At 43.4% G+C, this 288358-nt stretch overlaps 1 protein-coding gene across 4 annotated transcripts; it reads right to left on the bottom strand.

Moving 5' to 3' along the window:
• Positions 1-45826: 45826 nt before the first annotated feature.
• On the bottom strand, positions 45827-211671 carry rad50 (RAD50 homolog, double strand break repair protein). 4 transcript variants are annotated; one of them, XM_041194213.1, is made up of 26 exons: positions 211567-211671; positions 201127-201311; positions 195366-195449; positions 183137-183288; positions 180560-180745; positions 179379-179583; positions 164901-165029; positions 161766-161931; positions 157388-157581; positions 155549-155755; positions 146683-146865; positions 144144-144301; positions 122704-122879; positions 119073-119310; positions 110496-110685; positions 106037-106163; positions 99992-100185; positions 97988-98098; positions 96809-96901; positions 96607-96720; positions 90058-90185; positions 82665-82889; positions 58095-58180; positions 53885-54027; positions 51393-51526; positions 45827-46985 (listed from the first exon to the last, which is right to left on the bottom strand). In XM_041194213.1, the coding sequence occupies exons 2-26, from the start codon at positions 201253-201255 to the stop codon at positions 46799-46801; spliced, it is 3939 nt and encodes a 1312-aa protein (XP_041050147.1). In that variant the 5' UTR covers positions 201256-201311; positions 211567-211671; the 3' UTR covers positions 45827-46798. The 4 variants fall into 4 exon arrangements, with proteins under 4 accessions (XP_041050147.1, XP_041050146.1, XP_041050148.1 ...); XM_041194212.1 differs by lacking the exon at positions 211567-211671 and adding an exon at positions 211281-211332; XM_041194214.1 differs by lacking the exon at positions 211567-211671 and adding an exon at positions 211255-211331.
• Between the last annotated feature and the right edge of the window lie 76687 nt (positions 211672-288358).

The following is a 288358-nucleotide window of genomic DNA, read 5'->3' as shown; positions in this document are numbered from 1 at the left end:
TAAGTTCTTCTTAGGCTGAGCATTTTACTTATGATACTTATTAATCTTTCTCCATAATTACTTTAAACCAAATTACATTGTTGTAGTAATTATAGTTTAGATAAACGTAGAAGTGTGGCTTTAAGAATAATCCTATGTTTTAAGATAACATGATCTGTGTAAACCAATGGGTGAGCAGCACAGGCAAACTCTAGGGGAGAGTGTTTCTTTAGTTATAGAGCTTGATGCATGCATGTAGTTACTGCTGCTGTCTGGTAAATAAAGTTAAATGTGCCCACCAAGAAAGGTTGCCTGGAAAATCAACCGTATAACAAACTGGTGACGAGGATGTGATCAGATCCAGTGCTGTCCCTCGCCCAGTTATTGTGAGTATCTAAGATAATTAAAAAGAAAGGAAGATATACTAATCTGAGATGCCACAGTTTGGCAGAATCAGTCCCTTTGAGCCAGCCACAAGACTGGTGTCAATACATAGAATATTTTGTATTCTTCTTTCAAACCAACAAAATGATTGGAGGTAAAAGAGGAGACCAATTCTCCTGAGTATTTGTGGGAGCAAGAACTACAGTTTAATTCAAAGCTTGCCGGCCCCCAGTGCCCCAGATTCGAAGGCCTTCAGTGAATTAGTAGACCTCATTAAGGGACGTTTTTAGCCCAAGCCTTCAGTCACAATGCAGAGGTTCAGGTTCAATTCACAGAATAAAGCCCTGGGAGGAGACCATTGCTACTTACATGGCGAAATTAAAACAGCTGATGGAATATTATGATTCCAGTGAAACCCAGAATGGCATGCTCAGGGATCGTTTGATATGTGGTGTGCAGGAGGATGCTATTCAGCAAAGATTGCTGGCTGAAGTGGATCTTGATTTTAAGAAAGTATTAAAAATAGCGCATGTGATTGGAAGCGCTATAAGAGATTCACAAGCAATCCAAGGTATGCAAAATGGTGCCATTTTCCTAGTTGGGCGGGAACAGTCAGCTGAAAATAGCGCAAAAAGCCAGGACTCCGCTGCAAAACGGGAAACAGCCCCCGCTAACCAAAAATTGATTGGAAACAGCTTAGCAGCAAAGTCGAAAACTAATTTTTATCGACGTGGGAATAGTCATACTCCTAACGATTGGCAATTTAAAAAGGTTGAGTGTTATTTTTGTCACAGGAGTGAACTCATATTGAAACATTGCAAAGTGAGATTTAAACAGGCTTTCAGGCCACAATCGAAGTCCAATAAAGTATATAGTGTAGAAGAGCCCAAGACAACCAATCCTGACATTTATTCCTTATTCAGTATAAAAGCTGGGGAGACAGAGCCAATTATTGTCACAGTGCAAGTAAATGATATACCCTTAAAAATGGAAGTAGACACGAGCGCTTCTAACACTGTAATAGGAGAACACACTTTCAGATATTTAAATAAAGGTGATCAACAATTAAATTTGGAACAAACACCTACCAAGTTGAAAACATACACAGGTGAAGAAATCCAGGTAAAAGGTATCACCAGAGTAACTGTTCACTGAAGACACCAATCGGCTCAGCTACCTATGATGGTGGTAGAAGGTGAAGGACCAAGCTTTCTAGATCACGATTGGTTGAAAGAGATTAAATTAAACTGGTCCGAATTCTTCCAGTTGCGAGCAGAGGGGTTGCCAGAGCTGCTAATAAAAAATGACACCATTTCAAGGATGAACTGGGAAAAATCCAAGGCCTACAGGCCAAGATTTACGTGGGCCCAGAAGCAACCCCAGGCTACTTGAAAGCAAGACCGGTGCCATATGCTTGAGAGAGAAGGTTGATGCTGAGCTGAACCAGCTAGAGAGGTTGGGTGTCATAAAAACAGTTCAGTTCTCAGAGTGGCCAGTACCCATAATCTCTGTCCTTAAACCAGACCAGACCGTCCAGGTCTGTGAGGACTATAAACAAACAGTCAACAAAGCAACCAAACTAGACAGGTACCCTATCCCCAAGATTGAAGACCTCTATGCCAAACTAGCAGGAGGGACAATGTGTACAAAGCTTGACACACATATCAGCAACTGGAGGCCTCCCTAGAATTTGTGACCATGAATACCCGCAAAGGGTACAAGTAATACACACGCCTGTCCTTTGGTGTTTCCTCGGCCTGTGCCATTTTTTTAAGAGGACAATGGAGAGCTTGCTACAAGGACTACCTCAAGTTGTGGTCTACCTGGAAAATGTACTGATAACTGGATTCACAGAAAAGGAGCACTTGGGCTAATCAAGACGAAGTCCTGAAACGATTTTTAGAAGCAGGAGTGCACCTAAAGAAGGGAAAATGCACTTTTCAGGCAAATGAAGTCATTTATTTAAGCCACCGGGTAGATGCCCAAGGGTTACACCCAGCTAAAGAGAAGGTTAAAGCAGTCAGAGAGGCACCTGCACCTAAGAACATCTCTGAACTTAAAGCATTTTTAGGGATAGTAAATTAATATGGCCGATTTCTACCAAATTTATCAATGGTTCTAGCCTCTCTACATTGGCTGCTAATGAAAAACAAGTATTGGGTTTGTGGGTCACCCCAAGAAGAGGCCTTCATGAAAGTAAAACACCTCTTGCACTCTTCAAATTTGTTAGTGCATTATGACCTGACAAAGGAATTGGTGCTAACCTGCGATACGTCTCCCTATGGCAAGGGAGTGGTACTATCTCACATGGACGACAGTACAGAGAGGCCGATAGGCTATGTATCCAGGACACTTACCACCGCTGAAAAAGGATATTCTCAGAATGAAAAGGAAGGTCTGTCCATTATTTTTGGTGTAAAAAAATTCCACCAATACCTGCATGGGTGACATTTCACGATAGTATCAGACCACAAACCACTTTTGGGGGTCTGTTTAGCGAGGAAAAGGCTATCCCTCCCATAGCCTCTGCAAGAATACAAAGATGGGCCCTAACTTTAGCAGCATATGAAAACACCTTTGTACATAGACCAGGGATCCATATAGCAAATGGCGATGCCCAAAGACGCTTTCCTTTGCAAGAGAACAATGACCAGGCCCCAATTGTATTAGTGATGAATTTCCTGGATTCCTCACCAATCTGTGCCAGGCAGGTAAGAAACTGGACGAATCATAATCCAGTCCTGTCTCGAGTGAGAGACCAAGTATTACGTTGTTGGTCCCAGGAACCAGTCTCTGATCAATTGAAGCCATTTTTCAACCAAAGACACGAGATGAGCAGTCAAGATGGTATTCTATTATGGGGTGCATGAGTAGTACTTCCTTCACAAGGAACATAACCACTTTTAGTAGAGCTACACAGTGCTCATCCAGGGATGTCACAAATGAAGATGATAGCGCCAAGTTATCTTAGGTAGCCGGGGATGGACAGCGATATCGAAAAGGTGATAAAATACTGTGTGCGATATCAAATGGTTGCAGCCCCATTACACCCATGGGAGCGGCCTGGTAGGCCTTGGGTGAGATTTCACATAGATTACATTGGTCCTTTCCTTGGAACCATGTTTCTACTGATTATAGATGCTCATTCCAAGTGGTTAGACCTTTATGAGGTAAAGTCACCAATGGTCCTTTCCTTGGAACCATGTTTCTACTGATTATAGATGCTCATTCCAAGTGGTTAGACCTTTATGAGGTAAAGTCACCAACATCAGACACTACTATAGCAAACTATGGCAAAGCTTCCCCATCCATGGATTTCCAGAGGTAATCATCCCAGATAATGGTCCTCCATTTCCGAGCGCTGCGTTTCAGCCATTTGTCAGCATCAATGGTATCAACCACTTGAAGACTGCTCCGTACCATCCATCATCTAATGGACTGGCAAAAAGAGCAGTACAAACTTTTAAGGTGGGCATGTTAAAGGGAATTGTTGGAAACTAATCTTGCTCGTTTCCTATTTCACTACAGAACAACCTCCACACTACAATAGGTGCAACACCTGCAGGAATTACTGATGAGGCGCTGTCTTTGAATAAGACTAGGCCTGATACTTCCCAATTTGGAGGGGAAGGTGGAGAAAAGTCAGGTGAACCAAAAAGTGACTCATGACTCGCATAGTCGTGAGAGACAATTTACTGTTGGAGAAGCGGTATATGTAAGGAATTTTGGTGGAGGACCAAAGTGGTTACCTGGTAAAGTCAGCTCTGTGGCCAGATCATTGGAGGTTGCGATCACCCATAAGCATGTGGATTATTTAAGAAAAAGGGAGATACCCCAACAAAGTGATGTTCCACCTATAAGCATTGCTGAATCTGTGGTTTCTGTTGAAGTTGCTCAACCAAGGACAAGCATGCCCAATGTCTCTGTTGGAGTGGAAGACACTGAACCCCATGTTCCTAATGAGGTACCTGATGTTAATATGATTCCAGAGAATGTGTTTCCTGCAAAAGGATCGGAAGTCATGGAGCTACGATGTTCCACACGGATCAGGAAACTGCCTGAAAGATTGAACTTGTAATTTCATGACCTGTGTAAATATTGTAATATCATGAGATAAATATCCTTGTAAATATGAAATGTACAGAAAAGTTAATGGTGGAGGAATGTGGCAATTAAAGTTTTGATAAACATAGGATTGTAGCTTTAAGAATAATCCTGTGTTGTAAGATCACATGATCTGTGTAAACCAATGGGTGAGCAGAGCAGGCAACCTCTAGGGAAGAGTGCTTCTTTAGTTATGGAGTTCGGGGCATGCATGTAGTTGTTACTGCTGTCTTGTAAATAAAGTTAAATCTGTCCACCAAGAAAAGTTGCCTGGAAAAACAACTCTTTAACAGTTGTGGTCACTGTTAACTAAAGAGTCAGCCAATATGGGTCACAGGCTTTTTTGTGTGTTCTTGAAAAGTGACCATCAATGCACCTCAATGATTGATTCACATCAGGCATGATTCAAGTAGGATTTAATCAGATAGTATCCAAATAATTTTTCTCACACTTTAAGGTCGTATTGCCATGTAACATTTTCATCTAGTGGCCCATGAACTTATAATGACCTCTGGTTGAGGGCCAAGCACTCACTTCAGTGAGATACAATTTATAATTCTATAACATTTCAATTATTTCATTATTTTACTAACATGGACAATCTAACATTATTCTATAGGGAATTTTGGATAGATACAGTGTTGCAGATTTAGGACAAAAGCAAAATTACCTGGAAAAACTCCAGGTCTGGCAGCATCTGCAGAGAGGAACACAGTTAACATTTCGAGTCCGTATGACTCTTCAACAGAACTAAGGAAAAATAGAAAAGAGGTGAAATATAAGCTGGTTTAAGGGGTGGGGGGGGGGGGGGCGTGTGGGACAAGAGGAGCTGGATAAAGGGCCAGTGATAGGTGGAGATAACCAAAAGATATCACAGACAAAAGGACAAAGAGGTGTTCAAGGTGCTGATATTATCTAAAGGAATGTGCTAATTAAGGGTAGAAAGCAGGATGAGCAAGGTACAGATAGCCCTAGTGGGGGTGGAGTGGGGTCAAGGAAAAGAAAAAGGCTAAAAGGTAGAGATAAAATAATGGATGGAAATACATTTAAAAATAATGGAAATAGGTGGGAAAAGAAAAATCTATATAAATTATTTGAAAAAACAAAAAGGAGGGGGAAAATCAGAAAGGGGATGGGGATGGAGGAGAGAGTTCATGATCTAAAATTGTTGAACTCAATATTCAGTCCGGAAGGCTGTAAAGTGCCTAGTCATAAGATGAGGTGCTGTTCCTCCAGTTTGCGTTGAGCTTCACTGGAACAATGCAGCAGGCCAAGGACAGACATGTGGGCATGAGAGCAGGGTGGAGTGTTGAAATGGCAAGCAACAGGGAGGTCTGGGTAATGCTTGCGGACGGACCGAAGGTGTTCTGCAAAGTGGTCACCCAGTCTGCGTTTGGTCTCTCCAATGTAGAGGAAACCGCATTGGGAGCACCAAATGCAGTAGACCAAGTTGAGGGAAGTGCAAGTGAAGTGCTGCTTCACTTGAAAGAAGTGTTTGGGCCCTTGGATGGTGAGGAGAGAGGAAGTGAAGGGGCAGGTGTTGTATCTTCTGCAGTTGCATGGGAAGGAATAGAACAGATGAGACGGAGGCGAAAGAACTGAGAGAATAGGATGGAGTCCTTACAGGAAGCGGGGTGTAAGGAGGCCATGGGAGGGGGTTGAGGTGTAGGGGGTGATGGAGGAGTGGACCAGGGTGTCCCGGAGGGAACGGTCCCTGCGGAATGCCACGGGGTGGGGGGGGTGGTCGCGTGGTGAAGGGAAGATGTGTTTGGTGGTGGCATCATGCTAGAGTTGGCAGAAATGGTGGAGGATGATCCTTTGAATGCGGAGGCTGGTGGGGTGATAAGTGAGGACAAGGGGGACCCTATCATGTTTCTGGGAGGGAGAAGAAGATATGAGGGCAGATGCGCAGGAGATGGGCCAGACACGGTTGAGGGCCCTATCAATCACCGTGGGTGGAAAACCTCAGTTAAGGAAGAAGGAGGACATGTCAGAGGAACTGTTTTTGAAAGGGGCATCATCAGAACAGATGCGACAGAGGCGAAAGAACTGAAAGAATGGGATGGAGTCATAACAGGAAGCGGGGTGTGAGGAGCTGTAATCGAGGTAGCTGTGGGAGTCGGTAGGCTTGTAATGGATATTGGTGGACAGTCTATCACCAGAAATTGGGACAAAGAGGTCAAGGAAGGGAAGGGAAGTGTCAGAGATGGACCATGTGAAAATGATGGAGGGGTGGAAATTGGAAGCAAAATTAATAAATTTTTCCAGGTCCAGATGAGAGCATGAAGCAGCACCGAAGTAATCACTGATGTACTGGAGAAAGAGTTGTGGGAGGGGGCCGGAGTAGGACTGGAACAAGGAATGTTCCACATACCCCATAAAGAGAAAGGCATAGCTGGGGCCCATGCTGTACCCATAGCCACACCTTTTATTTGGAGGAAGTGAGAGGAGTTTAAGGAGAAATTGTTCAGTGTGAGAACAAGTTCAGCCAGACAGAGGAGAGTAGTGGTGGATGGGGATTGTTCGGGCCTCTGTTCGAGGAAGAAGCGGAGAGTGATCAGACCATCCCGGTGGCAGATTAAGGATCTTGCCTTAAATATTCCCTCAGATACAGTTGGGTTAGTCAGCATTTTAAGTTTGGGTTTCTTCCGTAGATCTCAATATTTAACTACATAGTAGGGAAACCCAATGAAAAACCAGTGGTATGCGTGTTTGTTCTGGATATTGGCATCTTTTCACATACTTCAACCTTATCAAAGCTGGGCCAAAGAAAGCACTTAATCAGACGAGGCCAGATATCAATCACTAAACTTTTCTGTTTTATAACAAGTGAACATGCAGAGTAACAGATATGATTAGGCTAACTTACTTAAATCATAGAGGGAGGCCACTCAGCCCGTCAATCCTGTGCCGGCTCTCTCTGCAGCAATCCAGTTAGTCCCACTCCCCTGCTCTATCCCTGTAGCCCTGCAAGTATATTTCCCTCAAGTGCCCATCCAATTTCTTTTTGAAATCATTGATCTTCTCTCTTTCCACCACCCTCATAGGCAGGGCTTGCAAGTATCAAAGTAACTTGGCACGTTATTTTTCAGTTAAGCATTACTCAAACAGCATGTTGCAATTTATGTTGAGTCCATGCCTATTTTGCTGATCAGTGCCTATGGCAAAGTTTCCTGCCAAGTTCAGTAAAACTTTCCATCCTATAATAATAATAATGCACAAATTAATAAGCATGCCATGTTAACCACATCACAGGGCTTTCTTGTTTGAATTTAAAAAGTTAACAACAAAAACTTGTATTTTAAGGTGGCAAAACATCCCACAGTTCTTCACTGGAGCACTATCAGATAGAATTTGAGACTGAGCCTCCTAAGGAGATATTACCAAAAGCTTGGTCAAAAGGATAGGTTTTAAGATGTGCCTTAAAGGAGGAGAGAGAGATAGAGAGATTTAGGGATGGTATTCCAGAGCTTAGGGCCCAGGCAAACTGCCACAGGTGCAGCAAAGGAAATTGGGGATGTGGAAAATACCAGGATTGCATGAGCGCAGAAATCTCAGAGGATTGAAGGGCTGGAGGAAGTTACAGAGATATTGAGGGGGGGGGGGGGGGGTGGGGGGGAGGTGGTGGGTGGCGACCATGGATGGGTTTGCAAACAAGGATGATAATATTTTACAATTGAAGCATTGCTGGACCAGGAGGAAGTATAAGTAGCAAGTATGGGGTGAAGTCAAGTCCTAGCTGCCCCCTTGAATTTTCTTTATAAGTCTGATCAAAGCTTCCCCCTTTCTTTCTAAAATGAATGACCATGTATCTCCCTTTGTTTTTATCTTAATGTGCTCAAGGCAAGAAAGGGGGCGGCTTTCATACAACCTCTCCTGAGCTCTGATATCAATGACTTCTCAACATAAGGAAAGTTAGGTATTTATCCATCACAGTGACAAGCTAATATGTTGCTTTGTATTTACAGCCTTAGTGGAAAATTAGTACCTTAACCATCTTTTATCTCAGTGCCTTTTTTCTTATAGGTACGAACATCCCCAGCTTTAAAACACAAGGGACCCTTTCTCTCATATCCTGTCTGCAGAGAAATGGCCAAACAAAAATTCCCAAATGTAACATTGTGGTTGGTTAGGTAACAAAGATCTTTCTGATTGACAATATCTCTAGAATACCAAATATCAAAAGTAATTTTTTTCAATATTCAAAAGCCTTCATTTTTACTGCAGACTTTAGTCTCACTTATAGATTGTTGTGCTGGTGCCATGCAATGAATCTTAATCATACTCTTTGTATTATCTGTTAAACCTATGATATTGTTCAGTTATTTCTTTGTAGAAAGAAACAGAATGGGGTAGAAATACACCTTGGGCAGAAGTTCAAACTGAGCAGCGTCACATTGGCTGTCCATTATATGGCCCACCTGATAGTCAACACCACTGATTTAAATGGAATGTACTAGCTCAGTGGTTATATTACTGGACTAGTAATCCAGTGGGCTGGACTAGTGATTTGGGGCCATAAGTTCAAATCTTACCATGGCAGCTGATGAAGTTTAAATTCAATTAATTAAATAAATCTGGAATTAAAAAGTTAATATTAGACCATGAAACTACTGGATTATCATAAAAGTCCAACTGGTTCACTAAGTATCATTTAGAGAAGGAAATCTGCTGTCCTTACCCAGACTGGCCTACATGTGACTCCAAACCCATAGTAATGTGTTTAACTGTTAACTGCCCTCTGACATGGCCTACCAAGTCACTCAGTGGTTAGGGAAAAGCAATAAATGTTGGCTTCACAGTGACAGCTTTAAATAAATAATTTTTAAAAAGTGGTTGATGACCATCTAGCTTGCACTTTTACCCAAGGTGAATCTCTTCCCCAGTAAGCTTCAGGTAATATTAGACAGACATACAGATTCCACTTTTCACATATCTAATTGCTCTCAGTTACATTTTTCACTTTTCATCACCTTGAGTCATTGACTCTCACGTGGGAATGGTTCAACAGGCAGGTTCTTGTTAAAGTGTTTATTGACCATGAGACAGTGAGTGTGGATGGACTATCTGACAGTGGGAGACATCTGGATCATGGTGAATCATGACCATATATGTGCAGCATTGTTATTGCCATCAAAAGCAAGCAGCCATGTTTGCGTTTTTCTCTTGCTGGCCCAGAGATGCTAAGGTCAATTGAAGCCCCTGCCCTGTCACGCTGGCTGGCATCAATTAACACAGGACAGAGTATGGATTGAGAACATTTCCTTACAATCAAAAGATATGAGGATTCAAGCATCACTGACATGGGTTTTGGCAGCCTTAGGAAGCTTGTTGGCAAAGAGGGTCTGAATTTCAATGGTTAAGTCCTGCGGTTGTGGGGCATGGGGTGCATTGGGATGTTGGGCAGTGACCGGAGGAGGGGAATTGATTGGGAGGGCGGGGGGTGGGGTGCAGATTGAGGGGTATCAATGACCTTCAGTACTGCAAGCAATCCTGTATCTCCTAGCTCTGCATTTGGGTCAGTTTGTCGAAAAGCATTATGTTAGTGGCAACCTGTAGCAGTCTCTTTAAGGTCTGCAGTTAAGTCACAGGTGAATCACATTTACCTGAATACAGCTTTGGGGCAAACCAGATCAACTGTAGAGCCCTGGTCAATAGATCAGCACAGAAACATGATCAAACATTGAGTTTTCCTGTTCTGCCTGAGGCAGTTACCAATCCGAGTGTATCTAGCCATCAGCAGATAAACTTAATTTCTGATGTGAAGAGTTAGACAAGCTTAGTTTACTTCATGAGTAGTATTTAGGCAATTAAGAATGTTGGAGTCTTCGTAAAATCAATGTTTGACCAATTCAGAGCATTTATCGATAAAGCCGTTGGAATGTTGAAATTCAACAATAATAACTTGTATTAATATAGTGCCTTTAAGAAAAAATAATATTGCAAGACTCCTGACAACAGCATTATCAATAAAAAACATTTTTGACACAAACCCACAGAAGGAGATATGAAGACAGATATGCAAAAGAAGTAGGTTTCAAAGAGCATCTTAAAGGAGGAGAAAGAGAGAGAGGTAGAGAGGTTCAGGGAGGAAATTCAAGAGCTTAGGACTGAGGCAACTAAAAACATGACCATCGACGGTGCAGTGATTAAATTCAGGGAAACACAAGAAGCCATTGGTGCCGTGCAGAGATCTGAAAGGCTTAGTGGGGCTGTTGGAGTTTAGAGAGATAGGGAGGGGCAAAGCCATGAAGGGATTTGAAAACAAAGATGAGAATTTAAAAATTGAGGCGTTGTCAAACTGGGAGCCAATGTAAGTCAGCAAGAACAGGAAGTGGCAGCTTAATGTGAGTTAGGATAAGGGCACATAGTTTTGCATGAACACAAGCTTTTATGAGGTGGAAGATGGCAAGCCAGCATAATCATGTCTAGAGGTAAAAATGGCACAGGCGAGATCCTCTGCATCTAAGGTAGGGTTAGAGTCAGGCAATGTGACAGAGGTGGAAGTAGGTGTTCTTGGTATTGGAGTGGATATGTGGTTGGAAGCTCATCTTGGGGTCAAATGCAACACCAATGCTATGAACAGTCTGGCCAGGGATGAAAACAGTGGCTGTGGCAGGGACCAAGGGCAATGGGTGGAATAGTCCCAGAATTGCACTAAGTGCAGTAGTGGGTATGAAAAATGACATTTTCCCTGCCAGCCACAAAGGTGGGTTTTCATGCCATATTGTCCGCCACCTGGCGTGTCCCACCTCATTAATAATGCATTCACAGGAAACATGAGGATTGCTAGTGGGCAGGCTCGGATTTGCCCGCCACGCCATGACCTCAGCCCTTCCTTGCTCCAGGCGCCATATTTAAAGCGCACTAAAGCACATGCTTACTTTACGTCTACAGACCAGGACTGCTCCAGGTGACAGATAGCCCCGAAAGCAAAAATGGTGGCAACGCCCAAATTTAATGACCCCTTTCTCAGGCCTCATCGGTAAACACTGGACTTACATACTCTTTGCTCCTCCACATGTTCCTCGCCTGAGCAAAGAGATCAATGATAGGCCACCTGCTTGACTGATAGTGGCCCTCACTCAGGTGTCAGTGGCCTGGCCTGGAACAGGCTATTGGTGGTGGAAGCAAGGGGGTTGGATGGGTGGTGTGTGCAGGGATGATGTGATCTGGATAGGGTCCTTTGACAAGCATTACCCCCCTAATTTACCTATATAAGGGAAACAGTTGCTTGGTAGTACAGAACTTGAATATTGCTGAAAGGAGAGACATGTTGCTGAAGCTGTTGCACTCATTAGGACAAACACAAGAATACCAAATTTCAAACAATCAGAACAATTTTTAAGACAGGAGAAAAGTGGGTGCCGATTGGTTGGCTGAGATGTTGCCATGGAGAAAGCAATGCAGAACTATAGGCTTCCCGTGCTTCTGGTTCAGCCTTGTTCAAGCCTTGCACCTTTTTTTGATTACCTGGAAGCATATAATTCCCCGTTGCCTTCCCCATGGCAACACCTTAGACAATCAGAGTTGGCTTACTAACCAATCAGCACCGCTTTTCTCCTGTAGTATAAATTGTTGTGATTGTTTGAAATTTGACATTCTCGCATTTGTCTTGATGAATGTAAGATTGAAAGCTTCAGCAACGTCTCTCTTCTCAGCAATATTTAAGGGACCTAACACTCCCTTTAAGTGGCTACTTTAGTACGTCTACAAAATGTGGACGTCAAATTTAGTGTGGGACTGATTCCTGAAGATTGACGTTAGTATGCATATACAGCATGTAATTAGGAAAGCAAATAGAATGTTATTGTTTATTGTGAGGAGAATTGAATGCAAGAGTAGGGCAGTTATGCTTCAGTTATACAGGGCATTTGTGAGATCACATCTGGAGTACTGTGTGCAGTATTGGTCTCCTTATTTAAGGAAGGATGTGAATGCATTGGAAGCAGTTGCAAGAAGGTTTTCTAGACTAATACATGGAATGGGCAGGTTGTCTTATGAGGAAAGGTTGGACAGACTAGGCTTGTTTCTGCTGGAGTTTAGAAGAGTAAGGGGTGTCTTGATTTTAACATGTAAGATCATGAGGGGACTTGACAGGGTGAATGTGGAAAGGATGTTTCCTCTTGTGGGAGAATCTAGAACTAGGGGCCACTGTTTGAAAATAACAAGTTGCCCATTTAACTCAGCACTGAGGAGAAATGTTTTCTCTCAGAGGGTCGTGAATCTTTGGAACTCTCTTTGGAACAAAAGGTGGTGGAGGCAGAACCTTTGAATATTTTAAAATCAGAGGTGGATAGATTCTTGATAAGCAAGGGGTTGAAAGGTTATTGAGGGAAGGCAGGAATGTGGAGTTGAGGTTACAATCAGATCAGCCACAATTAGATGGTGGAAGAGGTTCGAAAGCCGAGTGGCCTACTCCTGCTCCTAATTTGTATGTTTATATGAGTCCAGATTGCCCCACTGCTAAATTAGTGCAATTTGTGCCTGTTCCACACCCGGGAAACAGGCACAACACATACCAATTTCTAACCCGCGAGTTTCAAACTAATTAAAAGTGAAATTGGGACTGAGTAGAAAGGTCTTTTCAGAGAGAGTGATGAACTCTTGAAATGGACTTTCAGACAGATCAGAGGGGGCAAGAATCCCGGAATTGTCTAACAAACAATTGGATGCTGTGAAAGGAAGGGTAGATGCCCTTCCTCATTCATTATTACTTTGTGATAACAGTGTCTTCAACTTCCTTGGGACAAAACTCCAAACACGGCTAATCATGTAGAACAGGCCAAACTATAACAGCAATGATGCATGTCAGCATCTATAGCAATAATTCAATGTTCACCTCGTTTTCCCTCCACAGATCCTTCTAGATTTTGCATTAGAAACTCCACCTTCTGCCCCCCAACTCAGGGGTGGAAGAAGCCATAACCCCACCCTCTTAAAAACCAATCTCTCAGGATTGTGATGCAGGTTATGCACAAAATTCAAATGGGTTCTTTTTTTTTATACTATTTTGAGCAATCATTTTGGGGCAGATTTTATTTGTTGCTATTCATGCAAACTCCACTTAGGAGCTGGGTTAATTTCCTGAAAAAAGGCTCATTTGATTAATCTCAGAGTGGACAAACCTGACTCTGCAAAAAGTGAGAGGAGAGAACAATGAAAGGCAAAAACAATTCATTTATCTCAGCTCAAAATTAATTTGGCCTTCTCTTATGATTATTAACACTTTTCAGAACAGTAAAAAGAGTATTGGAATGAGGGTGAATTGGCATCCCAAGAATCCACATAATTTATGTTCAAATAAGATCAATTTTCATAATCTTTTTATGATATTTCTTTTTGGGAGGAGCAAAAGATCAACGTGAATAATTATCAATGGAATTTTCAATCCATTAAAATTGATCTTCCTTTTAGTTAATGCAAAATCAGATTCTTATCTGTTTTGTTAATCCTGCCCCACTCCCTCCCTGCCTATATCCTCATCCAAATTAGATAATAGCATCTCTGCAACTGTTATCCTGCATGACTGGGCACCCTGCCTGCGCTCCTAATCTTGGTCATTATTCAGCTATGCCTACCAGAAGGGATCAGGATCAGGCTAGAATCAAGATTGATGCACTCCACAACCAATTAACCGATGTGTCAGCATTTGCTTTTTAGACTCGCAATGAAGGGACGATCACTTTGAGTGAGGTACCAGAGGCTGCTTTTTGTCTATTTGTGGAATTATATCCTTAGCAATTAACCTTGGGCTCTTCTGCAGAGCCAGGAGTTGATGCCATTCAACAACAATCGACAAAAGTAGAACAATCCCCTTGTAAGAACCTCATGCAGTTGTACATTCTGACACAAGCCTGAGGAGAGACCACCTGCTGTCACTCCATTGGCTGGGTAGTCCAGAGCTTGGGGTCAGTCTCAAGATAAGGGGTGACCATTTAGGACTGAAATGAGGAAAAATTTATTCACTCGAAGGGTTGTGAATCTTGGGGATTCTCTACCCCACAGGGTTGTGGATGCTATAGTCATTGTGTCCAAGGTTAAGATTGGTAGAGTTTTAGACTCTCAATGAACCAAGGTAAATGGGGAATGGGCAGGAAAGTGGAGTTGAGGTAGAAGATTAACCATGATGGAGCGGGCTTGAGGAGATATATGGCTTACTCTTGCTCGTATTTCTTTTAAAACCAGCATTTGGAATAAACTTGCGGTAGGCAAAATTAAATTAATTCAACTATTTGATGACATATGTTAGGTTTTATTTCTTTGGACAGATGGACTAGTGAATGATCTCCCTCACCTACATCACCCTGGGCCTTCTAAATAACTATAAACATGACACAAATACAAGGTCATGTGGTAATTTATTTGAAAGAGTACAGTTTAAAAAAATTATTGGAACAACGATGACTCTGGCAGCAGCAGCATTTTCTTGTCATCTCCAAGTTGCCTTGAAAAGATAATGGTGAGCTTTTTCTTGAAAGGCTGTTGTGTGGCTTGATGCAACCGAGTAGCCTGCTTCAGGGAGATTTAAGGATGAACCACAAGGTCAGGCTCTGAAGGCACTCATACCTGAACCTTCTCATCTTTTTATGTTTAATCTTCAAACAATTTTTAAACCAATTTATTTGCTGTAGGACAATCCACAAATCCATTCTCCAGTGGGAATTTTATTTTCCTTGGTCTTGCTTAAACATGGTTTATTAGATACTCCTATCCCCTAGTCCTGCAATCGCAGTCTACATTGAATCCATATTGTATCTTGTATCCACATTATCCAAGTTTTGTCACACTTCTTGCTAGGAAACAGGCATTTGTTGCAAACTCACTCTTAGATCAACGTACCAGTCGTCTGGTAAGGTAGTGGGAAGTAGATGAATGGAGAAGGTGAATGGGAGACAATAAACCTTGCACCACATCTTATAGTCAGTCCTTGTATTTCCTTAAGCTGCTGTGCTGAAGTCTACCCACAGGTGTCAATTTCTCTAGTGCCATGAGGATTAGAAAACCATATGAAAAAGTACTTCTACTTCAAGTTCACCATAGACACTAATTTATTTTTCTTGGGAAGTGGAGAGGTGGAACGTTAAGCTAACTAAGGAGAGGGATGCTGGTGCTGAAGAACGGAAGCCCTTTCTGCTGTTCTGCTCTCTGTTTAAATGTCGAAACATTCTCATGTCAGATTAATGCAATGTAAATCAAAGACACACTTGTCAACAATGGACTGTATTTTCAGTCCCAAATCCCAAGCTTGCTGTCAGGATGAAATGTGTGTCTGGAACCTGGAAATTCTAGTCACATGACCCTGAGGGAGATTGCGCAGGAGGCCTCCAACTAAGAGGCTGCCTCCAGGAATAGGATCCAATTTTGTACGGAGGGCAGGCTCCACAGCCCAGAGAGCTAATCAAAGCACCCGAAGGTTTGGTTTGGCGGCAGCCTCACTGGGAGAAGTGGAGCGTAGTCTGATGCTGCAGATAATTTAAAAGCAAAACGTGGTCATGGCTCTTAGGCCACAGTTGGAGAGGAACTCCTCCACAGGGTGGCCATGTGGCCACAGCTGTGACCATCAGGCAATCATGACTGCCACGGTGAGGGAGGTAGGGTGGGGGACATTAAATGAGGCATTTCTGACCCCCATCCACCAGTCTACGTCCAGAGGCCACCTTCATCCATTGGCCAGACTTGGCCTCAATTGGGGGGCCCACCAGCCATCTGGAAGATTCTAGGTGGCATCTGATGATTACCCTCAGTAGGCACTTCAATAGACTGAAGCAGTCTGTGTCCATATGCAGCAAGACCTGGGCAACATTCAGGCTTGGGCTGATAAGTGGCAGATAACATTCCCCATCTCCAGCAAGAGAGAAACTAACTATCTCCCCTTGACATTTAATGGTATTATCATTGCTGAATGCCCCACTATCGACATCCTGGGGGTTACCATTCAATAGAAACTGAACTGGACTAGCCATATAAATACTGTGGCTACAAGAGAATGTCAGATGCTGGGAATTCTACAGAGAGTAACTCATCTCCTGACTTTCCAAACATCTACAAGGCACAAATCAGAAGTGTGATAGAATACGCTCCACTTGCCTGAATGAGTGCAGCTCAAACAACACTCAAGAGGCTGACACCATCCAGCAGCTCACTTGATTGGCACCCTTTTCACCACCTTCAACATCCACTTGCTCCACCATTGATGTACATTGGCAGCAGTGTGTACCATCTACAAGATGCACTGCAGCAACACACCAGGGCTCCTTTGACAACACCTTCCAAACTCATGACCACTACCACCTAGAAGGACAAGGGCAGCAGATGCATGGGTACACCACCACCTGCAACTTCCCCTTCAACCCACACATCATCCTGACTTGGAACTATCTCGGCCATTCCTTCACTGTTGCTGGATCAAAATCCCGTAACTCCCTCCCTAATAGCACTGTGGGTGCTAACAACACCACAGAGACTGCAGCAGTTCAAGAAGGCAGCTCACCAGCACCTTCTCAAGAGCAATTAGGGATGGGCAATTAATGCTGGCCCATGTCCTGTGAAAGCGATGCCCATGTCCCGTGAAAGAATAAACAAAAAGACTACCACTTCCAGTGGGTGGGCAGGCATCATCCCGCCCCTGAAGCAGCCTCCAAGAAAATATACCAGGGGCAGGAAGACACTGGCAGACCAGCCCACCAGCTGGTATCGCGAAGTATGCCCATCTCTGGTCCCACCTCCTCAGACTAAGCAAAATTCAGCCCAATGTGCCTCAGTTATATGGCCCAGGGATGGGTTCTGCCTCTGTGGATGCTTATGGGTGTATCACAAAGTCCCAAGACGACGTCTATAATTTAAACCCATTTGTCAGCAGCGCTGCAGTTGGTACACCTCTGCTACAATTGGTGTTTTCATTTCCTTCATAGACTCTGGGACACTTCAAATTCTGAGTCAACTTTTGAGAGATTAAAAATGATCTCAAAGTTGTGAAATGACTAAATATTGGAATAAACTGAACAAAACCAAATTCTAGGTTAAAATGCATCGTATTAACTCTGGGGAAGAGCTAAATTCCCCCAATAACTTGGCTGATTTTTTTTGTTAACCAAGTCAAACAGACTAGGAAGGTCTTAAGTTTGGTCCCCAGGCAGGGTTAACAATAACAATAACTTGCATTTGTATAGCATCCTTAATGTAATAATGTCAAGGCGCTTTGCAGAATTATGAAGCAAAATTTGACACAGAGCCAAAGAGATACCAGAAAATTGATCAAAGATTTAGGTTTTATGGAGTATCTTATAGGAGAAAAGGGGTGAAAAGCTTTATGGAGGGAGTTCCAGCACTTAGGGGCTAGGCAGCAAAAGGAACGACGCCAATGGTGCAGGGATTAAAACCAGGGGTACTCAAGAGGCTAGCGTCAGAGGAGTGCACATATCTCAGAGGGTTGTAAGGAGTGTAATGTGGGAAGATGTGAACTTGTCCACTTTGGCAGGAAGAATAGAAAAGCGTTATACAACTTAAATTGAGAGAGAGATTACATAACTTGGTGGGGTACAGGGGGATCTGGGTGTCCTGGTACATGAATCACAAAATGTGAGTATGCAGATACAGCAAGTGATTAGGAAGGCAAATAGAATGTTGGCATTTATTACAAGGGGAATTGAATATAAATGTAGGGAAGTTTTACTGCAGCTGTCCAAGGCCTCGATGAGACCACATCTGGAATACTGTGTATTGTGTTAGAAGCAGTATAGAGAAGGTTCGATTGACTCATTCCTGGGATGAGGGACTTATCCTATGGAGATAGGTTGAACGGGCTAGACCTATACCCATTGGTGTTTAGAAGAAGAGGTGATCTTATTGAAAGATAGAAGATCCTGAATGGATTTAATAGAGTAGATACTGGAGCGATGTTTCCACTTTGTAGGAGAGACTAACTAGGGACACAGTTTAAGAATGAAAAGTTTACCTTTTAAGACGGAGATGAGGAGAATTTTTTTTCCTCTCAAAGGGTCGTTAGTTGTTGGAATTCTCTTCCCCATGGAACAGTGGAAGCTGGGTCATTGAATTTATTCAAGGCAGAGTTAGACAAATTTTTGATAGACAAGGGAGTTAGGGGTTTTGAAAGGCACACAGGAAGGTGGAGTTGAGACCACAACCAGATCAGTCATCTTATTGAATGGTGGAGCAGGTTCATAGGGCTTAATTGTCTACTCCTGCTGCTAATTCCTGTGTTCTTATGTTGTGGGGCTGGAGCAGATAGCAGAGATAGGAAAGACAAGACCATGTAGGGATTTGAAAATAGGGGCGAGAAAGGATTTGAAAACAAGGGTGAGAATTTTTAAATTGCAGCGTTGTTTAATCAGGAGCCAATGGGTGATGAGTGAACGGGATTTGGTGTGAGTTAGGACACAGGTAGCACAGTTTTGGATGACCTCAACTTTAGGGTGGGTAGAACATAGGAGGGTGGCAAGGAGTGCATTGGAATAAGGCAAGTCTAGAGATAACAAAGGATGAGGATTTCAGCAACAGATAAGCTAAGGTTGAGGAGAGGTTGGGTGATATTATAGAGGTGAAAATAGGCAGTCTTAGCATTGGCATGGATATTAAGCCAAACATTCATCTTGGGGTCAAATATGGCATCAAGTTTGATCTCAGTTGCAACAGTGGTAGATGTGCTACCACTCAGTGTCTCAGGATTAGGGTAAAACCAAGGTCTTCACTTCTGCTTGTTATCTAGTAACCCCAATTGGAAAGGGTGTGCACAGCAAAATCATGCAAGGATAGGAGCAATCTTGTTTAGAAAGCTTCCCCACCCACACTGATGCTTAACTGTGTTCAGAAAGAAGATTGCTGATTTTACTGAATCCTATCCAACTGTTGTCATGAAAGATCAGCACAATTAATAATGTGGTACATTTAGGGGAGATAGTAGCATAGTAATCCAGGGGCTCAGGCTAATGCTCTGGGGACATAGGTTCAAACCGCACCACAGCAAGTGGTGGAATTTAAATTCAATTAGTTATCAAAATCTAGAACTGAAAGCTAGTTGCATAATAGTGACCACAAAATAACAGCTGATTGTTGCAAAAACCATCTGGTTCATTAATGTCCTTCAGGGAAGGAAATCTGCTGACCTTATCTGGGGGAGAAGGCAGGTGACGTCTGAGGTAGAACAATGTGGGTGACTCGTAACAAACCCTCAAAGGGAAGGGAAGGGTGGGCTACAAATGCTGCTTTGCCAGTGACACCCATATACATGAAAGAATGAAAAAAAAATCCAAATTGATCTAGAAATATCCAATTGTACAAAATCAGTTGCTTTGTTGGAGTCACACGCCTCATCTGCTTGGTCTTTCCTCCAGTTATTCTGAAGTAGATTTGAAACTAATGGCAGGATTTTGGCCCCAGAGTGGGAGTGGGGATTGAGGTGAACAGGCACGGAGTTCCCCAACGCCGGCTGGCATGTCAGTTCCCTGTCACAATCCTAATTCCCGGCCATTTATGCGGAGGGGTAACAGACGTCCGCCCAGAAGTGTCGGGCGCCAGACAGGGAGCAGAGCAGCCGAACACCGGACTGTCTGATATGAGACTGAGGGCTGCAACTCCCCTCACTGCTGGAGAGCTCCCTTATTGGCCCTCGAGCTTCAAGGGCCCATCCGCCATTCTTAATTGGACGGTAAGCGGTCCCTCTGGCCACTGATTGGCCAATCCAGCAAATATCGATGGCGGGTTCCTTTTCCTGACATGGTGCAGGTGAGGCCCCCAACACAAAATGGAAAATCGTGGAACCAAGAAACAAATCTCAACTGCAAATTTAAGACTGCTGGTTAAATCAATGCACTTCAAGGCGAATACAACACGTTTACAATAATGTCCTCAATTGACACAAACTCAATCATTTCTGAAACTCATGCCTCGTAAAGCCCTCAATTAAATTTGCATAATAATTCTGTAATATGCATGGCAGGACGATAATTATACACAAAATGTACTCCTATAGGCTATTCTTTATTTGAAGTCCCTTAATTCGAACTGTTTTTTTTTAAACGCCTCTGTGCTCTTTTACTTAAATTGCTTGATTCAAACTACAGCAAAACTTGGCTTTCATTTTGAGCATTGAAAACCTTTGATTTAATAGGATTAGACCACAACAAGAAAGAAAGAAAAGCAAAAACCAGCTGCTGATGCTGGAAATTTGAAAATAAAACAGAATATGGTGGAAACGCTGAGATTTGCAGAGCGATTTGCACCAAATAAGTTCACTGCTCTATTCCCCTCACCGAAGCTGTATGATCACTTGGGCATCTTCAGCCTTTTCTGGTTTTGTTCTGGGAACAAACAAACCCTGTTGGCAAGCGTGCCCTCTAGTGTTAGTTAAGGGGAATTACTTTGCATAAAACCTTCCAGGCAAAAATATGCTTCTGTCGTAGTTAGCAATTATAACAGAAGAATTGAACTCAGATACACCCGAGGAGAGAACTACTGAATGAGAGCCCTCTTCATCAAGTCTCAAGCACAACGGTTCACAGCCTACCAACCATTCATTCACAAAATTGTTCCAAACTGACCAACCGAGAAACCCAGCAAAACCCTGGAATTCAGTCAGTTAGGCTCAACAGAACTTTTGACAGCTTAAGGTCATTAAGTTCTTTCATGTTGTACCAAGGTTCAAGACTGTCTGTGACAAAAGCAATTGACCTCAGGGAGGATTGATTACCTCAGGAAATAAAGGTCAACTTGTTACTATGAAACACTCACTCCCTCCTATTCTGCTCTTTCCGGGCAATGGCAAATTAACTGGTGCATGAACAGATTCAACATTTTGGTGGAACCTGTTGCTGCTGCCTTGGTGACCAAACACCACATGGCCAGATAAAAAACATTGGTTAGGCCTCAGTTGGAGTATTGCATTCATTTCTAAATGACACTCATTAGGTTGGATGTCGAGGCCTTAGAGGAAACACAGAAGATATTTACTATAATGGTAGCAGGCACTTCAGTTAAGAGTGGAGACTGGAGAAGCTGGGGTTGTTCCCCTTAGAGCATTTGCTTTTTATGTATTTGTTCACAGGATGTGGGCATTGCTGGCTTGGCCAACATTTATTGCCCATCCCTAATTGCTCTTGAGAAGAAGTGAGCTGTCTTCTTGTACCACCGCAGTCCATGTGGTATAGGTACACTCACAGTACTGTTAGGAAGGGAGTTCCAGGATTTTGACCCAGAGATAGTGAAGGAGCTGTGACAAATTTCCAAGTCAGGATGGCATCTGAACTTGCGGGTGGTGGTGTTCCCATGCATCTGTTGCCCTTGTCCTTCTAGGTGGTAAAGGTCACAGGTTTGGAAGGTGCTATCGGAGGAGCATTGGTGTGTTGTGTAGTATAAGGGGTTAATTCTAACTGTGTAATATGCTAATAAGATGCTGTGTATATCAATGCAGGAATGATGCAATGTCTCATGATCTTGCTTCCTCTTATTGATCCCATAGCAAGACGAAACCACAGTAACAGATGTTCCAATGAAGTTGATATTTTCCTTACCTCAGTAGGCTCTGTAAATACTCTATATTAGCACAATGAGATTTAAAATATTATATGGTGATAGTGAGTGAAAGAACAAACATGGAAAGGTCTCTGACATTACCAGAAAACTTCGAGTAGGTCACCAGGTCTTAACCAGGCAGAAGCATGGCTGAATTGGGCATTTAAGATTTGCAAGTTATCACACCATACTGGGCCTCATGACAAGTAGGTCAGTACACTATTGTGCACAATGGACAGCTGTGCAGACGATATCCCAGTCAGGCAAGGGATGAACAAATAAAAAGCTGCACCTGATGAAGTAATAAAAGCACTCGATGTCTACTTCAATCTGTGAAGGAATACCATTGACAAGTGGGCTAAATTTAACAAGCATACCCAATGACAAGGGCGAATACTGATACATTTATAAACAATCTGTTTAGACTTGCAAAGAACTGTGACTATAGCGGCGTAAAAGATGAACTAATCAGGGACAGAATTGTTGTCAGAGCCTTGGATAAAGCATTGTCTGACCATTTGCAGTTGACAGATGATTTAACCTGAACAAAGGTTAACAACTGAGCAGACAAGTTGAGTTCAGGAAGCAAAATCAATCAGTGATTTGGGGTAACAGGGAGAACCATATACCAAAAACGACTGACTCAGTGGAGTATGTTAAACTTCAAAGCAGAGAGATGGCCGCACAAAAGCAGGGGAGGCAGGAGGAGCATCCATCAGCCTCCCCAGCTAACTGTAACCAGTGTGGGGGGAAAAAAAACACAGGCATGAAAATTGTTCCACCAAAGAGGCCAAGTGCTGTTTTTGCAGAGAGAAGGATCACTTTCAGCTTGTGTGTCACAGCAACAAGTTTTTACAGAACAAGTAAAAGCACCTTCGAAAGGTGGCAAGACCCATCAATTAGTAGATATCGTTGATAATGAGGTGGCTTTCCTTGGAGAGTCCTAGAATTCAAGAGGATGTACAGGAGCGCCGATATCCCGGTAGAGGGAAACAACGCATGCTTTAAATTAGGCACAGGTGCAGCACTTCTGGTTCTTTATGCTGCTGAACCATGATTGGAGAAAAGTTCTCTTCAGCCATCATGCAAAAACTGTACGGGCCAGGAGGTATAGAACTCAAGGTCATGGGACAACTGAATGCAACCCTTCAATATAAAGAGAAAAATCACTGAAATCTTATATGTGATCCTGAAGCTGAGTTGTTCATTCTTATGCAGGAAAGCTTGTACTGGCTTACATCTGATGTGCAGAGTAGAGGAACTAGAAGGCTGAGAAGCTCAGCCTAAAAATTCCAGACGTGAATTTCCACAGCTGTTCACAGGGCTAGGAAAGCTGAAGACAGCCTACCACATCACTCTACATCCTGAAATGAAGCCAGTGTGCCTGTTTACACCGAGAGATGTTCCTCAATCCATTCTTGCCAAAAGGTAAAGAAGGAAATTCACTCTATGCTGAAGCAAGGCTTATTTCACCTGTGGGAGAACCAACCAGTTGATGCTCAGAGATGATTCCAGTGCCAAATCCAATGGACCTATCAGAATTTGCACAGATCTTACACAACTGAACAAAACAATTGATCATGAAGTTCATCCTACATCATCTGGACAAGAACTTAGCAAAATTGGGAAATAGTTTAATCTTCACAAAGCTACATGAAAATAGTGGTTTTTGGCAACTATCTCATGATGAAGAGTCTAAGTGGCTCACAATCTTTATTACACCGTTTTGGGAGGTTTTGTTTCAAGTTTTCCCTTCAACATCATGCTAGTGCCAGAAATCTTTCAGAGGACAATGTCAAGTATCCTATAAGGACGGGATGGAGTTGTGTGTCACATGGATGATGTTCTGAGCCATGGATCGACTCAGGCAGAACATGCCACTAGAGCGTGGGCTGTGCTACGACACCTATAGGAAGCAGGACTTAAACTCAACAACAAATTTGAGTTCTCGCAGCCGACTGTCAAATTCCTTGGGCATATTGTGAATACATCTGGTGTCAGAGTTGATCCACAGAAGACAAGAACAATCAAGGAGTTTCCAGCTCCTTGGAACATGACGGAGCTACAGAGATTCATGGGTATGCTAAACTAACTCAGAAAGCTCTTGCCCAAACTATCTGTCATCAACGTGCCATTATGTCAGCTGCAATACATGGTGCTGGGATGAAGCATAGAGATTTTTTGATAAGATCAAAAAGATGCTGATATTAGCTGATACCTTAGCTAACTATGACCCAGAGCTACCCACTATCATTGCTGCAGATGTATCTTTTACAGGATTGGGGGCTGTTCTCTTTCAGATATTGACAGATAGAAAGTGTAGACCAATTTACTATGCATCCTGTTCACTGACAGAGACTGAACAGAGACATGCAGTGATAGAGAAAGGCACATCAGCTGCCAGATGGGCTTGTGAAATGTTTGCAGATTATGCTCTTGGTCTCCACTTCAAGACAGAGACAGATCTCAATCCCTTAGTGACACTCTTAAATTCTAAGGTTAGCAAAAATGCCTCCACAAATACAATGATTCAGACCCAGGATAAAGTGGTTTGATGCAGAGGCAGAGTATGTTCCGGGAAAACTACAGTCTACAGCAGATGCTTTGTCCCATAACCCAGTGACAAGGCCTGAACAAGGAGATGTAGCCCTTGTTGAAGAGGTAGAAACCTTTGTATTGACAACACCTACAATTCAACCAGCATCAACACAATGGCCCAATGAAATCAAAGCGGCACAGAAATCTGATGAAGAAATCTGGGGTCAGAAAGTGCTGCATCAAAATATGAACAGCAGGCATCCCATTCTCAGGCAATACTATGAATAGAGAGGCCACCTCGTTGTAGTTGATGAATTACTCACATATACAAGAGATCGGTCATTTCGAAAGCTCTGAGGTTACACTAGCAGCGATTGTACCAAGGACATTTGGTTATCACAAAATTTCCAACCAGAGCAAATTATTTGGTTTGGTGGCCAAGTCTCTCAAAATCTTTGAAGGAGATGATATCAAACTATATTACTCGTGCTATTCATCATCAGGAGACAAGAGAGTTGTTGATGTAATTTTCCTTTCCATCAAGACCATAGGAGCATCTTGAGGTGGACCTCTTCCAACACAAAGATAATATGTTCTTAATCATAGTAGACTACTCCTCAAGTTGGACAGAAGTCAAACAACTGCCAGTCACACTTCTGAAGCAGCGATTACAATCTTGAAGGACATTTTTTGCAATCCATGGAATCCCAGATCTTGTAAGCTTAGACAATGGACTGCAGTTTATCAAAGAATTCACGATATTGCATGAATTTGTCCATACTACCAGTTCACCAAGATACCTTCAAGCCAATGATGAAGCTGAAAGAAAGAGTGTGTACAGTGAAAGAATTGCTGAAGAACAACAAAGGCATCCAAAACAAAAACAGAAACATAAATACCTGGAAAAACTCAGCGGGCCGGGCAGCATCAGCAGAGGAGAGCACAGTTGACGTTTCGAGTCCTCATGACCCTTCAGCAGAACTAAGTAAAAATAGGAAAGCGGTGAAATATAAGCTGGTTTAAGGGGGGGCGGGGGGTGGGGGGGGTTGGGGGGTGGTGTGGTTTGTTGGGACAAGCAGCCAGTGATAGGTGAAGATAACCAAAAGCTGTCACAGACAAAAGAACAAAGAGGTGTTGAAGGTGGTGATATTATCTAAAGGAATGTGCTAATTAAGAGTAGAAGACAGGACAAATAAGGTACAGATAGCTCTAGTGAGGGTGGGGGAATACTAAAAGGTAGAAATAAACAATGGTGGAAATACATTTAAAAATAATGGAATTAGGTGGGAAAATAAAAAATCTATATAAATTATTTGAAAAAACAAAAAGGAATGGGAAGAAATTGGAAGGGGGTGGGGATGGAGGAAAGAGCTCAAGATCTAAAATTGTTGAGCTCAATATTCAACCCGGAAGGCTGTAAAGAGCCTAGTCGGAAGATGAGGTGCTGGTCCTCCAGTTTGCGTTGAGCTTCACTGGAACATTGCAGCAAGCCGAAGGACAGACGTGAGGGCATGAGAGCAGGATGGAGTGTTGAAATGGCAAGCGACAGGGAGGTCTGGGTCATGCTTGCGGACAGACCGAAGGTGTTCTGCGAAGCGGTCACCCAGTCTGCGTTTGGTCTCTCCAATGTAGAGGAAACCACATTGGGAGCAACGAATGCAGTAGACTAAGTTGAGGGAAGTGCAAGTGAAATGCTGTTTCACTTGAAAGAAGTGTTTGGGCCCTTGGACGGTGAGGAGAGAGGAAATGAAGGGGTAGGTGTTGCATCTTCTGCGTTTGCATGGGGAGGTGCCGTGGGATGGGGTTGAGGAGTAGGGGGTGATGGAGGATCCAACTTGCACTTCTGAGCTATTGTTCAACTCAACAAAATGGTTTAGTACCATGTGAACTCCTAATGGGAGGAAGACTGAGAACTCAACTCCCTACTCTCCCATACATACTCATGCTTTGAGTACAAGCTGATGGACAAGGTGGGGGAGAAAGAGGATGAGTATCATTCCAGTCAGATGTGGAACTATGACAAAGGTCACAAAGCATGCAATCTACAAGAACTGCAATCAGGAGAGCCAGTTGGATCCGATACCAAGCTCATTATGGTTAAGTGGTTGAACAGACACTGTGTCCGTTGTCTGACCTCATCCAAACAGATAATGGTATGGTAAGACTGAACAGTCCTGCACTAATTTCCACACAGAAGCAATTTACTACCCCATGGAAGCAGTCATCTACCTATTGGAATAGGCCAGAGATGCTGACTTCACCCACTCAGACTGGTGAATCTGAGTCATCTACCAATTCCCCTCCTACCCAGCAGAGCCTCAGAGACCACCTGCAGCACTCAAACCCCCAATCCCCTCCAAAAGAGGAGAGGACATGTAATGGTAGACTCGTGAAACTGCTGCAGTTTTCCTTATGACAAAGAAAGTAGGAAAGAAGGGGACCTAAGAGGAGAAAACAAGATTAATCCTGCAACATGCCAGAGTTAATCTTTGCAATACAGAAACCGAAATATAAACAAAAAATGCTGGAAATAATCAGCAGGTCAGGCAGCATCTGTGGAGAGAAACAGAGTTAACACTTCAGGTAAGGATGACCTTTCATTCTCATGTCAGCTTTGCTTCTTTTGCCAAACATCTTGAATTGGTGTTCTCTTATTCTCTACCTTTCTGCCAATGGGAACAGTTCCTCCCTAACTACTTCATCCATTCCTGTATTGATTTTGAACACCTGTCTCATCTCCTCTTATTCTTCTCTTCTCTAAAGAGAACAGCCCCAGCTTCTCTAATCTATGCACACGAAGTTTCTCATCTCTGAAACCATTCTCTTAAATCTTTTCTGCACCTTCTCCAATACCTTCATGTGCCTCCTAAAGTGTGCTGCCGTGAATTTTTTTTTATTCTTTCATGAGATGTGGGGAGGTCACTGGCTAAGTCAGTCTTTTATTGTCCATCCCTAATTGCCCAAATCCATCTGGTGTAGGTACATCCACAGTGCTGTTAGGAAGAGAGTTCTAGGATTTTGACCCAGCAACATTGAAACGACGGTGATATATTTCCTAGTCAGGATGGTGTGTGGCTTGCAGGGGAACTTGTGGGTGGTGGTGTTCCCTAGCATCCATTGGCCTTGTCCTTCTCGATGGTAGCGGTCTCAGGTTTGGAAGATGCTGTCAAAGGAGCCTTGGTGAGTTGCTGCAGTGTATCTTGTAGATGGTACACACTGCTACCACTGTGTGTCGGTGGTGGAGGGAGTGGATGTCAAAGGTGGTGGATTGGACATTGGACAGGATACTCCAGTTGAGGTTGAACCAGCCTTTATACAGGTTTAACATAACTTTCTTACTGTTGTACTATAGGCCCCTATTGATAAAGCCCAGGACCTTGTAGGTTTTATTAACCATTTTTTAAACCTGCCACCCTCAATGATTTGTGCACATATATACCAAACATATCACTTCACACTTCTCCACACTAAATTTTATTTGCCACTTGTCTGGCCATTCTGCCAGTTGGTCTATGTACTCTTGGGGCTGAATTTTGCCGTTGGCGAGCAGGGGGCGGGACCTGCTCACCGACGTGTAAAATGACGCGGGATGACATTGAGGGGGGATCCCCCGACACCATCCCACCCCATTTAAATCTTCAGGAAGGCGAGGGCACAGCAAAATCAGCTGTGGGCCTGCCGACCTGTCAATGGCCAATTGAGGCCATTGACAGGATCCTTAAAACAATTAAAGGACCTGCCCGTCCAACCTTAAGGTTGACGGGTCGGCCAAGAGCCCCGGTGGCAAATAGGGAAAACATGAAACCTCATCCAGCAGCGGGATGAGGCTTCATGTAGGGATTTAATAAGTTTACTAAAGTTTTAGTGTAAATTATGAACATGTCACATGAGGGGGGCATATTAAGGTTTTTCTTTCTATTTTTAACGTTTTTAGAACTGTCAGCGATCTCCCTGAGGCAGCACTTACCCTCAGGGAGATGTGGTCTCTTTCGTGCGCATGCATAGTGCTTCCCGCTGGACGTCACACTGGGCGGGCCTTAATTGGCCCGCCCACTTAAAATGGCGGTGGGGTCCGCTTCTCCGGTGGGGATCAGCTCCCCGCCCACCAGACAGGTAGAAAATTCTGCCCTTGAAGTTTAACATTATCCTCCTCATAGTTCACAATACTTCCAAGTTTTATCCCATCCACAAATTTTGAAATTGAGCTCTGTACATCAAGGTCGAGGTCATGAATATATATCAGGAAGAGCAGGAGTCCTAATGCCAGCCCCTGAGGAACTCCACTACAAACTTTCCTCCTGTCTGAAAAAACAACCATTCACCACGACTCTCTGCTTCCTGTCACTCAGCCAATTTTGCATCCATGCTGCCACTGTCCCTTTTATTCCCATGAGCTCTAACTTTGCTGACAATCTAGTCATGAGACACTTTATCAAATGCCTTTTGGAAGTCCATGTACACCACATCAACTGCATTAGCCTCATCAATCCTCTTCGCTAACTCATAAAAATACTTGAACAGGTTAGTTAAATACAATTTCCCCTTACAAATCAGTGCTGGCTTTCCTTAATTAATCCACATGTAGCCAAGTGACAGTTAATTTTGGCTCAAATTATTGTTTTTATAAGCTTTCCCACCACCAATGTTAAACTAACTGGCCTGGAGTTGCTGGGTTTACCCTTACACCCTTTTATTTTTGAACAAGGGTGAAATAATTTGCAATTCTCCAGTCCTTTGGCATCACCCCTGAGTCGAAGGAGAATTGGAAGATTATAACCAGTGTCTGCAATTTCTACTCTTACTTCCTTCAGTATCTTCCCTCAGAATCTTAGTTAGATGATGCTCAGAATGCTGTGTACAGTTCTGTTCTCTATTATACAAAGAGGGTGTAAAGGTACTGGAGAAGGTGCAGAAAGGATTTACTCGAATGATACAAGAATTGAGAGGTTAGAAATATGAGGAAAGAATGAAAAGGTGGCTCTGTTGGTAGCATTCTTGCCTCTGAGCCTTCCAGTTCCACTTCAGGGCTTGGGCACAAGAATCTAGCCTCACAATCTGGTGCAGTACTAAGGGAGTACTGCACTATTGGAATTGCCATAGAAATGGCAATTCTTTGGAGAATAGGAGCAGGAGTAGGCCATTCGGCCCTTTGAGCCTGCTCTTGCCATTCATTTTGATCATGGCTGATCATCCAACTCAATTGCCTGCTCCCGCTTTCTCCCCACACCCTTTGATCCCTTTCACCCCAAGAGCTATATCTAACTCCTTCTTGAAAACATACATGTTTTGGTCTCAACTACTTTCTGTAGTGACGAATTCCACAGGCTCACCACTCTCTGGGTGAAGAAATTTCTTCTCATCTCAGTCCTAAATGGTCCACCCCGTATCCTCAGACTGTGACCCCTGGTTCTCGACTCCCCCACCATCGGGAACATCCTTCCTGCATCTACCCTGTCTAGTTCTGTTAGAATTTTACAGACTTCTATGAGATTCACCCCTCATTCTTCTGAACTCCAGCGAATATAATCCTAACCAACTCAATCTCTCCTCATATGTCAGTCCCGCCATCCCAGGAATCAGTCGGGTAAACCTTTGCTGCACTCCCTCTATAGCAAGAACATCCTTCCTCAGATAAGGAGACCAAAACTGCACACAATATTCCAGGTGTGGTCTCATCAATGTCCTGTATAATTGCAGCAAGACATCCTGGCTTCTGTACTCAAATGCTCTCACTATGAAGGCCAACAAACCATTTGCCTTCTTTACCGCCTGCTGCACCTGCATGCTTACCTTCAGCGAATGGTGTATGAGGACAACCAGGTCTCGAGTGAGATGTTAAACTGAGACACCATCTGCCTGCGTGGGATTCCATGGCAATTTTTTGAAGAAGGGCAGGGAAGTTATTCCTGGTGTCCTGGCCAATGTTAATCCCCCAATCAACATCACAAGGACAGATTAACTGCTCATTATCACATTGCTGTTTGTGGGAGTTTGTTGTCCGCTAATTGGCTGCCCTGTTTCCTGCAATACGTCAGTAGCTACACTTCATTACTAATACATAATTATCTGTAAAGTACTTTGAGATATCCAGTGGATATGCAAAGCACTATATAAATTCTAGTCTTTCCTTTTTCTCTTTTGTCTTACAAAGAGAAGGCGGGGGTGAACTGATAGAGGTCTTTATAATTATAAAGGGGTTTCACTGGGTGGTGTGGAAGATGATGCCGTTTACAGGAGAGACCAGAATTAGGAACCATGAGTGTAAGAATGTAATTAATAAATCCAATAAAGAATTCAAGAGGAACTTCTTTACTCAGAGAGTGGTTAGAATGTGGAACTTGCTACTGCATGGGATAGGTATGGTAAATAGATGCTTTTCAAGGACAGTTAGATAAGTACATGAAGAAAAGGTTAGGAGAATACACAATAGATGATAAAGGGTAGGGGAGGTTTATGTGAAACATAACATTTCAAAACTCTATTACAGCTACTTAGCTCCATTGTAAGTAGACCGAGTATTCATCTCTCTTCATCCCTAGCATATTGCTAATTGAGGCCTAGGGTTACAGATTAGAAATAGCTGTCTCCAGTTGCTTCTCAGTCTGAAGACAACCATCTCTTGAGGTTTCAGCAGTCCGATTACAATTATTCAGTCTGGTTGCTTGTTGATTAGAAGTCAACCATACCTAGTGCTAAGAACTACTGGCATGGCAGAAATGAGCTTGCAAGGTGTTACCATCTCTAAGGCTAGCATAACTTGTGTTCTCTTCCATCAGCCCCTCAATGCCTGGATAGCAGTGGCATCATGAGGTTGAGAAGAGATGCAATCTCTGACAGGTCCATTTCATAACTTGGTTGCAAAAAGAGGGTCTATGAGCTTCATATTGAAATGGAGTACTCCTGTCACTTAGGTTACATCGAACAATCCAGCAGTAGATTGGAGGTAGGAGGTGGAAAATCATACATTGGCACTAATGAGAGGCATGTCAATAAGAAATTGTAGACATAGCTTGGCATTTAATCATAAAAGGTATATCAATGAAGCTTAGGTGTCTGCATTGTATTGGTTTCTATGGAAAGTAGGCCACCTGGGCGGAATTTTCCCAGATTTGCACTAAGTGCGGCCCACTGACAAAAATGGCAGGTTTTCACGCCGCGTCGTACCATGCCCGCCTCATTATTTATTCACGCCCATAAAACATGCCATTTCTATGGCAGGCAGATTCTCAGTCACCTGCTGACCATCACCCTGCTGTTGCATCATGCCAACCACCAGCAAAGCGCTCATCGTCACCAGCTCACCACCGCTGCCCGGGAGACATGGCCAGCAAAGGAAAAAAGTCTGCTTCAATGACGGGTCCCTCGAGCAAGCGGTGGATGCTGTGGAGGCCTGCCAGGATGTGCTCTGGCCAGAGGATGGGCAGCAAAGTCACCAACCCGGCTTGGGAGGCGGTGGCAGCGATGGTCAGCGCAAATGCCCTGCAGAGGAGGACAGCCACCCAGTGCTGCAAAAAGATAAATGATCTCCTCTGTTCCGCCAGGGTAAGTCACTCTTTTCATCTCTCCCAACTCCCACACACACAAACCCATCACACACCCACAGGGCCCTCACTCACTGCCAGTGCAAGGGACATCCCCATTCACTCTCTCACACTCACCGTCATTGTCCTCATCCCGTCCATGGGACCACTCACCACCCACACAGGCCAGGAATACTTATCATCTGGCCCGGCAGGAGTCCTGATGCACTCTCCCCATCTCTATCCGTGCAGAACAAACTGACTCACAACAGGAGGGAAAGGTCGCAGGCAGGTGGAGGGATATCAGAGATCAAAGTTCTGACAGAATTTGAAAACAGAGCCATCTAGCTGGCCGGCAATGACCAGGACCAGTCCTGTGCTGACAGTGAGGTCGCCGCTGCTCTACCAAGTGAGAATCCAGCAGCGCAACATTAATCAGATAACCATGCTGTGAGTGATGTGTCCTCTTTCACAGGCCGCTGCCATGCACTAATTATCTCCCCTTGCTTTTACAGGCACATCTGCCAAACAGCCGACAGGGTCCATGACCCAGGGCCTCCAATTAAGCCCCGAAGACACCTCCGAAGAGGAATCTGAAGGCACCCTCCCTGAAGTCCCAGCACAGTGCTCACCCACACCCTCCAACAGTGCAGAGACACACACCTCAGTGGGATTGAACTTTAGAGTAGCCTCGGGATCACAATCTGGTGAGGGTGTTGCACTGTCTGATCCACAGCAGGGGGCTGCAGGGACTTCCCAGGTCCCCGGCACTCGGAGGACTGCTGGAGGCCAGAACATTGCTGAGTCCGAGTCAGATGACAAGCCTCTGGACTCGGTTACGTCACAGTTGCTGGAGCTGCAAAGGCAAGCTCGGGAACATCAGGAAGGGATGTCCGCTGCATCTCTCAGATTGAAAGGCACAATGGAAGAGTCTGTATGCCTTCAGGCTGAGGTGATAGTGCCGGCATTGCAACACACTGAGGTCAACAGTGGCAGGATGGCCGCCGCCATGGAGGCCTTGGTCCAGGATGTCACTCCTGCACGGCTGCGCAGGCTCGACTCCATTGCTGATGCCATAGTTGTCCTCCAACAGTGTGTATGCCAGAGGGGTGCTGGGCAGCTCGATCTCACTCCAGCTACCCCTTCCGTTCACAGAGGCAGCCAGAGGCCCTCGGGTACCCATAGGGAGGAGGATCAGCAGGTGCACACTCCAGGGCCATCCACCCAGGTGACTCTGGGCATGACTGGCCCAACCAAATCCCCTCTTCCTGTGACCTCCGCAGCTCCAACTTCACAGGCTGAGGAGGGTTCCACTGCCACACAGCTGGACCCCGAAAGCAGGCCAGGGTCTTCCAAGTCTCGGCCCTCCAAAAGACGCCCGCCGAAGTCATCATAGACAGGGTGTCACAGTCAGCAGGCTGCCTCCACCTCTGCTGTGGATGCCTGGGGAGCACCAAGACGTAGCTGCATGGTTAGGAAAGTTAAGTAAAAGTAGTTCCACAGCCTGGGCATGGGTCAGTTGTACATACTGTTCAATACTGTTCACTATTGTCAATAAATTCTTAAGTATGTCTCCCTGCCTATGGCTCCTTGTTCTGATGGACAGTGTTCTTGTCGCTCAGATGTGAAAACGTTCTGCACAAGTTAAAAGGCAGGTGTCTCAATCCAGGGCCTCTTCCCTGTGTGGCCTTCAGACCACAGTGATGGTCCAGCCTCTCAATCCCTGGAAACATTACTGATGCCTGCACCTCGGTGGTGCTGGTCGTTGCTACCAGAATGGGCACCATTGAGAGTTCTCTCATTCTCTTTGTGTGCTCTCAGCACCTTTAAGCAACTGTGCACCAGCTGTGCACCAAGGAGCTAACCCTGTGTGGACCCTGGAAGGCTGCAGGGATCAGCGAGTGACTAAGGATGTAGGCGTTGTGCACACTCCCTGGAAACTGTGCCCACACCTGCAGGATGTGTTTCTGGTGGTCGCACACCAGCTGCACGTTCAGTGGGTGGAAGCCCTTGCGGTTGATAAAGCCCACTGTGTAGCGACAGAGACCTGAGCACCACATGAGTGCAGTCAATTGCACCTGCACTTGTGGGAATCCCGAGATCAGGGCAAATCCAATGGCCCTGGCATCCTGGCTGTCCCACTCCTGGGTGAAATGCACAAAGTTGTGTGCCATGGAGAAGATGGCACCTGTGACCTCATGGATGCTTATGTGGGTGGTGGATTGTGAAATCCCACAGAGATCACCTGAGGAGCCCTGAAAGGAGCCACTGGCATAGAAAGTGAGCATTGCAGTCACTTTCACAGCCACTGGCAGTGGATGCCCTCCATGTCCCCTTGGCGCCAAGTCCTGCAGGAACTGGCAGATGTGAGCCACCAGGTCCCTAGACATGTGCAGTCGTCAGCAACACTGGTTCTCAGTCAGCTGCAGGAATGGCAGGCAGCATCTATAGACCTAGGTGCTGATCAGCTACGGCTCGCTGTCACTCCTGCTGCCCCTTCTTCATGAGCTTCTGCTCCTGCCTTTGCGCAGCCAGGAGCCTCAGTCACTCTCTCCTCTGTCTTCTACGGTCTCTGTAGGCCATCAGGCATACAGCTAGGTCACCAGGATCCATGATCTTGTCGTGGTCCTCCTGCAACATGAGAGAGAGAGAGACATGGCTATCATGCTGTAGTTAGCACGTTTCATGTGACTACCCCTTAATGCTTCCTGGAGAGTGCTGGTCACCCCTCGGATGGCCAGAGATGAGTGCGCTGCATGGCTGTCCCATCAACCAGCGACATGGGGGACACTGGTCTGAACCAGGATGCTGAGATTGCAAGGGGCTGTGAGCACCTAAAGCAGTGACTGCTACATGGCCAGTATTGGCGAGGAGATTGTACAATGTGTGCAGTTCAACTGCTCTGCGGTCCACAGACACAAAGTCTGTACCCAGGGGTGGGGGTGGGGGTGGGGGGGTAAGGTATGGAGCGCTTGGTGGCCCTTTGGTGCCTCTGCATTACTTGCATGGGTGGGCAGGCTAGGAGCCCGACCCCAATCATATCACTGTGGCTGCACCTGATCTTAGTTGCAGAGACATGGTCAATTTATACAGGTGACCCAATTTGTGGCTACTTCCCTCGCTTACCTTGCCCTCCACCTCGATTGTCTGTGCGCGAGATGCAGCGCCAGGGCAGCACTTGACCATCCCCACCAACCCCCCCCCACCCCGCTCAACCCACTGACAATAGTGGCCTCCAAGGCTGGCCAGCACTTCTACCTGGACACCCCCTCTCTGCCGCCTGCTCAGCAGTTGCCTCCAAGGCCAGGCATCAGTTGCCCCCATCCCCCAGCACCCCGGGGCCTGTTAACAACAGGCGAGCTGCTGCTCACTCACCTCAGTTTCCCCAAAGTGCGTGCCACATGCATGCTGTTGTGAAACACGTTGGCGTGCTTTCCCGCTGACGCGGTAAGACAATACAGTGGAGTTCCAATAGCCTGGTAGGATGGCCTTTTAATTATATACTGATGTGTTACAATTAGCTCCCCATTGACCATTGGCGGGAAACGCAGCCCACCAGTCGGCAGGCTGAACGGACGATGGCGACTTGTCTTCACGCTATCGTGAAGCAGGCCACACCATATTTTTCATGCATGCCACCTATCATGCCCGCTGCCAGAGGGCTCAGAAAATTCCACCCATAGTCATTTTAGTTTGATGCTCACAGATATATGCTAGTGGATGAATTCATAGTTGTGTTCACCAAAGTGAAAGTGTTCATGTGACTGCTCAAGCAGCAATCAATAGATCAGTAAGAGAATTTATAAAGAGTAGGTAATGCCTGACAAATCTGAATGAATTTTTCAAAGAGGTGGCTAAAGTAATAGAGAGGGAATGATTGGTGCTGTATACATGGACTTCCAGAAGACATCTGATAAAATCCCTCATCAGATAGTTAGCTGGAGTTTAATCTTATGGAATTAAAGGCAAATCATAAGCCTGGTTAGGAAATTGGCTGAGAAGCAGGAGACAGGGAGTAGGGATAATGGGCATATATGTTAACTGGCAGGATATTACTACTATTCGTTATCCGAAATCCTCGGGGTCAATCACATTTCGAATAATTTTGGTTTTCAGATACCGCATATAGGACTAAGCCTACTTACAATAGCTAAGCCTCAGCTAGCTATAGTCCAAAGTAAATAAAATAGCTAGAAATGTAAGATGTATTAGTGAATGATAAAAACTGTAATAAGTTCCCACCTTTGGTGCCATCTACGATCCTACTTGTAGGAGAGGGTTCAGAGTGACAATGTATTCCGCTGGGAGGCATTCTTAAATAGTTCTTCCAGCTTCATCTGCCTGATCAACATTGGTTTTTGTTTCACAACAAAAAAATAAAAATAGTTGACATTTCGAGTCCTCATGACCCTTCGACAGAACTTGAGTGAGTCCAGGAAAAGGGTGAAATATTTCACCCCTTTCCTGGACTCACTCAAGTTCTGTCGAAGGGTCATGAGGACTCGAAACATCAACTCTTTTCTTCTCCGCCGATGCTGCCAGACCTGCTGAGTTTTTCCAGGTAATTCTGTTTTTGTTTTGGATTTCCAGCATCCACAGTTTTTTTGTTTTTAAAAAAATAAAAATACCTGGAAAAATTCATCAGGTCTGACAGCACCTGCAGAGAGGAACACAGTTAACGTTTCAAGTCCGTATGACTCTTCAACAGAACGAAGGAAAAATAGAAGAGGTGAAAAAAAGCTGGTTTAAGGGGGGAGGGAGACATTGTTTCATAAGTTTGTCTTTAATTTTATAGATTGACATTATTTCTTGTTCACTTATAAATGCACGTTGTTTGAGTGCATCTATCAACCTGTCACACATCTTAATAATATCGTCTAGGGGCACTTTCTCTACCTGATTCACGATGTCATCCTTGTCATCACTGTTTTTATCAAGTTGGTCTTGGTGTAACATTATTCCTACAATCTCCCCCTCAGTCAAAGAATGCACAATGGGAGCATTGTTATCAATGTTAAACACTTGCTTGAAATCCTCGGCCTCCAATGTATTCACACATTCCATTGATATATTTTTTGCATACTCAAGGTTTACCAGATTTTTCTTCCTTCACACAAAAACCTTCAAAGTCTTCATCAATGTTATCGTCTTCAGTGAACATTGTTGTGGGCCAAAGGTTGCACCAGCTGTTGGTCAAGATGTCATTATCAACAAGGCACCAGGCATTAGCAGATGCACAGATGGCATCCTTAACTGTGAACTCCTTTTGGAAGCCTTCCACCTTCAGGCCTCTGTTCACAGCACCAAGCATACTATTAAAGAAGGAGCCTTTATAGTTACATTTCATGGACCGGCTTGGGGGGGCGGGGTGGGGTGGGGGGGGTTGTGGTGGTGCGAGTAAACAGTGAAAACATTGTCCTTCAGCATTTCAGCAAGGGGATATGCAGAACAACTGTCCAGGAGCAACGTGATTTTACAGTTTTCTTCAAGTCCAGCTACCCGACAATGTGCACGTGCTCCTGGCACAAAGTGGTTGTGAATCCAATCACAAAACATGACCCTGGCTACCCAGGCTGTCTTAATGGGATAACAGTTAACAGGTAATGCCCGAATACCCTTGAAGCACCTGGGACATTTGCTCTTCCCAGTTACAGCCAATTTACATTTGTGTGTGCTAGCCGCACTGGCACAACTAAGTACAGTCAACCTATCCTTAGCATCCATAATACCTGTTGGTACACTCTCCGCAGCTGTTGCTAGCATTTTCTTAGGGCCAGAACAGACTCATTTCATCAGCATTGTAAACATTTTCAGGGGAAAGGTTTCCACCTGAAATTACCATAGCAAACTCTTCAATAATTTTTTCAGCAGCATCATGGTCTACAGATTGGAGTCATACCTAGCACAAAGGAAGATGGTTGTGGTTGTTGGAGGTCAGTCATCTCAGCTCCAGGACATCACTGTAAGAGTTCCTCAAGGTAGTGTCCTAGGCCCAAACATCTTCAGCTGCTTCACCAATGACCTTTCTTCCATCATAAGGTCAGAAGTAGGGATGTTCATGGATGATTGCACAATGTTCAGCATCATTTACAACTCTCAGAATCACAGAAATGTTATGGCGTAGGAGGCCATTCAGCCCATTGTGTGTGCACCTGATCTCCGAGCATTTTAAGTTAGTACCAATCTCCTGCCTTTCCCCTGTAATCCTGCACATTGTTTCTATTTAGATAGTCATCCAATGCCCTGTTGAATGCCTCAATTGAACCTGCCTCCTCCACACTTCCAGGCAGTGCATTCCAAACCCTAACTACTCTTTGTGTGAATAAGTTTTTTCTCACCTCCCATTTGCTTCTTTTGCAAAACACTTTAAAATTGTGCCCTCTGGTTCTCTATCCATTTATGAGCGGGAACAGTTTCTCCCTATCTACTCTGTCCAGGCCCCTCATTATTTTGAAAACTTCAATTAAGTCTCCTCTCAGCCTTCTCCTTGCCAAGGAAAATATTCCCATCTTCCCCAATCTTTCCTCATAACTGAAATCTCTCATCCATGGAACCATTCTCGTAAACCTCTTCTGCACTCTCTCCAATGGGTTCACATCCTTCCTATAGTGTGGTGCCCAGGACTGTGCACAATACTCCAGCTGAGGTCTAACCAGTGTCTTAGATAAGTTAACCTCCCTGCTCTTGTACTCTGTGACCCTATTAACGAAGCCTAGAACACTATGCTTTAGAAACAGCTCTCTCTACCTGTCCTGCCACTTTTAATGACTTACGTACATATACACCCAGGTCTGTGTGCATATATGAACTCCTCAGATACTGAAGCAGTCCATGTCAAAATGCAGTAAGACCTGGACACTATCCAGGTTTGGGCCAACAAGTGTCAGGCAATGTCCATCTCCAACAAGACAGAATCTAACCATTGTTCCTTGATATTCAATGGTATTACCATTGCTGAATCTTCCACTATCAACATCCTGGGCATTACCATTGACCAAAAACAGAACTGGACTAGCCATATAAATACTGTGGCTCCAAGAGCCGGTCAGAAGCTAGGCATCCTGTGGAGAGTAACTCACCTCCTGACTCTGCAAAGCCTGTCCACAACTTACAAGGCTCAAGTTAGGAGTGTGATGAATACGCTCCATTTGCCTGGATGAGTGAAGCTCCAACAACACTTAAGAAGCTTGACACCATCCAGGCCAAAGCAGCCTGCTTGATTGGTACCCCATCCACAAACATTCACTCCCTCCACCAATGACGCACAGCAGCAGCAGTGTGTATCATCTACAAGATGCACTGCAGGAACACACCAAGGCTCCTTCAACAGCACCTTCCAAACCCACAACCGCTACCATCTAGAAGGACAAGGGCAGTAGACACATGGGAATACCACCACCTTGAAGTTCCTTCCAAGCCACTAACCATCCTGACTTGGAAATATATTGCTTCCTTCACTGTTGCTGGGTCAAAATCCTGGAACTCCCTCCCTAACAGCATGTGGGAGTACCTACACCACATGAACTGCAGCGATTCAAGAGGACAGCTCACCACCACCTTCTCATGGGCAATAAATGCTGGCTTAGCCAGCGAAGCCTATATCTCTTGAATGAATTTTTAAAATGCTTTTTCACCACAAACTTTCAAAAACTTGATACCATGACGTTTCATAAATTTCTGCAACTAGCCTGTCTGTTCACATGCACCTTCAAGCCTCGGTTCTTTGTGGTAGATCATGGCTTGCTGCATGATCAATGGACCAGTCAGCAGAAACATTTCGCTTCTGCGCTGGCGAATCCACTCCATCACAACACGATCATGTTCATCATTTTTTGACCTCTGCAAAGTTTTCCTATTATTTCCTTACTTTTGTGAATCACTTTCAATATAAAATTTCAACAATTTGCCTTTCTGCTCCTTTAAATCAGATAAGGTGGTGATACCCAACCCATATTCCTCACTCAAATACCATGGTCAACTTTCTGCAACAACACTCTTAGCAATTGGTAACGAATGATGCTTCCTTTTTCATTTCTCATTGTTAGCCATAAAGGATCTGATGATCTTTTTGACATGTTCACAACAAAAATCATAGGGTAAACAGTGTAGATAAACAACTAGACTTCCTATGCTAAAGGTCAGGTTCGTGTTGGCTCAGGTCATGTTGGCTTGGGTTAGGAAACTCCAGCGCTAATGATCGATGAGGTTCAAAAGAAGTGGTTTTTGCATGTGTTTGGTTTTCAATTTTACAGATAAAAGATACTCAGCCTGTATTGGGACCTCAACAATTCACTGTATTTATTAACAACTTAGATGATGAGATAGAAACCATATAGCCAAGTTATGGTGACACAATAGATGTGGTTTTGCTAGCAGTATAGACGGATGCATAACATTACACTGAGATATCGATAAATAATGTGAATTAGCAAAACTATGCCAAATATAAGGCCATTCATCTTGGACCTAAAAAGGATAATACAGTGCCACAAACAGCCTTCTTTTAATAAACATCAGACTTATTAGTTTATTATAAAAAGGCAAAGCTCATCAACATAGTGTGGAATATGAAATTGTATTAATTACTCTTTCAAGATACCATAGGTCTCACACACACAATGAAATATAGAAATAGAGGAATTCATCCAAAGGTTAAAAGTCAATGGTTCAAAGTCAAAGGATAGACAGTGGAGTTCTTGAAATGGTGTCTGGGTTATATGGTTGGCCTCTCAGCACTGATCTGTGAAACAATCACTGACTCTGACACTGCTTTCCAGACGGACTCATGGAATACTCGAGGGTACTCTATTCCAGCATATAAAGCATATCAGGAGGTGCTTATATTCACTACTGGCTGTAGGCCAGCTCTGGGCTGCAATTTCTTCTCAAGCAGTTGGCCTTCTAATCTCAAAGCAAAACCAAGACCCACTTTTAAATCTGTCCTCCAGGTATTTTTTTTTCAGAGCCATAAAACTCTGAGTGCGCAGTTCACTAGGGTCAAGAAGAGGTTGACAGTGTTTTTCCCCACTTCTTAATTACCCTTTCTTGTAAAAGCAATAGCAATCAGAGTCCTGCATTAACCCTTTAAGGGAAGGTGTCTTTTAGGACATTCTGGAAGAATTTGTGTTTTAAGTCCTTGAAAATGAACCATTTTTTCCGATTAAAGTGTTCATGACAAGTTTATTACCCGAGAGAGGCTCTGAGATTTCAACAGGAGGGAGTGGAGAGTGATCAGGAGCAGGAAATAAAAGAAATGTACAGAAGCGCCTCCTCTACATCGACACAATCAAACCTTTTCATAATCTTAAAGACCTCTATCATATATTTGATTTAAATGTGACAAAAATTGTCTTGGTAAGTTTGTATGTTTAAATCAATTGCATCATAAATCTCAAAATAAGACATACAAGCCAGGCTGAAAACAGAAAAAGCTAAATTGATCTTGATTGGGCATTCGTTAAAAAATATTTACATTATTTTCCAAGAATTTGATTGATAGGAGATATAATTGGCATCTTATGTAATCTCCAGTAATTCACCCATCAGGGCTAACTGTTAGGCTTAACTAACTTTAACTTACAGCAGAGAAAAAGACAGAAGTTTCAGTTGGTAACAGGTACGGTCCACTTGAAGTAATTATTTGACTATTAAAATAAGGAGAAAAGGAGGATAATACTGAAAAAAAGCTCAATTTTAGTAATGCAGTTAATGTTTTGTGGTCTGCTAAGGAGAAATGATTTAGGGTTTCTGAAGTATTGCAATAAGCACAAGATGATATGTTTACAAGTAATGACAGCTGATGAAATAATTACATACTTCTGATTTTTAAACTTAAGGACTCATGGAATGGAGTTCCAAGTCACAGTAGAGGGCAGTCAGCACTAATCTGTAGAAAGCCAGTTATGCCTGATCAATTAAAGGGAAGAAATAATTACTGATTAAGGAAAGCAATTGGTGTGGCTTATACAAATATTCAGGTGTTGATGAAATGCTGCATATGCTGCTTGAGATTGAAATACACAGTGTTAAAAAAGGGTGTGGCAGCACACAGCCAATGGAGAATGCAAGGTAAAATTTTGTGGGGGTGGAATTTAAGGTGATTTTGGGAGGGAGAAATTTTTAAAATTATATTCATTCATGAGATGTGGGCATAGTTGGCTAGGTCAGCATTTATTGCCCATCCCTAGTTGCCCTTGAGAAGGTGCTGGTGAGCTGCCTTCATGAACTATTGCAGTCCCTGTGGTGTAGGTACAGCCATACTACTGTTAGTGTTTCCAGGGTTTTGACCCAGCAAGTGAAGGAATGGTGATATATTTCCAAGTCAGGATGGTGAGAGGCTTGGAGGGGAACTTCCAGGTGGTGGTGTTCCCACGTAGCTGTTGCCCTTGTCCTTCTAGATGGTAGCAGTCATGGGTTTGGAAGGTGCTGTCTGAGGAGTCTTGGTGATAGTGATTGACAGTTAACTGCCAAGCATTAATTGAAATTTAAACCAGGCAGCTTGGCCCTGATTGGCTAAGACATTGCCCTGAGGGATGAGTCAGCAAATGGCTATCACTTATTTTGTTTAGCTGAAACAGACAAAGTGTAATAACATGTTCTGTCTGCAAAGAACACGACCCTGTCTAATAATATGTAGCTTCCAGTACATGCAAATGCAACACATTGTGAGCACAACTGACTATCTTAAATTGGTTGTCAGCGTAATTCTTAGCACATTGATTACGTGGCAAATTTTGTCTAATCGTGGAATCACATCTAACGCGAAATCTTGTCCTTCGGTTATTTCCATTGGTCGATGGGAAATACATTTATTTTTAAAAAAATGATCAGTCTATCGCTGTAAAGTGCTTTCAGAGATCAGATGATTGTGAAAAGCTCTATATAAATTCAAATTTTCATCTTTGAAATGTTAATCAGGCTCAGCACTACTCAAAGGGCTAAGAGTTGACAGAATGCTTCCTGTATTCCTCAGTAATATCACTTGTACAGAGTAAATCATTCTTCCAATTTTTTCCCTCCTGACTTCTTGCAGGCTAGACTCCAGTCTTTCCACTGAACCCATGCTTGTAATGCAGAGCAACAAAATTATAAGATACTGAGCCAGCTACACCTCCCACTGTGCAAGGAAGCAACATTAAAATGGCATCAGCAATAATTTACACAGAAATGGTTGGCCTTTAAATAATTTTAATAAAGCTTCTCCAACAAAACTGAAATATCACTCCATTGTCCTCAAACAAACATTCCTCCACCTACGAGTGGCCCAAGTACAGTTTGAACTTAAATCTTGAAACACAGTATTTGAATCAGAGGATGGGGCTATAATTCCAGCCACATCCTCGTTTGAACACAACAGAAGCTAAACCCAAGATTCATCGACTCAACTACTAGATTACAGGGAAACGAGAATGAAATTCAGAATGCCTTAAAGAATCCGAAGTGGAGCGCAGGGGCAATCAGTTTGGTCAGGTACAAGGTGACACTGCAGATATTCGAAGAGTCCAGCTTATCCTCATCAACTCAAATTTATAATCTACTCATAAGCAACTCTGGGGCTGAAAATGAAATGGGTAATGTCAAACATTGTGATATCAGAACAGATGGTTGGTCCACTTTAAATATTTCATGACTTTGCATCAATGCTTACTTTTTCCAACTTGTGTCTGAATCTTGCTTGAAGAGGATCATCAGTTTTAGAATGACCTAGTCCCAAATATAGTAGTTTACGATGAACAAAATGGATTCTCGTTTCTTGATCATTTACATTCGAAATGTATAAGTTCTGCTTAAAAATCAATTTATTTTATACATTTATATTACTAGTCCATTTAAGCCTTTTTTCTTTTTGCAAAAAAAAACTTCGGCAAAATGGTACATTCTATTTTTCCTACGATATTAAACAAACCTCCACATGTTGCCTCCAGGGTGATAAAAAGGAGTAACGAGACCTGAGAACCATGGATGACCAGAGATATTCAGGTTACAACGAGAAGGAAAAGAGAGGCTTTTAGCAGGCACAAGGGGAGCAAATCAGCAGAGGCATTAGTGGAGTACAGACAGTGCAGGGTGGAGCTTAAGAAAGCAATCAGGAGAGCAAAGAGGGGATATGAGAAAGCTGGTAAAAGTCGGGAAAATCTCAAGATATTCTATAAGTACATCAATGGGAAGAGGATAACCAGGGAAGAAGTAGGGCCCATTAGGGACCAAGGGGGCAATCTATGGGTGGAGCCAGAGGACATCGCTAGAGTGTTGAATGAATACTTCACATCCATCTTCACCCAAGAGAATGAGGATGAAGGTATCGAACTCGGGGACAGAGACTGAGAGGTTCTTGAGCAAATTGATACAGAGAGTGACAAGGTATTGGAGGTGTTGGCAGGCTTAAAAGTGGACAAATCCCCAGGTCTGGATGATTTGTGTCCCAGACTGCTGAGGGAGGCAAGGAAGGAGATCGCAGGGGCTCTGTCCCAAATTTTTAATTCCTCTCTGGCCACGGGGGAGGTGCCAGAGGACTGGAGAACAGCTAATGTGATTCCGTTATTTAAGAAGGGTTGTAGAGATAAGCCAGGGAGCTGCAGACCAGTGAGTCTCATGTCAGTGGTAGGGAACCTATTGGGGAAAGTTCTGAAGGAGAGAATCTATCTTCACTTGGAGAGGCAAGGTTTGATCAGGGATAGTCAGCATGGCTTTGTCAGAGGGAGGTCATGCCTAACAAATTTGATTATATTTTTTGAGGCGACCAGGTGTGTAGATGAGGGTAGTGCAATTGATGTAGTTTATATGGATTTCAGCAAAGTCTTTGACAAGGTCCCACATGGGAGACTTAGAAGGCAAATGTACATGGGATACAGGGTAATTTGATAAGGTGGCTTCAAAATTGGCTTAGTTGTAGGAGACAGGGGGTGATGATAAAAGGCTGCTTTAGTGACTGGAAGCCAGTGTCCAGTAGCGTACCACTGGGGTCTGTGCTGGGTCCCCTATTATTTGTCATTTATATTAACGACATAGATGACTATGTGGGGGGTAGGATTAGTAAGTTTGTGGATGACACAAAGATTGGCCAGGTGGTTAACAGTAAGGTTGAACATCTTGGGCTACAGGAAGATATAGACGGGATGGTCAAATGGAATTTAACCCTGAAAAGTGAGAGGTGATACACTTTAGAAGGAGCAATTTAGCAAGGAAGTATTCAATGAACGGCATGGCACTAGGAAGTTCTGAGGAACAAAGTGTCCATAGATCTCTGAAGGCGGAGGGGCATGTTAGTGGGGTGGTGAAAAAGGCATATGGGACGCTTGCCTTTATCAATCGAGGCATAGATTACAAAAGTAGGGAGGTCATGTTGGAATTGTATAGAACCTTGGTGAGGCCACAGCTGGAGTACTGTGTGCAGTTCTGGTCACCACATTGTAGAAAGGATGTGATTGCAATGGAGAGGGTGCAGAGGAGATTTACCAGGATGTTGAAACATTTAATTTATGAAGAGAGGTTGGATAGACTTGGATTGTTTTCGCTGGAGGAGAGAAGACTGAGGGGCGACCTGATTGAGGTGTACAAGATTATGAGGTCATGGACAGGGTGGATAGGGAGCAGCTGTTTCCCTTAGCTGAAGGGTCAGTCATGAGGGGACACAAGTTCAAGGTGAGGGGCAGGAGGTTTAGGGGGGGTGTGAGGAAAAACTTTTTTACCCAGAGGGTGGTGACGGTCTGGAATACACTGCCTGGGAGGGTGGTGGAGGTGGGTTGCCTCACATCCTTTAAAAAGTACCTGGATGAGCAATTGACATGTCATAACATTCAAGGCTATGGGCCAAGTGCTAGTAAATGGGATTAGGTAGGTAAGTCAGGTGTTTCTCACTTGTTGGTGCAGACTTGATGAACCAAATTCACCCATTTGTTTCAAACTAGCCTGAACTAAAAGTTTGGTCATTTAAGATTCATGCCAAGATTGGCATGGATCCAGAAATGATTTTCAAACTGTAAATACGTTAGTAACAAAGGTAAAGACTGCGTTGAAAGCTTGCTGTCCGAATCTTTGAGCATCTAGGAATGGGTGGATTTAACCTTTTGAGCACAGCTTTAAGATTTTACCAAGAATTTGTTGCTAAACCTGCTTTGTGACTCCTAGTTTGTGGTTTACAAGCAGTACTTGAGTACTAATTGAACTTAATAATTGAGGTTGTACTTCACCCTCATTTTATCCAGGAGATAAAGCCTAGCACTGTCTGGAATGCTAGCAGGATGCTTGTGTACTTTGTAGTGATTGCAGAACGGGGCTCTTTCCTGATGTAATTTCATCTTGAGTCTTCAGCTGCTAGAGTTTGGTCGACCCAGGACAACCTCTGAATACACTATTGCTTTTATCTCAGAATACACTATGCTGTTTACTCCAATCATCCTTCATTTAAAAAAAAAATCTTAACATTTAAGGCATTGTAAACCACTTATGATTCGAACAACTGGATATGTGTTTGCCCCTGTTTGCCTGTCCAGGCAGCACACCCATGCAGATTGACCTCCATATTGTAAAGGTAGGAACCTGATGGTGGGATGAAAAAAGTTTATTTCTGCACCAGTTTAACTACTGTAGATTATGTGTCAACAGCACGTTGAATTTCCGTCACAAAGTACAAAACTAATCTTTTGATCATGCAGAATGCTGTGTGGAGTGATCAATTTAAAAAACAGTTTCAGTTATAGTAGGTCACCTTAAAATGTTACTGAGATAAGAATAGATGCAGACATTCACTGAGCATGGGAGTTCAGGGAGTTGACGTTACACTTCACGATCTCCGAACACTGATCAATGTTCTTTTTGATTCGGTAGAAGCTTTCGATGTATTGTGAACGACTCAGCAGCTCCACAAAGTCCTCGTCGTGAGTGATCACCAGAAGCTGGAAGTTGCTTTGGTTTGAGCGACTCTTTATTATCCTGCAGGACAGTAACACAGCTTTAACAACAAATATTGTTTTACTTGTGAAAATTAAAATAAAAATGGAGGAGCTTGTCAGTTAACAGATCTGCTATCCTCCACTCGTGCTTCCTATAAGGACAGGTTGTGGCATAATGCAAAGCTTGGCTCAGTGGGAGCAGTCTCAACTCTAGGTTGTGTGTTCAAGCTCCACTGCACACTTCAGTGTATAATCTAGGTTGGCATTACAATGCAGCTGCCACCTTTCAGATAAATGTTGAACTGCTGCTTCTGTTACTATTTTCAGATGGATGCAAAAGATTCTAAACCACCATTTCAAAAGTGGAGTATTTCCAGGTATACTAGCTAACATTATTCCCTCACCAACACTGCAGAAACAGACTGACTATTTATTCATTTGCTATCAGTGACAGGTTTTCTGCAAAACAACACTAATTCATTAAGCTGGGAAGTATTTTGGGAGATCCTGAGACTGTAAAGGTGCTATTATAAATGGAAGTTCTCTCTCTGTTTCCCTCACCAGTGAAGATTACCTTTTGAGTGTATAACAGAGCTTGCATGGTTTTCAAAAAGAGGATAAACAGAAGCAAAATGCACTGAAATATATAACTCATGGACATCTAACTGGCTTCTCCCAATTCCAATGAAGCTCTTGAGTGGCTGAAATTTGCCACTCAAAATAAATTTTAAAGGCAGATCAAGAACAGGTAATAAATTTAGTTATTGCTTTGGAGATATAGAAGTGTTTGGTCTGGCCCTGTGGCAGCTGATGTAGATTTTCTTATCTCTCGTGTTGCATTCCGCTGTCATGCAGCTGGGAAAAGAATTAGCAGTTGCGTGTGGGGGTAAATTATTCATTCATCAGTTGATGATGCAGGGATAGTATTAAATGGGATGCCCGGAAGTGATGGATGTTGGGAGTACTACTGCTGCTGCCTTACAGAGTCACAAACCTAATGCACAGTTAACAAATTTGCAGAGGGTAGGAAACTAGGTCAGGCAGTAGAATTCAGCAAATCAGAAATTACAAAATGACTTTGACAAAATTTGAAAGTCAGCAGAAGAATAGCAGACGAAAATTAAGGAGGACAAGTGTAGAGAACAGCACATAGGAAGGAAAAATGGGCATCATTGTCCACAGGTTGTGTTGAAACAGTAAAACAGGAATCTGGATGAAGTGTAGGCGTTGCAGTAGACTTGATGCTCACCACTGCCAACAAGTGCAAAGCAGCATTTAAAGCCAATGGAATGTTATATTTTACTATTTTGTATACTACAAGACAGGGGCAGTCATCACCAAATTGTATGGCCCTCTGATCAGACTACATATCTTGAGTTTAGTGTCCAGGTTTGGTCATGGAAGACACAAAGAAAACATTTAAGCATTGGAGGTAGTTTAGAGAGGAGCCACAAGTCTAGTCTCTAGTGTTGAGATGCCTCATTGAAAGACTGGAGGACTTGAGCTTTTCAATCTTTGAGGGAGGCTTCTGAGAGGCATTTTAAAGTATACTAAAGGGAAAATTTATTATGTGTCAAGGCAATCAGCTTAAAGGCAGGTCCTCTGCTCATTTCTCTACATCTTGCTGTCCTGCGCTTTCCTCTTTAGTTGCTCTTAACAGCCTCCCATTTTCAACTTCAATGATCAATATGACTATATATGACTATAAGAATATATGGGGTGGTATCCTGTTGCTTTCCTCATGTATGTTTAAAGGAAAAACAAGTCCTCTTCCTGAAGGATTCCCCGCCAGTAAGGGATAAAGACTCAAACTAGTAAAAAGCAAATTTAGGACTCATATCATAGAGATAGAACAGACTTGTGGCTGGAGTGGTGGAAATGGAAGCCTTGGAATTAGTGAGAGCCGACTGGATCTTCCAACGGAAGACTTTAGGTCTTTTGGGGAAGAATGGACTGAATGGTCTTCCTTGTTCATAATTACCTTGTGATAAATCCTCCTACATGGTGCTATAGTTCCACAGCTAAACTAATCAGTGAATGAATTGAAGAATTCACCAACAGTGTAATTTGTTCTATTAGCTGTCACCAAGCCAGAGAAGAGTAAATTGCCTTTTCTCTCCCCTGATGAGGGTGCTTGCTTTCTACCAAATTTCATAAAATGAAGCCTGATCATTTAGGATTAGTTTTAGCAGTGCAGTTTGTTCAGAAGATTCATCTTATGGGCTGCGGATCAGAAAATAGCGGGATTATAAGGTGGCCTGAAAATTTGTACCCAAAACTTTGCACATGAGGGCTGTTACGGATCTTTAGTAGGAGTACTAAAACGTGCATTCCACTTGCAAAATCATAATTATTGGTTTAATTGTTGAATATCTTGAATTCAGATTTAATTCTCATTTTGGTTAGGAAATAAAAATCCAAGATATCCACCATAGGATGAAACAAACTGTAGAGTACAGAAAACTAACAAAACATCTCTCAACTGGGGAAAATACGACCATGACCAAGGATGTAGTTTGCTGTCAATGTACAAACATGTATCCTGCAGGGACTTCATTTTTGAACGATAATTATTCTTTGCACACTACAGGAGTGCAGTTTAGTGAGATCAGTTCTGGTATAAACAGTACTGATATAAACATATCATCTTACCATTGCTAAAAGGTGAGACCGTACACAACCTTTCTACTCCCTCATCGTACAAAGCCCAGACCAACTTTGTCCTGATCTGAAGATAAATTGAACCTAACAATTTAACATCACACTCTTAGCGTATAGGATGGATTCTCCCGGGATGGGAGGATTCACACCATTTTAAGAATGAAGATTAACTTATAAGCTAGTTTCTCCATGTGCATCCTTCGCATACGTTAGAATCATTCAAAGTGACACTTTGTAAGGGAATTTTCTGGAATTAAATCTGCCTAGTAACTGTATGAGTGCACACGTCACTGACTAGGAGCCTAGAATAACATACCACAGAAAGGTGAGGGAGAATAATCTGCTCCTGGACTTAAAAACAGAAAATGCTGGAATTTCTGTTTTTATTTCAGATTTCCAGCTTCTGGGCTTCCCTGGAAGATGGTAGCAGTGCAGGATGCACTTAATTATCCACCTGGCTACAATTTGCTCGGGGTCTTTGTGCCATACGAAACAAAATAGCTATTGAGGCTGTCATAAGAACATAAGCAATAGAAGCAGGAGGTTTTATGGCCCCCTTGGGCCTGCTCCATCAAATAAGATGAAAAGATAACGGCCCAGTTATTCCGTTTTGGCAGAATGAGGGTGCGCCTTTAGCTGATTTTCTGGCTTTGAGGTCTTTGTGACTCTCGCACCACTAAAACAGCCAGACTGCATCCTGACAAAAAGCAGCAAGAGCACTTCTCCCAGAGCTTGATAAGGTAGTGGACACTGTAGTGTTGCTCGAACACAAACATTCTACGTTTTCCTGTACCATGGCCAGGCATTATTCCACAGTGAGCTTTACCGGCCGTGTCTCAATCAGCTGTGGGGGTCGATGGGGAATTCAGAGGGGTTACTCTGATTGAGAGTTTGGCTAAAAAAGTGCTTCAGAATTAGCAAGTTGTTCGCAGTCAAATTGAAAGTGCCAAAGCTGGTGCACCACATATGGAATGAAGGAAGTAAAAGTTTAAAAAAAAAATTTGCTCATGGGATGCAAGCGTCACGGGCAAGGTCAGCATTTTTTGCCCATCCCAGGGTTTCTTACGAAGGTGATGGTGAGCTGCCTTCTTGAACTATTGCACTCATTGTGCTGTAGGTGTACCCACTGTGCTGTTAGGGAGGGAGTTCCTAGGTTAGGGAGGTCAGTGATAGAGACCTTGAGGACTAAAGAAAGTGTAACGAGGCAGTTAACATAGATCGGAAGTGCAACAATAAAAAGACGAGAAAAGCTAACAGATAATAGGAATGGAAATATCAAGAGATTTTATAAGTATTTAAAAAGTATAATTAAGGAGATGTCAGGTTAAGTCAGGAATGAAAGTGACATGCCAATTGACAACTTGAACCAACAACCCACATGCATGAAATTTGGAAAAAAAATATGTAAACATTAGGACAATTGCGGAGGTGACACTCTTGCCTCTGAGCCAGAAGGTTGTTGGTTGAAATCCCATTTCTTGGCCTTGGATCATGGATTGACAACGAGATATACTGGGACAAAAATAAAAATACCTGGAAAAGTTCAGCAGGTCTGGCAGCATCTGCGGAGAGGAACACAGTTAACGTTTCGAGTCCATATGACTCTTCATCAGAATTGTTCTGTTGAAGCTTTTCCAGGTATTTTTATTTTTGTTTTGGTTTTCCAGCATCCGCAGTTTTTTGCTTTTATCGAGATATACTGGGAATTTGTTCAGAATCTAACAGAGTGCTCACATTCCTAAAAATCAAATATTTCCTAGGAGGGCTCAGGATTTGGGATACTTACTCTACCAAGGCGTGGGCCAGGGATTCGATGTTCTCCCGGTCCAAGTTTGTGGTTGGTTCATCCAGTGCCAGGATTCCACAGTTTAGGCAGAAGGTCTCCGCCAGTGCCAGCCGGATAATGAGTGAAGCAAGGACCTGAAATGCAATACAACAATAAATCAATGAGTTGGCCAGTACAGCGATAATGGACCGAATAGCTTCCTTCCATGTTGTGAATATCTGATACAATGCAAAACTATTGGCAATTTACATCAAACCTGGAATACTGGGCAAATTTACCTAATTAAGACTTTAAGTTAACATCCTCAGTTTTGTGTTTGAAGTAACTTTTCTTTTGAGAGATTTATTTGACTGTAGATTGAACAGTTCCCTTCTGGATCTTTTCCCTGCCCAGATGAAATTACATTGTTTCATAATTTGCCATGGTGAGATTTGAACTCTTGATACTCTTTCGAGTACAAACCTGTTTCCATCTGTTTCAGATGAAGTTACATGTTTCACAGTTTGCCATTGTGAGATTTGAACTCTTGATCTTGGGGTTACAAACCCAGTACCATAACCACTTGGCTATTTAGGCCAAGCCAAAATGTAGCAGATGTCCTTCGAGCCTGAATCGAACCAGCGACCTAAGGATGCCCACAGAACCACTACAGCCCTCCGCTCTACCAGCTGAGCTATTGAAGGTGCTAAATATTTGTTCAATGTCTCTTCCATTTCATTGTTTTGCCATTGTGAGATTTGAACTCTTGATAGTTTTTCATAGTTTGCCATTGTGAGATTTGAACTCTTGATCTTGGGGTTACAAGCCCAGTACCATAACCACTTGGCTATCATACCAGAACTCTGTAGAGTGTATACAATGAGGTAATCACCAATCGTCAACATGGCTGTCGGCTGTGGCTCATTAAGTAGTAATCCTGAAACCAGGGTGACCAACTCCGAGGAAATAAAATAAGGGACACTTTGCTGGGGGAGGGTAGGGGAGGGGGGCAGGGTGTGTCCTTAAGAGCAGGGGAGTGGGGCCTCCGAGGACGGGGGATAGGGGGACCCAGGCCTTCGTTCCCCGGCTGAGTCTCGGGCCTTCGATCCCCAGCTGAGCCTTGGGGCCGCGCAGTTACTACCCTACCCACCTGGCTTGGGGCTGCCAGTTCAGACGCAGAATTCCCCTTACTTTAACTCCTCTTGCCAGCTGCAATTCCAGCACTCCTTCCCCATACTCCAGGCAGGCATAGGTTGAGGTCATGGCAGCGCATGTGCAGTAAGCAGCAAAGATACGGGAAACACAAGAATACCTGAAAGAGGGGACAAATAGTGTTCTGGGGGGGAGGGCGGGACTCTACAAGACACGAAACAATTAGCTAAATTACAAAACAATATTGTAAAATACCGGACATTTGGTCACCCTGCCTGAAGCCCCCTTCTTCACAACTGCGTGGTGCACCTACACAAAACGAATTGTAGCTGTTCAAGGCGGCAGTTCACCAGCACCTTCTTGAGGTCAATTAGGTAAGAGCCTCCAATGCTGGGGTGGCTCACATCCCTTGAAAGATTAAAAGTCGCACTCTTATCTCTGAATCAGATTGTGGGTTCAAATCCCACCTCGGAGACTTGAACACGTTTTTCTAGGCTCGTGTGGAGCATAAACACCAGAGCTAACGTTTCGAGTCCGGAGGCTTCTTCTTCTTCATATGGACTCGAAACGTTAACTCTGTTTCTCTCTCCACAGATGCTGCCAGGCCTGCTGAGATTTTTCAGTGTGTTTTGTTTTTATTTCAGGTTTCCAGCATCCACAGTATTCCACATTCATCACAACAGTAGGGGATCCTGTCAATTTTAATAAAATGGCTGGATCCTTGCTAATTTAAGATAGTGTTTGAGAAATGCCAATATGAGTCTAAAAGAAGCTAATCATTGGCCTGTTAACATTGGGTAGGAGTGGTATCTAAAAAAGCCTCTTGACAGCACTTAGATGACAGGGTAAGTAAACGATGCTTAAAGTTCATAGTTATCCTGCTTTGCTCGAGAAAAGACACCTTTGCCTCTGATTAAAGAAAACAGATTAGTTAAAGGGAAGAGTTCAGAGCATTTCAAAATGTTAATCAAGCCAGAATAGAAGCTGGCTAATAAGAGAGAGAGATCATTTGAAGGAAACAAATATCATTTGAAAGACAAAAGCAAAAGTGTAAATGAAGGAAAGAAACTGGTGCTCAAAAGAATTGTACAATTACAAACATCCAAAACAAAACAGGAAAACTTGAATAATGAAAACGTCATAACTTTCTCATTGAATTTCTTAAGGTGGAGGAACTAGCAGGCGCCGAGGGAAAACTGGGTGAGCCAATGTATCACCTACACAATTAGACAGGTGATTTTTATTTAATGCCTCAGATCAGAAAAGTAAGATTATTACCTTTTGCTTCATAGTGTGACTTATACATACTGACATACCTGAAACACAACGAAGTACTGAACCAGATGAGGTCTATGACATACCTTCTGTCCAGCGCTGTACCTTCCCCTCATGTCCAGTGCTGTGTCCCCCTTCACCATTACAACACGGTAATTATAATTCCTCCTTTTGTCACTGGCTGACACATTTTCATCAGCATCAGAACGGATCTCAATGTACTCGATATCTGAGGAAAGAAACCACGAGGTTCATCTTAATTATCCGAAGGAAAGCCACAGAGCATACTGTGCCATTGTTGCTTTACATTCAGAGCTGTGTGTGGTGCCATGGATGAGGACAGTGACGTGAAAGTGGAGTGGGGCGGGGAACAGAAAAAGGAAACGTGACTTAAAAAAAGTGTTATGCAAAGGTGCCTATTCAATTGCAGAATGCTTGGTCCTGGTATCAGGGACTTGTCAAACTAGTGTACAGTAGAACGTGCACCTTAAATGAAAAACCCGCATTTATATGGCGGATTCTTACATATAACTGCAATGGCTCAAGGCAGCGGCTTACCACTGCCTTCTGAAGCACAATTAAGGATGGGCAATAAATGCCAGTGCCTTTTCCTGATCTGTTGAGATTAGGTTGTGAGATGAGAAATTGTAGCTGGTACAGGATGTATCATTGAAACAGACGTGCGGTCAGCAAATATAAAAGGCTAAGGCCAGGATTTTGCGGCCCTGGCATGGCGGGTCCTGCCACGGGCGATGCGGGTGCCCAGCCACAGGTCCGTTGACATTCAGACCAGATGGATAACCCCAGCGGCAGGCAGGACTGGAAAATCCCACCCTAAGGGCAGAATTGTCCCAGAATTGCACTAATTGTGGTAGCGGGCATGAAAAATGACATTTTACCCACTGGATATAATGATGTGTTTTCACATCATGTCGCCCACTTCCCACCACATTAGTAATGCAGCCGCAGGAAACATGCCTAGAGGGCGCTCTGAATCACCCGCCACTTTGTTACCACATCATTTCCTCACTCTGGGTGCCATATCTAAACTGCAGCTGTGCACGCAGCCCAGGACCGTCCAGTAAAGACATGGCCCTGAAAGCCAAGAGGAGTGGCACCACACCCACAAACATTCACTCCCTTCACTACTGATGCACAGCAGCTGCAATGTGTACCATCTACAAGATGCACTGCAGGAATTCACCAAGGCTCCTTCGACAGCACCTTCCAAACCCATGACCACTGCCATCTAGAAGGGCAAGGGCAGCAGATAGATGGGAACACCACCACCTAAAAGTTCCCCTCCAAGTCACTCACCATCCTGAATTGGAACTATGTCACCATTCCTTCATCGTCGCTGGATCAAAATAGTGGAACTCCCTTCCTAACAGCACTGTGGGTGTACCTGCACCACATGGATTGCTGCGGTTCAAGAAGGCAGCTCACCACCACCTTCTCAAGGGCAACGAGGGATGGGCAATAAATGCTGGCCCAGCCAGTGAAGCTCACATCCCATGAATGAATAAAAAAAAATTGTGACCCATCACTGGAATGCTTTTTGGAGGCCTGCCAGGAAATCCTCCACCCCCCACTCTGGCCACAGGAGGTCCAGCAATCTCACCACTCCAGCTTGGAAGGCAGTGGCAGTGGTGGCCAGCGCCAACACTGCACAGAAAAGTTTGGCCATCCAGTGCAGAAAGAGGCTGAATGATCCCATCCGTGCTGCCAGGGTATGGCAACAATCTCATCACTCTAAACTCTCACACTCAAGGCCATCACACTCACTGCCAGCTCAAGGGGCATCACAACTCATTCTCTCACACACATCCTCACATCTCCATCTGGCCTTATCTACTCTGCAGACTGCTTCCTCACCCTCATCATCTTGAGGCCACTTTCGCAAATCAACATGTGGCTCCACACACACCCTGGGATACCCCTCTTCCCCAGTACAGCCCTCGCCCTGCAGGTTCTTCACTTGCCTAAGGCCCCTTTTCCCCCTTCTCCAAGCACTAGCCCTGCAGCCGTTGAACAGTTTTAATCTTCTTATTTCCAACCGCTACCAATAAATCATTGACTTTTTTGCTTTCCATCAGTAGTTTTGCATAACGGAATGACTTGCATTAAGGCCAGAGTGCCCAAAATCCAATATTACACTCTTCACCTTATTTATTAACATGCTAAGAGTTTCAGGCAGGGCAGGGTCTTCAACCCGTCCAGTTATTTGGAGGGGATATAGTTGATGGTGGAAAGATTAAGTAAAGACAGTGTAGTGATATGATGTTATGGAAGTTATTGAAGTTGTCAATGGTTTGAACAAATTGATTCCAAAGTAAGCTTTTCTTTGAGTTTATGAATAAAGTCATTTACAAATCAAGGCAGCAAAATGCAGGAGGAACATTTTGACAAAAAAGGATGGCTAAATATGTGGAACAGATTGGTAGCATGGATGGTGGAACAAAAAATCTTAATGGGTTTCAATAAGAACTAGACGGTTTCTTGTCAACAATTGGGATTCAGGTGCATCAGGTAGTACAGATGGCCCAAAGGTCTTATCTTGACTGACAGCAATGTTGGCTTTTGGAAACACCAGCAACATTGCAAGTCATTCCAATATGCAAGTCATTCCAATATGCAAAACATCCATTGGAAAACTAAAAAGTCAAAATGATTTATTGATAGAGGTTTCAGTTTGCACCACCAAGTTTGTTAGTTCATAAGAAAAGATCAAGAATGTTGTTGTTGGGAGTCTTTTCTTCCAGAATTTCTTCAGTTATTAGTTTAAATAAAAAATAGCCTAAAAAGTTCAGACTTCTGGAATGTGCTGTTGCCATTATATTTAGATCCATTATATTTAGTGTATTAAGTACAAAATAGAGAAGACAATTCATTCGTGGATTAGCAGGGACACTACTTGGATCAACATCTTTTTAAATTTAAAGCTGGGAAGCAGTATGGTACACTGGAATTTTATTATCCAATCAGATATATATTTATTTTGAAATATGCTTTCATGGATTTTTTTTTTAGATAACTTCCAAGCTCTCCAGCATTGAATTTGGCTACCCCAGCTGGGGAATCCCGCTGGGGAGCTCCCAGGTAAGGGCTGGCGTGGCAATTGCCCAAAAGTGCACATTTCCTCTGGAAAATTTCCTGGCACTGGGAACCAGTGTTCTTAATCAATAGTTATTAAGAGAAAGTTAGAAAAATTAAAACCTCTTCTAACTTCTGAGCAACTATTGTAGAGAACTAGACCGACCCCCTAGTCGGGACTCCACCACACCCCACCCCCGACCTCCGACACCCCTCGCACCCGTGACCACCCATCCTCGCGGCCTCTGATGCCCCATGACCTCCAACCCACCCACTCACTCACCCCTAACTGAGCCCCGGACCTCCGACACCCCTCGCACCCGTGACCACCCATCCTCGCGGCCTCTGATGCCCCATGACCTCCAACCCACCCACTCACCCCTAACTGAGCCCCGGACCTCCGACAACCCCCCCACAGAGCCCCGGACTTCCAACTGTAGTGACGCCCTGGACACCCCAACCCCACAAATTCTATGCACTTACCTTCTCCTTGGCCTGTCAATTTCCCTGGCCTTTTAAACCTACCTGCTTAACGGCCGTAAAAAAGGAGGCATTGCCTCCTTGAACACGCTGGAGCTACACTTCGCTGGGGCCTGCTAGGAGTATTTCGATGCAGGCCCCAAGCAGCGCCAGCAAATTGAAGAGGCAACGTAATTTTCAAGACCAGGTAAGTAGCTATTTATTTCTTCTAATTCCTGTGGGCTAGTACTTGCCGACGCTGGTCGGAGGTTACGGCCCAATATATTTTGCAGCTGACCAAAACTTCTATAGAAACCATAAATATTCCTTCCGGCTTAAAGTGATCTGACTTGAAGTGAAATGCGTTGAACTCTCCCTATCATCCCAAAAGGGCCCAACCTCTTCAGTTTCTCCTCACAACTGTAGTCACTGATGTTAAAAAGTTATTGTTTAAAGGGGAATGTTAACATTACATTAATCATATTGTTAAGATACACAGATGAAGGGCATTGTTTAATTAAGTTCATTGAGCACATACTTCGGGTGTGTGAAAGGAGAGCTACGAGGCTGAACAAAGTCAATAAACTCCCTCAGAAAAGTCGGTTTTGACTTCACCAGCTGGCGTGGGTTCTATTAACAACTGACACCCAAAATCATGTTTTGTTTTCCTCTGCAGACCCTCATGGGCTTCAATGTTGGAAACAGAAACCACGAGCACTGCCCTCATTGTATCTTATGTTGTACCTTGACCTCTGTATGTGCTCCGCCACAGGTCACGAATAATTTTGTTGATTTCCTCCATCTTCATACTGTGGAATCTCATGATGGCTCTGAACAAAAACAAATGACAGGAGGAAAAAAAAATTAAGCCTCAACTGTTTGTGTCTATTCAGCATGTCCTTCTGTCACAATCGCCACAAGGTGAAATGAGTACTTTCGAACATTCTGCACCTCGGAATTCTGCAGTCATTTTCCGTTTAAGCGATACTCAGCTTTTTTATCCTTCCTGCCAAAGTGACCAACTTCACATTCTCCCACATTATACTACATCTGCCAGATTTTTGCACGCTCACTCAACTTATCTACATCCGTCTGGAAACGCCTTATATTTTCTTCATAGAATGTTATGAGCTTACCTAACTTTGTGTCATCTGCAAATTTAGCTACATGTCTTCACTTCCCTCATCCAAGTCATTGGTGTAAATTGTAAAATGTTGAGGACCCCGCATAAGACTGCAGTGGACCTGATATATAGCAAATCAGATATTATACTGAAAAACTCACGCCAAAACTAGCACTTTCCAACTCCAGCTGAGTTTCAACATCATTTCAGAGATAGATACTATTCTATTGCAGTGCATCAGCTCGTTAAAAGTTATCTGAGCAACTTAACAGCGTCTGCATAAAATAGCCGATTAGCACTTCCCCAGAAACTGCAAACAGTATCAAACTGGCCCCGAAACCTCTAATAGGTCACCCTGAAGTGTCCTCTTTCCTAATGAATGTTCAATCAATTGGTGTAACCTTTCTTTACAATTTCAATGAGTGAATGTGTGACTACAGTTTCAAAATATGAAGGCAGGTAAAGGTCTGACAGATGTAAGTTACTCTGTACTCCCTCTAAATTAATCCAAGTTTGAAGCTTTTGCATACAAAGAATGGACATATGTATATAATTATAGATATTTATTTGAATTTCATGATCTCTGATAACACGAAACAATTTACTTCCACTGAATTCGTTTTTGAAATGCAGCAGTTTGTTATATACACAAACATGGTTAGAGTCATAACTGAATGGTGACATACGCTCCATGCATCAGACATTCAAATTATTGAATAACTGGACTTTAAATGTTTTGGATTGGGGGAGAGCGGATTTTAGTAAAATAAGGCAGGATCTGGCCAAGGTAGACAGGGAACAGCTACTTGAGGGGAAATCTACAGAAGAGCAGTGGGGGGTGTTCAAAAAGGAAATGGGGAGGGTACAGGCTCAACATGTTCCCTCTAGGGTGATAGGAAGGAGTAACAAGCCCAGGGAACCATGGATGACCAGAGATATTCAGGATACAATGAGAAGGAAAAGAGGGGCTTTTAGCAGGTACAAGGGGAGCAAATCTGAGGAGGCATTAGTGGAGTACAGACAGTGCAGGGTGGAGCTTAAGAAAGCAATCAGGAGAGCAAAGAGGGGATATGGGAAAGCTCTGGCTGGTAAAAGTAGGGAAAATCCCAAGATATTCTACAAGTATATCAATGGGAAGAGGATAACCAGGGAAAGAGTGGGGCCTGTTAGGGACCAAGGGGGCAATCTATGTAAGATAAGAGCCCATGGTGTTAGAGGCAAGGTACTAGCATGGATAGAAGATTGGCTGTCTGGCAGGAGGCAGAGAGTGGGGATAAGGGGGTCCTTATCAGGATGGCGGCCGGTGACCAGTGGAGTTCCGCAGGGGTCAGTGTTGGGACTACAACTTTTCACTTTATACATTAATGATCTAGATGAAGGAACTGAGGGCATCCTGGCTAAGTTTGCAGATGCTACAAAGATAGGTGGGGGGACAGGTAGTATTGAGGCGGGGAGGCTGCAGAAGGATTTGAACAGGTTAGGAGAAGTGGCAGATGGAATACAACGTGGGGAAGTGTGAGGTCATGCACTTTGATAGGAAGAGTAGAGCATAGACTATTTTCTAAATGGGGAGAGAATTCAGAAATCTGGAGTGCAAAGGGACTTGGGAGTCCTAGTCCAGGATTCTCTTAAGGTTAACTTGCAGGTTGAGTCGGTAGTTAGGAAGGCAAATGCAATGTTGGTATTTATTTCGAGAGGACTAGAATATAAAAGCAGGAATGTGCTGCTGAGGCTTTATAAGGCTCTGGTCAGACCACATTTAGAATAGAGAGAGCAATTTTGTGCCCCATATCTCAGGAAGGATGTGCTGGCCCTGGAGAGGGTCCAGAGGAGGTTCACGAGAACAATCCCAGGGATGAAAGGCTTAACATATGAGGAACGTTTGAGGACTCTGGGTCTATACTCGATGGAGTTTAGAAGGATGAGGGGGGATTTGATTGAAACTTACAGAATACTGAAAGGCCTGGATAGCGTGGACGTGGGGAAGATGTTTTCATTAGTAGGAGAGACTAGGACCTGAGGGCACAGCCTCAGAGGAAAGGTAAGACCTTTTAGAACAGAGATGAGGAGAAACTTCTTTAGCCAGAGTGGTGAATCTATAGAATTCATTGCCACAGAAGGCTGTGGAGGCCAGATCATTGAGTGTATTTAAGACCGAGATAGATAGGTTCTTGATTGGTAAGGGGATCAAAGATTACAGGGAGAAGGCGGGAGAATGGGGTTGAGAAACTTATCAACCATGATTGAATGGCGGAGGAGACTCGATGGGCTGAATGGCCTAATTTCTGCTCCTATGTCTTATGGTCTATGGGTGGAGCCAGAGGACATCGGTAGAGTGTTGAATAAATCTGTCTTCACCCAAGAGAACAAGGATGAAGGTATGGAACTCGGGGACAGAGACTGTGAGGTTATTGAGCAAATTGATATAGGGAGTGACAAGGTATTGGAGGTGTTGGCAGGCTTAAAAGTGGACAAATCTCCAGGTCCAGATGTTTTGAGTCCCAGACTGCTGAGGGAGGCAAGGGAGGAGATCGCAGGGGCTCTGACCCAAATTTTTTAATTCCTCTCTGCCACAGAGGAGGTGCCAGAGGACTGGATAACAGCTAATCTGGTTCCACTATTTAAGAAGGGTGGTAGAGATAAGCCAGGGATCTATAAACCAGTGAGTCTCATGTCAGTGGTAGGAAAACTATTGGAGAAAATTCTGAAGGAGAGAATCTCTCTCTACTTGGAAAGGCAAGGTTTGATCAGGTATAGTCTGCATGGTTTGTCAGAGAGAGGTCATGACTAACAAATTTGATTGAATTTTTTGAGGAGGTGACCCGGTGTGTAGATGAGGGTAGTGCAGTTGATGTAGTTTATATGGATTTCAGCAAAGCCTTTGACAAGGTCCCAGATGGGAGGCTTATAAAGAAGGCAAATGCACATGGGATACCGGGTAATTTGATAAAGTGGATTCAAAATTGGCTTAGTTGTAGGAGACAGAGGGTGATGATAAAAGGCTGCTTTAGTGACAGGAAGCCTGTGTCCAGTGGCGTACCACAGGAATCAGTGCTGGGTCCTCTATTATTCATCATTTATATAACCGACATAGATGACCACGTGGGTGGTGGGATTAGTAAGTTTGCGGATGACTTAAAGATTGGCCGGGTGGTTAACAGTGAGGTTGAGTGTCTTTGGCTACAGGAAGATATAGATGCGATGGTCAAATGGGCAGATAAGTGGCAGATGGAATTTAACCCTGAAAAGTGAGAGGTGATACACTCTGGAAGGAGTAATTTGACAAGGAAGTATTTAATGAATGGCATGACACTAGGAAGTTCTGAGGAACAAAGGGACTTTGGCGTGTGTGTCTAAAGATCTCTGAAGGCGGAGGGGCATGTTAGTGGGGTGGTGAAAAAGGCATATGGGACACTTGTCTTTATCAATCGAGGCATAGATTACAAAAGTATAGAGATTATGTTGGAGTTGTATAGAACCTTGGTGAGGCCACAGTTGGAGTACTGTGTGCAGTTCTGGTCGCCACATTATAGGAAGGATGTGATTGCACTGGAGAGGGTGTAGAGGAGATTCACCAGCATGTTGCTGGGGATGAAACGTTTAAGTTATGAAGAGAGGTTGGATAGACTTGGGTTGTTTTCGTTGGAGCAGAGAAAACTGAGGGGCGACCTGATCGAGGTGTACAACATTATGAGGGGCATGGGCAGAGTGGATAGGGAGCCGTTGTTCCCCTTAATTGAAGGGTCAGTCACGAGGGGACATAAGTTCAAGGTGAGGGGCAGGAGGTTTAGGGGGGATGTGAGGGAAAACTTTTTTACCCAGAGGGTGGTGACAGTCTGGAATGCGCTGCCTGGGAGGGTGGTTGAGGCGGGTTGCCTCACATCCTTTAAAAAGTACCTGGATGAGCACTTGGCACATCATAACATTCAAGGCTATGGGCCAAATGCTGGCAAATGGGATTAGGTAGGTAGGTCAGGTGTTTCTCACATGTCAGTGCAGACTCGATAGACCAAAGAGCCTCTTCTGCACTGTGATTCTGTGATGCTGTAAACTGTGCTTAGCAGGGCTCACTGACCAAATGACTCATTCAAGCATTTTAATAGCAAAAGATAAATTTGATTTGTCTGGTGTAGATCATATCTTCAAAAGAAAAACTCCTAAAAGAGTGTTAGAAATTTCTGTTTCCATGAAGATTACCATTAATACCAACCTGCAATGCACATCGTAATGCAAGTATAGGGGAGAGGGTGGCGTAGTGGTATTGTCACTGGACTAGCTGGACTAGTAATCCAGGGACCCAGGGTAATGCTCTGGGGATCTAGGTTCAAATCCCACCACAGCAGATGATGAAATTTGAATTCAATAAAAATCTGGAATTTAAACATGAAGCCATTGCCAATTGTCATAAAACCATCCTTACTTGGTCTGGCCTACACATGACTCCAGACCCACAGTGATGTAGTTGACTCTTAAATGTCCTCTGACATGGCCTAGCAAGCCACTCAGGTGTCAAGGGGCAATTAGGGATGGGCAATAAGTGTGGCCTAGCCAGCAACACATGAATGGCTAATAAAAAAAAATTCATGCCCTGATGGTTTCTCTAATCTCTGGTGCATGCCAGTTCGCCTGCAGACTGACAGAAACAGCCACACTTCAAATTAGAGTGGAAGTTCTGAGATAGCTTGGAATGTTGGGTGTCATTTACAACTTAAGGAGGTGTGTGCAAATATCATTTAGATTTAACCATTTCATTCATGCAGAACGTAACGCACACATGATATGGTACTTCAGACACGGATGGGAATGCAATGGTGCTGATTGCATTGGGAAATTAAAGGGAGCATTTGATAAGAAACTGGTTAAAAAACATGATTGAGGATTATGAGGGCCAGCATGGAATATAATTCTCAAGACACCATAGCTAGCACGGGTATTTTTCTATCATGTAAATTCCGACTTACTTCGTATTCCTAGCTGCAGAGTTCACCAGCGGTTTTGGAGACCTATACACTTTTGGTTTAGCAATAACAAAAAGATCAGGGCTTGCCATTTCATAGGTTACTTTTATTCAAAAAAAAATGAACGTGGTGCAAAGACCAACTTTTAACAGAGGCAACTCGCATAATCAAAAAAGGCGTAATACTTCCTGCATTTACTGTTCAGCTCTCTACAAGTTGTGAGATGACTCAATTTCAAAGACAGATCATAATAACCTGACATGGTTGACACAATATTTATCTGATTTAAAAAACACAAAGATGCAATCAATTTCTTTTCTTAACCAAAGTTGAGTAGTTTTTGAAAGCTGACAGAAATGAGTCACATAACTTTTCCAAACTTAACTATGCACAAAGAATCTTTGACATAGCAATTTTTAAAAAACTACTTACCATAATTCCTTGAAGGTACGCTGTGTACCTATATTTTTCTTTACTTAGAAGGGGAGTTCCTCGTAAAAACTACCAATTAATTATATAAAAATAAAGCAGGACATAGTTGGACTTGCTAAGAAAAAATTAAACTTCAGCAAGTGGCTATGGAAGTGTAACCATTAGATTAGTGCTGATACCAGGTCTGCTTTTATAATGTAATTAGGCTCATACCAGAGTTTACCCAAGGTGATTAAAACGTTGCGGGACTGGCACAATTGTAAAATTCTGCTTTTACTTTTAGCCTGTACTAGAAGGATCTCCTTTCATACTGCTGACAGGAAGTGTCCGAGGAAGGCTGGAAGTGCAGTGGAGAGTTTTGTAGATGGAGCAAGTACTTTGGCCCAAGAGATGAGGAGGGGTCCTGGGCAGATTGCACAGTTTATTGAAGGGGGTCTTGGAGAATCCAATGAGTGTATTTTTGTACACAACTGGGCCAGTACCCCGAGAACGGCTGCTGAAGAGTGATATTCCACAAAAAGGCCAGCAGATTTCGCCAAGAACGGCCATGGACGCAGTAGCAGTGATCCCTGCACTCCTATTAGCTGCGGTGACTTGGAAAACCTACAGCAGGCACCTCAAAGCACTGGAGAAGTATCACCAGCAGTGCCTTCGCAGGATCCTCCCCATATCCGATGGCAATAAAGGTGGTCCAACAGCATTTTCCTCTCCTAAGACAACATGACTGGCATCGAGGCGTGAATCACCCAAAACCAGCTTTGCTGGCCACGATGTGTTGTTCGCATGCCTGACACCAGACTCCCGAAGCGACTGCTTTACTGGGAACTCAGTCTTGGCAGGAGACTCCCAGGAGGGCAGCGGAAACACTTCAGGGGTGTCCTCAAAGCATCCTTGAAGAAATCAAACATTCCCGCCGACTCGTAGGAGTCCTTGGCTTGTGACTGGCCAAAATTGAGAAAGTTAATTCGGGAAGGCACCAAACACATCAAGAGACTTCGCAGGAACGTGCAGAGGTGAAATTGAGGCGATGAAGGGAGCGCACAAACCTCCAAACAATCCATCCACCTTACCCTCCAAGCTCAGCCTGCCCTACATGTGGCACAGTCTGCAGGTTGTGCATTGAACATATCAGTCATCCCAAAACACATCAAACCGGAGTGGAAGCAAATCATTCTCAATCCTGAGGGACTGCCTAAGAAGAAGAGCAGGATCTTTATGAGTGGTCCGGTATATTCCAGGCCACGGAGCACAGCTGGAGATCAAATTAGTGTAGGGATAAATTTATATCCAAAGCTAAAGAGGCCAAAATTAAAAATAACGAATCTGAAATTCAAAAGGTGGTTATGGTAATAAATTTTAAATTAAAACTAATGTTTAAATTCACATAGTTAGAAACAAAATTCAAAGCAGCAAACACAGTGCAAAACCAGAGAACTGTGCTATCAGTATCTAAAACCAGGGGTAAATGAAAAAAGAAAATATTGCTTGATAGTTCAGATGGCTCGTTACTTGCAAGAGTACCAAGAGTTACTGACTATAAATATTGGTAGTACAGAACTTGAATATTGCTGACAAGAGAGGCATTTTGCTGAAGCTTTTCGCCTTGCACTCGTCAGGACAAATGCAAGAATGCCAAATTTCAAACAACCACAACAGTTTACACTGCGGAAGATTGGTTGGCAAGTCGACTCTGATTGGCCAAGGTGTTGCCTGGTGGCCAGAGCTGACCTGCCAACAAATCAGCACCCTTTTCTTCTGTGGTATAAATTGGTATGATTGCTTGAAATTTGGCATTCTTGCATTTGTCCTGATGAGTGCATGACAAAAAGCTTCAGCAACATGTCTCTCTTTTCAGCAATAAAATAGAAAATGTCGGAAACACTCAGCAGGTCTGGCAGCAGCTGTGGAGAGAAAAGCTCTTTTCTTCTGTCCATAGACCATGCCACATCTGCTGAGTATTTCCAAGATTTTCTGCTTTTATTTCTGATTTTCAGCATCTGCAGTATTTTGCTCCTGAAACCTGGACACCGGAACTTTTGATGCTCTATGCAATGGTGGTGTGATGGTGTGACTACGACAGGAGTAGCAACTAATTTAACAATCGGATATTCTATGCTGGAGCCAACTGGAGGCTTAGCAGAATGGCGATGCAGTGTCAAATAAGAATATACAACAAATATATCAATTTTAACGTAGATAAATATAAGGTGCCAGCTGTGTCCTTTCCAAATAAGGATTCAGAAGTTGGATAGGTTTTTTTTTCCATTTCAAAAGAAAATGCTTGTGTTGGTCGTCAGGGAAACAACATTACGTTTAATAAAACTAGCTTATTTAATTCAGTAAATGTCAGATCACTTACTTTACAGATTTTTGGGTCGCCGAATTGGTCTTAACTATTCAATTTGGAACCAAGGATTACTTCCCTGAGTGTCATTTGTGTGCAATGTCAGACACTCATTTGGGAATCTGAACTGGCCTTGATTGACAAAGTGTTAGTCTATTATCAGTCTTGTATCTATTGTGCATCTCTCATGCTTCAGGTGTCACAATATAGGGTATAAAAGATGTATAAATAGGAGAGGCATTGCATGCTAGCTTCTTATAAACTGGAGCCGCATATTTACAAGAATGGGGAGATGGTGACCTAGTGGTAATATCACTGGACTAGTAATCGAGAGGCCCGATTTAAATTCATTTAAATGAATTAATAAATCTGGAATTGACAGTTCAGATGGCTCGTTACTTGCAAGAGTACCAAGAGTTACTGACTATAAATATTGGTAGTACAGAACTTGAATATTGCTGACAAGAGAGGCATTTTGCTGAAGCTTTTCTTCTTGCACTTGTCAGGACAAATGCAAGAATGCCAAATTTCAAGCAACCACAACAGGTTACACTGCGGAAGCTTGGTTGGCAAGTCGACTCTGATTGGCCAAGGCGTTGCCTGGTGGCCAGAGCTGACCTGCCAACAAATCAGCACCCTTTTCTCCTGTGGTATTAATTGGTATGATTGCTTGAAATTTGGCTTTCTTGCATTTGTCCTGATGAGTGCATGACAAAAAGCTTCAGCAACATGTCTCTCTTTTCAGCAATAAAATAGAAAATGTCGGAAACACTCAGCAGGTCTGGCAGCAACTGTGGAGAGAAAAGCTCTTTTCTTCTGTCCATAGACCATGCCAGATCTGCTGAGTATTTCCAAGATTTTTTGCTTTTATTTCTGATTTCCAGCATCTGCAGTATTTTGCTCCTGAAACCTGGACACCGGAACTTTTGATGCTCTATGCAATGGTGGTGTGATGGTGTGACTATGACAGGGGTAGCAACTAATTTAACAATAATTATCTCAGTAATGCTGATCATCGATTGTCACAAACAATCATCTGGTTCACTAATGTTCTTTAGGGAAGGAAATCCACCGTCCTTACCTGGTCTGGGCCTACAAGTGACTCCAGACCCACAGCAATATGATTGACTCTTAACTGCCCTCTGAAATGGCCTAGCACGCTACTCAGTTGTACCAAACTGCTAGATACCAGATGGACTGCAGTGCTTCAAGAAGGTGGCTCACCACCACCTTTCTCAAGGGCAATTAGGGATGGGCAACAAGTGCCGACTTTTCCAGCGATGCCCACAACCCCCATGAAAGAGTAAAGAAAAAGAACCTGTCAACCTGCAAAGTTTATTGCCAATAGAAATTAATTTGCAATCCTCTCAAGAATATGCCTATTTACGATTTTTATTTGTCATTACAAAAGAACAAGCCAAGATAAATAGGACCATACATTTGCACCAGAATAATACACTGAATTTCATGGCATAACAACTTCTTGGTGTCGGCCATATGGCTCAGTTAATAGCACATCCACTTCTGAGTCAGAAGATTGCAGGTTCAAGTTCCACTCCAGGATGGAATACAAAAATTAAAGTTGACACTCCAGTGCTGCACTGTCTTCTGGATGAGACACTAAACCAACGTGGATGTCAAAGATCCCATGGCATTATTTTGAAGAGCAGGGGAGTTATCCCTGATGCCCTGGCCAGTATGTATTCCTCAATCAACACCACAAAACTAGATTATCAGATCATCATCACATTGCTATTTGTGAGGGCTTGCTGTGTGCAAATTGGTTACTAAACTTTCTACATTACAACCTACGTTACAACAGTGACTACACTTCAAAAGTACTCCCTTTGTTACACAGCACTTTGGAACATTCATGACCAATGAATGTCCCAAATAAACGCAATTTTTTTAAATATAAAAGAGCGTGTCATTTTATAAAATAACCAGGTAAATCACATACTATGCCACAGAAATTAAAACCCAATCTGAGGATTAGTGAACTCTTGCTTGATTCTGAAGCATGCCCACGATAAAGCTCTTGATGAGAATCTGGCTTTCAAACACTTGAGGAAATATCAAGCCACATCTCTTGATACATTCTCAGATCAAGGTATCAAGGGACAAGGTATCATTAGAATATTTACATTCAAAATGCCAGTTTTTCAGGACTTTTATTCCAAGAGGCTGCTCTAAACATTGGACAAAGGCTGATAAGGTTGTCGGAGCTGTATGTTATAAAACACAGTTGCTTTCCAAAGTGGTGTTTCCCTAATTTCCTGAGTTTCATAATTCATCCCAGTTGTGAGAAGATTTTTTTAAACATGTTGAATTTCTGATTTTCTGTGTGTCTGATCAAACTAGGGAGCGTACTAGCAGATCATGCTTAATTCTAGTAACAGCTTTGCATTCATACTGGGTTCATACACACAGCAGGGGAATAGAGTATAAAAGGTAGAGATGCCTGATCATTAAGTTTAGCTACAGTCTGTTTAAGAAAATATTCATTCATACTGAAGTCAGAAGTAGGAAACCAGACACCAATCTTTTTACTTAATACTGGATTTATGTACAGAATGCAACAATGCATATGTCTTCCCCCTCCCAGCCGACACCCAGTTCCCAGCAGTCTTTTATACTGTTTTAAAACAAATAAATAATCTAATTGGCAGGCCCTTAAAAGAGCAACTAAAGGGCAAAACTTCAAAGAAAACAACAGACCAAATTAAAATGTTGTTTCAGGGGCTGATGGTGCACACTGGTTGCAGAAGGCTTCAAGCATACCGCTGGATACCACGTGCTCCCTCTCCAGGAACACCTTAACGCGAACGTAGCTGCGGTACTCAAGGGACTTAATCATTCAATGCCCTTCACTTATGTATCCTTAACCTTGATAACACAACGAACATACCATTAACACTAAACGTGCATACAACAAGGTAAATGGTGCAAATATCCTTGAGCACCAAGAGCCTTATCCTGACCTCTATTCTTGTGGTCAGGATGGCACCTATGTTTCATAATCAGTGCAAGAGTTTAGCAGATCATGGGACATTACTGGGACTCCCTCCTTGAATTATGAGTAATTCTGCATGTTCAAACCCACTTAATCTTATAGCCAGCAGAGATTTTCATCCGATCAGCAGATATTAATTAAAACTCCAGGTCCCGGTGCCCCCTTACACCCTCTCACTCAATGGGCCAAATAGCCTCCTTCTACGTTGTACTATTCTATGATTCTAAATCACTCAGCTATGTTCCTCAGGTTATGTATTTCTTTGGAGCAATATCACTGTTCCTTCACTGTCACTGGGTCAAAATCCTGGAACTTCCTCCCTGACTTCACTGTGGGTGTTCCTACACGACATGGAGACTGCAGCAGTTCAAGGTGGCAGCTCATCGGCACCTTTCTTGGGGGCAATCAAGGATGGGGAACAAATGCTGGCCTTGCCAGCACATTCTCAGCCCAAGAACGAATAAAAGAAAAGTATCCCCAACAAGCTCTATAAGAGGATCTTGTATCCTCTGAAAACCTGCTTTGCATTGAAGTAAATGCAGTGATGCACGAAAGATTAGACAGGGAACCCTTGCTAATGTTCTCTAGTTTACTGGTACACACTGCTGGAATGATGATCTCATCCTTTGTAAACTATGATTCACGTATGAATCACTACACAAACGTACTGCATCTTAAAAAAGCAAACAGTATTCAGTACAAACAGCATATCTACTTAAATGCCAAAAAAAACCCCCAACAAAATACACTTTTCTTGGGTGAACTCTCAAAATCAAACTGATCCTTGAAACACTAAAATTAGGTTGCGATTAACTAGCCACCACCATGGAATCTTCAGATATGTCAATTAATCAAGACGGACTCTTGCATTCATATAATCTCATCCTAGATACAGCTACGACTTCCTTCGGAGATACTGCAGATGAGCATTAAAATGCTGATTTGCTAAATAAGGTTTTTGAAACAATGTGTGTCCACACAAATATAGCTGCCAATGAAACGGCCTCACAGGAGGTTTATATTTGAATTGAATGACTCGTCTTGTTGACCAGTTCTAATCACTTAAAATGAGTTATTACTTGGCTTCCCATTCAAGGGCGATGGCAGCAATACCAAGGAAACTGTTTTTCTTTGGTGGGGGGAAATCCAGAACAAGGAGGCATGACCTTAAAATTAGGGCTCAGACAGAACCTGGATGATGGAAGCATTTTGCACACATTGGTACTGGAAATTCACAGCTAAAAAGCTTGTTGAGGCTGGGGTTCAATTGGAAATTTTAAAAAAAGAGATCAAAAGTTTTTTTTTTGTTAGGTAAGGATAATTAGGAATAGGGTTAATGGACTGGAGCTCCCGGTCAGCCATGATCTAACTAGAACAGGCTTGAGGGGCTGAATGTGAGGGAACTGAGGTGATTCTGTATAGTGTCACTTTCTCCCCCTACGAGTCTTTTAGACTAGATGCCAGCTTATCTGAAAAACCCTATTGTCCTAAGTCACATATTGATTGTTACATCGTGTTAAGATAAGAATTGAAGTGCTTAAAATGCAAAGCAGCTAAAACAACATTGTTTAAAAAGGAACCGTCCTCTAGATCAGGCTTGATTATAACGCAAGAGATACTCAAGCCGCAGGATTCATTTCTGAGAGACAAACACCACCTAGTACAGTCAGGTGAAATTAATATTCAATAATTGATGAGGTCTGGACTGTTAACAGTGAAGAAACAGGTTGGACTGATGTGCTGTGGTCTTAAAATTGATGATGCCATAATGAGACCTGCTCGTGAGGCAAATTAAAATATTTGAAGTGAGCTTTTGAATACAAGGCAAGAGGTGCCAATACCAGAGATCACTTAACTCTTTCAGGTACCATAACTGGCATTAAAGGCTCCTGAGTCAGTTGTGATACACGAGACGCAGAGTAAAGTTCCAACCCAAAAACCTACCTCAGCCGCAATTTGAGAAGAACACTCACTGTGCTCCAGTGCGATATTCCCATTTCAATCATCTTAAGGACTCCATGGCACAGATAAGTTTAGTGATATTAATATGTATTTAAAGGGAATGTTTAATGTCTTAAACACAGCATACAATTTAAAAAGAATTGAAGCACGCATTGCATGCTTGGTATATACTTTTAAGAACAAAGCACACATGAACTGTTTAAAACACCTAGAGACTCAGGTCACAAAAGTAAAAGGAAGCTTCTTGTATTTGAATCTAGGACTTCCCCTGCCATGAATAAATGGATGCAACAGATCATTTCTGGTCATTCAGCATTTCATAATTGTTTAAGTGTTGATTTTAAAATAAGATTAATCATCAGAGACCATCATCAGCTCTTTCAAAAAAATTATATAACAGCTATCACTTCCTGCCTTGATAGATCTCACCGTTCGATCAAACCTTGATTCAAAACTGCTGTTTCAATGATCAACTAAATTTTCAACAATCAAGCAAGTCCATTTTAAACGCGGCTCCTCTGTTAGAAAACTTGGAAAAATTTTCTTCAAATGATCTTTACTGAGCTTTAAAAATACAAATTCACTATCTTCAGCATCTCTCTCGTTCCCAATGGTAGACAGGGGAGGCATATTGTTACTTCTATTCCAGAGACCCAGCGTAATGCTCTGGGGACCCAGGTTCAAAGCCTGTCACAGCAGATGGTGAAATTTGAATTCGATAAAAATCTGGAATTAAACCATTGCCAATTGATCTGGCTCACTAATGTCCTATAGGGAAGGAAATCTGCTGTCCCTATCCGGTCTGGCCTACATATGACTCCAGATCCACAGCAATGTGGTTGACTCTTAAATGCCCTCTGAACAAGAAAAATTAGGGATGGGCAATAAATGCTGGCCCAGCCAGTGATGCCCACATCCCACGAATGAATAAAAAAGTCACTATATTCAATATAACGTAATATAATATAATATAAATTGTACAATAGAATGCACTTACATAATTTCCCTATGGTTTAGCCACCAGCCACCTGTGACTAATTGCAAATTTGCATGTGGCTAACTGTATTTCTGACTAGTAAATTATAAAGTATTTGACACAATCATTTGGGCATGTGATTGCAATACTCACTGACTTGGTGTATGCTGGTGTAATATGTGATGCTCCAATGGTTGAACTTAAAGAGTACTATATACAGTTGTGGTAGCCATATTATAAAAAGCTTAAAGAAGTCTGTAGAAAAGATTCACAAGAACGATATGAGAACAGCAAGGCCACACCTAAAAAGCGAAGATGGACAGGTTGGGTGTCTTAAAACAAGAAGCCCGAGAGATAACATAATAAAAGAGTTCTTTAAAAATATGAAAGGTTTTCTTAGAGCAGATGCAGAGCAAACATCTTCACTTGAGGGAAAGAGCAAAGCTAGTAGCCACTAATACAGGTTAGACACCAAGAAAGCAAATAGGGAATTTACCCAGAGAATAGTGAGAACATGGAACTCACTACCCGAAGAAGCGGTTGAAATGAAGAGTATTGATACATTTAAGGGGAGCTAGATAATCACGAGGGGGATGAGAATGAATGGTTATGAGAGAGAGTTAGATCATGTGGAGCATAAATGCTGACATGGACTGTTTGCATCAAATAGTTTGTTTCTGTGCCCTATATACATTTTTTAACTTATTCATGGGCTGTGGGCATTGCTGGCAAGGCAGGCATTTAATGCCCATCCCCAACTGCCCTTGAGAAGGTGGTGGTGAGCCATCTTCTTGAACTGCTGCAGTCCATGTGGCGTGGGTAACCCCAAAGTGCTGTTGTTGGGGTTTGGGGGTATAAGGGAGCTGTAGGATTTTTACCCAGCGACAGTGAAGGAATAGCAACATGGTTCCAAGTTAAGCTGATGTGCGACTTGGAGGGGATTTTGCAGTTGGTGGTGTTCCTATTCATTTGAACTCTGAGGTACAGAGGGTGTTTTTTAAAACATTTTCATTCGTTCATAGGATGTGGGCATTGCTGGCTAGGTCAGGATTTATTGTCTATCTCTAACTGCCCTTGAGAAGGTGGTGGGGTGAGCGGCCTTCTTGAACCGCTGCAGTCCACATGGTGTAGTAACACCCACAGTGCTGTCAGGGAGGGAGGCCCTGGCACATGTATCACAAAAAGTTAGTATGCTAGTATTAGGAAGGCAAATGGAATGTTGTTGTTCATTGCAAGGGAAATGGAATATAAAAATGAGGATGTTTTGTTACAGTTATACAGGGCATTGGCGAGAGTGCGTCTGGAGTGCAGCGTACAGTTTTAAATGCGTTAGAAGTTCAGAGAAGATTCACTCAACTGATACCTGGGATGATGGGGAATGAGGAAAGGGTGGGCAGGCTGGGCCTGTATCCATTGGAGTTCAGAAGAATGAGAGGTGATCTTATTAAAACATAGAAGATCTTGAGGGGACTTGACAGGGTGGATGCTGAAAGGATGTTTCCCCGTGTGGAGAGACTAGAACTAGGGGACACAGTATAAAAATAAGGGCTCTTCCATTTAAGACAGAGATGAGGAGAAAATGTTTCCCTCAGAGGGTCCCGCGTCTTTAGAACTCTCTTCCTCGGACAGCGGTGGAGCAGGGTCATTGAATATTTTTAAGGCAGAGGTAGACTGACTCTCTTGTTAGCCAAGAATCTAAGATTACTGGGGTAGGTGGATTGTGGATTTGAGGCCACAATCAGATCAGTCGTGATCTTATTGAATAGCGCGGCAGGTTCAAAGGGCTGAATGGCCTACTCCTAATTCGGATGCTTGTTGCTTTATTCTTCTAGGTGGTAGAGGTGGCGAGTTTGGAAAGTGCTGTTGAAGCAGCTTTGGCAAGTTGTTGCTGTGCCTCTTACAGAAGGTACACACTGCTGCCACTGTGCATTGGTGGCGGAGAGAGTGAATGTTTAAGTGGATGGGATGCCAATCAAGGGGGTTGCTTTGTCCTGGATGGCACTGAGCTTCTTGAATGTTGTTGCAGCTGCCTTCATCCAGGCAAGTGGAAAGTATTCTGACATGTCTTCCTTTTTCCCTGAGGATTCCCCCCCCATTGTGGTTGACAGGGCCCTCAACATTGTCCGACCCATTTCCCACACCTCTGCCCTCACTCCTTCCCCTTCTCCCAGAACCGTGATAGGGTCCCCCTTGTCCTCACTTTTCACCCCATCAGCCTCAGCATTCAAAGGATCATCCTTCACTATTTCCGCCAACTCCAGCATGGTGCCACCACCAAACACATCTTCCCCTCACCACACCCCATACGCTCCCATTCCATCCGTGACACCCTGGCCTTCAGGACTTAACAATGAGTCCAACAACTTCAGGCCATGAACTCCCACCTCCACCTTTACCCCTTTTTAAATCTAATTGGTCTTAAATTTTAATTATTTATTTAATTAAATAACTTTTAAACCAACAACCCCCCGCCACTGGGCCATCTGTCACTTGTTTCTACGCTGTGCTTTCACAGAGCACCGACCCTTGTTCTGCTATTAACATATTCTGCTCTAACTTTTGTGTCATTATCAGCACTTCTTTAGTCTTTACCACTACCATTAATTCTCCCTTTGTCTTGTGTCCATGACATCTTTGTCAATCTCTCTTTAGCTCCCAACTATCCCTGAGCTTCTATCTTGCTCCAACTGCTCCACCCCTCTCAAACAGTATAAAATCCATCTCATTTTCGCTTCTCTTTAGCTCTGAAGAGTCATACAGATTTGAAACATTAACTCTTGTCTTCCTCTCCCCGGAGGCTGTCTGAGCTGCTGAGCTTTTCCAGCTATCTTTGTTTTTGTTTCAGATTTCCAGCAGCCACAGTATTTTGCTTTTATGATTTGAACAGTTTGGTGGAAAAACAAGAGTGTCTGCCACTTTACTGGAACGATTACTCTCTGTGTCGCTGTCTGAATACTTAAGTTAATGGCAGTTCAATATTTATGCCAGAGTTTCCAAGAAGGGGCAAACAGCAAAACTGTTTTTATGAACACTTCACTGACTTGCAAGTACTTTCCACTGGTAAACCCAGCGTCATAGTTATATAAGTTAGCCTGATTCTAAACAGCACTAGAGAAAAATCTGTGCAGACTCGAGGTACCAAGTTTATTTCTTTGCATGCAAGATGAACTTGAAAACAAAGTTCAGAAAATACAAGAATGAAATGAAAAATCCGCTCACGTCTAAGAATCAGATGACTCAACACCAGTGGCTCCATTTGCGATATCAGAGCATTAAATTACCTCGGGAGTCTCAATTCAGTCAATAGTTTTCATCAGATAAGGAATGGTCATTGAGCTGAAACTCTTTCTCCCTCTCCACACATACTGCCCGGCCTGCTGAATATTTCCAGCATTTTATATTATTAATTCAGATTTCCAGCATCTGCTGTAATTTGCTGTTGTGTTAGGGCTTAAAAGCAGCACTTTAACAGGTTACATGAACTACGCCCCCATTAGAAAGGCAGCCAGAAAGATTTGCATTTCTGTGGCGCTTTTATATTTATAAAGTGCTTTTCATGGCCTCTGACATCCCAAAATGCTTTACAGCCAATGAATTTCTTTTGAAGAATAGCCACTGATGTAGTGTAGGAAACACAGCAACCAATTTGCACACAGCAAAGGCCCGGTTAATAAATTTATAGGGAGCTGTGGAGACATGTGCAAGTAATAGCCAAGTGGTTATGGTACTGGGTTTGTAACCCCAAGATCAAGAGTTCAAATCTCACAATAGCAAACTATGAAACAATGTAACTTCATCTGAAACAGATAGAAACAGGTTTGTACTCAAAAGAGTTACATCTTCAAGCTTGGCCTAAATAGACAAGTGGTTATGGTACTGGGTTTGTAACCCCAAGATCAAGAGTTCAAATCTCACAATGGCAAACTATGAAACAATGTAACTTCATCTGAAACAGATGGAAACAGGTTTGTACTCGAAAGAGTTACATCTTTGACAGGGTGCAGAGCATGGCGGGGGGGGGGGGGGGCAGAAGTGGGGCATCCAGAAGGTGAAGTCCATGTAGGAACTGATGGCAAAAGGAGTTGGGATTCTCTAGCCAGTAGCATAAGACCTCAAATGCAACGATCAGCAGGTTACTCCAAGTGACATGAGCTTGTGAGCATCGGAATAGTAGCATAAAACATGTGACTACAGAAATGGTGCAGGAGGGTGGGCTTCAGATCCTGGGGGGCGGGGGGGGGGGGATTGGGGTTGCTTCTGGGGCAGGAGGGGCCTGTTCAAGATGGGCAAGTTGCACCTCAGCATAACTGGAGAACATCTGCTCAGGGAGCTTAACAAGTGGTGTAGGGACTGGTCTGAGCTAATGTCTCAGGAGGGTGGGCACCAGGAATGAAACAAGGTGCACAGAGACCAGGTGGGACAAAGAGCACTAGAATAAAGGGTAGTGGTTTGAAAACAGGAGGGAGATCACCACAGTGGGCAAACATGAACCAGTCTAAGATGGGTTTGAGGTACATGTGTGTAAATGCACATTTACACAACATGGTAAATAAGGTTGGCGAGTCGCCACATGTGGCTATAATATGGAGGATGGAATCGTCCCAGGTTTGCACTAAGTACAGCAGCAGGCAGGGAAAAGGGCATTTTACCCACCCGGCCATGATGGCGAGTTTTCACACTGTCCCAAACTTGCCGCATTATTCTCATTCCCAAGAAACATGCCGTTTTCACGGCGGGCGGGCTCTCATTTGTCCACCCATTCCATCACATTGGCACGTCGTCACGCCAGGTGCCACACTTAAAGTGCAGCCCAGGACTGCAGCAAAGAAGCCATGGCCCCGAAAGGCAAGAAGGAGGCTTGGATGCTGTGGAGGTCCCCTGTGATGCCCTCCACCGCAGGAGGGGCAGCTACATTGGCAATCCAGCTTGGCAGAAGGCAGTGGTGATCAATGCCAATGCTGCACAGAAGAGGCTGGTCATCCAATGCAGATAGAGGATGAATGATCTCATCTGTGCAGCCAGGGTATGGCAACCATCTCCTCACTCTAAACTCTCGCACTCAAGCCCATCAAATGTTCTCTGGCATCTCACTCCCTGCCAGCTCAATGGACATCACCACCCATTCTCACACACATTCACTCACATGTCCATCTGGCCTCATCTCCTCTGGAGGCTGCCTCCTCAGCCCTCACCATCTTGAGGCCACTTGCACAGATCAACATGTGCCCCCACACACACCCTGGAATACCCTCCATCCCCAGTACAGCCCTCATCCTGCAGCCTCTTCCCTTGCCTGAGGCCACTTCTCCACCTTCGCCAAGCAAGACCTTGCCCTGCAGCCATTGAAAAGCCACCTACATATGGCTGATCTCATAGGTAGAACCCTGCCCGTGAGTCCCCCTAAAAGTGATGTGGTGTGTGTGTGTATGAAGCCTTGGCACTGATGACTGAGAGTGCTGACCAAAGCAAGGTAGGCAAACAAACCTTGAAGTCCCGAGCGGAGTGCAGCCTGCCAAGTGCACACCTTATATGTGCTGTTGTGAAACACGTTGGCGTGTTTTCCCACCGACGTGGGCGGACGATCCAGCATTGGGGGTGGGGGGAATGAGCCCGGCGGGCTGGCCTTATAATGATATGCTGATGTATCACAATGAGATTCCTGACATCCGATGGTGGGGAATGTGGCCCATCATCGGCAGGTGGAGTGGATGATCGCAAACTGATTTCACAACATCGCGAAACTGATTTTTGGCCTTCTCACCATATTGTCTGCTCAAGCCACCGAGCATGCTCAATGCTGGCGGCAACAGAAAACCCCAGCCAGAGGCAATAACCGACTGGGTTTAGAGAAAGGGAGGGTTGGGAACTTGATACTTGTGGCTACAAGATCATCAGGAAAGGTTAAAAAACAGTCATTTGGTAGTACACAACATGAGTATTGCTGAAAAAAGAGACATGCTGTTGAAGCTTTCATCTTGCACTCATCAGGACAGATTCACAAGATTACCAATTGTAAAGGACAACAATTTATACTGCATGAGAAGGGAGTGCTGACTGGCTGGCAAGTGGACTCTGATTGGTAGAAACATTGCCACGGAGAATGCACCAGGGAACAGTTAACTGCAAAGTTTTTGTTTAAATTTAAAACATGTAAGTTGACTGATTGTTCAAGGTAGTGCCATGGGGAATGAACCAGGGAATGGCTGACCCCAAAGCTTAAGGTTAAAGAAATTCAGTGGCGGGGTGCTGGTGGCAGTATTGATAAAGACACTATTATAGCACTGGAGAAGGATGATGTAGCTGAGGGGGTCAAAGATAGAATCTATTTGGCCAGAATTAGGGGAAATTAGTGGAGTGGTTATACTACTGGCTGTACACTACAGACCACCAAATAATGCGAAGGAGACAGAGGAGCAAATTTGCAGGCAAAATACAGTAAGATGCAAGAACTATAGTGTAGTGCTAATGGATGACTTCAATTATCCAAATATAGGCTGTATTGGTAACAGTGCAGAGAACAAACAGGAGGAATTCCTGAATTATGTACAAGAGAACTTTCTTGATAGTTATGTTTCCAGTCTAAATAGGACTGGAGCAGTGCTGGATCTAGCACTTGGGAATAACGGAGACCATATCTCAGTGGGGAAGCATTTGGGGAACAGTGATCATAATATCAAGCTTACAATAGCTATGGAAAAGGACAAGGTGCAATCAAGCATAAAATTGCTTAAATGCAAGCAAGGTAATTTCAGTGAGTTGAGAAGGGTTCTGGCCCAGGCAGACTGGAATCAAAAATTGGCAGGCAAGACGGTAATTGAACAATGGAAGGCCTTCAAAGAAGTGATCGCTTGGGCGGAGAGGGTATACTTTTCCATGAGGGGCCAAAAGAATGGGAATCCAAAGCTACAGTTCCCTGGATGGCTAACACTTTAGGGATCACAATGAAATAGAAAAAAGAGAGACTTATGATACTATATTACGAACCTTACACTTGGAGAACCAAGTTGAATATAGAGTGCATGGAGGTGATCCAAAAAAGGGGAATAAGGGGATAAAGAGGGGGTACGATAATAGATTAGCAGCTAACAAAAAGGGAATTCAAAAATCTTTTAGAAACATATAAATATTAAAATGGTAGTTAAAGAAAGAGTGGGATTGATTAGGGGCCAAGAGAGATATTCTTGAGGCAGAGAGCATGGCTAAGGTACTAAATGGATACTTTGCACTCTATCTTCACTAGAGATGAGCAGCTGCCAACAGTAAAGGAAGAGGTAGCAGCAATGTTAGACGGGATAAAAATAAAGAGGATGCACCTAAAGTTTGGCAGTGCCCAAAGTAGAGAGATCACCTAGTCTGGTGCGGCGCATCCTTGTTTACTAAGTGAAGTCAGGATGGAGATTGCAGTGGCTCTGGTCACAATCTTCCAATCCTAGTGTGTAGAGGCGGTGCCAGATGTCTGGAGGTTTGCAAATGCTACACTCATGTTCAAAAAACGGGGAGAGGCATAAACCTGCAATTATAGGTCAGTCAGCTTAACGCCGGTGGTGGAAAAGCATTTAAATAATCTGGGGCAGAATTAAGTGGCACTCGGAAAAGCGTGTGTTAAATAAAAGAAAGGCAGCACAGATTTGATGAAAGCAATCACGTTTGACTAATTTGATTGTTTGCTGAAGTAACAGGGACGGGTGATGAGGATCGGTGGATGGGGAGGGAAAGAGCAACAGAATGGGACTAATTGGTCAGCTTTACCTAAGAGCCAGCACAACACATACGGCGTCCTTCTGTGTTGTATAATTGGATGATTCCAAGTAGTTACTTACACAGGTTAGATGAGGAGCAGCAACTGACATCTAGTCATCTCTTGTAACTTTCCTATGAAATATGCTGAATTTACAAACAATAATCATTCTAACAAAGACCCAGTAACAAACGTATTTCATAAAAATCTTTCATTCCTAAATGTATTCTGTTAAAAAAAATGTTCACTTCTTCCTCTTAGATCTTGAATTCACCACAATTGATTTTTTTTCCTTCCACAACTCCTCCACGTATACAGAACCAAAATGCAATGACGTAAGTGGCATCAGTGACGAAGCATTTCCACTCTGCGCACAAATCCATCACCATTTCCAATACCATTAAGCAAAAGCTCAATGCTCATTGGCTGCGTGAACCTCCACTGTGCCTTCAGCCAAGGTGAGAACGCCCAGGTTTTCTGCCTCAAAGTTACGTTCACGCTGTTGCCCACAATATTTCTGATTTATGATATAACTTAAAAAAAAAAAATGCCTTTTCTGAAGTCTTTGAGCCTCTCCATAATGATGCAAGGTAATCATGCTGGAATACTGAATGGAGCTTACATTAAAAAAAATAGGAATACCAACAATTTTCATGTCCGATCCAAGTTAAATTAGATTTTAAAATTATTGGGCAAATGTGACTTGGACCACACTAATATATAGGGCAGAATTTTGCCCTTGGTGGGCTGGTGGGCCCCACCGGCTTGGCGGCAGGCGGACAGCCGACTCCCGCCACCGAAACGGGTCCCACCGCCATTTTGAGTGGGCGGGCCAATTAAGGCCCACCCAGCGGCCTGCCCACCGGGAAGCGCTATGCGTGAGGGGGGAGGGAATCCCCAACTGTCAAAATGCGCTCTTCCGTGCATGCACGTGAAAGAGCGCACTGCTCCCTGAGGCAAAGTGCTGTCTCTGGGAGATTACTTACAGTGTACAAAAGTTTAAAAAATAGAGAAATAAAAATATTATTACCATGTCCCCCTCATATGAAAATGTCACACGAGATGGGACAGGTTAATAAATATCACATTACATTTATTAAAGTTCTTAAAAAGGAACATGAAACCTCATCCCGCCAGTGGATGAAATTTCATGTATTATCAGAAGCCCCGCTGGGGCTCCTGGCCTGCCCGCCAGCCTTAAGGTTGGACGGGCAGGTCTTTAAGTACTTTAATTAGCCTGTCAATGGCCTTAATTGGCCATTGACAGGTCGGCGGGTGGACAGCTGATTTCGCTGTCTGCCCATCTTCCTAAAGATTTAAATGGCCCAGGATGACGTCGGGGATTCCTCCCAACGTCACCCCACGTCATTTTCCCCTCGGCGATCGGGCCCCGCCCCCAAATCGCCGACAGGAAATTTCTGGCCATAGTTTATCCTGTTGATCTGAATGATAAGATTTATTTCTATAGCATCGGTCAATGACAGCCTGTCAACTAAAGGCAATATTTAAGGATGGCTTGCAAAATAAAGCTTTCTCTTGTTAAAAATTTGACGTTAAAACTCTCACCCTTGATTTCAAATCCTTCCTCATCTGCTACCTCCTTCAGCCCTTCAAGAACTCTGGACTCCTCCAATTTTGACTCCTGGAGCACCCCCCGATTGTAATAATTCCAGCACTGATAGCTGATGACCGTGTCTTCAGTTGCCGAGCCCCTAAAGATCTGGAATTCCCTCCCTAAACCTCCTTGTCTTCCGCGCTTCCTTTAAGCTGCTTCTTAAACCCAACGTACCCTATCCTTAAAAACAGAAAATGCTGGAAATGTTCAGCAAGTCTGGCAGCATTGATGGAGAGAGAAACAGAGTTAACCTTTCGTCAGAATTCTTCTGAAGGCAAAATCGATACTGGAGAACTTTGGAAGCTGAACACAGCACGATTGGCATAAAGTTGCATACCTTGTGGGAGTAACTAAAGTGCATTACAAACACTGTTGTAATAAGGACTAGCGTGATTTACTATTTACCCCCAATTAGTATGCACCACAAAAGATGCAGTTTCAGGCTACTGCACAGAAATAGCTCCGCCTGATAATGATTTGGGACTTTTCACTACACCGAAAGGTGCTATATAAATGCAAGTTGCTGTTGAAATTGGTATTGAAACCATGGTGCAATCACACTCTTTCTGAAGTTTATAAGAATTTCAGGGACTTCTCTAAGGCTTCTTTCATATGTTATGCTACTGGAGGGGAGATAGTGGTGCAGTGGTAATGTAACTGGACTAGTAATCCAGAGGCCCAGGCTAATGCTCTGGGGACATGTGTTTAAATCAAATTAAATTGAATTAATAAATCTGGAATATAAAACTAGTCTCAATGATGGTGACCATGAAACTCTCATTGATTGTCGTAAAAACCCATCTGGTTCACCCATGCCCTTTAGGGAAGGAAATCTGCTATCCTTATCTGGTCTGGCCTACATGTGACTCCAGGCCCACAGCAACGTGGCTGACTCTTAAATTTCCCTTTGAAATGGCCCTAGCAAGCCACTCAGTACAACAGCAATTAGGGATGGGCAACAAATGCGGTCTTGCCAGCGACACTCACATCCCATAAAAGAATAATGAGAAAAAAAGCAATGAAAGCATCTTCTAACATGATAACAGTTCGTAAACTACGGCTTGAGGCTATAATATAGGGTAAAAAGGTTCCACTTTTTTCACATGATGGAACAAGAACATTTATGACATCTGGAATGCAGCTTTCCACTTACTGGTCTAGTGCCTTGTAATAAATATCGAGATCCTTGTTAGCCAGTTCAGTGGTTCTCATTACGATCATCATTTCTCTGAACTTTTCTTCAGCGTCTTTATACTGAGGGTCTCTCAGCTCCTTTCTGAAATGAAGTATTTCCTCCTCAAAACCTTTCTGCCGCCCTTGCGCCAGATTGCGGTTTTTCTTGAAATTATCTAGCCGTTCTTCCAGCTGTTTCCGCTCACTGCCGGTCAAAAACAAAACACGTGTAGTACGCATCGAATACATGGATAACAATTTCATAAATCAGAGAGTGGGCAGCAATGCATCAAGTATCGAATGGCTTCATACATCAGATTTCTGAAACAAATGCATCTCAGTTGTAACCAAAAGAAAAGGAAAACGTGGCCTTTTATTGGTTAATAAGCCTGCGGTGATATAGGGAAGAACATCCTTTCTCTGCTATTCTGAATTCAGTTTCATGAGGGGGTTTGCTCCAGTGCAATATAAGTGTGTGTACACAGGCGAGCAGAAAATAGGATTAGTCTTGTCAGGTCGGCCTTTGCTTAGAGGTAGCGCTCAGATCTCTGAATCAAAAGTAGTTGATTGAAACACCAGTCTAAGATTTCAGCGCGCAATCTAGGCGACACTTCAGTGCAGTGCTGAAGGAGTGGTGCGCTGTTAAAGGTGCCCAATTTTCAATGAGATGTTAACCTCAGGGCCTTTGTGTGCTCTCAGGCACAAGTGCAAAATCCAACGGCTCCATTTACAGTACAGCAGGGGAGTTCTCTTTATCTCCTGGTCAATAATTGTTTCTCGAAAAAAGCTCACCAACTAAACAGATTAACTGGTTCCTCATCTCACGGATGTTTGTGTAAGCTTGCTGTGCACAAATTAGCTGCCACATCTGCCTACCCAACAGCAATAACTATGCTTCAAAACTCAATTGGCTGCACCTTGCTCTGGGTTGTCCCAAGGATGTTAAAGTTGCTATATAAATGCACGCTCCTTCTTGCTTAATGACTTTTGAGGGTCACTGGAAAATTTCACATCTTGCTTTAATTTTTTTTGGAAGCTTTGCTAGCAGTGGACAGATCCTCACAGAGTCCAGGATTATGGAATTTGTGCATGAGTGGAGGGGATAAGTCTGAAGGCAGAGTATTCTGTTCCCATTACGTATCTCTGATCTTATTATGCAACTAGAAACAAAGAAACATAGGAGCAGGAGCAGGCCATTTGGCCCCTCGTACCTGCTCTGCCATTTAATATGATCGCGACTGATCTTCTATCTGAACACCATACACTGTGTCTCTCCTCATACCCCTTGACACTTTAGAGGCTAGAAATCTATTTCCTTCTTAGGTATATTCAGTGACTTGGCCTCCCCAGCCTTCTGCAATAGAGAATTCCACAGGGTCACCACCCTCATCTCAGTCCTATGTGGCCTACCCGGTCTCCTGAAACTGTGACCCCTTGTTCTAGAACCCCCAGCCAGGGGAAATATCATCCCTGCATCCAGTCTGTCCAGCCCTGTCAGAATTGTATATGTTCCAATGAGATCCCCTCTCATCCATCTAAATTCCAAGGAATACAGCCCTAGTCGACTCAATCTTTCCTGATATGGCAATTCTGCCATCCCAGGAATCAGTCTGGTGAATCTTCGCTGCAGTCCCTTTATGGCAAGTATCTTTTTTCTTAAAAAGGCTAAAGCTGCACACAATACTCTGGGTATGGTCTCACCAAGCTGTGGTAAGACATCCTTGCTCCTGCATGCTTGTTTTCACAACATTGTTTTCATCAACATTTCCCAGTCTATCCATTTAAATAATACCATTTAAATAATACTCTGCCATTCTGTTTTTCTTACCGAAGTGGATATCTTCACTGTTATCCATGTTACACTGCATCTGCCATGTATTTGTCCTTTCACTCAACTCGTCTAAATCGCCTTGAAGCCTCTTAACATCCTCCTTTAAATTATTCATTCATGGGATGTGGGTATCACTGGCTAGACCAGCATTCATTGCCCATCCCTAATTGCCCTTGTTCAGAGGGCATTTAAGAGTCAACCACATTGCTGAGAGTCTGGAGTCACATGTAGGCCAGACCAAGTAAGGACAGCAGATTTCCTTCCCTAAAGGATATCAGTGAAGCAGATGGTTTTTTACGACCATCGTAATTTCATGGTCATCATCAGACTTTTAACTGCGGATTTTTATTGAATTTTATTGGGATTCGAACTCGGGTCCCCAAAGCATTACCCTGGGTCACTGGGATACTAGTCCAGTGACAATACCACTATACCACCGTCTCCTCACCATTCACATTCCCACCAAGCTTCCTGTCATTAGCAAACTTGGAAATATTACATTTGGTTGCTTCATCCAAATCATTGATATACATTGTGAATAGCTGGGACCCAAGCACTGATCCCTGCAGTATCACACAAGTTACTTTCCTCTTTGTTTCCTGTCTGTTAACCAATTGTCAATTCAGGCCAATATATTACCTCCAATCCCATGTGCTTTAACTTTGCACACCAACCTCTTATGTGGGACTTCATCAAAAGCTTTCTAAAAATCCAAATACATCACATCAACTGGTTGTCCCTTGTCTATTCTGCAAGTTAAATCATCAAAAAAACTCCAGTGGGTTTGTCAAACATGATTAACCTTTCATAAATCCATGTTGACTTTGTCTATTAGATCCTTATTGATTTTCTAAGCGTCCTGTTATCACATCCTTTAAAGTAGACTCTAGCATTTTCCCTACGACTGATATTAGGCTAACGGGTCTATATTTCCCTGTTTTCTCTCTTCCTCCTTTTTTAAATAGCAGGGCCACATTTACCAGCCTCCAATCTGTCGGGGCTGTTCCAGAATCTATAGAATTTTGGAAGACGACAACCAACACATCCACTTCAAATAAAATTTGTTTTATATTCTAGTCAGTGAGACAGTCTCCTGCACTCCTTTACAATAGATGTACTTCAAGTCACAGACTACTGCATTTTTGCACAATACTTATTCATATAGGTTCTAGGGAAATGAAATTGTAATTTCAATCCCAGTTATTTTAAGGAATTGCCCATCACTGCCTATTATTTCCATGGCCACCTCCTTTAGTACCCTAGGATGTGGATTTATTGGCTTTCAGTCCCATTAATTTTTTCAGCACTACTTTTTTACTAATACTAGTATTCCTTCAATTCCTCCTTCTCACTGGGTTCCCTAGTATTTCTGGGAAGTTATTTGTGTCTTCCTCTGTGAAGACAGACCAAAGTAGTTGATTAATTGCTCTACCATTCCTTGTTCTCTATTATAAATTCTCCCATTTCAGACTGTAAGGGACCTACATTTGTCTTCACTAATCTTTTTCTTTTTACATTCTTATAGAAGCTTTTACAGTCCACTTTTGTGATCCTTGCAATTTTACTCTCATACTCTATTTTCCCCTCTTAATCAATCTCTTGGTCTTCCTTTGCTGAATTCTAAACTGCTTCCAATCCTCAGGCTTGCTACTTTTTCTAGCAACTTTATATGACTTCTCTTTGGATCTAATACTATCCTTAATTTCTTTTGTTAGCCATGGTTGGGCCACTTTTCCTGTTGTGTGTTTGTGCCCGAAAGGAATTATAACTGTTGCAATGCATACATTCGTTCCTTAAACATTAGCCATTGCCTATTCACCGTCATGCCTTTTCATGAAGTTCCCTAATTTATCATAGCCACTCGCACTTCATACCGTCGTAGTTTCCTTTGTTTAGATATAGGACCCTAGTTTTGGATTGGACTACTTCACTTTCCATCCTAATGAAGGTTGTATCTTGTTATGGTCACTGTTCCCTAAAGACTATGAATTAACTTCTTCTCATTGCACATTCCCAAATCTAGGATAGCTTGTTCCCTGGTTGGTTCCTCGACATACTGATCTAAATAAATCATCTTTGTACACACTCTAGGAATTCATACGCCACAATATTATTGCTAATTTGGTTTGCCCAGTCTACGTGTAGATTGAAGTCACCCATGATTACTGTAGCATCCTTCCTACAAGCATCTCTAATTTTCTGTTGAATGCCATCCCCTACCTTACCACTACTGTTTGGAGGCCTATAGACAACTCCCACTAATGTTTTCCACCTCTTGTTGCTTCTTAACTCCACCCAGACTGATTCTACATCTAAAGTTTCTGAGCCAATATCCTCTCTCACTATCTCACTGATTTCATCCTTAATTAACAACACCATGCCACCTCCTTTTCCTTTTTGTCTGCCCTTTCTAAATAGCGAGTACTAAATCCAGTTGTTGAACATGACAGTTTATACTGCAGCAACACATTACTGACAATCTACCTGTGCCACATTCATACAAATAACTTCAAAGTGACCTTCCTCCTTCAGTTTTTTCCTGTCAAAGGAAATTCCTATTCAGTGCACATTAAGTGGCAGAAAATTAATTGGCCATAAGAATTGAGTCTATTGACCATTCAAGACTGAGAAAGGTTTGTAAAGGACTAAGATCCACAGTGTAAAAATACCAATGTAGTAAAGAGGGGAGCAAGCAAGACAAACCAAGAAACACTGGCAAGACAACACCAAACTTGTTGGACTCGAAACGTCAACTCTTTTCTTCTCTGCTGATGCTGCCAGACCTGCTGAGTTTTTCCAGGTAATTCTGTTTTTGTTTTGTATTTTATAATGCAAGTTATGCTAGAAAGGTGAGATTGAGGGAGGAAAGGTGAGATTGAGGGAGGAAAGGTGAGATTGAGGGAGGAAAGGTGAGATTGAGGGAGGTAAGATATGTTCAGGAAAATTGTTAGAGGGGAACGTGATGGATTAAGTTTTGATTTTGTTAACTAAATATCAACAGTGAAATACCCCTGCAGAAATAATTAAAATACCCAGCTGTCTCCACAGTCTGTTCTACAGTACAAACTTGCACTAATGCACCTTCTTAACTAGCACAGCATCGTAAAATAACAGTGGTATACCTACGTTACAATGAACTTAGATAGATTCTATACTGACACTTAGACCTGGATTTTGCAATGATGCAGAGCCTCTCAATCGTTGCAAAAATGGTACAGGAGGCTGAAATCTGGAAGCCCAGCCCCAAACACGGCATCCACCATTTTCACGGGCCAGAATGGGACCGGGATTTGTGCATGCACGTTTGTGGAGTTGCCGCCTTTATAAAACAGCAGCCGCCTCTGATCATGTTTGATTTTTGTTAGCCAGGGGTGGGAAACACGACGTATGCAGATTAGACCTGGTAGGAGTAGACCTAAACCTTGTGGAGCCCTTTGGAGAGTTGGGGTGCCCCTTTGGATATGGTCCTGGGGCACCTTTGCTGGAGGTCAGGGCCTTTTAGATTGTTAAAGGTGCACATGAGTGTGCGCATAAACTCATTGGAACTGTTAAGATAATTGTCAAAAGCAACAATCAACTGTCAAAAGCAACTGTCAAGCTGTCAAGGCATTTCAAACTCTTGTCTTTTAAATCTTTGAAAAAAGCCATATGGAGTATTAAAAAAAAATCATTGCTTGCTATTTCACTCTGTCTATTGACATACCCCTGAGGGTTATCATGACTGGATTATTGCTGCATGACTGATTTCACAACCTTCCATTATTAAAGTGGGATGCCTGGCATTTCAGAGTTTGATTGGAGCTATAAGGATTAAGCACTTGAAAGAAATGTTAATTTTATAAGGGATTATGTAGTTAAAGGAATGTAAATAACCGTTTGGTAATGCAGAACTTGAGGATAAAATGCCGGTGCACTGAGGCAGGCCTTCTGCCCAGTCCGCCTCGGCACCAGACAGTTTCCCCACTGCTTCTGGAGTTTCCCCCTTTTCACCTGCCCACCCCCTCCCCCCAGCAAACCAAAAATCCAAAATTTGGAGCCACTTTTATGGGTGTCAGGCACAAAGAGCTGGGAATTAACCTGTCTCTGCACACCCAGCACAAAATTGAAAATTCAGGCCTTAATTTTGGAGTAATTCCCCACTAATCCTGAGCATTCCAGGGAATAAACCGCACTCTATTTAATGACTCAGTTGTGATCACTACCAAAAGAATATACAAAACTAAATCCTTTTCTATTTGTTCTTCATCGCTCTTTAACTGTAATATGCATTAAGCAATTCCATCCTGCTCATTTGCAAAAAAAAAAACCTCAAAAGGCATATCCCCCCACTACCCCCCCAAAAAAAAAACCTGGGGCAGAATTTTCAGGTCGACGTGCGGGTGCATACCCGACCTGCTCGAGGGTAAAATAGCATGGGATGATGTTGGGTGAACGTCTCAACGTCAGCCCACACTCATGCAATATTTCAGTTGGTCAGCGGGCACGCACAAAAGTCGGAAGCGTGCTCGCCGGCAATTAAGAGGGCAATTAAGCCCACTAAAGTTGCAATTGCCCCCGATTTCTCGTGGTCTGTCCAACCTCACGGTTGGCGGGTGGGCGAATCAGCCAGGTGGCCTTTGGATTTTTCATGAAACCTCATCCAAGGGCGGGGCGAGCTTTCCGTCACTGAATAGGAAAAAAATAAATAAAAATCTACGGACAGAATTTTTCATAACGTATATGTTCAGGTGACTGTTGGTGATGCTCGGACATCTTTGTTCTGATTTTAACATCTTTATTTAATACTCTCGAAGTCTTTAGCTCCCTGAGGCAGCTCTCAGCCTTCAGGGAGCTTTCATTCAGAGCTCGCCCCTCCTCCCGGCCCCCCACTCCCAGCAGCGCTGAGCTTCTCAGCGCACGCGTGCTTCACGTTGGCTGGCCGCTAATTGGCCAGCCAGTGTGAAACCGCGGTCGGCAGTCCGTTCCCCGGCCACTCCCGGACCTGCTGATCATGCCCACCCGCTGACCTCAAAATTCTGACCCTACAGTTTCTTCCATTTTCTGGTCACGATTGCCCAGGGTATTGTGTGTGTGTGTGTGGAGGGGGGTAATTTCAGACTTCCTGACTGATTGCCTGCCGTGGAATGTTGAGCGGGCTAGAAAGCCTCCACAATGGAGGAAAATTTTGCATGGCCACTTGAAAGGAAAAGCCATGATACATGGACAAAGATCTCTACACTTAATTTTACATTTTTTTTTTTGGTTTCACAACAGTGGCATAGCTTCAGTGATGGCGATTTACCCACTCGGAATCAATGTCAGGATGAAGCTATTGCAAAAATAGAAACTCATCTCGTTGATGCTAGATATCTTAAAATGTGTCATTTCCGCTCTACAAACTCCCCAAACAAACACAGGTTTCCTTCAGCCAAGGAGCAGCGTGTTAAAATCTAGATCTCGCCATTGCTTAAAATGTAGCTTTGAATGTCGCTGGCAATACAAATAAGCAGCAACAATTCAGCATTTTGGGTAACTCTACTGTGTATTTTAGGTTTTTGCGTACTTCCTGAGGTGCATTACTTTCATCTCTCCCATCTCCTTCAGTCGCTCCAACCTCTCGGTCTCCACAACTTTCAATTCTTCCATCCTCTTCCGCAATGTCAAGTTATCCTGTAACCAGCGCTCCTCAAGCTGTAAGGGTGGTTGGGAGAAGAAAAAAGCAGAATACAATCATGCATATTTTGAATAGCATTCATCTGCCATATAAACGGAATGAAAACTACAAAGCATATGCTGGGAAACTGAAATCAAACAGGAAAATGCTAGGGAGCGTTGTTAGTCTTTGGAATTCTCTTCCCCAGCTAGCAGTGGAAGCTGGGTCATTGAGCACATTCAAGGTCGAGCTGACAGACTTTTGATCGAGAAGGGAGCCAAGGGTTATGGTAGACAGGCAGGAAAGTGGAGTTAAGGCCGCAAACAGATCAGCCATGATCTTATTGAATGGTGGAGCAGGCTTGATGGACCGAATAGCCTACTCCTGCCCCTATTTCTGAGGATCTTAGATACATCAGTATTTGTAAAGAGGAAAATAAAAGCAAAATACTGCAGATGCTAGAAATCTGAAACAAAAGCAGGCAACGCTGGGAAAACTCTGGCAGCATCTGTGGAGAGAGAAACAGAGTTAATGTTTCGAATCCGTATGACACTTCTTCAGAGCTGTAAAGAGGAAAGGTGGGTTAACATTGAGTTCAGACCCTTTCTTTTGTATAAAGTGTTATGGTTTTGTTAGCTAAACACACTTCAATATACACCCAAGAATAGACAGCACTTACTCTCATGCAAGAAGGAATCAGCGTCTAGATTAACTGAATTTATTTGAAGGTTCAACTGGTACATTCACTGCCTAGTGTGGAACTGAGTCAAACACTGATGGCAACACAGAACGATCCCAAGTTTCGAACAAGTAAGCGAACGTGACCTGGATTGATGATGGCAGCACAAGAGTCCGCAGGCACCACTGATCTAGAGAAAATGTCAGCACTCACTCATTACCTGTGACTTCTGTTGGTAGCTGTACGTAATGGGCAAAGCCAGAGTTGAGCTCAGTTGTATGTTGGTTGACTCACCAAGCATGGCCACAACTATAATGCGCTAACGTCAATCAGTACCTTCTGGAGTGGAGAAGCAGGTGAGCAAAGACATTGGGCACTTGCTCAATTTTAATACATGTACCAAATCAGTGTTTGTAAGAAAAAAAGACACTACAAAGTTAAATAAACTCCACACTCAAATGATGCCACAAACTCAGCCAAAGCTGCTTTTGGTTGGTTGGGCAGTAGTAAATTATAGCACCATGACGCGCTCTGTCTGTAATCTAGGTTTGAACCTAGTCAAATGGGGTTCAGGTCACTTTTGTCAGGTGCAAGCATTCCAATCAATTCACTTGAATCCACCTCCTCATGGATAACAGTTCACGATTGGAAATTTACCCATCAATTAATGATGGTGCTCAAAAAGACAAGAAGTGCAGTTGGTATGAGAAATGGAATTATCACAGTGGTGCAGCCACAGGGCAAAGAGGACACCCACACTTAAGCTTGATTTTAGCTGTCTTGCTGGATAATTGAGGTTTAACCCTGACTCTTGGCAGGAAGTGCAGGGTTTTACTGGATATGAAAGAAAAATTTTAAAAATTCCTCACTTTTGAGTTGCATAAAAATTCTACTACTCACCTCCCCTCAAATAAATACGAAATCCTGCACAACATTCTTTTCAAAGAAATTAACTACTCTCAATTACAATTAATAATTTCCTGTCTATTTTGGATACCGATAATAGATTGTACATTCCTGCAATTAGTTTATGTTTTGCCTCCCCTCCCAACCCCAAAACCCCTTAAATATTTTTTATACTTATAAAAACCATTATCTTGCATCTTAAGGATTAGTTTTGTTGATAAAACCTTCGAGTACTGCCATTCTAAGTTAAATATAAGTGTCATAAAGAAACACTTATCAGCAGCATCTATCTAGCCACACAGATGCAGTTCAATGAATCTTCAAAAGTCCCATGAATTTGCTTACTGAAAGTGAAGCTCGGCAAATAAATGTAATTTCCATTTTTGCAACAGTAAAACATTTTCTAAACTACTGTGGCAGTCTCTTGTAAAGGTGGAGGACTGCATGGGGTAACTTACCACTGCTTCTTAAATTCAGATTTCTTTTTAAGAAGTTCTAAAATGGTTTGCTCCATACTTTAAAAGGTCATAACCTGAAATATAGATTTAAGGTGGCCAGGTGGTAGTTGTTCTTTTTACTAGGGTCTTGAAGGCTGACTAAATGACTGACAGGACCCATATGAGACATGATGCTTCTTCTACACCTTTCACAGAACCAAAGAGCTCCTCTGAGGTTAGCCATTTGCTGTTGCTCATGCCTCATTCCTGCCTTTACATTCAATTATTCCAACACACTCCTGGCTGGTCACCCATATATTACACCCTTCAAACTTGAGGTCATCAAAAATTCTGCTGCCCAAGTCATAACTCGCAGCAAGTCCCATTTCCTATCGCCCCTGTGCTCACTGACCTACATCACTTCCTAGTAGCAAGGAAATCTCCAGCCCTGCAATTCTGAGATATCTGAGCTCATCTACTTCTGGCCTCTTGTACTTCCCTAATTTTAATATTTCTACAACTGGTGACCATGCCTTTAGCTGTCTAGGCCCCGAGCTCCGGAATACCCTCCCTACATCAATCCACCTTCCCATCTCACTTTCCACCTCAAAGGAAAACCTACCCCTTTGACCAAACTTTTGGTCCTCCCACCTAATGTCTCCTTTCATGCCTTAGTATCATGCTCTGCCTTATAAAGCCCCTTTGAAACACTTTTGGACATTCCTAAGTGCTCTATAAACATAGGTTTTAGCTTTTATGCATCTCCCATGATGCCTCCTCTTCACAGCATCTATGCGGTGAGTACACACTTGAGTGACCTACTTACCAACTCATCGGTCCTCTGCTGAAGGCTTTGCCCATAATGATGGGATGGTCTATTCAATGGTTCATCAATGATCTCACTCAATCACTGCAGTTTCTCAGTTTTGCTGGTGACACGGATGATATCTCCAAAACACAGGGGTTGGATTTTATGTGCTCCGCTATCACAGGGTTTATATTTGGCGGGGAGCAAGGGGGCCCCTAAAATTAAATGGGTGGCAAGCCCATGCCTTCCTGCCCGTCCTGACCCAGTCCCCATAATATGGTGGGTGGGTGGGCGGGCTCCAAAATAGGCCAGTTGACCTAGCGGTTGGTGTAGGCCGGTTGGTGGGAATGAGGAGCCCGCTTTTGAAAAAAAATTTTGGAAAGGGAGTTGGGGGGGGTAGCGGGCACCGCAATCGGGGGCTGCCCTTTGCCTATCAGGGACATCCCCTCTCCTGCCAAACGTTACTCCCTCTTTATTCCTCCCATCCTGACTTCCGAAACCTGCCCACCAACCTTGCCAATGCCAACCCCCTCCACCCACCTCCCGAATTTCCTGATCCTTCCCCCCACCCCCACCCCTCCCACCCCAGTCCTAAAAGCCTGGAATCCATTGAAGTTCTTCACGGGACTGTTTGCAGACCCAGCAGTGCTCACCACCCAGGTCTGACACTGCTGGCCAATCAGATGGGCTGGCAGCTTTCAAGGGCAGGGCTTCTTCCCACTGGAGGGGTGAAAGTTCCACTCTCAGCCTGTTAAGCCCACCCTCAGTGTGAAATCACTGAGAGGCGGTGGGGGGCTTTTTTTTAATCAGCCCGTAGGCTTCCAACAGACTTTTGCAATGGGCGGGCGAATAGGCACTCTGCACCTCCCCACCCACGCCTTCCAACACCTCCAACACCTCCCCCCCCCCCCACCCCCCGAAACAGGTGAAAATCAGCCCTGGGAGTTTAAAATTCAAACTAATTAATGGCTTGTTCAATGATGGGGAGTTCCAGTTCACTATAAAATTGCTTCTTCGCTCTGCTCTCATTACCATTACTAAGTGGATGTTGTTGATAACACTCCTTTCTAAAGCAGTTTCACAATGAGCAGGCTGACCATCCTACTTCAAATTAACGTCACTGCAAAATGTAGGACGTGCATTAGCTGTGCACAGCATTGTCCGCAGCGTAGGGCCATGGGTCACCTTCCATCCACTGTCCCATTCCTAGCAACAGATGCCATGTAGCACATCAACATCATTGCAAAGCAGCTCATATGCAAACCCAATTTCTCATTGCCTAGTTTATAACCACAGTATGCAGTGAAGATTGCACAGCATAATTAGAGCATAGACATCCAAAATGATTTCAAATGGCATGGTATTCTGAAACATCCAACGCCACGAAGGAAATCCACAGTCTGCCTACCAGCAGGCCTACAGTTCTAGTTCCCAGTGACAACCACGCCAGCGTTTTGCCACCTTCATATTGTTGCAGAATTTCTACCTTATTTATTTTGTAACCTCATTTCTCCCTATAAGATAAAAACCCACATGGGAATGAATTTAGAAGAATGACGTTGCAACTGAGAAATTTCCATCTACTTTTAAGTTCCTTAAAGACGTTGCGATCATACCTTCCAACTGCATTTTACAAAACAGTATTTACAGGACACAGACAGGCCATTTGGCCATGATGGTCTTCACCAGTGTTTACGTTCCACCAGAGTCTCCTCCATTCCTTTTTCACCTAACCCCATCAACATACCTTTCGATTCCTTTCTCCCTCACGTAATCATCTAACTTCCCCTTAAATGTATCTATGCCACTCACCTCAGCTACTCCTTTCAGTAGTTAATTCTACATTCTAACCACTCTCTGAATAAAGGAGTTTCTCATGATGTCTTGAATTAATTTGCCGCTATTAAATTGGATCCAGTTTGCACTTCAGGTTATTTAGGGAGCAGGAGTCATTGATGATTTTTAAGTCAGATTTTTCAGAAACAAGAATGTGTTAGTTTTTAAAAAAAATGAACAGTTGGATTTTGTCATAAAGGAGGATTTGTGTTTATAGAGCACTGTTAAGGACCTCATGACTCCACAAAGCACATAACAACCAATGAAACATAAATCATGCAAATATCATTCACCTCAGCTATTGGGAACAGGTAAATCAGCACAAGTCTAGATATAGAACATTAATAGCTTCACTTATCTTTCATCCAAACAGAAAGAGATTATATGAACTTTACAGATTGAGCTAAGAACTGTTGGAGTGAAAAAGGGAACAAACGCCCCCATGCCAACACGGGTCAACTACACAACACAGTCCACCGCTCATTTCGAAACAGCATCTTAACCACTTTTGTTGGATATCTGGCAATGGTGAACACAGAAGACATTGTATAAATCCAAACAATGTCTTTCCTTGAAACAAATACATAGGATCTTCTAATTGTTTTAAGTTTTACTGCTGGAAATTCCTTCATTTCGACATCAGCACAGAGCCATCCAGCTGAATAATATTTTCTCAGTATGATCTAACAATAAGCAAATATCAAGTCAATGTGCTGATTTTCCTAACCCATCTCCAATATTCTGGTTTTGCACACTAATGCTAATACTAGTTTATCTGCCCAAATAATCATGCCCTTTTGTACATCCTGAGCTTGTGAAAATCACCATACAAAGGCCACCTTTTCTATTTTAACTGAAGTAGAGACTTCAACTGAGGGTTGGTGAGCGGGGGTAGTGGGGGAAGCAGTGTGAACTGAACAAAAGGCGGTGTAAAATGTCAAAGGCCTCCTCATGAAGGACCTTGATGTTAAATGAGGCAGTTAACTACATCTATGCACAGCACGTTAGGTAAATGCATCCATCAATTGCATAGAAAACATGGCAGATGAACATGATCAAATCCACATCAATGGAAGCAGATAAATCCTTCATTGGCTGTAAAACGCTCCTGAATGGTGTTACATAAATGCAAGTCTGTCTTTTTTTAAGACCTAGGATTCCGCTCCCTACATCCAATTTTATATTACTTCTGGCTCATACATGTCCTCACTAACTTTCATAATTCCCTATACCCAGCTCATTGATTCGATCATAGTCCTCCTTTATAAATTGTTCTGTAAGCTTTCTATCACCTTATTACTGCAACTCTTCCAGCCCTGTGTTCTTGCTCGCAATATCTGAATTTTGTGTACTTTACGCTATCCTCAGCTTCAGCCATCTTGTTCCTACAATATTCCCAGGCTATTCTACCTTGCTACATCTCTCATCTTCAAACACTTACTTAAACATGTGCCACTGACCACATCCTTTGGTTAGCTGTCTGGGTATCTTTTCCCCAGGCTCTTTTTCTCATTTCTGCTCATTCCATATCGCATCACTTTAGGATGTTTTGGTACACTAAAGAAACTGTACAGCTCTGATGAAGGGTCATTGACCTAAAATGTTAACTTTCTCTATCCACAGGTGCTGCTAGACCTGCTGAGCGTTTCCTGCACTTTCCATTTTTATTTCAGACTTTCAAGATTCGAAGTGTTTTGTTGCTTTTGGATACAAGCCCAAGTTACACCCGTCAATATTGTTTCCGATGCAGTTTGAATGTGCATTAGTTTGTTAGTGTGAAACTCTTCCCTTACTTTCTGTGTATCGATGTCCTTTCTAGTAGCCTCCATAACTTTGTGTATTTTATCTCGTTCTTTTTCAGCTTCATTTAGTTGAGTTATGGTATCCTGAAGTTCGGACTCTTTTTGCTTAGAAAATAAAAGAAATATGCAGGCATTAAAACAAATCAAGAACATTCCAGCTAACTACTGCTCACCTGTCAACAACTGAGCTTACCTCTTTGTGTTCATCTCTTCTGTCCTTAATGTATCTCTCAATTTCTCTTGCATAAGCATCAATATTTTTTACTTTTTCTCTTATTTCATTTATCTAGAAAAAAAAAGAGTTACAATTGAAGAATACGCCTTTAATTTATAAATTCTGCTTCTTCTTCCAAACAAAGCCCTTCTTTGCATCTGCACTCTTAATGCTTTATAATGCACAACTTCATGCAAAGCAAATAATATTCCAGTATCTGAGGAGTTTCTTCCAAGAGCTCTCCCACACTACTCGGTAGGTGACAATTAAAAGAAACTGGTCACCTGATAGGCAATTCCTTTCTCCACACCTAATCTAAATCTCTCTTTTTGTAATATTAACAAAATCAGAAAAAGTGAAAGAACACATTCAGTGATTTTTACAACTCCCCCATTTTTAGTTCTAATTCTTCAAGCTCCTCCTCTTCGCTACACCAAGGCTCACCTCATCCATTTTTTAGGGTCTCAAAAACTGTCGCATTCCTCCCTTCCCTCTATTATTCCTTCCTCATGCCATCTTCAGGCTTTTAAAGTACAAGTTCGGCCGTCACAACCTCTGCTTTCTAATTTACGTTTTCCTCTCGTCCATTCATTACTGGAACCCTGCAACTTGCTTTCCTGAAAACTGGGATAATAAAAGAAGCTTGGCCTAACTGCCAGAAAATTAAAGCCACAGTCTTAGAATTAGAATCCATTTATAAAATGCTTGTCCTTATTTATAGTAAGTGCCCAAAGGCATATTTGTGCGTTGTTTTTAAAAAAAGAAAGAGAAGATCTGCAATCAGCTGGTGGAAGGTACAATTAAAATCGGTCAACATTTGTCCCCTTGCACCCAGGTGAAATGAAAAAATTGGCATGGAACTCACTACCACAAGGTGTAGCATGGCATGGAGGTGAATAGCAAAGGTGCATTTAGGTGGAAGCTTGATCGACATATAGGGAGAAAAGAATAGAAGATTGTCATGATTCGGGTTTAGAAGAGGAGGGGGGTGGAGGCTCAGGAGGAGCATGGGTCATTGGGGCCGAATGGCTTGTTTCTGTGTCATATGTTCTTCGTAATAAACCACCAAACTGAGACACGCACATTTGAGCCCAGCAGCCCTGGACTGCAATTCAAAACCTTTTGACTGGGTTTCAAGCAAAGTACGTTATGCCTGACCTTCTCTTGCCTCTCCTTGAAGCTTCTATTTTTCCTCTCTATCAGGTCCTGTTTCTCTTGTTGTAGTTTATCTACAGCTGCAGCTAGTGGAGATAACTGTTCCTTAGATTCCTGCAAGAGAGCAAACTCATTTTAATGGACATCCATTTCATTCATTCTTGACAAATATGTTATGATAAAATTGTACACCATGTGCAGTTATTCCAGTTTTACTTTGGGCTCATGCATTTAATGAGGCTCACTGTTCTAACAACACTGACTAAGTGGTTTCTCAGTCGAAAGTTGTGTTTGACACCTAGCTCCAATTTTACCTCCTAAAGGATAAGTTGCAGCTCTACAGCCCCCACCAGTCCTCATGTAGCCTGCTTCACTGGTCAAGCTTCATGTGAATGATGATAGACCACTTTTTTTTATTCATTCACGGGACGTGGGCTTCACTGGCTAGGCCAGCATTTATTGCCCATCCCTAATTGCCCTTAAGGTGGTGGTGAGCTGCCTTCTTGAACCCTGCAGTCCATGTGGTGTAGGTACACCCACAATGCTGTTAGGGAGGGAGTTCCAAGACTTTGACCCAGCGACAATGGAGGAACGCCGATATATTCCCAAGTCACAATGGTGGGTGGCTTGCTGGAGGGAGGAGTGGGGGGAAACTTGCAGGTGGCGGTATTCCCATGTGTCTGCTGCCCTTGTCCTTCTAGATGATAGAGGTCATGAGTTTGGAAGGTGCTGTCCAAAGGGCCTTGGTGAGTTCTAGCAGTGATGCACACTGCTGCCACTGTGTGTCAGTGGTGGAGTGCAAGTTTGTGGTTGTTGGGGTACCAATCAAGCAGGCTGTTTTGTCCTGGATGGTGTCAAGCTGCTAGGCTGTTGAAGTTACACGCATACAGGCAAGTGGAGAGTATTCCATCACACTCTTGACTCGTGCCTTGTAGGTGGTGGACTCAGGAAGCGAATTACTTGCCTCTCCTTTCCTAGCCTCTGACCTGTTCTTGTAGCCACAGTATTTCTATGGCTGGTCCAGCTCAGTTTCTGGTCAATGGTAACCCCCAGGATGTTGATGGTGGGGGTTTCAGCGATGGCAATGCCATTGAATGTCAAGTGACGATGGTTAGACTCTTTCTTGTTGGAGATGGTCATTGCCTGGCACTTGTATGGCACGGATGTTACTTGCCACCAGTCAGCCCAAGCCTGGATATTGTACTTGGGGTACTGCGGAGGGGAAGTGGGGAGGGGATGGCAGGGAGGTGAAGGGGGGAAATGAAGAGCATCACAAGCCAAGCTCAACTTCGTCTTGTAAATGCGCAATTTTCACTGATGGGGGGACGAGGGGGTCACTCTGTGGTGATCAGGACTATGAAACATAAGTTGACTTTCTCTTTCCTGCTCAACGTAGTGAAATCACCAACACCAGCAAGGTATCAAAACTGCTGACTTTCCTGGTCTGTCTCATTAAGCCTTACCCTAGCTGTGCGATAGCAATTTAGGCAATTTCTCCTGCTTTGAGTAAAGAGGTTGACAATGCCTTCAGGGGAAATGAGAGGAAGATGGGCTGGAATAAAATAACAAGAATGAGAGCCTCCAAAAGCAGCCTCACACAACCAGAGGAGATCATTACGGGATGTTTGAATTCCCATGATGTTATAGATGTGGGCAGTGGACCTCTCAGCGTTGTATCACTGTTACACAAGTAGCATTTCTGACAGGTCCAGTTCCCCAGATTATTCCCATCATAATTATCAAGTGCATAAATAAAAATGTAACCTGCAACTGCGCTGCAGCTCTAAATTTTCATGGTTAGAACCCACAAAGGAATAAATATTCTATCTCAAGTGTAAGAATTATGATAGTTAAGACACTGTGGGATAGTGTCTGAGCACCAGACAAGTGACTGCATTGTAAATGAACATTCAGTGGAAATAGCAGGATAACTAAGTGAAACACATGGCCCTAAAGGCTGCAATAGTTTGCTCTTGAAGGATATGAACAGTACCAAAAGCAACATACTCTTATTTCCCTCTGCAGGGACTGAATCTCTGTGGAAAATTCTGCGCTCTGATCCTCCAGCTGCTGACGTCGCTGCATATTGCTGGCGATCTGCAGTTTTTCAGCTCGGACCTCATTGACGTTACTCTTCAGTAGCTGGATCTGCTCTTGCTGTTCTTGAATCATTTTCCGCTTCAGTTCAATTTTATTAGACACTACAATGGAAACAGTGTTATCACAGCACACGCACGTCAAAAGTCGAGTCTCTGCAAAGAGTTGCAGACTTCATCAGTTCTTTACTAATATTCAAATAATAGTTTCACTCTGAAACTAGTCTGCATTACTGTTTCAGTTATAATGTGAAGACGTGTTATAACGTGAAGTTATAACGTGTATTTACATAGCTATCACCATTAGCAGAAGGGTCAGGATGAGGACACCATTTCAGGCAAATGGCAAAAGAATCAAAGACGACATGAGGAAATAGCTTTTGTTTCAAAACATAATGAGCGGCCCAATCATCGCTTTCAACAGGGACTTGGATAATTTACTGAAGAGAACATATCTGCAGGGCTACAAGGAATGGGCAAGGGAGTAGGATTGCTGAGTTGCTTGGGCAGAAAGCTGGCACACACGAGATTGGCCAAACAGCCTCCTTATGTGCTGTAACTATCTATGATTCCATGAAGCCAAATCTCTATTTTACGTTCCAAGGTCTCCGAAAAAAAAAAGAAAATACAAAATACAAGTTTTCAAAAATACTGGGCTGGATTTTTACAGGAGGGGTGGGCAGACTGCTCAAACTCCACTCCCCCCACACCCCCCCAACCCCAACCCTGACAGCTGCACATCTAGATGAAGCCCACCCCAGCAGGCTAAAGCAAGCTCGCAGTGGGACTTCCACCCCTCAGCGGGCGGTAAGTCCCTCCCTGGAGAGCTAGCAGTCCCGAGCAGCAGTGGAGCTCAGTGATGGGTGCTGCCGGGACTGCAAGGAAGAGCAGGAAGATGAGCGATGGCTGCTGGGCCCAGGGAAGTCCCAGGCTTTTAGGGCAGGGAAGGAACCGAGAGCCCGAGAAGGGGTAAAATGGGGGGGGTGGGGGGGTGCAGTTTTGGAGAGCGTGTAGCGAGGAACAAAGTGGGGGCAGTGGCATGTTGGTGGTGGTGTCTCCAACGCATACAGGGCACCTCCAGGGTGATGTGCGGCCCCCACCCCCTCCCCCACCCTCACCCCCACCACCCCCCTCCCCCCCACCCCCACTCAATCCTACCTTTTTTTCAACTTGGCCTCAAAATAAAAGACTGCTCACTCCCACCTGTCTGCCCTTGCCAACCGTGTTATGATGTGCGCTGTGTACTATCCCTATCAACTGGCTTGGTCACAAGCTCAACTGGCCTTTAATTATTTATTTAAGTGCAGCAGGTGGGCTGCCGATTTCGGAGTCTGCCCACCTAACGTAGTATAGGGGACGTTTGGGGTGGGCGGGAAGATGGTGAGCTGGGCACCCTCATATCTTATGTGCTCCCCATCCCCACCCCACCCCTCGTCCAAAAACAGGGCCAGCGGGCCCCTGTTAAATCCAGCTCATTAAAACTTGCTTCCCAGCAAGTAAGAGAATTTCAGTTGCCATCGGGGGAAAGAAGTTGGATTGTGCGAACAGAAGCTAACGAGGGATCGTGGAGCTACGCACAAACATATTCCACTCCAACCACTGCCCCCCTCAGTGATTACAATTGCTATTCCTCGCTTCGGTAAAGTATATCCAACACTTGTAAAGAAAAAAACATTTGATTTTCAAAGGGAGCTGAATCAGGATCAAAGTTTCAGTTTAAAAATGAAATTTTTTCAGCCCTTGTGGTAGCATTTTCCTTCACTGATGCGCAAAGCCACGATTAGAGATATCTCATTACTGGAAAGTATTGCCACAACGCATCATCCCAGTCATAACATCTACTGACAGTATTTCCACTGCAAACTCAATCTTTGCTGATCTACAGATGATGAGATTCTTTAAGTTCTCGTTCTCTATTTAGCCTTCAATTCCAACACATGCAAAAAAAAACTCGGAATTTATATGCATAATCCCAATGACTGTGCAACAGATCGTGCATTAGCACGCAAAGTCAAATATTTGACCATTTATGATACTCCCGCCTACCAAGTGGGTTAGGTTCCAGGGGCTGAACAATCTGGGCTACAGAAAACATTAGTTTGAATCAAAATGCAGTGTGGTGCAACGCAGTTTCATCTAATCAAGAAATAAATTGTACTGTAATACAATCTTTTGAATCCGCAGGGAATCCCAAAGCACTTCACAGAGATGAGTAACTAGTCGATAAAAACAAAAAACTGCGGATGCTGGAAATCCAAAACAAAAACAGAATCACCTGGAAAAACTCAGCAGGTCTGGCAGCATCGGCGGAGAAGAAAAGAGTTGACGTTTTGAGTCTTCATGACCCTTCAGCAGAACTGGTTGAATCCAAGGAGAGGGGTGAAATATAAACTGGTTTAAGGCGGGGGGGGTTGGGGGAGAGAAGTGGAGGGGCTTGGTGTGGTTGTAGGGACAAACAAGCAGTGATAGGAGCAGATAATCAAAAGATGTCACAGACAAAAGAACACATAGGTGTTGAAGTTGGTGATATTATCTAAACGAATGCGCTAATTAAGAATGGATGGTAGGGCACTCAAGCTATAGCTCTAGTGGAGGTGGGGGGGGGGCATAAAAGATTTAAAAATAATGGAAATAGGTGGGAAAAGAAAAATCTATATAAATTATTGGAAAAAACAAAAGGAAGGGGTAAGAAACAGAAAGGAGGTGGGGATGGAGGAGGGAGGTCAAGATCTAAAGTTGTTGAATTCAATATTCACTCCGGAAGGCTGTAAAGTGCCTAGTCGGAAGATGAGGTGCTGTTCCTCCAGTTTGCGTTGGGCTTCACTGGAACAAGGCAGCAAGCCAAGGACAGACATGTGGGCAAAAGAGCATGGTGCAGTGTTAAAATGGCAAGCGACAGGGAGGTTTGGGTCATTCTTGCGGACAGACCGCAGGTGTTCACTTGCATTTCCCCCAACTTAGTCTACTGCATTCGTTGCTCCCAATGCGGTCTCCTCTACATTGGAGTGACCAAACGTAAACTGGGCGACCGCTTTGCAGAACACCTGCGGTCTGTCCACAAGAATGACCCAAACCTCCCTGTCGCTTGCCATTTTAACAGTCCACCCTGCTCTCTTGCCCACATGTCTGTCCTTGGCTTGCTGCATTGTTCCAATGAAGCCCAACGCAAACTGGAGGAACAGCACCTCATCTTCCGACTAGGCACTTTACAGCCTTCCAGACTGAATATTGAATTCAACAACTTTAGATCTTGACCTCCCTCCTCCTTCCCCCCCCCCTTCTGTTTCTTCCACCTTCCTTTTGTTTTTTCCAATAATTTATATAGATTTTTCTTTTCCCACCTATTTCCATTATTTTTAAATCTTTTATGCCCCCCCCCACCCCCACTAGAGCTGTACCTTGAGTGCCCTACCATCCATTCGTAATTAGCACATTCGTTTAGATAATATCACCAACTTCAACACCTCTGTGTTCTTTTGTTCTTTTGTCTGTGACATCTTTTGATTATCTGCTCCTATCACTGCTTGTTTGTCCCTACAACCACACACACCCCCCTCCACTTCTCTCCCCCCACCCAACCCCCCCACTTAAACCAGCTTATATTTCACCCCTCTCCTTGGATTCAACCAGTTCTGTTGAAGGGTCATGAAGACTCGAAACGTCAACTCTTTTCTTCTCCGCCGATGCTGCCAGACCTGCTGAGTTTTTCCAGATAATTCTGTTTTTGTTTTGAGTAACTAGTCACTTGTTTCATAATGATTTATTTATTTGTTCTTCCATGGGATGTGGGTGTCACTGGCAAGGCCAGCATTTGTTGCTCATCCCTATTTGCCCTGGAACCAAGCAGCTTGCTAGGCCATTTCAGAGGGTAGTTAAGTGTCAACCACATACAAGCCAGACCAAGTAAGGATGGCAGGTTTCCTTCCCTAAAAGACATTAGTGAACCAGATGGGTTTTTATGACAATTGACAACGGTTTCATGATCACTATTACTGATACTAACTTTTAATTCCAGATGTTTTATTAATTGAATTCAAATTCCACCAATTGCCACGGTGGAATTTGAACCCATGACTCCAGAGTATTAGCCTGGGCCTCTGGATTACTAGTCCAGCGACATTACCACTACCCCACTATGTCCCTCAAAGGAGACAGGGCAATCAGAAAATGAGATAAACAAAGAGTTTTGGTGATGTTTAGGCTCTGGGAGCATTCCCTTCTTTTCCTCGAATAATGCCATGGGATGTCTTATGCCCCCACCCTTGTTTAACATCGCTTTCAAAAGATAAGATCTCTAATGATGGTCAGTGCCAGTATAGACCATGTGCTCAATTCCTGAAGTGGGACTTGAAGACAAGTATGATTGGCATGAGTGCTACCAACTGAAGCAGCTGATACTTGGGATACATTTTTAAAACAAAACTGATTAAAATCCATCACTCTGCGTGCCCTTAATATCGAGTGCTGTGCAAGTTATTAAACATCACAACAAACAACGAACTGAGTTAAAATGCTATCCAATAATATTTGTCCGGTCACACATTAGCTCAAGCTGTTGAGCCGTTTTTATATTTGCCTTTCAACAAAAAGAGGGTTCCCCAGTAGCAGCTCTCAGTAAATTCACATTATGGCTGTCTCTGGGTATGCAACAGCTGTGCATCAAGGCTTCTCGAAATCCAACTTCAGTGCAGCTTTATAAAACAGCAATACAATCTCATTACTAAACTTGCCACATGAATTAATGCTGGGAAATTAACAATCACTACTCCAATTTATGATTTTTGAAGAAAGTTCAACTTTCCGGTCAGGAAGGTTTTGCTGATTGGTGGCTGCACTCAAATCATCCTTTAATTTCAGAATTGAACTCAAACCATTCTCAGGACAGCTACAGCTGACACTCCCATTTTACCATAGGCCCGCCAGGCTCCGTTTTTATACAAGGCTCAAAAGATAGCAAATGTGCAAGACTGGCTGCCTTATTCCAATTGTAAATTGCTGATCCATATTTCACATTGGTGCCAACTAAATTCAAATTCGAAGCGACTGGTGCTATTCACTCCTGCCACTCGTGGGAAAATCCTGGTATCTGCTTATAAGGACGAAAACCCAGTGATCAAATTAACTAGCGAGGTTCCTTATCGAGTTACAGCGAGGGGGAAGAAAGTAAGTGCGCTGTCTCAGGGAGAGTTGGCTCCAGGACAGCACGGTGATGATGGCTGTTTGGAATAAAGTCCTAACTAAGTGACAGACTGTAGTCTGAAAGCTGAGCCAGGCAAGACTGCACCTCTGCTTCGATTTAAGGCTGCACTGCTGCTTAAAGACTGCATCGTTGTTTCGATTTAAGGCTGCACCACTCCAGGGCAATATTATTATTGACTTGAGATAAAAGCAGTAGCTCTGAAGAAAGGTCGTACAGACTCGAAACTCTGTTACTATCTCCACAGGTGCTGCCAGACCTGAGTTTTTCCAGCATTTTCTGTTTTTATTATCGTTATTGACTGAGTCAGGTTGGTTGCTCATTGGTGACCTGGATGATCAACTTGTTACTGGGCTGGAATTTATGCCATTTAGGGGCAGATGTTCATTGAAGCTAATGACCTAATGGTGATCTGAAGGACGCCAACAGAAAGCTTCCCAATGTTGTGTACTGGGAAGCACATGGTTTTAGCTAGTTAAACCTAATCAGTAAACCTACACACTAGAAGGTGCCTAAGCTTGAGCTACTGCCAATCTACGAAGGATCCCTTTGGACTTGGGTAAGTGTGCATGCCCATATTAGGAGTTGTGTACGAACTCCATTTCAGGCAGATTTCTCAGCAGGTTTGCTTGGAGAATCTCAAGCACGGTGGGGCTCCATGCCATTTGTAAATAACCTGAGCTGATTGGCTGGCATGGGCCACATGTAGGGAAATCCAAACATTTGCGCAGTTCACAATTACCTTCATTTTTTTCTTACCTGTCTCTACCTGAAGTTGCTTCTCTTGCTTCTCCTGGTTGACCTGCTGCATTGTTCGGTTCACATCTACTCCCTGAAGCTTGGCAGTCTGCTGTGCAATCTTGCGTTCAACATCCCTCAACTCCATCTGATAGAGTGACAAAGAGCCCGCAATCATCAGTCACAACAGAGTTGAATCATGAATCATGAATCATGGGAGACTATTCAGCCCAAACAGCCTTTGCTGACACTTTGAAAGAGCTATTCAATTAATCCCATTCCCCTACTCTTTCTCCATAGCTCTGCAATTAATTTCTCTTCAAGTTTGTATTAAATCTCCATTTGAAAGTTATTACTGAATCTGCTTCTATCATTCTTTCACCTAGACCTTAACTAGCTGCAGAAAAAAACTTCTTACATACCCTTTGGTTCTTTTCACAATGACCCTAAATCTGTCCCCTCTGGTCATTGACCTACTGCCATTGGGAGCAGTTTCTCCAAATCTATCAAACCCCCATTTTGAACACCTCTACTAAATCCCCCTGCTAACCTGCCCTGCTCTAAAAACAATCGTAACTTCACTGGGTCTCTACATATAATTGAATTCCATCATCCCTGGTACCATTCTCGCCAATCTCCTTCGGCACTCCCTCCGAGTTCTTGACATCTTTCCGAAAGCGTGGTCCTCAAAATCGAACACGCCCTTCCAGTTCAGGCCTAACCGATATGATTTATTGAGGTTTAGCATCCGTCATTTATCAAATGCATAGACGTAAAAGGCTGGAGTAATAAGGCAGCTGCCTTTCAGACACATGAATTCTTGTTTATACCTTCCCCCCCGGCTCTTTCCAATTTTCTCTTCTCCATTTCGATGTGACGACTTACGTTGGGACATAACTGTGTGGAGGACTGGCAACCCTTTGCTTCCACGATTACCAATTCTTCATGTATTAGCCTAGATGGTGATTCAATAAGCTATTTGACATGGGGTATTCACATGCCCCCTCTCTTCGCCTGACAAAAAACGTTAGCTTCTCCATCAAACAGGAATCGGGACGGAAACATTGGCTGGTTGCCACCCCTTCCTAGCAGGAAAATACAGAAACTAGTTGTAGAAATCCCACCACTGCCCCAATAAAAATCAGCGTTTAAACCAGGAACCACCCCGGTGTATTATTTTGTCCCACACAACTGAACCATCCAGAAAGCTTCCTCAAACTCGCTCTTACTAAATTTAAAAATCACCAGTCTAAAAAAACAAAATTTTAACTGTTGATTTTTGCTTTCTAGATTTAGTTCCATAATAATCTGGAGCTAGTTGGGAGTAACTAGCTCAGTCGAAAGTAAAACAGCTGAAATACAACAGAAAATGCTAGAAATACTTAAAAGGTCAATGACCTTTCAACACAAGGGGTCAAATTCCTGGGACTCCCTTCCTAACAGCACTGTGGGTGTACTTACACCACATGGACTGCAGCGGTTCAAGAAGGCAGCTCATCACCACCTTCTCAAGGGCAACTAGGGACGGACAATAAATGCTGGCCCAGCCAGTGAAGCCCACGTCCCGTGAATGAATTAAAAGTTATAAAAGAGACACCATAATGAAGAAAGAGGCTGGGAGCATGCCAATGTAACGATACTTGTTAATTTAGCTCCCTCACATGGTCATGCTCAGTAAGTCAACAAAGTCAGTCCAGATATCAACAGGACTCAGTTTAAACAAAGGGTGTGAAAAACAACTCAACAGAAAAGGGGGAAAGTTGGATGGGAAAGATTAAAACAAGTTAAAGCTAATCCTGCTTCCTGTCAAAATGTTGACTTTTGAAAGGGGTATTGATGGAGAGTGCCTCCCTCTTTGAGAAAGCATTAAGAAAACATATTTTGTTGAGTATCAGCCGCCCAAAATGCCTCTTCTGATGAAAACGGCAAAATACCTGTTACTTCACATAACTGAAGACCAAGTGAAAGAATTGCTACAATGCACGTCATGAAACTGTTAAAAAAATCTGGGCACGCCCTTAAAGTTTTTTTTTGCGTTTACAGGTGATGATTAATCCTAATCCTGCATCTTAGGTTTAGGAGTGTGCTGAATATCTAACCGTATGAAAGGCAATCCGAGGGTCCAGTAACAACACTCCCTTTAATCTTAACTGGATATGTATCCTCCACACACAAACCTATCCAGTCTTTTTGAAGGATAACTGAGAAAACACTTTGCAAACGAGGCAATATCAGAATTGTTAAGCTGCTTTACTCCACAGCAAGTGAACGCCATTGCAATTGAAAGGGTTTAATTTATTCAGCACCCGCCTTCACATAATAGTACAAAAGAATTAGTGTGTCACATTCTCCCATATTAGTGAGGCCATCTTGTTTCACTTAAAATAAATCTTACTGCCCCACCGGATTCTAAATTCGAGGCTGGTGAAAACTTGCCCACTCAGATTTTGAAACAAAACTATCAGCAAGTATTTTTACCTCTTTTTTTTTAAGAAAAAAAAGAAAACTATCTTGTGTGCACAACTCAAGAGCCAGGACCAGGCAACTGAGCATCCAGGGCCTGGGATCTCCCGGAATAATGAGATTACCAAGTTTATTGATTGTTTATAATTTTGGAACAGTTTCAATAATCTAGTCTCTTAGCACGGTACGGCCTGCTGGTTCAGTGCTTCTTTTAAAAAAAAGTGCAAGTACACTTTAAATATCAACATTAAAACACAAACACTTCCCCAGTCCTTACTGCGACAAAGTGTCCAAACGTGACAAAAACAAACAACATAACATCAGTCGTTAATGATGGAGAAAAATCACATGCTCCCTGTTTTAAAAAAAAACAGAAGGGAGGTTTTCACCCCCATGACCTTCTTTCCCTTCAGGCACACTCCTAGTGTTACATATCACACATTAGCTGAAGGGAAAGGCAGCTGACCTGCTCCAAAAAGCTGTGTCAATGACCATTGCCAACATGTGCAAAGAACAGCCTCAGAGTGAGGTGGTGCAAGGCATTCATCAATGCATTAGTCCACGATAACAGTGACTCTTCAGTACATGCTGTATGGGAGTCTAGCCCAATCACTCACTAACAGTACCCACTGCAAAGAAAATAGTGAATGAGAGAGTCATGACAAAGCAATAAGTCAAGAGGAGCTGCAATGAGGAATCACAAGCGTATGGGTCAGTGGCATTACACTGATATAAATTTCCAAATTCGACCACAGTCTTGATGTGGCTACAAATCTATGACAACTCACTTTCATACAGCTCCTTTAACATAGGGAATAAAATTGAGTCTAGGCTCTTCACAGAAGTATTGTCACAAACATCAAACCCAGGCCAAAGAAAGTGACCCCAGGAGATGTGGTTAAAAGGCTGGTCAACAAGGTGATTTTCGAGGAGAGGTGAGGAGGCAGAAAGGTTTACGGAATGAATTCCAGAAATCAGGACCTAGTTGGCTGAAGGCACAGCTGTCGATGGTGGAGTAAAGGGATTTTGAGATGCACAAGAATCCAGAGTTGAAGGAACACAGTGTTCTTGGAGAATGCTGCGGGGAGAGAGGAGAGACCACAAATGGACTAGGATGTCAGGATGGAAATATTAAATCGGAGACACTGGGGGACAGTGAAGGTCAGCAAGCATAAGAGTGATGGATAAATGGGATACATAATGCAGTAAAGTACATGGGCAGCAGGGCTTTGCATCAGCTGAAGATCACGCAGGAGACAGGCTGGGAGGCCAGTCATTGGAATAGTAAAATCTGGAGGTGACAAAGGCATGGTTGAGGGTTTTGGTAGCGGATGGCTGAGTCGGTCTGAATCAGGTAGTTTTATGGAGCTAGAAGTAGGCGGTCTTTCTGATAGAAGAGTATGGGGTCAGAAATTCAGCTTGGAGTCAAATGACTCCACAGCCGACATTTTGCAATGTGTGTGCTGAGAGCTTTATTCCATTTGCTTCTATTTTTGCCAACAGCGGCAGTCTTTTAAACCTCTGTGCTCAGTACTGAGATGTTCTCTACGCTGATGTAATCGCAAAAAAAATTTAATTCATTGGGAAATACGATGAAATAATATATAGTACATTACAGCAAATTACACAAAGGGTGAATAATGTTTATTTTGGTCTTTCTTTAGATCTTGCTTGGAGTGTTTGGCAAACACACACATCTCAATTTTCTCTGCAGATATGAGTGCTGTTGATGTTCCCAGGTATGTGGAAATTTCCTTTAAACTCTCAGTCCTCAAACTTCCAAAAGACAGTGCCAGCTACCAAAAGAACAACAGTGCTCCCACAACGGAAGTTTTTCATTATCATGCAAAGGACTGGTAATGCTGGTAAAGTCAGCAAAAGAACAAAAAATTCAGAATTCCTAGAAGCACAGGAGTTGCAGCAGACAAGCATGAAATTTAATCATCCCACTTGGAAGCCTCAGCTACAGCGAGAGAGATTATCAGCAAGATTTCAAAGGGTGTCTGCCTATTCTTACCTGGTATCTCTCCATAAGCGATATGTCTTGCAGACATGATTTTGCGGTGCCTTCCTCAGATATGAAGGCAGCAAGAAGAGTCTCCTGTTCCTCAATGTCACATTTCAGGCGGTGAATATCTCGATTGATGCTTTGAAGTTTATTCCGTAACTCGGGTAAATCCTTTTCCTTAAGTTCGATTACCGTTTCCCTAAAGAACAAAAAAGGCCCGAGGATTATTTCACTATTTCAGACACAAGAGAATAGTCTGACAACCAGCATTAAATCCAATTACCCCTCTAGAAACAAAGATTTTACTTGTTTAATCTATAACATGTATCCTGATGCTTGTGTGCACTATTATTGAATGATTACAGCACAGAAGGAGACCATTCATCCCCTTGTGCGTCTGCTGGCTCTCTGCAAGCGCAATTCAGCTAGCCCCACACCACTGCCTTTTCCTGCAAGCCTGCAAACTTTTTTCTTCAGATAATTATCCACTTCCCTTTAAAAAGCCATGATTGAATCTGCCTCCAACACACTACTATGATCAGATGAGTTGTTGTTGAATGGCTCCCCTCGCTTCCCACTTCTCGTTTGACTGTAACAGGGATTTTTGTGAAAAGGATATACTTGCCAATTCGGTGTTTAAACTGTTTACGTGCTGTGATCATAAAAGACACAATCAGGCAGGTTTTCTTGAGCTTTAACAAAGAAAGAGGTTAGCTTTATTTCACTTAACCCACATACACACACGCACACAGATTGCAGGGTGGGAGGATTGATTCAGTAAGTTAGAGTTCATGGAGATAAGAGGGTATGCAGCGTGTGGAGATTGGTTACTTGGCTGGCTTAAGATGAGTTCGGCAATCATGCTCTTTCCCTTATCAATGAAATTTAAAGATGGAGGTGGCTGATATAACTGTTCTTCTGGAGACAATAGTGTGGGTTTGATTTCCTTCCAGAAGTCTCTGTCTGCAGCAGGGGTGTCCTTGGGTGGTCACAGCCAGCAAACAGGGTTCGAAAGCTTGCAAGGTGGATTAGAGAGAGAGGGAGGAAGGAGGGATTCCACTCAGGTCTTATCTCGTCAGCGTCTCAACTGCTTGTCCTCTTGCTGCAGAGAAAGCAGAAGCTTAAACATCCAAATGGTGGGCCGTTCACATGAATTTCACTCAGTGATTCAGGCATGGCCGTTATCAGTGTATCCCCTTCTCCCAACTTAATCAGTTCATGTCGGGAATGCCCCCCTCCGCCAGGGTGCCATTGCTCAAGCTATTAGGTTTAATGATTTGTCTCCACCAGTTGAATACTTCAGGTGATCGCCTTGGTGCCTTGCCAATGAGGACAGGGTATGTGGTTCAGTCATATTCTCCTAGCCATTGTCCTTGATGGGTCTTTGCAGGCATGATGGCTCCATCTCAATGGATTGGAATGTGGAAGGTACAGTGAAGCAAACTGGGTAGCTATATTTGGCTGAGAGCTCAAGACACCTTTAGTCTCTGTTTGAAAAAAGTTCAATTTGGGTTTCCAGCCAACAGATTGAAAAAAAAAAATTATCTGACATAAAGCAGGTTTCCGTGACAACACCCTAAGGCAATGCATTCCAGATCTGAACACATTGTGTAAAAAAGAGATTCCTCATGTTGCCATTGCTTATTTTGCCATTCTTATTCCAATTTATTGGAGTTCTCTGAAGTTCCCAGAAATTCTAGGGAGCCAAGGATCTAGTGAGGAGGAGAAGTTGAAGGAAATTAGCATTAGTAAAAAAAAAGTGGAGAAATTAATGGGACTGAAAGCAGATAAATCCCCAGCATCTGATAAGATACATCCCAGGGTATTAAAGGAGATGGCCATGGAAATAATGGATGTGTTGGTTGTTATCTTCCAAAATTCTGTAGAATCTGTCCCAGTCCCAGCAGATGGGAAGGTGGCAAATGTAACCCCACTACTTAAAATAAGGAAGGAGGGAGTAAACAGGGAATTACAGGCCGGTTCGTCTAACATCAGTAGTAAGGAAAATGCCAGAATCTATTATAAAGGATGTGATAACAGACCACTTAGAAAATATCAATGCGATTAGACAAAGTCAACATGGATTTATGAAAGGGAAATCATGTTTGACAAACCTGGAGTTTTTTGAGGATGTATCTAGCAGAATAGATAAGGGCGAACCAGTGGATGTGATGTATTTGGGTTTTCAGAAAGCTTTCAATAAAGTCCCATATAAGAGGTTAGTGTGCAAAATTAAAGCACATGAGATTGGGGGTAATATTTTGGCATAGATTGAGAATTGGTTAGCAGACAAGAAACAGGGAGTGGGAACAAATGGGTCTTTTTCAGAGTGGCAGGAGGTGACTAGTGGGGTACTGTAGAGATGAGTGCTTGGGCCCCAGCTATTCACAATGTATATATTAATAATTTGGACAAGGGAACCAAATGTAACATTTCCAAGTTTGCTGACGATATAAGACCAGGTGGGAATGTGAGCAGTGAGGTGGATGTTAAGAGGCTTTAAGGTGATTTAAACTTTTGAGTGAGTGGGCAAATGCATGGTAGATGCAGTTTAACGTGGATAAGTGTGAAGTTATCCACTTTGGTAGGATAAAAAGAATGCCCTTGTACACCAGTCACTGAAAGCAAGCTTGCAGGTGCAACAAGCAGTTAAGAAGGCAAATGGTATGTTGGCCTTCATTGCGACAGGACTTGAGTACAGGAGCAAGGATGTCTTACTGCAGCTGTACAGGGTCTTGGTGAGACCACACCTGGAGTACTGTGTTGTACAGTTTTGGGGTGCTTGCCATAGAGGGAGTGCAGCGAAGATTCACCAGATTGATTCCTGGGATGGCAGGATTATCATATGAGGAGAGATTGGGTCAAATAGGCCTGTATTCACTGGAGTTTAGAAGAATGAGAGGCCATCTTATTGAAACATGTAGTCTGGCTGGACAGACTGGATGTAGGGATGATGTTTCCTCTGGCTTGGTGGGGGGTGGTTCTAGAACAAGGGGTCACAGTCTCAGGATACGGAGTACGCCATTTAAGACCGAGATGAGGAGAAATTTCTTCACTCAGACAGTGGTGAACCTGTGGAATTCTCTACTACAGAAAGCTGTGGTGGCCAAATCACTGAATATATTTAAGAAGGAAATAGGTAGATTTCTAGGCTCTAAAGGGGTCAAGTGATATGGGGAGAAAGCAGGAGTATGGCATTGAAATAGAGGTTCAGCCATGATCATATTGAATGGTGGAGCAGGCTCGAGGGGCCGAATGGCCTACCCCTGCTCCTATTATTGATGTTTCTAAAAAGTAACATGTACTGTGGATAAAGGGGAATCAGTAGATATCGTGTAGTTAGATTTCAGAAGGCATTTGATAAGGCACCACATCAAAGGTTATTGCAGAACATAAAAGCTCATGGTGTAGGGGGTAACATGTTGGCATGGATAGAAGATTGGCTAGTTAACAGCAAACTGTCAGCATATATGGGTCATTTTCTGGTTGGTAAGATGTAACGAGTGGTGTGCCACAGGGTCAGTGCTGGAGCCTCAACTCTTCACAATTAATATAAATGATTTGGATGAAGGGATAGATGGGATGGTTGCTAAATTTGTTGATGACACAAAGATAGGTAGGAAAGTAAGTTGTGAAGAGGGCATAAGGATTATATAGATAAGTTAGGTGAGAAGGCAAAGATCTGGCAAATGAAGCATAATGTGGGAAAATATGAAATTGTCTATTCTGCAGGAAGAATAAAAAAGAAACACATTATCTAAGTGGATAACGATTGTAGAGCTCTGAGACGCTGAGTGATCTGGGTGCCCTAATGCATGAATCACAAAAAGTTAGTATGCAGGTACAGCAAGTACTTAGGAAAGCTAAAGGAATGTTATTGTTTATTGCGAGGAGAATGGAATACAAAAGCGGGGAGGTTATGCTTCAGTTATACAGAGCATCGATGAGGCCACATCTGGAGTACTGTGTACGGTATTGGTCTCCTTTTTTAAAGGAAGGATATAAAAGCATTGGAAGCAGTTCAGAGAAGGTATACTAGACTAATAACTGGTATGGGCAGGTTGTCTAATGAGGAAAGGCTGCACAGGCCAGGCTTGTAGCCACTGGAGTTTAGAAGAGTAAGAGGTGACTTGATTTAAACATTTAAGATCCTGAGGGGTCTTGACATGGTAGATGTGGAAAGGATGTTTCCTCTTATGGAACAACCTAGAAGTAGGGATCACTGTTTAAAAATAAGGGGCAGAATTTTCCACTCGTTGGGCATGCGCCTGACCCGAATGACTGTAAAATGACGTGTGATGATGTCAGGCGAGTGTCCCGACGTCATCGGCTTGCAAGAAGCATCAGTGTGCCCGCTGACAATTAAAAGGCCTATTAAGGCCCTTAATCAATTCACTGAATTGAATTGGCAGATGGCAAAATTTGAATTCAATAAAAATCTGGAATTAAAAGTCCGATGACAACCATGAAACTATTGTCGACTGCTCTAAAAACCCAGCTGGTTCACTGATGTCCATTAGGGAAGGAAATCTGCTGTCATTACCTGGTTTGGCCTATACGTGACTCCAGACCCATGGCAGTGTGGTTGACTGTTAAATGCCCCCTCAATGAGGGCAATTAGGGATGGGCAATCAATACTGGCCTAGCCAGTGACGCCCACATCCCGTGAGAGAATAAAGAAATAAATAAATCTTTGCTGCCCGTCCAAACTTACGGTTGGTGGGAGGGCGAATAGGACAAGCGGCCTTTGCATTTCTTGCGAATGCTCATCCACAGGCGGGATGAGGTCTCAGCCACTGATTTTTAAAAAAACTTTTGAGGCTCATTTTTAACATGTCCCGGCTCCTGCGACAGAGTCACATGAGGGGGGCACGTTTTCCTCGTTTTTCCATGTCAAAAATCTTCAGCTCCCTGGGGCAGCTTCTGTGCTTTCAGGGAGCTTTCAAGTGAGCATACTCGCACGCATACGCTAACTGCTGCAATTGCCCTCCTCCCCTGCCCTCCTCCTCCACACCCCCCACCACCCCAGGCAGCGCTGAACGTTTCAGTGCGATCCATGCTGACTGGCTGTTAATTGGCCAGTCAGCGAGAAATCGCGGACGAGCCCTATCAGGGGCAGCAGTCACAGTTTTGCAGCTGCCCGACGAGGTAAAAATCCTGTCCGAGGGGTGGCCCTGTCAAGGCGGAGGTGGGGGAGAAACTTTTCCTCTCGGGGGGGGTCATGAATCTTTGAAACTCTCTTCCTCAAAAGGCGGTGGAGGCAGAATCTTTGAATGTTGTTAAGGCAGAGCTGGGCAGATTCTTGATAAGCGGTGGGTGGGGGGGGGGGGGGGTGGAACGTTATTGGAGGTAGGCAGGGATCACAGCTTCATTGCTTTTATACTATTTATAAATCCAGCATACTTTATGCTTTATTAACCACTTTGTCAACCTGCCCTGCCACCTTCAATGATTTGTGTACATATACCTGCCAGGTCCCTCTGCTCTTGCTTCCTTTTCCTCCTTGTACCCTTTATTTTATATTGCCTTTCCTTGTTTTTACCACCAAAATGAATCACTGTACACTTCTCTGCATGAAATTTCATCTGCCACTCGTCCATCCATTCCACCAGTCTCTCCCTCTTGAAATTTATCACTATCCTCCTCCTGGCTCTCAATACTTGCAACTTTTGAGTCATCTGCAAATTTTGAAGTTGTGTCCTATACGTCCAAGTCTTGTAAGTCCATGTACATCAACCGCATTACCCTCATCAAAAACCTCAACTAGTTAGCTAAACGCAATTTACCCTCAATAAATCTGTGCTGGCTTTCCTTAATTAATCCACGTCTGTCCAAGTGACCGTTAATTTTGTCCCGAGTTATTGTTTTTAGAGCTTTCTCTCTACAAAAGTTAAGCTCACTGGCTTGTGGCTGCTGGGATTATTCTTGCACCCTTTTTCGAACAAGGGTGTCATATTTGCAATTCTCCAGTCCTCTGGCGCCACCCCTGCATCTAAGGGGGATTGCACGATTATGGCCAGTGCCTTCGCAATTTCCTCTTTTACCTCCCTCCGTATCCTTGGATGCATCTCACGTGGTCCTGGTGACTTATCAAACAGCACATGGGATATAACCTTAGATCACAGATTGACGACTGGTTGGGAGCTAGGAGGTATGGAGCAGGGATATTGGGAATGTGCTCTGATTGGCGGAATGTGACAAATGGTGTTCCCTAGTTATTTACACTGGAGCCTCGGCTTTTCACTATCAAATCAATAGTTTGGATAAAGGAATAGCTACATATCCAAGTTTGCAGATGGAAGCAAATTCTGAGGAAGAGAGAGCTGTGTAAATACCTCCACTACAAGGGACACCTCTGCGAGCGAGATGCGAAGATGGCAAACATTGACAGTGACAACTGGGAGACAGTCACTGGCTGCCATGAATTCTCGAGGCTGACTGTTTAGAAAGGCATTGGAAGAGGCAAACAGAAACGAAAAGCTCAGCTGGCCAAAAAGGGGGCCAGAGAAAACAAAGGCCAGGGAATCATGCACCTTCCCAGCCCACTGTCTTCTCCCGCAGCAAATGTGCTAGAGACTGCCACGCCAGAGTGTGGGGCTCTGAATGTGGGGCCTGAGCCACTCCAGGCAATGCTCAACACAGAGTCGACCGCCACGGAACAAACCATCATCTTAGAAGACAAAAGACCACCAAGAGAATTCAGCTTTGGAATCAGAAAGCACATTTTCACACAAGGTAGCATTCTCTCCTACCTAATAATCTTCACAAGGTAAGAATATCAAGGCATATGGATTAAAGTTTGTTAACTGGAGCTGAGGTACAGATCAGCCATGATCTAAGTGAATGGTAAAACAGACTGAGGAGCTGAATGGTCTCCTCCAGTCCTCACAAGGACAATGATGAAGAAGACAATAGAAAGGACAACACGGTGGTTTTACAAGTCAGAGGGTGTTCCAGGAACATACAGAGCCATTGAAGGATTTCACAGAATAGGTTTAGGTGAAAATCTAGGACAGTGCTTCCCAAACTATGGGTCGCAAACCCTGTTGGGTCGCAGAATTGGCAGATAGGGTCCCAAGCTCCCCCTCCTCTGAGACTACGCACTGCTTGGGCACTAAGGCCCAGGCAGGGTCTGGCCATGTCCCTGCCCTGACCAAGGCATTGCAGAGGAGAGCTATGGACCTGGCAGTCAGCAGGGTGACTTCATAAACGTTTCGCATAGGCTGCAAACCCTGAATAAGCAGCTAATGGTCCTGCATTTGCACCAAGCGGAGCCGCAGCTGTGAGGCTTCTCTCAGTTACAAGCCCAAATTAATGGCCGCCATCTTTATAGGGGGCAAACCGCAGCAGGGAACATGTGTAGCCACCATCTTTATAGGGGGCAACGTGCAGCAGGGCGCATGTCTGGGCACCATCTTTATAGGGGGCAAAGTGCAGCAGGGTGCATATGTAGCCGCCATCTTTATAGGGAGCAAAGTTTTGCAGATTGCATGTCTAGCTGCCATCTTTATAGGGGGCAAAGTGCAACAGGGTGCATGTCTAGTTGCCATCTTTATAGGGGGCAAAGTACAGCAGGGTGCATGTCTAGCTGCCATCTTTATAGGGGGCAAAATGCAGCAGGGTGCTTGTGTAGCCACTATCTTTATAGGGGGCAAAGTGCAGCAGGGTGCATGTGTAGTCGCCATCTTTATAGAGGGCAAAGTGCAGCAGGGAGCATGTGTAGCCGCCATCTTTATAGGGGACAAAGTGCAGCAGGGTGCTTGTGTAGCCGCCATCTCTATAGGGGGCAAAGTGTAGCAGGGTGCATGTGTAGTCGCCATCTTTATAGGGGGGAAAAGCGCAGCAGGGAGCATGTGTAGTCGCCATCTTTATAGGGGGGAAAAGTGCAGCAGGGAGCATGTGTAGCTGCCATCTTTATAGGGGGGCAAAGTGCAGCAGGGAGCATGTGTAGCCATCCTGTGCCAGGAAGTAGGAGAGGGGCTTCACCAAATCTTCCGTCACTGGGGAATATGGGGAGCTTTACTGAAACCTACATAAGAAAATGAAAAAATAACATTTTACAAAGTAGATTAAAATGCAGATTTTCATATTTATATGATGATCTATAATGTTCAAAATTTAATAATTCTACACTGAATATTACTATGCTGCTTTATTGCTGTTCTGTTTTTGCTGGTGGCTGGGGTCACATTAATTTTCAAACGTTAAAAAGGGACCACGTTGGAAAATAGTTTGGGAAGCAGTGACTTAGGATACGGCAGAATATTTTAAATGGTGATTTTGGATCAGGCTTTCCTAGCAATGGTGACGATGGGTTATTAATAGCTGGATATAGGGTATACAAAAAGGGCAGTCAGTCAGAGCGTTAGAAACAGGAGGCCCATTGGTTTGACTTTGTTGGCAGGCAAGCTGCTAGAAGGGATTATTAGAGATTAATGACTGTCATGAAAGGGAAGGGATATTGCGCAAGTGTAAAAAAGCGAAAGGAACTGGAAATCGAAGAGCAAACAGTGAATTAATAAACAGGGGAAGTGAGACGGAAATGGGTTCCAACAGGACAGGCGGCTGTGGCGTATTTTTTTGTACCTGATGGGTTTTAGTGCCATCATCTGGTCACGGCGTTTCTCCTTCTTCTTCAGTTCCGACTCGGCTGATTTAAGTTTATCCGGGACGAGCCGCAGCTTCGACTGCAGGTCACCGATGATGTCCTGTAACTCGGCCTCCGAGGGGAAGATTCGCTGGCAGACGGGACAGCAGGGCTCGTTTTCCTCAGTTAGTTGGTTGATAAACTGGCTGTATACAGCCGTCGCTCCGGAGAGCATAGCTGGAAAAAACAGAAGGATAAAGAGAACAAGGAACAAAACCAAGGTTTTAGTTTTCAGGTAGAGATGCTGACTTGAGGGGGGGATCAGCGGAGCACAGGGGAATTTAATTCCCCGTATCAGGCAGGAGGGTTCTTTTACCTCCCCCTTATTTCTCGATGGGATGTGGGCGTCGCTGGCAAGGCCAGCATTTGTGGCCTATGCCTAACGGCCCTTGAACTGAGTGGCTTGCCGGCCATTTCAGGGGGCAGTTAAGAGTTAACCACATTGTTGTGGTTGATGCTGTTGCCTCTGGGTTTAAACTATTGCACTGTCAGATATTGGGTAATGGGAATCAACTCCCATTTGAAAAAAAAAAGACACACATCCTGTAGGCAGACAATTAATTATTCACTAAGATAAAAGCAAAAAAACTGCGGATGCTGGAAATCCAAAACAAAAACAAAGATACCTGGAAAAACTCAGCAGGTCTGGCAGCATCTGCGGAGAGGAACATAGTTAATGTTCAACAGAAGGGTCATTCGGACTCGAAACGTTAACTGTGTTTCTCTCCGCAGATGCTGCCAGACCTGAGTTTTTCCAGGTATTTTTGTTTTTGAATTAATTATTCACTTTTTTTCTATGCTTCGTCCTGTACTTCTGGAGACAATGTAACAGGTAACTGCTGCGTAGAAACATAACTTTGCATAGCATTGGCAAACAGCTGCTGTGTGAGTTACATGTTGGTCAGACCAGGAAGGGAAGGCAGATCTCCTTCCCTCAAGGAAGGAGAAAAAGGACATTAGTGAGTCGGGTGGGTTTTTACAACAATCACTGAGGCTAACTATTCCAGATTTGTTAATTGAATTTAAATTCCACATGTCCCCAGGCCTCTGGATTACCAGCACAGCGGCATTGGCCCTACACTACCATCTCGCCCTATAGGCAGTGAAAAAGAGAGATCAGACTTTACTGTCTCAAAGTGAGCAAGAGGTGAAGTTTCTTTTCACAGTCAACTTTCGTAGTGGCAGAAATTTAATGTTTTAAATCAAACCTTTACTTCAGCCTATTAAAGCTTATCGCTCACACAGCAGCAATTCGCCAACACTATGCAAAGTATGTTTCCACGCAGCAGTTATCTAGCACAATGTCTCTAAAAAGTATAGGACAAGGCATTGGGAGAAAAAGGGAATTACCATCTGTTTGCTGGATGGGTGTCTTTTTTTTTAAAAATGGGAGTTGATACCCATTGCCCAATATCTGACAATGTAGTGGTTTAAACCCAGAGGCCACACCATCTCCTTGCAATTGGAACTGCATACTTGTGTCTTTTGTTCACTTCATCAACTTCCCTGAAGGTGGAACAGCAAAACACATTAGGCAATGTAATGTGATAGAGAGGGAGTGGCAAAACATCAGCGGGGAGCTCTGAAATCAGCGTCTTAGTCAATATCTTCTGAACTCAGTATGGACAAACAAGCATCAGATATGGAATACACGAGATGTGTAATGCTAGAGGAGGCTGCAGAGATAGGGAGTAGCAAAATCCTGCAGTGATTTAAACCCGAGGTCAGCACTTTGAATTTGAACCAATGAGGAGCCAGGAACTAATGTAGGTCAGCAAGAACAAGGGTTTTGGGAAAGTGAACTAAAGTTTACAGAGGGTGGTGTATAGAAGGTCAAAGGATTGAACATTGAAGGAATGCACGAGACTATCTGAGGCAGTGGCCAAGCAGAGGACAGAGAAGATGGCCAGGATACAAAGATTGTGTTAAGGCAGAGAATGATCCCTTTGCTCTTCCCAGTACAGAGTTGGAGGGAATTGGAGCCGAATTACTAGTTGACAAGCATCTGTCTGACAGTACAGAGACAGCTGAGAGGTTGTAAGGAATTGAGTGGAGCTGGGTGCCAGCAGCATAAATATGAAGTTGACCCCATGTCTGTGGACAATGCTGGCAAGAGGAAGGGCGCATACCAAAGAGAAGAGTGGGTCAAGGATGGCTCCATGGGTGCTGGAAGGGTTGGAAGCGGTCTCTCAAGGTGATGGTGTGGGTTGGAAGAGAACAATTGGTTGAGATGATCCAGCTCCTCATTGGGTAAGTAAGAATGGAACCAAACAAGGTCAGCTCTACGAAGGTGAAGATCAGAAGAAAAACACAGAAAAGGGAATGGGTGGCTTAGCCAAATCAGAGGTGGCAAAGAAGCTGAGAAGGGATAAAACAGAGTCAGGTCACAGGGAATGCTGTTTGTGGCTCTGTGTGGTGCTAAAGGGGAACATCACATTAGAGGGTCTCAAACCGGGAACTGCTGGAGAGATCTGGTAGGTGAGAACATGTCCAATGACTTTGAAGAGGACGAAAGCTTTGGAAATGGGTCAAGGACAGGACAGCTAAGCCATTTGCTTTTCGAGAGGTGTGATGATGGCGTTTTGAAGGGGGGAGGGGTAGAATTTGAGGAGAGGGAACTATTTATAACCTCAACCAGCATGGAGTCTGCGGATAGGAGTTTCAAGTCAGGAGGTCAACGGAAATAGGCTTGCGGAAGGAAAGGATGAGTCTCATGATTTAGGATGGTAGACAGCTGTGTCAGAGGAGAGTAAGGCTTGCTAAGATTGATATGGTCTACTCAGATCTGGTGATGGGTTACTATGCCGATTGTGCAATAAATACGCTCAAATCTGCACACCTTAGACCAGAGGCATTGGCAATGTGGCAGATCAGGGGGTATAACTGAGGCAGAAAACAGGAAAAGGTTCTACTGAGAATAAGGGCTAAGGCGGTGGCAATGGGAAGTTGAAAAAAAAAGTACTAGTTGCAGAGGAATTGCAGTTAATAAAGCCTAAACAGCTTGAAGTTCAAAAGTGTAACTGACTGAGCAAGCATTTTCAAACCCGAGACAAATGCAGAGGGAGGTAAAGTGTAGAGGGATCAGAATAGGTGGGTGATGAAAAATTGAAGGAGGGAGCTGGAGAAGACACAGTCAGAGATTGGAACCCCGGGAGTAAAGACAGTACGAGAGATGATGAGGTCAAGGGGTGGCCACCGTTATGGACAGGAGAGTCATTCACTGTAGAGGCTGAGGGAGGAAAGAATAGCTATCTTAGCAAGAACCTTGGGCTAAGATATGGATAAGGAGATTGGTAGTTAGTAAATAGCTTGAAGCAAAGGGGAGAGACATGGAACAGGGCTAAGTGCTTGTTGGAGGAGAAGATGCCAGCCAAGGAGGGACAGAAGCAAAGCTTGGTGAGAAAGGCCATGTGACCATTGTGGCGGTTTGAGCCAAAAAGAAACTATGAAAAAATGGGCAGGTATTAATAAGAGGCATGGTTTCACTATCCAGTCACCAAATTTCAGTCCGATGAAGAGAGCCATGCTCAGCAAAGTCACGGGTGACAAGGAATCAGTTCCTATCCTCACCTCTTTGCTTTGACGTCTTTTCGATATCATCCTGAAGTTTATACAGGTCACTCTCAAAATCCTGGCCTCCACACACATCAAAGAGCTTTTCTTCGGAGTCAGAGAGTTGCTGCTCTTTTCTTCTCAGTCCGTCATTTGTGTGATTTTTGTTCTGGTCTGCTGAAGCCAACTCCTTACTAAAAATTTCAGAAAAAATAATTAATCTAAAATCCATCAAGAATTTACGTAGAAGCTTAGCACAGTGGTCTCAACCTTCATCTCTTTCCTCCATTTAAATTGGTAATCCTGGCTATGAATCAAGTACTAAGAGGCCTTCGGGGTGAAAAGTTTGCCAATTCTGTCAAGGGTACTTGGCCTGAAATAGAGTAAACAGGTAAATAAGATTTAAAGGGATGATAGCAGAAACATGTGGGTATACATATCAGGAAAGGATCAACAGCTGGGTCTCTAGAAAAAAGCGGCTGAGGGGTGACCTAATAGAAGTCTTTAAAATTACGAAACGTTTTGACAGAGTGGATGGAGAGAGGATGTTTCCTCTCGATGGGAAAAGCATAATTGAAGACCATCAATATAAGATGGTCAAGAAGAAATCCAATAAGGCGCTTCAGAAGAAACTTCCTTCCCCAAAGAGTGGTAAGGATTTGAAACTCGCTACCACAGGGAGTGAACAGCATAGATGCATTTAAGGAGAAACCAGACAAGCATTTCAGGGAGAAGGAAGGGAGATTGGTGGATTTAAATGAGGAAAGATGGAAGGAGACTCGAGTGGAGCACAAACACTGGCATGGACTAGCTGGGTTGAATGGCCTCCTTCTGTGCTGTGTATCCTATGTAATCCCATTTGCAATAAACTATCTTTTTTCCATTGGTTGTTAAATAAGTAGTTTTTTTTAAGCAAGTACTGACTGGTCTGTTTTGATTAACAGCTACTTATTAATTAGGTATGCTATTTCAAGTGGTGCAGTGTGATTTTTCACTGACAATTTAAAAGTGATTGAATTGCCTATTTGTGCTACTCTTGTTAGGAGTGAATTTAATTTGCAAGAGCAAAGCAAAGGGAGAAGGCAGTAGAAGGTTTTCCACCGCAGTGTGGTTGGCTTGAAACCAAATTTCGGAATCCATTTATTATGCACAGCAGTGGAAACTAGTGATGTGTGGGAACGTCTGAAGCTATGTAATAGATACACAATGCTGGCTATCTATGTCAACGCTGGCTACCTATGACAACGCTGGCTACCTATGACAACGCTGGCTACCTATGACAACGCTGGCTACCTATGACAACGCTGGCTACCTATGACAACGCTGGCTACCTATGACAACGCTGGCTACCTATGACACGGACCACAACAGAGATATATCAACTGAACCCCAAAGGCACCATGGCCTAAGCAAAAAAATGAAAGGAGAAAAAAAAGCAAGGGATAGACAAATCTTTTCTGCGATAGGAGTCCTAAATGACCCTGTTATCTCCTAGTTGGCAGGTAAGAAGTATAACTGAGCAGGCACAAGCAGAGTGAACTGTCTCAAGCCCTAATTCACGTGGGAATCACTTGCATTGGAAACAATCAAGATGAAATTTGGAGGAGTTAGGCATTAGAATAAAGATGCAGGACCTAATCATTTAAAGCAATAATTTCAGGATTGCTCCCCATGTGAGGCCAGTTAGGGGAAGATGATTAGACATAATAATGTGAGGCTTGATCGATGGGGTTGAAAAAGGGGTTTCAGGTTCCTGGAGCATTGGAATGAGCTCTGGGGCAGCAAGAAGGTCTAAAGGGAGAATGGACTTCATCCCAGCTGAACTGTAAGGCACCAATATCCTTGCAGAAGGTAAGAACAGCAGCTGGGGGTATTTAAAGGTTGAAGAGTCAGGCAAATGTTGCAGTGTGTGTGTAAGGAGCAAAAAGTAAAGAAAATGAAAGGGCAAAACAATTTAAACTAGTAAGCTGAGGAAAGGGGCTGCTGTGTATAAAGACAAACACCAGAGCAGACGAGAGAGTTATTAAGCAGTAGGATAGCAAAGAATTTTTAAAAAAAATTTGACAAGGCATTCAGAGGATAATGAATTGTTAGACCATTAAAATAAAGTTGGGAAACTACAGTTATTAAAGAGACATAAGGTAAGTTTGGCAGAAGCTTAGTTTCTCAGGGCAAGAATCCACACAAAATATTCCTGTCTATAAAAATCCGAGAGAGGGGTATGGTGGAGGTTTTATTGATTAAAGACGCAATTGTTGCCAAGCAAAGAAAAACTATTTTAATTGATAATGTTTGGAGAGTCTGTTTGGGTATATTGGGAGAATGTTCTTGACTACTGAATATCACTGGTCTCTCTCTGTAGAGTAAAATTTGATAATTCTAAGATTTGTCGACAATTTCAGCGATTTGCAGGAGGCACCATGATGAAATTAGGAGGCAGTCGCATGACAAAATGACACTAATCAAGGCTAATCAATATGGGTTTATTGGAGTAGAGTTCGCATGTGGTTAATGTGACCACTCTTCAAACAAATACTGAACATATAGACAGAGAGAAGCTGTGGGTTTGATTTTTTAGCCTTTTAAAAGCTTGGATAAAACAGTACATGGGCAACTTATTAAGGTTAAACACCATGATATTAAGAGTGAAGAGGCAGCAAAGATAGAGGAATTTCATCTTTCCCACAATGTCTGCCTAAAGTGACATTGTCAATGTGTGCCAATGGTTTTGTGCCACAGGTTCATGCCTACTCGGAACTAGATTGAGCCAAAACAAACTATTTTTGCATAAAACCCTCAATCAGCAAGGATGTTCACCCCATTAGTTTGGGAAGGGGGATTTGAAACCAGCTTGAACAAGTGTTGTTTATTCCAGTAAACCACCCAGTGCCTGTTATTGAAACATCTATGAATTAATAACCTAGAAATTCCATTAGGCAGGTTTCACAGAATGGTAGGGAACATAAATACATTCTCTCCCAGGAGGCACACCTGTATAAAACACTACAGAGGGTTTGTCACTTGAACTTCCTATTTAATTTTATAACGCAGGGAACCCAAGATGCCAGCAGGTGGAACCAGTGGGAACCTCATGTTGCATATTGCTCAACACTGCCACCAGCTGGCCCTCTTTGTTCCTGCATAGAGGATGGCAGGACATTCAGCTATATCATCTATGACAGATATAAGCACTATGCCATGTGAGCAGAAGTCTTGTGAAATTGACCCTGGTGATTATGCAGAGCGGAGGCGATCTGGAAAGTCTACGACACACCAGCAAAGATTTTCCAGAGAACACATGCATGTACCAACAACCATGGTGCAGCAAGCAGATAACTCAATGTTTCAACAGTGCAGTTCCTGGTCATATATCCCAGAGACTGAGCTGCAGAGCATTTCATTTTTGGTGTTCACTTTAGGTAAAGCACACCTCAGACTTTTGCAAAAATTTACAATACCCATTGACCAGAAACTGAACTGGCCTAGCCATATAAGTATGGTGGCTACAAGAGCAGGTCAGAGACTTGGAGTCTTGCAGCAAGTACTTCACCAAAAGACTGTCTACCATCTACAAGGCACAAGTCAGGAGTGTGATGGAATACTCCCCGCTTTGCCTGGATGAGTGCAGCTCCAACATCACTCAAGAAGCTCAACTCCTTCTAGGACAAAGGTTGATTGGCACCCTACAATAAACATTCACTCCTCCACCACTGACGCACAGTGGCAGCAGTGTGTACCATCTACAAGATGCACTGCAGTAACTCACCAAGGCTCCTTTGCCTGCACTTTTCAAACCTGCGACCTCTACCAGCTAGAAAGACAAGGGCAGACACATGGGAACACCACTACCTACAAGTTCCCCTCAAAGTTACACACCATCCTGACTTGGAACTATATTGTCATTCCTTCACCGTCACTGGGTCAAAATCCTGGAACTCCTTCCCTAACAGCACTGTGAGTGTACTACGCATTGGACTGCAGCGGTTCAAGAAGGCAGCTCACCACCACCTTCTCAAGGGCAATTAGGGATGGGCAATAAATGCTGGGCCCAGCCAGCGATGCCCACATCCCAATAATGAAAAATGTAAATTTCTGATTTCCAATCTGCTCTAGAAATACCTAATTTCACAGAACGTGGAAAGTTTATGCTATGTAACTTCATCTGCACCAAGGTATAGATGTATTACCTGAGCAGTACAACTTTGTTCCTGTCAGTGACTTAATTACTTGAAAACATTAAACTAATTGATTTTCTGTGTGGGACGCACAAGGGTTTAAATAGGAGACTTCCCATTTGTATTGTGTCTGATGAACAAGCAAAAATAACTTGCATTACGTGGTACCTTTCACAATTTCAGCATGTCCCAAAGCTCTTTGTAATTAATGAAGTCATTTTTTTTGGAAGCGTAGTCACTGTTGTAATGTAGGAAACCTGGCAAGCAATTTGTGCACAGCAAGATCCCAAGCTGGCTGCTCTCATTAGTTGGCAGGGCGCTATGTTGCAGATGCAGCTTTACCACGAAGGTACGTGCTGCTGCAATCAAGAGTAGTGTATGGTTTACTTTAATGGCAGTACAGCTCAAATCCTTCAGGCAGGAAACATCCTTCCTCGGTATGTTTGTTGACTGAATGCTGAGACTGTACAAAAAGAAAGGAAAAGTACAAATTCCAGAAATCCGGAACAAAAGTACAGCAAGTCAGTCAACATCCGAGGAAAAGAGCAGATCATAGCATTATAGAATTGTTACAGTACAGAAAGACGCCATTCAGCCCAGCATGCCTGTGCTGGCTATCTGCAAGGGCAACTCACCTATTCCCACTCCCCCATCCTTTGCCCTGTCGCCCTGCAAATATTTTTCTCTTCAGGCAATTATCCAATTCTCTTTTGAAAGCAATTGAGTCTGCCTCCAACACACTCTCAGGCAGTGTATTCCACACTGAATCTGCCTCCAACACACTCTTGGACAGTGTATTCCACACTGAATCTGCCTCCATCGCGCTCTCAGATAGTGTATTCCACACTGAATCTGCCTCCATCGCACTCTCAGGCAGTGCATTCCACACTGAATCTGCCTCCATCGCACTCTCAGGCAGTGCATTCCACACTGAATCTGCCTCCATCGCACTCTCAGGCAGTGTATTCCACACTGAATCTGCCTCCAACACACTCTCAGGCAGTGTATTCCACACTGAATCTGCCTCCAACACACTCTCAGGCAGTGTATTCCACACTGAATCTGCCTCCAACACACTCTCAGGCAGTGTATTCCACACTGAATCTGCCTCCAACACACTCTCAGGCAGTGTATTCCACACTGAATCTGCCTCCAACACACTCTCAGGCAGTGTATTCCACACTGAATCTGCCTCCATCGCACTCTCAGGCAGTGCATTCCACATTCTGATCGCTTGCTGCGCAAAAGAAAATTTCCTCATGCCGCTGTCACTTCTTTTTGCCATTCACCTTGAATCGGTATGCTCCGCTTCTTGATCCTTCCGCCAATGGGAACAGTTCCTCCTAAACTACTCTGTCCAGGCCTCTCATAATTTTGAGCACCTCTATCAAATCTCCTCTCAATCTTCTCCCAAGGAGAGCCCCAGCTTTTCCAATTTACCTACATAACTGAAGTCCCTCATTCCTGGGATCATTCCTAGAATTCCTTTTTGCACCCTCCCCAAAGACTTCACACCCTTCCTAAAATGTGGTGTCCAGGACTGATCACAATATTCCACTTGAGGACGAGCCAGTGTTTTATGAAGGTTCAGAACAGCTTCCTCGCTTTTGTGCTCTGTGCCTGTATTTATAATCCCATATGCTTCATTGGCACCTGTCTCAACCTATCTTGCCACCTTCAATGATTTGTACACATGTACCTCCAGGTCTGTCAGATCCTGCACCGCCATTAGGGATTGGAGCCTTTTTAAAAACTTCCCCCTTCTCTGTACTGAATTTCATCTGCTGTGTGTCTGCCCATTCCACTGGCCTGTCCATGTCCTCTTGAAGTCTATCACTAGTCACCACACACTTCACAATATTTGTATGTCATCTGTCAATACCGAAATTGTGCCATGCCTAGGTTATTTACGTAGATCATGTGAAGCAGTGGTCCTAATGCCACCCCTGGGGAATCCGACTACATACCTTCCCTCAGTCTGAAAGACAACCATTCACCGCCACCCTATGTTTACTGTCACTCAACCAATTTCATACCCAAGGGCTTCAACTCTGCTGACAAGTCTGTTACGTGGCATTTTATCAAATGCTTTTTGGAAGTACACCACATCACCCATTCCTGTTAACTCATCAAAAAATTTACATTAGGTAAACATGATTTCACCTGAACAAATCTGTGCTGGCTTTCCTTGATTAGTGCACATTTGTCCAAGTTACTGTTAACTTTGTCCTGGGTTATCACTACTAAAAGCTTCCCCACCATCGAGGTAAAACTGACTGGCCTTTAGTTGCTGGGTTTATCCTTCGCCACTTTGTGTTTTTGAATTGGGTGTAACATTTGCAACTCTCCAGTCCTCTGGCACCATCCCTGTATCTAAAGAGAACTGGAAGATTATGGCCAGTGCCTCCACAATTTCCATCCTCAATTCCCTCAGTGTACCTGATGCATCTGATTCAGCTGAGTGACTTATCAACTTTTAAGTACAGCCAGCCTTTCTAATGCCTTCTCTTTGTTAATTTTGTGTCTCAACTACCTCCACTTTCACTGTGTCTTTGGCAATATCTTCTTTCTTGGTAAAGGCAGATGCCAAGCATTCACTTAGTACCTCAGTTATATTGCTGCCTCCGCGCTTAAATCCCCTTATTGCTCCCTATTTGGTCCCACTTCTTCTGTTAGTACCCTTTTTACTATTTATATGTCGATAGGAAACTTTTGGATTCTCTTTGTTAGCTGTCAGTCTCTTCTCATACCCTCTCTTTGCTTCTCTTATTTGATTTTTCAATTCCCCTCTGAACCTTCTATATTGAGCCTGATTTGCAATTATATTAACGGCCTGACATCTGACACAGGCAACTTTTTTCTGCTTCATCTCACTGTCTCTTTCATCATCCAGGGAGTTCTGGCTTTGTTCCTTACCCAACCACCAGATGGAAATATACCTCAGCTACACCTGAGCAATCACTCCTTTAAAAGCTGTCCATTGTTCAGTTACATTTTTGCCTGGAAGCAGTACCAACAGGAAGGAAGTTAAAGCCAAAAGCCATTTAGCTGGCAGCCAAAAAGAACTACAAGCAGAAAAGCTGGCGAGTGAAGGCACTCAGCACACCCACATAGACACAAAGAGAAAGCAGGCAGAGACAGAGAGAACAACACAAGAGTTCTTGAGAAGAATAAGCAAATCGCTCTCAGGAAGAGGTCAGTTTTTCTGTTTGGCAGAAGAGGGGACAGGAACTCTTGAAGGCACTGTGCATGCTGGCTAAAAAGGTCAAAAACATGGAAAGCAGTGTGAATAGCAGAGACCCTAGCTTTTCCCGAAAGAGGCCAAACCATGAACCGGGGCATCATTGGCTGGCCGGTTGAAAAGGAACTCTGGTAAGCTACACCATCAGGACTGTTGTGACCCAAGGAAGAGAGGATTCACAGAAGCGTGCCTTGCTGATAATTGTACCTGTGAAATTCAAAAGGTGAAAGCTGTTGTCAGATATGACTCCTGACCTACTCTGCATGAATAAAGAACAGCATGTTGTGGATGTGTAGCTACGTACGGAGGGGTGCGGGTGCTTGTCCTGTAAGACCTATCCTTATTGTATCGATTATTTAAAGTGAAATTTACATTTTTATTTCAAGTATCATTCATCTATTAATTCATGATAAATTTACATTGATTTTGATTGTGTTACAGTAGACGTTACAAAAGACAAAATCTTGTTGGCAATTCCTTCTTTGGGGGTCATTTGGTAAATATGGTTATTTTGGTTTACGGTTTCCCAGTGGGGATCATAACACCATAGCCAACCCAAGCCTAATGATACAATGATCACTGTTGCCTTATGACACTTGGACTATTTGTCACACCTTATTCCCCAGAATCAGATCCAGTGATACCTCCTTCCTTGTTGGACTGGAAACATTCTATTCCAGAAAATTATCCTGAATAACCAACGTCAGGTAGATTGTAAATAGTACGGGGGATATCACACAGCTGTGCTTGACCCCGGCCTGGAGTTTGAAGGTGTCTGTTTCAGATCTCCCACTCAAGTTGCAGTCCTATTGTCATGAAGCAATTGCAGGATTGTGGAGGTGTTTCTTGTGCACCCAAATCCAGAGAACCTTACGATTTACTGAGTGAAATTGCTTTGGTAAGGTCGATGAATGTAATGAATTGTTCCTGTTGTTGTTCTTGGCAGTTGCCCAGGATTTGTCCGACAACAAAGAGCATGTCGGAGGTTCCTCTAAAAGGTCTCACACTGTCTCCGGAAGGATTTCCTCAGCAAGTAGACAATTTAGGAGAATTGTCCTAAGGAGAATGCGTGTCAGGATTTTCCCAATGGACAAAAAGGAGACACCTCCATAGTTTCCACAGCATGATTCGTCTCCCTTCTTGTATCAGACACACAAGAGCACTAAAGAAATTCCAGCATCAATGCTAGTGTCCTTCTTGAAGCTGGCTCCAAAACATTCAAGGAAAACCCTTGCAAAATCAGCTTCAATGGACGAAGCACTGTCAGGATAGCCGAGATGTGTCTTCCCCCGCCAGGTCCTGTTTTCTCAATTCTCAAATGGCCAGCGTTCCAGGAGAGGACAACAAAAATGCTTCAAAGATACGATGAAGGCTCTCCCTGAAGTGCAGCAGCATTGGCATTAATGAAGTGGGAGGAGGTCGCTATCAATTGATCAAAATGCGACTTGTCCATTAAGCTGCATCAAGCTTTGAGTCACCATGCCTTAATGATGAGGCAAAGTGGCAGAAGAGAAGGAAAAAGGAGGAAACAAATCCTACACACCAGATCCCACTACCTCGTGGGACGTTGTGGATCTTTGGGCAGGTGGGACACGAGTCGAGAATCAGCCTGTTCAGTCTCATGAAGACCCTTAGCAGAAACTCACAACCTTAAGTTGACATCATCTTCAAATTGAGGGACAGCCAGTGACGACAGTCCTGAATAAGCTCATCTCCCTTTTTGTCCTCTACACTATTACTATTGCAGTCTATATTCGGATAATTAAAGTCCCCCATTATAACATTCTATAGTTCTTGCATCTCTTATTTATTTGCAAACTTGTTTTCTTATATTATTCCCACTAATTGGTGGCCAATGGATTAGTAGTAGTCTACCTAGTAGTAGAATGGTGGCTTTATTGTATCTTAACTCTACTCAAATAAATTTTGTCCTTGACGCCTCTAGGGCAACCTCTCTCTGCTGCATCCTCTCTCTCCAGCAGTCCAATAACCTCCTTTAACTGAAACCACCCCCACCTCCTCCTCCTTTCTTTCCTTCCTTATCTTTCCTGAACATTCGGCTTCCAGGAAAATTTAGTATCAGTCTTGTCCTCCTTTCAGTCAGGTCTCCTTTATCACAACGACATCATATTTCCATGTAACTATCTACAGCTCACCAACTATATTTCCCATACTCTCTGCATTCAAATACATGCACAGTAAACTGAATTTAGGCCGACTGCATTTCCTCTTACACTGACTGCACTTAATGCCTTACTATTTCTTACTTTAGTGCAATCTATCAGTCTCTCAATTCTTTGTGCACCTTGTTTTTCCTCTCCAATGTTACGTCCTGGTTCTCAATGCCCTGCCAAGTTTAAACACTCCTCAATAGCACTAGCAAACTGCCCAGCAAGGCCATCAGTCTTGGCTCTGTTCAGGTGCAACCTGTCCACCCTGTAAAGATCCCATCTCCCCCAAAACCTGCGTCAATATTTCAGGGGTCTAAAGCTCTCGTTCCTGCACCATCTCTCCAACCATGCATTTATCTGCTCTATCCTACTTCTATACTCACGAGCTCATGGCACCAGGAATAATCCGGAGATTGCTATCTTTGAGAAGCTGCTTGTTAGTTTCCTTCTACATCCCTAAAATCTGCCTGCAATACCTCATCCCTTTTCTATGTAGGTCGTTGGTACTAATATGGGTCATGACTATTGATTGTTCACCCAATCTCATCAGGGTGCTCTGCAGCCGTTCAGTGACATCCTTGACTCTGGCACCAAAAAGACAACATACCATCCTGGGTTCACATCTGTGTCCACAGAAATGCCTGTCTGTTCCCCTTACTACTGAATCCTCTATCACTATTCTCTTCCCAATCCTCAGGCCCTTTCCTTGATGTACCAGTTGAGAAACCTGCCAGGGGGTTCTCTACCGTGGTCTACCGCAAGCCTACCTTCACTGGTCAATATACGCGCTGGGGTTCTTATAGTTCCATGCATTATAAGGTTGGTTTTAGTGGCAACTTCGTAAATCGGGCCCGATCCATTTGCTCACCTTGCAAGCTTGAAGCTGAAACATGGCACATCAAAGGCATCCTGCAGGATAATGGTTACCCATCATTTCACGCTGCATATCACGCAAACTCAGGTACGGGCCTAAGGCTGTCACTTTTGGCCCTGAAAAATGCCCAGACTACCCTGGAAGGGCAAGGTATCTCAAAAATTTGAGCAACAGGTGTTTTATACTGTGTTTTATACTGTGTTTTATACAGGCTGTTTTATACTGGTACTATGCAGTAGTAGCACGAGTGGTATTCGCCACTAGCAGGATGCTGCCATCAAGCCAAAAAGACGTACTGCCTACCGCACAAATGAGTAATGTGGTAGATGATTTTCAGTGCCAGTGTGATGCTAGTTATGTAGGCTGTATATCCCAAAGAATGGCGAAGCGTATCAAACAACATGCTGTTTCCATTGTTCACAATGGACAAGGTACAGACTGTACCAAAACAGCATGTGCTTGCAAAATTCAAAACACAGCGTCCAACATTAGATGTGATTCCGCGATTGGACAACATTTGCTAAATAATCCTCAGTGTGCTAAGAATTACACTGAAAACCAATTTAAGATTGTCAGTGTGGCTCGCAGTGTGGTGCACTTGTGTGTACTGGAATTAATACGCAGGGCCCTGTTCTGTGCAGACAGAAAGAACAAGTACACACATTGTTATAAAAAAATATAAAAAATAAAAAACACACATTGTGCCTGTTTCAACTAAACAAAATAAGTGACAGCCATTCGCTGACTCATTCCTCAGGGCAATGCATTGGGCCAATAATTTCTCAGAGTCAAGCAGCCTGGTTTAAATTTCAAACAATGCTTGGCAGTTAAATGTCAATCACCATCAACTGGTGCATTCTACATGGCAACACCTCAGAATCCACTTGCCAACCAATCAGCACAACCTTCTCGTACAGTATAAATTTGCTGCTTTCCCTTACGTTGTATTCTTGCAAAATTGTCCTGATAAGTGCAAGACCAAAAGCTTTGACAAAATGTTTCTTTCATCAGCAATACATAGTACTTCATAGTTTTCCCATCCTAGTTTAAACCACTGTCCAAATTTAAAGGAAAATAACAATAATATTCACCAACCAATGATCTACTTGTCATCCTGTGATGTCACACCTGGATTTTTTTTCTCATTCATTTATTCTTTGTTCTTGCAGTTCTCTCTCCCTCTCATCCCGCTGTTCTTGCGGTGTTCTCCCGCTCTGTCTGCTGCTACTTTATTGCTGCTGTTCTCCGCAACCTCTCGCTGTTCTCACAATGCTCTCTCCAGCTGCTTTCTCGCTCTTTGCCATTGCTTTATTACGGCTTTCTTTCCGCACTTGGACCTCCCACTGTTCTTGCAGTGCTCCCTTTCTCCCCCGCTGTTTTATCCCGCAATGTTCTTGGATCACCCCCTCTCTCTCCCTTTCATCACCACTGCTTTAACCTCCATGTGCTCTCAGACCACTCACCTCGCGGGCTAACATCTTGGATGTAATCAGGTTGGTGATCTGATGAAGTCAGAAGCATTAACTAGCCTGCTCACCCCACAGCTTTTGACTGATCTTCCGAATTTTCCCGGGACTAAAACACTCCGTGGTCATCCGTCCATCGGACTGACTCAACAAACGGAAAAATCTCCTCTGGGGCCACCGTGGTCGCTGAGTAATTGTGCAGAAAATGACATGAGTCTCACAATATTATTTTGTTCAAATGATGACTCACGCCGTCCACTTTATTAACTGTGATAGTGCTTTTCCAATACCTCCATCATGCCCAGCAGGTTAATTATGTTCCACTGGTAAGAATAGTCTTCCTCAAGCTTGTCCAAGTGTGCGCGGTAAGAACTTCCTTCAGTTTTTCCAACAGCGTAGTACTCCCTCAGCAGTACACTGAAGTGCCAGCTTAGATTTTGTGCTCAAGTCTCCGGAGTGAGGGTTAGACTCACGACTCTGGCTCAGAGATGGGAATGCTACCATCGAGTCAAGGCTGACATCCTGACTGCAACCTCAAGAGCATTGTCAATGGCATGTCACCAGTTTAATGCAACATCATGCATAAAATGCTGTACCATTTTAGTTATTAGGAAACAGTACAGAACAGACATGGGCAATGCAATCAATGAAGGTCAGTGCCAGGAATGGGTTCATTGGAGAGAAGCTTGCACCAACTGATGTCAACATCACTTTCTACGGCAGTAATCAATTCAATACGAATATGAATTGCAAAGGTGATGCAAGATGCAGTGCTTTTGATCAAGGTTCGCCCTGTAGAGCTCCTTGAGTGCTCTGCAGCTGTTCCCAGGGATGCACTCCGAGACAAACATCAACTACTTCTGGAGGATCATCAACTCTTTGGTCTGCTCAAAACTTGCTGGTCGTCCAGTGCAAAGAGCTGTGCACGACTGTGTGTTATAGGCTGGCACATCCCGAGATCCAGTGCTGAGGCACGCATTAAAGCTTGGAGCAACCACTGCAAAGGCTCAATGAGGAAAGGCCACATTCAAAGACCCTCCTGCCATAATACACAGAGAGGATGGGAGCCATGTAAGTCCCCTTGGGAATGTTTGACATGAAATGCAAATATATAAGTAGTGGATATAACCTGTAACTTTAAGTATTTTTTTTTAAAAAAAGCAACCAATCCAACATGAAAATGCCTTTTATTGCTGTTCACACCTTGATGCACTTGTTGTCCCTTTTCCTTCCCTCATGCCGAAATTTTACATTTCCATGCAAATGGATTCATCCAAAACGGAAATACCCCAAAATAATGCCGGCTTCCTCAGTGGAAAATAAACTGGAAAGAGTTACACTTTACGCTGACCAAAATTAGTTCTTTACGCCATTCTAATAAGGCGTGATAATATCAGAAAAAAAATTTACAAAACTGGGTATACAGTCATCGCTGTTTCCAACCCCCTCCTCATCCGATTCCCGTAACACACATCAGGGTAAAGCACAGAGTAGCAATTATCATTCAATCTTTGCAGTTAGTGAGCTCTTGAACTCTGCTGCCATTTTGTGGTTGGCACCCCTATTATTATGTACTGCACTCCTTTCCATTTCTCACCTGATAAGACTCAGATGGCTCCCAAGAGCTTGTGTAGAAGATCTGTCAGCTAAGTGGTAACAGAAGGGAATCACCCCGACTTAAAATGCAAAGAAAAGTCTCCATTTACTGAAACGTACGTGTTATTTAGAATTTCACAAGAGGCTGATAACCGTCTCGCCAAAAAAATATTATAGTTACTCACTGAGCTTTTCTGGAAGCATGCACACAAAAGCACTTATGTACAAAGTTGCATGCCTCTCAAAATCCTTCATCTTTAAACTTGTTAATAAAACAAAGCCTGCAACTTAGAATCATAGAATGATGCAGTATAGGAGGCCATTCAGCCCATCGTGCATGCCCTAGCTCTTTAGTGCAGCTATCCAATTAATCCCCCTCCCCCTGCTCATTCCCCATAGTCCTGTGATTTATTTTTCTTCAAGTATTTATCCAATCCTTTTTCTTTGAAGTTACTATTGAATCTATGCCCACCACTCTTTCAGGCAGCACATTCGAGGTCACAACCACTTGCTATGTAAAGCAATGTTTCTTTACCAATCTGCCAATCACCATAAATTGGGGTTTGCTGGTTACCTAAACCCTTTGTGATTTTGAACACCTCTATCAAACCTTCTCTGATCTACAGAGAACAACCCCAGCCTCTCCAGTCTCTCGACACAGCTCAACTCCCTCACCCCGGTATCATTCTAGCAAATCTCTTCTGCACTCTCTCTGTGGCCTTGACATCCCTCTAAAAGTGTGATGCCCAGAATTGAACGCAGTGCTCCAGCTGAGGCCAAACAAGGTTTTATAATGGTTTAGCATAATATCCTCGTTTGTGTGCTCCACGCTTAATGAAGCCAAGGATCCCCATACATTTTTTGTCAAAAAACAGCTTTCTCAACTTGGTCTGCCACCTTCAAATACTTGTGTAAATACACCACCAACTCTCCCCATTGCTGCATCCCCTTTAAAACTGTACCATCTAGCTCATATTGCCTTTCCTCATTCTTCCCACTGTGACAAGGGTGTGTTTTTTTAAAGATACAATTTCTAATTTTTCTCTTCTGCCTGGATTTTTTTTTTTAAAAGAACCTGAAACCCAGACAGCTACAATATACAGCTTGCATTCCCCAAAATGGGATGGTGACAAAAAAGACACTCAACCTCCTGGGGTGCATGAAAGACCCCATCTCCTGTTGGTTTTACGCTATCCTGAAACGTGAAAAATGTTCCGGAGATGAGGCGTCAAAACACACTTACCTATTCTAAAACAATGACTGCAGCAGGCATGGGCTAATAGAATTTATCTGGAATATACAGCCAGCAAGGTATTTTAAGATAAAAGCAAAAAACTGTGGATGCTGGAAATCCTAAACAAAAATAAAAATACCTGGGGAAAAACTCAGCTGGTCTGACAGCATCTGCGGAGAGGAACACAGTTAACGTTTCGAGTCCGTATGACTCATCATATTTCTTCTGTCGAAGAGTCACACGGACTCGAAGCGTTAACTGTGTTCCTCTCCGCAGATGCTGTCAGACCTGCTGAGTTTCTCCCAGGTATTTTTATTTTTGTTTAGGCACTTTTAGAGTCTGGTTAAAAAGCAGAGGGAGATCAGAATGCTGTACTCAAACAGGCTGCAGAAGCTGTTTGGTGTCTCTCTCTCTCTCTCAAGTATTTTGCCTAGATTTGTAAAGTAACCACCCTGAGAATAAAAATCCACTGCAAACCGACATCTTTTGGGAATAAAACATGGAAATCTGCTCCAAACAACTACAGCCAGGAAGGTAACTGAACAATATGGCTGCAACGCGGAATCACTGCACTGAGAACAGCCAAAGAACAGCTAACCGTATACTCTTTTGTTTCATCTTCTTCGTGACCTGCAAAAACAAAACTTAAGCTATCCTATTATTCTACAACCTAGCCTGGTGTGTTGGGGGGCGGGGGGGGGGGGGGTCCAGGGAGTGTGTGCGACATATGAATAGTGGTTGCGATTTACCTGGTTTATTTTTCATCGGGGAAATAGTTTCAATAAACTTAACTTGTTCTTTGTTTAAATTCAGAAAGCCTGACTGAATAATTCTTTATAATCTGAAAGCGTAAATAGTGAGACTCCTATAGTATTGGCAAAGCACATCCCCTCTCTAAATCCACAGAAAATCCTGTTACGGTCAAATCCGGAATGGGAAAATAGGGAAGTCATTTCATCCCCCTCAAGTGGTGGTAATATAACCAAAATGTATAACTTGAAACATCTAGGCATTACATTTCATCTGACATAGGTCTGCCCTTTTCACTAGGCTGTATTCCCCTTAAGACTCTTCTATTTATGTTATTGTACACAACAGCTCCGATTTTTGTATCGTTTACAAAACTTTGAACTTATGCCCTCTGCATACCCAACTCCAGGTCATCATTGTACATCAAAAAGAGCAGTGGACCTAATACTGATCCCTGGTGAACACTGCTGCACATTTCCCTCCAGTCTGAAAAACAATTTTTCACCGCTGCTCTCTGAGTCTTAACCAATTTCGTATCCACGTTGCCACTGTTCCTATAATCCACTGCTTTAACTTTGCGAACATGCACATTATGTGGCACTGTATTAAAAGCCTTTTGAAAGTCCAAAGAGACAGCACTACCCTCATCATCCCACTCCATTACTTCAAAGAACGCGATTGTGTTAGTCAGGCATGATTTGCCTTTAGCTAATCCATGTTGACTTCATTTGGGTGGGTTTATGAAACCCTTGCAATGCAGACTGAGATTCTTCATCAAGTTCTCGCTCTCCAGTCCAAGTGCCTAGATTTTAGTTAAGCTTCAGTTCCCTAACATTATGGCTGACATAAGACCTTGGAAAAAAACCAGGGGAGAGCTACAGAAATGATTCTTTGATTGAACAACCTCAGCTTCCCAGTTAGGCTCAAGGACCTAGGTCTATTTGCTTTAGAGTAGCATTCGACCAAGGTAACCTGATGGAGGTCTATAAAATAATTGAAGAGCTGTATTTCTAGTCCAAGTTAACAGATTAGAGAGGAACAGGGGGGCATGAGTTTAAACCGTGCAAGGATAGAAACAGACTGGATGTTTGGTGGTTTGTCTTTTCGCAGAGAGTAATGTGCTCCGGAATACATTGCCGGCTGATGTGGTGAATACAGACTCTTTGTATGTCTTCAAGGACCATCAGGTGTAGCTTATGAATGAGGCAGAGATCACATCATATAGAAGATTAGCATCTTCACAGATTACACCTGGTCAATGCGACCTCTTGGGCTGGTTTCAGTTGCCTGAGGGGTTCAGAGAGGGACTTTCCAGGGTATTTCCCCAACTTCCCACCTCCCCCAGCCACCTAAGTTATTTCACCTCCCCCAGGTAATGAGCTGGCTGCCAGTGGCCATTGGATGTATCCAATGGTGGAATTACGGAGGGGAATGGAGAAGTGTCTAGTCATGATCCTTCTGCCATCACGGTGTGGGCAGGCTAGATGAAACAGCTGACCTTTCCCTACCCTTAACTTTATAGTCTTCCACTCATGATCCACTTGTTGAAGATTCTCAACTGCTGCTTGTAAAGCCTTTAAAATTAAATTGAAGGGTTTCTTTCGTGTTTAATCACAAGATTCCATGAAAATGATTAGCTACGAAAGTAAAGCCACACAAATGTGTCACAGACCTGACTCGGTGACAATTACTCAGTTTACACAATGTTTGAGAGAAGGAAAGTAATTAGTCTTCAAAGGATTTTAAATAATCCAGCATCTATCTATGGAAGAATTTCTAAGCACCATTTGATCAATCAGGAGCATCTAATCTCAGTCTGAGTTTCCAGTGGCTGGATTTTCACACTGGGAAACCTAAACCTTGTAACCAGCAATATACATCCCAATTAAAAAAAGACAAAGGCAAAATTAGTTAAGGATAAGGAAAAAAAAAATCTTTGTTAGAGAAAGAACTATTGTGTTTGCGAGGGAGGAGAATTACTTTTACTGCGGTGATTTTAACCAAACCTGACCATTGGAAAACAAACCGGATTGGGTGCAACATTGCTTTTAGCACCTTCATCATGATTTCCTCTTTATTAACATAAATGCGTAAAATCCAGTTTCCTTCACAATACTTTAGGCTTCTCACCTGACTAGTTAGGTTATAATTGGGCCCATTGTACCTACTTTTCTGCTCCTTCAATCAGAACACGTAAAATCAATGACCATGTATTTTAGGTAAACTGACTGAGATTATGCCCCTAACTCACAAGCTAAAAGGACATAGCTAACATTCTTAAATCCAAGTTCCTCTTTACTCAAAAATCACATGAATGAGAGAGATCAGGATTCAGTATTATTGACATTTGACCATTATTGCTAACTTGTGCGCATGTAGTCATTTACTGCAATACATTAAAATCATTGTGTATAACAAATAAGTCCTATAACACCTTAAAGTTATGGTACTTTCATCACACTTGCTTGGCACATATAATCAAACCTGTACTCTCTACCAGCTCAGGCAAGGGCACCAGATGCATGGGAACACCACCATCTGTAAGTTCCCCTCCAAGTCTTGCACCATCCTGGCTTGGAACTACATCGCCGTTCCTTCACTGTTGCTGAATCAAAATCCTAGAACTCAATCCCAAATTGCACTGTGGGTGTAACTATGCCGCATGGACTGCAGTGGTTCAAGAAGGCGGCTCACCACCACCTTCTCAAGGGCAGTTAGGAATGGGAAATAAATGCTGGCCTAGCCAGTGATGCCCACATCCCATGAACAAATTAAAAAAAGTGCCTTTGAGTGACTCCTCCCAGGTCTTACTTTACTCTTCTAAATGTTAGTGGTGTTGTGCTCCGCAGGGTCATCTGCTCGAACCTTACTAAAATCAGGCCACTCAGCGGTATCTTCTAGAATTATGTGCTTTCTACTTTTTTTTTTAATTAGAGGTTTTGTTTTCAAATTAAAAAATGGCCAAGAGCCACAAAGGACATTGTGGAGCATTCTCCTGGTGCTACAGTGCTGAGATGCACTCAGTTCCACTCCATGCAATCTTCAGCCTGCAACCCAAGCCACATCCCTTCCACTACTTAAAACCAAGGGCTTGCAGACTTGCCAGATCCCTCCCACTCCTGAATCTGAGGACAGGGAAGATTAAGACTGGACACCTGCCCTTCCCTCAGTCCTCCACCCCACCCAGTGCTGGGATATTCTCAGCCTGCACCCAGTGCTGACACACCTCTGGTACATTTTTAAATGCTCCCAAACTCTTGTTCTCCTCCTTTTTCTCCCACAGCACTGTCAGACTGTGGACTACCGACCTGACCATCCCAGTGCTACCAAACCCATGGAGCCATCCATCAACCAAATCCAGCATTTCACCCTCTCTGCAGTACTGCTGCAGCTCATAAATATTCCCAAAATCTACAGAGGATGATCCTCAAAATCCCACGTCACAAGGTAAAAATCTACTTAAGTCACTGTAAATTCGTGCCCCCAATAATATAGTATGTATTACATGACTTTAGACCTTTAAGGTTACAAAACATTGTAACCTGGCTCACTATACCACAGACGATTCTCTAGTCTTTCACAAAGAACTGAAGTATGTTTGCAACGGTTATATTTTGTCTATTTTATTACAAAGGACTGCAATACTACCATATTCCTTCAGGTGGCAACACAGAGGTGCTCTTGTCCCCATTTCGTACAGTACTATCATTGGAACTTTGCTGATGCACTAATGCAGGAATTACTCAATGGAACAGATTGGTAAATGCGTACAGGATGTTGACATTTACAGCTGTCTGTCCAATGGAAGTAAGGACAGAGGGATTTCCTGAATTATCAAATGAACAGTTCACATCACTGGATCTGAACCTTTGAATATATATTTCCTCCACAGTCCAAGCTTCTAACAGAGGCTGTGGCTTTGGGAGAGGGAAAGTAACCAGTCCATAGGGTCCTTTCAAGTATAATAGTGTTCAATCACAGGAAATGGTTCATCTTCAAGGACTAAAAACATTATGGAAGAATTTGCTTTTTAAAAAACACTGTTCCTTAAAGGCAAGGACTCTTTTTCTTAGAAGAGACATCCATTTACATGAAAAGGTAGTTAAGCAGGTGTAAAGAAGCTGGAAACCTCTTGACCCTGGTGGACTGTGTACAAAAGGGGTCACACAGAAGTTTATGGCTCTTGGAAAAATAAAACATGCCTGGAACTGTGTTTAAAAGTTGGTTTTGCTTTGAGAAGAAGGACCAACTGCTTGTGAATGAAGACAACAGCCTTTTTGCAGTCCAGGGCCAGTCCACAGCCGGAAGTGAATATAAGCTGCTTTTAAGTTGCTCTACTTGCTGGAGCTGAGTACCTGAAGGTGTTCCTCAAGTCCGTCTGAAAAGTAGTGCAAGAATCATTGATTGTTTCGCAGATCAGCGCTGAGAGACTAACTGCATAAGCCGGACACCATTTCAAGGACTCCATCATCTTTCCTTTTCCCTTGAACCATTGACTTTTAACCTTGGCAGAATTCCTCTTTTTATTTTTGGGGGGTGCGCGTGCGTGTAGCTTTTGTGTGTGTGTGTGTGTGTGCGAGCGCGCGAGAGAGAGAAGCACACTTAGGGTATCCCAAAAGAATAATTGGTATACTTTCATATTGCATACTGTATGTTAATAAGCTTTGCCTTTCTATTTGACAAGACTGGCTTTATAATAAAATAATAAGTTTATTGTTTATTGAAAGAAACCTGGTTAAAGTTTCTTTTATTCTGGGTAACAGTCACGAAGGTAAACAATTGGCCATTTTGGTGAGTGAATCAAAGTTTTAAACTAATGGTGCGACCTGCGGAGTAGCGGTGCTAGATCAACTGCGTGCTCCTCCCATCCCAGTTGTAACAATAGCCTAGGCAATGCTTCCCTGCCTGTTTATTTTCCTTGGCATTTACCACAACATCCAGGCAATTCAGCCATGCATCAGTCTCTTTTGATCACAACATGGTGAATCATACTGTACAATTAAAGAATAATGTTTCAATTTATTTGAAGGTGTCAGAGCTCAAGAATGTGTCACCAATGAAACTAAGATTGACAGCGGCTGCAAATTGGGATGTTTACAAGATTGGTTAAGAATTTCAATTTCACAATAAAAAAAAAGTGCAAAGCTCATTGGAGAGCCTGGGAAGAGTTCAAATAACCCACCTGACTGTTTAAGGGTAGAAACTGTGGTATTTCAGTTGAAGGAACACAACCACTCGTGACAATGCAACGTACACGACAGAAGCACTGAGCCGGGAAAATCAAGAAAACGCAAATCAAGGAGAGACGGGATTAATGTTTCCAGGTGATTATTCTCTCTTATCTAGAACACAATTTGATGCCAGGTGCTAAAAATTCTGAAGCCTTCCTCCCTCATCCTCTACTGGGAGGCTGCTAATTTTCTTATGAAGCAAAGATTTGATATTGCTACTGGATGAGGTTTTTAACACGCTTTGTTACTAGTCCCATTACTTAAGATGCTTGAATCTTATTGTGAAATGGCCTGATTATGCCAGAATGATAATGAATAACTACGAGGATAGGGGAACCTTCTCCAGCCATACCCCAGAGTTTGCATGAAATTTAATGTCTTTACATAAAGGTCCAGCATCTCCTCAATATGATTCTAAAAGAATCATCTTTCGTTGCAAGCAAGCTTGAATAATTATTCTTCACTGGATGGTAGTATTTTGCCAATGTCAGAACCAGGGTGTTCTGACATTGAAGAGCTGTCAAATTGACGACAATTTCAATGAAAGATCGAGTCAGACCTCAATCCCTCAAAGTCACAGACAAAGTAAATATACAGATGTGCCCAGTACACTGCACCTAAGCATCTTGCAGCCAGCTACAAACACTGTTTATATTTAAAATACACTATTTCATACAGGATTTCCCCATCTAAATTGCAAGTTTTAGGGTCTGTACTTACTTCATCTTGAATAGTTTATCCCTGGACTGATTGATCTCTGCAAGTTTTGTATGAAGCCAATCTTCCAGTTGTTTCTTGTTTGGGAAATGACCCAGCAGTGCTACCAGTTCATCATTGTGTCTTGACTTGATCTTCCTGATCTGTTCCTCTTTGTCAGCCTAACAAAGAATTGATTTAAGGTCTGATTAACTATGAAAAATATAAGGCATCAGTGGTGATTTGTGCAAACATAAAGCAGAGGGAATAGCTACAACTCACAGCTTTCAAGATTCAGTTCACCTCCAAAACAAGGAGAAAAGGTGCAATCAAAAAATCTGGAGTCAAGTATCATGAAGCTATTAATGTATATAATATTTTGGAAAATATTTTTCTTTTAAAATAGAGGTTTGGTCTGCGGGCATGTCTTAATTGGATTAAAGCCAGCTTCGATGTGTGCTAATTTGAGATGTAAACAAAGAGGTAGAGTCTATTTGCATTTTTTGAATAGAGTATTCAAGAGGTGGGGGTGAAAACTTGACACCTTTCTAACAGCTACCAAGCAATATGTTTATATTACTAATAAAATTGGTCCAAGGAATGGGGTTTCATTGTTAAAAAGTAAAGTTCAAAGACACTGGTGATACAATGAGAATGAACATTCAACGGGGCTGGTAGGTATAACTTCAGTGGTTTTTGTGTGTGCAGGCAGAGGCAATGTAAGATCAAAAATGTAAGACTCCAACTGGTCCAACTGGCTCTACAATGGAAAGAACCTCATTTTGAATCTGTAAGGTGAAAATGTTTTGCCTGGTATTTTGGTTAAGTCTATGGGTTGTTGTTGCCTTAATGGAGATTAGTTTGGGAATTTGATAAAAGTTATGATGGTAATAATTTGTAGCCATGTGTAAATATTTTAACCTGTGTAAATTAATAAAATGTTTCATTTAGTTTAATGTAAAACCTCAAGAACTAGTGGCCTGATTCCTGAGTTTAGAGTCGCATCTCAAACATAACACTGAAAATTATTGATAATGACAATTGTTTAAAGTTTCCCTCTGGGATTTTTTTAAAAAACTCCGCTTTACCAACATTGGTCATAACATCAAGTTCCATCAATGCAAATAACAAATCTTCAATACTCAATAAAATTTCCTGTCCAACTCTTTTTTTCGATCAATGTCACTACTTTTGTCTGAATCCATCCCAGACTTGAGTATTATTCTAGGAACAATAACTCAGCTCTGGTGCTGAATTCAAAATAGCACCCACACCTGTCAATTCAGGGTGGAGTAAATGCTTGTATACTGGCCACTGGGAAATATTGTGTAACAAGGAGCTGTCTTGAGTTGAAGGCTGAAAATGAGTTGACCAAAGCAGGTCTCAATGAGCTGAAGCTAAGGAACAGCAAGTGTTTGGAAGGATGAAAAAAAAAGCAATGTTGACAAAGTAAGTTAACTTTTTTGCCTTTTGAGAGTTCTATCGATCAGTGGTCGCTATCTCGGGTAACCTATTAAAATAACCTGCTTCATTGACAGCCAGATCTGAGGTGAAGGCATGAATTGGAGCCATGAACAGGGAAGAACCATGACCCTTTGCAGTTGCTTTGATGGACACTTTCAGGTCACGGGATAATACTTGGCTGCTTGCACTCAGCTCACAAATCAACCTGAGGCCATTAGTGGTAATGAGGCTAATCAGGAAGTTTTGCGGTGAACCTATCATCAGACAAGAGAATGACTCAGTTTGAAAGATTCATATTTGAAGAATCTGTATTTGTCACTCAGGCATTAACGGTAATGGTAAACTTTATAATTACTGCAAATATACTGTTTATACTTGGAACTGTTTATCATTTAGCTTAACGTTCAATAAACTTGTCATAGGAACACAAGTCAGCCATCTAGCCTCTCGAGTCTGCTCCACCATTCAATGAGATCATGGCTAGTCCTTGACCCAACTCCAAATACTTGCCTTTCCTTAATGCCTTTGACTAACAAAAATCTATCAGTTTTAAAATTAGCTATCGAGCTTGCATCAATTGCTGTCTGCAGAGAGAGTTCCAAACTTCTACTAGCTTTTGTGTGTGAAGTGATGCTTCCCAATTTCACTCCCAAAAGATCTGCCTCTTATTTTTAGGCCATCTTCCCTGGTCCTAGACCCCCAAATGCAGAGAAATAGCTTCTCCCAATCTACCCTCTTTAAATCTTGAAAAAATTAACCAAATGACTCCTTAAACTTCTAAGCCTTAAAAACCCGGTAACTATACCCTGCTTGGTGTACAGCTGAGGAACGCTTTCGACTCGATATAGACGGAGTCATCTGAATGATATAAAAGGTGCCAAACAATGATACATTAAGCTTCAAATGATGAGTAAAGGTCAAAGACATTTTGTTAACTGTCTGTCACAAACGTTTCAAATGCTTCACAAGACGACATATGTTATTATTTAGCATCATCATGCTGTACCATGTTTTTAACTACAGAGCAAATAAACTGACTGCCCATATATAGCAGGAGCGAGAAAAAGAGATAGACAGACACAAATGCACACACATTTACCTTGTCTTTTTTCAGCATTTCCATCTGAGTTCTGGCTGTGTTGTGCAAGTTCAACATCTCCATTTCCTGATCCAGTCTCCGCAAGGACTTGTCTAGTTCATCCTTCTCTTTCTTCAGGTCCACTGATTCAGCCTTCAGGCCCTCCACATTGCTGCTGGTTTCTGCACGTTCAAGGTCATGCTCCTAAAAAGCCAATAAATTCAGGAGCAAGTGAGATGTCACAAAGATACTGGAATCAGGGGTATTTTCACCACAGAATGAAAAGAACACTGGAAAGCAAATATGTATTTGCAACTTCAGTGTCACCATTCAACTATACTGGGCTGGGAAGAGAGTGTCCTGCAGTCAGCATCGCGGTGAAGCAGTCTGGGAAGTGTGTCCTGCAGTCAGCATCGCAGTGAAGCAGTTTGGGAAGAGTGCCCTGCAGTCAGCATTGTGGTGAAGCAGTCTGGGAAGAGTGCCCTGCAGTCAGCATTGTGGTGAAGCAGTCTGGGAAGTGTGTCCTGCAGTCAGTTCTTGTTGAAAATAAGAAGAGTGACATCACAAGACAGCGCGAGAGAGCGGCGGAGAGATCAGAGCCAGCGTGAGTGCGGGGAAGCTTCAAAAAGTGACATCAGCACAAAGGTGAGAGCTGATTATTGAGTAGTGGGTAAGTGTTTTTCTTCAGTTTAAGATAGATTAAGCTAAGGAAAGGTAAGAATTCTAGTTTTTATTTAAAGTACATAAATAGTTTAACTTTTTTTTTACTGTATTTAACTTAAAGGGTTTTTTCAACTAGAGGCATGGCAAAGTAGCTCAGTCCCGTGTTATGTACCACCTGCAACATGTGGGAAGTCCTAGACGCTCCTTGCACTCTGACCGACCACGTGTGCAGGAAGTGTCATCAGCTGCAGCTACTTGAGGTCTGTGTTTCGAAGCTTGAGTGGCAGCTGGAGACACTGAGGTGAATCCGCGAGGCTGAGAGTTTCATGGATAGCACATTTTTAGACGTGGTCACCCCACAGCTTACAGAAGTGCAAACAGAGGGAACGGGTGACCATCAGTCAGAAGAAAGCTGTCAGGCAGGTAGTCAGGAAATCCCCAGGGTGCATCTCACTCAAGAACCTTTTTTCTGTGTTGAAAAACTGTGAGAATGACGGTTCCTCTGAGGAGTGCAGCCACACTCATGGCACTGAGAGTGGCTCAGCTGCACTGGGGGGCTGGGGGGTGGTGGGGGAAGAGGGGAAGAGCAATAGTGATAGAGGCTCGATAATAAGGGTAATAGGCAGGCATTTCTGCGGAAATACCAGGATGGTATGTTGCCTCCCTGGTTCCAGGGTCAAGGATGTCACTGAACAGCTGCAGGGCATTCCAAAGGGGGAGGGCAGAGAGAGGTCGTGGTACATATTGGTACCAACGACATAGGTAGAAAGAGGAATGAGGTCCTGCAAGCAGAATTTAGGGAGCAGATTAAAAAACAGGACCTCAAAAGGTAGTAATCTCTGGATTACTTATGGTGCCACGCTCTAGTGAGTATAGAAATAGGAGGTTAGTCCAGATGAATGTGACTGGAGAGATGATGCAGGAGGGAGAGTTTTAGATTTCTGGAGGTGGTGGGACCTGTACAAGGCGGACAGGTTGCACGTGAACCTGAATGGGAGTAACATCCTTACAGGGAGGCTTGCTAGTGCTGTTGGGGAGGGTTTAAACTAACTTGGCAGGGGGATAGGATCCTGAGAGGAGGTTCAGCAAGGGGAAATGCACAGCCAAAATCAGAAGAGAGAACAAGTGAGTCTGGAAGGCATAGAAATTATAGGCCAGTTAAGGCACAAGGGAGTTTGGCAAGGTTGGATGATATTTGTTTTAATGCAAGGAGTCTGACGAATAAGGCAGATGAGTTGAGGGCACAAATTAACACATAGAAGTACGATGTTATTGCTGTCACAGAGACGTGGTTGAGAGAGGGGTAGGATTGGCAGCTCAATATTCCAGGATATAGGGTCTTCAGGGAAGGAGGTAAAAGAGGAGGGGGTATCACAATATTGATCAAGGAATCAATTGCAGCAGCAAGGGGGGGATGACATCTTAGAACACTCCTCAAATGAAGCCATATGGGTAGAACCTAAAAACAAAAAGGGAGCAATCACATTGCTGGGAGTGTACTATAGGCCCCCAAACAATAAGAGAGAAATAGAAGAGCAGATATGTAGGCAAATTTCAGACAAGTGTAAAAATAATAGGGTAGTAATAGTAGCGGATTTCAACTTCCCCAACATTAACTGGGTTAGTCATAGTGTGATAGGTTTAGAGGGAGCAGAATTCTTAAAATGCATCCAGGAGAGCTTTTTAAACCAGTACATAGAAGGTCATACAAGAGAGGAGCAGGAAGACCTAGGTAGGGTTCTAAATGAATACTTTGTGTCAGTGTTCACGAGTGAGACGGACAATGTGAGTATGGAAATCAGGCAGAAAGGCTGTGATATAATTAAAGAAATTAGCATTGAAAGGGAGGAGGTTCTAAGTAGTCTGGCAGGCTTAAAGTAGCTAAATCTCCAGGCCCGGATGAAATGTATCCTAGGCTGTTGAATGAGGCAAGGGAGGAGATAGCAGGGGAGTTGGCAATAATTTTCAGTACCTCTCTGGCCACAGGAGAGGTGCCAGAGGACTGGAGGACAGCCAATGTGGTACCGTTATACAAGAAGGGAGGAAGGGATAAACCAGGGAACTACAGGCCAGTCAGTCTAGCCTCAGTGGTGGGGAAACTATTGGAAGCGATTCTGAGAGACAGAATTAATCTACACTTGGAGAGGCAGGGATTAATCAAGGAAAGTCAGCATGGTTTTAAGGGGAGGTCATGTCTGACCAATTTGAATTTTTTGAAGAGGTGACCAGGCGTGTAGATGAGGGCAATGCATTTGACGTAGTCTACTTGGACTTCAGCAAGGCTTTTGATAAGGTCCCCCATGGGAGACTGATAACGAAGATAAGAGCTCATGGGATCCAAGGCAGTTTGACAAATTGGATCCGGAATTGGCTGAGTGGCAGGAGGCAGAGGGTGATGGTCGAGGGGTGTGATTGTGACTGGATGTCTGTGTCCATTGGGGTTTTGCAGGGATCGGTGTTGGGTCCCTTGCTGTTTGTCGTATATATAAACGGTTTAGACTTGAATGTAGGAGGGTTGATCAGTAAGTTCACGGATAACATGAAAATTGGAGGCGTGGTAAATAGTGAGGAGGATAGCCTTAGATTACAGAAGGATATAGATGGGCTGGTCAGATGGGCTGAATGGTGGCAAATGGAATTTAATCCGGATAAGTGTGAAGTGGTAGGACCCTGGGAAGTACCGAGGATCAGAGGGACCTTGGTGTGCATGTCCACCGGTCCCTTAAGGTAGCGGGACAGGTAGATAAGGTGGTTAAGGCGGCATATGGGATATTTGCCTTTACTAGCTGAGGCATGGAATATAAGAGCAGGGAGGTTATGCTGGAACTGTATAAAACGCTGATTAGGCCACAGCTAGAGTATTGCATACAGTTCTGGAATCCGCATTAGAGGAAGGATATGATTGCACTAGAGTGAGTGCAGAGAAGGTTTACCAGGATGTTGCCTGGGCTGGAGAGTTTTAGTTATGAGGAGAGGTTGGATAGACAGGGGTTATTTTCCCTGGAGCAGAGGAGATTGAGGGGGGACATGATTGAGGTGAATAAAATTATGAGGGGCAGAGATAGGGAAGACAGAAAGAAATTTTTCCCCTTGGTGGAGGGATCAATAACCAGGGGGCATAGATTTAAGGTAAGGGGCAGGAGGTTTAGAGGGAATGTGAGGAAGGAATTTTTCACCCAGAGGGTGGTGGAAATCTGGAACTCACTGCCTGAAAGGGTGGGAGAGGCAGATACCCTCAAAACATTTAAGAAGTATTTGGATGTGCACGTGCGATGCCATGGCATACAAGGCTATGATGGGCCTTGTACTGGAAAATGGGGTTAGAATAGTTAGGTACTTGTTTGACGGGCGCAGACTCGAAGGGCCGAAGGGCCTCTTTCTATGCTGCAGACCTCTATGACTCTATACATCTCAGTTCCCATAAATGGATTATTTGTATTCCATGGATAGATGTGAGACAGGAGCAACCAAGAAACTTAATTCTTTGGTCCCAACTATTTCTCTGCCGTTTTGCATTTTTCACTCCAAATTTTTAACCCCTTTCCCAAGTGCACTTTCATTGGTCATTCCCAGTGTACACTACCATGTTGCAATGCTTCAATTGAGAAGTTTCAACTCTTACCCTCTAGCCTCCATGCAGATGGGTTCCCACGACACACTGTTGAGGTGGATGCTTAGCTCAATATAATGCTCGTGTTGGACAGAGGATCCATTCACAGGCATATACTCAAACACTATATAAATCAGTCATTGGCATTATCCCAAAGGGCTATTTCTGACAGACTTGATACAAAGGAAAAATTATTCAGCATAATTTTTATGTGATGTAAGTTCTTATGGATGAAGACACTAAACCCACATCTTTGCCTTAATCACATTTGTTCCTTTACAACTTACTAACTATATCATGACCTACCCCCCCATCAGTGTGCTTTTAAACAGTGCCTTTAATGCAGCAAAATGTCCCATGGTGCATCACAGGAATGCATCAAACCACATAAGGAAATGTTAAGGCAAGATGATCAAGAGCTCAGTCAAAAGCGTAGGCTCTAAGAGCCTTTCAAAGGAGGAGAGGATTAGCGAGGGACATTCCAAAGTTTAGGACCTAGGCAGCTGAAGGCATAGCTGCCAATGGTGGGGCAGCACCTAACTGCTCTGAGAAGGCTTTAACAGACCCATGCATTCTCAAACTCTTCACCTTCTTTTCTTCAATATTTAATAGGATCCAGCCCAACAGAAAGTTCAGTACTAACCAAATCTAATGATGACTTTGGTTGCACAAGCAAGAAAATCGTCACAGATGGCAGAACAGGAGACAGAAAAGAAAAAAAAAGTGCTAATTAAGGGTAGAAAGCAGGACAAGCAAGGTAATTAGCACATTCCTTAGATAACATCACCACCTTCAACACCTCTTTGTCCTTTTGTTTCTGACATCTTTTGGTTATCTCCACCTATCACTGGCCCTCTATCCAGCACTACTTGTCCCACCGCCCCCCACTTAAACCAGCTTATATTTCACCTCTCTTCTATTTTTACTTAGTTCTGTTGAAGAGTCATACGGACTCGAAATGTTAACTGTATTCCTCTCCACAGATGCTGCCAGACCTGCTGAGTTTTTCCAGGTATTTTTATTTTTGTTTTGGATTTCCTGCATCTGCAGTTTTTTTGCTTTTATCCTTAAATCTACGCCTCTGCTTATCAACTCTTCAGCCACCAGAAACAGTTTATTTTTATTTAATCTATTTAAACCAGCAGTGAGGAACCTTTTTATCATCATTGGCCATACACATGCAGGAAAAAAAATCAGTGGCGGATCACACACACAAAAATCGACTAGATTTAGTTTTCTCAGAGAGAATACAGAAGCATTCAACTCATCCGCTGTTTTAAGAGAGTCATGTGGACTCGAAACGTCAACTGTGCTCCTCTCCACCGATGCTGCTAGACCTGCTGAGTTTTTCCAGGTATTTTTGTTTTTGTCGCTGTTTTAAAATGATGACTGAATTTGAATATTACATTTTTAAATATTATTATTGTAATTCAGCTGATGCTTTTATCCAAAGCAAGTTCATAATGACGATGATAAATGCTATTTTGAAGGTGCTACTGTCGTAGGTCTATACTTGCTGCGGGCTGGGTGAAATTAAGCAACGGGCTGGATCTGGCCCACAGGTCATAGGTTCCCCACCCAGAGTTAAACCCTCCCACGATTTTAAACTTTTCTCCTGGCCTTCCCTGCTCTAAGGAGAGCAACAACAGCTTCTTCAGCCTATGTAACTGTAATCCCTCGACTCTGGAACCACTCCAATAAATCTCTTCTGTACCCTTTGCAAAGTGTGGAGTCCAGAACTGAACACAATACTCCAGCTGGGACTGAACTAATCTTATATGCATAACCGTCCTATGCTTTATTAACTGCTTTGTTAAACTGTCAGGGCACCCTCCAAGATTTGTGCATAAGCACCCCCAGACCTCTCACTTCTTCCATCCCATTTAAAATTGTGCCATTTAGTTTGTGCTGTCTTCCCTCATTCTTCCCACCAATATGCATCACCTCACGCTTTTCTCCATTGAACTTCATTTGCCATTATAAAGTGGTCATTGTTGCTGCTGCTGCCATTCCACCGACCTGTCTATGTTCTAAGTTTAGCACTATTTTGCTCATTGTCGGTCACAATTTCAAATTCTGTGACGTCTGCAAATTCTGAAATTGTGCCTCCTGCCCACAAGTCCAAGCTGTAGACAGGCAGGCGGAGGGGCAGACAATAAAATCCCTATTTATGATAAAAGGAACCTTACTAATCCGGCACAATGTAATGAAAACAAAAAAATGTTGGAAACACTGAGGTCAGGCAGCATCTGTGGACAGAGGTAGGCAGGGCTAAATGTTTACAACGACATGCATTTATATAGCACCTTTAATGTAATAAAACATCCCAAAGTACTTCACAGGAGCACTGTACAGTAAAATTTGACATAAAGTCACATAAGGCAATAAACCAAAAGTTTGACCAAAGAGTTAGGTTCTAAGGATCTAACTCTTAAAAGGAAAGAGGGGTAGAGAGGTGGAGAGTTTTAGAGAAGGAATTCCAGAGTTTAGTAGCTGAAGGCACAGCCACCAATGTTGAAGGGCAATTATAATTTCAAGGAGCCAGCACTAGAGGAGCACAATATCTTAGAGGATTGTGGGGCAGGGGAAAATTGGCAACGATGACACCATGAAAGGATTTGAAAACAAGGGTGAAAAATTTGAAAATCGAGATGATACTTAACCCGGAGTCAATGTAAGTCAATGAGGTTAAGGGGTGATCAGTAAACGGGACTTGAAGCTAGTTAAAATACAGAGCTTTTAAAGTCCTGAAGGTTATGGAGGGTAGAACATGGGAGGCTGGCCAGGAGTGAATTGGGATAGTCAAGTTTAGAGGTAACAAAGGCATGGATAAGAGTTTCAGCAGCAGATGAGCTGAGACAGGGACAGAGTTAGGAGATGTTACAGTGGTAGTGATGACGTGGATATGTGGTCAGAAGCTCCCCACCAGAGTCAAATATGATTCATGGTTGTGAACAGCTTGCTTCAGCCTCAAATAGTTGACAGGGAGAGGGATGGAGTCAGTAGTTGGGGAGCAGAGTTTGTAGCAGGGACCAAAGACAATTGCTTCATTCTACTCAATACTTAATTGCAGGAAACCTCTGGCTCAGGCAGATGTCTGATGAGCAGTCTGATAATTAAAGACAGTGGAGGGGTCCAGAAAGGTGATGGTGAGGTAGAGTTGGGTGTCGTCGCTGTACATGCAAAAACTGAGACTGTTTCTGGATGATGCTGCTGAGGGGCGACACGTAGATGAGAAATTGGAGCGATGCCACCAGCTTCTGTGTGAAACGTTCCCACATGGGTGCGACTAGAATGGATTAAAAGCAAAGCTTTTGTAATGCGACAACAGTGAAACCCTCCCCACCCCCATCGATGAGAAGGACACCTACTGTAGAAAGATGTGACATTTCCACCAGCCGACCTTAGGCCTCTCAGGTTCAGTTAACTCAAATGCCAGACTGTGGGGAGTTTTGTGCTGTGGCTTTATGCCCACAATGTTCAAAACCATTTCACTTACAGTGAACAGAGCTCAGGGATTTTAGTCTCATCTATCACAACTGGACCCCTATGAAGATCCCAATCTAACAATCGCAGCTACATTCAAACACAAATCTTAATCACAGGCCTCTCCACAGCTTGATTCCGACATGGATCATCATCCCAAATGACAGCCGGATTCAAATATGGATCTCACTGATCACTGTTACATTCAGATTTTCATCTGAAACCCAATCACAGCTCAAAGCACACATTCCAGGGTTTTAACCCAATGGAAAATCTTTTCCATACCCACTCTTTTTTTCATCAAACTATTACAACCAGTAATCTCCTGAACTTTGATTTTTCCAAAATAGTGCTTCGCATTTTCATTAATTAATTTTATAACGTTCATTATTAGAAAATTGTTATCATGTTACGTACTAAGCGCTTGGTGCTCAAGTTTGAACTACAAGATAAAAAAAACTGATAATAATTGGGTCAAATTAATCCTCATGTTCATTACGTTTCTTGCCAAAACTGGTTGCACAAGGTCTGTTCTCAGGATCTTTTGGCTGTTCTTTTCAGGATTTGAACTGCCTCTCAACCAAATCATTAAGCTGCTGTTTGTATATTTTTTCTACTGACAGGTGATTCATAGGCACATTTGTGTTCTAAATAGAAAGCACCTTTATTTAGCACCTTTCAGCGGATGTCTCAAATCATTTTGCAGCCAATTATGTACTTTTGCAGCATAATGTTGTAATGTAGGAAACACAGCGACCAAGTTGCTGACAGCACTGTTGCATAAATAGCAATGTAATAATGACTAGGTAATCTGTTTTTGTGATCTGATTCAGGGCTAAATACAGCCCAGTGCGCTGGGAATAACTCCCCTGTCCTTCTTTGAAATAGTACCATGGAGCTATTTCATGGAATCTTTTACATGCCACCTTAGGGGGCAGACAGGAACTCGGTTTAAAGTCTCATCTGAAAGATAGCACCTCGGCTGTGCAGCACTCCCTCAGTGCTGCCTCAAATGTTTCTAAATTCAGAAATCTATTGTACAACGACAGTTCTCTAGATCGAGTTGAAGTGCATAAGGCAGAATGAGAAACATAACAGCTGGAGAGCGGAGTCCCTTTGCTGCCTTACCACTTTACTGAGCTCTTGATCCAATTCTTGCAGTCTAGTGGATGACCCTTCCAGCTGCTGGAGATCAAATTTAACATTCTTCAGCTCAACTTGTCTCTTGCTCTGAATGTCCAACTTCAGTTCGATTGTTCGCTCCAATCCTGTCTTCTTGTCTCTGATCTCATCAATCTGCCGTTGCTTGGTTGCCTCTTTCTCTGCATATTCGCCCTGTTAAAACAAACAATTGTGGAATGATTACAGCAGTTGATGTTGGGCATACGGAGACTCCAGGCAACTCAGGGATAGATATTAACCCTGAGACGACTAAAACTTCACATCATATTTGCAAAACCAGAGTCCTGATTATCATTGAAAACCACAGAATTTACCGTCCCACAGGCAGGCAGGCAGGCGCCCGGTCCAAATGTGTGTGTGAAATAGTGCGCGATGACATGAGGGCGAGCGTCCCGGTCGTCATCACACACTCGCGATCTTTCGGCCGGCGGGTGTGAACGAAAGGTAGCAGCGTGCCCACCGACCATTAAGAGGCCTACTAAGGCCCTTAAATGAGCAATTAATTTGTATTTATCGCTGCCCGCTCAGCCATTTGGTTAACGTGCGGGCGAATAAGCCAGGTGGCCTTTTGCATTTTTTTTTAAACAGGTTGAGGTTTCCAACCGTAACTAGACAAAAAAAAACAATAAGAATTCTTTAACATCGTTTTTAACATGTGACTGAGTCAAACATGGGGACATGTTTACATCATTTGTAAAAACGTTTATTTGAAATTCTTCCGCTCCCTAAGGCAGCTCCCGGCCTTCAGGGCGCTTTCAGTGCTAGCGCTCCTCACCCCCCTACCCCCGGCAGCGCTGAGGCTCTCAGCGCGCGCTTCACGCTGGTTGGTCGTTTATTGGCCGGCCAAATCGTGGTCGGAGCTCGATCGCGAGCGGCGGTCCATCTCAGGACCGCTCCCCCAGCCCGCCCGAAGAGGGGAAAATCCTGCCCCGCCTTTCAATCCACATTCCATCCGGACGTAAATTTTCCTTTACCGCCTGCATAAAATTTAGACCTTATATATGTTAATGAACGAAAGTCTTACACATATTTCACAGTCTCCGGGCATTCCAAAATGCTTCAATAAAAGCAAAATACCGCAGATACCAGAGATCTGAAATAAAAACAGGAGATCCTGGAAAAGCTCAGCCGGTCTGGCAGCATCTGTGGGGAGAGAAATAGGGTTAATGTTCTGAGTCAAAACATCAACTCCGCTTCTCTCTCCGCACATGCTGCCAGAGCTGCTGAGTTTTTCCAGCGTTTCCTGTTTTTAATTCCAAAATGCTTTACAGCCAATTTATTTCTTGTGAAATGTAATCACTGCTGTAATGTAGGGATAGTGGCAGCCAAAAAGGGCACAGCATAGTCTCACAAACAGAACTGCAATACTGAGCCAGATATGCTGCTTTAGTGATGTCTGTCGAAGGGTAAACACTCTCCAGGACGCTCAACTTAAATAAAGTTCACATTACAAATTTGGGCTCGTGATTGTTCCAAAGAGGAATAACTAGAAATACAAATTAATATCTTACGGTATTCTTTCTTAGCTACCGACATACTGAAAATTGGGGGTCTTAATCGCAGACCACAAAACAATGCATTTGATGCATCTGGTAAGATTAAGCCCTCTCCCTGCCTTGCAAAAGCACATCGATCAGCCAACTACAGGATAGGATTGCCAAACAGGAAGATCCATATTCCCCCATCAGGTGGTCTGAACGTGGCAGAGAAGTACAATGCCACTGACCCAAAACAGAGAACCACACAGGAAAACAATACGCTTTCGGGAAAATAAGAAGTTCTTACCAGTAGTTGGTTGGCCGATTCATTCTCACTCTCCAACCGAGCCGTCAGCTGTCGACGAAAACTATCGAACTGGCGATCACTGAATGGCGCTCGCTCATAACCATCCAGTTCGAGCTGCATTGCAAGAGAGTGGACCAGCGTGTCTCGTTTTTTAATGTTTTCCTGCTGCCGGTCTGCTTGGAGCTGAAGTCGTCCTAAACACAAGGAAAGTGATTCAAAGATCAATTACTTCCATAAGTTAAATTATACAACTCTCTTTCCAATTCACTGTATTGACTGAGCGCTCAAATTTGTAGACACACTTTTCAAATTTCCTCATTTAGAAGCATCAGTTCCTAAAATAAATAGCAATCGTAACATCGAATGGGTAAGATCTGGTGAATTAGTACCGTCAATTCTAGATTTCCTTCCTCTTGTCACATTGCTTAAGGTAATGTAGCAACTAAACACCACTTTTATATTCGCATACACAACAATTGTAACTAATTACTTGCTTCACTTAGACAATCCACAGCTCAACTGAGAGCAAAATGCTGTGCATGCTGGAGATCTGGAATAAAAACAGTAAGCGCTGGAAAAACTCATCCGGTCTGGTAGCATCTGCGCAGAGAGATAACGTTTCGTGTCCAATATGACTTCTTCAGAACAAGCTTCTTCAATCTTTCCACATAACTAAAGTCCCTCAACCCTGGTACCTTTCTCATAAATCTCTTTTGCACTCTCTCCCAAGCCTCAACATCCTTCCTAAGATGTGATGCCTAGAATTGACACAACACTCCAGCTGAAGCCTAACCAGTGGTTTATGGGGATTGAGGGTGGCTTCCTTGCTTTCGTACTCAGTGCTTGCATTAATATAGCCAAGAATATCATTTTAAAAAAAAATCAGTCTTCTCAACTTGTCCTGGAACAACGCAAAGGTTTCTATATACACACCCAAGTCTCTGCATTTCTCCACCAGTTTTAAATTTGTTCCATTTTGTTTATATTACGTCTCATCCTACTAAAATGTATCACTTCACAATTATCGGTATTAAATTTCATCTGCCATGCGTCTTCTATTTTCACTATCATCCTCCTCCTCTTCACGTTTTACTATATAGAAATTTCATGTCATGGGCAAACTTTGAAATTATGCCCTGTATTCCTAAGTCTAGGTCATTAACATACATCAAAAAGAGCAGTGGTCCTAATACCAACTCCTTGGGAATACCACTCTATACCTCCCTCTAGTCTGAAAAACAACTCTCTGTTCATAAGCCAATTTCATATCCAATCTTCCACTGTCCCTTTAAACCTTTAATGGGTTTACATGTGCAAAACTTTTAGTAGCTGTTATCCCAAGCTTCCTCAGAAGCTATTCACCAGTCATTAGCTTTCAGCATGTTGGAAGGGCTTGCACAATATCTTAGTAAATAATAATGGGGAACCAGGAAATGGCAGAGGAGTTGAATAAATACTTTGCTTCAGTCTTCAATGCTACTAATAGCATTGCAAAAATACTAAATAATCAAGGGGCAAAAGCAAGGGAGAGTTGGAAATAAATACAATAACTATCACTGGAGAAAAAGTACTAGGGAAACTAATGGGGTTAAAGGCCAATAATTCCCCTGGACCTGATGGGTTGCATTCTAGGGTATTAAAGGAAGTAGCTACAGAGATAGTGGATGCACTGGTAGTAATCTTCCAAGAATCCTTAGATTCTGGAAAAGTCCCAGGGGATTTGAGAATGGCCAATGTAACACCCTTATTCAAAAAGGGAGAGAGATAAAAAACAGATACCTATAGGCCAGTTAGCTTAACACCTGTCACTGGGAAAACGTTGCAGTCTAATATAAAGGATGTAATAGCAGAGCATGTAGAAATACATAATCTAATCAAGCAGGGTCAGCATGGCTTCATGAAGGGTAATCATGCCAAACAAATTTATTAGAATTCTTTAAGGAGGTAACAAGCAGGATAGATAAAGGGGAGCCAGTAGATGTAATATATTTGGATTTCCAAAAGGCGTTCAATAAGATACCACACATAAGGCTACTTAATAAGATAAGAGCCCATGGTGTTGAGGGTAGTATATTAGTGTGGACAGAGGATTGGCTAATTAATAGAAGACAGAGAGTTGGGATAAGGGGGGCATTTTCGGGATGGCAATTTGTAATGAGTGGAGTGCAACAGGGATCAGTACTGGGACCTCAATTATTTACAATGTATGCTAATGACTTAGATGAGGAAAGTAAATGTACTATCGCCAAGTTTGCAAATAACACAAAAATAGGTGGGAAGACAAGTGGTGAGGATGATACAAGGAGCCTACAGAGGGATATAGACAGGTTAAGTGAGTGGGCAAAAACTTGGCAGGTGGAATATCATATGGGAAAATGTGAGGTTATGCACTTTGGCAGGAAAAATAGAGAAGCTCAATATTATTTAAATGGAGAAAGACTGCAGAAGGCTGCAGCAGAGGGATTTGAAGGTCCTTGTGCATGAATCCCAAAAAGCTAACATACAAGTTCAACAGGTAATAGGGAAGGCAAATGGAATGTTGGCTTTTATTTCAAAGGGAATGAAGTATAAAAATAGGGAAATCTTGCTAAAACTATACAAGGTACTAGTTAGACCACACCTAGAATACTGTGAACAATTTTGGTCCCCTTATCTAAGGAAAGCTATACTGACATTGGATGCAGTCCAGAGAAGGTTCACTAGGTTGATTCTAGGAATGGAGGGGGTTTCTTATGAGGAGAGTTTGAGTAGGTTGGGTCTGTACTCATTGGAATTTAGAAGAATGAAAGGCAACCTTATTGAAATATATAAGATTCTTAGGGGGCTTGACAGGGTAGATGCTGAGAGGTTGTTTCCCCTTGTGGGACTGTGTAGGACCAGAGGGCATAATCTCAGAGTGAGGGGGTCGCCCATTTAAAACAGAGATGAGGAGGAATTTCTTTTCTCAGAGAGTAGTCAATCTGTGGAATTCTTTACCGCAGAGGGCTGCAGAGGCTGGGTTGTTAAGTATTTTAAAAATCTGTCTATCTCAGCCTTGAACCAGTCAGGGAATCAAGAGTTATGGGGAAAAGGCAGGAAAGTGGAGTTGAGGATTATCAGATCAGCCATGATCTCATTGAATGGCGGAGCAGACTGGATGGGCTAAATGGCCTATTTCTGCTCATACGTCTTATGGTCTTACTAAGATGTTCTGGACATCAAGTCCCACAACATGCATCCTGGCTTCGCCTCCTACTGTTGTTTAATCCAGGTGACCATTTAAGGTGCTTTTGCTACAACCTTTATACTCTTCCAATATATTACGTGCCAGGTGAAAATTGGCCAGAGGTATTCCTCCCAGCTACAGTTTGAATCTTTTAAATGGGTTGGGTGATTACAAGTACTGCTCCACAAAGAACTACTTGGATGAACCTTGCACGACACAACTTTAGCCTTTGTTAGCCCTTCTTCAAAGGCAGCAGAGCACGTTCACTTCTTAATGTCCTGAAGCGTGTCCAGATTAACGTTGGCATCTATCAGGACTATCAGATGCCCTAGAGTCTTTCAACCAGTAATCTTAAGATCCACTCTACACTTGGTCAAAGCTGCAATACTGCAAATGTGTCACTTACCTCAGGTTCTAAACGTTAACCTTTTATCCTTCAAAATATTAAGCAGAGTACAGTAGATTTCCAGTGAGACTGCTAACAAATTATGTAATTTCACTCCTAATTGGTTCAGCTCTAATTTTAAGCTAATGCACTCTTGTTCTCAATTCCCTACCGAAAGGAATAGTTTCTCTGCATCAATCCTAAAGGGTACCTTTATTATTTTGAACAACTCAAATAGATCACCCATCACCATCGTAATCTGTAGTAAATGCAGGCCAAGTTTATAGAGCTTCTCCTTGTAATTTAACTCCTTAAACTCTGATATTATGCTCGTGAATCCATACTGCAGCCTTCTCCAAGGCCAATATTGACTTCCTAAGGGTGGGAGCCAAAACCGAATGCAGTACTCCAGTCAGTGTATGAATGCAGATCCTTGGAGAACACCACTTGTCACATTATCCCTACTCTATCACCAACCTCTCAATTAATTACCCAACCCCGATCACAAGATTACTTTCAATTTTATGCTCTCTCTCATACATGCCACTCATAAGGACACACAGGTGGGAGTAGTTTGCAACTCACTAATGGGCTTATGCCAAAGATGCTAAAGTGAAACATCAGATCTTGCAAACAATAAAGAAACATTTTTTTCAAACTAATTAATGGAGCAAATCATTTAAGTTGCATATATAGCAGAACAGGTTTAATGTAGACGTTCTAAAATTGAGTCATGGTGTAAGAGATAGTGAAAATTAAAATGTCAGCTAGAAATTCTTTTGTAGTACCTTGTTCAACCAGCATCTCTGACTTTTGTCGGTTGAGTTTCTGGCTCCTCTGGTTTACCCGATCAAGCTCACGCTGACGATCATTCAGCAGTCTCTCTTTTTCATTCACTGTCCTCTGGTGATTGTGGTACTTGTCTTGAAGTTGCTCATTGGTCCCTTGGAAAAGCTGAATTCCAAAGTAGGTGCGAATATGTCATTGACAAAAGCGAATATTCTTCAGTTAGAGGAGTGGTGCAAGTTATCTGATATTGACAGTGGAAAACTTGGGTCTGCATCATTGATGAATATATTCATTGCCAAAAAAGATAATAGGTGCGCGCATGTGTTGGGGTTGTGGGGGTCTAAAACCAGGGGGCAGAGTCTCTGAATAAGAGGTAGGTCATTTAGGATCAAGATGAGGAGGAATATTTTTTTCGAGAGTGGTGAATCTTTAGAATCCTCTACCCAAGAGAGCTGTGGAGGCTCAGTCACTGAGTATGTTCAAAGCAGAGGCCGATAGATTTCTAGATATCAATGATGTCGAGGGATATGGGGATAGTGTGGGAAGATGGCGTTGAGGTAAAAGATCAGCCATGATCTAGTTGAATGGCAGAGCAGGCTCAAGGGGCCGAATGGCCTACTCTTGCTCCTACGTTTCTCTGACCCTCTGTGCTCTGATTTGGATTTCTTCAAATCGGAATCCATACATTTTATACACTCCAATCTTACAGGATCTTACATCATCTGACACAATGCTATTATTAAAAATTGCATTATTGCTACACAGTGTGGATGCTTAGAATTTAAAGGTTTTACTCTTCGTTCGCATATAAATGTTAAATGCATAAAGCACAATAATTGGCAAGAACAATGTTGAGAGATAATTATTGAATTACACAGAATGTACAAAAGAAAACAAAGGCCATTCAGCCCAAATTGAGTATGTTAGCTCCACACAAGAGTACCTTCACCATAGGGTCTTCAATGGTTTAAGAAGGTAGCTTACCCTTTTAAGGGCAATTAGAGATGGGCACCAAATTCTGACCTTGCCAGTGGTACCCACGTCCCGTGAATGAACTAATAAACCCCCCCCCACCGCCGCCCCCATCAGCATGACTCTTTAATCTTTTCTCCCACATGGTTACCTAGCTTCCCCTTAAGTATATCTATGCAAGTCACCTCAACTCCTGGTGATACAATGAGAGTGAGAAAGTGTAGATTTAGTTAGTTGCTCTTCCTAATGTGTTTTTCTAATTTAATTCAGTAGTCCCTGTTAAATATCACAGCAAACAGCCCGGTTTCTTCTTTGTTTCTGCTTGATCTTTGTTTCAGTCTTCTCTAAGTATTTTCCAAATTCAGCAGGTTAAAAAGGCATTCTGGCTGAGAGGGGCACCCCGACCACAGGGAGAAATCATCATCGGTCATATATTTATCTGTTTAACAACGGGGGAAATCAAGGGAAGCTGGAGCATACTGATCAAACATACAGATCTCCAAGATAAAACAAACCAGTCCTTTTCAATCAAAAAAATGCAAGGTAGCTAATTTTATGAAGGAAATGAACCAACATGATCCTTTAATCAATTATATCAATCTGTCTTTTATGCAATTTAACCCACCAATTGTAATATGTATTACAACCACAAAGATAGTACTTAGCAAGGCAATTATTTTTAAACTGCCTTAAGCTTCTAACTAAATAATACCACCCTCCTTTTACACCTAACAGTGCTGATTATGTCAAAGTAATTAGCAATGCAATTATTCATACCAGATATAGATCAAATTAGTTTTTTTTAGTCACGTAACAGTACTATTCCACTGCAAGGAAACAGAATGTTACCTGTGGGCTGCATGCACTGCAAACAACATAACCAAACACTTGTGTATACAATCTTAAAACAAGTACAGTGCCAGCATGGTTCAGTAAGTGCCAATTATCCTCCTTACATAAATAGGTGAATGTACAGCAAGTCCCACTGCACGCACATCATTTGTCTACTTTCACTGACTGCACGCAAGGACTCTGTTCTACTCTTATCCAACATTAGTTCGTGTGCTACTCAGTCACTTCAACTGCCCTTCATTAACCACAATAGAGACGGATGTTAAAAAATAAACTTTGGTCCCTCAAGACAGGGGTTTTTTGCTATAACTGCACGTATTTTCAGATACAGCAAAGTTCTTAAGCCACTTTCTTTCCAATTAGCAGAGAAAATGTTGTGCTTTGTCAAATACTATTCATCATGATTGAGAATAGACTTAGAAGTAAAGGAGATTTTTCTTCAACAAACCAGAGTTCCTTTGGGAAACTTAGTGAGCTTTCAGGAGCCTGTAAAGCTTTCAACCTGGAATTTATTTTCCCCTCTTTGCACATTGGAAATAGGAGGAGTAGGCCATTCAGCTCCTCGAGTCTGCCCCACCATTTAACTGCATTATGGGGGATCTCCTACCTAGACGCCACTTTCCAGCATTATCCCCATATCCTTCGATATCTTTAATAACTAGAAATCTATCGATCTCTGTCCTGAACGTGCTCAATGATTGAATCCTCTTGGGTAGGGAATTCCAAAGATTCACCAGCTTCTGATTGAAAAAAATTCCTCCTCATCTCAGTCCCAAGACTGTGTCATCAGCAAATTGGATATAGGATGGCTTTCTTGATATTTGAATCACCCAGTACAACATAAGAGTCTTTCAGATCAGAATTTCTGAATTGATCACTGGTCAATACATGGTTGGATGACCTCAGCCAGAAACACAATTACAGAATCTCCAGAATTCACAAGAGCATGGTGCTGCTGGTGGTTTTTTTTCCCAATGGAGGCTGCCTCCACTTCTATATAAATGACAAGCTTAAGATATAAATTTCTGCTCTTCACTTCTAAACAGTGAGCCTTGTTTGAAAGTGTAGTGGGGACCTTGCGTGACACAACTCCACACTTGTGCAATCTGCTTACTTTTCCCTAAAATCACATGGGTGTAATACTGGAGGACTTTCAGCTCTATGAAACCACTGTCAAGCAAAATTCATTGTGTTTTGAAAAACAAGCCAAGGAAATCAGTGAATTTGAACATACTTTTTATGTTATTTTTTAAAAAATAACAAAATGGGGTATCAGCACTGGCTTCCCCCTACAGACAACAGAAACTAACCTGCTCCATTTTCTCCTCCAGTTCTTGATTGTCCTCCTCCATTTGCTTTTTCCTGCTTTCAAGAGCTTTGATGTCATTGTCAAGCTTCATCACTTTGGTCAAGTTTCGGTCAATTTGCATCAAACGCTCCTGTAAAAACAAACAATCCAGTTTGCAACAGACCAAATGAAAAAACCCAACCAGGCATCAAACCCAGCCAATGCAATAATGTACAAGGGGGATGCAAATAATACACCAGAGGTTCAAAGGGTATGGTAGTGTAGTAATCGTAGAAGCAGGAGTTTTTTTTTTATTCTATCATGGGATGTAGGCTTCGCTGGAAAGGCCAGCATTTATTGCCCATTCCTAATTGCCCTTGAACTGAGAGGCTTGCTCAGCCATTTCAGAGGGCAGTTAAGATCTGCAGCAATCACATGTAGGCCAGACTGGGTAAGGACAGCAGGTTCCATTCCGCCCCCCCCCCCCCGAAAAAAGGCCATTAGTGGACCAGATAGGTTTTTATGACAATCAATGATAGCTTCATGGCACTTCATTTCTGAGGCTAGCTTTCAATTCCACATTTTAATTGAATTTAAATTCCACCAGCTGCTATGACTTTAGTATTTCAAGATTTGAGCCCATGTCCCCAGCGCATTAGCCTGGGTGTCTGGATTACTAGTCCAGTGACATTACCATTACGCCATCATCTCCACCCCCCCTCCTCCAAGTTTACTGAATGGCCCCCAAATGAAGAAACTACCAACAAGATCCCACTTCTTGCAGCTTTTACTTTAACACGATTCAGAACCAACACAAATTACACATGAATTCAGATAAAAAAGTACATTTCGCTTTAAATAGTTGATGTAACAAAGATACGTCTTACGCAACCATAAGCACCTGCATCACTCCCCACACAAATTAATTCTGTCCCATTATATAAGACAAGATCTAAATTAGCCTCTTCCCTATCTCGTTCCACGAAACATTCTTAGGAACTGCCTCAAACGCATTCCACGAACTTGCCCTCCAAGCTACCTTCGCCATTATAATTTGTCCAATTCCTCAAGATTATTGCGTCACCATTTCTGTTTCAGATTTATAAATTTCCCCTCACCTGAACCCCTCCCGCGCCCTTCCCTCCCATTTTTTAGTTTAAAGCCACATAGTTCTATCCATAACCTAGAGGTTTGGACTAATAAGCCAGAGACATGAGCTCAAATCCCACCACGGCAATTTGAGAGTTTGAATTCAGTTAAATAAACAAATCTAGAATAAAAAGCTAATATCAGTAATGGTGAACATGAAGCTAATGGATTGTTGGCAAAACCCAACTGGTTCACTAACGTCCTTCTAGATGCTCAATGGAAGCTGCCAAAGGGAACATGACATGTTGAATTGTTCCATCTTCTGAGGTTGGGAAAGCCCACCAGTCTCTGACTCTTAGAACCATAGAACACTACAGCACAGAAAACAGGCCATTCGGCCCTACTAGTCTATGCCAAAATATTATTCCGCTAGTCCCACTGACCTGCACCTGGTCCATAACCCTCCAGACCTCTCCCCATCCCTGTATATATCCAATTTATTCTTAAAACTTAAGAGTGAGCCCACATTTACCACGTCAGATGGTAGCTCGTTCCACACTCTCACCACTCTGAGTGAAGAAGTTCCTCCTAATGTTCCCCCTAAACCTTTCCCCTTTCACCCTAAAGCCATGTCCTCTCGTGTTTATCTCTCCTAACCTAAGTGGAAAGAGCCTACTCGCATTTACTCTGCCTATACCCCTCATAATTTTGTAAACTTCTATCAAATCTCCCCTCATTCTTCTACGCTCCAAGGAATAAAGTCCTAACCTGTTTAATCTTTCCCTGCAACTCAACTCGTTAAGACCCGGCAACATCCTAGTAAATCTTCTTTGCACTTTCTCAATCTTACAGATATCCTTCCTGTAGTTGGGCGACCAGAACTGCACACAATACTCCAAAGTTGGCCTCACCAATGTCTTATACAACCTCACCATAACATCCCAACTCCTTTACTCAATACTTTGATTTATGAAGGCCAGTATGCCAAAAGCTTTCTTTACAATGCTGTCTACCTATGACGCCACTTTCAGGGAATTATGCATCTGAACTCCCAGATCCCTTTGTTCCTCCGCACTCCTCAGTGCCCTACCATTTACTGTGTATGTCCTACCTTGGTTTGTCCTTCCAAAATGCAACACCTCACACTTTTCCGCACTAAATTCCATCTGCCATTTTCTGGCCCATTTTTCCAGTTGGTCCAGATCTCTCTGCAAGCTTTGAAAGCCTTCCTCGCTGTCCACAACACCTCCAATCTTAGTGTCATCAGCAAACTTGCTGATCCAATTTAACACATTATCATCCAAATCATTTAGCTTAAATAATAGTTCCTCATCGGAGGATACAATTATTCAAATAATCTGTTATTTCTATTTCAAGAGGGTGCTACTGATGGGAAGCAAACAATGAAATATGGGACACACCATCAAAACAAATCACAAAAGCAGATTATAGACAGATGGAATTTACACATAGATTCTCCTAACAAGAAAAATGTGTTACAAAATCTGTTATCTGTAGAAATAGGAATTAAGTAAGAATAATAATCAGCCCAGTCATTAATCTGGTAACAGAAACAATGGGCAGGAATTTCCGGTCCCACGAAAATCCCACCCAAGGTCACTGGACCTTCGGCTGGTTCACCGAATTTTCTGCACCTCACAATGATTCCCACCATGGGCGGGACTGGAAAATCCCAGTCAATGAGTGTAATCACACAGCAGCAATCTCATCCAGACAGAGGATTTGCAAAGGCAAAATTCAAGCAGATTATAATCGTCAACTAAAACTGTAAAGGCAAATAAATACTTTTAACATTACTCCCAAATATTTGTACTACATAGAATGTACAGTGCAGTAATAGGCCATTTGACCCAAATGATCCATGCTGGTGTTTATACTCCCACCTAACCAGCATATACTTCCATTTCTTTCTCCTGCGCGTACTTATCAGGCTTCCCCTTAAAAACATTTTAAACTCACTTGCGAAGGCAAATAACCCTGTGTCACTCTTAAATGCCAGGGCAGCCTGTCAGAACACTGCTGATAGGAGCTTTGCAGCACTGATGGCTTAGCGTTCAATTCACCACCTAACACAGAGGACACGCTCTACAGTCATACGGAGCACAGAGGTGTTAGGTTTGATCCTTTCCTTCTGCTAAATTAACTAATCTCAGCAAGGGTAGCATCAAGGACACTGACATCGGGCAAGGAGGGGGTCAGTCAGCCGCAGGACCACCATGCCCTCCCCCTCACCAATCTCACCATTGTCAAAAAGCCTGCTGAATCTCACCTAGGCTCACAAAGTAGAGGGCTGCAGGCATCATCAAGGTCACATTTCTGCACCAGCAGTAGAAAGGGAACAGGAACAGTGTGATTACACCAGAAAAGATAGATTGAAAACTAGCCATTTGGCCCATTGAATTCCGTCCTTTGAGTACGATAACTATCCAGCCTGGCATGAACAGATATTTTGAATATTCTTAGTGCCTTTGGAATCTTTAGTTAATATATATTCCATAAAGTGGGTGGCACAAAGAGGCAGGTTTATTCTATGCTCTTGTCATGTTTTTCTTTGCTGAAGCAGTAAAGATACAATTGGCAGCCTTGTGGAAGGGATCATCATCCAGACGCAATCACCATCAGAGCCCTGAATTATCAAAAAATAATCATCGTGGCACTAGGTACCCTTATGGCCACAATTCTCCCAAAAGAAACATAAATTTATACTTCAGAGCAGAAAAATGAGTCAAGCTAATGACTTCTTTATCTAAATATTAGAAATAGAAAATGATTCTTCTTCTCCACTTTTGATATCCAGTAGCAGCACCTAGTGTTCCTTGGTGAGGAATACATGGATTGTGCATCTCCTTCCACTCAACCCAACAGCATGTCTTAAACTCATTCTCACGAAGGCATTCCCACAGCTGGCTATCTTTGGGACGTGAATAAAACTGCCAACTCATGAAAAGATGTCAGTAGTTTTAATACAGCGGGCTCATAGATTTTATCTTCAGAGAACTAAACTGAATTATTCAAACTCCTTTCAAGCAGGACCCTTGAGAGGAGAATTAAGAAAGGATGCTTCCATCCCACCAAACTCATGTCTGGTTTCAAGCCCACCCTGGGAAGTGAAATGGTACAGTGCCAATCCCAGTGCAGCACACCATTTGCCACACTGCACCTATTCCACTATAATAATGGTTACCACTTTGCTCTTTGCGGTGCGAGCTCAAGTAGAATAACATGGCACATTTTTTAAACATGCCCTAATGCAATGTTGTCCATGTTGTTAACTGGAAATTCAGATGCGGCTAATTATATTTCTGATTAGCAAACAGAAAATGAGCGATGGGCACTTTCCTTGGCAATGTGAACTTAATACATTCACAAAGGGTATGCACGTGGACTTCAATTTTTCTGTATGGTTGTTGGGAAAATGTTAAGACAAAAAGCAGTGTGCAAGCATTTATTAGACCACCGTGGGCTCTTTACTTCCTTGGTTACTGAATGATGGTAGATGTTAAACAAATATACATGTGCAAAGAGAATTTACTTATATTATGTGCATGTATCAAGGAATTTTACATTAAGATTATTACATGTGTATTCCCAGATGCACCTGTGGCCAGTCAGTAATGTTTAATGGATAATATCATCCGAATACAGTTATTTTCTTCAACTGGAAGGACAAGACACTCCCACCTACTCAGTACCTTCACCATCGTATGTGTAACCATGCGGTAATGTCATTGGACTAGTAATCCAGAGGCCCAGGCTGCTCCGGAGACGGGTTCAAATCCTACCAACCATGACAGCTGGTGGATTTTAAATTCAGTTAATGAATTGGAAAATAAGGCTATTCTCAGTAATGGTGACCATGAAATTATTGCCGATTGTTGTTAAAAAAAAACATCAGGCTCACTAATGTCCTTTAAGGAAGGTAACCCGCCATCATTATCTGGTCTGGCCTACATGTGACTCCAGATCCACAGCAATGTGGTTGAGATTTAAACCGCTCTCTGAAATGGCCTAGCAAGCCACTTGGTTCAAGGACAATTACAAATGCTGGCCTTGCCGGCAATGCCCACATCCCATGAAAGAATTTTTAAAAGTCCAAACATCATCACAGGATTTTAATGGCACAGGAGGCCATTCAGCCCATAGTGTCTGCACCGGCTCTCCAAACGAGCATTATGACCTAGTGCCACTGCCCTGCCCTTTCCCCATACTCCTGGACATTGTTTCTATTCAAATAATCATCTAATTCCTTCTTGAATGCCTCGATTGAACTTGCCTCCACCACACTTCCAAGCAGTGCATTCCAGACCCCAACCACTCATCGTGAGAAAAAGCTTTTCCTCACGTCACATTTGCTTACTTTGCAAATCAATTTAAATCTATGCCCTGTCGTTCTTGATCCTTTTATAAGTGGGAACAGCTTCTCCCTATCTACTCTGCCCAGCCCCCTCATGATTTTTAGCATCTCTATTAAATGTCCTCTCCAAGGAGAACAGTCCCAACCTCTGCAATCTACCTTTGTAACTGAAGTTTCTCATCCTGGAACCATTCTTGTAAACCTCTTTTGCATTCTCTACAATGTGTTCACATCCTTCCTATAATGTGGTGCCCAGAATTGTACATAATACCCTACCTGTGGTCTAACGAGCGTCATATAAATTCAGCTTAACCTCCATGCCCTTGTACTCAATGGCCCTATTAATAAAGCCCAGGATACTATATGCTTTATTAACTGCTCTCTCCACCTGTCCTGCCACCTTCAAAGATCTATGCACATATACACCCAGGTCTTTCTGTTCCTGCAACCCCTTCAAAATTTCACCCCTTATTTTATATTGTCTGTCCATGTTCTTCCTACCAAAATGCATCACCTCACACTTCTCCGCATCGAACTTCATCTGCCACCTATCTGCCCACTCCACCAACTTGCCTATGTCCTCTTGAAGTTCCACACTGTCCTTTTCACAGTTCACAACGCTCCCAAGCTTCGTGTCATATGCAAACTTTAAAACTGTCCCCTAGCAAACTTTGTATCATCCGCAAACTTTGAAATTGTCCTCTTCACACCAAGGTCTAGATCATTAATAAATATCAGGAAAAGCAAGGGTCCCAATATCGACCCCTTCTTCCAGAAAAATATCCATTGACTATTACTCTCTGCTTCCCATTTTTCAGCCAATTTTGTATCCACGTTGCTTCTGTCCCTTTTATTCCATGATCAATAACTTTTCTCACAAGTCTGTTATGCAACACTGCATCAAATGCCCTTTGAAAGCCCATGAACAGCACATCAACAGCATTACTCTCATTGAACTTTTCTGTTACCTCTTCAAAAAACTCTAGCAAGTTAGTTAATTCATTTCCCCTTTAGCAATCCGTGCTGGCTCTTCCTTATCAACCCATATTTTTCCATATGATTACTAATTCTATCCTGAATAATTGTTTCTAGAATCTTGCCCACCACTGAAGTTAAACTGACTGGTTTGTAAATGCTGGGTTATCCTTAGAACGTTTTTTGAACAAGGGTGTAATGTTTGCAATTCTCCAGTCCTTTGGCACCTCTCCTGAGTCTAGGGAAGACTGAAAAATTATGGCCAGTGCCCTTGCAATTTCTCCTCTCATTTCCTTCAATGCATTGGATGCACCTCATCCGGTCCAGGTGCCTTGTCAATTTTAAGTACCAACAGTCTAAACAACACTTCCTCCTTATCAATTTTGAACCCTTCTAGTGAGAGTTTCCTCATCTGTCATCATGGCCTGGGTAGCATCTACCTGCTTGGTTGAGACGGATGCAAAATATTCATTTAATACCTCAGCCATGGCCCCTTCATCCATGTGTAAATTCACTTTTAGGAACCTAATCGGCCCTACTCCTCCTTTTACCACCCTTTTACTATTTATATGCCTATAGAAGACTTTGGGATTCCCCATTATGTTGGCTGCCAGCCTTCTCTCATAATCCCTTCTCTAGTGTGCCTTTTCATCTCCCCTCTAAACTTGTCTTGGTTCTCAATTGTATTTTCTACCTGATACCTGTCGTAAGCACACTTATTAATCTTAATTTCTATCTTTTTTCATCCAGGGAGGTCTGGATTTATTTGCCCTACCTTTCCCTTTCGATGGAATATACCTTGACTGTGCCTGAACCAATTATTTTTTGAAGATAGCCCATTGTTCAGCTACAGTTTTTCCCGCTAATCTTTTGTCCCAGTCTATCTGGCCCAGCTCCGCTCTTGTCCCATCGAAGTTGGCTCTCATTCAGTTAATTATTCTTACTCTGGATTGTCTTTCGTCCTTTTCTATCATCATCCTAAAATATACAATACAATGATCACTGTCTCCTAAATGCTCCCCCACTGACACTTGATCTACTTGGCCCACCTCATTCCCAAGAACCTGGTCCAACAGTGCATCTTTTCTTGTTGGATTGAACACATATTGCTGTAGAAAATTTTCCTGAACACAATCTAGGAACTTTTGCCCCACTCCACCCTTTATACTACCAATGTCCCAGTCTACATTCAAGTAATTTAAGTCACCCATTATAACTACTCTATAATGCTTGCATCTCTCTGTAATTTCCTTGCAGATTTGCTCTTCTATGTCTTTCCCATTAGTTGGTAGTTTATAGACTACACCGAGCAATGTAATTGCACCCTTTATGTTCCTTAGTTCTAGCCAAATTGATATTGTCCTTGAACCCTCTGGGACGTCATCTTTCTCCAGAACTGCAATGCTCTCCTTAACCAACTAGGACCCGAGGGCACAGCCTCAGAGTAAAGGGAAGACCCTTTAGAACAGAGATGAGGAGAAACTTCTTTAGCCAGAGAGTGGTGAATCTATGGAATTCATTGCCACAGAAGGCTGTGGAGGCCAGGTCATTGAGTGTATTTAATCATGGTAACCACGATTTAGATTTTTTTACTTCCTCATTCACCTATTAACATACTATTCTCCATCCTAGTGCTACCTGTCTCGCCTAGCATTTTGTGCACCCTGGTACTCCTCTCTAACATGTCTCTTGGTTCCCACATCTCTGCTGAGTTAGTTTAAAGCTCTCACAACAACACAAGCAAAACGCTCCGCAAGGAACTCAGTCCTAGCTCTGTTCAGGTGCAACCCGTCCGGCTTGTACAGGTGTTATTTCCCCTGGAGCCAGTCCCAATATCCCAGGAATCTAAAGTCTTCCCTCCTGCACCATCTTTCCAGCCATGCATTCATCTGCCTTATCCTCCTATTTCTGTACTCACTGGCACGTGGCACTGGGAGCAATCCAGAGATTACTACATTTGAGGTCCAGCTTTCCAATTTTCTACCTAGCTTCCTAAATTCTGATTGCAGGACCACATCCTACCCAAGTCATTGGTACCAATGTGGACCACAACCTCTGGCTGTTTACCCTCCCCCAGAAGAATGTCCTGCCACCGCTCTGTGACATCCTTGACCCTGGCACCAGGGAGGCAACATACCATCCTGGAGTCACGCCTACAATCTCAGGAACGCCTGTCTGCTCCCCTAACCAATGAATCCCCTATCGCTATTGCTCTTTCCTTCTTCTTCCTTCCCAATTATACAGCCGAGCCACACCACTGCCATAAACTTGGCTCTGACTGTACTCCTCCGAAGAACCAGTCTCCTCATCAGCTTCCAAGATGGAAAACCAATTTGTGAGCAGGACCCCAGGGGACTGCTGCACTACCTGCATACTTCTCTTGGACTGCCTGGCGGTCACGCATCCCCTCTCTGTCTCCAGGCCCTTAAGCTGCAGTGTGACCTCCTCTCTGAACGTGTTATCCACGTAGCTCTCAGCCTCGCGGATGTGCCACAGTGACTCCAGCTGCTGCTCAAGCTCTGAAACCTGGAACTCAAGTTTCTGCAGCTGGCAGCTCTTCCTGCACATGTGGTCGTCTAGGACACTGGTAGGGTCCATGACTTTGCACACATTATAGGTCACACGTTGCAGTCAACTGAGCTGCCCTGCCATGTCTTAACTCTACTTCCCGTACATTAACTTATTCTTTGGATTATTTATACTACTTTATTATATTGGCCCTAAATTTCCCTTATTCCTGGTGCTTCTCAGTTAAATCCAAGTATAGCTACTTGTTTAAAAATATTACACTTTTCTAATTTGCTCACCAGATCCTATTTACCAAGGTAGCCGCTCTTCTTTCTGAGGAAAGGTAGAAAAGGAAAGGGGCATCTTCTCTCTCCTCACCAAACTCCCTCAGTGATCTCTGCTCTCGAATTCTCACCACTTCTAGCGCTGTTTTTATAGCTCTTCTGCTCTCCTCTTGGTGCTGCTGACTGCCTGTCCCAGGGTTCTCCTCTCGCACTCTCCTCTAGGTGCTGCTGACTGCCTGGCCCAGGGTCATCCTCCTCTCACTCTCCTCTAGGTGTGGCTGACTGCCTGGTTTGGAGTCCTCCTCTCTCATGCCACAAGTTGAGCTAGCCATCTGCTTTTTCTTTGAATGTAACTAGGAAAATTCCCACCCACTGCTACTCTAGCTCCAGCTAAAGGCTCAATCCAAAACGAGCAAAACCCAACCAAAGTAGGATACAGAATCTACGGCACAGACACATGTCTTTTTGCCCAACTGCTCTATGCCAGCATTTTTGCTCCTTAACCTGGAGGGATGTGAACTCATGATCACTGGGGTCGTTAGATCAGTATCATAATTGCTCAGGAGAAATAGTATAACATTGATAAAACATGGCTCCAACTGGCCAGACTTGGCTTTATCAGTCCCCAACTACCAGAACCATCAGGCTACTTCACCCAGTCCCAGTTACTGGAAAAAGACACTGTACTGATAAGTTAGAAAAGGCGTTTTGTCATGAAGAATTCGACCACACTTTAAAAAGCATGTCTTAAGAGGTGAAGATTTAAATGTGCTAACACCCTTAGATTAGATCAAAGTTCAAAGTATGCAAAAATGTTGAAAATATTTTAAGCCCCTTTCGCCCCCTGATAAACATCAAGCTCACTGTATTTAACTCCAGCATAAAACGGTCTGACAGGCTTGTTTTCTGTGGGACTTTTGCAATTTTCAGTTAAATTTGATTTCAATCTCTTCAAAAGGTGTGAAGTTGTGGTGGGTGCAGTTTAAAGCAAGTCTGATGATCAAACTACTCTAAAGTTGTGGCAATGGTTTATTTATATGCAAACATACTCGGATGCTGCAACATCTTGAAAGACACCGATAAAGCATACCTTTAAAGTTGCCCCACTGTTCTTCAAAATGGGTCTTTCCTGTAATGTTTCGTTCTTGCGGGCTGGATAGCAATAGCATCCAGTAGCTGTTGACTTTGTGGTCTGACATCAGGTACAACCTGTCGCCAACGTGAACCTCACGAAGCTACTGAGTCGCTCCCCCAGTGTGTCTTGCTTCCCCAACTGAAGAAAAGCTTCCCAGGAGTATCTGAACAAGTCGTAGCATTCAGCCAGAGTTTAGGCCAAAAAGGTTGCCTGCCCCACGTTCCAAACAGACATTGCAAACTGGGCATTGTCAGTTCTTCCCACCTGGTCGGCTGGAGGAGTGACTGGGGTGGGAGATTGGGTGGATGCAGATGCCACTGGAACCTCCCGTTCCCAGTTCTCCAGATTCCATCCATTGGAATAGCAATGATGGGATCCTACACCCTACCTACCTAGATTTGAAATCTAGTTTTTTGTGTGGGTTGTCCACTCTTCTACCGCCCATTGCAGGAGGAAGTGTTCCTTAACTTCTCTCCTAAATAGCCTAGCTCTTATTTTGAAATAATAAATCCTTGTCATAGACTCTCCCGCCAATGGAAAAAGTTTCTCCATCTACCCAATCGATTCCTTTCAATACCCTAAAAAAAAAATCACCCCATAATCTTCTATATGCCAGGGAATACAAGCCTAGATTTTGTAATCTTTCCACAAAATCTAACCCTTGAAATCCTGGTAACGTTCAGGGAATCTGTGCTGCACTCCTTCCAAAGCCACTGTTTCTTCCTAAGGCGCGGTGCCCAGAACTTCTCACAATACTTCATATGTAGTCAATCCAGGGCTTTGTGTAGCTTTAGCAAAACTTTCTCCCATTTATGTTCTAGGCCTCCAAGGTGTAAGGGTTAACATGCCACTAGCTTATTGTTTATTTTTTATAGCCGGCCACTATATTTTATTGATCTGTGTGTCCCTAAATCTCTTTGGACCCTTGAGTTTCACCATTTAAAACCAACTTATATAACATTTCTTGGCCCATAAGGATGACTTCACACTTATCTATACTGAAATCCATCTGCCCAATCATTTAATATCAATGCCCCTTTGTAATTTTTCTACTTGCAACTACATTACTTATCATGACACCAGTTTTTGTGTCAACGAGAAACTTGGATATAAGGTTATCTATTGTGTTAGCAATACATATTAAATTGTTGAGGCTCCAGCTCAGATCCTTGTGGGACACCTCTAGTCGCTTCCTTCCAATTGAGTACATAGCCATTACCTTTGCCTTGTTTTCTACTGCCTAACCAACCTCCCAAGCAGAATAATAATTCAACTTCAATTCAATAAGCCTTTATTTTAGCCAACCGTCTCTTATGTGGAACCTTACTGAATGCCTTCTGGATGTCCGCACAAACGACAATCATTGACAGTCCCACTACTACATTAGCCACTTCCTCAAAACTTCATTTTGGTTCCTTCGACATGACAATCCAATAAATACATTCAGCTTACTTAGGTATCTAGACAAAAAAAAAAAGAGTGACAAGTGGCCACTTGGCTCATCAAATTCCATCCTTTTCGCATCCAACCAGGCAGGAACATACATTTTGAATGTCCTTAGTGTCCTAGGAAGTTTCAGTTCAACGTATTCTAGAAAGTAGATGGTGTCAGGGGGCAGATTCGCTCAATGGCTCTGCCCTTCTATCCTCAAAGCAATGAAGAAGTTCCAAAGTCCAGGTCCATATGGAATCATTCATTATCCTGATGTAAGCACTGCTGCTGAGTGATAATTGGCTGTGAATTATCACAACATATTACAATTATAGCACACAGCATTTCCTGAGGCCATAATTTCTCCTAAAAGAAAGCCAATTTAATTTATATTTACCTTGTTCTCTAGGTATCAGGTAATGGAACGTACCTGCCCCCTCAATTCAGGTGCATAGCATCAGTTGTGCTCTCAAGCAAGGTATAGATGTATAATTGGGAATCTTTTCTCAATTTTTTGATAAGATGTGGGTGTCACTGGATATTGCCCATCCCTAACTACCTTTGAACTGAGTCGACCACTTTGCTGTGGATCTAGAGTAACACGTAGGCCAGACCATCAGGCAGATTTCTTTTCATAAAGGGTACTAACGAACCACTATCAAATGAGTGCTTCATGGTCTAGCTTTCAATTTCAGATTTTATTGATTGAACTTAAATTCCACCAGCTGCCATGGTGGGACTTGAACCCATATCAAGAGCATTAGCCTGGATGCCTGGATTAGTAGTCCAGTGACATTACCAATATGCCACAGTCTCCCATTGACTACACACTCACTCTCCTTCCACTCAGCCTATCAGCACAGCATCTCCTAACCAAGTGCATCCAAAAGCATAAAAACATAAAATGTTGAAAATATTCGGCAAGTCAGGCAGTTTCTGTGGAGGAACACAGTTAATGGGCAGAACCTCCTGCTCACATCGAGGGTCCCAATGTCAGGACCAGAAGTGTGCAGGGTTTCTGCTCAGAGGCAGAGAGGCTGGCCATATGCAACCACACAGTGGCCAGCCAATTAGCTATGCAGAGTTGACCCAAATTCTGTTATCCTCAACTCTCAGGGCCTCACCATTGACCTTCCCTGTATAATGCTTGATCTTTCCACAATCATGCTTGACCCACTATCTTTCCTGATCATTCCTGTGTAGTCCAGATTTATAGCTATGGCGAAAGATTGGATAGGCAAGGGTTTTTTTATCCATAGAACAGGGGAGGCTGAAGGGTGACCTAACTGAGGTGTACAAAATTATGAGGGACCTAGATAAGGCAGATAGGTAAGACCTGTTTGCCCTAGCTGAGGTGTCAATTACCAGGAGCCACAGATTTAAGATGATTGGTAGGAGGATTAGAGGGGACATGAAGAAAAAGTTTTTCACCCAGAGGGTGATGGGCATCTGGAATTCAATGTCTAAACTGGTGGTTGAGGCTGAAATGCTCAACTCATTTAAAAGTTACCTGGATATGCACCTGAAGTGCTGTAACCTGCAAGGCTACGGACCAGGTGCTGGAAGGTAGGATTAAAAGTGAGCAGCTAGCTTTTTTTCTCTTTTTATGGCCAGTGCAGACTCGGTGGGCTGAATGGCCTCTTTCTATGCCCTAACTTTTCTCTGGTTCTATAGCTTCCTTCCTCTGTCCCCAACGGGCCTTTGGGTGGGGCTGCCAACTCCCTTGGTCAGACACGCACCCCCCTTCTCCTTTCACAGCCTCCACCCAAACTCAATGCGTAATTGCCACCTCTCCACTAGCTCAACAAAGCTCCCCATACAAGAAAAGCAGCTCCTACTCAGTCCAAATCCACCAGGAATACTACCTCACCTGCTGTACGCCATCGTTAACCAGTTATGAATCTGAAGGCACATTTCGTTTCCCACTCTGGAAGCTTCTCAAGATTCTGCTCAATGTTTCAGGTTGAAGAATTTTAATCAGAACTAGGAAATATTAGAAATGTAATAGGTTTTGAGCAAGGGGTCTGTGGGACAAGTATAAAAGGAAGGTCTATGATAGGGTGGACGACAGGACAGGCAATGACAGAAGAGTTAGTCTTACAGGGCCAAAGGGAATGGCAATTGGGTAAGAAAAGAAACAAAGAAAGAAAATACATGCCTACAACAGATGTGCTACTGTCTGAAAGCAAAATTAAGAGAAAAATCGAGACATGCAAAGAAAAGAAAACAAAATGGGGGAGTCAGAGTTCATGGTTTGAAATTACTGTTGAGTCTGGGAGGCTGTAAAGTGCTTAAGCGAAAGATGAGGTGCTGTTCCTCACGCTTACATTGAGCTTCACTGGAATGACGTAGCAGACTGAGATCAGAGATGTCAGCGTGAGAGCAAAGTAATTAAAATGACAGGCCACTGGAAGCTTGGGGGTCATGCTTGAGGACTGAGAGGAGGAGTTCTGCAAAGTGGTCACCCACTCTGCATTTGGTCTCCCTAATGTAGAGGAGACCATATTGTGATCAGTGAACACAGCAACCTGACTGAAAGTAGTGCACGTAAATCACTGCTTCACCAGGAAAGTGTGTTTGGGGCCTTGGACAATGAGGAGAGAGGAGATAGATCAAATGCTACATCTCCTGCATTTGCATGGAAATTTATTTCACCTAGCCAGCGAAGCCCCCACATCTCTTGAATGAATAAAAAAGTATTACCTCTAAGGGAGCAATCTGATTTTCAATCGATTGGACATTCTCCTTTGAAGCAGACAGCTGGGTCTCTTTGTCAGCGAGCTGAGCCTGAATGCCGTGGGCTTTTTCTTTGTTCTGCTTCAGGTACCTGAGCTCCACTTGGTACTCTCGGACTGACTGTGACTGTTTCAGGCGAACCTGGCGCAATGTTTCCAGAGCTTTAATATATCTGCAATAGAAGGGCAAAATAGAGGTTATGCATTCATTCATCCTGACTGTTCACAGTAAACCTCTGAAGACACCCCTAACACGGTAATATTCCGATTGCATGTTCACTTTTGCATTTTCAAACAGATAATCACTGAGGATGCATTTTCAATACAGGGTCAGCCTTGGTGCAAAGTATTTTCTGTTCTTATTTCAGATTTCCAACATCTGAAGTAACTTGCTTTAGTGTTGCTGAAAAGAGACAAATTTCAAACAATGCTTGACAATTAACTGTCAGTCAACATCAACTGGTGCACTCTCAATGGCAACGCCTCTACCAATTCACAGTGCACTTGCCAACTAATCAGCACTCTTCTCCCAATCTGTATAAAGATGCTGTTTCCCCATGACATTGGTATTTTCACGTGAATTGTCCTGATGAGTGCAAGACGAAAAGCTTCAGCAATACTCAAGTTCTGTACTACCAAACAACTATTTTGCTTTGGTATTCACAAAGAAACCTGGTTCATCGCAATAACATTCAGAAAAGCACCTAAATGTTAATGCGGAAGAGTAATAATGAGGTCTATTGATTCATATGGATTATCTACTAGAAATAAAAAGAGTCATTGTTTCCCCTGTCCCACTACATCCTGAATACTTTGAATGTTAAGGTCAGGGGCTACACAGGCTTGTGAATGAAATCTTGCATAAAAAACAGGACTAGAACATGGATTGCACATTGGGCAAAATTTACACCATCGTGACCCACTGGCATACATAGATCAGAAGATATAAAGTCCTAAAGTCCAACGGCTCTTCCCTGATGTTCGTAGGTCTATAAATGCCAAATCAAGAAACAGAAGGTAAACCCAGCCTTGTGAAAAATGACTTCTACAAATTAAGACGTTCACTTACACCCGAGTCGTTGCAGGAAAACTGCACTCAACTTCACTCATCCAGATAAAGGCCAGTCCTTTAAAAGGGAAATAACTTACCTTGTAGCTGAGAAAATCTCATCAAATTTCTGTTTCAGAGCTTTTCCTTCACTCAAAGGCCAGTTTGAATCTTCTTGATGACAGAAAATTACGTTGTTTAACACAGCTTTCGATACACCTAACGCGCTGATCATCTCCCGGTCCAACTCTGCACATTTCGAACTCAGACTGACCTTCTCCCCGTGCCTTTAAAAAAGGTAAAAGGATTTGTCACAATTTCTCTTCCTTTTCTGAACATCATCCTTCCCCCACCCTGCACCAAAAGAGGTATCTAAATCCACATTCTCTCTCCGAGGTGGGATCATCTGATACACAAACTGGCATGACCACCATGACAGCTACACCACAATTCGACAGGAGTCCTCACTACTTCCACCAAACTGGATAGGAAGAGACTCCCAGCTAGACAGTGAGGGACACTCACTCCTTACTGCCAGCTGGACAGTGAGGGACACTCACTCCTTACTGCCAGCTGGACAGTGAGGGACACTCACTCCTTACTGCCAGCTGGACAGTGAGGGACACTCACTCCTTACTGCCAGCTGGACAGTGAGGGACACTCACTCCTTACTGCCAGCTGGACAGTGAGGGACACTCACTCCTTACTGCCAGCTGGACAGTGAGGGACACTCACTCCTTACTGCCAGCTGGACAGTGAGGGACACTCACTCCTTACCGCCAGCTGGACAGTGAGGGACACTCACTCCTTACCGCCAGACCCCACCCCCCCCCCACCCCCAACACACACACACACCTTAAACCAGCTTATATTTCACCCCTTTCCTATTTCTACTTAGTTCTGTCGAAGGGTCATGAGGACTCGAAACGTCAACTCTTTTCTTCTCTGCCGAGGCTGCCAGACCTGCTGAGTTTTTCCAGGTAATTCTGGTTTTGTTTAGTGAGGGACACTCACTCCTTACCGCCAGCTGGACAGTGAGGGACACTCACTCCTTACTGCCAGCTGGACAGTGAGGGACACTCACTCCTTACTGCCAGCTGGACAGTGAGGGACACTCACTCCTTACCGCCAGCTGGACAGTGAGGGACACTCACTATTGACTGCCAGCTGGACAGTGAGGGACACTCACTCCTTACTGCCAGCTGGACAGTGAGGGACACTCACTACTGACTGCCAGCTGGACAGTGAGGGACACTCACTACTGACTGCCAGCTGGACAGTGAGGGACACTCACTACTGACTGCCAGCTGGACAGTGAGGGACACTCACTACTGACTGCCAGCTGGACAGTGAGGGACACTCACTACTTACTGCCAGCTGGACAGTGAGGGACACTCACTACTGACTGTTAGCTCGACAGTGAGGGACACTCACTACTGACTGCCAGCTGGACAGTGAGGGACACTCACTCCTTACTGCCAGCTGGACAGTGAGGGACACTCACTCCTTACCACCAGCTGGACAGTGAGGGACACTCACTCCTTACTGCCAGACCCCACCCCCCCCCCACCCCCAACACACACACACACCTTAAACCAGCTTATATTTCACCCCTTTCCTATTTCTACTTAGTTCTGTCGAAGGGTCATGAGGACTCGAAACGTCAACTCTTTTCTTCTCTGCCGAGGCTGCCAGACCTGCTGAGTTTTTCCAGGTAATTCTGGTTTTGTTTAGTGAGGGACACTCACTCCTTACTGCCAGCTGGACAGTGAGGGACACTCACTCCTTACTGCCAGCTGGACAGTGAGGGACACTCACTCCTTACTGCCAGCTGGACAGTGAGGGACACTCACTCCTTACTGCCAGCTGGACAGTGAGGGACACTCACTCCTTACTGCCAGCTGGACAGTGAGGGACACTCACTCCTTACTGCCAGCTGGACAGTGAGGGACACTCACTACTGACTGCCAGCTGGACAGTGAGGGACACTCACTACTGACTGCCAGCTGGACAGTGAGGGACACTCACTACTGACTGCCAGCTGGACAGTGAGGGACACTCACTACTGACTGCCAGCTGGACAGTGAGGGACACTCACTACTGACTGCCAGCTGGACAGTGAGGGACACTCACTACTGACTGCCAGCTGGACAGTGAGGGACACTCACTACTGACTGTCAGCTGGACAGTGAGGGACACTCACTCTTTACTGCCAGCTGGACAGTAAGGGACACTCACTCCTTACTGCCAGTTAAACATTAAGGGACAGTCACTATTTGCTCTGCAAGAAGGTTTTGTCCTCCCACATTTCACTAATTTAACACTGATCTAATGCAAAACATTCACACCTTGTAAGGCATTGGCCCCCGAAACAGGGACAGATGACACCACCTGACGCATGTTCCCAACCTGACTGAAGAAGTGGCAGCCAAAACTTACAAGTGTTGATTCCAAAACTCCTAACAGCACAGGGTGAAGTGGAGGTTCTTCCTCTCCACTGATACCGTTGTCACTATATCCAAGAGCTTGGTCAACGACCAATAACGCTTGTCATGTTCTTAAACGCCTTGAGGAATGTCACAAAAAATTGAATAGTAACCACAATAAATTGAGGGGGAACAGTTGTCTGGCTAAGACAACTATATAATACACAATTTTTCATGTTCCGTTGCACTCACTTCATTCGTGTGATCACCCCCTCCAGCGTTTTGAATTCGGTCTTTTTTCCTTTCTGTGTGCAAAGCATTGATCTCTGCACAGCCACTACTCCTCCATTCACATCTCGAAACTGTAGACGGATTTGCGCTCGCACATCAGTTTCATGGGCAACCTTTATTAAAAGCAACGCATGTTTATTTTATAGTAATAGCTAGGAGCAATGCCAATAAAAATCATCTACATAAGCTATTGTTAAATTAAGTCTCTATCAGCGTCATCCTTTAGATTTATGCCATTGCAAAGACTTACAAACAAAATAGGAAAACTGGACTGTGAATAATGTGAAAAAGGCTGCAAAGGCTTTTGGCTCTCAAGGAAAAAGACCAAAAAAAGACTTGAAGCCTTTCATGAACACTGGACGTCCTAAAGTGCTTTATACCCAGTTAAGTTCCTTTTGAAACGTGGGCACTGTTGTAATGTGAGAAATGCAGCAGCTAGTTTGTACACAGCAAACTCCAAAAAGCAGCAATGAGAGAATGATCAGATAACCTGTTTTTGTGATGTTGATTGATAAATATTGACCACTGGAGATAACTTGCATGTTGTTCGTGGAAACAGATCTTTGAGGTCCTCTTTAAGACAACAACTTCCACAGGCAGCACTCACTCAGTACTGCAGTGGACTGTCAGACTAGGCTGTTGTGCTCAAGTCCTGAAACTGGACTTGAACCAACAACCTTTTGAATCAGAGGTGAGTGTGCTATCAACTGAGCCACAGCTGATGCTAAAGATTCTGAAGTGCGCCCCCTAATGTTCAAAAAATTCAGAAGGAGCACAGAAATAAAATGGGCAAGAAAATAGTCTCGCTAGACGGTCAGTTAGGTGATCAACACGTGGCAATTAGTTGTTAGTTAAGTACCAAAAGTAGCTTTAATGTGTAAGTATGGATACAGCGCCTGGATGTTCTATCATCTTATATCAACAATAAGCCCTATTGCACTCTAATCTTGGGACGGAGAGACTCTAACGCAGCACCAATGCAGACATGCAATATATTACTTGTAAAGAAAGGCTTGCATTTTTATGTAGTGCTTTACAAATCAAAACTTGTAGTAGCAATTGAAACCAAAACACAAATAGTCTGATTTCCAAACAGAGGTTTAAGTGCTAGAAGTAGAGGTTTCAATTTTTTTATACTTTAACATAGTAAGCATCTTCAATGTATGATAAGGAGCTGCACAAATGATTAATAGGCCAGATAAAGGCTCATGGCGTTCGGGTTAATATATTAACAGGGATAGAGGATTGGTTAGCGGATAGAAAACAGAGTGGGCATAAAAGGGCATTTTCAAGCTGGCAGGCAGTGAATAGTGGAGTGCCGCAAGGATCAGTGCTGGGATCTCTGCTGTTTACAATCCAAGTTAATGACCTGTCTGTTAACATAGCCTGAAGAGACTGAGAACATTGTATCTAAATTTGTGGATTATATCAAACTAGATGGAAAGGCAAACTGTGGGGATGACAGAGAGGCTGCAAAGAGATATAAACAGGTTAAATGAGTGGGCAACAAGATGGCAAATGGAGTACAATTTAGGGAAGTTTGAAGTTATTTGGTAAGAATAAAAAAAGCAGAATATTAACAGGTGTGAAGCTCGTAAGAATTGATGTTCAAAGAGACTTGGGAGTGCTCATACAAGGGACGCAAAATTAATATGCAGGTGCAGCAAGCAGTTAGGCAGGCAAATGGAATGTTGGCCTTCATTGCAAGAGGATTGGAGTACAGGGATAAAGAAGGCTTGCTACGATTGTGCAGGGTTTTGGTAAGATCAGATCTGGAGTAGCGCGCGCAGTTTCAGTCGCGACATTAAAAAAAAGGTATAAAAACAAAATACTGCAGATGCTGGAAATCTGAAAGTAAAACAGAAAATGCTGGAAAAACTCAGCAGCATCTGTGGAGAGAGAGAGAGAAACAGAGTTAACGTTTTGAGTCCCTATGGTCCTTCTTCAGAGCTAAGAGAAGTAGAACGTTAGTGGATTTTATGATGGATCATGCTTCTACTTCTCTTTAGCTCTGAAGAAGAGTCGTACAGACTCGAAATGTTAAGAAAGGATATACTTCTACTGGAGGCAGCACAGTAAAGGTTCACTGAATTGGTCCCTGGAATGAGGAGGTTGTCGTATGATGGCAGGCTGAGTAAACTGGGCTTACAGTCCCTGGAGTTAAAAGATTAAGAGGCAATCTCATTGAAACCTACAAAATTCTGAAGGGGTTTGATAGAGTGAACACAGAGATTGTTTCTGATAGTCAGGGAATCTAAAACATGGGGGCGTAGTCACAGGATAAACAGCTGATCATTTAGGACTGAGATGAGGAGGAATTACTTCACTCAAACTGTTGTGAACGTGTGGAAGTCTCTACCGCAGAGGGTTGTGGATGCTCCATCATTAAATGCATTTAAGGCCGGGGTAGACAGATTTTTGGTCTCTCAGGGAATTAAGGGATATGGGGGGGGGGGGGGGGAAATGTAGTTGAAGCCCAGGATCAACAATGATCGTATTGAATGTTGGAGCAGGCTCGATGGACCGTCTGAACCACCCCACTCTTATTTCTTATATTCTTATGTAGGCCTAAATCCTTAAGTCTTGCCCCCAAACCCAGCCCCCATCATTTGCACAGGTGGGGGAACAGGGCGGGTCGAATTTTAGGCATGCATGGTTCATGGAGTCAGCTGCACATGCTAAAGTGCAGCTGCATTCAGTCTGATCTAATTTTCACAAGGAGTGGGAAATACAACTTGCGCACTTTAGACCTGGTAGGATAAGGTCTAAATTTACCGGAGCTATTTGGAGAGGTAAGGTACCCTTTTAGATATGGTCCTAGGACACCTTTAGGAGAGGTAAGGTGCCCTTTAGGAGAGGCCAAGTGTCCTTTGGGATTGTTAAAATTAGATATGAATGTGCGTAAAAAGTGGATAAACTCATTGGAATTGTCAAGCTCATCAGAACTGTTAAGGGGGCTGTCAAAGCAAGCTTTCAAGTTATTAAGGCATTTAAATCTCCTGGCCTTTAAATATTTGGGGAAAAAACACTATGGGCAGAATTTTGCACCCAGCATTCGGGCGCATGTCCGACCAAATTGGGCATAAAATGCCATGCAATGACATTGGGCGAGTGTCCTGATGTCATCGGACACTCACGCGATATTTTGATTAGTGCGCGGGAGTTGGCAGCGTGCCCGCCAACAATTAAAAGGCCTATTAAAGCCATTAGCAATCTAACAATTATATTGAAGCAACCTTTGCACGTTTTGTGAAACCTCACCCATGAGCGGGATGAGGTTTCGACCCGTCATTAAAAAAAATTAAAAATGTTCATACTAATTTCTAACGTCCCTGCTCATGTGACTCACATGAGGGGACATGTTTCTTAACATCTTAAAATGCGGTATTTTTAATTTTTCACATCTTCATCTCCCTGAGGCAGCTCTGTGCCTCAGGGAGCTTTTCCTGCATGCACCTATGCGCATGTGCAAAGTTCCCAGCTTGCCCTCCTCCCCCCCATAGACACAGGCAGCGCTGAGCGCTGCAATATGCCTTTCACGCTGAGCGGGCCTTAATTAGCCTGCCAGGAGTTAAATTGCGGTCGGACCCCGAACGCGGGCGGTCGGATTCCTGACCATTCCCGCCCACCTGACGAGGACAAAATTTTGCTCTATCTTGCAGTGTTGAAGAAAATCAGCGCTTGCTAATTCACTCTGTCTGTTGACATAGCCTAAGGGCCACCAATACACGATTAGTGCTACATGACTGATTTCCCAACCTATCATTGTCACGTTAGGGTTCCTGTCAGTTCACGGTTTGATTGATAGCTCTAAGTGCTTATAAAGTCTTTGATCTGGGACGATGAATACAAATGCTTGCTCTCATAAGGGATTAAAGGAATTTAAATGTAGTAAATGGATTTTTATTAATGAGGGGTCTTTTTCAAGTTGTGAATTTCATCAATTGTTAGTTAAAAACTTTATTTCACCTCAGCATGGATCCTGAGATCTGCCCATGGTGGATACTGGGTGACATGGCGTGGAGGATGCAAAGGCAAGGTGGTGGGTGGGGGACAAGGTTGGCATGAGTTGGGGTACAGGCTATAAAAGGCTATGGGAGGGGGAGATGGAGGGTATGAGTGACCATGGGGCGGGGGGAAATGGGTGTGTGTGTGTGTGTGTGTGTGTGTGTGTGTGTGTGTGTGGAGGGGCAGAAATTGGCATCAAGGGTATGAAGGGCCATGGGGTGCATAAAGATGGCATAGATGACCATGGGGAGCATCTGGGAATGTGAAGTGAGCGCTGGCCGGTGTTTTTTGTTTCATTCTTTTGTCCCCCACAGTTGGGAGCCCCAGCAGTTCGTGGATGCCTACGATCTCTTCGGGGGGGGGGGGGGCGGGGGGGGCTGGCGGGCGGCGGGCATGACTCCAATAAAACCCATTCCCTCTCCTTCTCCCTCTACCCAACCTCAGAACATTTTCAGAAATCAGATTTGCACAGCTGGGACTTCCGCTGACTGTGTGCACCCAATGCAAGAGTAAAAATTCAAGCCAAAGTATTTGGTCTGATTTTTAAAGATGCCTACAGTGTAGGAAATAGTAACCATATAGCACTGCTTATGGCTGACAGATTTAAATCAATTAAACAAAGCCTTCAACTTTCCTTCCCAAGCACATTTTAAACGCACAAATTTTGCTCACAGCTTAAATTTCAGTTATTAATTTCACCACTTATCTGCCCAAAGGACAGTCCTTGGCTGCTGGTAGTCTTTTCCTATCTCTCTATCCTGTGCCAGTCTTTTCATTTGCCAATAACTTTCCTTCAATTTTCAAGCCATTTAACACTTATATTCTCTTCCTTCCTCTTCCTCTTTTTCCTTGTAATTTCCCCTCCATAACTTCTTTTACAAGTCTGCTTCCTCTTAAGGTGCACCCTGCCCAGTCTCCCTGCCTTTTACTAACTATGTTCAACAAATTTTTTTGTTCATTAAACTCTCCATAGCATTCCATTTGTCACTTTTTCTGTCCAGCTGATCCTTTCCATTCTCCTCCAAACACACATATCAAAGCCATTCAGCTAACTGGTCTCATCTTTCCATAAGGTCCATGTCACACGTCCATACAAAACAACACTCCAAATCAAGCTCTTTACAAGTCATTTATACTGAGGAGATATTAATGTTATTACTAGGTTTTCAATAAAGTTCAACGTCGGATATGCAAAATATCTTATGCTAATTTAAATATCCAGTAGTATAATTATAAATGTTTTCAATTCCAAATGCAACAAGCAATTTGCACACAGGCAGGTCAACAAAAAGCATTGGGATAATGGCCAGATAATCAGTTTACATGATGTTGGTTGAGCGATAAACATCGTCTCGGAATCTGGGCAGAACTCCCCTGCTCTTCTTCAATGCAGTGCCATGAGACCTTTTCCATCCACCTTGGGAGGACAGACGAGCCTCAGTTTGACCTCTCATCCCAAACATGGCAACTGTGACAGTGCAGCACCTTCTCAGCACACCATTGGCACGTCAGCCTACATTTTGTGGCTCAGGTCTCTGAAGTAGAACTTGAACCCGTAGCTTTTTCACTCTTACGAGAGACTGTGAACACCGAACCAAGGCTGATATCTACAGTGGCCAGAAATATCACCTCACTTGTACAAGAAAATCTTGCTGATTGTTGATTTGCAGCAAATGCACTCTGGAGAAAAGACTTGTAAATTGATTCAATTACTTGGATATTTCCAAGTGCTCTTCTGTTTATGTGCAATTGCAGGTTCAGTGTCTCAAAATCAGTAACCACAGGACCGAGGCTGTGCTGGTTTACAATTCTTGCCAGATTCCAGGTCGGGCAGTTCATGCCAAACCAAATTGGTTGGGGTCAAGAGTGGCTTGAAGCTTAGGAATAGATAGGCGCACAAGCAGCGAAGGGGGTAACTAGTCAGGCACCACACCGTGCCAATGCAGCACCTAGCCGAATTTTACTCAATTAAAATTGATGCATAGCACATTTGCAAAATGGCTCTCAGACAGCCAGACATGACAGTGTACCTGAAAATAAACCGAATGACAGTGGGGAATCCCATCTGGTACAGTAAAGAGCAATAATCAGCCCTCCTGCATATTATCACATTCACAGCACACACATCGATGACTCAAAAGAGACTTGGCATGCTTTTGTTGTGAACCTGACTAAAATATTGAGGAGAAAAGTCCATTAACACCAAACTTCTGGTGAAAAACATGAGCAAGACTATCAGGTTCACACCCCTTACCTTGCTTCTTAAAGATGACTGTACATTTTGAGCATTACTAGATCTCTTGCTATTTTGAAATTGGTTACCTCCCTGGGATGGGAGGATAACCTTTCAACATCACACATTCACTTTCCTGCTTACAAATTTCAAAGCTTTATAAAAGTTGACAGTGACCGAACTGCTCTGAGCATTAGTCTCCAAATACATGTGCAAATCTGGCCTTTTTATTTTAACAGGAATTTTCTACATTTAATCTTTGATGTAGTCTGTGCGAGTCTCTCAGTCGCAGGTTCTCACCTCCACAGACAGCTTAAAGGCAAAACATAGAAAATAGGAGGAGTAGGCCATTCGGCCCTTCGAGCCTGCTCCGCCATTCATTATGATCATGACTGATCATCCAACTCAATAGCCTGCTCCTGCTTTCTCCTCACACCCTTTGATCTCTTTCTCCCCAAGAGCTATATCTAACTCCTTCTTGAAAAAACACAATGTTTTGGTCTCAACTACTTCCTGTGGTAACAAAATCCACAGGCTCATCACTCTCTGGGTGAAGAAATTTCTCCTCATCTCAGTCCTGAATGGTCTTCAGACTGTGACCCCTGGTTCTAAGGAGGCCATAGTTGATGAAACTATTTTTCATCCAGGAGATGAATCTGATGAGAGCTGCACCCAAGTAGATAGCTTGCAAATAAAAGTGGGGAAAAATTTTCAATGTCGAAAATAATCAAGATCATCATAATGGCTCCAGCAAAGATTAATGAACTCAAACCGAATTTGCATGGCAACTTAATGTCTACCTTTAAGATGGTCAGGGATTTTTTGAAATATCATGAATATTCTGAGTGCAATCAAGAACAGACATGGTTTTACTAGAAGCTGAAACAATGAAAAAAGTGCAAAGAACTTTCAAGTGGTGTCAAACCATCCCATCCCTGTTCTCCACCTGGCTTATGTCTCTAACTTGTTGTACATTCTGGACTTGCCTGGTCTCTGAACTCAATTATATCCCCTCCCAGCTATGGATTATTTGGCAGCACTCTCGCCTCTGAACCACTCGGCTCTAGGTTCAAATCCCATTCCAGGGCTTGAGGGCATAAAAATCAAGGCTGACACACCAGTGGAGTACTGAGGGAGCACTGCACTATCAGGGTTCGTAGGCATCCACAAGGACTTTCAAATGGGATGTTAAACCAAGGTCCCATCTGCCTGTTCAGCTGATGTAGAAGATCCTATGGCACTATTTTGAAGAAAAGCAAGGAAGTTATCCTTGGTGTCTTGGCCAAAATCTATCCCTCAAGCAACAGAACAAAACAGATTGTCTGCTCATTATCACATTGTTAACCACATTTGTAAATGTTGGCAGAATTATAGATGTTACTCTGTGATGCTGACACAGCCAAAGCTGAAGCAGAGACTCATGGATGCTATATGCCACTTCATACATCTCAAATTATGAGGTGTAACATTAGTCCAAACTCTACACTCACTTTCTTTCGCAATCACAGTCATCCAAAAGTCTTCTGAAAGCACACTCCAAACTCTTTTTTTTTAAAAAGATACTTTGAGCCTTTCTGGACTAATTTCAATTATTAGGTATTGTTCAGTAACTGCACTATTTAACTTCTGTATATTCATTAGTTTGCAAATAAATCTGACGAAGAACATTTAGCCAATACACATTGGTACAGCATTGCATTATTTTTACTTTTAAGAAGAGATAGTAAAACGTGCTTGGATTCCTCGTACTCTCTCTCTCTTCTCTGAGTTCACTGCCCTCCTAGTCTCTCAATCTCGCTCCATATGAATTCCCCAATCCATATTCATGGCCATCCACTTGACTCTGACATCTCATGTAGCCTTATTATGTAGCCTTATTACTCCCATTACGTCATAGATAAGGCTATCACTGATTACTTCCTTGTATTAGTCCTCCTTTTCACATCCTCCTTTTCCCTCCCAATCTATTCCCTTCTTGACCCTCCATGTAAAAACTCTCTCCCAATTCACTTACAACTGTACTTTCAAAATCCCAACTGTCTAGTCTTTGGCCCTCCATTCACCACTACCAGCTACTGATTTACTCAACTGTGTCCTCACTTCCACTATTGATGGTCCTGTCTGAAATAAAACCATTACTCTCCCTCACCCTGGCTGCTTCCCCTGGGACAGTCCTAATCTCCACCCCCTTAAGCCCACAGGACACAGACTTGAATGGATGTGGTGGACAACTGGTTTAACCATTCACCACCAAAACTGACTGGACCACATAAAACATTATTGAGTCCTGCTGGCCTCGACCAAAACTGCTCACTGGGATCAACCTAGAGCGCAAAGATAACCCCCATCTTCTTTCCCCTATTGCAAACCATCTTAAACTCTTCTCTGCCTCCTCCAACAATAAGTGCGAGTAACTCATGGACTTCTTTGCCACCAAAGGGAGAGACCATCCATTCAGCTGCCTCGAGCCACATCTCCCCCTCCCCCTAGCTCACCGGTGTTCTTCTAAGGGTTCCCTCTGCCCAACCCTGAACTTGCAACTAGTTTCTCTCCCATCTCTGTAAGCTCTACCACAAGTTTATCCCAAACTGCAGCACTGTAGCTGCCCCACTCTCAGGAGAAAAAAGCAAAAAGACCGAGAAATGTCAGACAGCTTTCAAGAAGCTGAAGGTCATTTTAATAAATAAACCACTGCTCGCAGCTCCAGAGTTTAAGCAACCATAAAAGTGGCCATCGTGCTAGTGACCTCAGGTTGGGGCTGTCCTCCCCCAGAAGGACGAATCAGGAATAGCCACACCAATCGGGTACTTCTCTAAAAAACTGAGCTAAAATCAGAAACAGTATTCCGCAGTAGAAAAAGAAACCCTAGGCTTATAACTGGCTCGCAAACACTTTGAGATGGCTGTCTGAAATGGATACAGAGAGTGACTGCCCTCGACATCAAGGACATTTTTGACTGAGTGTGGTATCAAGGAGCCCTAGCAAAAATGGAGTCAATGGGAATCGGGGGAAAATTCTCAACTGGTTGGTGTTATACCTAGCACAAAGGAAGATGTTTGTGGCTGTTGGACGTCAATCATCTCAACTCCAGGACATCATCGCAGGAGTTCCTCAGGGTAGTGTCCTTGGCCCAACCATCTTCACCTGCTTCATCAATGAATCTCCTTCTATCGTAAGGTCAGAAGTGGGATGCTCGCTGATGATTGCACAATGTTCAGCACCATTCGCAATTCCCCAGATACTGAAGCAGTCCCTGTCTAAATGCAACAAGACCTGGACAATATCCAGACTTGGGCTGACAAGTGGCAAGTAACATTCGTCCCACGCAAGTGCCAAGCAATGACCATCTCCAACAAGAGAGATTCTAACCATCGTCCCTTGACGTTCAATAGCATTACCATCACTGAATCCCCTACTATCAACATCCAAGGGGTTACCATTAACCAGAAACTGAACTGGACTAACCATATAATTAATGTGGCTACAACAGCAGGTCAGAGACTAGGAATCCTGTGATGAGTAACTTGCATCCTGAGTCCCCAAAGCCTGTCCACCATCTACAAGGCACAAATCAGGAATGTGATGGGAAACCCCCCCACTTTCCTGAAGGTGTGCAGCTCCTAAAACACTCAAGAAGCTTGACACCATCCAGGACAAAGTCTCCCACTTGATTGGCACCACATCCACAAACGTTCACTCCCTCCACGTACAGTAGTAGTGCGTACCATCTACAAGATTCACTGCAGAATTTCATCAATGCTCCTTAGACAGCACCATCCAAACCCACAACCACAACCATCTAGAAGGATGCAGATAGGTGGGAACACCACCACCGGGAAGTTCCCCTCCAACTCACCCACCATCCTGACTTGGAAATATATCGCCATTCCTTCACTGTCACTGGGTCAAAATCCTGGAGCTCCCTCCCTAACAGCACTGCGGGTGTACTTACACCACATGGACTGCAGCGGTTCAAGAAGACAGCTCACCATCACCTTCTCAAGGGCAACTAGGGATGGGCAATAAATGCTGGCTTTGCTTCTCCAACCATATTACCTAAAAATCACCCACATTGCAGAGGAATTGAATGTGATTGTGGACACCCTGTCCAGAACTTAGAGACCCAGTTAGAACTGATGGGATAATCCATACCAAGGCTAACAGAGCGCATGGGAGTGAATGTGGTTTTTTTGTTTTGTATTTTTTTCATACCTTGTAATGAGAGTGAATCTCATTTCATTTCTTTGTGATGGGGAGGTGTCATGAAGCTATACCCTGTTTATTTTTGAAAATATGGTTTTTCAACATTCAGACTGGGAATTTTGCAATTTGAATTGAGACAGATCAAACTACTTAAAAAATGTCACCCTCAGGGGAGAGTGAAGAGAAGGATTTCCTAAAATGCAGATACCCATCGAAATTTATAACTGTCTAAGAAAGAGACATTAAAAATGCAATGTACTGGATATTGAAACAATGGCTGCCACAGATAGACACACCCAAAACCTCTTGGAAATGCACAAAGGCTGAAGTATCTCAAGGCAAGGCTGCCAGCCACTAGAGAGAGATTGCAAGTGCTACAGTCGGTGTCAAAAAAAGCCATCAGCGAAGAAAACAAGCTGAGGTCTGCACTCCCTCCCTCTTATGAGGAAAGGTTGGACAGTTGGGCCTACATCTATTGGAGTTTAGAAGAAAGAGAAGTTATCTTATTGAAGCTTATAAGATTCTCAGGGGATTTGACAGGGTAGATACTGAAAGGACGTTATCCCTTATGGGGGAGACCAGGACTAAGGGACACTGTTTAAAAATAAGGGGTCTCCCATTTAAGAAGGAGTTAAAGAGAATTTTTTTCTCTCAGAACATTTTTAGTCTGTGGAATTCTGTTCGCCAGAGCACAGTGGAGGCAGAGTAATTGAATATTTTTAAGGCTGAGTTAGATTGACACCTTTGTCAATCAAGAATCTAAGGGTAGAGGGGGGTAGACAAGAAAGCAAAGTTGAAGCCACAATCAGATCAGTCATGATCATATCAAATGGCAGAGCAGACTCAAGGGCCAGAATGGCCTACATCTGCTGCTAATTTGTATGTTTATATGTCCACATCACTGCATTGACATGCAACAGCAAGCCCATTGTACCTGAGGCTGAGAATAAGTCAAGCTGAATGTGGGTAGCAAAAACGCATTGGCAAAATGCTAACATAGGCCAGTCACAACCTACCTGTCCACTTCTAACTGAAGTTGGATTATTTTAGTTGTTTAATAATGTGAATAACACTTAATAGCTCGGAGTATTACAACTTTAAACCAACAGGTTTACAATGAGGACAGTTAAAAACTATGGTTTTCCTTTTACAGGTTACATTATCAGTCGTCCCGTTTCCCTACAGTAATGTAAAGCATCTCTTTGAAATGCAGAATCAGTTTTTCGGATAAATGAAACTTAGGGCATTATCAAAGAATGAACACATCATCCTTTTGCCTCCCTTGTTATCAGCATCCAGTTGGACTGTGGTTGATGATACAGGGAAAGCGGCATCAAATGCAAGCCTTTGTCTTCAGGATTCCCAAACTACAGATCTTCTGTCAATCAGATGCAAGACTAAATCTGCGTTATTTAAACATGAATTAATAAGAACAAAATCCAGCTTATAAGCAGGTGATACCACAATTTCAAATCAGCAACGCGAGCATTTAAAACTGCCAGTGTGATATCACAGGGTGAACATTTTTAAAAATGATGACCTTGAAGACAAGCCGTTTCCTATAAGATTAACAGGTTTAACAGCTGAAAATTGTAGTTAGTTATTAGAAAGGGGAGTGTCTGGAATTTGACAGAAAGGGACAAATTGCTCGCTCACCTTTTGAATCAAAATAATTTTAAGCAATAAAGGTTAAAACGATTCAAATGAGTTAAAGGTATCGTGTGCACTTTCATAAATCTGTCCTACCTTTGGGTCATGTACAAATGTTTGTCCTTTAGTTCCAGGAGGGAAGTCACCTGTACAAATGTACTTCAAGCACTCGATTATTGTCTGCAAGAGGAAATGGAGGTAAAACATATGCCAAAGAAGTAAATGTTTGATTCCCTTCCAGTAAATTTGGCAAGTCGTTCGAAGATGAAAATTGTTCAAAAACTCCACAATAATATTTTTTAATAAATTGGCATAAAACAAATAGTTAAAACTAATAATAACTAGATAGAGTTAAGTATAGAATAACTATAAATGGTTCATTTCCCCATAGGAAACTAAAGCCTTTAAACTGTGTCGAAACCAATTTACTGCACCATCTTCTTCCTCAATTATCACCGCTGTGCTAGTCATCACAGGGTTGTTACAGCGCAGGGGAGGTGGCCATTTGGCCCAATGTGTCTGCATCAGCTCTCCAAATGATTAATTCACCTAGTGCCATTGACCCGCCTTCTCCCCACAACCCTGCACATTCTTCCTTTCCAGGTAACAGTTTAACGCCATAATATCTTTAACTCAGGCATGATGTCACTGGGGAGGCAATGGCGTAGTGGTGTTGTCACTAGACGAGTAATCCAGAGTCCCAGGGTAATACCCTGGGGACCCAGGTTCAAATCTGGCGGAATTTGAGTTCAATAAAAATCTGGAATTAAAAGTCTAATTGTCGATTGTTGTAAAAACCGGATCTGGCTCACTAATGGGAATGAAATCTGCTGCCCTTACCTGGTCTGGACTACATGTGACTCCAGACCCACAGTCGATTCTTAAATGCCCTCTGAATAAGGGCCATTAGGGATGGGCAATAAATACTGGCCCAGCCAGCGACGCCCACATCCCATGAATGAATAAAAAAAAGTATGCCACTCGCTATACAAGACAAATTGTGGTGAAAGGGAGCCTCTGTTGCTACCTTGAATCAGGTCCGATCCTGCATTTCCTATGGTTAAGTGATTAAGTGCCCCAACACAACCAGGCTCTTCTGCCTCCCTTCCCAAAATCAATTCTCACCCTCTCAAATCCTCCCAGTTGCTTCTGCCTCTATGCATTGCAGCCTCCCGGTAGCTACAGCTGCCATCTCCTTTCCCGCCCCTCAAGCTGGCTCCCATTTTTGTGATAGGCCTTCAAGTCCAGATGCTCCCAGCTCTAATTTAATTTTAAATGTGGCTCACTTTTACTTGCTAGAAGCTACATATTATACTCACACAGAGGGACCTGTCCTCTATAGGCAAAAGGAACATGTCAGGCATTGCATCTTTTTTGAATTAAACAAAAACATTGGAGTCCACAGTTCCCTGGCACATTCTCCATGGCAATGCCCTGACCAGAGTTGACTTTCCAACTAATCAGCACCCCAGGCAGTGCAAACTGTTGCACTCTTGGAAATTTGGCATTCTTGCAACTGTCCTGATGAGTGCAAGATGAAAAGCTTCCAGAGCATGTCTCTTCAGTGTGCTGGGACCAGTGTCCTGACGAACCAAATAACTAGGGCTGTAGAAAGTGCTTTAAACTAAATAGAGGTGGGGGAGGAATCTGGAAAGGAGGTACGTAGACTTACAAAGCAAAAGGACATGGCAGCCTTGCAGGGCAGTTGTTTAGGTAATGATACCCAGAGTGTGACAGGAAGGGGCAGAGCGTACAGACAAAAAAAAAAGTAACAAATAGGGTCAAAAGGGGAAAAAAACAGCAAAAAGACAAAATTAATGGCTGTTTACTTAAACACACATAACATTCAGAACAAAATAAATGAATTAACGGCACAAATAGAGGTTAATGGGTACGATCTTATAGCCATTATGGGTACGTGGTTACAGGAGATCAAAGTTGGGAACTAAATATTCCAGGGGTATGTGACTTTTCGAAAGGACAGGCAGGAAGGAAAGGGCGGTGGGGTAGCTCTGTTAGTACGAGATGGAATAGGTACGACAGCAAGAAAGGATCTTGGATCAGTCGGAAGATGTAGAGCCCATATGGGTGGAGGTGAGAAATAACAAGGAGAAGACAACACTGGTGGGAGTAGTCGATAGGCCCGCTGACAGTAGCAACACTGTAGGACAGAGAATAAATCAAGAGATAATAAAGGCATGTAAAAAAAGGCACTACATTCATCATGACTTTAATCTTCATGTAGTCTGGGAAAATCAAACTGGCAGAGGTAGACATGAGCAAGAATTCACAGTGTATTCAGGACAGTTTCTTAGACGAATATGTTGTGAATCCAACCAGGGTTCAGGCTGTTTTGGAGCTTGTAATGTGCAATGAGGCAGGTTTAATAAATGATCCCCTAGGAAACAGTGACCATAACATGTAGAATTTAGCATTCAGTTTGAGCGATAAACTTGGGTCGGAAACAATTGTGCTCAACTTAAATAAAGGTAATTACAATGGAATGAGGGCAGAGTTGGCTGGAGTGGACTGGGAAAGCAGTTTAACAGAAAAGACAGTTGATGAACAATGGCAGACGTTTAAAGAAAATAGGTCATGACTCGAATCAATGATACAACCCAGTGAGGAAGAAGGGTTCAAGAAAGGGGATAAATCAACCATTGGTTAACCAAGGAAGTTAAGGACAGTAGCAAATTGGAAGAAAAAACACACAATGTGGCAAAGATTCACGGTAAGCCAGAGGGTTGGGAAAGTTTTAAAAACCAACAAAGATGACTAAAAAAAATAAACGGAGTGTTAGGGGGAAATTAAATATATTAAAAGAAAACACAGTAAGGAGTTGCTGATCACACTTAAATCTCCAGGCAGCCATTGATGCTAAACTTCTTAATAGTTGAGGAAAACCAGATGGACATTGCACAGCCTTGAGAGTCAGACTAGAGACACAAGAAAGGACCTAAGTTAGATTAAGTGTGTTCTTCTCTCAGACAAGGGAAGGGTCAAAATGGTTTCAGCTTAGATATGGAAAGCTGAACAATGGACAAAGAGGGGGCTTGGATGAAACAGAAACAGTCGAGTTGTAAGAACCAAGGTCTTTGTATACGTGTCTTAACTATGATTGGATAATATGTATCCTTTAGAATAATTGGTTAGCAAAATTACATGTTTGTGTACTCAATAGGATAGAGATAGTATGGAGCCGGTGTGTTGGTTACCAATTGGATGTATTCAAATGTGTTATGATAAGAAAAGGTACAAAAGTAGTGAAAAATAATCAGTCAGGGAGCTGGGTCTTCATTCTTAGGAATGATTGTGGCTCCCTTGCATATGTTTGAATAAAACCGATTAAAAGGAAGTCTGAGTCTCGTGTGGTCATTGCAGGATAGGAGAGTGTAACATCTCATCAGGGAGAAAATAAACTTTGAAGGTAAACTAGCAAGTAATATAAAAATGGACTGTAAGAGCTTCTTTAAATATATAAAAAGGAAGAGAGAGGCCAAAGTCAATATAGGCCCCTTAGAGAATGAGGCTAGGAAAATAATAATGGGGAACCAGGAAGTGCAGAGGAGTTGAATAAATACTTTGCATCAGTCTTCACAGTAGAAGATACTAATAGCTTTCCAAAAATACTAAATAATCAAGGGGCAAAAGCAGGGTAGGAATTAAATGCAATAACTATCACCAGAGAAAAAGTACTAGGGAAACTAATGGGGCTAAAGACCGATAATTCCCCTGGACCTGATGAGTTACATCCTAGGGTATTAAAGGAAGTACAGAGATGGAAGATTACTACCAGTGTATCCACTAAGAATCCTTAGATTCTGGAAAAGTCCCAGAGGATTGCAGAACAGCCAATGTAACACCCTTATTCAAAAAGGGATGGAGACAAAAAACAGGTAACTATAGGCCAGTTAGCTTAACATCTGTCATTGGGAAAATGTTGGAGTCCATTATAAAGGATGTAATAGCAGATCATTTAGAAATACATAATCTAATCAAGCAGAGTCAGCATGGCTTCATGAAGGATAAATCACGCCAGCAAATTTATTAGAATTCTTTGAGGAGGTTAACAAGCAGGGTAGATAAATGGGAACCAGTAGATGTAATATATTTGGATTTCAAAAAGGTGTTCGATAAGGTACCGCACATAAGGCTACTTAATACGATAACTGCCCACTGTGTTGGGGGTAGTATATTAGCATGGATAGAGGATTGGCTAACTAATAGAAGACAGAAAGTTGGGATAAGGGGGGCATTTTCAGGATGCCAACTTGTAACTAGAGGAACGCCAGAGGGATCAGTGCTAGGGCCTCAATTATTTACAATATATATTAATGACTTAGATGAGGGAAGTGAATGTACTATTGCCTAGTTTGCAAATGACACAAAAATAGGTGGGAAGGAAAGTGATGAGGATGACACAAGGAGTCTATGGAAGGATATAGACAGGTTAAGTGAGTGGGACAAATCTTGGCAGATGGAATATAATGTGGGAAAATGTGAGGTTATGTACTTTGGTAAGAAGAAGAGGAGCAAAACTGCAGAAGGCTGCAGCACAGAGATATTTGGGAGTCCCTGTATGTTAGCTTTTTGAGATTCATGCACAAGTTCAATAGGTAACAGGGAAGGCAAATGGAATGTTGATCTATATTTCAAAGTGAATGGAGTGTAAAAATAGGGAAGTCTTGCTAAAACTATACTAGGCACTGGTTAGACCACACCTAGAATACTGTGAACAGTTTTGGTCCCTTTATCTAAGGAAAGATACACTGGCATTGGAGGCAGTCCAGAGAAGGCTTACTAGGTTCATCCCGGGTATGGAGGGATTTTCTTATGGGGAGAAGTTGAGTAGGTTGGGCCTGTACTCATTGGAACTTAGAGAAATGAGAGACGACCTTATTGAAACATAAGATTCTTAGGGGGCTTAACATGGTAGATGCTGAGAGGTTGTTTCCCCTTGTGGGAGAGTCTAGGACCAGAGGACATAATCTCAGAGTAAGGGGTCACCCATTTAAGACAGAGATGAGGAAGAATTTCTTCTCTCAGAGGGTAGTCAATCTATGGAACTTTCTAGCGCAGAGGGCTGTAGAGGCTGGGTCATTTCTGCTCCTATGTCTTATGATCTTATGGTTCAGTATTTCTGAAATTCTGTACTACCATATGAATAATTTTAATTATTGTGGTAAATAGTTAAGAAGCCCATTTACATGAGACAATGTTGGAAATCTACATTGGCCATTAGACGATTATTTTAAAAGCAAAGATTTCATATTCTATAGTTTAGTTCCAAAGCAGAACATTTCAAACATAAATTTCCTGTTCATAATGTAGAAGAATGAAAACTTAAGTTTAATCCTCCCCACAATGATATCCCACTTCAATAAACAGGGTAATACTGAAGATGAAAAACAGATTGCAGTGAATTTTTCTATTCCCACATCCATCATTCTTGTAGCCTACATGAGATTACCAATTTGCTGTGGTTGGTGCCACGACATGACTACCCAAACTCATTTCAAGCAAGACCCTGAAAGCCAAGCGGGAAGGCAATGAGTGGGAAGTAGAATTAAACTGATCCATACCTTAATCTAGAAATCTAGGCTAGATTTTAATTTATTCTACGTGCGATCACTTGGATTACCAATCTAGCCTGCCCTTCTTTCAGTTTGTGTCCTTTTAATTCATATTGGATTAAGTTTCTGCATTTATTTCATTTGTTGCATTCTTCTGCTTAGCACAAACGTACCAGAGCACATCACATTGTGTCCCATGATGGACAGCAGTTTAAGATACACTTCTTAAAGGCACTCCACAATTGTGGACCAAAGTCAGCCTCTGATATTCCAGTAAAACTCACCGTTTTTCCAGCACCATTTGGTCCCACCAGAACAGTTAATGGAGTATAGAAGGTGATAATCTGTTTGTTTTTGTCATCTATCCCAAAACTCCTCACACCCTGGATACTCATCTTCTCAATTTTGGACATCTTACTGGTCTGTAAATTTCAAGCGCTCCTGATCTTGTAAACAAACGATGCAGAACCTGGAACATGAAATAATTTATTTGATTGAAGAACCATCTCAATTCCATGCGTATATTTGTTTAACCAAGAATCAAGAGCCCTTCTTTAATTTAAGCATCAACTAAGCCTGCGCTCCCAATTATGAAATCGTGCTACAGTTCCCTAACCTCCCTTATATTTTAAATCCTTCTATCTGTGTCGATAATGTAAAGTCATGAGACAAGGAATAAAAGTGCCAAATGGACTTGATTGCATATAATCATCTAAAATACCATATCTTCCCATTTTGGGCAAAGGCTGTTAGCAACATTCACAGGCATTTGACCAAATGTGACCCTTACAAACCTATTACAACATCTCAGTGCAGAAAACCAGTGGCTTTAATTCTTGTTCTCCAAGGCAGTAGTTAGAAGGAAAACAAAATCCAGCTCCTCACTCACTAATTTATTGGTGAATTTATAGGGTTATCAAGAGGCACACAGACCAGGAAAAGTCTCAGGGTTGATCCCCATCTTTGCTGAAAGGGTTAATTTAAGAGGACAGGTTCCAGAGTCCAGGCTGATATCGGCAAGGGAATACAAGATTAAGGCAGCGATCTAATTGACTTGTTTAAGATGATTAAAGGATCGAATAGGGTAAATAAGAGCTAGGGGGTGAGGGAGATCAAAACATGAACAAGACCAAAGCAAGACCTCAACATTAGCGCTCAGTCATTCAAGAGTGATATCGGGAAACAGTTCTTCAAACAATGGGGAGTGAAAACATGGAACTCTTTCGCCCCCACCCATCCACAAAGAAATGCTGTTGAGACTAGGTCATTTGAAAATTTAAAAACATAGATTAATAGATTTTTGTTTGGCAAGAGTATTAAAGGATGCAAAACCAAGGCAGTAGATGGAGTTACAACAGATCAGCCATGATCTAATTGACTGGCAGTACAGGTTTGAGGGGCTAGATGGCCTCCTCCTGATGTCAGTTGGGCAACAGTAAAAGTGAGCCCTAGATTGGAGAAAAGGTTTCCCACGGGTTCCCACTTCTGATCTACAATCCAGCAGACTGTGTTGAAAGATATGTAGTTCTGTGCATATCAGGTAAAGCTAGGGTCTAATTCAAATTTTATTTAAAATAAACCTCCTTGGATAACATAGAACTATTTTATTTCCCCTCCCAAGCTCCCTTCTCCCTCAAGTCTGTTTTATCGCTTTTCTTTACCAATGTGAACGTAACAAGATAATTATAATTAATATCCATTACGATTCAATACGAAAGAGTAAGGTCATAGTTTTAAATTCCCCACAGGAGAAATTCAGAACCGCAGTGGACAGTAGAAGTGACACACTTCTACCACGGAGGATAAATACACAGCTCAGTTCCCACCTGCAAACCAAGGAAGATCTTCAAGTGACTCGCCACTTCCCTTCTCAGTGAGATAGTGACAGTGTGGTAGACGCAAGGAAAGATTTTTTTTTTGATTTCAAAGATACTTCACTTCCTTTTAGCACCAGGAACTCTTAGCCATGTGTAGGCCACACACTACTGCTGTACAAAAACATGCAAAAACTTTGGTAAAATATGTCAAGCCTTGCGTTGTTTCGCAGGTTGTGGAATCCAGTGTTAAAATATGCATCGGCGTACAGCAGGAATTTCACATCTCACACCACTTGTCATTCAAGTAACTGAATTACAGGGTGCAAAACTCTCATACAATGTGGGTCCAAAAATTGCAACACCTCGAATACACCCAGTGGGCACTCTATAATCTCAACTAATAGATCAGAGAGCCTGAAATTCATCAGCAAATTGCAATCTTTAAGGCTTTCATCAATTGGGGCACTGGGGGAGTGGGGTGGGGGGGGGGGGGGTGTTGGTGGTGTGTTAATTTTACCACAGGAGATCAAAATCTTAAGAAAAAGTGATCTCAGAACTTTTGAAGAGAAGGCAGGCTTAGAAACCACATTATTAAAGTGATAGGGTGGACTTCCTAACTTCCTATTGCAAATGACCGTAACAGATCCTCCCGATATGTTTTTCCAGGTGCTTTTGTTTTGCCACTTCCACTCTCTTTTTGCCATTTCCCACGCGATAATTAAAATCTTAAGTGCCAGTGGCACAAAACGCATTGGATTTAGTGGGTGGGGAAACTTTTCATTGGTGAAACCCACTGTCAGCTGACCGTGCTGCATCTAAAAGGGTCTCCTGGTCAAACAGGGAGGCTGCGCATCATGGCCACAACTTTCCAGCCCAACTACATTAAATTAACATACGATTTGAGAGCACAAAGGTGGTATGGATATTTTTCAAATTTAAATTTCACTTGCACACATTTCACATTACATTGGTTCAGTTTATTCACGTGTGCATCATCGTTATTTGTCGAGTAAAGCTTAGTCAGAGAGCTAAATGTACTGGCTCATCTCGTGGCTGCTACGCATCGATGGCTACAGGGGAGTTTAAAAGAAGTGTGTTATCTTTGATTTCACCCTTTATTGAATGTTCATGCTGGTGTCCAGTATTGTACTTGTCACTCTGTAGGACATGGCTGAATGTGCAAGCTCAGCTGGCCCTCCCTTGTAAAGGACATTGACCGAGATCACTCTCAGTGGCGATAAATGAAATGCTGTAGATGAACTCAAAGCCCTATAAGGACTCTGCCAGTCAACACCCCGAGATGGACACACATTTGAACAGCACCGACACCACCCTTTAGGCCCCTCATTCCTTTATCTTGACTGACTTCCCACCAACCGCAGTACCCACCAGACCCGGAACACCAGACCCTTCCTATTTCACTCCTACATGCCCCCCAACCCCACCCTCTGTCCTTCCTTGGATCCCTCTTCTACTCCTCCATGCCCCCTACCTCACTTCACATCCACCCCTCACCACTGACTCATCCTTGCCAATCCCAAGCCTCCATGCAAGAGTCCATTGTCCTTCCCTCCCTTCCACCATAGAGATATACATGGAAAGTTATTGTCCTTACACACCAGTGCACAAAAAGGCGACTGTCACCTTTAAATGGTAGTGAACAGGGTGCCATGAGATTCTCAGGTGCGATGGATTTTATATTGAACGTTGGACCTTATTAAAAGCTATTTCAAGTTAATGAGCATTCATGAAATGCAAATGTATTATGGGTATGAACCCACCACAGGCCGGCTTAATGGTCGACACAAGCACAAACATGCCACTGAATTTATCCCTGCATTGCAACCCGCTGCATTGCTACACTGAAAATGCTCCAGAATTGACATTGTCACGGGTGACTTACTTGAGAGTGAACGACTACAAGCAAGGTTTCTATGAACTCGATGATGAACTATCCTTCGCTGCCAAGGGACAATTTGCCAATGTAGCCCATGGAGATACTGAAACAATTTTGGCAATGCAAAAGTGAAGGTGGCACATCAATTACACCAGCTAACTATTCCGACATCACTACTTGTGTGTTTGTTCTGACGAAAGGACCGATATTTTTGTCGCTACAAGAACCATAGCTACATTGGAGATTCCGCAATCCAAGACCTTTGAGTTAAATTACAGAAAGTAACGATTACTAATGCAAAAGGAAACACTATAAAGATTTCGTAAGAAGAATCTTCTCCATGAAAGAGAAGTCTTTAATAGTCCTGAACGGCCTTTCCTTATTCAGTTTTGCCTTGAATTAAAAATGTGGGATATAGTCTCAAGTGAGGTACAAGGCAAGAACTCAGTTGAGGTGTTCTGAACACAGAAATAACAGGTGCATGCTTCCGCCAGCAATCAAATATTGGAAAAGTCTAAATTTGAACGATTTTCTTAAGGTTGCTACCAGAGACCCATTACTGCAAGCCTGATTTTCAATGGGAAAGGAACTATCTTAGATGGAACGCACTGAGAGGGCACCAAGTATTTTCTATGGGACAGGGAAAAAAAGAAAAACTGCCAGAAAAAGATGAACAGGCTGGATCTGGGCAAACACTGTTTTAGTGAACAAATGCTCAATCTACGAAACAGAATCCTGAAGGAGAGCGTAGAAGCAATTATAATTTATATCTGAGTGAATCAATAATGTACATTTCTGAAGGGAAACAGCATTTGAGGATGCAATATATGAGTAATGTAAGACATGACATGTGGCAAGTGCTTGGGAGGAAAAACGGTGGCTTTGGATCTTTGGTTTCTGAAGCTCTCTCACACTGGGGTTTTCCATGTGCTATTTTTGGGCTTGTTGCAGATTAATTGATAGAGATCGATTACTATGAGTTCCCAACGGCTTGGTCATCATTTTACCAGGGCCACCAAGGTGAGAGAAGGTGAACAAGATGGGCCTTGGCCTTTTCACATCTAACAATTTTTGTGCAACCTGTTTGAAAGAAAAGACGATGGCGCAGATCGTCCAGTCTCCGGGTGGTTGGAGGCCATGAGCTGCTCAGAAGTCCCAGTGCACTGAGGCCGTGGGAATTGCTCGGGGAGTTGGAACTTCCAATGGGCAATTCTCCTGCTCCCCATACCCTCTGAAAAAGTCTCCAAATCTGAGTTGGAGTCGCAGGCTGCAGACGGCTCTAACTTACTGACCTGGGTAGTTACCCAGGAAATGTTGGACAGAAAAAAAAACCTAGTCTAATTCCTGGGTAACTGTAAAACCGACCCCCCCCCCCACCTCACCAATCACTCACACTGAGCGCTGCTTCCACCTTCCACCCCACTCCACTCCACCCCCCCCCCCCCCCCCCCCCCCCCCCCCCCCCCCGATGCGATCTGACTTGCCCCCATCCCCCACTATTCCCCCCGGCCCAACCAGACTAGACACCAACCCGACCAGCCCCTGACCTGAAAACTCCTCCCAACCCAACCACCCTACCTACTCACCTCACCCACTTGCCATCCCACCACCCTACCCACCTGCCATCTTGCCACTCTACCCAGCTGCCACCCTATCCCCTTACTCACTTACCTCACCCACCCTGCCCCCTTACCAACCTACCTTATCCACTTTTTTTCTCTTTATAGCTTTTCAAAGAAGATTTGGGATATTTAAACTATTTACTTACTGGAATACATACTAACATACAAATTAGGGGCAGGAGTAGGCCACCCAGACCCCCAAGCCTACTCCACCATTTAATAAGATCATGGCTTAACTCCACATTCCTGTCACATATTCATGTTGTTCTTTTCAGAGTGCTTACCCTTCCTTGTTCTGCTATTATCACATTCTGCGTTCTCACCTTAATGCCACTATCAGCACCTTTTTTAGCCCTTACCACTGCCATCAACACTCCCTGTCCTTTTGTTCATGACACCTTTGTCAATCTCTCCTTTGCCCCCACCTATTATTGGCCTTCTATCCAGCTTCACCTGCTCCACCCACCTAAACAGGATAAATTTCATCACATTTCTACTTCCCTGAAGCTCTGAAGAAGGATCATATAGACTCGAAACGTCGACTCTGTTTCTCTCTCCAGATGCCGTCAGGCCTGCTGAGTTTTACCAGCATTTTCTGTTTTTGTTTCTAATTACACCAGTAACGTTTAATGTTACCTGCCATTAATGGGCTAACGCCTTTTGAACTAAATCTTACCCTCGCTATTTTCCAACAACTTAACAGGCATTGAAAATGTCAAATATGTGAGACAATTGAGCTATACTGATCCAGATTCCTAAATGGCGATTCTCACTATGTTAAGCAGAGAGCCAGGGCTCAATGTTGCTGTTTGTTAAAGGTAGAGTTTTATTTCCTGTCACCATAAAAGCTCCCCATTCTTAGTAAAATAACTTTTCTTCAACTTGACACACATCGTAAAACATGCTCTCAGTTTACACATCTGAAAACGAAGGACAGGAAAAGAGCCACTGGTCCATCAAGCTTCTCCTATGCGGTTGTGGTGCCTAGCACTTCACAATACAAACACCCAGAGCCACATAGTCTCCTGATGGAGCTGAAAAACCGAATAAAGCCACAGGACAATTAGGGGAAAAAACCTGGGGAATAAGGGGAAAATTCCTTTCTGACCCCCTTTGGTGATCGAAACAACCTCATTATATAAATAGACCCTAATTTATTTTATGGAATACCTTCCTCTTGTGCAAGGTGATTTCTGTCCCAGCCAGTAAAGGGCACAGCTCTGTTTTGAAGGAATTCAATGAATCAGCGCTCACTGCACGAAAAGGCAGCCTGTTCCTCCTTCTATGATTTTATAAGCCATTATCGTTCAGGTCGACATCTTCTTAAAGTGCATGGCCATTCCATCCCTGTCTCAGCCCAGATGCTGCTGAAACCCACATTTATACTCCTGTCACCTCTACACTCGGCTATTCTAATGGGAATATAGGAAATAGGAGCAAGAGTCTATTTGGCCACTCAAGGCCGCTCCAACATTCAACTGGGTCTGGTTGACCTTCAACCTCAATGCCATTTTCCAGCACTATCGCCATGTTGCTTGATGTTTTTACTCAATCTCTGTCTTGAAGATATTCAATCCACAGCCCTCTGGGGTAGAGCATTCCAAAGATTCACCACCCTCTGAGTGAAGAAGTTCCTCCTCGTCTGTGTCCTAAATGGCCTACTCCTTATTGTGAGACCCTGTCCCCTGGCTCTAGACCACCGTCCTCCACTCACACAGCCAGAGGAAACATCCTTCCTGTATTTACTCTGTTGAGCACCGTAAGAATTTTGTTAGTTTCTATGCGATCACCTCTCATTCTTAGGACTCTTATCTCTCCTCATAGGACAATCCCACCATCGCAGGAATTAGTATGGTGAACCTTCATTGCACTCCCTCTATGGCAAGTATATCCTTCCTTAGGTAAGGAGACCAAAGCCATACACAAATACTTCAGGTGCAGTCTCACCAAGGTTCTATACAATTGCAGCAAGTGATCTTTGCTCCTTTACTCAAATCCTCTTGCAATTGTCAACATGCCATTTGCCTTCCTAGTTGCCTGTTGCACCTGCACGTTAGCTTTCAGTGACTCATGAACAAGAACACCCAGGTCCTTTAGGGCATCAACACTTGCCAATCTCTCACCATTTCAGAAATATTCCGCATTTGTTTTTCCTATCAAAGTGGATAACTTCACATTTTTCTACATTATATTCCATCTGCCATGTTCTTGCCCATTCGCTTAGTCTGTCTAATCCCCTTGAAGCCTCCTTGATCCTCCTCATTCTCGCCTAGTTTTGTATCATCAGAAAACTTGGAAATATTACATTTAATCCCCACATTCAAGTCATTGATATGGACTGAACAGCTGGGGTCCAAGCACTGATTCTTGCAGTGCCCCATTAGTCACAGCCCGCCAACCTGAGAATGACCCATTTATTCCTACTCTCTGTTTTCTGTCCTTTAACCAATTTTCAGTTTATGCCGGTACTTTATCCCCAATCTCATGTGCTCTAATTTTGTTTACTAACATCTTGTGTGGGACTTTATCGAAAACCTTCTGAAAATCCAAATACACCAAATCCACTGGGCCCCCCTTATCTATTCTGCTAGTTACATCCTCAAAAAAAAACCAAAAAGTTTGTTAAACATTATTTTCCTTCCATAAATCCATGTTAACTGTGCCCAATCCTACTATTGTTTTTAAGTGTCCAGTTGTCACATCCTTTGTAATAAATTCTAGCATTTTCCCTGATACATATGTCAGGTTAACAGGTCTGTAGTTTCCTGCTTTCTCTCCCCCTTTTTTAATAATAGGCTTACATTTCCAATTAACAACTACCTCCCATCTTCCACATTTGGAAAATCTGAGCTTATGCAAAACTCTATTGCTCACATCCTAACCCACACAAGCTCCCATTTACCGATTACCCTGTGCTAATTTATCCGCTAATGGCTCAATTTTTGAATTCTCACCCTCACATTCAAATCCCACCATGGCTTGCCACTCCCATCTCTAATCTTCTTCAGTTCTACAATGCTCAGGAACCCTATTTTCCTTCTACTGCAGTTCCCACTATCATTGCCCCATAATTGGCACCGACGGACTGGTTGAGTACGGTCAGTACTCTGCCTATTGTGAACAGCCAAAGGGACATGCTGTTTGATACGATCGGCCAATGGTTGGGACATACGGCCTACACATCTGGCAGCGCACCAACACTGAAATTCAGTGTCCTCGACAATAGGAACATGTCCAGGCATTTTTGAACTAAAAAGCCAGTGGGACAATAGTTCCCTGGTGCATTCTCCATGGCAATGCCTCAACCAATCAGCACCCTTTTCTCATCCAGCATAAATTGTTGCTCCGTTTGAGATTTGGTATTCTTGCATCTTTCCTGATGAGTGTCAGATGAAAAGCTTTGATGGTGTCTCTCTTTTCTCAACAATAATGTTACAACACTGAAGGAGGTAGTTTGGTCCATTATATCCCTGCCATCTTTTAAATTATCTAATTAGACCTGTGACCTAAATCACATCATGTTTACCCATCACCACTGTGTTTGCTGCCCTACAGTCTCCTGTTCCAACAACACCACAAATTTAAAATGTTCATCCTTGTTTGCAAATTCCTCCGTAGCTTCGTCCAGTTCCCTATCTCTGTAGCCTCCTCTAGCCCTACAACGTTTTGAGATCTCTGTGCTCCTCTAGTTCTAGCCTCATGCACATCCCCTAAGTCCATCATTTTACTATCGGTGGCTGTGCCTTCGGCTGTCACAGCCCTGAAATCCAGAATTTCCTTCCTAAACCATAGAACTATAGAAAATTTACCGCACAGAGAAAGGCCTTTGGGTCTGCGCCAGCCATCTCGCTACCTCTTTTTCTTCCTGTAAGATGTTCCTTAGAATCTCTCTCTTTGACCAAGCTTCTGGTCATCTGCCCCAATATCTCATCTGGCTTGGTGTCAAGTTTTGTTTGCTAATCATGCCTGCAATCATCTTGGGAGTTTTATTACATTAGTGGTGCTGTATATATACAGTTGTTGTTGTTTCCCCTTAGCCATGTAAATGCCATTTTCAACTATAAATCTAGTTCCCCTTCGACAAAGAAGAAAAGTTAACTTAACCTCTGCCAAGGTACATTAGCTGATACAAGATCAGAATTTTTTAGTATACAAAAGATGGTTCAAATTTGACCTCCATTGTAATAATCACCTATCTCACAGGAACTATAACTGAATTGCTCAATAATTAGCTGACGAGGCTGGGTCAGCTTTGCACACTGGTAGTTTAAGTCACATTCCAAAGATTTGTGTACGTAATCTTAGAAGACACTTGAATAACACTACTGAGAGAACTGAGACATTATAGGTCATCTTTGCCCTCCAGATTCTACTATGTTATTCAAAGAGTAACTGAGGAGATTCCCAGCCAATATTCACCCGAACTAAAATCACTTCTTTGTCAGCAAACCCATGAACTCTACCACCTAGAAGAGCAAGGGCAGCAGACGCATGGAAACACCACTAACTGGGAAGTTCCCTTCCAAGTCGCACACCATCCTGCCTTAGAGGTATATCAGCTACTGCTTCATCATTGCTGGGTCAAAACCCTGGAATTCCCTCTCTAAAGAATGGTGGAAATACCTACACCACACAGGCTACAGTGGTTCAAGAAGGCGGCTCGTCACCACCTCCTGAAGGGGAAATTAGGGGTGGACAATAAATGCTGGCCTTACCAGGAATGCCCACATCCCATAAACAAATTTTTAAAAAAGTCTGTTTATCTCTCTACTGCTTGCCAAGTGCAAGCTGGCGGTCGCATTCCCCTTAGGTAGCAAGTGTTCGTAAGTCATGAATTGACTGGGGGCTGCGCTTTGGGACGTTTTGAGGTTACGAAAGCTGCCGCATCATTTCAAATTCATTCATCCTTCACCCATGCCCTCGGGAGTCTCACGGTCCTTTACAAAGCAGGCCCCTTGCTGCCCCACGACAAGGCGGCTGTTTTGTCGAACAGAAAACCCGTGGGGCTAACAAGCTCTCTGGTCTTGGTCTGGGTTGGGTCTGGTCTGGTCTGGCGTATCTTTAAAAGTATCTAACCTGCCTGCAGGAAAGTCGATACTCACTCAGCAGCAGATGTTTTGGGAGAGGGGTAGGGGCCCACGCGTGAATTGGCGGCTCCCGGTCGGGGAAAGTAAAAGTAGAAACAAAAATGTAAAAAAAAAACCCCATGACACATGGGAAGATGAAGCTTTGGGTGTTTTTTATAAGACAGCCCCCGCCGCCACAGCAAGATATTTTTTTTTTAAAAAAAAGGGTCCGAGGCAAATCAGGGGGTGGGGATAATAAAGCGGAGTGAGGAACAGGTTGTGTGAGACATATGAGGAGGGGAAACCAAAGGCCACAACTTACAAGAGGCGAGCCCCGTCCTGAACCCTCAACACTCACTCCAATGGAACCTTGGTTCCAGCTGAAGCCGCTCAAAAACTGCAACACTCAGCCTGCCTCACTGCGCAGGCGCAGCCGCAGCTTCCTCTCCTCTTCCCCCCCCCCCCCGCCCCCGGGAAAAGGGGGCAGGACTTCCAGGCTGCACTGTCCCTGTCAATCAACCCTCTTGCTCCTTTGCCGCCTGCGGTTCGTTCATGTTGCAAGCATCTTCTCCGGAGGCGGCGAGGAGCAGCAGGTTGATTGACAGTGACCAGTGCAGCCTGGAAGTCCCGCCCCCTTTTCATGTAGCCTTGTGGAGGGCTTGTAGCGCCCCAGCTCTCCTGAGCCCGGATGTCCTCAGGTTCAAGTTCTCACCCCAGGACTTGATAAGCAGGGGAAGGTGCGTTCGTAACATAGCCAAACATGAAGTTTGTGTGCTTTGGCTGTTTAAGCATCACACTCCATACTCTTTCAACATTTATGTGGTTAGCACCGGCTAAACCAGATGTGACTAGTTGAAATGGTAGTCATGATAGTGAAAAACTTATAAATGGAAATGCTTTAAAGATGGTTTCAAGTGATAGGGTTGTGGCTATTTCCTTTAGCAGCGTGTTCCAATGTGGAACAGAGATAATGTTTCGAATCCGTATGACCCTTCTTCAAAGCTCTGAAGAAGAGTCATACGGACTTGAAACGTTAACTCTGTTTTTCTTTCCACAGGTGCTGTTAGACCTGCTAAGTTTTCCCAGCATTTTCTGTTTTTGTTTCAGATTTCCAGCGTCTGCAGTATTTTGCTTTTATATTTATGGAACTGTTCTTCATAGGCTTAGCAAAACTTCATGGCTTTTGTACATCTCTCCCTCTATTTTTGTTTATTCATTCATGGGATGTGGGCATTAGCTTGGCCAGCATTTATTACCCATCCCTAGTTGCCCTTGAGAAGGTGGTGGTCAACTGCCTTCTTGAACCGCTGCAGTCCATGTGGTTTGGGTATACCCACAAGTGCTGTTAGGGAGGGAGTTCCAGGATTTTGACCCAGCGACAGTGAAGGAATGGCGATGTATTTCCAAGTCAGGATGGTGAGTGGCATGGAGGGGAACTTCCAGGTGGCGGTGTTCCGATCCATCTGCCCTTGTGTTTCTTAATGGTAGCGGTCATGGGTTTAAAAGATGCTGCATAAGGAGCCTTGGTGAGTTCCTGCTGTGCATTTTGTGGATGGTACACTCTGCTGCTACTGTGTGTTGGCGGTGGAGGGAGTGAATGTTTGTGGATGGGGTGCTAAACAAGCAGGCTACTTTGTACTGGATAGTGTCAAGCTTCTTGAGTGTTGTTGGAGCTGCACTCATCCAGGCAAATGGACAGTTTTCCATATCACTCCTGATTTGTGCCTTGTGGATGGCAGACAGTCTTTGGGGAGTCAAGAGGTGAGTTACTCGTCACAGGATTCCTAGCCTCTGACCTGCTCTTGTCGCACCATTTATAAAACCCATTGAAAACTCAAGTTTCAGTGTGCTACACTTTACAATCAATGATGTGGTATGATATACTTTTCAGAAACTGAATTGGATGAGCCATATAAATACAGCGGCTACAAGAAAAGGTCAGGAATACTCTCCACTTTCCTGGATGAGTGCAGCTCCCTCAACAATCAAGAAGCTTGACACCATCCAGGACAAAGTTGTCTGCTTGACTGGCACCACATCCACAAACATTCACTCCCTCCACCACCGATAAACAGTGTGTACCATCTACAAGATGCACCACAGGAATTCACCAAGACTCCTTTGACTGCACCTTCCAAACCCATGACCACTATCATCTAGAAGGACAAGGGCAGCAGATACATGGGAACACCACCACCTGGAAGTTCCCCTCCAAGTCACTCACCATCCTGACTTGGAAATATATCGCTGTTCCTTCACTGTTGCTGGGTCAAAATCCTGGAACTCCCTTCCTAACAGCACTGTAGGTGTACCTACACCACATGGACTGCAGAGGTTCAAGGAGGCAGCTCACCACCGCCTTCTCAAGGGCAACTAGGGATGGGCAATAAATGTTGGCCCAGCCAGTGACGTCCACATCCAGTGAATGAATAAAAAAAAAGACAATTCCACACACTTGGTTTCTCATATTATGCAACTGGCTCCGCTTCTTTGAACGTGGCCCTGTGCAATATCCAGACAGCAACATTCAAAAGACTTGAACCTCAAGCATAGCAACAACCCTATATACAAATGAGAATATCTTGAACTAACAGTAACATATCCTATTGACACACTGACTCCTGGTTTCTCTTGCAGATTTCAATATGGTAAAACCTTCCAGTAAACTAGCACCAATCAATTCACCAGCAATAATGTGCTATTTCTATCTACAGAAGAGGGCTTTGTTAACATAAAAGCGACACTTCGCACCTAGTGATAAATATTTTCTCATTTTAAATTGAAACTAGCCACACTTACAAATGGCCAGCATGGAGAGTGTAATAGGAGAGCAAAGTACTGCAGATGCTGGAAATCTGTAATATGATCAGAACATGCTGGAAATACTCAGCAGACCAGGCAACATCTGTGGAGAAAGACACAGAGTCCATGGCTTCAGGTCCATGATCTGCATGAGTCCTGACAAAGGGTCACTGATCTCTGTATCTCTCTGTACAAGGGCCACCAGATGTGTTGAGCATCTCCAAAACTTCCGGTTTCTATTGGCAAGACAAGCCCCTTTTTGCCAGCTCTCCAAAAAGCAGTCAGACCTCTTGTGAGCCTCTCATTCCCTTCAGCGAGAAGCGCTGCAGCTGCTGCCTGAGTTCTGGTTTGGTACAGCATTAAACATGAATTTTAAAAAAAAAGTTAAGGTATGAGGAAAACATAAATAACAATGTCAAAGCAATAAACTGATCGTTTTTTAAAAAATAGTGATTAATAAAAAATATTAATTAAATATAAAAAAATGCCAAGCAACAGAGCTAACTAATAAAACCTGTTTTTGCCTTTTTGCTTAAGAAGCAGAGCTAGAGAAAGACAGAATAGGCCCCAAGCCTAGGAATGGGGAGGGGACCTGGGTTGATCTAAGGTGTTGGGTTTAACTAACACTGACCTTGCACTCGCCACTGGTGGCACATACTCCAAGCTGGCTTCAGTGGAATTCATACGCAAGTGGGGTTCAGAAATAGGTTACCTTTCAGCCTGGGTTTTCCTTCTCAACCGGCCCGGTGTGTGGATAGCTTTTTTTTTTGGGGGGGTGCATGTGTGTACCTGTTCCCGCTCTGAGCAGCCTCTGTCTGTGTGCATATGTGTGTCCAGCTCACCCTGAGTCTCAGGTTCACTCTCTCACATTCACACACACACTCACACAATCGCACGCATGCACACACACACACACACACACACACACACACAAGCTTAGTGTCACTTACACACTCACTCTTTGCAGCTTTAGTGAAAAAGCCCAAACTTCTTAAGTTTTTCTTCCCAACTCTGCCTCCTCGTCCTTCATAATATCCTGATGACACACAATGCCCCTTTTCTATTGCTTGGATATCCTTTCTATTTGGAGGTACTCAAAACTACAGTTTATGTGCTATTTCTTTCACAACTGCCACTTATTCACTCACCCCTTGGACCAGCAGGTTTGGAAATTTTCTCACTGAGCAGGTGTTCAGGATGGCTATGAAGGTGGCAAGACATGCTTCCTCTCAGCCCTGCCTAACCCTCCAGCTGCCTCAGGACTCACCACTGCCCCAGGACAACTGCCGCTTCCAATGGCCTCCCTGGTCCGCTTGTCCATCTTGTCCAATGTAGTCCATTAGTGGGCCAGCCTGCACGAGAGAGCAAGAGTGCAGTCAAGAGTGGACTACATCATCCAGAATGCACCTCAGCTGTCAAAAAAAACAGCCACACGGACTCGGGCTCTCGCCCCAATAATCCTTTACGTTACAGAACTTTGTCTAAGAGCAGAGCACTCACCATGCTCTTGTCTGCAAACACATTGAGGTGGGCAAGTAGCCATTTAAGAGAGAGGGAGCAGCTGCCTGATCCCAGGGTGCATGGAGGCATGGGTTCCAGTTACTAGCACTGTGTGCACCCTCCTCTCCCAGGCCCTAGTCCTTGGGGATATATACTGTCCTGGAGTTGGAGCAAATAGCCTTTGTAGTTTGTGTGGATAATTACCTTGTGTATTGTCATTGCCGGAAGGCATCAGGTACTTGTCTCTGTCGATTCTCATTAGTCATTCCATATCTTTTAGAACACAGTCACTCTATTTTTCTCCTCCCCTGCTGTTGTGATTCCCATTCCAAATCTTTGATCAAGGTTTTGACATTGGTGTATTTCCCATTCTGACTTGTGCAGAATCGTGTAGCATGGCATTGGATTGCTTCAATCTTATTTATACCTCTCGCCACACACAATTTGCATAGGTTAGGATTAGACAAACAATTGTTTGAAAAGCTATAACTCTGCTATTTTTCTTGCAATACCAAAGGTTCCTTCTCAAAAATCCAAGGACCCTGTTTGCTTTGGATGTTGGCTACTGAGTGGGGGATCCCCATTGAAAATTGTTTTTAAAATGAACCCCCAGTCATGGTTGTGTATCTAATTGTTGGGGCATATGATTACAGAACTTGAAGCTATCTGTTGGTGGATCCTTTTGTTGATGATGCACATGACAGAACATCTTTTGACATTGAATGCCATTTCCCATTGGTCCGGCCACATCTGCAATTCCAGTAGATCTTTTTTTTAATACATTCATGGGATGTGGGCTCGTTGGCTAGGCCAGCATTTATTGCCCATCCCTAGTTGCCCTTTCTCGACCACTGCAATTCATGTGGTGTAGGTACACCCACAGTGCTGCTAGGAAGGGAGTTCCAGGATTTTGACCCAGCGGCAGTGAAGGAACGATGGTATATTTCCAAGTAAGGAAGGTGAGTGACTTGGAGGGGAACTTCAAGATGGTGGTGTTCCTATGTATCTGCTGCTGTTGTCCTTCTAGATGGTAGTGGTCATGCATTTGGAAGGTGCTGTTGAAGGAGCCTTGGTGAATTACTGCAGAGCACCTTGTAGATGGTACACAATGCTGCTACTGCGCATCGGTGGTGGAAGGAGTGAATGTTTGTGGGTATGGTGCCAATCAAATGGGCTGCTTTGTCCTGGACTGTGTCAAGCTTCTTCAGTGTTGTGGGACCTGCACTCATCCAGGCAAATGGGGAGTATTCCATCATACTCCTGACCTGTGCCTTGTGGATGGTGGACAGGTTTTGGAGAGTCAGGAGGTGAGTTACTCGTCATACAATTCCTAGCCTCTGACCTGCTCTTGTGGCCACTCTATTTATATGGCTAGTCCAGTTCAGTTTCTGGTCAATGGTAAACCCCAGGATGTTGACAGGGGGGGATTCCGTATTGGTAATGACATTGAACGTTAAGGAGTGATGGTTATATTCTCTCTTGTTGGCAATGGTCATTGCCTGACACTTGTGCAGTGCGATTGTTACTTGCCACTTTAAGCCCAAGCCTGGATATTGCCCAGGTCTTGCTACATTTGGACATGGGCTGTTTCAGTATCTGAGGAGTCACGAATGGTTCTAAAATGGCACATGTAGGCCAGACCAGATAAGAACAGCAGATTTCCTTCCCTAAAAGGCATTAGTAAACCAGATGGGTTTTTGCAACAATTAACAATGGTTTCATGTTCATGATTAGGCTTTTAATTCCAGATTTTTTAATTGAATTCAAATTCCATCATCTGCTCTTATTCGAACTCCAGTCCCCAGAGCATTAACCTGTGTCTCTGGATTACTAGTCCATTGCCCCCCCCCCAACTTGCCAGGATTTGATATGATCTTGTGTTTTCCTTGATGCATAAACCAAGCAGTCACCTGCAAATAGTCTCACCCTGTTTTTTAACTTGTTGGGAAGGTCGTTTATATATGTCAAGAGGAGTAAAGATTACAGCACAGTTCAATGGGGTATTCCAGAGAGGATTAGACAAAGATGAGAGCTGCATCCCTCAAAAGTAATGTTTGCAGGATAATCCTGCATCATGATCTCCACGCCCATCTCCGGACCTGTCCAATTTTGTGGTGAATGCTTGTTAAAGGGGTTACTTCAGGGTGGGGAAAGTGTTGAGTGGGATGTCCCAATCAATATTTACACTGTTACTATTTCTAATTTAAAAATCAAACTTGGAGGGAGCAGAATGGAGGAGCTCACTGAAAAACATCATAGAATGAGTTAGACACAATGTCTTGATAGAGTGAACAGTGGCAGATTACATAGTTTAGCATAGAATTTAGGGCACATGGATAGAGTCTATGGAATAGTGAGACAAAAAGCCTGGAGTCACTTAAGAACAAATTGAATGCTACAGTAGGGGAATTTGAGGGTCATTCTACATGGGTGAACCAAGATGTACAAAATGTGCTTGCTCCTCAGGAATTGCATGATGATCTGGTAATAATATACTTATTAGGATAACAAAAATTCAAGTTTGTTCACACCAGATTATTTTCAGCAGTATAGCTTGGTCTATAGACTGGTCTCAAAGTTCAGACAAACTAATTTGTCATGATGTATCATTTGCAACAATTTCTGTGAATTTGTATGCCATCTGTGTGCTGCGCAACTGATTCCTATGACTACCACCCTTTGCATGAAAAGAAATTAATAGTTTCTGAGCGGTGATGTGTGATTAAAAAGAATAATTTCTCCTACTTCTGAGATCTGGAGAGGTTTATAGGAAGGCCTAGAAACAGTCTTGAGGTTTGCATACCTAAATGTTTGAGAGCTTATTTAGAGTGGGTGGATTCTCAGAACCTTTGAGGACCGTTCTAAGTATTTTGAGTGAGTACCTTGACTGGGAGCTGTTTCAATACAGTTTCTAGAAAGTTTCTAACAACTTTCTGGTTTCTTACATGCTCCATAATATATATAGTTTTGATTTGTCTTGGCAGTTGTGTTTTATTTGTGACAGCTTGTGGATGGGAGGGTGGTGTGGGTGATTTTTTTTTCTGGTGCATCATAATTAGCCTGGGAAGGCTCAAGCTTAAGACCTATAGATTGTCAATCTATTATCTTAGCCATTACATTGCTGTGTCTATGGAATTGATATTGTCTGTGGAATGGAACAGTGGAGGGCACCCTCTCAAACTAAAGAGCTGGATAATAAACATATCGGCTGACAACATGCCACAAGGGAGTGTTTAAACTAACTTGACAGGGGATGGTCACTGAGATAAAACAGAGAGGAGAAGCAAAGTGCGAGGTAGACTGTGGTAGGCAAGTGGCACCAGAATAAAAAATAGTACAGCAATGGGAGAGATAAGACAGGGGCAAATATGGGGTAGTCTAGGATGGGTTTAGAGTGCTTTTGCACAAATGCGCATAATATGGTAAATAATGTTGGTGAGCTGCAGACACCATTTGCCAGATGGGACTATGATATGGTGGCAACAGCGGAGACTTTGCAGAACGAAGAAGATTAGGAGCCTAATACTCCTGGCTATAAGATACTCAGGAGAGATAGTGGAGACAAAAAAGAGGCAGGGTGGCAATATTTATCAAAGATACTATCGTAGCACTGGAGACAGATGATGTAGCTGAGCAATAAAAAATCTATTTGGTTAGAATTAAGGAACAATAGGTACACCCACAGTGCTTTTACGGAGGGACTTCCAGGATTTTGACTTAATGACAGTGAAGAAACGTCAATATGTTTCTGAGTCAGGACGGTGTGTGGCTTGGAGCAGAACTTGCAGGTCATGGTTGACCCATGCATCTGTTGCCTTTGTTCTTCTAAGTGGTAGCGATTGTGGGTTTGGAAGGTGCGACAAAGGAGCCTTGACAAGTTGCTGCAGTACATCTTAAAAGTTTTTACTTAAAACATTGATAGTACTCAAAGAATAAATACCACCCAGTCCAGGTGAGATTTATCCTAGGTTACTGAGGAAAATAAGATAGACATTATAGAGGCTTGGGTCACAAACTTACAATTCTCACAACTTACAATTGTTAATTATGGGAGTGGGGCCAGAGTACTCAAGGATTGCAAGTGTTACAGTCCTGTTCAAATAGGGGACAGGGATAAATGTACTAATTACTGGACAGACTAAAGTCAGTGGTGGGACAACTTTCTGAAACAATGATTTTAAACAAAATTAACTAACACTTGGAAAAGTATGGGCTAATAAATGAACGTCAACATGGATTTGATAAAGGCAAATTGCTCAAGTTCCTTGATGAAGTGTGGTGTTGATAAGATAGTACAGTTGAAGCTGTGGACTTTCAAAAGTTGTTTGATAAAATATCACATAATAGGTTTGTTAACAAAATTAAAGCCCATGGGATTAAAGGAACCGGGGAAGTGTGGATACAAAATTAGCTAAGGGACTAATGGCAAAGTAATGCAGATTTTTAGACTACAGTTAAATATAGAGCGGTGTTCTCTACGGATTGGTATTAGGACCACTGCTCTTTTTGATATATACTAATGACCTAGATTTGGGTATATAGGACATAATTTCCAAGTTTGCAGATGATACAAAACTAGAAAAAGTAATGAATAATGAGAATGAGAAAGTAACAAACCCCAAAAGGTTATAGAGAGTCTGGTGAAATGAGCAGATATATGCCAGATGAAATATAATGAAGAGAAGTGTGAAGTAATACATTCTGAGAGGCAATATAAACTAAATGGTACAGTTTTAAAAGAATGCAGGAGAAGAGAGAACTTGGGGCATATGCATATGCATTTTTGAAGGCAGCAGGCAGGTTGAGAAGTCTGTTAAACAAAGCATAGAGGATCCTTGATTTACTAATCGAGGAATAGAGTACAAAAGCTAGGACGTTGTGGTAAAACTTTGTAAAGTACTGTGTTCAGTCCGGGCATCGCACTTCAGGAAGGATATCAAGGCCTTAGAGACCTGATGGAAGAGATTTACTAAAATTCCTTCTAGGATGAGGAACATCAGTTTTGTGCAGGGACTGTAGAAGCTGGGATAAAAGCAAAATACTGCAGATGCTGGAAATCTGAAATAAAAACAGAAAATGCTGGAAAAACGCAGCAGGTCTGGCAGCATCTGTGGAGAGAGAAACAAAGTTAATGTTTCGAGTCCACATAACTCTTCTTCGGAGCTGAAGAAAGGTAGAAATGCAGCCAGACCTGCTGAGTTTTTCCAGCATTTTCTGTTTTTATCACTGTTAGCAGCTGAGGCTGATTGTGAAGCTTAAGAGGAGATTTGATAGAGGTGTTCAAAGTTGTTGGTAACATAAATAAGGAGAAGGCTCAGCAACCAACGGACACTGTTTCTGGATCTTCTGTCAATAATTTTAAATCTATGTGAAGAAAAGAATTACACAGTGAGTTATTGTGAACTGGAATGGTGGTGGAATCAGAACTAATAATAACTTTAGAAAAGGGAATTTGATAAATACTTAAAGGGAAAAATTACAGGGTTATGGGGAAAGTGTGGGACTAATTAGCTGGTTCTGCCAAAGGGGTACGTAGGCATGGTGGGTCAGCCTCATTCAGTGTTGTATCGTTCTGTGATTCTATGATTCCCTTAAGTCTGTGTTCACAAGAAAGAATGAATCATTTCTCCCAGTCTACTGCTACACAGCTAGGCTAGTATAGTCTGCAATCTATCAGGGAAAAAAAGTAGATAGATACATGTAAAGAATAGAGAAACTCAAAACCCTGCAAACCTGAGGAAATATAAAAAATGCAACAAATTGCCGCTCTGAGTTGTGACAAATTGTTTACCACCAGAACGTGAGCCCATCCTTTTATTTTCAAATGCTGTGGTTCTGATGTGGATATATAACTTCAGGGTAATTGTAACCCAGCTCAGCAGGATGGAATCCCAGTAGATTGGATGGAGTCCCAGTTTTATACCCAGTCCAATATTATTCCCCACTGACTTCAATGGAGAGTAAAAATCAGGTGTAATGTAAAACCAGCATTCTATCCAACCCCATCAGTTTCCCCACAGGCTTGTTTGGTTAAATTGCCCACCTTATGTCTGGGGTTTATGTCTTCTGAGTAAAATGAAGATGACATCTGTGTTCAGGAGGTGCAAGTATTTGTAGTTCAATCCTCAAGTACGATTAACAGCCTGATAAGCAACATGCATTTTAAGCTTAAAAACTCATAACACGACCAAAAGACCGAGCATCCACTGCACCCACATTAACGAAGCACTCAAGCCTTTAAATACTTTCAGAAAATCCTGCAGATAAATTATTTGTTCTAGCATTATTTTATGGTAAATCAATTGGTCTAGTTTCCTCATCAAATTACATTGCTGTCTTACAAACTATGGGCTGAATAAAACGGGACCGAAACACACACGCGCTGATGTATTATTGGGTGCAATGACATCGGGTCGCATTCCCAGCGTCATCATGCCAGTCTGGGATAAAACGATTAGCGGGCGGGTCTGAAAATCGGGAGCCCTCCCACACAAAGCAAATATAAGCTATTCGGCTAGTTGTGCTGGTTAAAAAGGCAACCGACTACCATAAAACATTCAGAATGGAAGAAACACTTTCAGAGTGGAATTCATGTCGGCTGTATTTTCTTTAAATCAGGCAGGCTGTAATGGTGGGTTTATAGGGTCAGTCTAAGGGCAGAGTTAAATCTTGGCTATTCATTGTTCTGTGGCCACTTGTGGAAGAAGTAGATGGATAATGACTAAAATTCCTGATCTCAAAACCTGAGAGCTCATGCAGAGAGGTCCATTTCTGCATTGACCACGACCTAGCACTGCTAAAGAGTCAGACATGTGGATAGTTGTCACTGTGGGAGACACATCCTGCAGTGAAGAGAATAGGACTATGAGGGTGTGGCGGAGGATATCAAGCATCCCAACGTCCACGTTGCAAAGGATTGGATGTGCTCGCATGGTCGGCCATGTCACAAGGGATGCTTCGATAAGGCTAAGGGTCCAATAGGTTCCAAACACCTGGACTCAGATGTGAGCACAGCAACTGTCCCAATTGTCATGGCATGTGGGATCTGAGACCCACATCAACGTCCAACCAACACACTTACCTTGTCCATTTAAGTCACATCTATGCATCCTGGCCCGCCTCAAACTCTTTAATCAAATGTCAATGATGCTAAGGAAGTTCAACAGCAATAAAATATTGAGGCAAGCTCTGCATGAGGGACAACAAGGACATGGTTCATTTACAGAATGTGGGTGGGAAACCTATGAAACAATCTTAAAACGAGCTCCCAGGTGACCCACTTGCTAACAATGGTGGAAGTTTCTTCACATGTTTCTGAGTACTCCTGCACAGTCCTCCTCCATCGCTTGCAGCTACACCAGAGAGAGGGGCCTGATGTGACACACCCCTTGCCCTTGATGACTTTGGCAGTTGTCCTCTGTGTGGCTGAGACCTTGAGGGTTCCGCCACATTGAAAGACTCCTGCAGAGTGACAGGAGGAGCGTCTGTCACCATGGCAATGGATGAGGACTGTGTCATTAGCAAATGGATGCAGGAGAAGCTGCCCCCATCAGAAGTGCCCTGAGAAGTGTTAGAGATTCCATTCCCTTCCTCTTTACAGTGGTTCTTGGATCCTGGAATTATGTGAACAAACTGCATGCAGCAAACACGGTTCGGCTCAACCTTAGTCTGTTAATTGAACCCACAAAACCACAGCACAAACCCCTTTACGATTTGACTGAAGTTTACAATCACTGACGCAGCTGGTCGGTATCGGTGTTGATTGACAGCCTCAATCTGGAGATGACCAGTCCCCATCCTTCTCCTGACTGCTGTAAGCTTTGCTGTCGTCTCTTTTTTATGGTGTTCAAGTCACACCATCGCACACCTGGGCCTCAGGCAATAGATTCCGTTAACATTCCACAGGAACGTCCAGCTCTTTGTACCCCTTTACCCTGGTCTGCTTTGTGTCCTGAGCTATGCAGAACTACAAGGCCATAGACAATTCTCCTGCTGTTTACGCAACAGAAGGATGATACAATTTCCCTCATGTGGTGAGGGGCGCTTAGCTCATAGCTTATTCAGGTGTAAATGCTCCTTTCAGTCTCAAAACAGGAACTGCTCGTAATTCATAATTACAGTTAACCTGTGTCATTGTCCAATTTCTAAATCAATCAGGAGTCTGTTAGTTCATTCCCTATGCGTTGAGGTTAAATGTCTCATGTCCTTCAGTTTAGGGTTACCTGCTTCATGTCCTTCACCTCACTCAGTGATCTCAGACATTTCCTCAGGAGGGAAATAGGCAACAATTTGAAAACTCCTCTTTGTTGAGGTCTGGGGAAATTTCTCTAAGGTTTAAAAAGAATGCCAACTCTGAACAGTGACAAGCTAGGGAACATTTCATGGCAAGCTTGAAAAAGTGCACATTTACCTTGGGGGCCTGCAGATACCTAGGCTTCCAAAATGAAGCAGATCAGTGAACAGTTGCTAAATTTGCTGGGTCACCTGACATTGCCCCGTGTAAGGTGGCCTTTTAAATTGCTGGCCATGACATCGATCCAGGCCGCGGCCAGCAAGCTCCATCTGTCTCCGTCTCTAACTTACGCCATGTGGATTCCTACTGAAGTTCCATCCCTCATGTTTCAAAACCACCCAGGATTACAGGTATCTCCAGGACATACAACACTCCTCGGACTGCTGTTCTTGTCGCATCCTGAGATCCACACTCAATGCCATGTGCCGCCATTTGAACACACTCGACCTCTCCCTCCAGCAGCACCAACTATTTCTAAGCTGTCCTTGCCCCTAGTTTCATTTTATTCTTCGTCTCATCTGATGCCTCAACAAGAAATTTTGTCTCTTTCTTTCAGGTGCAAAGGAATGTAAGCTCCAACAACTCATCAACACCAACACCCATTCAGGCCTCGCCACCCCTGCCCAAGCCTCTGTCCCCATCCCGTCCTCCAATCACAGCCCCGGCCGTGTATTCACCATACCCTCTGACCTTACCCTCTATGATGCTAAATGTTCAGTGCTTAGCAAAGGACTTAGTTTCATACCCTTATGCACTCACCTCAATGAAATTCGGGCTCTGCACAATGCTGAACTCTTCTTCTGCCGCCTTCGTCTCCGTGCTCACTTCTTTGGGCAGGAGTCCTCTCCCCATTCAACGGATCCTTTTACCCGCCTCCAATATTCTTCCTCCACCTGGACCCCTCCCTCTGGATTTTTATCTGCTCTTGATCTTTTCATTGAGAACTGTCGGCGTGACATCGGTCATCTCAATTTCTCTGCTCCTCTCACCCACTCTAAACTGTCTCATTATGAACTTGCCGCACTCCGTTCTCTCAGGTCCAACCCTGACATTGTCATCAAACCTGCTGACAAGGGTGGTGCTGTTGTTGTCTGGCGCACTAACCTCTACCTCGCAGAGGCTGGTCATCAACTCGCAGACACTTCCTTCTACCTCCCCTGGACCATGACCCCACCACTGAACATCAAGTTATTGTTTCCAGGACTGTCACTGACCTCATCTCCTCTGGAGATCTTCTCTCCACAGATTCCTACCCCATAGTCTCCCAACCTTGGATGGCCCGCTTCTATCTCCTACCCAAAATCCACAAACAGAACTATCCAGGCAGACCGATTGTGTCCGCCTGTTCCTGCCCCATGGAATTCATTTCTTACTATCTTGACTCCATTCTCTTTCCCCTTGTCCAGTCTCTTCCCAACTACATCCGTGATTCCTCTCATGCTCTACATCATATGGACAATTTCCAATTCCCTGGCCCCAGTTGCCTCCTCTTCACCATGGACGTCCAATCCAACTACACCTCCATCACCCACTGGGATGGTCTGAGGGCTCCCCGCTTCTTCCTCGAACAGAGGCCCAAACAATCCCCATCCACCACTACTCTCCTCCGTCTGGCTGAACTTGTTCTCTCAGTGAACAATTTCTCCTTAAACTTGTCTCACTTCCTCCAAATAAAAGGTGTGGCTATGGGTACCCGCATGGGCTCCAGTTATCTCTTTATGGGGTATGTGGAACATTCCTTGTTCCAGTCCTACTCCGGCCCCCTTCCACAACTCTTTCTCCGGTACAGCGATGACTGCTTCGGTGCTGCTTCATGCTCTCGTCTGGACCTGGAAAAATGTATTAATTTTGCTTCCAATTTCCACCTCTCCATCATTTTCACATGGTCCATCACTGACACTTCCCTTCCCTTCTTTGACCTCAGTCACAATTTCTGGTGGTAGATTGTCCACCAATCTTCATTACAAGTCTACCGACTCCCACAGCTACCTCGACTACAGCTCCTCACACCCCACTTCCTGTAAGGACTCCATCCCATTCTCTCAGTTCCTTCGCCTCCGTCACATCTGTTCTGATGATGCCACTTTCAAAAACAGTTCCTCTGACATGTCCTCCTTCTTCCTTAACCGAGGTTTTCCACCCACGGTCGTTGACAGGGCCCTCAACCGTGTCCGGCCCATCTCCCGCGCATCCGCCCTCACACCTTCCTCTCCCTCCCAGAAACATGATAGAGTCCCCCTTGTCCTTACATATCACCCCACTCTGTATTCAAAGGATCATCCTCTGCCATTTCCAGCATGATGCCAACACCAAACACATCTTCCCTTCACCCCCCCCAGCGGCATTCCGCAGGGATCGTTCCCTCCGGGACACCCTGGTCCACTCCTCCATCACCCCCTAAACCTCAAACCCCTCCCTCGGCACCTTCCCATGCAACTGCAGATGGTGCAACACCTGCCCCTTTACTTCCCCTCTCCTCACCGTCCAAGGGCCCAAACACTCCTTTTGAGTGAAGCAGCATTTCACTGGCACTTCCCTCAATTTAGTCTACTGCATTCGCTGCTCCCAATGCAGTTTCCTCTACATTAGAGAGACCAAACGCAGACTGGGTGACCGCTTTGCAGAACACCTTCGGTCTGTCCGCAAACATGACTCAGACCTCCCTGTCGCTTGCCATTTCAACACTCCACCCTGCTCTCATGCCCACATGTTCGTCCTGGCCTGCTGCATTGTTCCAGTGAAGCTCAACGCAAACTGGAGGAACAGCACCTCATCTTCCGACTGGGCACTTTACAGCCTTCTGGACTGAATATTGAATTCAACAACTTTAGATCATGAACTCTCTTCTCCAACCCCACCCCCTTTCCGATCCCCCCCTTTTCCAATAATTTATATAGATTTTTCTTTTCCCACCTATATCCATTATTTTTAAATATATTTCCATCCATTGTTTTATCTGTACCTTTTAGCCTATTTCGATCCCTCCCCACCCCACCCCCACTAGGGCCATCTGTCCCTTGCTCATCCTGCTTTCTACCCTTAATCTCCCCATTAGCACATTTCTTAGCTAACATCACCACCGTCAACACCCCTTTGTCCTTTTGTCTGCCATCTTTTGGCAATCTCCACCTATCACTGGCCCTCTAACCAGCTCTACCTGTCCCACCACCCCCCCCACCCCCTTAAACCAGCTTATATTTCACCTCTTCTTTATTTTTCCTTAGTTCTGATGAAGATTCATACTGACTAGAAACATTAACTGTATCCCTCTGCGCAGATGCTGTTAGTCCTGCTGATTTTTTTCAGGTATTTTTGTTTTTGATCTAGATTTCCAGCATCTGCAGTATTTTGCTTTTATCCACCTCAGATATCCCACTCTGCTACATAGTCACAGTCTGCGGCCTGGGACCCGCCCAGCACTCTTCATTGGCCTAATCGATGCTTTAATTGGCGTCTTTGGGCCGTGGGCCTGGAAGTCTGAATGCCGGTCGCTTCCAGCTCTGTAGCCCGCATGCCGCGCCAGTATATATTACTTAACCCTGTATTTTTGTGCCCCTGTTAATTAAAATGTAACACAGGGAGAAAGTCACATCATGAGAGGAGTGAAGCAACTTATTACTCAGAATCCTATAAACATCATCTGCTGCTTCCCTCATAGTAGTTAATGCAAATCAGATATCGTGCATTTTGGAAAGTTATTTTGCTTTATCACTGAGCTTCATGATAACCAATTGAATTGAGATCTGATACAGCGAACTAACAAGTAAAATTTCTCACACTGAGTGGAATCGTTAGTAACAGGCAAAAGCTTTCAAGATAAGACCATAAGCCATAAGACATTGGAGCAGAAATTAGGACATTCAGCCCATCGAGTCTGCTCCGCCATTCAATCATGGCTGATAAGTTTCTCAACCCCATTCTCCCGCCTTCTCCCCATAACCTTTGATCTCCTTACCAATCAAGAACCTATCTATCTCGGTCTTAAATACACTCAATGACCTGGCCTCCACACGCAATGAATTCCATAGATTCACCACTCTCTGGCTAAAGAAGTTTCTCCTCATCTCTGTTTTAAAAGGTCTTCCCTTTACTCTGAGGCTGTGCCCTCGGGTCCTAGTCTCTCCTACTAATGGAAACATCTTCCCCACGTCCACTCTATCCAGGCTTTTCAGTATTCTGAAAGTTTCAATCAGATCCTCCCCTCATCCTTCTAAACTCCATCGAGTATAGACCCAGAGTCCTCAAACATTCCTCATATGTTAAGCCTTTCAATCCTGGGATCGTTCTCGTGAACCTCCTCTGGACCCTCTCCAAGGCCAGCACATCCTTCCTGAGATACGGGGCCTAAAATTGCTCACAATATTCTAAATGTGGTCTGACCAGAGTCTTATAAAGCCTCAGCAGCACATCCCTGCTTTTATATTCTAGTCTTCTCGAAGTAAATGCCAACATTGCATTTGCCTTCCTAACTACCGACTCAACCTGCAAGTTAACCTTAAGAGAATCCTGGACTAGGACTCCCAAGTCCCTTTGCAGTCCAGATTTCTGAATTCTCTCCCCATTTAGAAAATAGTCTATGCCTCTATTCTTCCTACCAAAGTGCATGACCTCACACTTCCCCACATTGTATTTCATCTGCCACTTCTTTGCCCATTCTCCTAACCTGTCCAAATCCTTCTGCAGCCTCCCCGCCTCCTCAATTCTACCTGTCCCTCCACCTATATTTGTATCATCTGCAAACTTAGCCAGGATGCCCTCAGTTCCTTCATCTAGATCATTAATATATAAAGTGAAAAGTTGTGGTCCCAACACTGACCCCTGCGGAACTCCACTAGTCGCCGGCCACCATCTTGAGAAGGACCCCCTTATCCCCACTCTCTGCCTCCTGCCACTCAGCCAATCTTCTATCCATGTTAGTACTTTGCCTCTCACACCATGGGCTCTTATCTTACTGAGCAGCCTCCTGTGCGGCATCTTGTCAAAGGCCTTCTGGAAGTCCAAGTAGATAACATCCATTGGCTCTCCTTTGTCTAACTTACTCGTTACCTCCTCAAAGAATTCTAACAGATTTGTCAGGCATGACCTCCCCTTGATGAAACCATGCTGACTTTGCCTGAATTTACCATGCACTTCCAAGTATTCTGAAATCTCATCCTTAATAATAGACTCTAAAATCTTACCAACGACCGAGGTCAGGCTAATCGGCTTGAAATTTCCCGTCTTTTGCCTCACTCCCTTCTTAAACCGGGGGTTACATTAACGATTTTCCAGTCCTCTGGGACCCTCCCTGACTCCAGTGATTCCTGAAAGATCACCGCTAACACCTCCACTATCTCTTCAGCTATCTCCTTCAGAACTCTGGCGTGTAATCCATCTGGTCCAGGTGATTTATCCACCTTCAGACCTTTCAGTTTTCCTAGCACCTTCTCCTTGGCAATGGCCACCATACTCACCTCTTCCCCCCACACCGACTCTCTTGAACTTTGGGGATGTCACTCGTGTCTTTCACTGTGAAGACTGACGCAAAGTACCAATTCAGTTCCTCCGCCATTTCTTTGTTCCCCACTACTACTTCTCCAGCGTCATTTTCCAGTGGCCCAATGTCCACTTTTTCCTCTCTCTTACCCTTTATATATCTAAAAAAACTCTTGCAATCTTCTTTTATATTTCTGGCTAGTTTACCCTCATATTTAATCTTCTCCCTCATTTCTTTTTTAGTTGTCCTCTGTTTGTCTTTGTAGTCTTCCCAATACCCTGATTTCCCATTGCTCTTCGCTGCATTGTATGCCTTCTCTTTAGTTTTATGCTGTTCCTGACTTCCTTTGTCAGCCTTGGTTGCCTCGTCCTCCGTTTAGTATGCTTCTTCTTCCTAGGGATGAATTTTTGCTGTGTCTCCCAAATTACTCCCAGGAACTCCTGCCATTGCTGTTCCACTGTCTTTCCTGCTAGGCTCATCTCCCAGTCAATTCTGGCCAGCTCCTCCCTCATGCCTCTGTAGTTGCGTTTATTCAACTGTAATACGGTTACATCTGATTCCAGCTTTTTCCTCTCAAATTGCAGGGTAAATTCTATCATATTATGGTCACTTCCTCCTAAGGGTTCCTTCACCGTAAACTCCCTTATCAAATCTGCCTTATTACACATCACTAAATCTAGAATTGCCTATTCCCTAGAGGGCTCCACCACAAGCTGCTCCAAAAAGCCATCTCGTGGACATTCCACAAATTCCTTTTCTTGGGATCCACTACCAACCTGATTTTCCCAATCTACCTGCATATTGAAATCCCCCATGATCACTGTAACCTTGCATATCTTACACACCTTTTCTATCCCTGGTGTATTTTGTGCCCCACATCCTGACTACTGTTCGGAGGCTTGTACATAACTCCCATTATGGTTTTTTACCTTTGCGGTTCCTCAACTCTACTCACACAGATTCTACATCATCTGACTCTACATCATTTCTTGCTATCGATTTAATTTCATTTCTTACTAACAACGCAACCCCCCGTCTGCCAACCTGCCTATCTTTTTGAAAGGATGTATATCCTTGGATATTTAGCTCCCAGTCCTGATCCCCTTGCAGCCTCTGTAATGCCCACCACATCATGCCTGCCAATGACAATCTGCGCCACAAGCTCATTTACCTTATTTCGTATACTGCGTGCATTCAGATACAACACCTTCAGTCCTGTATTTCCCGTCCCCTTTCTCACTGTCGTCCCTTTATCTGATGTGCTTGAAGTTAGATTCCTAGCCCTTTCCAAACACTCTGTCCTATTTTGTGTTCTGGAGACTTTAATAGCCTCTCCTGGGCTCTCCTTTCTTTCAGTTTTTTCATAATTTTCCATGAAGTTGAATCCACTCCCCCACACGCTAACCTGCTGCTTTGTTTCCCATTAGTCATACTTCTTGGAGTTTTACCCTTCTCTCCCCCCCAACTTTCTAGTTTAAAGTCCTGTTAACCACCCTATTTACCCTTTTCGCTAGAACATTGGTCCCAGATTGGTTCAGGTGGAGCCCATCCCAATGGTACAGATCCCTCCTGTTCCAATACTGATGCCAGTGCCCCACGAAATGGAACCCTTCTTTCCTGCACCACTCCTTTAGCCATTTGTTTGCTTCCCTTATTCTCGCGTCCCTATGCCAATTTGTACGTGGCTTTGGTAGTAATACGGAGATTATCACCCTTGAGGACCTGTTCTTTAATTTAGTTCCTAGATCCTGATAACCTCCAAACAGGTCCTCTTTCCTAGTCTTACCTATGTTATTTGTCCCGACATGGACCACAACAGCTGGATCCTCCCCCTCCCTCTCCAATATCCTTTCAAGCTGGTCAGAGATGTGCCTCACCCTGGCACCGGGCAGGCAACATACCATGCCGGACTCTCGATTCTGCTTACAAAGGATGCTATCAATTCCCCTAATTATAGAATCCCCTACAACTACCACTTGTCTTTTTACTCCCCCCTCTTGAATGGCCTCCTGTGCCACGGTGCCATTGTCAGCTGGCTCATCCTCCCTATAGCCTTGTTCCTTATCCACACAGGGAGTAAGTACCTCGTACCTGTTGGACAAGGTCAAGAGCTGAGGCTCCTCTGTTCCTGAACACAGGATCCCTCTACTTGCCTCACTTGCAGTCACATCCTGCTTACCGTGACCACTGACCGGACTTGAGGTGCTTAATCTAGTGTGACCGCCTCCTGATACAAAGCGTCTAGGTAACTCTCCCCCTCCCGGATGTGCTGCAGCATCTGGAGCTCAGACTCCAGCTCATCAATTCTGAGCTGGAGTTCCTCCAACAACCCACACTTGCTGCAGATGTGGTCACTGCAGCTCGCAATGGGATCTGCCAGCTCCCACATCATACAGCTGCAGCACATCACCTGCCCAGCCATCTCTACTTAGATAATTAATTTATTAATTAGCTTAGCAGTTTTTTTTCCAAATTTGGTGCAGATTTCCTACCAACCAATCAGATCACAGCTTTCCTGTGACATCACTTTTTCAGTTTTGGCTTCAGTTACTCTAAACTCCGAGGTCACCACTCCAGTGCTCCTCCCTTCGAGTCTGCTCCCTAGAAACAAGGCCACGAATCCCCGAGATAAGCTAGATTTATAGTCACCGCTCCGGTGCTCCTCCCTCCGAGTGTGCTCCCAGGAATTACTCACCAATCAGATGCTTTTTCTTTAAAATCCACTTTCAGAAGAGTGTTCCTTGCAGGTCTGGTACACTCCTGAAGGCACTGCCTCTTCCTCTCTCTTTTTTCTTTCGGTTTGAGGAGGAGGGAGGGATGGAAACACTACAGCAGTGTAATGTTTGGGGCTATTCCGTTCTTTGACAATGGGTCCTCCTCAATTCCCTCCTGAGTCATGGTGGCTGCGGTGACTTCTCCTTGTATGAAAAATAGAAACATCTCCATGGGTTGCTATCAAGCTAGCCACTCACACACTGGTCCACGAGGCAATTATTAGCTGCCTTTGAATGTGTTCTCTACAGTTTATTTTTAGAATGGTGGCTAAAAACCACATTAAAGGCATTTCAGCTAACCACCACATTGCCTGTAGCTTGAGAGAACCAGTTGGCTATCTCCTCAATAATGGCTGCCTCTTTGTTGTTTTGCACTCAAACCTGAATAATGCTGATACTTTTATTCCCAACAATTCTGACCACAGCAAATGTCCTAATGTGCTTCACAGGAGCACTATCAAAGTTTGACACTTGAAGAGAAAGTAGGATAGGTCATTCGAAGCTTGGTTAAACAGGTAAGTATTAAAGAGTGTCTTAGAGGAGGAGAGACAGAGAGGTTTAAGGAGGGAATTCCAGAATGGGGGGGGGCTTAGGCAGCTGAAAGCATAACTACCAATGGTAAGGCAATGAAAATCAGGGATGCGCTAGTGGCCAGAATTAAAGGAAGTTACAGGTATAGGGAGGGGTGTGAGGTTATTGACTGATTTTGAACATGAGGATGAGAATTGCAAAGGGGCCGGAGGACCATTGAGAGACCAGTTGCCAAAGGGCGGAACTTTCCGTGCCCGTTGGCAGTGGGCGTATTAGGTGCTGTGAGTGGACAATTTGGTGAGAAGGCCAAAAATCGGTCTCACAACGTCGTGAAATCAGTTTGTAATCTTCCGCTCTGCCCGTCAATGGCAGGCTGCGTTTCCCACCATCGGACATGGGGAACTTCATTGTAATACATCTGAATAAGCCCAGCTTGCCGGAATCATCCCCGAACGATGGATCATCCGAGCATGTCGGTGTTTCACAGCTGTCCATGGGCGACGTGCACCTGGCGAGCTGCACTTCGCTCGGGACTTCGAGGTTTGCTTCGGGCAGCACTCGCAGTCATCAGCGCCAGGCTTCGCAGGCAGCACCACAGCACTTTTAAGGGGGCTTATGGGCAGGTCTCTACCTACCAGACCAGCTGTAAGGTGGGGGTGGCTTTTCAATAGCTGCAGGGTGAGGGCTTGTTTGAGGAAGAGAGTTATCCCAGGGTGTGTGTGGGGGGCACAAGTTGATCTGTGCAAGTGGCCTCAAGATGTTGAGGGCTGAGCAGCAGTCTCCAGAGGAGATGAGGCCAGATGGAGATATGAGGGTGTGTGTGAGAGAGTGAGTGGTGATGTCCCTTGAGCTGGCAGTGAGTGAGATGCCAGTGAATGTGTGATGGGTTTGAGTGTGTGAGTTTAGAGTGATGGGATTGTTGCCTTACCCTGGTGGCATGGATGAGATCAATCATCCGCTTTCTGCATTGGATAGCTAACCTCTTCTGTGCAGTATTGGCACTGATCACCCCTGCCATTGCCTACCAAGCCAGAGTGGTGAGATTGCTGCCCTGTCTGCGGCCAGAGTGGGGGTGGAGCACATCACTGTGGACCTCCATGGCACCTGAAAGGTGTTCCAGGGACATGTCACTGAATCTGGAGACTGCAGTCTTTTTGCCTTTTGGGGCCATGTCTTCTGTGCAGCAGTCCTGGGCTAGGAGCACTGAGAGGTGTGTGCACAGCTGCACTTTAAATATGGTGCCCGGTGTGAGGGAGCGTTGAGGTGATGGCACGGCGGGCAAATGAGAACCAGCCCCCGCCATCGAAATGGCTTGTTTCCCGGGAATGCTTGACTAATGAGGCGGGATTGGGATGAGGCGGGATTGGGATGATACGGCGTGAAAAGCTGCCATTGTGTTCAGTGGGTAAAATGTCCTTTTTCCTGCCTGCAACTGCACTTAGTGCAAATCTGGGACAATTCCAACCAGTGTTGGTTAGTGAGCACAGACACGATGGGTGAATAGGATTTGGCATGAATTAGGATACAGGAAGCAAAGTTTTATATGCTCTGAAATTTCTGGGGAGTGGAAGGTGAGAGGCTGGCCAGGAATGAAATGGAATAGTCAAGTCTGGAGGGAACAGAAGGATCAATGAGAGATTCAGCAGCAGGTATGCTGAGGCAAAAACAGAGATGGGAGATGGCATGGGGCTGGATTTTATGAACCTGATGAGCGTGTTTTCTGCAGGGGTACACGTAAAATATGACAGGTGCCCAACCCACCTCCTTCCCACCCATCCCCAACCTGTTCCCCTTAATACAGGGGGTGCTGGCGAGGGGGGAGGGGGGGGAAGAGGTTTAAGTCGCCCTCTAGGCTGCCTGGCCTTAAAGACCTATTGAGGCTCTTCATGTCCCTAGTGGGGCCCAATCCATCTCCAATGCCATAAAATTCTGGGCAGTAGCAGGCAGGCCAGAGTGCAAAGGCATTTTTTTGAAAGAGCTTTTTTAAAAGGGAAGGAGGGAATGGGCATCAGGGGCACCCCCCCCACAAAGTTGTCACTGCACTCTTCCCCCCGGCTTAGTTCCTCGCCACCTGCCCTCCAAACCTGGTGCCCACCCTTTTCTCCTTACTCGCTAGGCTCTCTGATCCCTCCCCGATCTAAAAACCTGGGATTTACCTATCTCCGGTCACTATCGCTCATAGCTGTTTGGTAGTACAGAACTTGAGAATTGCTGAAAAAAAGAGACATCTTTTGTCGAGGCTTTTCTTTTTGCACTCATCGGGATAATTTGTAAGAAAGTATCAATATCAGGGGAAACAACACATTTATATTGTATGAGAAGAGGGTGCTGATTGGTTGGCAAGCGGACTCTGTTTCGTGGAGGCATTGCCTTGGAGAATGCACCTGTTAAAGGTGACTGACAGTTAACTGCCAAGAACTGTTTGAAGTTTAAACCAGGCAGCTTGACTCTGATTGGTCAAGACATTGCCCTGGGGAATGAACCAGCGAAAGACTGTCACTTATTTTGTTTAGCTGAAACAGGCATGTTTAGCGGAAACAGATATGTACATATGTTCTTTCTGTCTGCAAAGAACAGGGCCCTGTGTATTAATATATGTAGCTCTCAGTACATGTAAATGCATCACATTGTGAGCCCAAATGAAATCTTAAATTGGTTTTCAGTGTAATTCTTAGCACATTGAGGATTATTTAGCAAATGTTGTCCAATCACGGAATCACATCTTATGTTGGACACTGTGGGCGGAATCTCCCAGATTTGCAACGACATATTATCCACTGTCCGCAATGATGGCTATTCACACCTTATTGTCCCAAAGCTGCCGCATTAATTCTGTATTCCCGGGAAACATGCCATTTCCATGGCGGATGGGCTCTCCTGCCACGCCATCACCTCGTTGCTTCATCATGCCGGGCACCATGTATAAAGTCCAGCCACGTGCACACCTCTCAGCGCTTCCAGTCCACGACTGCTATGTGGCCGCGAAAGGCAAAAAGACTACAGCCCTCAGGTTCAATGATGCATCCCTTGGGCCCCTTTTGAATACAGTGGAAGTCTTCCACCCCCTTGTGATGTCCTCTACCCCGAGTCTGACCACAGGATGGGCAGCAACCTCACTCATCCAGCTTGGGAGGCGGTGGCAAAGATGGTCAGTGCCAACGCCCTGCAAAAGACCATCCAGTGCTGCAAGAGGATGGATGACCTCCTCTGTTCCGCCAGGGTAAGTCACTCTTCTCATCACTCTCAACTCACACGCTCACAAACCCATCACACATCCACAGGGACAGGGCCCTTGCTCACTGCCAGTTAAAGAGACATCAACTATTTACTCTCTCACACACACCTTCATTGTCCTCATCCTGTCTGTGGGACCACTCACCACCCACATAGGCTAGGCATACTTATCACCTGGCCTGGCAGGCACCCTGCTTACACTCTCTCCATCCCTATTTATGCAGGACAAGCTGGCACACAGCAACAAGGAGAGATCATTTACTGGTGGAGGAATGCCTGAAATCATGGTCCTCAGGGACCTTGAAAACAGAGCCATCCAGCTGGCCAGAGAGTATCTGGACTGTTCCTGTGCTGATGGTGAGGTCAGTGGTGCTCTATCAAGTGAGGATTCAGCAGTGCAATATCCATCAGACAACCATGCCATGAGTGATATGTCCTGTATCACAGGCCGCTGCCATTCACTAATTATCTCCCCTTGCTTTTGTAGGCGCTTCTGCCCAACAGCCGACAAAGTCCATGACTCTGATCAAGCCCCGAAGAAACCTCTGAAGAGGAATCTGAAGGCGCCCTCCTTGAAGTCCTGTCACAGCGCTCACCCACACCTCAGTGGGACCTAGCTTTAGAGTAGCCTCAGGGTCACAATTTGGTGAGCACATTGCACTGTCTGATCCACAGCAGCTGACAGAAAGAACTTCCCAGGTGTACAGCATGTGGAGGGCTGCTGGAGGCCAGAATGTTGCTGAGTCCGAGTCAGATGATGAGCCTCTGAACTTGGTCATGTCACAGTTGCTGGAACTGCAAAGGCAAGCTTGGGAACATCAGGAAGGGATGTCTGCTGCACTCCTCAGATTGCAAGGCACGATGGAGTCTGTCCATCTTCAGGCTGAGGTGATAGGACCAGCATGCCTACACACCAAGGTCAACACTGGCAGGATGGCAGCCACCATGGAGACCTTGGTGCAGGATGTCACACCTGCACTGCTGCGCAGGCTCGACTCCATCGCTGATGCCATTGTTGGCCTGTGTGTACACGAGAGGGGTGTGGGGCACCCCTTGATCTCACTTCAGCGTCCCCTTCTCCTCAAGAAGTCAGCCAGGGGGCCCTTGGGTACCCAAAGGGAGGAGGATCAGCAGGTGCACACCCTGGAGCCATCCGCCCAGGTGACTTCGGGAATGTCTGGCCCATCCAAATCCTCTCTTCCTGTGACCCCTGCAGCTCCAGCTCCACAGCTGAAGGAAGGTGTCACTACCACACAGCAGTTCCCCAAAAGCAGGCCGGGGCTCTCCAGCTATCAGCCCTCCAGGGTGTAGCAGTCAGCAGGCTGCCTCCTCCTCCACTGTGGATGTCGGGGGAAGACCAAAATGTAGTGGTAGGGTTAGGAAAGTTAAGAAGATGTAACTCTTTTGAGTACAAACACGTTTCCATCTGTTCTTATTCAGATGAAGTTACGTTGTTCCATGGTTTGCCATTGTGAGATTTGAACGCTTGATCTTGGGGTTATAAACCTAGTACCATAACCACTTGGCTATTTAGGCCAAGCTATAATTGCACAGCCTGAGTATGGGTGCTAATCACTTGTACATGATGTTCACTATTGTCAATAAACTCCCAAGTATGTCTCCCTGCCAGAGGCTTCTTTTTTGATGAGCAGTGTTTGTGTCACACGGGTGTGAAAGCTTTCTGCACAAGATAAAGGCAGGTGTCTCAGTCCAGGGCCTCTTCCCAGTGTTTTGTGCAGCCTTCAAACCAAAATGATGGTCTGGCCTCACACTCCCTGGACATATTAGTGATGCCTGCATCTCGATGGTGCTTATCATTGCTGCCAGAATGTCATGGGCAGGCATCACAGACTTCCATCATTGTCACTGTGTGCTCTCAGCACCTTTAAGGTGGGGCTGGCCCCCTTCTCTTCAGCAGCTGTGACCAGTGATGCGGTGCTCCTGAAGGGGTCAAGGGCTGAAGGTGGACAAAGGATCAGATGCTTTTAAAGTTTCATGACTGTGTCTGTACGATATGACCCTGATCACAAAGAGCAAGCGAATTACCTTCGGCCAGACAAGAGTCAGACATTCTCAGAGGCTATATGAAGATCTATAGAGTGTCCTCACTGCATGTCATCACCATCCTCTGGCAATCGAGCGCCTATAGGGCCTCCACTGCATCTCCATGACAGGAGCATTCTCACAGAAGAAATGTGCACTGCAATAAGCCAGACTGGAGTCAAACGATCATAGATGAAATGCAAAGATTTATGGTGTCTCCTCACTGCATATTGTCATCATCCTCCACAAACCTAGCAGCGTCGAAGACTCCCAAGTGCATCTGCCTCATTTAGCCAGTGTGAGGGCCTCATCATCGTCATCTTCACCTTCGAGGGCCTCCTCACCCTCTTCACTGTTGACGTCCTCCTTATCAGAAGAGATCGCCAGCTCCTGCATCTTCTCCTCAGACAGCTTCTCTCCCCATTGCAGCGCCAGGTTGTAAAGGGCACAGCAGGTGATAATGATACGCGACATCCTCTGTGGACTATCTTGCAGGGCTCCACCAGACCAGCCCAGGCACCAGAACCTCATTTTCAGCATCTCAATGGTTTGCTCCACCAAGTTGCAAGTTGCACTATGAGTCTCATTATACCTTCTCTCTGCTGCAGTCTGAGGCCACTGCAAGGGTGTCATCAGCCACATCCTCTGCAGGTAGCCCTTGGTCCTCGAGGAACCAACCCTGCGACCTCTGTGGATCCTGGGAGACATCAGGGATCTGTGAGCGACTGAGAATGTAGGGGTGAGGCACACTGCCTGGAAACTGTGCGTAGACCTGCAGGATGCGTTTATGGTGAGTGCACACCAGTTGCACATTCAGTGAATGGAATCTCTTGCAGTTGATATAGTTGACTGTGTGTTGTAACGGAGATCTGAGCACCACATGAGTGCAGTCGATGGTGCCCTGCACCTGTGGGAAACCCAAGATCTAGGTGAATTCAATCGCTTTTGCATCCTGGCTCTCCTGGTCCCGGGAGAAATGCACAAAGTTGTGTGCTCTCACGAAGATGGCATCCATGACCTTCTGGAAGTATTTGTGGGTGGAGGCTCCTGATATCCCACAGAGGTCACCTGTGGAGTCCTGAAAGGAGCCACTGGCTTAGAAATTGAATGCCGCTTTCACTTTTATGGCCACTGGTAGTAGATACCCTCCATGTCCACGCGGTGCCAAATCCAGCAGTAGCTGGCAGATGTGATTGACCAGTTCCCTAGACATATGCAGTCTTCAGCAACACCGGTTTTTGGTCATATGCAGGAATGAAAGGTGGCATCTACAGACCGATATGCTCTTCGGCAGCATGTGTGGGAGCCCCAGGTGCCCCTTCTTCCAGACGGTGTTGCTCCTCCCTCTGTGCAGCCAGGTGCCTCAGTCACTCTCTTCTCCATTTGTCTTCATTCTCTGTACACTACGAGGCATACAGCTCGCTCAACAAGCTCCATGATCCTGATGTACTCCTCCTGGAGGATGAAAGATAAACATTTGGGTTAGCATGGCTGTACTAAGGACCACTCTTGGGTAAGTCTGAAAGCCCCTTAATGCATCCTGGAAAGTGCTGGCCACCTCTTGAATGGCCAGAGATTACTGCGCTGCATGGCTGCCCGAAACGCTACCTTCCTCCACCCTATTCCACATGACCAATTGGCGGCAGCTTTACCCACTGGACTGCATGGTGTGCTCTCAGCTCAGGCGCAGGCATTCTCCTAACCTGCACTGCAAGGCTGCACTGTTAGCTTGAACCATGGGGAGGCTGGTCCAAACCAGGATGATGATGTTGCAAAGGGCTGTGAGTGCCTCCACCAGTGACTGCTCAATGCCCTGATTTAGCAAGGATTTACAACATGCCCAGCTGTCCAACTGTTCTGCAATCCACTGAAACACTCATTAGTTTGCTGTCTGTGTCTGAGGAGTGAAAAGCTCTGGAGCACTTGGTGGCACTTTAATGCCTCTGCGTTGCTTAAGTGGGCAGATAAACCGGAGGCCCGACTCCAATCATATCAATGTGGCTGCACCTGAACTGTCTCAGCTGCAGAGGAATGGTTACCTTATACAAAGTGTCCCGAATGCGTGGCCACTTCCCCTGTCCACCGCTGCCCCAACCCCACATATGCTTGTGTGCTGGCTTCAAATGCAGGGCAGCCTTTGCCCCCCTACCCCCCACCCCACCAAAGTTGCCTCAGCTGCAGTGTGGCCTTTGCCCTTTCCCCCCACCAAAGGCATCTCAACCACAGGGTAGTCTTTGCAACCCTCCCCCTGCCCCCCCCGCCCCCACAAAGTTGCATTAGCCGCAGGGCAGCCTTTGTGCCACACCCCCGCAACCTGCCTCAATGTTGAAGTCCAACAGGCAACCCTTGTGAACCCTCCGCAATGTTACTGTGCACTCACACCCAAGTTCCTCTCAAAGTGCAGCCTGCCAAGTGCAGGCCTTTTACGTGCTCTTGTGAAACATGTCAGCAGGCAGACGATCCAGTGGCATGGGGTTTGGCGGCGTTGGGGGTGGGGGGGGGGGGGGTGGTGGCTGCTGGGGGTGGGGGTGAGTCTGGCAGGCTAGTCTTATATACTTATCTGTTACAATGAGATTCCCGACGACCAATGGCGAGAAACTTGGCCTGCCATCGACAGGTTGAGCGGACGATCGCAAACTGATTTTTTGGCCTTCTTGCCATATTGTCCGCTCACGCCACTGAACATACCTGACACTAGCGGGCACGTATGATTCTGCCAAAGTGTCTAACAGCCACTTATTTATCTTTGAAATTAGTCACCACATGAGGCCTTGCTAACATTGTAGTTACATTCCTGAAAAGTGCATCTTTAAATTAAACAACGTTAAGGGATTCAGATTTTTGCCACCACACCCAATGTAAAAGCTGCAGTCAGGTTCTGTAGGACCTTTCTCATCAAGCAAAAGGACCATTGAAACATTACACCCTGTTCGTGAAATACTTCACATTACAAAATTGCTATATTAATAAATAAAATAACTGAAAATGTGGTGAAAGGCAATTCCGAACATCCATTCAGGACACATCTAATGACTGTGGTGGATGACATCAAGCAGCTCTGGGCTTTGAGGGTCAGCCTCCAGTTTTAAGTATCTACATGTGCCACAGTAGTCTGGGTCCACTAACGATGTCACTTATGGAGTGGTTGGACTTGGCATGCCTTTATCCTGAGAGAGGATAGCCTATGGAGCTCAGGCTACATTCTTGGGACTGTGCCTTTGCACTTATATGGCTTCAGGCCAGAATAGCGTGCAGAACTGCACTGATGCATTGGAGGTCCCTTTCGACATTGGCTCCCAGAGCAGCAGTGTGAGCTGCCATAACAGTGGTCTGAGCTTCCAGGGTAGCAGAGAAAGGAATTAGGGAGGGAAGCCTTGTGGGTGCAGTGAATTTTCAAAGTAGTGAAGCTGTAGGTAGTGGAGGTGTGAACAAAGATGGTTGACATTGACAGCTCTAGTGGTGTCATCGAATTTCTTCCGGCATTGCACCCATGTCCCAGGCTTGACTCTTGGCATTGATATCCTCTGACCTCTTCCCACTGATGCTCAGAGAGTTTCCTGCCCCATGGGGGTAGGAGATTGTCCCTCTTCCTGTCCAATCCCTGCACCATTGTGCCCAAGGTATAGTACATAAGAACTTTGGTGCTCTCTCATTGCTTGCTATAGGCATATCTCTGCTTTCATGTCTTTCCCTGGTGACTGCAGCCAGAGTTCGCCTCCCCTGTAAGGAGCACTGCGTATTGTAAGTGGCATCACAGATGACCAATATTCAGCCCCAGATAGGTGTGCAGCCAGTGAGCAGTGAAGATAGAGCTGGGTGCACATCTGCACCATTACAATGATTGGGCAGCATGAATATTGTGTGCTGACTGAGTCAGTATAACAGTCACGTCATTGCATGTTCAGCTCCCTGCATGTTCAGCTCTGGCCACGATTGGATTTCTAGGCAATCCTTTCTTAGGTCTTTTTGTGAGGAACTCCAAGCAGTTCTGATTAGGCTGCTCAAGAGCGGGTACAATCTAGGAGGAGCTTGTGTAGCGCAAGCTGTATTTCACATTTTATGTTCTATAACTAGCATAGAATGCTACTTGTATATTCAAGGAACCTGAAGCATGTTTCAGGCAGTTGTCCTTGATAAATTAAAAAAATGTCCTAGCCAATGTGGCATCTGGTGCAGATTGGGTGAATAAATCACCTGTTTTACAGGCACTTCAACATGTACTTGTGAAAATCAAAGATTAATTGTTCTGGGTCAAAAACACTTTTGAGAAGTGTCTCTCTTTACAAGCTTTGTAGATATTTGGATTTGCCGTATTTGCTTACTGAATATGAATAATCTTAGAAATCTCTTAACCTTTTTTCTGTATCCTTTGACAATACCAGACTTTGCCACATCATTTGTTACAACAACGTTGTGGTAAAAAAACCTTGATGACTCAGCCAGCGTGTCTGTCCTCGGTGTGTTTCTCATGATTTCTTCTCATCTTTAGTCACATTCAACCTTTCATCTTATTTACCATCACTAGGAAATGATGAGAGCAAGACAAGAATTTCAATTGTTCAAATTGAACATAGCAATTGTCAAAAAGCACCAGCATTTTGTCAGCAAATGACTTTATCCCTGGTTAGCATGAAATATTCTTTCAATTGTTAAGTGAAACTGAGACTTGAACAGAGAAGGTATAAGGAGGGGACCGATAGAGGTGTTCAAAATTTTGGAGGCTTTTTTCCAAATTAAGGCCCGCCCAGCATGAAATGCACGCTGGGGAGATCAGTGCTGCCTTTTTTGGGGGGTGGGGGGGTGAGGAGGGCAAGCACGCGAGTGCGCGCAGGAAAAGCTCCCTGAAGCTGCTTCAAGGAGATGAAGATTTCGAAAAATAAAGAAGAATAAAATTTAAAAATGTTAAAAGCATGCCCCGGCTCATGTGACTCTGTCAATTGAGCAGGGACATGTCAGAAATTAGTTTGACAATGTAAAAATTTTTTTTAATGATGGATCAAAACCTATCTGTGGATGAGGTTTCGCAAAAAAATCCAAAGGCCGCTTCCTGTTGATGAAGCACCCGGCTGACTCACTGGTGCCTTGATGGCCACATGTGTGCAGTTGATGGCACCCTGGACGCGGGGGATCCCAGCAATCATTGCAAAGCCTCTGGTTCACTCAGCCTGGCTGGCCTCATCCGCACGGAAATGAATGAAAGTCAGTATCCGCCTGGACAGAGCTTCTGTCACCGGCTTGACGCAACTGTGGACAGCTGATTGGGACACTCCACACAGACCCCCCACTGACCCCTGGAAAGAGCCAGAGGCACAGAAGTTGAGGGTCAATGTGACCTTCAGAGCCACAGGCATGGGGTGTCCACCCACACAGTCAGAGTTGATCTCAGGCTCAAACATTTGACAGGTGGAGGTCACTGTCTCCCTTGAGAGGTGGACCCTCCTTCGGCATTGCACCTCGGACATATTGAGGTAGCTGCTTCACCACCCGTAAACCCTGGCAGCAGGATAGTGGTGTCTTCTGCGGCCCCTTCTGCCTTGGACTACCTGCTGGCCCTGCGCCCCCTGTGCCTGCGCCTCTCCCGCCACAGGTCACTCCCTTGGAAGCTGCATAGCAACACCTCACCTCCTCTCCCTTCTTCCCCTCTCATCCTCCTCAGAGGAGGTGTCTCCAGGAGAGATCACAATCCCCATTACCAGGGTAACAGAAGGCTGTCTGATACCTGGAAGAGTCCACACGGTTTGAATTCTCCAGGGTCCTTGGAGACACCAATGAAGCCTTGACCAGAGACGAAGCTGCCGTATACCAATAAGTCACCAGCAGCAAGCTATCCACCAAGCTCCTCACTACTCACACTGGCAATGCTGCTGACCTATTTTATCCTGCCTGTGGATGAGGTTTTTGAAATTGTCGGCTGGCTGCCTGCTGGTTTTGCCCATGCGATGAGCGCGAAATTGCACGGACAATGGAAAATATGCGTCAATTGACTTTTTAATGGCTTTAACTGGCCTCTTAATTAATAGCGGGCATGGCTCTGGTACCCGCACATGCTGCCGAGCGAAATATTGTGTCAGTGCACGATGATATAGGGACGCTCACCCGAGGTCGTCGTGCGCTATTTTACGCTCGAGCATGTCGGGCGCATGCCTGCACACCGAACGAAAAATTCAGCCCCTGGGAAGATTGCCCACAGGCCTCTCACTGTTACCTGGAGGTCGTGCTGGGGGATCAATTCTCCCAAGGATGAGCAGAAGTGGACTCTCTCTCTCCAATCTAGCAGACATGGATGGAATAGGCCAAGAATATCAGTGGCAGAAGTGTGGTCCCAGGCTGGAGGTAGTGTATCAAGAGGATCGAGGGTCTCAGGAAGGCAAGATCGGTGAGTGGCAAGTCTCACAGTCCAGCATTCTCTAGCACAGGATGCCTTAGGTCAACACACCTTGCAGCTCCAAATCAGCTCTCAACCTGAAGAACTTCACATCCCCACCTGAAAAACCAACACTCGCACTCACCCTCAGTGTATTGCCCTCTTGACCCCTGCCTCACAGGGACCCTCCACGAATGTTACATACATACATATGATCACACGAAATTGGAGCAGAAATAGGCCATTCGGCCCCTTAAGCCTTCTCTGCCATTCGATAAGATCATTGCTGATCTGTTTGTGTTTTGAATTTCACATTCCCAACTATCCCCGGTAGCCTTTGACTCTTGCCCAACAAGAATCTATCTGCCTCTACTTTAAAAATATTCAATGATCCCACTTCCACTGCATTTTGAGGCAGGGAGTTCCAATGTCACACGACCCTCTGAAAGAAAAAAAATTCTCTTCATCACTGTCTTACAAGAGTAACCCCCTAATTTTAAAACAGTGCTCCCTGGTTCTGGACTCATCCGCAAGAGGAAACATCCTTTCCACATCCACCTTGTCAAGACCGTTCATGATTTTATATACTTCAATCAAGCCACCCTTCACTCTTCTCAACTCCAGTGGATACAAGCCAAGCCTATCCAACCTTTCCTCATAAGACAACCCGCTCATTCCAGGTATCAATATAGTAAACCTCCTCTGAACCGTCTCCAAAGCATTTACATCCTTCCTTAAAAAAGGAGACCAAAACTGCACACAGTATTCAAGACGTGATCTTACCGATGCCTCGTATAACTGTAGCATAACATCCTTACTTTTATGTTCAATTCCTCTTGTAATGAAGGATAACAGTCCATTAGCCTTCTTAATCACTTGCTGTACTTGCATACCAACTTTTTGTGACTCACGCATGAGAACACCTAGATCCCTCTGCACCTAGGAATTCTGCAGCCGTTCTGCATTTAAGTAATACTCTGCTTTTCAATTCTTCCTGCCTAAGTGAACAATTTCACATTTTTCCACATTATACTTCATCTGCTAGATTTTTGCCTACTCACTCAACCTATCTATATCCATCTGCAAAATCCTTACGTCCTCTTCACAACACATTTCCCTACCTATTTTTGTGTCATCTGCAAATTTAGCTACCATGCCTTCCCTCCCTTCATCTAAGTCATTGATATAAATTGTAAAAAGTTGAGGTCCCAGCACAGATCCTTGTGTGACTCCACTCGTAACATCCTGCCAATCAGAAAAAGACCGATTTATACATGCTCTCTGTTTTCTGCCAGGCAGCCAATCTTCTTTCCATGCTGATATGTTACCCCTTACACCATGAGCTTTTATTTTCTGCAATAAATTTTTTTATGGCACCTTATCAAATGCCTTCTGGAAATCCAAGTACAACATGTCTACAGATTCCCTTTTGTTCACAGCGCATGTTACTTCTTCAAAGGGTTCCAATAGATTGGATTACCCTTTCACAAAACCATGTTGACTCTTCCCAATTACCTTGAGCTTTTCTAAGTGCCCAGCTACAACCTCCTTGATGATCAATTCTAACTCCTTTCCCAAGACAGGCATTAAGCTAACTGGCCTATAGTTTCCTGTTTTCTGCCTCTTTCCCTTCTTGAATATAGGGGGTATATTTTCTGCTTTCCAGTCTGATGGAATCTTTCCAGAATCTAACGAATTTTGGAAAATTAACACCAACACATCTACTGCCTCATTAGCCAACTCTCTTAAGACCCTAGGATGATGTCCATCTGGACCCAGAGACTTGTCAGCCCGCAGCTCCATCAGTTTGCTCAGTACTGCTTCCCTAGTGATTGTAATTTCACCAAGTTCCTTTCCCCCTTCTACCTCCTGATTTCCAGCTATTACTGGAATGTTTTGTGTACCCTCTAAAATGAAGACAAAGCAAAACATTTGTCCATCTCATCCACCATTTTCTTATTATCTACTATTAATTCCTCATTCTCATTCTCTAGAGGACCAACATTCACTTTATTTACCATTTTCCTTTTGAAATACCTGTAGAAACTCTTGCTATCCTTTTTACAGTTGTCCTTCCCTCTTCTTCACACAAACCATTACACATACTCACACCTCCCTGCTTTCTCTTCTTGCAGGAGAAGAGAGTGTACAACTTGGTGACAGGCGGAATCCTGGTTGGATGAGGGTGAGGATGGTGGGGGCTGGGCATGGCCCTCCAATGACAGACATCTTGGCCATCACTGGCAATGCATATCCACGTGCTCCACGGGAAAGAAGATCTTATCCCAGGCAGTTTCAGGTGTCAGCAAGGACCCTGCCATGAGAGCCTGGGCCTCCTGAGGCACTGGTGCTCAACCATGTTGGGAGAGCTGATCTTTTCCTTGTTGATTTGTATGGCAAGCCTTGCCTCCCCAAACTGGATCTTGGTGGCCATCCCCTCTGCCCTTGCAGTGACAATTAGCTGTGGAGAAGACAAGTGCTGTTGCTGGCGTTGCTCCTGCTGCTGCTCATGGAAGTGATGTTGCTTCTGTGTTTGGCCTCCTCAGGGGTGGAAGGTAGAGCTGCATAAATTGCTCCCATGCCATGGTGAAGGCTGGCAGCAGGGAACTGCAGCTGCAGCTGCAGGTGAATGAAGTGCTAGAAGGTGAAGTGCCTACCAAGAAGTTGGTGATCATGTGTCAAGCAGTGAAAGTGCTCTCTGAGAGAAGAAGTGCTTTGAATGGAGATCTCTCCATGGCATGGCTGGAGTTCTTCAGTGTTACTTATCAAAGCCTTCCGGCTTGTCAGTTCCATTGAAGATCCTCTCCCCACTGTGCACTTGCCTCGGTGAACCTGGGGAAGTGCTTATAGTTTGCGAGAAAGGTCCCCTGGCTTGGAAGTCCAGGATTAAGAATTATAACATGTTATTATTGCCTTCTTAATGACTCAATCACTTCTGAATTACTTATCAGGCAGATCCAAGGGGGTTCCCTGCATATCATCAATCTTGCCCCAGAGAAAGTCAGAAGTGGATGAAATGACTTTGAAGACCTAATCTGATGGCAATTTCTGAGATTTTTCCATCCCAAAGGCAGCAGAACCTGTCTCCAAGTTGTAAAATTCTGCCCCATATTTCCATCTTTCTGTGAGTCAATAATGAGACATAACAAATTTGAGATTGGTAGCAAAAAGACAAAGGGAATGGTTAAATACATTTTCTTGCGTAGTATGTTCTTAAGACCCTGTCAAAGCAGTGGCAGAAGCAGAATTCATAATAATTTTTCAACAGAAAGTAAATAATTAATAGAATTTTTGTTAAAAGGGATGGAGGAGGGACAGGGAAATAGGACTAAAGGTTTAGCTTTATTAGAGAACCATCACAGGTACATTGGCAGAATTACTATGTCAATGTTGATAATTTTACACATGTAAATATATTTCGTAAATAAATTACTAAGTTGGTTGATATGAATGATGTTTTGATGTTGTATGTTTTTATGGTGGTGAATGTGAGTTGCCTTTGCTCCAAGCAAAAGGGGTCAAAAGGTTAGGAAGGACCAGGATGTGAAGGAAGGCCCAGATTTTGACCGTGATGGAGAGCCTCTCCATTGTGCCGAAAATCCTGGAAATGGTAGAAAATTCCAAGTCTCGCCCCCGAACATAGGGCAGAACTGGAGTCGGGCTGGAGTTCATGCATGCAACTGGCCATTTAAATCATCAGCTGCCTCCACTGATGTGGGATTTTGGTCGGCCAGGAGTGTGAAACCTGATGTGTGAATATTAGATCAGGTGGAGCTCTGAGCTTGGTGGATGTGCTTGGATAGCCAGGGTACCCCTTTGAAGAACTAAAGTACCTCTTTGGATAGGATCCCAGGGACACATTTGGGAGAGGTAAGGCACTCTTTGGGATTGTTAAAAGTAAACATGATGTGTGTAAAAAGTGCATAAATTCTTTGGAACTGTCAAGCTGTCAAGGAAATGTCAAAAGAAACTAGAAGAATTTGCACGGAGGAGGTAAGCGCAAAGGGTGTTGGGCGGGGGAATGGATTAGCATGGTTGGCGCTAAGTTTGCATAGTGACTCTAAAGAGCCAGAGGGATGTGGATGTACTAGGAGGTATGAGGGGCCATGGGGGCTAGAGGGGCATGGGATGGCATGGGGATATGAGGGGCATGGATTGTCATGGGGTTATGAGGAGCCACATGGGTTGTTATGGGTTGACATGGATGGGCCATGGGGAGTGTGTGGGGGTGAGGGGAGGTGAGGGGTGAGGGTTGGAGAGCTGTTCTTTGTTTTTTTAAAATTTAATTCAGCACAGTGCCAGAACACTGAGGCAGGCCTTCCGCCCAGCCCACCTCAGCACCCAGCAACCTCCACACTCATTCCAGGGATGATGGGCTTGATGCCTAATTCAGGCCATCCACCCCGGAAGGAAAACTCAATCTATGGGTTGCCATTTTTAAAGGTCAGGTTCGCAGAGATGGAAATTAACATAGAAATATAGAAACTAGGAGCAGGAGTAGGCCATTCGGCCCTTTGAGCCTGCTCCGCCATTCATTTTGATCATGGCTGATCATCCAACTCAATTGCCTGCTCCCGCTTTCTCCCCATACCCTTTGATCCCTTTTGCCCCAAGAGCTATATCTAACTCCTTCTTGAAAGCATACAATGTTTTGGTCTCAACTACTTTCTGTGGTAACGAACTCCATAGGCTCACCACTCTCTGGATGAAGAAATTTCTCCTCATCTCAGTCCTAAGTGGTCTACCCCATATCCTCAGACTGTGATCCCTGGTTCTGGACTCCCCACCATCGGAACATCCTTCCTGCATCTACCCTGTTTAGTCCTGTTAGAATTCTATGGTTTCTATGAGATCCCCCCTCATTCTTCTGAACTCCAGCAAATATAATCCTAATTGACTTAATCTCTCCTCATGTGTCAGTCCCACCATCCCAGCAATCAGTTGGGTAAACCTTCGCTGCACTCCCTCTATAGAGAGAACATCCTTCCTCAGATAAGGAGACCAAAACTGCACACAATATTCCAGGTGTGGTCTCACCAAGGCCCTGTGCAATAGCAGCAAGACATCCCTGTTCCTATACTCAAATCCTCTGGCTATGAAGGCCAACATACCATTTGCCTTCTTTACCACCTGCTGCACCTGCATACTTACCTTCAGTGACTGGTGTATGAGGACACCCAGGTCTCATTGCACATACCCCTCTTTCAATTTACAGTCATTCAGATAATAATTTGCCTTCCTGTTTTTGCTACCAAAATGGATAACCTCACATTTATCCACATTATACTGCATCTGCCATGCATTTGCCCACCCACTCAGCTTATCCAAGCCACACTGAAGCAACTCTGCAACCTCCTCACAGCTCACCCTCCCAGCTTTTTGTCATCTGCAAATTTGGGGATTTTACATTAAATTCCCTCATCTAAATCATTAATATATATTGTGAATAACTGGGGTCCCAGCACCGATCCCTGCGGTACCCCACTAGTCACTGCCTGCCATTCGGAAAAAGACCCGTTTATTCCTATTCTTTGTTTCCTGTCTGCCAACCAGTTTTCTATCCATCTCAATACACTACCCCCAATCCCATGCGCTTTAATTTTACACGCCAATCTCTTATGTGGGACTTTGTCGAAAGCCTTCTGAAAGTCCAAATAAAACACAACCACTGGCTCCCCCTCATCAACTCTACTAGTTACATCCTCGAAAAATTCCAGTAGATTTGTCAAGCATGATTCCCTTTAGTAAATCCATGCTGACTCCTGTCTTTGTGCATTTGACCCACGGTTGGGGGGGGTGGGGGGGGTTGGGATCTAGGCTGAAATTAAGATGCTGTTTATCCAGAGAAAGTCCCATATGGTCAGTGTCTTAAAAAGCCCCGCCTAAGGAATTCCTACTCTTGGCTTCATGTGATATCCACTGCTTAGAGCTGTGGGCAGAGGTGTGTGCAGGTGAGTGCCTGGCATCTCACAACCAGATAGTTCTGGTCTCCTCTGGCTCATCTACCTTGGCTGCAGCCTTTCTTGGAGGAGGGAAACCCTGATTTTAAACCTCTGGCTATGGGCCAAATAGTAAAGTCTTCATCGGCTGACAGTGTGGAAGAACAGACAATGCTAACAGACTGGATGGTGATGTAGGAAGGGCAGGTGAGCCTGTTGGTGAACCTACTGAATGCTGAGCTTGCTTGTTGCTGGGGATGGGCAATTGGTGCATTCATTTGCACCTCATGAATGCTCATTAAAAGGCCAACTCACCAGAATTACACTCCTCCTCCAAATTAAGTGCCCTGCCAGCAGATAATTAGAATGGTCAGTTTCCCAACCGTATACAAATGGCACGCACTGGGTGAGTTTCACTTCATCAACAACTTTGAGGTCCGTAGATCTTGCTTTCTCCTTCTTGTGGACCTCATGTAACTTCACTCATATTGAGTGCCAGTAGCAAGAGCTGCACCAAGGCTGGACAAAGGACGCAGGCGAAGGCTGGGGCAGGATTGGGTGGAAGGGTGGAACGAAGGCTGGACAGGGGAGGCAGGCTTACTGGGAAGGGTGGGGAGATTGCCCAGGGAAGGAAGGGGCAATGTTCGGAGATGGGGCGGAAAATACCAAGGTAAAGGGGAGTGAGAGTTTCTGGGGGAGTTGGGGGGGAGTGTGGGTGTAGTGTTTTAGAGGGTGGGGTTAGTGGTGCCGATGAGGTCCTGTGGGGAGAACTCAGGATGCTGTGATAGGAGGGAACAGCCACAGTCAGTGGGGGAGTGGGGAGGGGAAGACAGTAGTGAGATATGGTAGGGCGGCAGGTCCAGGGTGAGAATCTGGTAGGTGGAGGTCTCACCAGGTGAGTCACGGAGGGAGATGAGGCAGGTGGCTTGGATATTGGGAGGGGGCTGGGTCAGCATGGGCATGGGGATAGTACCAGGTGTTTACTCTGATTGGAGGAAGGGCATGTGGATGTGCATCAGTATAGGGTAATGGGGGCAGATTCAAGGGTGACACAGGGGAGAGGAATGGGGATACTGTGTGAGTCTATGGTGATGGGGGGAAGTTGGTGGGTGACAGAGGGAGGTAGAAGGTAGTGGACTGAGTTTGAAAGGTGGCACGCACCTTTTTTCCAAACTGACCTTGACCACACAGTTAGTCAGCCAATGGGACCCCTTGAGGTGGAAAGAGTATTTTGGGTTGAGTGGAGTTTAATATCAGCACAAGTGGTCTAAGGGACACCCTAATAATTATGAGGCAACTGGTTGTCAAAGATGCTCACTTGTGTTCTCCTCTTTATGGTTAAGCCCACTGCAGATCCCTCCCCACATTGCAGCTGATTTTATTCCCGTCTCATGGGTCTCAACATCGAGATCTCAGCTAGGTGTGGAGCTGCCATTTATTCTGTGCCATCTGCTATCAGTTGCAGTCAGAGGCAGGGATGAAGGAAGGGAGGGAGGTGGAATGCCTCCAAGGGGCATGGCCTTTGGAGGTCAGCCAAATCGCAACTCCAAATCTCCATCCTCCTGAGTGAATGGTCATGGCTGACAATGGATCATTTGGTTAGTCTTTCTATGCTGCCAAAGCAATGGTCTCTCTATTGATTCTAGACTGTTGCAGAGACAAGTTGGATAAATGTCCATGTGAGGCTTTTTGCATATGGCTGTTATTATCCTGGTCAAAGAGCAACGTCTCCATACACATTCATGTATGAGCAGGAGGAATACCCATCTCTGGTCGTCCAGGCTGTCCTTTACCTGGAAGGGGTAGGGTGGGGATGCCATGTCAAGACGGAGGCCAAGTGAAGGGCTTAGCGGTTGCCTGCTGTCTTTGAGATGGAGGGAAACCTGTAAAAGACATGCTAACAAAGTTTGTCATTTCAATTCATTCCCACATCCTCTGAAGGTGTTGTTGATGCAGGCTGCAGGCAACCCTGCCTTGGTAATGGCTTTTATCCAGATGGGAGGGTGACAAGGCTCAGGGTAGTTCGGGGAGATTGAAAGATTAAAGAGTGAAGGTGCAACATGATGTTGGAAGGATCAGGGGTGATGGGGACAAACGTGAAGGTGACAGGAGGAGGTTGGAGGGAAATGGGCTCTAAATCTTTGTAAACCTTACAATGACCATCTTCAGTATATCTCCAAAAGCACGTGCAGTGACAGGATTGGGGATCAAAGTGGGAGGAGCCTAGTGTGGAGTGGGTGGAGGTTTGGTTGTGGACAATGGAAGGAGTTGAAAATCTCACTGCTTATGGGTAAAATCCATGGGGCCACATATTCTTATCTCACTTTCTGCCCTCGTCACAGAGTTCAGTTGCTGGGATGCCTGTGGGTCTCATACACCTGGTATTCCTGCAACCTCAGGAGCAGGAGAAGATGGTCCGACAAAGGAGGGCTCTCGCCCATCAACAAAAGAGGCCACAACGTCTACAGCAGGCAGCACCAGAGGCGGAAGTTGGTCAAGATGCAGCCACCCAGGGAAAGCATCATAGAAGATGGGTACTGGCACTTGGCAGCAAAGTTGTGGCTGTGTTGCAGTGCCTCCCTTTTTGTCCAGGAGCCTCTTTTATTGCCTGCCTGTCCGTGCTGCACTGTCAGCCTGTGGCGGGTTTCACCAATGAAAAGCTTCCCTAGTGTGTGATCGTACATGTCTCCCATGCCCACCACTAGCTCTTCAAATTTTAATTAGAATGGCATGGGAACTGGCAAAAATGAAGAGAGCAGAAGTGCCACCTGTTTCCAGTTCCGCTATTGGGATCGATGTGCCACAGATAAAATACCGCCCACAGCTTATCATCTCACTGACATCATGACTATATATGGAATCATCAAATTACAAAGGCTTTTGTGAAAGTCCCAGTAAGGTTAAACCTGTAATTACTAACATTCCAGGGGTCGGTGTTTTGTGAACCTCCTACTACAGCAAAGCTAAGTGGGCGGGAAAGTGTTACTCTCAGAAACGTCAACCCGTTGTAAATGTAACTCTGTAAATTATATATCCAACCTCGTCTCCAAACATGACTTACCATGTGACAAAGGAACGACAACTTTCATTTGCATAGTACATTTAACCTAATAAAACAACTAAATGCCACGAACAAGAGCAGTATGAACTATGACATTTTTGACATCCATGGGGTCTGTATCCCTCTATTCCCATCCTATTCACGTATTTTTCAAGCTGCCTCTTAAACACCACTATCGTACCTGCTTCCACCACTTCCTCTGGCAGCGAATTCCAGACACTCCCCACCCTCTGCATAAAAAACTTGCCCTGCACATCTCCTCTATAGTTTTCTCCTCTCACCTTAAATCTATGTCCCCTAGTAATTGACTCTTTCACCCTGGGAAAAAGCTTCTGACTATCTACTCTGTCCATGCCACTCATAATTTTGCAAACTCCTATCAAGTCGCCCCTCAATCTTCGTCGCTCTAGTGAGAACAATCCAAGTTTCTCCAAGCTCTCCTCATAGCTAATAAACTCCAGACCAGGCAGCATCCTGGTAAACCTCCTCTGCATCCTCTTCAACGCCTCCATATCCTTCTGGTAATGTGGCGACCAGAATTGTACGCAATATTCCAAGTTTGGCCTAACCAACGTTCTATACAGCTGCAGCATGACTTCCCAGCTTTTATACTTAATACCCCTGCCAATGAAGCCAAGCATGCCATATGCCTTCCTGACTACCTTATCCACCTGCGTTGCCACTTTCATTGACCTATGGACCTGTACACCCAGATCCCTTTGCCCGTCAATGCACTTAAGGGTTCTGCCATTTACTGCATAATTCCTGCCTGTATTAGACCTTCCAAAATGCATTACCTTGCATTTGTCTGGATTGAACTCCATCTGCCATTTCTCTGCCCAAGTCTCCACCCGATCTATATCCCGTTGCATCCTTTGACAATCCTCTTCACTATCTGCAACTCCTCCAACCTTAGTGTCATCTGCAAGTTTACTAATTAGCCCAGTCCTCCAAATCATTTATGTATACTCCAAACAGCAAAGCTCCCAGCACTGATCCCTGTGGTACTCCACTAATCACAGCTCTCCATTCAGCAAAGCACCCTTCCACTGCTACCCTCTGTCTTCTATGACCAAGCCAATTACGGAACAAAACAAAAATAGAATTACCTGGAAAAACTCAGCAGGTCTGGCAGCATCGGCGGAGAAGAAAAGAGTTGACGTTTCGAGTCCTCATGACTCTTCAACAGAACTGGGTGAAGCCAAGGAGAGGGGTGAAATATAAGCTGGTTTAAGGTGGGTGGGGGGGGTGGAGGTTGGGTGGGGGGAGAGAAGTGGAGGGGGGTTGGTGTGGTTGTAGGGACAAGCAAGCAGTGATAGGAGAAAATAATCAAAAGATGTCACAGACAAAAGAACAAAAGAACACAGAGGTGTTGAAGTTGGTGATATTATCTAAACGAACGTGTTAATTAAGAATGGATGGTAGGGCACTCAATGTATAGCTCTAATGGGGGTGGGGGGGGGCATAAAAATTTAAAAATAATGGAAATAGGTGGGAAAAGAAAAATCTATATAAATTATTGGAAAAAACAAAAGGAAGGGGGAAGAAACAGAAAGGGGGTGGAGATGGAGGAAGGAGTTCAAGATCTAAAGTTGTTGAATTCAATATACAGTCCGGAAGGCTGTAAAGTGCCTAGTCAGAAGACGAGGTGCTGTTCCTCCAGTTTGCGTTGGGCTTCACTGGAATAATGCAGCAAGCCAAGGACAGACATGTGGGCAAGAGAGCATGGTGGAATGTTAAAATGGCAAGCGACAGGGAGGCTTGGGTCATTCTTGTGAACAGACTGCAGGTGTTCTGCAAAGCGGTCGCCCAGTTTACGTTTGGTCTCTCCACTGTAGAGGAGACCGCATTGGGAGCAACGAATGCAGTAGACTAAGTTGGGGGAAATGCAAGTGAAATGCTGCTTCACTTGAAAGGAGTGTTTGGGAGAGAGAAGGGAGTCAAGATAACGAGAAATGAGTTCCGTGGGGCAGGAGCAAGCTGACACGATCGGTCTAGCACGACAGTTCTGTTTGTGGATTTTGGGTAGGAGGTAGAAGTGGGCCATCCGAGGTTGGGCAACTATCAGGTTGGAAGCTGTGGGAGGAAGATCTCCAGAGGAGACGATGTCAGTGACAGTCCTGGAAACAATGGCTTGATGTTCAGTGGTGGGGTCATGGTCCAGGGAGAGTTGGAGGAAGTGTCTGCGAGTTGATGCTCAGCCTCCGTGCGGTAGAGGTCAGTGCGCCAGACAACAACAGCACCACCCTTGTCAGTGGGTTTGATGACAATGTTGGGGTTGGACCTGAGAGAACGGAGTGCAGTAAGTTCAGAGAGAGACAGATTAGAATGGGTGAGAGGAGCAGAGAAATTGAGACGACTAATGTTGCGCCGACAGTTCTCAATGAAAAGATCAAGAGAAGGTAAGAATCCAGAGGGAGGGGTCCAGGTGGAGGGAGAATATTGGAGGTGGGTAAAAAGATCCGTTGAACGGGGAGAGAACTCCTGGCCAAAGAAGTGAGCCCGGAGACGAAGACGGCGGAAGAAGAGTTCAGCATCATGCTGAGCCCGAAATTCATTGAGATGAGGGCATAAGGGTATGAAACTAAGTCCTTTGCTGAGCACTGAACATTCAGCATCGGAGAGGGGAAGGTCACGGGGTATAGTGAATACATGGCTGGGGCTGGGATTGGAAGATGGGGTGGGGACGGAGGGACAGGCAGGGGTGGAGGGTCCTAGATGGGTGTTGGTATCGATGTGTTGTTGGAGCTTGCGTTCCTTAGCACTTGAGAGAAAGAGAAAAAGTTTCTTGTTGAGGCGTCGGAACAAAGGTGGGTTGATAGAGTTAAGATACAGATTAATCATGAGCTAATTGAATTGCAGGCCAGGCACAAGGAGTGCGTGGTTTACTCCTGTTCCAAAGTTTTCTTGCAAATCAACATCTTAAAAAACTGTATCATGCTTCTATATTAGCCATATCATGGCCCTGTGTATCAATGACTGTGTATCCACTGTCATTTTACTAACAGTTACATTCTTCAACATTATGCAAAAATACTGCTTAGGTTGCAACTTAGAAACAATTGCAGCATGTATGTTGCAGAAGTTTATGTCAAACTGTGAACCCAACTTTCAAAGATTGTTTTGATAAAATATAATTCAATACCTATTCAAACCCACAAGATATTTCAGCACTTCCTTGTAGTCAAAGATGATGACAGGAAATATACAGTGCACCTTTCTGTGCATTTCTCCAATCATTTTCTAAACTACTTTCTTCACCTTCTTAGATGGCTACTAATGTTGAACTGGAACATTCCAAGTCTTCCTTCTATCTGATTTACTTTATCTGTAGAGAAAGCATTTCATCTTCACTTGGCATAGTAGGCTTAGCTCAGAAAGGCAAATCAGTGGAATTAAGTAAGACTTGCTAATGCTGCCTTGAATAGATTCCTCACAGAGGACGGCGAGCTCTCACCCCAGAGTTCCCTCGATGCACTGGAGAAATGTACAGTTGAGATAGAGAACTCTCTGAGGTGTGGTTCGTCCGAACTTTAGAGTGCTGTGACATTAGACACCAGGACATTGAAATTCAGTGAGGATTCAGCTGGTCTCCTGTCATAAATTCAGAGCAATCCAAAGGGAATAGATACAAATGGCTCTTTATATTGTTTCTCTGGGGGTTTTGCAAGCCACTGATTGAATTATGATGGTGAGATCCATAGAAGTCCCACAGAAGGCCAGGGCCTATTTTTATTCAGCTTTCACTGCCATAGTAAACAATCAATGAGACAGGGTAAAAGGTCAATGTCAATTTGAGCGCTTCTCTTGGCTTAATGGCTGTCCTTTATAATCTTCAATTAAGGATTAAAAATAGCTATCCAGCTTCTTTGTGAATTTGCTGATATTAAATGGAGAATTCCTCCATTCTTTTCCTGGGAATGTGGTTCCCCACATTCACCGCCCTCAGTGTGAACTAGGTTAAAAATTTAGCTCATCTGAATCTCTCAAGAGTCCTGACAACATTGATGGTGCTTTCCTTGATCTTCTTTGAAGTGAAGTAAAAACTTCTATCTCTCTCAGACAATCCCTCAGTCTCTCATTATTGCAGTTTAGGGTTAGAATTTTACGCTCCCCCACTGGCGGGTTTTTAGGCAGGGTGGAGAGGAGGGGAGGGAATTGGTGGAGGGTGAAATTGAAAGGACCGGATTCCTTCTGGGTTCCAGCCTGCCCCTGCCACATAGAGGTTTTATGCTGTGACGGGCAAGGCCTTGGATTGGAAGCCTGCCCTTGCCCCAGTTGAGGCCCTTAAGTAGCCAATTATTGTGTATTCCGCACCTGCCCCCATTCCCGAGTGAGGGGCAGAAGTCTCACCAGCAGCCACTTAACACTCATTTGATCATGAAATGGCTGCGGGGCACTTGGAGTCGGTGGGGATGTGTTCCCTGCCGGCTCTTCAGATGGTGGGAAGTGGGATCCCGCCATCTGAAAAATTCAGACCCAGGTGTTTATTTCCCATTAAAAATCTTTAATCTGTACTCTGTCTGAGCTAGAATGCCCCAACTGTAATACAATTGTATTACCAGACCAGAATTGTACATTGTACAACAGGCGGGGTTAAATCAATATCTTACTGGATCTCAGTAGGGCTTATGTTCTATTTCTCTCACTATACATTCCAAGATCTTAGAAAGAAATGCTAGAAAGGCTTGATAATATAGCATCTACATCACACCTCTGAGAAACACCACAAAGCCTTTAGTCCTTCGCATATGCTGAAGTGTCTCTGCAACAAACATTATAAGTAACTATTTTGCATATGGCAAGACTCCACAGACAATTAAAATAATGACCATTTGGCCTGTTTTTGCTGATGATAAATGACTGGAGATCCTCAAGTGCCATGAACTGTTATAATCAAAAATAGCAACTGATCCCCTAATATTTCTGCCTATTGACCATCCGATTGGTAGAAAAAATTGTATGAGTTGCATTTATCTTCGAAGCTGGTTGCCTGCGGACTCCATGCGTCACTGAAAATTACGTGCCTAAAGCTGATATAGGGAAATAAAGTACTTTAGTGCCACCGTTACGAATGACGAAGTGAGAAATGTGGTCTTTGAGTATTCTACACATCTCAACTTAGGCTTTCTTGAGCGTAAGGTGATTGTGGAAAGTTTTTTTTCCCTTCAAGGTACTGATTTTGAAGATTATTGCACTTTCTGACCCGCAAATGGGTCTGTGAGGGCTTCATGATTTACAGGTTGTAAATATTAGTAAACCTTGTTACATTCTTTTAATTACTTCTGCTTTATCTGTAACGTTTATTCACTATTACGCTGTGACTCAGAATATGACTTGACGCTAGAGTGGATTCCATGCTAACCACTGGGGGTGACATTTCCCACCATTATTTTCCACCTGTTACCTCACATCCTCTGCAGTAATGAAGGATATAAAGGGCCTGTAATGCCAGAACAAATTACAATCAGGTCATCCATAAACTGTACTAAATAGCTGAAAGAAAATCTTTTGCAGAAAGATGATGCGCCTGTGCTTACTTTTGCTCAGTTGCTGTGTTTTGGGCTGTTTTGCTAACAATCTCATTGGAGAAACTAATAAGGCTCTCAAAAATATCAAACAACTAACACTACCACCGGTAAGATAATGAAATGTATTTTATCATGCATAAAAGTACTTATATATGTATATGTATGTAATGTGAGTAAATATATGTAGTGATACATGATAAATAAAACTAAGCATTCTTTTCTCTCACAGGAGATACTTAACGAATATTTTATAGTGCCCATGAAGGTGAGCATTGATTTTTGGTATAACTTACAATAACTACATTTCCAAGCTTTGTAAAGCATCATCAGAAATAGAAGTAACCTGTGTTCAAGATAGAAGCATCAAATCCAGTTATTGCTCTATGTTATGAAAGGGATTGTAGGAAAATTAACAGGAGTCTATGATTATATCTATAGATGACATGCAAGAATTTACGTATTTCTTAAGATTTTTATGATGGCTGTACTATTTAGTTTACTCACTCCATTCAGTGCTGCTGCACATTCACAGATATTTCAAAACCATCTGATTTTTTTTGAGATGTTGTTGTCTATATTTTCTCACTCACTGGTCTGAAGTGAACAGATAAGTTCAACCACAAAAGTAAGCTAAGAAACTATAATATGCAAGAGCCCTAGATGCCTAGATAGAGTATTACACAGTGTAGACTAGACTGGATTTGGAGTCAGAATCAGTGGAGTGACTTAAAAATGTTGCAAGGTTTTTCATTAAACTGTAAATAGGAAAAAAGTCATAATAATAGCCCCTAGAGTGATGAAGTAACATTTACCTGAAAAGAAAGTTAATTGGACTGATGTATTTTCACAAGACAACATCACAACACTATTATTTTATTAGGTATTTTTCATCTACATCCTGTTTGAACAGTCTCATTTGAGTTCATGTAGACAATTAGTAGGGGTTAGGTGTAACATACAATGTGAGAAATCAAACTGATAAAATCTATGGGTACCATAGTTAGTCAGGGAATTGATCATATGGATAGTCAGTCATCTTGAAACTACTTCAGTCTGTGGTGACTATTTAAGAACTGCAGTAATGGGTATCCAATGAAAATTGATTTTTTGAAAAGTGACCAACGTAGTCAATTTTTTTAGATCATTCAAGTATGACTGAGATTCAAGAGATGTTTGCTGCTTCCATGTATTATTGTTACTCCAGCATAAGATTAGTAGCTGAGAAGTTTACTGAAAATTGCTACCACTGGATATGTACTGGTAAGCACATTTCTGAAAGCTGGAAAGGACATTAAAGCTGCTGCTCTTAGCAGGTCCAGCCTATTTGTGACTCCAGACCCACAGCAATGTGGTTGAGTCTTAACTGTCCTGTGAAATGGCCTAGCAAACTCATTTGTCAAAAGGATGGCTCACCACTGCCTTCTCAAGGGTAATTAGGGATGGACAATAAATGCTGGCTTGTCCAGTAACGCCCACATCCTGTGAATGTGTTTGAAAGAAAGAGGCTCATTTCTAGAGCACCGCATACTCAGTCAAGCAGCCTGTGCGCTTGAGTTTGACAGCTGCCTAGCAGCCAACTGAACTGACGCTGTCTTGGGATGAGTTCTGTCAACTCTCAGGTTGATTCCAAAAAAGGTTGATTCCATCTCAAGGGATGGTAGCAGATGTAAGCATTGAAGTTAGAATACAGTTGATGAAAATTGTGAAGTTGCCCCCACTTGAGGTTTCTTGTGACATCTCCCCACCTCCACTGTCAATGATGGATGGTAAGAAATATAAGGTGAGAGGGAGGGGGAAATTTTAAAAGAAAATTAATAGCAAAAATCCTGTCGGTTTTGTAGTCTTTGCTGCGCTAATGTTCCTGAAGCTTCTTTTTACACATCTGGCATCAGTAGGCCCTGTGGTGATTTTTAAAGTTAAAATGAGGAAAGTGTAGTTAAGAACAAAAATGCTAAAAGTACAATATCTTGAGGTAGATTTCCATCTTGCCAACTAGGTTTTAACATTGGCATTGTGGATCAGACACCTGTTACATAAAACTGCTGAATTTCATTGGGTAGCTGATATACAATGCCAGTTTTATATTCAGTTGGCAGAAACTGGTATCATTGAAAATCTACCATTTGTCTTTTTTTAGAAACTATTCTAGGTGAAATTAAATTTCTAAATATATTTTAACATTTTTCTTTGTTAAATTATAGAATACTGGTTCTGCTGAGCTTCTCAGTATATATATTAATTCATTGGAGACTCTGAAGGATCGCTGCTTCAGTGTAAGTTTTTAAATAAATCATGCTTACTTTTCTATGAAGTTTGAAACAATGAGCGGAGCGTTCCGAGTGACAATCATATAGCCAACACTGGACAAGTTAAAATAAGCATAAGAAATTTTGGTTCGTTGATCTTAGTTGGATGTCAGTAATTATATTTAATTTGAGTCCCTAGATTGATATTGGGAGGTGGGGGCTGGGGGGGGCGGGGTAACGAGAAGGAATTTATAGATGAAATTCTGAAAATTTATAGTTATCGGAGGGACACGATTAATAAAGAGAGCATTGGAAATTTTAATTGCTCAGTGCAAAAACATTACAATGAATATCAGAAAAGTGATAAGCTCTAAACATGTATTAAGGTGCTGAATGAGAACATTTGGTCAATAGGACTTTTAATAGTACACACTTATTTATAATAATAAGAAAATGCTGGGAAAGCAAGAGAAAATCCAGCAAGGGGGTGCAAGGCCCCCAGGTGAAAGATAACACACTGATAAAGATAACATCCACTGGCTCATTCTGCAACCCTTGACTCTGAGCAAGTACTTTCAAACCTTTAGCTATATCCTTCACTTTCTTTGCAGCAGGAGATATTAGTGGTGAGGGAAGCATTTGTCTGTGTTGCTGCCAAGGTGTTGGCTGGGTGGGGGTTTGGAAAGGGAGGTAATATTTGGGATAGGGACTTCTCATCAAAAGACAGTGCTAGTGGGGGATGGAATGGCCTGTGGCTTGGTTTTGGCATTTTTTTCTCTCTCTCCTTTTAACATTGGCGTGCTGGTTGTATTTGTTAGCAGCTTCTGTTTTAATTTTGGACCGGGTTTACAGCCTTTCAGTGTTTTCAGTTTGCCCATTTTAATAGCTTTTCACAAAATCTTTTCTTTCTTGAAATTCTTTAACGGTGATTGACTGAAACAATTTTCATCGACCGGCGGCTCTTTCTTTCAAAGCTGGTACTGGCCACACTCTAAAGAACTTCCTATCCCTGCTTCAAATACTTATTATTCTTTATCGCTCTTCATTTGCCCCCTTCTTTCTGCTTCTGTTTAAACACTTGCTTATCTGTTCTTTTGCAGTCCTTAAGAGTAAGGCTCTTGTAGTGAGATCAACAGCATTGTAAGTGTAAGGCTGTAAACCCGGTCTAAAATTATAACAGAAGCTGCTAACCAATACAACCAGCATGTCAGTGTTGAAAGGAGAGAGAGAAAAAAATATGCCAAAACCAAGCCACAGGCCATCCCATCCCATTTCTCTCCACGGAAGCATGTTCACAGCACTTCCTGCTTTTGTTTCAGCTTTCCAGCCTTTGTGGCTTCTCTTGCTTTTCAGCTGTGCACAGTTAGTAAATAAAACTGACAGCAGGGTGATGGTGCGATGCCCCAGTAATAATGACGTACTGAGAAAAGTGAGATAGAGCTCTGATATTGTCACAAACAGTGATTCATCCCTGGAATGGCCTGCAGAATGGTCTTTAGGAAAATAAAGAGAGAAGGGGATTTAAAAAAAAAACCTCTGCAATCATTCGAGATACAGTTGAATGTTTGGGACAAAAACAGAAAATACTGGAAAAACTCCCCAGAGCTTACAGCACCTGTGGAGAAAGAAACAGAGTTAACGAGTTATGGTTTTGAGTCCATATGACCCTTCTTCAGAGCTCATACGGACTTAAAACGGTTAACTCCGTTTCTCTCTCCACAGATGCTGTCAGACCTGCTGAACTTTTCCAGCATTTTCTGTTTTTATTTCAGATTTTCAGCATCTGCAGTATTTTGCTTTTATCTGAATACTTGGGATGGTTGGTCTGCAGGAGTTTGTATGGATGGATAAGAGAAATGGTCAGAATAGGTTACCTCTCCTATTATGCACAATAAGCTGCTGAACTCATTTTCTAATTGGCTGTTGGTGTAGCCAGTATGGGAGGTAGGAGCTAGAAGTGGCTCTTAATCCTTGCCTTCGTGCATATATCTTGGGGTTGCGACAAGAGTTGCTTCGACGGCCCAAGACATTCGATCTGAATTGTTGCATATGTATGTGTAGAAATAACAAATGAAATCAATGCTGTTGATCTCACTACAAGAGCAGGCAGTCACCATCCAGACTCGGTAAAATAGCCGAGCAGGACATGGGTTAGCTTCAACTCAGCCACAAAGAGGAGTCAGTGAATTTGGATCTGATCAGTAATTACCATTGGTATAGACTCATGGTATTAAATATAGCACAAAGTACTATATCTCTGCATTTTTTTGAAGACAATTTCTTGACTTTCTTTTATTAGAGTGCAAATTGCACCACCAAGCTTCGAAATGGTCTTCTGGAAGTCGTGGGGAATCTCCAATTGTTAAAAGGCACCACAAATTGTTCAGTAAGTGTTTCCTTAGAAATCACCCCCTCCCCGCCCCCAACCAAGAACATTTGCTTGATTTACTTTAAAACCCACTGGATTTTGGTTTCGAATCAAATTTCTGACCTACCCTTTTCTTTTCCCTCTTACGTTTCAAGGAAAGCACACACCAACCAAAAAAGAAAGAAATAAAGTTGATGAAGTTCCTGGGTGACTGCAAAGACTTTTTAAACAAAATGCAACGGAAACAAAGAAAGTGCTGAACTGACCCACGGTTATGGACGTGGCAACAAATCTTCCCACAAGGAAGAGCACGGATGGATTCTTGTGAACTCTGCTCAAAGGGAAAATGTGCTAAATTTTCAAACCAAATTTTCATTTTATTCTTGCAATTTGTCCCCCCTTTTACTTTTTCTTGAAAGTTTTACATGAAGGTACAGGCTGCAGGCACCTCTGTTGCCTCTTAGATGTTTGGACGAACTTGAAGACGACTTTCCAACCGAGTCTTTGTCCTTTGAAAATAAGCCAGGTTTTTTTTTAGTATTGAATTCAGTTTAGTGTTGGAAATTAAAGCAATGAAACTATCAAGTGCCCTGATACAGACTCTCCAACCTGTAAGGAGGTGGTTACTATTACCACTAATAATAGGTGAAAGATGATTAATCAGTGTCACTGAAAATCCTGGAACTCCCTCCCTAACAGCACCGAGGCTGTACCTACACCACATGGACTGCAGCGCTTCAAGAAGGCAGCTCACCAACACCTTCTCAAGGGCAACTAGGAATGGCCAATAAGTACTGGCCCATAGCCCGCAATGCCCACATCCCATGACCGAGTGAAAAAAAAACTCAAGCGGCTGGGCAAAGGGATCGATCTGTGCTCACTGAGAGTGAGTTGGAGATTAGGTTGCACAGTCATAGCTCCAACCCTGGCTTGGAGCTTCTGTGAGTGTAGCTCACTACTTAAAGCATAAAGGTGGCAGAATTATTACTTTTATCCAACATACATGGAGCACTTACAAGAAACTGGTGCTTTACCTTCATAAAAGAATAGTTGAGCCAAATTCAGTCCTATGTTTTGTAAGATTTAAGTAATGCTCCCCTACAAGGACAAGGCCAACACCAACTTGCATTACTATAGTGCCTTTAGTGGAGGAAAACACACTAAGGTGCTTGTTGTTTTTGCTTCTTTTATTTCTGGGAAGGATCTTCCACCACCTCTCGCAGAATAGGATACAAGAGCAGGCTGGGTGCCTGACAGGTGGCTTTGCCCCTACTCAAGTCTCCAGTAACCTATTAATCCATTGTAATGTTTTTAGCATCCTTTTAATCCTTTTATCTCATCGATATTAAAATGGTTGGAGGTTTTCTAAATGTTCCCCCATTCTTTCCAAACACCAAAGATACCTTCATGCAGCTTGTACCTGCACTTTTAAAAATCAAGATTTATTGCAGTCTCTTATGGTAAATCAAACTCTCAAAGACCTCAAAACTGTGGAAGACTTCCATTTTAAAGTCTTCAGGATTTCAAAAGCCAAGCTTGGTGCCAGCGATTTCACATTTATTGATTTACCATCTCTTTCATTGTTTTTAGCCTCACTATTAGCCTTCATGATGGGCTTGCTATTTAGCTTTCAGTTAAGAGAATGTGTAGAAATGATGAAAATTGGTAAATTAATTTCAAACTATGTTTGAGATATTGCTGTATTGCAACAATATAGATTTGTGACAATTTGTTTTCAAAATAACTTGTAGTTAAATGTTTTTTAAATGATATATTTATTGCATATTAACCATAGTAATCTAAATTATCTTATGGTATTTATTTATTTACATTTTTAATGAAGAATAACTTAAAAATATGAATTGTTAAATTAAAAATTCACTCACTTAAAACCTGATATATTTATGTCAATTGGATGTTATTTATACTATTTATGGCAATTTAAAAAATAAAGCATTTTAGTAAATGTATCAACATAATGGTCCTTACTCTTTAATGTTTTTCATCTGTAATGCCATGTTCATTATTCAATTCAAACCTAACAATTTCCATTCAATTCCTGCCACCATTTAGCTTAAAGCAACTTCATTGAAAAGTTGAGCCAGTTTCTGCCCTTCTCCCACGCTAGTAGTGCATATACTAAAACAAACTGTGTAAATTCTCATTACCTCTGCTTTTACACTCCTAAGGCGCAGTTGCAATCTCCCTTAAACAGAAAACAAAACTCTTTTGACTATGTTTTATCAACTACAATTTTATCAAGGAGCTTCCCTCTTTTTCTGCTCTACCCACTATGATAGACATGAGAGTACAAATTGAATCTGGTTGTGCCTGTTTTTCATGTGCAAAACAGATGCAACTTGAACTGGTTTCAGGGGCCAATATTGGATCAGGACTCATTTTTTAGCTAACACCCTAAAACTTGCTCCTTACATATGTAAATGAGTGGCTTAATGTCCTTTCTAGACCAGTTGGCAGAAATTACTTTAGGGAGAGATTCAGAATTCGTCAGTGGCCACAGCACCTGTTGACAAGATACAAGCTGTATTTTAAAAAACCTTTAGAATTCATTTCTGTGGAGCCAGGGCTATCACAAATTCTCTGCCTGACACCACAATATCATGATTATCTCCTCTTCCTGCCATCCTTTCCTACTACACCCACTCTGGGCTGTGCTTTAGGGCCTAAAATTTAAAAAGACTGAACATAAGAACTTAAGAAATTAGAACAGGAGTAGGCTATTCCGTTGCTTCAGCCTGCTCTGCTGTTTAATATGGTGGATCGACCTCAACTCTACTTTCCTGTCCACCCCCCCGCTTGCCAATAACTCTTAACTCCTGTGTAAATCAAAAACTTGTCTATCTCAGTCTTGAATATATTCAATGGTCCAGCCTTCAGGGGCAGGGAATTCCAAAGCGTGGTGACCTTTGGAGAGAAGGAATTCCTCCTCATTTCTGTCTTAAAAGGGAGACCCCTTAATCTGAAACTGTGTACCCTAGATGTAGATTCCCCCGCTAGGGGTAACAGTTTCTTAGCATCTAATGTGTCAAGCCCCATTAGAGCCTTATGTGTTTCAATAAAATCACCTCTCATTCTTCTAAACTCCAGTAAGCATGGGCCCACCCTGCTCAACCATTCCACATAGGACAATCTCTGCATCCCAGGAATCAATCCAGTGAACCTTCTCCCAACTGTCTCCAATGCAAATATATCCCTCCTTATACAAGGAGATCAAGACCGTATCCAGTACTCTAGATGTGGTCTCACCCACACCCTGCACAGCTGTAGGAAGACTTTCCTACTTGTACATTCCATCTACTTTGCAATAAAGGCTAACATTCCATTTCCCTTCCTAATTACTTGCTGTACCTGCTTGCTAACCTTTTATGATTGTGAGAATGGATTTTTAAAAAATATTTTTGGGGGATATTGTGCTATTCTGTAAAGAAGGCTGGATGTCTGTGTTTGTGTGATTTAATTATATCTCAGCAGGAGTTGATAGGAGTCAGGGTGTCTGGGGTTTGGAAACATGAGAAGGTTAAAGGTGTTAAGTTTGGGGTGCAAGTAAGTAGGTTAGAGCTACCTGGCACAGAGAGATAAGTTGAGAGGTTGTTTGAATTTCAAAGGGGAATTAGAAGGTGACAATGAAAATGTTTGGAGGAGCAGGAGTTCATAGGCAAACAAGTAGCGGGGATATCATATTTTTATTAACCCAAAAGCAAAGGCAAGATGGAAACATGAAAGATCTTATATCTAGAAAGGTTTGAATTTCAAAGGGGTGTGGGAACAATGGGTTTAAAGAAAAAAATGGAGAAAATAGATTTAAGGAAGGATTGAAAGCTGTGTGAGGAGATGGCCATGTGAGATCTTGAAGGGTGGGCTGTGCAAAGACAGGCTTGTGAAAAAGCAGCCTCTAAACACCCCAGAGAAAAGCTTGCTTGTTCCAGAAAGCAAGGTTTTGTTACAAGCCTTGGATTTCCATAGTTGAGTGAGAGGGAGAGAGAAGATCATGAAATACCTCCCTTATAGCAACAGTGGGTGCCTTGCAGTAATATTACTGGATGTTTTATAGATTAACAATCTATTGGGGCTGTTGTCTGGAAAAGAGTGTTTATTTGTGAGTCTAGCTAAGTAGAAAACTTTTGTGAAATGTTGTAAGACTAACTTTAACTGCATAACTGTAATCTTGTGTGTTTGTTTTCTTTTTTTGTTAATAAATGTTTTTTTTTATTTGTTCATGGGATATGGGTGTCGCTGGCTAGGCCAGCAATTATTGTCCACCTCTAATTGCGCTCATTCAGAGAGCATCTAAGAATCAACAACATTGCTGTGAGCCTGGAGTCACATGTAGGCCAGACCAGGCAAGGGTGGCAGATTTCCTTCCATAAAGGACATTAGTGAACCAGGTGGGTTTTCACAACAATCGACAATGGTTTTGTGGTCACCATCAGACTTTTAATTCCAGAGTTTTATTGAATTCAAATTTCACCATCTACCATGGTGAGATTTGAACTCAGGTTCCTAGAGCATTACCCTGGGTCTCTGGAATACCAGCCCAATGACAATACCACTATGCCATTATTTTAATATTTAAAATCTCCAAAAGTGGTAGTGGAATCTTTACTTCTGAGTTCAGTAGACATACACGCTCGTAATAAAAATACAAATTGCAAATCATTGTGATAACTTGGCCAAGTTTCCCTTTGAGAGTTGGTCAGCCTGGCAGTTACCACCCGCCACATGATTCACATATGAAGTCACCAAGATGCCTTTGTACCATAGCATTCTTCAGACTCTCTCATTTAAATAACATTTTGCTTTTCTATTCTTCTTGCTAAAGTGGCTAATTTCACATTTTCCCACATAATGCTGCATCAACTAAATCTTTGCTCACTTACTGTGTTGGTCAGAGCCTGTGCAGTGCCAATCCAGGCCTGGAACTGGGACTGAATAAATTTCCACCAAATCAATTTTTATCCCTGACACATACGCCAGGCCATCTACTCTGGACTTCAATTCTTGATCTGGTGCCTTTGAACTTATTCTGCACCAATTCCTCACATTTCTTAATTGGGCCAGTCCACTTTCATTTTCCTTAGAAATGTTTGCGTCTTCATTAGGAAGTTAATCCTTTTTATGCTTCCAATCTTACCTCATTGCTTTTACTTAAGTTGTAGAAGTTGCTGTTTTTTTTATTTATTTATTTACTTACTCATTCATTCATGGGATGTGGGTGTCACTGGCTAGGCCAGCGTTTATTGCTCATCCCTAATTGTCCTTGAGAAGGTGGTGGTGAGCTGCCTTCTTGAACCGCTGCAGTCCATGTGGCATAGGTACACCCACAGTGTTGTTAGGAAGAGAGTCCCAGGATTTTGATTCAGTGATAGTGATGGAATGGCAATATATTTCCAAGTCAGGATGGTGTGTGACTTGGAGGGGAACTTGCATGTTGTGGCATCTGCCGCCCTCGTCCTTCTAGGAGGTAGGGATTGTGGGTTTGGAAGGCGCTATTGAAGGAGTCTTGGCAATTTGCTGCATGATACACACTGGATGATACACACTGCTGCCACTGAGTGTTGGTGGTGGAGGTAGTAAATGTTTAATGTGGAGGATGAGACGCCAATCAAGTGGCTGTTGTCCTGGTTGGTGTCAAGCTTCATGAGTGTTGCTGGAGCTGTACTCATCCAGGCAAGTGGAGAGTATTCCATCACAGTTCTGACTTATGCCTTTAAGATGGTTGATGAGCTTTGGAGAGTCAGGAGGTGAGTTACCTGCTGCAGGATTCCTAGTCTCTCACCTGCTCTTTCAGCCAAAGTATTCATATAGCTGGTTCAGTTCAGTTTCTGGTCAATGGTAACCCCCAGGTTGGTGAAAGTGGGGCATTCAGTGATGGTAATGCCATTGAATTTCAAGGGACAATAGTTGGATTCACTGTTATTGGAGATGGTCATTGCCTGGCACTTATGTGGTGCAAATGTTATTTGCCACTTATCAGCCCAAGCCTGAATATAGTCCAGGTTTTGCTGCATTTGAACATGGACTGCTTCAGTGTCTGAGGAGTTGCAAATGGTGCAGAACATTGCACAATCATCAGCAAACATCCCCACTTCTGACCTTATGATGGCGGAAGGTCATTGATGAAGCAGCTGAAGATGGTTGGGCCTCAGACACTACCTTGAGGAACTATTGCAGTGAAGTCTTGGACTGAGCTGATTGACCTCCAACAACCACAATCATCTTCCTTTCTGTTAGGTATGACAGTTTGCTCTCAAATAGTGTACTTCATAAAAAGATTGGAAAAAACTGAGATGAGGAGAAACTTCTTCACCCAGAGAGTGGTGAGCCTGTGGAATTCGTGATTACAGAAAGTAGTTGAGGCCAAAACATTGTATGTATTCAAGAAGGAGTTGGGTATAGCTCTTGGAGTGAAAGGGATCAAAAGATATGGGGGGAAAGCGGGAGCAGGCTATTGAGTTGGATGATTAGCAATGATCATAATGAATGGCGGAGCAGGCTCGAAGGGCCAAATGGTTTACTCCTGCTCCTCTTTTCTATGTATGTTTCTGTGTATTTTGGAAAAGTAGTTTGATTGGTTGCCTCTTTGTTTATGTTATGTAACTCTATACTCTTCAACACCTTGATGATTCATTTGTCATTGCTTTGAAGCACGAAGTCTTTTTTGGAAGTCACTGAAGTAATGCTCATAGCTAAGTGGTCCTGTGGTTGGTGGTTCATTGCTGACTTTTTTCATGTACCTGGAGATTCTTCACAGTTTTGAAACCTTTCCCACTGTGTTTACTTCCTCATATCAATTACTTCCTCCAGTCTCTGCTATGATATGGCAGGTGGTATTTGCCAGGCTGACCAAATCCCAAAGGGAAACTTGGCCATGCTACAACAATGATTTTACAATTTATATTTATTATAAGAAGGTTTATGCATTGAAGTCAGAAGTAATGAGTCCACTACCACTGTTAGAGATTTTAAAGATTAAATTAAAATGTTTGTTAACAAAAGAAAAGAAAACTTAAACAAACAAGGCTACCGTTGCACAATTATATTTAGTTTTATAACAGTTCTTACAAGATTTCTACTTAACTAAACTCCCAACTACACACCCCTTCCAGGCAGCAGCCCAAATAGATTCTTAATCTATGAAACATCAAGCAATATTACCACAAGCACAACTGTTGCTGCAAGGGAGGTATTTCACAGCTTCTCTCTCCCTTTCAATCAACCCTGGAACTCCAAAGGCTTTTAACAAAACCTTGGGTGATGGAACAGCAGACTTCCACAGGGTGGCTGGAGGTTTTTTCTCAAAAGAGTGTTTCACACAGTGCACCTTTCAGGATCTCACACAGCCACACCAACACAGCTTTCCATCTTCCTTTAAACATATTTGCTCCCTTTTGACCTGTAAATCCCATTGTTTCAATATGTCTTTGGAAGATCCTTTTCCTAGATATAAAAACTTTCATATTGTCATTATGGCCAGCACTTTCAGGGAAAATAAGCTTAATAACTTTGCCTTATTTATCTTGCCAGCTGTAAGCATCTTATGTCCATTTAAAAATCAAACAACCTCTCAACTTATCTAAAAATGAAAATTCCATTCACACTTTATCTGCTAAAACTTCATCCTGGCTTACCCATCCCCATTTCAAATGCCTGTTTAACACCTAATCCCTTTTTATGATTCCAACCTTGCAGTCTGACTGTCTACAGTTTAATTAAATTACACACACACACACACACATACAGACACACACACACACACACACACACACACACAGACACATACAGACACACACACACAGTCCCCATACAAGTCTGCTTTAAAGTAACATTTGAAAAAAAGTGATATTTCCTTTATATCATTTACTGGTGTCTGCTATCTGCTGTGATTCAATGGCTCAAAAAATCAGTGGATTCAAGTCCTACTCCAGAGATTCCAGGCAGGTTCCAATCTTACACTCTAGTGTAGAACAGAAGGAGTGCTACATCATTGGAGTTGCTGTTTTCTCAGATGAAACATTCTTTCTTTCCCCACTACTCTGCTGAAAATACCCATCCAACTTTCCTTCATATCCCTAAAGGACATTAGTGAACCAGATGGTTTCACAACAATCAACAGTGGCTTCATGGTCATCTTTCAATTCCAATTTTTTTTTTTCCATTGGATTCAAATTTCACAATCTGCTATGGTAGGATTTGAACTCAGGTCCCCAGGACATTACCCTGGCTCTCTGGAACATGAGTCTGGTGACAATATCCCTACACCACCACCACCACTGCTACAGCCTACCCAACATATCTTTAATGCGTAGACTAAATATTTTCAACTTGTTCCAAATTATTATACATTTTTGTTGTTTGCTTTACTTAACCAAATTATTTCGTTGGCCTTTTATTTTGCAAAATATCACACTGTGTTAGACCTGCATCAATTTTATCATTTCAAAATTATCCCAAATCCAAGTCAATTTTACTTATCGATATAAAGCACTGGGCAGGATTCGCTAGACTGCATTCCTCTATATGTTTGTGCATTCCTATGTTTGTATATTTGCCTCTCTCTCTCTACTGTAGCACCCTGCCTCCAGATGTAACAAATGACCCTGAATGGGTTAAATTTGAGCCTCTGAAAGGCAAAGTCTTTGGTCAAAATTGTCACTGTGCATTGACAATGCTTGCAAATAAAATCTGAAACTCTTAACACTAATGCATCTCCTCCTGGACTGCTATTTTTTCTGGAAAAGGTTGTTTTGTAGCTCTGTGAAGTCATTTTTATGTCAAAGAACTACTCTCAGTAATCCTGCCATATTCATGCACATTTAGGAGCCCAAGGGGTTAATTCGGCAATTCATGGTTTCATTTTGTCAAACTGGGGAAATAACCATAAAACCCAGATATATGTTTATATTCAGCAATGTAAAAGCTGCTGATTAGTGAATGTTGAAGCAGAGTTAATCTGATACCAGAAAGGGGATAAACCTCAGCTGCTGGTTCAAAGTAGTTGCTGGTAACTCCTCAGCAGAGGCATGGAAACATATAAAATTTACCACACATTATGTCTTGGTTGGCCAAAAAAAAATGAAATTCAGCCTGATCCATCTTTCCAGCTCTAGGTCTGTAGTCCTGTGGGTGATGACACCGGAGGAGTATATCCATTGCATCGACAGTTTCTGACTCTGCAAATCTTTTAGAAAGTTAGTTCCAATTTCCTGCTCCCACTACCCTCTGGGTGACAACATTTCTCCTCAGATCCCCTCTAATCTTTCTGCCAGTCGTTTTAAATCTATGCCTCCTGGTTATTGATCTCTATCTAGGACCCTCATAAATTCAAACACCTCTACCCTGTTACAAAGAAAACAATCTCAACCTGCCAGTGGGAATGGTAGAGCAGTTTTTATGTTACTGGACTAGCACTCCAGAGGCCTTGCCTAATGTTCCCCAGATATTATGCTAACATTAAAGTCAGTTGCAAAAATAAATCTCTGAAGAAGGGTCATACGGACTCAAAATGTCAATTCTGTTTCTCGCTCCACAGATGCTGTCAGACATGCTGAGTTTTTCAAGCATTTTCTGTTTTTGTTTCAGATTTCCAACATCTGCAGTATTTTGCTTTTATCTAAGTATTAAAATCAGTTAATTCAATTTGGAATAAAATACAATTGCGAGTGGGTTATTGTAAAAACCCATATCTTTCACTAATGTCCTTTAGGGAAGGAAATCTGCCATCCTTAGCCTATCCAACTTATGATGATTCCCGACCCACAACAATGTGATTGACTCTCAACTGCTCCCTGAAATTGCATAAGAAGCCATTGAGTTATCGAGAAGGCGACTCACCACCAACCAAAGGCTATTAAGAATGAGTAATAAATTATTGCCTTTCAACATCCTGTGAATAAAATAAAATCTAATCCTTATAGATAAAATTCTCCAATTCTGGCAATATCCTGGTAAACCTACTTTGTACCCTCTTTAGAGTGATCACATCCTTCTACAATGTAGTGATCAGAACTGTATGCAGCTGTGCATGGTGCATAGCTGTAGCACAAATAATGCATGGTACAATTCAGCATCACCTTTCTGCCCTTATATTTCAGAAGGCTTGTTGCCATAGGAGATCTTTAATCTTCCTTTTTTTTCCTTTCAGCCACATTTGTCTGATCACAGTCAATCACAAGATTAAAGAGTTGCAAGTTTGCTAATGGTGATTACCGTTAGGTAAACCCAAGATGATGAAACAAGCAGAATCATCTCAAATGTCCAAACATTTGGAGGTACAAACCACATTGAAATTGATGCTCAATACTGGGCCAGCTCCCCACCCCCCCCACTCCGAAAACAAAAGTGTTCATGTTCTGCAATTTGCAACACAACTCTGAACAATTACAGTCAACACAAGCTCCTTAGCCATTTTAAATCATTGACCATTTAACAAATTCAAAAATGTCATTTTTTATAAGTGATAGCCTCGTGTCTGGAATTACAGACCTTCATAGAACTCAAAATAACCAGAATTTCTCCATGGCCACAATAAAAGTTTACTTTTATGAATTAATAGGCTAAATAACCCCAATTAATACATTTTAATTCAGAACAATATCTTGAGCTAAGCACAATACAGAATAGATAAAATTATCGAAATAGTATGTTTCCAAAAAACAGAGAGTATATTATGCCATCTTTTTTGTCCTTTAAGGTGCCTTTCCCAATTACTGTACGGCAACTGAAGAAAATGTTAGCTTTCACAGTTAAACAAGCCCTTTGTAAAATCTTGCAATAAAAGGAAAAGAGGACAGAACAGTGGCACCAAAGCATTCACACAGGTTTTTTAAAGGGACTGAAATCTTACGACCTTTTTTCTCATCCTCTGACGCCCACTAGAGGTGACTGCAACACCAGCCTTTTGCCCTGATAAAATAACAAATTTTCCTGGGCTATAAACTTGGACTTTATGTCAAAGACATTTCAGGGCCTTGAGCTCTCACCTTTGATAGCCATCCAGATTGATTTATTAACAACATTATTCTAAGAATAATTCTAATATTAAAAGAATTAAGTCTAAGCGTTCTCACTCTGCACATCTGCAAGGTCTAAAGGGGGTGTCTCACGTAGAACTTTGTTTATCTCGTTGTGCAAGGTGCCTCCCACATTTTCAAGATGAATCTCAAATTACTTAGCCAGTCAATCTGGTTTTCCATTCTCACTGGCCCAGGGGACACTCTTAGAATGGGCCCAGACACTGACCACGGCTGAAGGCTTTTGCATCCGCTCAGCCTCTGCCAAAACTCACTGGATCAGCTCTGCCTTACCTCTGTCTTACCTTCCTTACCAGTAAATCTTCTTTTATTCAAAATTAATTACTACTTTTCAAAACCTTTGGAGTGGGGAAGGAATTCATTGCAATAGCAAGTCTCAGATTTACGGTAACCAAATTAAGAAAACAGTGCTTCGTAAATGTTTACTCTACTTCATAATGAGGCAATACATCGTCAGTTTAAACTGCATAAAGCAATGGAAATTTTTAGACGAAATCCAACTGAGACAGTGTTTCAACGAAGTTCAAATTGATTACCTCAAGCATTCTTGCAACTGTAATTTGCAATTCTTCAAAACTGCATCTCTTACCTTTTGTTTAAAAGGGGTCTGTGCTTTCCACAGTTGAACAAGGAAAGTTTAGATGAAATAAATCCACACTAGGGTCTTTAACTTAAAATATAAAACACTAAATATCAACCACTTGGATTGTGCCTCATTTTGCGCTGAAAATATTTTAACATTTATTTTCCAAACTCAGATTTATATACATTAAAAATGTACCCACAAACACTTCCCATCAATAATGTACATTGTCTATTGCCCAGCTGCTATCTGTTCTATTACCGCTTCTGGTTTAACAGGCAGTACTTAACCTTGCTAAAAACTACCTATAAACAAACATAAGATGAAAAGGTTGGATGGGCGCCTCTGAACTCAAAATGCTCCAAGAGTGTGCTTGACTAGATTTCAATCTTTTGCTGTCTAATTAGACTACAATGTTTATATAGATTCTTTATTCTAAAATGGAAGCCTGCAAAAACACATTTCGTACAGTTTCCTAACTTCTTTTTTGGTGGCTTGACTCTGATTTTAAGGTTGTGTTCTCTTAATCTAAACTTTCCTGTTGGAGTGCTTTTTTGTTTGAATTCATCTTGTTACATTAGTACAGTTGTAACAATGCAGGATCACGTTCGCTGATGATTGCACAATGTTCAGCACAATTTGTGACTCCTCAGAAACCGAAGCAGTCTGTACCCATATGCAGCAAGACCTGGACAATTTTCAGGCTTATGATAAGTGGCTGGTAACATTTGCGCCACATGGTCAAAATCCTGAAACTCCCTTCCTAACAGCACTGTGGGTGTTCTTACAACACAGGGACTACAATGACTTAAGAAGGCAGCTCACCACTACCTTCTCAAGGGTAATTAGAGATGGGCAATAAGTGCTGGCCTAGCTAGTGATGCTCACATCTGGTAAAAAAATAAAAAAACACAAGTGCCAGGCAAAGACCACCTCCAACAAGAGAGAAGCTAACCATTTCCCCATGACATCCAATTACCATTGCTGAATCCCCCACTATCAATGTCCTTGGGGCTTACCATTGACCAGAAACTGGACTGGGCCAGCCACATAAATACTGTAGCTACAAGAGCAGGTCAGACACTGGGAATTTTGTGGCAAGTAACTCACCTCCTGACTCCTCAAAGCTTGTTAACCATCGACAAACCACAAGTCAGGAGTGTGATTGAATACCCTCCACTTGCCTGGATGAGTGCTGCTCCAACTACATCCAAGGAGCTTGGCATCATCCAGGACAAAGCAGTCCGGTTGACTGATGCCCCATCCAACACCTTAAACATTCACTCCCTCCACCACTAACGCACAGTGACAGCAATGTGTATCATCTACAAGGTACACTGCAGCAACTCGCAAAGGCTCCTTCAACAGCATCTTCTGAACTTGCGACAGCTCCAACCTAGAAGGACAAGGGCAGCAGGTGCATGGGAACAACACTACATGCAAGGTCCCCTCCAAGCCACATATTGTCCTGACTTGGGACTTTATCACTTTTCCTTCATTGTCTCTGAGTCAAATCCTGGAATTCCCTGCTTAACAGCACTGTGGACTGCACCACATGGACTACAGCGGTTCAAAAGGCAACTCGCCACCACTTTCTCAAGGGCAATTAAGGAAGGGTAATAAGTGCTGGCCTAGTCAGCAATGGCCACATCCCATGAACGAATAAAAAAGAAACAAATCTTGATTCAGACTTGTATCATTTGGATATTACTGGCTCTATACATTGAGTTGCTCACACTTATGTGTCATCTTCTCCTCTGATCACTGCATTTCATGTACATTATCAATAAATTATAGCAAAGCAATGATACATACAGGTAATCAATTAATTGCAGCGAAACAAATACATGCACACAGCCAAAATTTGTTTTGTCATTTTCAATCCCTTTCAAAGAACCCGTCACCATGGTTATCTTGCCTTAATTAGCTCAGCACTATTTCTCAAAAGCGCCAGTGATCAGATAGGAATATTTGCTGCATTCTTTCTTTCAAGCAATGTGTCTCATCTTTATTTGTGGAGATGCCCATGCCTTGTGCCCCCTACACAGTGTACAGATTACAACCCCACATTCAGCAGAAAGCTGTTTTAATTTATCTTTGGGTTCTGATGTAATGTGTGCTGGCCCACTGGCAGCCCAGGACATTGAGGTGCTCAGGTTGTGTGAACTCTTGTTCCCAAGGCCCCTCCACCCACCAACCCCACCCACCCCCCCCCCCACCCCCATCCCCTCCCCAAACTGAAAGAAGGAGGTTTCTTTCTATCTACTCTATCAATACTTTTGAAAACCATAATTCCCTGGTCCATGTTGTGAAACTAATGGTTCTGCAGACAGAATGGATGTGACTCGCTATATTCTTCTTGGAAATAGTTGCATATAGCCGCATTAAGGGTGCACACTGAGAGGGAGAAGCAGCATGTGTGAACAGGATAGGGAGGTGGTTATGCTGAAGAAAGTAGCTCTGGTGTGAAACATGCTGTTTTGGAAGGGGAGCTCATCCAAAGGCTGCTATGTGCAAGGTTCCATGTGTGTTACTTTAAAATGAATATCAGAGGGTGCTCTGAAGAGTGGTGAAGTTAACAGCATTTCCTACAACACACTTCTGGGCACAATAAGCTAAGTTTCACAGGATGATATCTTGGCTGTGATGGGAAGTTGAGCGCCAGAGCTGGATTCTGAAATGAAAATGAGAAAGCATGAAGTTAGTGTGAGAAATGAAAATGGTGAGAAACTCTTTTAAGTTCAGAGGTTGTGGGCATCACTGGCAAGACTGGCATTTATTTCTCATGCCTAATTGTTTTTGAAAATATGGTAGTGACCCACCTTCTTGAGTGCAACTGAGTGTTTGCTCAACCATTTCAAAGGGCAGTTAAGAGCCAACCACAACATCGCTGTGGGTCTGGAGAGACTTACAGATCAGACTAGATAAGAATAATAGGCTTCATCCCCTAAAGGATATCAGTGAACCACTTGGACTTTTATAGGAACTGCAAGGGCTACCATTCCATCAATGTGCAGTTGGCAGCCCAGAATATCAGTTAATGCCCACCATGATGCATTCATCCTGAGACAATCTGCCTTTCCCCTGCCTTCCGGCCTCTTTAGACCGTATGTAGCTGCTCAGGCAGTTAAGAGCCAACCTCAACATTGCTGTGGGTCTAGAGTCACATAGAGGGTTGCCAGCTCTCCTGGAATGGCTGGGAGTCTCCTCGAAGTGGCATCAATGTCCCAGTAGCCAAAGAAAGCCTTCTGGGTGATTTTAAAACAATATTTTATGTTGATGCCATTGAGTGAGTTGGGCTAGTTTGGTCGACAAGCATCATCACCCCCAAACCAGGAAGGGCCTCACACACTGGATGGGGAAATGCCCTCTCCCCATCCCTGGATGGTAGGGAGCAGGGAACTGGGCGGGGAGTTTTTTAAAATTATTTATTGATTGGATGTGGGCATCATCGGCCAGGCCAACATTTATTGCCCATCCTTAATTGCCCTTGTTCAGAGGGCATTTTATGAGTCAATCACATTGCTGTAGGTCTGGAATCACATGTAGACCAGACCAGGTAAGGATGGCAGGTTGCCTTTCCTAAAAGGACATTAGCGAACCAGGTGGATTTTTTACAACAATCAACAATGGTTTCAGGGTCATCATCAGACTTTTATTTCCAGATTTTTATTGAATTCAAATTTTACCATCTGCTGCAGTGGGATTTGAACACGGCCCCCAGAGCATTACCCTGGGTCTCTGGATTTACTAGTTCTGTGACAAGACCACCGCCTTTCCTGACAACAGCTCCCAGAGGACACTGCCAGCTGTTGGGGAGGGCAATGACATGACTTGCTCCAGGTGAAACGCCAGAAGCTGAGGTAAAGGGTTAAAGTAGTAGCTGGATATGGCTGTGTTCAAGGGCAAGTAGCAGCTCAGACTGCCACAGGGTATTTCTGCAGTGGTAAGGTCTTATACGGACAGTAATTTCCTAGCTACAATTAATTAAACATGTTATCTCAAACCTTGCTGGAAATAATGATGAGCTCATGCTGCATGCCACCACCAATGCACAAATCCGCCAGTAAGTTCAGCCAAAAAAGAGCTATGTCACGAGTTGCTAACCATCAGGACTTGCTGGGCAATTTAATCCAATCTGCATAAGCAGCACCTCCTTCTCAACCTGTCTGCTAATTTTCAGAGCATTCTGGATTTACTCATTCGCTGCTCTTTAAACTCACAGCAGAAAGTTACAGCTCATTCTTAGATCATAAAAACCCTTTTTGTGACATCATAATTGCTAATAGAACAACTCCCTAGCAGAAAGAAGAATTTAAACTGTTTAAATCTCATTCCTGAATGCAGTAAATTGTTGATATAGATCTGTAAAATTTTAAATTTTCAACTTTTTACAGCATGAAATTCATCAGGGGCAGTAGCGGCAGCCTTGGCCTAGAATGGAATGTTGAATGGTTACGCGGCATTCTGATTCCAGTTCTATTTGAGTATCAGGATTCCAATTTGGAATATCTCTGCCTGTGTCAATTGCGGGTTGGCAGCTGCAGTTGTATTGAAAGCAGACCGGCTCACAGCATGGCTAAAGCTTAGCAAAGGGTTTTATTATGTATGGCTTAAGATTTTCTTGTTGCCAATGTTTCCAGTATCTCTCTCCTGCACCACCAACCCCCCAAACCCCCCACCACCTCTGTTATTTGACAGCTGTAAGAGGAAGTTGGGAAGGAATGATCTTCATGTATCTCCTTTCATACAGCCAACTTATAGAACCTGCTTGCACCATGCCCCCGGCTTTCCGTGACATCACTTCCGCTGACATCTCTCGGAATATGTCCGGCCCAAGTTGGCAACCCTAGTCACATATAGGCCAGACCAGTTAAGAATAGCAGATTTCCTTCCCTAAAGGATATCAGTGAACCAAATGGACTTTTACTGAAACAACAGTTTCAGATCACCATTACTGATGACACCTTTTATTTTTTTTAAAGTTCCAGCTTTATTTAAATTTCCAAGCTACTATGGTGGGATTTGAATTCATGCATCATAAATCTGGGCTTCCAAATTGCTAACCTAAAAACATAATCACGATGCCACCAAATCCAAAGGATATGCCCACTACAACTAGTTGATGACCTCCTTCTGCTTCCTTTGTGTCAGTGTAGTTCCCAATTAAGAGGAAAGATTGCTTTTAAGAGCTTGCATGTTGTTAGGCTCCTTGATGAGCACACACAGCCAATCAGCAGAATGTGTTGTAACTCTTTCCAGCACAAACACATTTCTATCTGTTTACTGAGATAAAGTTACATTGTTTCATAGTTTGCCATTGTGAGATTTGAACTCTTGATCTTGGGGCCCAGTACCATAACCACTTGGCTATTTAGGCCAAGCTCAGAATATGTTGTACTTGGCTGCATGCAATGATCAGCCAAACGAAGAGGAAGCACAAAGTGCAATGCAGAACTTAAACTGTTGCCATCAAACAGATTTGATACTTTGGCAGAAATGGTAAGCATACCTGGACTGTCATTAAGATAGTGTAAGCCAAGAGTGCTGAGTTGGTTCTGGGTCATCCCAAAGGCAAAAATGAGAAGTAAATTAGCACTGACACTTGACATGCAATCACTGAACGGAGGAAGGTCCAGCACAACACACCTGATTGAGATGCTAGAAAATGGAAGAAAGAAGAATTCACAGGATAAGACAAGGTGGTTAAGCTCAGCATGTAAAGTTGAACAAACTTAAATTGAGAAACAAGAGGGAGACATAGAAATGTAGAAAACAGACTCAGGAATAGGTCATTCCTTCGAGCCTGCTCCACCATTCAATATGATCATGGCTGATCCTTTATCTCAACGCTGTACTCCCACTTTCTGCCCATACCCCTTGATGCCTTAGAATGCAGAAATATATTTCCTTCTTAAATATATTCAGTAACTTGGCCTCCACATCCTTCTGTGGTAGAGAATTCCATTTGCTCACCTATGAAGATGTTTCTCCTCATCTCAGTCCTAAATGGTCCACCCCAAATCCTGAGACTCTGACCCCTTGTTCTAGATCCCCCAGCCAGAGGAAATTTCATCCCTGCATCCAGTCTGAGCTTCCCTGTCAGAATTTTGTATGCTCCAATGAGATACCCTCTCATTCTTCTAAACTCTAGGAGAAACCTCTCCTCATATGACAATCCTGCCATCCCAGAAATCAGTCTGGGTGAGCCTTCACTGCACTTCCTCTATGGCAAGTATATCATTTCTTTGGTAAGGAGACCAAAACTGCACATAATACTCCAATTCTGGTCTCACCAAGACCTTATACAACTGCAGTAAGATATCCTAGCTCCTCTACTCAAGTCTTCTCGCAATGAAGGTCAACATTCCATTTGCCTTAAGATAAAAGCAAAATACTGCAGATACTGGAAATCTGAAATAAAAACAGAAAATGCTGGAAAAGCTCAGCAGCTCTGACAACATCTGTGGAGAGAGAAACAGAGTTAATGTTCCAAGTCCGTATGACCCTTCTTCAGAGCTAAAGAGAAGTAGAAAGTGATGGAACAGTGCCATGGAACTCATTTCTTACAAATCCACAAACAGGACTGACCAATTGTGCCAGCCTGTTCCTGCCCCACGGAACTCATTTCTTCCTATCTTGACTCCATTCACTCTCCCCTTGTCCAGTCCTTAAACTGTCACTTTCTCCTTCTCTTTAGCTCTGAAGAAGAGTCAAAGAGACTCAAAATGTTAACTCTGTTTCTCTCTCCACAGATGCTGTCAGCCCTGCTGAGTTTTTCCAGCATTTTCTGTTTTTATACTATTTGCCTTCTTAACTGTTTGCTGCACTGGCATGCTTGCTTTCAGTAATGGGTGTACAAGGACACCAATCAGGCTCCTCTGTACATCAACATTTCCCAATCTATCACTGTTTAACTAATATCTGCCATTTTGTTTTTTCCTACTGAGGTGGATAACTTCATACGTATCCACATTATATTGCACCTGCCTTGAATTGACCATTCACTCATCCTGTCTAAATTGCCTTGAAGCCTCTAACATCCTCCTCATCGCTCACATTCCCACCAAGCTTCATATTGTCTGCAAACTTGGAAATATTACATTTGTTTCCCTCATCCAAGTCATTGTTATGTATTATGAATAGCTGGGGCCCAAGCACTGATCCCTGTGGTACATGGTTGCAATGAAGAAAGAAACAACCAGATCTTTACTCTTAATAATGGGAAAGCAAAGAATGGCAGTTACCAGTGATGCTGAATTTTGTTGACTATCAGGGCACATTTGATGGAATTTCACTGTAGCAGATTCTTAAAATGCATGGGTCAGCTTGGAAAGTCATGAACACAATCGAGACTTTGTATCTTAAAATTAAGGCTTTTAAGATTAAGCTGGTTCTTTTATCACATGGGCAGCAAGAGACACACATTAAAAGATTTTGAGTATTATTTTCAATTTGCTAAGAAGCTGACTACTATGCACCAATATAACACGGCATTTTTAAATTCATTTTCAGTTATTTAAAATTGGGTTACTTTGAGTAATAATGCTTGTGTTTTGTGACAGACCCATTTTCAGCTATATTATCAAAATGTGCCAAATTACCACTCTTAAATATATCATGGAATGTCTTTATAAGCCAAAGAGTTTTTAGAAAAGAATTACATTTTAAGTGCTGCTCAATTGCATTGTTATTACATTGTCATTTTCAAATGAGTTTGAGTGGAACTTGAAGAAAAGAAAACAAATCTTCACAAATCGCTCAATTTTGAGGGTAACTAGAGCCTGAATTGCCAATTGTTATCAAAGAGGAAACTCTATCCCTTTATATCAGATAGCCAAGCTTGTGTATGAAAAGCTTAAGGAGCTTTTCAAATGCTTCACTCAATCTGGAAATCAAGGCTGAGAATTTTTAAGATCTTCTATATGGATCAGGGATGTGAATCAGAGAGGAAGTTTAATAACTTCCTGTTTAGAAGTCTGTAACGGCTCCTTAATATTAAATGTTTTAGCAAGGTGCCAAATGAAAGCCTACTTCTGAGGGCACAGATACCATCACTGACTGTAACAATCTAGGAGGGAAGATGGACCTACATTGGTCGCATTCTAAGAATGCTGGCACAAGGTTCCCTAAGCAAGCATGGAATTGAAAACCATGAGAGGAAAGAACCAGTTACACTTTGCAACACAGTGACAATGAATGCAGCTATGTGTACAACGGTGAAAGCTGGAGGCAAAAGCTGAAGATATATAAAAGAGCTTACACAGGAACAGGCTATTTGGCCCAAAATGTCGATGCCAATATTTATGTTCCACACTGGCCTCTTCCCATCCTTCTTCATCTAACCCCAGAACAACATAACCTTGTATTCCTTTCTCTCACATATGCTTATCTAGCTTCCCCTTAAATGCACAATGCTTGTCATCTTAACTAAAACTTGTGGAAGCAAGTTCAACAATCTATCTACCCTCAGGGTAAAGAAATTTCTCCTGAATTTCTTATCGACTTGATTAGTGATTATCTTATATATATGATCCCAGTTTTGGACTACCCACATGTGGAAACACATTCTTGAATCTATTCCCATCAAACCCTCTTTAATTTAAAAAAATCTGTGTCAGGTTACCCCTCAGCCTTCTCTTTTCTAGAGAAAAGAACACCAGCCTGATGGGTAGAACTTCTCAGTTCTGGTATCAGCCTCGGAAATTTCTTGTGGCTTTGCGTGGAGACCAGGGTTATGCACAATACTTCACATGTAATCTAACTGGAGTTCTACGCAAGTTTAACCTAACTTTTCTGTTTCTCAATTCTCTTCCTCTAGAAATCAACACCATAGTTTTGTTTTCTTTTTTAATGGCTTTATTAATACGAGTCACTAATTTCAGTCATTTATATATCTGTACCCCCAAATCCCAATCTTCCTCTACCCTGCTTAGAAACTTAATTTCCATGAAATATTCTTATTATTCCTATCAAAATGTACTACACTGTGGATAGAATTGGATGACATCAATTGGTTACCGCTTTATGTGCTTGACCAACACAGGAGGAATGAGGATGATTGGAGCATTGTCAAACCTCATCAACCGTAAATACTTCTTGCAAATCAACATGCTGCCAAACGTTATCCATGGAAGTAACTTCTTACAGCTGTTCATCTTCTTGGTTATAGGGACATAGCAATAGAAATGGAACTGATACCGCAATAATGGACATAATTTTCCCAGCCCCAGGGTGGTGGGCTTGGAGGCAGGAGGGTCTATGAAAATGCTGGGAACCGAATCGGGATGGCTTCCCTGACAAATTCCCATCATGGGGAAAGGTTTCTAGGGGTGAGATACGGATCGGCTGCCCGTTGAATGAAGGTGAGCAGCCAATTGAAATGCTGTACTCCCTTGCCAATGTTTTTCTGGCGGTGGAGTTCCGCCCCCCCAACCTCCCCCCAACCCCGAGATTGGGGCCACCATTGGCTCTATCCCCCAAAAGAGGGAGTCGATGGCAGCAAAAGCTGCACCTGCAGCTCAAATGCTGCTGCCGGAGGGGTTTCCCCTCCACTCTCAAGTGCCTGGCTGTTTGATCATTCTGAATTAATTGATTGAATTTATGTCACTGAGGGTGCCTCCGTTTTGAGATGCCTTTGAGTTCCCCAACCTGTTAGCAGCACCTACCTCTCACAGGGATGCTGCTGAGGCTCTAAAGCTGCTGGCCCTTTGAATGGGTTGGAAATATTGTGAGCTTGCCACCATCCTTAATACCACGGTTAGCGGGGAGGCAGGCAATTAGTGGGTATCCTCTGGGAAAGTAGATCCTCTAGCCCAGCAAGTGTGGGCTTGGGATTCCCAATTGGTCTCATTGTTGGTGTTCCACCCTAACAGCATCTTCTAGGCTCTTTTATCAAATCTTTTTTTTGGAGGTGCCCCTCATTAGGATCTGAAAATGATTTCCTTTTGTTTCTCTTATTCATTCATGGGATGCAGGCATCACCAGCTAGGCTAGCATTTATTGACCATCCATAATTGCCTTTGATAAGGTGGTGGTGATCTGCCTCCTTGAACCACTGCAGTCCATGTGGTGTTGGGACAGCCACAGTGCTGTTAGGGAGGGAGTTCCAGGATTTTGACCAGTGACAGTGAAGAAACAACGATATATTTCCAATTAAGGATACTGAGTGACTTGGAGGGGAACTTCCAGGTGGTGGTGTTCCCATGTGTCTGCTACCCTTGGTCTTCTAGATGGTAGTGGTTGTGGGTTTGGAAGATGCTGTCAAAGGAGGCTTAGTGAGTTCCTTTAGAGCACCTTGTAGATGGTACACACTGCTGCCACTGTGCGCCAGTGGTGGAGGGACTGAATGTTTATGATGGGCTGCCAAACAAGAGGGCTGCTTTGTCCTGGATTGTGTCAAGCTTCTTGAGTGTTGTTGGAGAGTATTCCATCACACTCCTGACTTCTGCCTTGTAGATGGAGGATTGACTTTGGGGAATCAGGAGGTGATTTACTCACCATAGGATTCCTAGCCTCTGAACCTGCTCTTGTAGCCACAGTATTTATATGAAACAAAAACAAAAACAGAATTACCTGGAAAAACTCAGCAGGTCTGGCAGCATCGGCGGAGAAGAAAAGAGTTGACGTTTCGAGTCCTCATGACCCTTCGACAGAACTGTTAGTTCTTTGAAGTATCCAGTGTCTTCAGCCAATTCTTGGTATTATGTGGAGTGAATTAAATTGACTAAAGACTGGGATCTGTGATGTTATGGACCTCCAGAGGAGTCTGGGATGGATCATTCACTTTGCATTTCTGACTGAAGTATTCCAAAAGTCAGGAGTGTGATAGAATTCTCCCCAATTGCCTGGTTGAGTGCAGGTACCACAACAATCAAGAAGCTTGACACCATCCAGGACAAAGCAGCCCGCTTCATTGGCACACATCCACAAACATTCACTCCCTCCATTACTGATGCACAGTAACAGCAGTGTGTACTATCTACAAGATGCACGGTTGGAATTCACTCAGGCTTCTTCAACAGCATCTTCCAAACCCACGACCACTACCATCTAGAAGGACAAGGGCAGCAGGTAGATGGGAATACCACCACCTGGAAGTTCCCCTCCAAGCTACTCACTGCCTGACTTGGAAATATATCGCCGTTCCTTCACTGTCACTGGGTTAAAATCCTGGAGCTCCTTTCCTAACAGCACTGTGGTGGTACCTATACCACATGGACTGCTGCGGTTCAAGAAGGCAGCTCACCACCACCTTCTCAAGGGCAACTAGAGATGAACAATGAATGCTGGCCCAACCAATGAAGCCCAAGCCCCATGAATGAATAAAATAATTTCTTGAATGCTTTATTACGTACCATCTTTCAGGTTTATCTTTTGCACTGATTTGCTAGGCTCCCCCATCATTGAGGATTGGAATATTTGTGGAGCCGCCTCGTTTAATTGTCAACCATGGATATGGCAGGACTACAGAGCTTATATCTGAACCATTGGTTGTGGAATTGCTTAGTTCTGTCTAACCCTTGCTGCTTATGCTGCTTGGCATGCAAGTAGTCCTGTTTTGTAGCTTCACCAGGTTCGCACTTAATTTTTAAGTGTGCTTGGTGCTGCTCCTGGCATGCCCTCCTGCACTCTTCATTGAACCAGGGTTGATCTTCTGGCTTGATGGTAAGGGTAGAGTGGGGGATATAGCAGGCCATGAAGTTACACATTGTGGTTGAGTACATTTCTGCTGCAAATGGCTCACAGCGTGTCATAGTTGCCTAGTTTTGAGTTGCTCAATCTTGTCGTAATCTATCCCATTTAGCATTGTGGTAGTGCCAACAACATGATGGAGGGTATCCTCATTGTGAAGGTGGGACTTCTTCTCCACAACGATTATGTGGTGGTCACTCCTACCGATACTGTCATGGACAGATGCCTCTGCAGCAGGCGGGTTGGTGAAGATGAGGTCAAATATGTTCTTCCCTCTTGTTGGGCCTTTTACCATCTGCCACAGACTCAGTCTATCAGCTATATCCTTTAGGACTCAGCCAGCTCAGTTTGTGGTGGTGCCACCGAGTCCACTTGGACATTGAAGTCCCCCACCCAGTGTACATTCTGCACCCTTGCCACCCTCAGTGCTTCCCCCAAGCGGTGTTCAACATAGAGGAGCACTGATTCATCAGCTGAGGGCGGGGGTGGGGGGGGGGGTGGGGGGTCGGTGGTGGTGTGTGTGGTGGGGGGGGCGGTGGGTGTTGGTGGTACGTAGTGATCAGTAGGAGGTTTCCTTGTCCATGTTTGACCTGTTGCCATGAGACTTCCTGGGGTCCAGAGTCAATACTGAGAACCCCCAGGGCAATTTCCTCCTGACTGTATACCACTGTGCTGCCACTTCTGTTGGGTCTGGTGTGACTGTACGTACCCAGGGATGGTACCTAGGACATTACCTGTAAGGTATGATTCCATGAGGATGACTATGTCAGGCTGTTGCTTGACTTGTCTGTGAGACAACTCTCCCAATTTTTGCACAAGGCCCCAGATGTTAGCAAGGAGAACTAACTGGAAATGACAGGGCTGAGTTTGCGGTTGTCGTTTCTGGTGGCCTGTTTGATTTCATTCCCTATTGACTTGTTTTTAGCGGTTTGATAAAACTGAGTGGCTAACTAGGCTATTTCAGAGGGCATGTAAGAGTCAGCCACTTTGCTGTGGGCTTGGGGGTCACATGTAGGCCAGACCAGGTAAGGACTGAAGGCTTCCTTCCCTAAAGGGAAGGGCATTAATGAACAATATGGTGGGTATTTAAACAATTGACATGGTTTCATGGACATCATTAGACTTTTAATTCCAGATATTGCATTGAATTCAAATTCCACCATCCACCAGAATATTACTCTGGGTATTTTCTAATTTATTTATGGGATGTGGGTGTCGCTGGCTAGGTCAGAATTTTATACCCATCCCTAACTGCCTTCATTCAGAGAGTATTTAAGAGTCAACCATGTTGCTATGGGTCTGGACTCACATGTAGGCCAGGCCAGACCAGGTATGGACAGCAGATTTCCTTCCTTAAAGGGGCATCACACTTTTAATTCCAGATTTTTATTGAAAGCAAATTTCACCATCCATGGGGTTCAAACACAGGTAGCCAGAGAACTACCTGGGTCTCTGGAATGCTAACCCAGTGACAATACCACTCTGGGAGGAGATGACTTCTACCATTGAGACAGAGTGTATCGAAAACCTAACAATACTATTTATGAATACAATGGCTTATGCCACAATTTGTAAACCCTGTAAGTCATATCACAGGAACAAAGTGTATGCAATTGTATTTGGA

The sequence above is a fragment of the Carcharodon carcharias genome, chromosome 8 (genome assembly GCF_017639515.1).
Source record: "Carcharodon carcharias isolate sCarCar2 chromosome 8, sCarCar2.pri, whole genome shotgun sequence".
Classification (NCBI taxonomy): Eukaryota; Metazoa; Chordata; class Chondrichthyes; order Lamniformes; family Lamnidae; genus Carcharodon; species Carcharodon carcharias.
Note: the sequence above shows the minus strand (reverse complement) of the source record. Positions and strands in the feature narration are given on the sequence as shown.

What these genes read in the sequence shown, in the direction of transcription:
- rad50 (XM_041194213.1), bottom strand. Translation starts at nt 201,255, where the DNA reads ATGTCCAAAATTGAGAAGATGAGTATCCAGGGTGTGAGGAGTTTTGGG. An exon ending in AATCGGCCAACCAACTACTG is followed by an intron (nt 155,756 to 157,387) that starts GTAAGAACTTCT and finishes TTGTTTTAACAG; the next exon opens with GGCGAATATGCAGAGAAAGA. An exon ending in CGCTTATGGAGAGATACCAG is followed by an intron (nt 106,164 to 110,495) that starts GTAAGAATAGGC and finishes TCACTCTATCAG; the next exon opens with ATGGAGTTGAGGGATGTTGA.